The sequence below is a fragment of the Phaethon aethereus genome, assembly GCF_964289735.1.
Source record: "Phaethon aethereus genome assembly, chromosome: 1".
NCBI lineage: Eukaryota > Metazoa > Chordata > Aves > Phaethontiformes > Phaethontidae > Phaethon > Phaethon aethereus.
The window spans coordinates 9851371-10139728 of record NC_138575.1 but is presented as its reverse complement, the minus strand read 5'-3'; the positions used below and the strand labels follow the sequence as shown (position 1 = coordinate 10139728).

The following is a 288358-nucleotide window of genomic DNA, read 5'->3' as shown; positions in this document are numbered from 1 at the left end:
TGTTTTGAGTTGTTGCTAGTTAGTCAAGGACTGTCCACCTTCTCGTGCTGGCCTGTTAACAAGGAGGCTGGGGGTGCCCAGGAAGCCGGGATGGGACACAGCTGGGACAGCTGACCCAGGCTGGCCAAAGAGATATTCCGTACCATATGACACCATGATCAGTATGTAAAGCTGGGATGAAGAAGAAGGAAGGAGGGGAAGGGATGTTCAGAGTTATGGTCACTGTCTTCCCAAGTAGCCATTACGCGTTATGGAGCCCTGCTTCCCTGGAGATGGCTGAATCCCTGCCTGCCAACAGGAAACAGTGAATGAATTCCTTGTTTTGCTTTGCTTGCCTGTGAGGCTTTTGCTTTACCTATTAAACTGTCTTTATCTCAAACCATGAGTTTTGTCACTTTTACTCTTCCAATTCTCTCCCCTGTCCCACCGTGGGGGAGTGAGCGAGTGGCTGGGTGGGACTTAGTTGCCGACTGGGGCTAAACCACTACAATCGTCCCCAAAACTGGGCCCTGGGGAACACCACTTGTGACCAGCTGGATTTAATACTGTTCACCACAACTCTCTGGGCTTGGCCATCCAGACAGTTCTTTATACAGCGAAGAGTAAACCTGTCTAAGCCACGAGCCGCCAGTTTCTCCGGGAGAATACTAAAGTCCAGGTAGACAACATCCACAGCCTTTCCCTCATCCACTAGGCGGGTCACCTGGTCATAGAAGGAGATCAGGTTGTTCAAGCAGGACCTGCCTTTCATGAACCCATGCTGGCTGGGCCTGATCCCTTGGCTGTCCTGCACATGCCCTGTGAGCACCCTCAAGACGAACCGCTCCCTGATCTTCTATGGTACTGAGGTCAGACTGACAGGCCTGTAGTTCCCAGAATCCTCCTTCCAGCCTTTCTTGTAGACGGGCGTCACATTGGCAAGCCTCCAGTCTTCTGGGACCTCCCCTGTTAACCAGGACTGCTGACAAATGATGGCTTGGCAAGCTCCTCCGCCAGCTCCCTCGGCTCTCTTGGATGGATCCCATCTGGCCCCATGAACTTATGGTTGTCCAGGTGGTGTAGCAGGTGGTTAACTGCATCCTCCTTCTATGACTTTCTATGAACATTAAATCATATTCATTTGAATAAATAAGTTTATAATCACACATTACTTTTTCTTATCACAATTTATCTGTGGATCCCAATACACTTTACAGAGAAATCCTTTATCATTATCCCTATTTTATAGAGGAACAAATGGCAGTAGCTTGCTTAAGGTAATACAGCAAGTGATTTTATCCTCACATGTGTGTCTTGAACCTCACTCTGCTGTTTGATTTGCCAAACCATAAAGCTTTTTGCTGAGTTTTTTTGTGTGTGTTACTAATGCAAATGAGTTATTGATATAACTACAGAAAAAGGCAAAATAATCTGTATCAAAGCTGCACAGCCTGTAGAAAGCTGAAATGAATATTGTCCCAAGAGAAGATGAGAAAAGAGATGTGGAAGATAGGATTATCTATACAATTAAAAGCATTAACGGTACATTAAATCCCAGGCCATTAACTTGACATTGCTGATCGGTTTAGTTCTTCTTTTGGTAAATTTAATTCTTCTTTAGCTGTGGATGGTAAACAGGGACTTTCTTTTAAATTAGATGTTCAGCAGCTTCAGAAATATTTCTTATTCTTTTCCCCCAAGCATCACATTTCTGATAGAATGAGGGTTGCTCTCTACACAAGCATTTTTGTTAATTATTTTGGAAAAAAAGAGAAAGTAAGGAAGTGCACTTCAGCTCCTGTTTTTAGGCTGATTTCTAAGTAAATAGAAGAGGTACTTCTATATGTTTGCCTGCCTATGTGCTCTCTAAATAGCTCTGGACTACATTGACCAATTTCAGCTGAATCGGATTGACTGATAAATATTTTGAAGTTGTGCTATGGGCTTTGTACAGAAAGATAGTCTGGTAGACCTACAACCTTTACAATGAAACTCAGAGAAAGTGTTCAGCTTTTCAGTAATGTGGTAAAGCTATAGGTGAAATTATTACTATTTCCACCAGCTGTTTTCATCCCTGTTATCTGTCTTGTTGAAAGACCAGATACACCACTCCACAGCATTGGTCCTGGAGCTGCATGAAGCCTTATTTTACCTGTGAACAGGGGTCCTCACTCTCTTGTCTGGTTTTCTTTCACAGATATTAACTCACTTGGGTGATTAATTAAAAAAGGCACAACCAAGTACATTTGCCCCCTCCCTGTTGATGAGACAGTTAAATATATTGAGGAGGCTAATGATGCTAAACGTTGCTTAGACAAGAACAATACTTCAGTATAATTTGTGTCTCTCCAGGAAGGAGTGGAGAGAGAAACAGAGTGCATTTTATAAGCCCAACACCGCGGCAAATGAGCTATGTCCAAAGGGACTCCATCTACCTTGACTTGTCAACAATAAACATACAGCCTCTTTGCATACTAGGTGTTATTTTTCACTTCCAAACACAAAACATATCCCATTTTCCAAAGTTCTTCAGGGATATTTCTGTGAAGTAAATGCATTCTTAATAAGTCCAAGTTGTTTAGACGGCCTTACTCCCAAATGCCCTACATGACACGTCCACCTGAGGAAGAAGGAGTATGTGACACACAAAAAGAACAGTTTTTCTAGCCCGTTATTCTTTTTTATTTCCAAGCCGTATGCCAAATTCCCTTATTATATGCCTTTGTGTAAGCTAAACTAGAAACTGAAGTACTTTTTTTTCTCAAGAATTTTTAGTGCTCAGCTTTAGCATTCATTCAAGTTTGGCTGTCATGAGTCATTTGTATGCTTTTAAAAGTTATAAGCTAACATTGTTAGTATATAGTTATATATTTTTATATTGTTACATACTAATATTATATACTAACATTGTTAAACATTAATGGACCCAGATATGCAATATGATGTTGCAGACTGGGAAAGCTACTGGAAATAATTTGCATTACTATTCTTGGACATTAAAAAATAAGTATTTATCAAGAGGAATTCTGAAAGCCAAACTACATATTGCAGATACTTAATAAAAGTTTTACATTTACATTCACCAGTACTGTCTTAAGCAGTTCTTAGAGAAACTTATTTAAAGAAGAAGAAAAAAAAAAGAAGAAAAACAAGAAGACAAAAAAGAAGACAAAGAAGATGAAAAAGAAGACAAAAAAGAAGATGAAAAAGAAGAAGGAAAAGGAGAAGGAGAAGGAGAAGGAGAAGGAGAAGGAGAAGGAGAAGGAGAAGGAGAAGGAAAAGGAAAAGGAAAAGGAAAAGGAAAAGGAAAAGGAAAAGGAAAAGGAAAAAATAGCTAGGAAATCAGGTGTCTAGTACAGATTTGCTAGGAATAGCAGGAGACACTTTCAGGCTACATTCGTGTTTTGATACTTCTTGCCAACATCTCTCAGGAAGTAAAGTTTTCTACTGATGGAAGTATAACATCGAAAGACTAATCACAGAGTTTCATGAAGAACTGCAGTCAAGCCAAAACTGAAAAACAAAATAATTGGGTTACCCAATCCCAAATGATGAAGTTTTTCCAGAGAGCAAACACCTGTTCATCCACTTAGATGGAATCATTTTGCCAATGCTCTTCTTTTACATTACAGTCTATCGTTGCGCTATTTAAACTTATACAGTCAAGAGCTGAAGAAGGGCAAGAAGAGTCAGGAGTGCAGGTGAGACCCTTCCAGTTGGAGGTAACTCATGCAGGGATGGAAGCAGCCTGGCTATAAAATGTACCACTGTGAAAAATATATTGACTGGAAAACACTGGTTTTCTTAGTAAAGGAATATCTTGCAAAAGGTTGTTGGACAATGATGTGATCCATGTGCTACACAGAGAAAATTCTAGGTTAACTTTATGTAGCTTCTGACTTTTTTTAGTCTCAACCGCACATGTACCCTTTAATTTTATAATTTTTTATCCAGAAAATTCAAGGACAAAAATACGATATCGTAGTAATTTTAAAACCAGATTTTAGCCCAATATGATATACAGTTTCTGTTCTGTCTGTATGATTCAGATCCTGTACATAAGCATCAATATTTTAGGATTATAGTAACAGAATTTACTTGTAGAAAACCTGTGCAAAAAATTACCTATGGCTACAATGAAAATCTTCTGAGTATCCTAAAAAAAATCATGTCTAAGTAAACACCATCACAGTTTTAAGAGGTATCTGAGGAAACTGCATACCGTCCTCATTCACAATCGCTGCCTGATTGCTTAGGACACAAGATTGCTAGCTGGTATCATCACACTACCAAAACTACTGTTATATTTTTCAGAATCACAAGCTTTCAATATCAATAAATATTAATTAAAATAAAATTAGTTTACATCAGTTAAAAATACACTCTGCTGGATTTACCTGTTGTACTTAGACTCTGATTTGCTTGATTTTTACAGGGACTTTGTACACTGCTCTCTGTGAATTATGGTACAAATTGCATATTCTACAAACTAACATTCTACAGCAAAAAGTTAATAACTATGTCTTTGACATAAAAATAAAAACTACAAGGTAAACTGAACTATTCATGTTCCTTTTAAATTTAATAAGACCCCTGAAACTCACAGAATGGCTAGTTTTTGCTGCCGGAGTGCCTGAGAACCCAGGGGACCTAAGAACAGAATCTATATGCAACTTGCTGATAGTATATGTAACCTTGACTTAAAGTCTATATTCCAGCTAGGAATACATTTTTTATCAAAAATAAAAAGTCCTTATCCTTCTTGGGCCACTCTCTTCACTGTTTGGGAGTTATTGCCTCAGGCTATTCCGCAGGGCTTCTGAGTAGTTATAACATCTCCTCTGGATGTTGTTTTGTTAGATTAACCTTTGGTTCTCAAAAGGTCATGTTTTTATTCATTTTCTGAATCAAACTACCAATACATTCTCTTAGAAGATCCCAACACAACCCTCTGTATTAAACAAAGGAAATTGTTCATATATCTTCCGCAAGTTTTCTTTTCCAAATATATATATTGACCTTATAGCACTATCTAACCTGAATACAGTCTCATTGTAAAGCATTTGTGAAAGGCAAGAGCTTCTTTCCAGTGGCAAACCAAAAATAAAGAGCCCCATGAGCTCTTTCTGTCGGCAGGACTGTGTTTCCAGTTTATTTATAGCTGTCTAAAATGGGTGTGTTTATTTCAGTCTTCTGCCCATGTTACTGGAATTCATAAACGAATAAAAGTGAGTGCACAAGTTAAGCGTTACCTGATTTTCTCATTTTCCGAAGAGATTTTTTTCCTGATGACTCCAAAAGTTTTCAAATAAAAACATTTTTCCTACTGAACCCAGCCAACCAGACGAACTAGAAGGCAACAGGCACGACCCACTAACTGGGGATAATGATTCTGCATACTTGAAGAGGAAGATATTTGGGTTTTTATGTTTTATGAGGAAAAGTTTCTGACTTCTTTTTTGTTCTTAGAGGAAAGAACCTATTTAGGGGATTTACCTACCCAGATGTAACAAAAATGTGAATTCAGTTAGCTAGAAAAAAAAAAGAAGACAAAAGCTTTTGTGTGCTTTACTTCAGAAGACTGTTCTCAACCTTATTGCCCAATTTATAAAATCTTCTAATCTGATAAGAAAACTAACCTCATGGTCTCACCATTGAATTTTATTCTCTTGTTACCTACAATTACATGGCTTTGTTAAGAAGTAGGATACAACAGGCAGTTGGCCACATGCTGTAGTGGATAGAGCTCAAAGCTGAAATTCAGAGGACCTGGGTTTATTTCTACCTCTCTGCTACTGACTGTTCTGTCCTTGGAATTGGATCTCAAATCTCTGTACTTCAGTCTCTCCTTCTTCAAAGTGGAAACAGTCCAGCCATCTTCCCTGTAAAGTGCTCTCACATGCACCAATGAAAAGTGCTATGAAAGAGAAATTTATTAATTCATGCAAGCTGCTGTATGTCACCTTCATATTGATCAGGGTGGTTTATGCTGGCTTCAAAGTAATCTATGGTTTACATTAAATAAAATCAAGACTGAAACAAAATGAGTAAGAATGTCCCTACATCCTTTCAGCTGGTTTTAACTCCACATGTTTAAAATCATGTAGTTGCTTCCATTCCTGAGCTGTGGTGGTTTCCTATATGCCGAGACCCCATATACCTTCATCCATGAAATCTGGCTCATTATCTCCTTTCGTATGTGGATGTGGGCTGCCAGAAATTACATGTGGAAGTTATTCCTCTATACATCAAATCAAGGTAAGAAAGTCTGTTCCCTGACATACCAAAACATGAACGTGAGGGATTTTTAAAGAAGGGTTTGAGGGCAGCAGAGGAACTGAATTTGGTCTGGAATAATCAGAAGGCTGTTCCAGACCTACAGGGTGGCGTAGTAAAAAAGGTGCAAAATGTTCAGCAGGTTCAGAAGACAAAGAGAGCAGTCAGAAAAAGAGAGCTGGCAGGCTGCAGAGAGCAGGAAGAAGTGAGGAGGGCACTGGTGCCACCAGGAGTGAAGTGTTTTGGAAGTGAGGAAGAAAAGCTGGAACTTAATATGTAAGGAAATAAGGAAAAAGCAAGATAGAAAATCTTTGCAGCTGCATTTTGGATGGAATGAAAGGAGGCCAAAAAGCTGAGAGTAACGGATGCTGCTCATCTAGAGTTGGAATTTTATTGACGTGATTCCCACAGCTGTGGCCCACCATCCTTTGATCTTTATCTTTTCCAAGTGTTCCTATTTGGTCAAACCTCACAAGAGCATTGCTGCTGTTGAATTGAAATTGCATTCCACTGACTAATATCGGAAGTAACTTTTCTCTATGCAATCTAATAAGTTTGTCATATCATCATTTAAAATATCAGACAGCCGTTCTTCTCTGAAAATTACACAAAGCTGTTCTTTCTACTACTGCAAACCTCTTCACTGTTCATCATGCAGGATAATGTGTAGGTTCTCATGTCAGAGCTGCATCTAGAGTGCTCACACAGATGTTTTCTTTGCGTTCAATAGTTGTGGTGAATTTAAGGACTTTCACAAATTGTATGTTTTGTTTTTTATTTGGAAATATTTAGTCTATAGCTGTGCATCCCGTAGATATACCCACTAACCTTTGCTGAATAATGGAGCAAATGTAACAAACATATGTCCTATGTAACCAAGTGTCCTAAACACAAGGTCCTAAATGTATTTTACAAAATTCGGAACATTTTCAATCACATTAAACCTGGCACATTGATTTTCCTATAAATTTTTCTGACCAAGAATTTAAATCTTCCCATTTATATTTGATTATTTGTTTTCATATTTATTCATTTGTACCTAATAAAATAATATCAATAACATAAACATGCAGGTATTTAATGTTATGTGTAGCATACTGCAACTAAAATTAATGAAAGCATTATTACATATGTTAATCATACGTATAAGTATTTGAAAGACTGCGGATTAGTTTGACAAACTTGAAAGAAAAAGCCAAAATGAAATGTAAACCATTTATGGTCATAATTTGGATGGGAGGCGGGGATTAGTAAATATATTCACTTACAAACACATCTACCAGGCTGCCCTTTTTAGTTAGACACTTGCAGGAATATCGTGTGTTAGGTTCCCTCCCTCCCACCATATGCATTAAAAAGGAAAACCATGAAAGCAGATTTGAACTTTCTGATAGCAACAGAGCACCAGATTTCCACTACTAAATCCTCTGTATATAATGGTGATAGAACCCATTAAAGAAACACATCTGCCACTAGTTAGCATTATGTTCATTGGGAATTAGGTGTGTGAGATATTTGTTTTCCCATTTACTCTCATTCTCATACAACAGTACTTTCATATCATGTCTAAGGTTCAGATCCACCTCCCAGGCTTCCCACAGAGATCTGCATCACAGGATTTTCATGCAACAAAATTTTCAACCTTAGCTAGGAATCCTCTTTGTCACTCTCTGTGCATCCAGCTTCAAGTTCTTGTTTCAGCTGTGGCAAGAAAAGAGGTGAACAGGTTGGTAAGCTGTTGTGAACACTTCCTTTGGTATCTAATTGCCAAAGTACAAAATCACTTTGAAAGGGTGATAGTCTTGGCCTTCTTTACTCTTTCTCAAAGGGTGGAGAACTTCATCAGAGGTTCAGCTTTTATGGATCTATCATCTCTTGATCAGTAGACAAAGAATTCAGCCAAAAGGAGAGCTTTGGGCTCCGTGATCCTGGACGATAAATAACAGTGCAGTAAAACTTTAGTATTCAAACAAATGTCTCCCCAACACAAATAAATACCATATTTCCATTTAATCACAGCTTTTGGGATATCTGATATTTTCTCTAACGTTCAGCTCCTAGAGTAATATTTGTATACAAGAATCTCAACTTTCATATTTTAAAAAAACCCACCTTAACCCTCATGGTTAAAATATTAACTGTAAAGTCTCACATAAAATCACAGAGGGCAAATAAAATGTATAAATACGATCATACAAATATATATTTTTAAAACCAAGCTTATTATTATTCAGGGGCTAACACATTCCTTTTGAGTGTCTGAGGTCAGCAATACTGTAAATGACACAATATTTAACCTAGCAATGTAGAAGACTAACATAAATCAAGAAGGATTGGAAAGTAGTAAGGTGACGGTGGAGAACCTGGCAGGAAAAACACTTACACCATTATGTGCCCTTTCCACAGGTACTTGTGTGTGGCATAACTGAGTAAGGGAGGCAATTGGAGACATTAGGCTTGACAGCAGAAGTGGTCGAGTAGCTTTAGGTGGAGAAAGGGCAGTGCTTTTGTTGATGGGCTTGCAGAGCACAGTATATAGGAGGCCGTGTTAAAGAAAGTGGAGAAGTAGATGAATGAGCTATTAAGTGTAACATTGCTGATGAAAGGAGAAGCTACACCTTAGTTTATCTATTTTAAGTATGACTAAAGCTGACACAGATGCAAGCTCTCTGTGTTTTGAACTGAAGAGATTGTTTCTACAAAACAAAGACATAAACTACATTTTTTATATATCTTGGATTCTATAGAATAAACACATTTTAACTCTGATGAAAAGTGCAGCTAACCCTTCTGTATAACAAATTTATAATTTTTAAATTTTCATTCCATAATGACATTATGTATAAATCTAAAAGTGATAAAGAATAGGTAAGAATATATCTGCATTATCATGTTAGTTTACAGTTCACATTCAAGTACAAATTCCTCCTTACTCCATTGCCATGTATTGGTTTATACGTTAACTCAACTTTGGGAGAGCCAAAAATGCCTCCTGCCAAACCTTAGCCGTACAGACTCTATGGTTAAAGGTGTTTAAGCCACTTGGCTCTAAAATCTCAAATCAAACCCTGAGTGTAAGCAAGTCCAATTTAAAGACAGTGTAGCTGTATCTTAAGTTGCCTTAGACAAAATGACTTTTGAATGACAGCCTTGTAATGTGGAAGGCATAATCAAACAGGGGGATCCTTTGTTGAACCCACTTGAACTCCTTCAGGACATATAGACGAGTGAAATAGAGCTAACATCTCATGGTTGCTTTACTGTATCTCGATCAAGAGAACGCCATGGAAGTAATGAAGTATTACAGCTCCAGACAAAACTAGTTCACATTACTCTTAGTCAGAATTGGTGGAGCTGTCACTGACAGTGCCTGGATTGTGTGCAGAGCCTGAGGGCAGTGCATAATATCCACAGTGCAAGGTGGCCTCTCCACAGAGCCTATTTCTTGGCCTTTCCAAGTCTCCATGGAGTAATGCTTGGCATATGCAAGCTCTCATTTTTTAAATGCTCTTTAAATATGTTTTTCCAAACTTTCCTTTAACTAGTTCAGCAGTCTCTAAAACTGAAATGCAAAGCTCTTGAGCTGTTAAGTCCAAAGCTTTGGGGCCCAGTAAATACAGAGTGTTTATTTAAGCGCTGTTCCTTTCCTGGGTAATCTTCTGAGTTTATTACCACGCTACCACATGATCTATATCTTATATTTTTTACTCGAATAATTTCATTCTTCGGAGAGTAATCATCTTTCTACCTGTTTGTAACAGAGTACACTCTCAGCTGGCCCCATATTTATTTTTTCATTAATTACTCATTTCTAAGCACTTCAGTCTAGCTGGGTTTTCGTTCTCTATCTGCTTTTGAACACTGCCAACTAAAATGAGGAGTCATGTCACAACACCATATTATTTTGTATCTGTGCCTACACATGCAATATTAAGGAAAAATTAAAGAGGTTGTAGCCTACAGCGTCGAATTCTGCCATGCAAGGTACTGAGCACGATTAGAACAATACAGCAACAACTCAGCCAACTGACAGCACTGGGGTCTGCTTGCCCTTGTGACTGATACAATTTTTCAGAAATATATTCAGTCCTCACATCACTGAAAGCAAATTCATTGCCTGAGAACATATTCTCTACTGGATCTTAAGGCACCATGCAATGGAAATGGAATATAATTTAGTCTGGAAAATTAAATGCTGTCATGTCAACATCCTGATGATTTAGACATGCTTGAATGCATGTGCACACACTTTATATTAGTTCCAGTGTAAGGGGTGCTGTTTCATGTAAAGAAGCCTGGCCTAGAGCTTAAAAAAACAGGTTCTGTAATTCTGAATTTTCCAGTGGCCTGTTATCCTTAGGAAACATTCTGATGTCTTCTGTTTTCCATCTGCGCAATATGAAGATGATACTGCTCCCTTTTATCCTGCTTTAAGATGGATGACGTTAAAGAGGGATGAGAAGTTAAAAAAAGAAGACTAATAAGAGTCATTAAGTTAGTGTCTCAATCTTCCTTAATAGCTTAGTGTTACCAAATTATGAAAATTAGTAGCAAATGGCTAGACTAGTCTTTGATAGACTTCATAAGCAATTCTGTGAAAAGGCTGTCTGATTTCCCCTAAAATTTCCCTTCACCTCACAAAGTACCACAAAGTTGTATGTTACATCTATACTGTCTAGGCTTTCATATGTAACTTGGCCAAACTTGCACAAAATCATCCTTGTGTTCTGCAGGCTGGAATGCCATAAAATTTAGCTCTGAATTTATCCTGTGACAAAATGTGGGTTTGGATAAAGATTTATCATTTGTCTATCTCATGAAGTATGGATTCAATGAATGTCACCTGTTCTCAGGACTGGCCAGAAGTAGAAATATGAAATGTGGTTTAGGGTATCTCTGCTCTCCCTTGATCTTAGTGCCAGCTTGGCTGCTAACATGTATCAGAACAGCTTCAACAAATGCTTGGTTATATATAGCCCCAGAGGGGGTATATAAACCACTGGGAATATTCATTATTCTGAAATGATCTAACTCTGCCTCCAGCTATGTGCTCTGTGTTAGACAGCGCATGGGAATCATCTGGCCAAATGTAGCTGCCTACAGAAGGAGTTGTTTAGATCTTGTTTATAGTCGACAGAGTGAAGTAGGTACTTGTAGGGCATGGTTCATCTCACTCTGAAGAAGACATCTAAGACAGATCAGATAAAATGTACCCTAGAAGTGCCAGGACATGCTTCCAAGCTGAATCTGTGTAGACAAGTATTTAATTTAGGACCAGAGGGTGGTAGAGAGAGAAAGAGGAAACTCCAGAGTGCAGTACATCTGGCTAATTTTACATCTACTTTAGGATAAAAGTTGAATCCTTCCTGGAGATCCCCATTTCTCTCCCTTAACTAAGAAGAGATCCTGGGATGTCAGTCCCAGGGATTATTTTAAATATAGAAAAGACAAAGCCTACTTTATTTGCTGAACAATAGAATTAAATCCTGTACTTTGACGATTTTCCTCTAGAACACCTCTAGAAAATACTGATTATCAAAACTTCTTGATAAATAATGAAAGCTCCCACATCTTACATTACTGTTTTGCTACTTATTAGCACAAAAGCTCCAGGAAAGAAGCCCCATGCCACTGAGAAACTTTTCAGCACTTTAAGAAAAAAGAAGCAGCCATGTAAAAACATGAACGTACTCAGGAAGGTAGTAAAATTTCTATTCCAAAATGCCAAAAAAAGAGAATCACACACTATGTGTTGCTTTTGATGGTGAAATAATCTTCACTTTGCAGAGGAAATGATGGAGGAAGAAAAGCCTTAAGCAGCAAATCCAGCCTCAGGCAAAAGCGGTTTCTTCCACTTCTGGCAGGAGCTTTTTAGAAGTCTGGTGTGTTTTTGTGGAGGGTTTTTTGGATTGGTTTTTTTTTTCATACATTAGTTAATGAGAGTCCCATCTTTTCCCCAGACTACTTGCCTTTATGAATGTACACAGCTTTTAACATTTTAAGGAAAAGGAAGGGAAAGGAAATAAAGACTTATTTTCTTTAATTAGCTTTTTTATGGAATGCGTGACAAGTGAACTAGAATTGAGCAATAAGAAACAAAAAAGGAAGTCAGCTTTTAAATCCTAAGGATTTATTGGGAGTTGAAGACAAATTTACCTTAAATAAGAGCTATGTTAGGTACTTCTCTCTACTGAATTTGTAGAATATTTGATGTACTCCTATTATTAGTTAAGCTCCAACCACAGACTTATCTTCACTGTATAACACAGGAGCTCTAACATGACACTTACATTATACAGTCTACTATATATCCTTATATTTGTGGTGTTCAGCAATTTCTTGTATCTAAAGAATCAGCAGTAACAGTCCATTTAATACTGTAACTATACTTTAAGCAGTAAATATGATTACAACCTGAACTAATACATCCAATACCACCTGACTGACATCGAGGTTGTTGAGAGTATAGGTTTTTTTCAGTATTTGAGCAGGATACAGCATGGATGAATATTATTTGAAAGTCCTTTGAAACAGAGCTTCCCATAATTAACCTAAAAAGCTATGCTACTTTACAAAAGTAGTTTACAATTATCATGGATATATTAATTTGTATTGTGGAAATATGAAGTATATGTACATTTGAGCAAATATACACAATATGACTAATTTTCAGCCTGGCTTTATATTGATAATGTAGAAGGACTAACTTTGTAGTGTAATAGCAATAACACTTCAAAGCATGCTTGTATACATCTCTGAAACTGGCCCTGACAGGCTAAAAAGCAGAAGAAAGTTGCAAGGTAGGAATGCCCCTAGAAGAATTTGGCAAAAAAAATAACATAAGAGGCTTTGTTTTAGCAATATGTTTATGTTCTAATGATAGCCTGGTCTAACTCGATTCTGTTCAATATAAACTTTGATTATTTATTTTCTATAAAAATCAGCTATGGAGTTAAAAAGATACTAAAAAAAAATAAATACAGAGTTTACAGTTCCAGATTATTTTTAAGGAAATTACATATTGAACGTTTTCAGATACGACAAAAGGTGTAGCAGAATGTAATACCTTTTGTGATAAGGTTGCTAGTTGGTACACTTACCTTTAAAATGTACCTATCTTTAAAATTTACCTTAACTGAAGTTACACATTAGTAAGACTTAATCCTGTGATGTCAATATGAATCTTCTACTGATTTCAACATGCTGTACAGCATGCTTAGCAAACAAGAAATAATACCAAGTGGAAGACCTCCTTATAGCCTATTAAGAAAATAGCTCCAGAAAAAGAAAAAAAAAACAACAAAAAACCAAAGACATATTAAATGCTAGAGAAGTTTTAATTTGTCAGGAGACTGGTTAAATGTTAGCCATCCTCTTGCTCTAAAAGTAAGAAAAGGAAATAATGACATGATTTTTCAGTACCTTCAAGTGCTTCCAATTTGAAGCAAGATTTGGAAAGGCAGACAGTAAAGTTGCTGTAGAGCAAGAATTGATGTAGGTAAGTGCTGAGTTCTGGATATGAACCAGTTACTCCTACACAGAGTGGAGGGGAAGACTACTTGGAGATTTAAACCAGCCTTCCACTCTTGCCTCTGTCATCAAAAACCTACTTCATTCATGACTGATTTTTAAGTTCTGACCAGAGGAAAAGTAGTAATAGGTATATTCAAGTAAGTCATGATGATTTTGTGAACTATTTAAAGATAGGTTGCCCTCAATCTCTCCTATGGTACTTGTTTATTCTGAATAGTTATTTAGATGCAGACTGATCAGGGGAAATAGAAAGTGAGGTTACAGACTTGTAAATGCACGTGATACCTAGGTTGGGTAACTAAGCTTTTGAGGGCCGCTTGTGATCTCATAGCATAACTAAGACATCTGTTGAGGCCATTATTTGGATACAGAGTTTAGAGGAGAAACGTGCTCTTCTGGAAAAGCACGTAAAACCCTAGAATATCTAAATAAGAGGTTTTTGTTTAGGTGGCTCAATTCTACTGATAGCTTTCAGTCTTTCCCCTAATTAGTAGATAAGTGTTCACATAAAGAAGAAGTGGGAAGACAGAGAACAACTAACTGAAAAATTGTCTGTATCATAGTACATAATCACAGAATGGTTGTGGTTGGAAGAGACCTCTGGATCTCACTTGGTCCAACCCCTCTGCTTAAGCAAGGCCACACAGACCCATGATAAAATGATAAGAAGACAAACTCCTCAATAGTGAAATACCTCTTCAGAAAAGAAGGAAAGCAAGCTAGTTCCCCAGTTTGCTGGGGAATTTCTTTAAATTGTTTTGTTGAACCTGAAATCAATTTTATTTTCCATTTTGATTAAAAAACATAGGAAAGTGTCTTGGGCAGAGACCAACTTAAACTGACGTGTTTTCCTTTCTGAGTTTGAACATGATGAATCAAGAAGTGAATAATTCATGAGTTTTTCTGGAGATCCCATCTAATTCTCCAGATGGCCCCCCTGACATGGTAGGTTTCCTTCACTTCCCTCAAAGAATGATTGCACCTTCACAATTTTGCAATCTACTCTTGGAGCGGATCCCAGGGTAGCAGCTCTTACTACCCATTTGACTTAACACAACAAGTCTCTTTATCCTTTAAACACATTAGCTCAGTAAGTGACTCAAAGAAGCCTTTTCAGAATTAGGGTTTGTTCACCAAAGGGACAGAAGGCAGAATAATGGTAAAAACATTTATACATCAGTTTCTGCTTACCTAAATCTTAGATGTTTCTTAAACCTCTGGTTCCACTTACTGCAAGGAAGAAGTAGATTATGAAACTGAAGCAAAATGTCCAACCTTCATTTAATGTCTTTGTCGGTGTACCTCATACTGCTGTCTCTGGCAATATGTTAAAACGTTCTTACTCTTCATACTCAAGGCATATTTTATGGTTTATCTCCCCTTTTGTTTCTAATCTATGTTAAAAGCAAACTCTTTTAGCCTAATGAAAGGTGGTTAATATATTTCTCATTTCCTAAAAGAGCATAAACATTTAGAAGAATTCCCTTCAGATTTGCCCCATTGGATTATTTTTAGCAGCCTCCTATTGTTTAGGTAATAAAATATCAAGCAGGTTAATCATAATTTGATTTACTGCAAAATTGAAAAAAAAAACCTGTTACAGAAAAAAAAGCTCTATCTCATTGACTTTGTATTATATTGTAAAGCTATGAAGAATAAGGAACTTATTTTGCAGTAAGAAGTGTAGTTAACTCAGTACTGGATGTTGTGTTGTAATAGAAATATGTTTGTTGAACATATCAGTGATTTCAGCCTGTCATCTTATGTAACAAGTAATTTTACATACTTCTATCTTTTTTCAGGACTAAAATCAAATATCATTGAAGGACTCTGATTTTTCTGACAAAATCATGTCCTTTGAGTAAACACAACCTTGTATCTCCAAAATAGTTTACAGGATTTGAAAACTGTAGAAAATATACTACTGAGTAGACAATAGAGCAGCAATATGAGCATTGTCTCTTTAAAATTACAGGTGCTTATTTTCTACATTAGTTATTTTGAAATGGTATTTAAAGACAGAAAAAAAGTATTTGTATAAATTTTATAAAAAATTCTTTTGCCATTCTAGTATTTGTTCTAACGGTTGTTATCTTGCTGCAGAACACCATTGCAAAAAAGAGATGAAAATTTACTTCAGTAATTTAAAGTACTATTCTTCATAAGTTAGGATTTTAAGACCAATAAATACAATGATTATTTGCTAGAAGAGAATAATGTTTCACTGAAAATATTCCTATATTATGTAAAGCCAGAGCTGTGGGTTTGTTTTCCTCCATTACTTACTACTACTTTTTTTTTTTTTTAAATTAAATTAAAAAAACCAAAGAAGCTCAATAGAAAAGTTTTAGGAATTTTCATGTATATTTTTCAACATGATGTTATTTGTTAAATTTCCAAAGTCAGTTGTTAATTATTTTTCTTCCTTCTTCACTAAACATGCAGGTGACTCTGAATTTTCCCCTTTATATTTCTATCTCTAATAACCAATATAATTTGATGGATCTTTTCACTGCCTCGAGAATCACAGAATCACAGAATTTTGGAAGGGGTTGGAAGAGACCTCCAGAGTACAACCCACTGCTCAAAGAAAGTTCTGAAGCCAACTCCTGCCAGAAGCATTGATTCAATCACCAAAGGTGTTTCTGGGTAACAGTGATATCAATCATGGAATATCTTTCATTGAGGTTATATTATATGATGGAAACTTAACTAGTGTAGGAATGAAACATAAGAGTTAAGTGATTATTGCAGCCATTAACACAGTAGCCTGAAGATTTGTATAGAAATTGTATCTGAAAACAAAGTGGTGTCCCTCAAGGGTCCATACTGGGACCAGTACTCTTTAATATCTTCATCAGTGACACAGACAGTGGGATCAAGTGCAGGTTTGCAGATGACAGTGGAGCAGTTGAGTGGAGCAGTTGACATGCCTGAGGGATGGAATGCCAGCTCAAGAAGTGGGTCCATGTGAACATCATGAGGTTCAACAAGACCAAGTGCAAGATACTGCACCTCCATCAGGACAACTGTTGGTCTTAGTACAGGCTGGGGGATGAAGTGATTGAGAGCAGCCAGGCCCAGAAGGACCTGGGGGGACTGGCAGGTGAAAAGCTGGACATGAGCCGGCAATGTGCGCTCACAGCCCAGAAGCCAACCGTGTCCTGGGCTGCACCCAAAGCAGCGTGGCCAGCAGGGCGAGGGAGGGGATTCTGCCCCTCTGCTCTGCTCTGGGGAGACCCCCCTGCAGTGCTGCGTCCAGCTCTGGAGCCCTCGGCTCAGAGGAGAGACATGGACCTGTTGGAGCGGGGCCAGAGGAGGCCCCAGCAATGCTCCGAGGGCTGGAACAGCTCTGCTGGGAGGACAGGCTGGGAGAGCTGGGGGGGTTCAGCCTGGAGCAGAGAAGGCTCCAGGGAGACCTTATTGCAGCTGCCAGGACTGAAAGGGGGTTTGTAAGAAAGATGTGGACATAGATTTTAGCAGAGCCTGTTGCATCAAGACAAGGGATAATGGTTTTAAACAAAAAGGGTGTGGATTTCAACTAGATATAAGAAGACATTTTTCACAGTGAGGGCGGTGAAACCCTGACCCAGGTTGCCCAGAGAGGTGGTAGATGTCCCATCCCTGGAAACATTCCAGGTCAGGTTGGACGGGACTCTGAGCAACCTGATCTAGTTGCAGATGTCCCTGCTCATGGCAGGGAGGTTGGACTAGGTGACCTTAAAGGTCCCTTCCAACGCAAAGATTCTATGATTCTATGATTTTTGTGTCACAAGTTTCTGTCAGGGCTTTCTGTAAATTGTAATTAATAGACATTGCCTTGAAATGTGTTTTTAATTGACACACAAAGTAGCAGCAAGAACTGATAGGAATCATGTTTCTTCATACTGCTTTGGAGGAACAGATTAAATTTAATGCTGGTAATTGAAACAAACCCCCACAATTAACACATGAAAAAGAAGTGTATATTTGTTGGGACTCAAACCAAATGTCTAATAAAATTAAACAAAACTGCTATTTCCATCCATTAAATTTATCCATAGAGTTATGAGATAAGAGAAAGGAGTCATTTTCAGAGACACTTTACAGACAGTTATGTGGCAAAAAACTTGAAAGAGCTTTTTGTGAATTAAAAAGACTGCTGAAGGAAAGCGTATAAGGGAGGAGGATGTTTACTTCCCTTATAAATTGCTCTGAAGCTCTGCCATGAAATTATGTACAGAACAAATTACCTTGGTTTTCATATGTTGACAGTAACATTTTTGGAGATTGACATTGCCTAGAGTAGTCTAAAATAGTTTAATTTCCAGAATAACAAGGCATTTTCAGGCACAACATGCAGCATCTTCTAGAAAATGTTGAGATTATATTTCCAAGTGAAATGTGACCAGCTAGATAATTTTCTTTTGCAGAACCCTCATATAGCTTAGGAGCTATTATAGCAATATATAACAGAATCAACTTTCAGACCAGTGAATGGTCACTGTGGGTGACCAAATGTTTCTGCAATTCAGATGTGGGAGAAAGAAATACCTTGCACTGAAACATAATATCTATCCTTTCAGCCATATAGAAGTAAGTCATGGTTGAGAATGATATTCAGATCAAGGCCAAACTAGAGGTGCTTGATAGGCTTACTAGCCAGAATGAAATTATTTTAGTATCTACAATGTTTTTGTGTTTCAGAAATTGATTCTAAGGTACATGCTATTTTGAGGCTCTGTGGAAAGTTTTTTACCCATGAGATTAAAAATAACGTCACAGCTATATGCATACATAGAACTTCATAACTGGGATTTATTTTAGAGATGGATGGGGTAAGAAAATGTTGATCCAATTCCGATTCTAAATTGCAATGTCATATACGGTAGGAAATAAAGTACAGTTTCAGTCTGACAATAAATGAAGACAACCACATCTCAGGCTTAGTGAAAGCTGAATTAATTTTGAAGACAGAGGATCAGTGTTCTGCTAAACAGAAAACAGCTATTAGAACCTCACTGAAGAGTCTGTGGAAAATGTTGCTCGTATGACACAGTCCCCGGGCATATTCTGGATGTTAGCTGATATTCTTAGAGACTTATAGACAGCTCTTTTCAACAAAATGAACTTCATAAAACTTTCCTGGGGATGGCAGGTAATTATCATTGTTCTCCATTATTTTTTATCCCGTTAACATCTACAGAAGTAATCAAGAGGCTTTCAACACATTATTTAAAAACACACACAGTCCCAAAACTTACTAAATGCAGCCAAAAGGAATTCAACTGGAATTCAATAGAAACACCCAAAACTTAGTTCCTTATCAAGAATATGTTGCTGAACAGTTTTGTATAAGAAATCAAGATTTCCTTGTTTGTACTTGTTTCAAGAATCAGAGAATTTTGCTCCAGTCACCAGTTAGTACCCACACTGTCTGAAAAGATACTCCTTTCAGCCTGTTCCCACTTGCTTATCTCTTCAGCCCTTTATCCATTCCACAGAGCTGCCACTGGAACTAACTCATTTCAGACAAAATAAGGACCCTTAGGCTAGCAAAGACCTACTATTAAACTGTTGAACCTATTTTGGTCAAAGAAAAAAAAAAAAAGGTCAGGGTGATGAAATGACATTTCACTTTATAGGTCAACTGACATAGCTGCAGTTGGCCAGAGATCTGGATAAAGCCTGGAAGGAAGCCTTCTGGCATGTTAGAGGAAGTCCCTGCACCTCCCTTGATGCTTGTAAGACTGGATGGAGTTGGGTTGCCTGCTTACCTTAGTTCTTTACCTGGAGCCTGCAGATGCATTCTGTTGGAGAGAGATATACAGGAGCGGCTGCATGAGACCACTCCAGCTGCCTAGTAGGTTCTTCTCTAGTACAATAGTGATTTCAAATACACGATGCTTCAGATAAAATAGGAAAACCTGTTCTCAGTCCCAATGAACTGAACCTATTGTCAGAAAGTATTATTATGGCTTGAGATAAAACAGATGCTACAAGAGTTGCAACACTGACTTATCACGCAATGTTGAAATGAGATACACAAGAGACAGCAAGTGGCATTTTCAGAGCCACTTTTTTGCTGCTCTTCTCTAGTAACATTTCTGCCACTTAGAGTATCCCATAAATATCAGTTAAAGCATCTGAAAATCTTTTATGTGAGACTTCACTAGCACAAGTACATAAACTTCATGGCTTTTGCCAACTCCGTGCGGGACAGTTACAAACTGCTATCGGTGTTAGTCTCCAGTTATCTTTTCTTGACCGGTGAGCAAGGAGACCATGGAATTTAATTAATTTCACTTTAGGTATCTAAAATGTAGGCTTTTTCTCTGAGCCTGGTATTACACCTTAAAGATAGCAGTGAGAAAAATGCCTAGATGTTGGAAACTGTTACAGTATGAGAAGGAAGTGCCTATGTCTTTTCATTAACCAGAAAAAGGGGCTCAGCAGAATTAACTGAAAATAGTTTCCCAGTGCTAATCTTTAATATTTGTCTTCACTTATAACATAGTTTTCAATATGGCATGCCATATATTGATAGCTACCACAATATTTTTGTGATTTGTCACAATATTTGATATAATTATTCATACTTCATTTTATTACCTATATATTATTCTAGTTTTATATTTGCATTTGTATGTTTATTTTTGACCACAGCTAAATGATTTGCCTAAGGTCATAGGAGAAATGCTCCAGCAAAGCAGAGAACTGAACCTCTATCTCAAATCATAAACAAATGTCTAAGCACTTGTCAAACTCGGCAAAAATAACATTAGTAAGAATACATTCTTGTGTATTGGATGCCTTTTGAAATTATTTAGACTTTTGCTTAGAATTTTCAGAATTTCTTTACAAATATAACGCTTAAGTGAAACGGAACACTACCCCTCTTTTGAATTTTATTTCTTTAAAATCTATTAAAAAGGTAATATCCTGAAAAATGCCAAGCACAGGATAGAAAGGGAGGAACTGTGTCTGGAATTTTGTGAGTGGCGTGTGTGGGCAGGCTGAGCCATTTACACTAAACAGTGTTGGTCAATGTGGATACACCAAATCATTTCAAAAGTAAATGCTTCAATGACTACTTTGTTATGCTGAAGGGTAGACCAGCCAATAACCACATGATCCCATCCTGTATTCTTGGCAGTCTGAAAGTTGAGTTCCTGCATTAGGCAAAGTATAAATATAACTCATTCAATAAAAATCAACTGAAGGCTTTCAAAGTTTTTTTTAATAAAAGACTTTGGGATTTGGTTCTTTTCTATGGAAGAAAAGAACCTATGGAAATCTTCAAGTCATGTTCTTTCCTTCAACCAAATCAGTCAATCCATCCTCAAGTTGTATAAATAAACAAATAAATAAATATTTTTCCCCTACTGCCTGTCGCCCCATTTGTGTAGTTTAGAAGATGAGAGAAGATCATTTCTGAACATGTTTACATGCAAGCATGTGTTTCCCTATTTTTTAATGTAGAACTGTATGGATCAATAAAAAGCTCACTACCATTTAATATTGCCGTTGGTTAACTGGATACTTGAAAAGCTACAATCACATAGATCAGAAAACCTAGTGAGCTAATACCAATACATCACTGTATTTATATTTGAAAGGTAAAATGATATAAAAATGAAACATTGCAGACTGCTTGACAGAGGTGTTGAAATCTGAGGCAGATAAAATTCATTGAAGGGGAAGAGGGAAAAAAAAACATAAAGGGAATAGAGATGGAGATTAAGTTTTCACGGGGAACTTGCTTCACTGAACTCTGAATTGATATGGTAAATTACATTAACATCTGATACAGACGCACATTAGGTTTGGTGGCAAGATTAAATCCATATGTAGTTACCACACTACCACACAAGCAATGTAGATCTGCATGTGTTGGGCCTTTCCAATGAGGAGGCTCCCCCTTCCCCTGAGAGCATCAAAGCTAGTTATACCCACACAAGAGAGACCACCTCCACTAACAATGACTAATCTCTTAGGAGATCTGCTATGATCTTCTTTCTCTTGGCCTGACAAAGGCCGTGGTTTGATTTAGTTTCATTTCCAGCCTCTGTGATACCCTGAATTTTGGAAGCAGTTTTGTTCTTCCTGTTCTTTGTATCAAAGATTTTTAAAGGTGACTCTAAATTTGGGGGCAATTTTCACTGTGAAGTCTACTTTTCAGCACTTTCGGAAAATGTAATGCATAATATTAATGCTACCCTGGAAATATTAAGCCTAGTAACACAAATATCATAAACTGAAGTGAACCAGATGATGATATAAGAACCACATCCAGCTCACAAGATATATTTGTTAGCTTAGTGATCTTCTCAGAGGAGATGGGTTAAAGCAGCTATTTGACCAAAAAATCAATACTCCTGCTATATGTCTTCAAACACCTATATTGCTGTGCTCTTGTCCAGTAACAGGAGATTTCTCCAGAGATGCCACATGATCTTCTTAATATGCTGATGCTGAATGATGCAGAGAGGAGTAGCCCAGCAAAACCCACAGCTGCTACTGCCCCCATGTCCTGCAAAATCTGGTCCCTAACATAGGGCCCCGCAGCTGCCGGACACCTAAGTAGGATTTTCTGAAGGGTTGGGAGTCCTGTATTACTTACATGGTTCAGACAACAACAGGACAGAGAAAGGCATGGGAGATCAAGCCATTTGTGCAAAGGAAGACTGATGGGAAAATAAGGAGAGGCCTCCAATAGCTTCATCAAGGTGGGGACATTTTAATGATAAATTCCGGGAACTTTATGGCTTTGCAAGAAAGGGAATTCTAAGCAGTAAGCAAGATTCAATGAGATTAAAGTACAAGACTGATTCCCCTGAAGGTATTTTGTTGCGTGCAAATGCTTTCTTGACCCCTGTTGAAAACAGACATGGTCACTTCTGCCGAAATCCTCAAAGGTTTTAGAAGCATAAATGCACCGAAGGGGCTGGATTTTACAATGTAAACACTAACTATTCAGGTTATTGAAGCATATGAAGTATTCAGAGGAACAAATACATGATCAGACTTCTCCATTTGTTTATGATTGGGGTTCAGACCTTATCAAGACGTTTCTGTCATTATCACGTATAAACCTGTCCTCTGCATAGAAAAAATGTTCTCTCTCCCCTCTTGCAGTCCACCTCCTGTATGCCCTCCATGAAACTGCAGTGACTCTTGCTTCCTTCTGGCTCTACTGGGTGGAAGGACACTCACTCAGGAAGACACCAGCATACTCACACCCAGCACTATTTCAGTCCCTACACTCAGAAGAAAATGTATTGCTCTAAGAGAACCATGCAACTGTTCTCCAGACAGTTTTTCTCTTGTTTTTCATAGCCCACAGAAGGTAGCCAGCTTTAGCTCCTGACACCAGTCATACACCAGGTAGGTAGACAGTAACCCTTTCCTGGTTAGCTTGTGGTCTTGTATTTTACCCTTACTGCCTCCCCTCCTCTGTGACCCCAGCTTGGTGAGTGTGAAGACCATGCTGAGCTAGAAGCAGAACGATTGCTGGGTTGTCCTGTCCGGTTCAAACTGGTACAGAGACCCATTGCCTCTCACCCCACTTACTATGGCACTGCAGACACAAGTTGCGTATCTTCATCAGCGTGTTGTTACAGGTCACTCCGCTTCTTCACCTAGGCTTGAAATCTTTTATTGCAGTGATAAGATTAAATAATATCTGGACAGAAACAGCTTCAGCCTTGTCAGCAATGGAGTATTAGTATAGAGTTTGAGTACGTTACACCCAATGGTATAGACGTACGGCCAACTGTGCTGCCTACTGTACGGAAGAAGGAGGACACTGCTTTCAAGAAGAGTTATTGGATAAACCTGACCTGTCACTCCAGCTTTGCAGCAAACATAGGGTTTTTTTACATCTCCCAGAGATCTGCTTTTTAGGCAAATAACCTTTTTTTTGCCTATTCTTACGGCTGGGTCTGATGGTAACTATTGATAAATGAAAGATTACTTCAGGGTCCTTTGCTTGATATAGATCAGACTATTTCCACAAGGAATATTCCTGTTAGGAGAAATAAGCAGAAGCTCAGGATTCCAGACCAGTAGCAACATTATTGCAGTGTAAATAAGATTCTCCTCATGCTGAGAACTTCTCATAAAGTTATTTTGAATAACAATAACAATAATAATAATAAAAAATCATCCTTTCCATATAACAGAACAATATGAAACGTCCAAGGAAAATAGGAAGGAAGAAACCCTTCTTAAAATAGGAAGAAAACATATTTTCTAATAAAAATAAGGCCTAAAGCTACAGCAGAATACCTCTTAGATACCCCTCCAAAATCTTAGCATTTGCTTTATTCTTCCTAAGTTATGGTGGAACAAATCCAATTCATAAAGTCAAAACATATTATAAAAATATTTATTTATTTAGAAGAGACAATATAAAAACCAATTAAATGAAGAAATAGGGTACCATCTTTAAAGCTTCAGTAAAATAATGGAAATGAGGAAGAAAATTTCTTCATAGCCAGATTATTAAACCTTATTCAAAGTGGAGCTTTTGTGACAGTATCAACAAAAGCAGCTAACTGATCACTGTCAGTGACAGTAACACGGACATCTCGGCTGTTCCAACATTACTATTACAGATAATATGTACTGCATGAACACTTAAGAGTCCTGCTCAGAAGTGTAGATCCTAAATACGGTACAAACAAAAAAATATATCGTAGAACCATGTTCCTAAACATCTTTGCTTGTTTGTACACCAGAAGACTCAACTCAGAACTGTTTGGATGTGGCACGATTTGCTAATAATGTCTCATGTGATCATTGCAACATGTTTTACAAGAACTAAGTTTACCACAAAGATATGCACACAACTTGTATGAAGATGAAGTGCAGAAATAATCTTATGAAGCAATGAGTTAAAAATCCATTGCTGTATCTTACCTAACATCAGTATGACTTAACATTTGGCAGGAAAGACTGGAATTATGCATGCCCTATCTACTTATCACAAAACCATTCAACCTGCTGAATTATTTGTAGTCTTGCATGTTTTTCTTACTTTTGGATTTCCAGAAATGGCATTACCAGGTCAGCCAAGATCTTCCAGCGAAAAAATGACATCATTCCTGGAAGTTACATTTTGTGACAATCACATCAAAACACAATACCTTATTTTTATTACATACCTTTCACTCTATAGAACCACAAAACACTTGGCAAGTTGTTTACGTATCTCTCCATATGTGACGTATGACATCTCCTCTCTGCTATCAGTGTTACATACCATGTTTAGGAAAGGAAATGAAGAGTAATGTAAACCAATGAAATTACAGGGTAATTTTACATAGGAAGAATGTGATCACCCAAAGAGAATTTAGTTAGGTCATCAAGGAAAAAGCTCTGCAAACATATCCCACGAGGTTTTTTCTGATTTTTTTACAATCAAGGTCTGTATTTTCTGAAAAATGACATACAGCACACATAGTGTTTTCTTAACATCTACTGCAAAAAAAATATAATAGTGCTACCTACAGAACCTCTAATTTCCTTCCTACGTACTTGGATTTTAGAAATCTCTTCTCCAAATATTAGATTTAGACTATGAAATCTACTGTGATGGCAGCTGAAATTAATGTGGCTGCAAAGTTTCTCTCTTTATTTGTCTAGAATTTCTGAAGATCTTCTGGATACTTCTCATTTTTGCAATTGCACAGTGTTTTCAAACAGGGATTTACAATCCGCAGAAGGATGTTTCCTAAGCAGAGGAATACTTGGATAATAAGTTCAAAAAGATCTCCTTTTGCATCACTGAATGTAAAATTCAACATCCGGAGCAGAAATCTGGCTTTTGTGATCACATCAAGGCTGTCACTGTGAGTTTAATGAGCAATCTCCAAACATTTTGTTATTAAGCTTCACTTGAAAAACACACCTGGTAACAGCAGATAAGTGCACTGATAAGTTTAATAGCTTACAGAATTTCACCTTAGCTTGAGGCAGAACTGCTAAACAATTATTTTTTTAAAAGTCTTTAGCAAACCTGTGCAAGAATCCTTTTACTGTGTCCAAGTAAACTTGAATTACCAGTCCTTCCAGCTCTCTGGAGAGAAAGATATCAAAAATGATTGACTAATGTCTTCCAGATGCCCTGCTCCTTGCTGAAGAGCTGTGTAATGGAGTAGGTGTCAGTAGTCCCCAAGAGTGATGGAGGATGAGCGCACTTGCATTAGGCTCCTGGGAGCTCCAAGAACAGCTGCTGCAATACTGGAGAGTTATTGGGAAAACAAGGAGCAATTAACTGAGGTGGTGTAGGAAGGTCCTTCAGGCACATTTGGAGGACCTACGGCAGGGAGGGATGGCTGCAAGTCTGCAATGTGCTGCTGTCAGAACTCTTGGTCTACCAGAAAGATTGAATGCAGTGAAGTCAGGGCTGCAGCTGCTGTCAGTTTTCTCTCTTGCAAGACCTCGGAAGAGCCGGGTTCACTCACCAACATGCTCTTAACTGTCATCAGGCTTTCCCCAGGCTTGATGAAGGGGAGACAGGAGGCAGATAGCAAAGCTAGAGGATACATTCATGGTAGTAAGGAAAACGGGCCAAAGACTGTTCTCTGGCTCTGTGAGCAAGTGGTGCAGCTCAGATTGCATCCATGCATCTTTGTGGCTGCGTTTGAGTTCCCTTCAGCCAAAACCATCGCAGCAGCTTTTTCCACACTCCTTATTTTAAACAGTCTTCAGTGCAAGCTATACCCTAAACTGTCTCTGGATATTGTCTTGGAGAGTGCCGAGTGCCGCTTGGCATGCTAACGATTAAGCACTCACATGCCAAATCTCCCTTCTCTTGCTCTCTTGCTTCCTCACTGAAGTGAGTCCCACCAGTTAGGAAAGTCTTTTGTAACTGGATCTTTTTAGGCACAGGAATTGAATCAGCATTGCACAGATTTTCAGGTAACTTTAGATTTCAGTGAGGATTTGCTCCAAAACAAGTATGATGCCCTTCTTTGCTGATAACAACACAAATGTCATGCAACTTCTGGCACCAGCCAACTGAAGAATTTCCAATTCAAGTAAATCTTATGCAGCTAAATAAAACACAATCCCCCAGGCTTCATTAAATCCTCTACATAAAATTACTGCATATAGGGCTTTCTAACTGTCAGATTAACACTGCCTGATATAATTAAGGTGGAAAATAAAATTCTAATCAAATCAAAAGTAGATTTAATGTATTTTATAAACGGTACCTGGACACTGAAGAATTTGTAGTGGCAGGTAGCTGTAATTATACATTAGTGCAGGATTCAGGGTTGACTAACTCATTACTTTAAGACAGTTTAAACATTTTTTCGTTTTAAATTATTTACGCAAAATGAAATATTTTCTGCTTTAAATCTTCTTTAAGTCTTGCTTAATATTTCCGTACATGCTAAGTACATGACACTGTATAAGTAAAATTCTCCTTGAGTTAGATGAGCCTGTTATCACAATTTGCAATGCAGAATTAAAGTCATTGGGCCAGAGACTCTGGTGTGTTAGTGTCAACGTGCACTACACAACCTATCTAGTTTAGAGACTTTATGGCTCTATTGACACAGTGCTGAAATGTCTTAATCTGGATGCATTTATACCCTGTGAGGCAGTAAGTACTACTATCCCCATTCTGCGTATAGAGTTAGGCACAAAAAAACTAATATTTGATCCTTCAAAGTGTTAGCCAGTTACTTCTGTTTGATATTATAGAAGTGATGCTCTTAAATGTCTTTATAGACCAATGCTTACATGAATTATAAGGTCTCTTACAAAAACTGTGACTGGTTGTACTATCCTGAATACCCTATCCACTCTTCTTAGTCCAGAAACACTGTGAAGTTCTTTAAAGCAGACAAAATAAGGGACTTCTGCCTTGGAAGTGGACCCTGCCACTCTTTGTCAGCTGACATCAGATATTGTTAATCTCACCAGTTTCAGTTGTCCTGGATGAGAAAGCCTAGATATGACGAGGGAATGGTAGGACAGAGCAGACAAGTGTGGCCTGTAAATTTAAAAATATAAATGACCACTCCAAAACTTTTACTTACTGAGTTGCTTTCATAAGTGCTTTTTTTTTTTCTATTTTCCTTCACATAATTTTGCAATGTGTCTTACTGCCTACTGAGCTGCCTATAAATCTTTGCTATAAAATATATTTATCTTTTCCAGGAGTACAGAAATACAATGATATGGACATGCAGCCTCGTGTGCTCACTAAGGGGAATGGAATGTAACTGCTTAAACCCTCAGGTCAATCTGTATGTGAGGTGTACAGGAACCACACGGGCCAGTGGAAAGAACAAAACCTCATATTGCACCATTCTTCCCTCACTCTTTAAAGGACAGTTGAGACTCCCTCAGTGTCTGGTGGTGTTTATATTATTTTCTGTTTCATCAGCATTCATGTCACATAGGTAAGTATTTCAGCTTTCGTTATAAACTTTAATGAACCGTGTTCCTAGTCTTTGTGATAACGACTGCCTTTCCAGGCTTAATGATAGGAAAGTCCTAGTAAGTTATCAAGCCTATCTCCCAAAACTGTTCCCCAGAGTACCTTTTAATTTAAGAGTCCCAGGTAACAGAGTTTCTACAGCTTCCTTTGGGAGACTTTGCTGATCATTAGGTTTGCTCTCAGGAGCATTTCTGGATATTCATCCCAGATCTTTGTATTCTTAAATTAATGTAATTACTTATTTAAATCAACCAGAACTTTTATTGTGGAGCTGACAATCAAAAGTGGAGAAGAAAGAAAATGGAAAGAAAACGTCTATCAGGAAAATTAGTAATGTGTACGGACGCTTTTGTCTGCCATTTCTGCACCCAGGTGTATCTACAGCCTTTATTTCCACAGCACCTGTTTCCTGTTATCCCCCATTTTGGGGGGGAAAATTAATGTTTTATTATCATAATGTATTTGTCATAATCACTGGCTTTCTGCTCGGTAAACAATGTGAAGTCTCTGTATGACACCATGAGGTACAGGCATGCATACTTTGGTGATGTCACTAGATGAAGAAAGGAGAGAGGCTTCAATGGCCAATTTTCTGTTTGCAGCTTTCCACAGAGGTGCTACACACAGGGGCTTGTCTGCAGAACAGCAAGCCCTGCACTCCTGGCAGCATCAGGTAGAAAATGGTGGAAGAAAGAGTCTCACAGAGAACTCTATTTCAGCACAGAACTGAGTCTAAATGATGGTCTAGGTCTGAGTTATCACCAAAAATACAGAAAGATTCTAATCTTACACCAACAAAGTTGGTTTATTTGCTAACTTTCATTAAAGAAGGACAAAACTATTCTGATCTCCCTTGTTTACCTCCGCCCTTTCTGCGTTGCCTGCAAATTTTAAAAATTTAATTGCTAATACAGCTCTTTGGAACTTCATTATCAGAAAGTAGGAGCCATATAAATGATGAAATTTAAAATTTAAATTTTGTACACTTTTCTGAAATTTTGTTTCTGGTGTCATATACTCATTCAGATCAATATATGATATACGATTTATGTTAAGAGGTGTAAAGAAGGAGAAACTATTTAACACAGCAAAGAAAGAAATCACTCTTATACAGTGCCCTAAGAAAGCAAGGGACTAGTTTGATAGAACTGAATAAAGTTGGTCAGAACTTTTTTGATAGGGGAAGGTTATTTGAAAAATATCTCTTCATTGAACTGGATTTTTTTTTTTCTTAAATCCCTTCATATTTGAACTTTTCGCAAGGTAAAGTCTTCAGGCAACTGTCCTGAGCAAAGTTCACTTGCATTTTCCATGATGGATCTGTTATGGGCTTGGGAAGTTGATGTGTCCTTTTCTACTCAACCTTTTACTTCTCTTCTCATGCCCCTTTCTCCATTAATTATCGTAACTCACATACAAAAGGTGGTTGAAAACTGCCTCAATCACCTTTATAAATGACTTCAGAGGAAAAAAAACAGAAGAAATATTGCAGTAGAGTATTTACAGGATAGCCTACTGGTATTACCTAGTGCCTCCTTTGGCAACTCTTAGACTAGGTATTAGGAAAAATTTCTTTACAGAGAGAGTGGTCAAGCATTGGCACAGGCTGCCCAGGGAGGTGGGGGAGTCACCATCACTGGAAGTGTTCAAAAAACATCTAGATGTGGCACTTCAGGACATGGTTTAGTGGGCATGGTGGTGTTGGGCTGATGGTTGGATTTGAGGATCTTAAAGGTCTTTTCCAACTTTAATGATTTTGTGGTTCTGTGATTCTTGCTAATCACTTTTTATAAAGGGTTGGTTTATGCCATTCATGATGAAGATTTACCTTTGTTACAAATTTTTTATATGTTCCATACAACTAGGGTTAATTTTTAGAGGGATCACTCTGAATTTTTCTGCTTTGTATATAAATGTCTAGTCTTGTTTTAAATCATGTAATATTTTGGCCTCAATAATATTTTGTAGCAAAGAAATCACAGATGCCTTGTCATTTGCATGAATAGAGCTTGTTCTTTTGCAATTTTCTGCCAGGAATACAGCAAAGGGATAAAAATATTTTGAGAAAGCTTGAAAATGGAGACTCTCAACCTCACATCACTAACTCAAGATGTCAGACTGGTTCAGTTATCTATCCAAGTTTTTTGATTCTTACCTCAATCAAAGCCAAATGCTAAAAGTTTTGAAGTTCACCATTTCCTGCTGTGACTCTAAGATTTGTTAGAACATCTTACGCCCTTTTTAGTGCAAACAGCCAGAGTTTTCAGAGCTATCAAGCTGAGCTACCTTATGAAGAAAGGTTTTGCAGGCAGAAAAATCACTGTATCTGAAATAAAGTGTCAGATAAAACAACATGACAGCTATGCGGAGTGATGGGAATCCAAAGATGGTTTTGAGTCCTGAAGTCTATTTCCCATGTATCCTCCTCTGCCTTATATAACATTAAGTTGCAGTGTATAGATAACTTGAAAAAGTGATCCAACATCTGTGATGTGCAACACACAGTTCCTGTAGAGTGACAGCTGCAGCAAGAAATAGCTGACTTGTACCAAATGAGGGTCACTAAAGATGTAAATCAGTATCAGGAAACAGGAAAGAATGGTAATGAAAGGGAACATTAACTGCATCAAAAGCACTCTTAAATGCTTTCTTATTCAAAAAAAGTCATCCTTTTCTAAACTTATGGGTCCTATTATAGCTAAGCTGAAAAATGTTGTTGACCCTGTCACAACCATTTGCACAAATTTATTTAACCCATTTTAATGAACACTGGAGATGTATAATAAATGTTATATATGTACTATATATTACATAGGAATGAAATTGTGGCTGTGCATGAGTATAGCTATATAATTTTATACTTGCATGATAAGTACTGGTTCACTTGTGAAGAACATCTGTAAAGATGTCATTGCTAACTATGTGCCCTGCTGCTCTGGTAATCTGTCATGGTTTGGATTTCTTTGCTTCTAGATGGTGAATAAGAAAAGCAGGGTGATGGCTGCCTGGGCAGTGTGACCGTACTTCCACAGACTCACTCAGACTACGTCTGAGGGGTTTTTTTGACATTTCTGCCTCTTTATTGTGATCTCATTTGTTGTTACCTTATGTTTAACAGGCAGAAGATCAAGGTTGTCTTTGCAAGACAAACAGAATCTGAACTAAACAAATATTAGTGTATCAAAGATGATTTGTTTTGCACTGTGGTTTCAAGAGAAAGCTGGGTTTCATTATGCACTTTGACTTGATGATGCAAACTTGTTTCTCTGATGAATTTAATACCCAGTTACTTAGAGACAATCTTGAAAAAAGAATTTTCCAGCTAGACCAAACTGGGGAAAAAAAAAATGAAACAGCAACAAAAAACTTGACCACACAAAAAAAACCCTTGCAGTGATTCTGGACAGATGAAAGCAGAACATGTCTAATGATAGCAGAAAAAAAATATTATTGCCATGATTAAGACAATCCTGTGATTGCTGCTTACAGCGGCTTGTCAGATAATACCAGGTAAATGTGATCGTTTCTCTTCTTTCTTTCCGGAATAGAAAAAAGATATGTGTCTGCCAATGGTCAGAAAAGGGGCACTTTCCGAATGGGCCAATCACTTAGACTATCCGGTGCCCAGCATACATTGCCCAGCTGTCTGGTGCTCTGAAGCAGCACCTGGTTGAACCAGACAATATCTTCAGTACACATTGTGCTATTTACGTGCAGATGTAGTGCTTAGGGACATGGTTTAGTGGTGGACTTGGCAGTTGGACTTGATGATCTTAAAGGTTTTTGCCAACTTAAATGATTCTGTGACGTTATGATTCTACCCAGCCACTTCCCACACATCTCCACGACAAAGCACAGTATAGCACACCACCACCACAGCAAATGTGACATACTCATGCTTTGTACATATTCAAACCCAGGCACTCAGTAGCAAATGTTATTACTTACAGGCTGAGACTGGCAAGGAAAAGGAGCCTTTGCAGACATACAAGGAATAACCAGGTGCACAACAAGCCTGCCTCCAATAATGTTGGATCCATAATAGGAAGTTTCTTGAGCTCAAGGTAGTATCTCCAGGCAGAGAGATCCTGGTCACCTAAGGTTGTGAGATGACTGCTGATGTTGCAAATTTTTTATGCAAGGATCCATTTCTGTAGGACTTTATGGGAGCTTAAACCTTTCTGCACCTTCACTGCATCACCCTTCTTGTCATCTGTTCCTACAGTGCCTCACAACCTTGACTCACCAGTAATGAATGTAGTTCAGGCAAGTCCCCTCTTGGCAAAGTGGCTTGCAAGGCTCTTCTGGTCAGCCTCCTGTTTCTCCTTCATCAACAGGACTCCTGGTTGATCTAGTTCTTTGCTGACTATGGATTCCCCATCATCATAAGAGATAGGATTTGCATTTCTGTCTGGTTACTATCCCAAGACAGCTATAACTAAAAGTTTAGAGACTGTCTGAAATAACCAGCAGTTTTCTTAAAGTACATTGTATCCTAGGAAACATTCCTGGCAAGCATGAGCACTAAGAAATAACTCAATGCCTGCTGCTGTGCTGCTTGGCACTACAGGGGAATGAGGGAACAGATTACTGCAGGAGATCAAAGGATGACCAGACTGTTTGGGGATCCCCACAAAATTCCACTATGTCACAAAAATGTTTTACAGGAAGGGAGCAGAAAGAAACAGTAGAATGACAAAGACAAAACAATTCTCATTTTAGTTCACATGCAATACTCTATTGGTGCAAGGTATTTGCAACACGTTGGTGCTCCATATTATGGACAGTCAAGAGAGGTACAGAGAGATATACATGATTTGCAAAGTTTCAAACAAGAGGGACGTATCTTGCACTCATTGTCAAAAAATTTTAGTTAATGTTTGCCCACTATTTATCCTTTAAGTGATTTGCTTATAGTAACATACGAAATCTAATTCTAGCCTGTCTAAAAGTGATCAAAAAGAAAGACAGGGAAGAACAAATATGGGATTATTGTTTTTCTCATAAAAATGGTATTTTCAGGATATACTATACTAAGTATAGCTGCTTAAGGGACTTTTGTGCATCCAGTGAGGTGAAGCATGAAAGCTGATCTTTTTGAGTTACTTTTTTTATTGAACACTTGGTCACAAATTGTCCTTTTATCCTACATGTGTTTCTGATTACTATAGTTCAGGACAAAGAGACCTCAAAGTCTTTGGCGAACAGGTAGATTCAAATTTGCTACTGTTCGTTCTTTTTGATAAATGCAACTTGTGAGCAACCACCTAAACCAGAATTTTAAATATAGAATTTCTGAAGGGAAATGGTTTATCATTCTTCTGTCTTATGCCTTCAGAGTGTAGGTTTCATTTCATATGAAGATGTAGCTGAACTGTAAAAAATCATAGACCATATAAAAAGCTTTCAGTGGATTACAAAATATTACTCAAACAAAGGTATATTTGCTGTGTTACCATTTTTACAGCACTGCAGGAGCCAATTAGAATCAAGAAAAGAGGCTGGCTGGGTGGAAAGAAAATGAGATTTTAATGAATAATAAAAAAGAAAGTGAATCTGCACACATTTAGAAACTAATATCTTTTTGTTGCATTAATGGATGAATTGATAGATCAAAGGCATGTAAGTGTCAAGAGAAAGAGGTGAATGTATGCATCATTAAATGCTGTACTTTATTTCTACAAATATAGATTATCGGACCAGAAGCATTTATTGTGATAGTGTATCCTTCTGTCTAACACAGACCATAGGATATTTTTATTTAAACTAGAACATGATTTTTAAAGACAGAAAAAGAAAACAACAAAAAAACCCCAAAAACAATCAACAGCAAAAGAAACCACCAAATATACTCCCAGATTTCTTTTTCTTAATCCTTCAAATCACTTACAATGATTACTTTTCCTGGTAGTACTCTCCCTAAGTAGATATTTTTTAGGCTGCACTGCTGGGTCACAGTCTGCTAGACTGTGGGCTGCAGACTGGCATCTCTGGGACATTGAAAAGGAATAAACATAGCCGTAGATATGACTTCTGAGTAATCCAGCTGCTTGGAAGAAAACATTTATTTTCAGTGTTTTGAAAAATTCAAGGAAAATATTTTTGTCTGTATATTTATTAATGTTAAGCAGAAATGAAGTACAAGACTGTAAGACTTCTTGCTGAAAGAAACTTTGTGGTAACTGGATTTGCCCTTCTGACATCCCCAGAAGATTCCACTAGAATTCCCAGAATTTTTACCACTATAAACTGGAAAACAGACACTGGATTTATTGCTTATGCCAAATATATTAATGGCATGTGATTTCTCAAATAATTCATTTTGATAATAACAGAAATATTACGTTTTCTGAAAATGAATAAAGCCTTTACACTGCCCTTACCTCTATTTCTTCAGCACATTGGAGGACTCTTTGACCTATGTCACTGCTCTTCGTGGTACCTAAACTCTTCCTTCTGTGTCTTCTCAGAGCCCTGATTTCAAGTGATATAAGCCCATTTAATATGAGTTTGAGTTTGCTTGGATAGTTGCTCAGTTACATCACTTGATATGAAACTGTGAACCTCATTCCCTATCAGTGTTTTCTGTGTCTCTGTGAGACTATTGCACGATTCCGAGCAGTAACGTCAACGCGTTGCACGCTGCATTGACGCTTTCATTCGCTGAACTTCAGCCCTAAGAATGTTGAAAGTAATACCACCGCCCTAGTTCTACTCAGGAGTCTTTGCTTCAGTCACATCTTCTTGCTTGATGTTTCTCTGGGAGCTAAAATCCAGTTAAATAACATGTTACTCCTTCATGTCCAAACGTCTTGCACATCTTTCTCTGACAGAGCTGTACCAATTACAGCCAGCTTTGATCCTTCATTGATTTTGTTTTCCGTGCTATTTTTTGCAAGGTGGCTGATCAACGCTAAATATTCTACGTGAGAAGTTGTGGAAACCTTAGCCACAGGTTTCCGGAAACTCAGAAAGCCACAATCTGATCTGGCTATTGTTCGTATGATGCACGCATGTTCACCTCCCTGAAACACATGCCTGAGGCTGAGTACTCTGAGTCCAGTTAAAAAGCTTCCTTCCCGTGAAGACAAAAGGCAGGGCGCTCATCTTCCTTTGCTTGCTGAGTACAGGGAGACTTTGCCAGTCAGTGCTTCCTCTGAAAGGCTGTCATTATAAATTATTACTGTGGCTGGAGGCTGAATGAATGCGAGCAGTAGATTTTTTGCATAGCCCTGCAAACAGGAGCCAGGACAGCCCGTGCTCTGGCTTCCATTCTGAATCCACAAATCAGCCACATCATGCTCAACACTGACATCAGGAAGTGAAAAATTCTCTTCTGTTTTACTAGATGACTTTTACAAGTACAGCTTCAAGATGTCAAAAAAGAACAACAACAAAAAAATCCCAACCATGTGAACAAATAGGAAACCTGTCTGTGACTTCAGTGGTTCTATTATTGCTCTGAGGAATTTTTTATATGAGAAATAGCACCTGATGGTGGAATTAAGAAAGACAAATAAACCCTTGTAATATTTTGATCAGTGATCCATATGCATTGAGTCTCAATTACAGAAACCAAAATTTATCTTAGTATGTTTGAATGTACATTTATGTCTTGTTTTCAGGACATGGTTTAGGGGACATGGTGGTTCTGGATTAATGGTTGGACTTGATGATCTTAAAGGTCCTTTCCAACCTAGTGATTCTGTGATTCTGTGATTCTGTGATTCTGTTAGAGAGAGATTTCATACAACCGCTTGCTCATTAAACAGAAGAAAGTTAGAGCTTTTCAGAAAGTCAGAAATGGTTTCAAAATATTGAAAGATTTTATTAAAAATATCCTTGTTTTCCATTTTTTCATGTTTCTCCCTAAGGAGTTATTTTGGAGGAAGTTATTTGAATCAAAATGGGAAACAGTTGTCAGAACTCCAGTTTTGGCAAACAAATTAAGCCCGTTAACTAGTGTGATAAAAATAGATTTGGGACAGTATGCTGTATGTTATAAATATAGACATGTTTAGAAATATATGAAATTAAAAGAAAATATCTTTTTAATAAGTGCATTTTACATTATACGATGGAATAACTTTTTCAATTGAACTTTGGCCATGTTTCAGATAGCACAATTATTATAATTTAATATGGATGTTTAATCCTTAACATTCTTTTCTGAAATAATAAAAAATATGAACTCAGAAACATTTAAACTTCAACAGCTTCTAAATCTCATCTTTCAAAGAACTGTTGGCTTTCTCGACTTCCAGCTGACAAAAAGGAAGTGGGTAAAATAAACTTCCTCAAATAGTGATGTAAATCAGAGTGACAAAGCAGCCACAGTGAATTTCCCTACACAATTTCAGAAAGACTTAGAACTACTCAAGTATAGATTTAAGCAATCTCCAGGAAAGCAGGTTATTAGTTCTAGAATAACAGAAAGTAATTTTCAAGTTTAAAAAAAAAATCTCAGAAACTGGATTTTTACCTAGTTGGTATGGGATTTATATTGCTATACTTGATTTATTTGAAACTGTGGCAAAGATGAAATTAAATGGAATAACATAAAATTCAGGAAAAGAGAGCTAAATTACAATTTCATGCAGTTCATTAACAGTTGAAGAAAGGACGTATAGTTGCCACTATTTGTGTAACCTATTAAAATGTCCTAACATCATTATTTACCAGAACCTTTGACTGCTTGGATTATAAGGCTCTCTTAGGCATAGAGCCTACTACAGACACATCCTAACTGTTAACTTGTGTTGTAGCAGCAGAAATATTAACTAATAACAATTCTGCATTTGATAGGCAGAATTAACACAGTATAAATTGTTGTGCTATTTTAAGTCTATCCTTAGACTACTTATATTCCAGCCAAGCAAGATAACTCAATACTCAGTCATTCCATATGCTATGTGGATTTGCTGGTTCATTTACTTGCCGCTCTTGTGTACAATGATGTTTCTGAAAACTATAAGAATGTAAATTATGTCCGCTCAAATTTTAATAAAATCATTCCTCAACACTAAAGTCTTTTTGTACTCTATATGCTTTAATCAAACTGAATTTGAAAGTCTTATTTTTTTATTTAATGCCTGATCTTTGGGACAACACATAAGTGGTTTCAGACTTGTCCTTGCTCAACAAGAATGATTTGTAGACTGTAGGATACCATGAGGCAGGATGGGGCAATGTGCATATGCTTATGAATCATTTTGGAATTAGCATCTCTTCGTGGCTGTTTTTCACTGCTGGGAAGTGCAACCGATGACCTTTGTAGTCTGCCAATTAATGAAAAGACAGAATGCAGTCATCAAGGCAAGAATCCATCTGATGAATTTTTATTAGATTGCATTTAGATTTGTTCATTAAAAGCTTAATAAGATTAATTTTTGCCACTATTTTATGATCTGCAGTATTTCTGTAATTGCACAAACCACTTCTACTTCTTCAGTGACTAAGAAAGTGAGTTTTTTATTTCATCTTCATCAAGAAAATGGTGTGACATTTTTTGAAGATACTGCTAAAGTATTAGATCAGCATCAGACTTTGAAGTGTTGCTTAATATCAGAAGCTAGTTATGAATTTGTGAAAAAAAGATGCTAGACTGTATATGTGTATTCCCTGTCTATTAGTCTAACACATGTAGTCAACTTCAAAACATTCCTTTAATGCCCTTTTTTTCTCAGCAAAGGTACAAAAAATCCTGCGTTTTAAAACAAGAATGCAGAAACACACTCTTAAATTCAGTATTTAGGCTAAAAGTGATAATGCATATGGAAACTACTAAAATTTATCTTCCACCAAGCCTCTGAGATCTCAGTAACTTAGACACAGTACAGGGGATGGGATCTGTAGTATGGCCTGTGGTTCACTAGCCAGACATTACCATGTTTCTTCCCTTGTTCTTCTTTCATTATCAAAACATCCTTACACTGGCTGTTTTTCAGAAAGCAAAGGTATGGAATGAAGAATGCACAAGCGATTGAGTTATAATATCCAGTGTCTTGGAGCAAATACACATTTTCAGGGTTTGATGTTAGTCATGAATTAGCTCCTGCATAATCATTAGCAGTCTCTCTTCTTGCTCAATAGAATATTTTGTTCAAAGGTGGGTTTTTTTATTAATATGATAATAAATTAAATCTACTGTAAATTAATTTACTCAGGTGAACTATAGCCAAAGATTAAATCTTCCTTCTTCGACTATCAGCTTCACAGGCTATTATGATTTCTTTCTTTTCCCTGGACAATTTTCTTTCACAGTCATTTTAATAGAAAGATCAGGCTCTTTACTCACTGGAATACAGAGTCTGCTATCTTCATGGGCCCATACCTCATTCATTCCTCCATGCAAATCTGGAAGACATAATGATGTATCTCAAAGATGCAATTTACTGTGATTTTTCAGAGATCATTACATATTTCACTATTAAGTTCAATATGGAGCCTATATGATCTCAGTGTGATCCCTACAGAGATGCAAATGCACCAGTATTATTAAAATATGACTAATGATGGTTAGTCAGATGGTAGTTAATGATGGTTAATTGTTTTTTAATAGTACAGGTCTCTCTTCCAGTCCAAATTGATATGATTTTGCCTTCCTACCAGCTGTTGACTCCAGAAATTCTTTCTAGATTGAGGATGTCTGTCACTAAAGGTGCATTCTCATAACCTTGAGAAGTAGCTGATCTTAGGCTGACTGTGTACTCTCCCATATGGTAGCACTGAGAGGTCTTCTCTAAATTTTTAATACATTCTTCATGTACATTTGGTCACAATGAAAACTGAATGTACAATATTTGTGTTTACCTTTATGAGACAATTCTTCCACCTCCTGGGTTTACTTTACAAGTCATGATGGTCCTTTGTATTGGCAGCAGTGTGAGCTAAACAAACATTGCTTCCCTGTATCTCTTCCGAGTGGGAATTTCTGCAGTGCAGTTGGCTATTTTCCTGCTGCATCGATAGCATCCATATGCTGACTTTTTTCCTGCTCTATTTAATATTTTCTTTATTCTGGGATCTTTTCCAATTCAGCTATGTAAGAGGTGGCCTTCTTTAGTCTGTTGCTGTGGCTAACACACTGTTAAAATACACAGAAATTTTGAAAAAAGAGCAGTGTGGACCTTGAATGAAGAAAAGAAGTTTGAGGAATAAGAAATATAACACAGAAAACACAGAAAAATGAACGCATACTGCTACACATGACAAAACAGAAAGGAAAACCGCTTAGTCAGAATCAATCAGCAACAGGAGATGTAAAATAATTGTACAGAAGACTCAGACATGTTCATATTACCACTGCTCAAGAAGTTTGTGAGCATGCATTGAACCAGTGTAATTGTCTGTGTTCTTAGCCTATGGCAACAAAACATCTAGTAACTTTGCTTAACCCGTTTTCATTGCAAGTTCTATCACATGACATTACTTCGCTTTTATTGCGTGCTAAAGGCTTGCACATTAAAAGAGGATTAAAACTGTCACGCTTTTGTCTGCTAATCTATGGGAACATATTTTGTTTTCTGATATGTTAAGTAGGAACTTGTTTTTATTAACTGTAGTATACTGCTTTAACATTTATTTCTTTACTCCAAACATCCACTGGCTTCATATGAATCTGAACTGGCACAGCACAGACATTATGAAACCTGCCAGTGAGTGGCAATATGGGCATTTGTTCTGTCCCAACAATCCCTGGATTTCTGTATGTGAATGTTGTGGTGACCCTGTACTGGTAGAAAACGATATTATAATCCCCATTTCCAAATAGAAAAAGAACATAAGATCTTATGATTTGTTCATGTTTACACAGAGGGGCTATGCATGGCTTGTCAATGAATCAAAAACTTGAGGTTTAATTCAGGCCAATCTTCTTTCAGAGGTTGCTGTTTGCTTTATTCTGGGTTTGTTTCATATTAATAATCCATTAATACAAAATGTGTTTGACACTGAAAGACTCAGCAAACCAGAAAAGAGAAAAATGAATAAACTGAAAAAGAAAGAAAAACGTTATGATGGGCTCTTTAAAGAGTAAGGCAGGGCTTTTAAAACTGAGACCTAAATGGAGATGTGATCATTAAAAGAGACCTCTGGTAAAATAGCACAACTGCATTACTTAAGCTAATTGCAACCACATTAAGCTTTTCCTGAAAAATTATATCTTTTTCAATGTGTTTTTCTGATTTCTGTAATAGAAGCTGGAGGATTACAATATCTTAGTAAGTCACTTTAATGACATATACATCAGTAGTCACATAGACATCACTAAGGAGAGGACACCTTCTAGTGGAAATCAGAGGTCAGGAAGCTTCGTCAAATCCATCATGAACTAAAACATGATTCGATCTTACTGAAAGCATGTGAAATGTGCTTTGGAATTGGGGGAGGAGGGAATACCAGTCACATTATTTACTCCTTACTCTTACAAACATAAGGCATTGGTTTTGCCCACCCTATTTTTTTTTAACAGTTTCTGTTCATTATTATAACTTCTTCCATTTTATGTGGGTAAAAACCAGGTACAGTCATGGTTGATAAAAACAAACAAAACCACAAACAAGTATATTAAGGCAGTGGAAGCAATTTTTAGCTGAATCAAATAACAAATCAGACTACTCACTTAAACTGCAGTTGTGTCTAGACTGTTATTTTGATTTTATTTTCTTTGTGCTTGAACCAGAATAAAGTTGAAATAACTTGACTATATTATCTCCTCTTCCTGCTTCCCATACATTTCTCCATTCTCCTTTTCCAACTTCTTATAAATCCAAAAACCAGTTATATATCTTCATTAAAACTTTAAGTAACACTTCCACAATTAAGATATACTTAATCTAGAAATGTAGAGAGCTGTAGTCGAAATAGGACAATAAAACAGAGAGATCGTGGAATGTTACCCTGAAGTTACATTGCCGGGGAGGCAGCATAGCAGCTCTAGCAATTTGCATGGTAAGCTAAAATCTTGAGAAAGAATCTCTAGCAGGTGATAGATCAGATCTCCAGAAGAAACCTCTACATAGCTCACAAAATTGGCTAATTGGTATGTGTGGTAAATCTGAAGTGTCTAGGATGTGATGGACTCGTGATACAGATCGGTTGCACATATGCAGTAGATTTGACATGGTTTAAGTCTGACAAAGTTTAACAATTGCCATATTAGTCAATGTTGGCAAGTGTAAATGGGACATAGTCAGGCTGACAACAAATTCATTGTGTAGGACACATCAAAAGTATTTTCTGGTCATGTTAAAAATGAAACATTGTCTTCCAGATCAATGTGATCCAAAATAATTTTTTTTTTAATTTATTTTCTAAGAGAAGAATAACCAAAAGGCTCTTTTCCTCCTCCATGGAAAATTTATTTGAGAGAAATGTTTGGGATTGGGTTGATCCTCCAAACGTGACCAAAAATTTCCAGTTTGTTTTCCTTAACCTTGAAGAAAATATGTATCACTCTAGTCAAACAATAGTTTCATCCATATTAGTAAAAATTGGTCTAGAATTAACCTATTTACATTAACCTTCACAGAAGCAAAATTTGCTCCATATGAGTATTACCATAATAATGGCCTGTATGTAATATTAATTTTCAGAATGTGCTACAATTTAACAGAAAGAAGAAAAAACAACTGTTAGAAAAACAATAAAAAGATGAATGATCCTTTCCGTACCACAGCAAGCTTAATTTATATTTTAAAAAAATTCCAAAGTTGTCTAACATTATCCAAGCTACAGCATTGGAAACTCATAACCACATATCTAAACATTTTTGTAAGAATTGGAGTTTTTCTGCTTTTTTGGTGTGGGATTTTTTTGTGATTTTTTTTTCTTCCAGCATTTTATTTAAAATCTGCTCTTGTATTTAAGTTTGTTTTTAAATGCATACTAGAATGATTAGATGCACTATGAAGCAGCTTAAGCTAACTGAAGTGGCCACAAAAACTGTCAATGCAAATTGAGCCATCTGGATGAACAGATAAAAGCTTTGCAGACATGCAAAAGACAGGTGGCATGCAGTCACTTGCTTCTCTCCTTCACAGGACGGTTAGAAAACCGGGAGAAGGAAAAGTAAAACTCTTCAGGCCACTGAGACAAACTCTAGTGTCAATGAGAGAGTTCTGAAAAGAACAGAATAAGCAGCCTACAATATTAGGGAAAGTTAATGTGGCATCACATGGTAATAAAAAAGGATAAACTCAAGTACATAATCCAAAGGAGCAACAACTACTCAGCGTACAAAGCAGGCCAAACTGTAAGATAAATCATTATCTCTATAGAGTAATGGTCATTTTTTATTTAAGATTCTTGACTGGATACAGAATGCTGACTTAAGTTTCAACTCAATTATACATTTTGTGAAGGACTGGGCAAATCGCCTAAGTGCTAATTTTCAAAAAAAGTGAGCATCCAGTTTTCTTTTTCATGTCTGCGAGAATCACGTGTGCTCAAAGGTTCTGAAAAATCAAACTGGACTGTTTTTGAAGCCTTGCCTTTAAATGATTGTGCCATTTCTTCTTCTCTTCTGTGTTATATATAATGCCTATTCAGATTGCCAGGGATTATTTTTGTTGCATTATTAGGTGGATTGCTTTTTTTAAAGGATCATCATTTACTGTAAACTGATATATTCCTTTGTACAGTTCAGTTTTCAGCCCAGATCTCTAAACAATATTGTAAAAAAAGATATCAGAATTGGGCAAAGTCGTTCAAACCTCCTGTTCCATGAAAATGAGCTTTTTATTAAATAGAAAGTACCTGCATAGAATGTCATCTTTATAAAACTTGCCTTTTTCATACATTTTCAACTTGATTGTACTCAAGACGATTTTTTAAAAGGTTCAAAGAAATAGTTTAATGATGGCTTTATACCATTTCTTCTTAAGATATTTTACATAACGTTTTACAAAACCAGACAAACCCCAAAAACAATCTTTCCTTTTTAAATTACAAGAAGTTTAAATTTTTCAGCCTTTAAAAAAAATCTAAAAAATCAAGTAGGTTTAAAAATAATAAATAATAACCACAGGAATTACTTGGTAAATCTCAAAAAATAAATGTTCAGTTTTGATATGCTTATGGATAATATTTGAGCTCACCTGGAAAAAGCCCCTGTTGAGAAAAGCTGATGTTTTCACAGCTGCTCTTTCTACTCAAAGATAAATAGCTCTTTTATTGTCACTTACATGTATTGGAATAGCTTTACATTTCAAACACATTTGGATGTTTCACATGTGCTACACCACGTGTTTTTTTCTGCAAATTTTTTTTTTTGATGTGTGGAATTTCCTTCCAAATCACCTGGGGGTCATGGTCATTACAGTGTCAAGGGCTGTATGAGTATCTATAGACTGGGAGAGACGTGGCGTCTGATCAGTATAGAACCATCAATCTGTTAAGTACTCAAATCGAATAGGAGAGAAGCATCCTCTCAGGTCTCCATGCTCTTTCCCTGATCGGTCATAGGTGTCTTCTAGGAAGCATCCTGCCAGCTAGACTCTGAGGGAAATGTCTTCTATACATTGAGATTTACAACAGAATTAAATGGGCTTTCAGGTTCAGTATTTGATGTCTTCACCGGGGTAATCCTGCAGGTCTGACCAGGTTCAGCACCTGTAGTTCTTTGGATTCTGTCACCAGCAATGATCTAAGATGTTATAATTTTCTAGTGTACAAACTTTCATGCGGTGGGTCATGTCATAGAGTAGGAAATTGCAATATTAGGTCTTATAGTGGATAAAAAGGCATAGTTCTTTGGCTGCAAAAGGGACAGGCACCTTTCAGTGGACTGCTTTTGAACGTAGAGAGTTACTAGACAGTTTACTTCCAACCTATAGGAGGATATATCACAGGGATCCTTTGCTTCATGACTCCAGTTGGAAGGCGTATCCAGAGAAGATGTAGATCATGGATGCCCTGGTGTTGTGCTACATGCGTGAGACATAGTCCTAGCTGTGGGATGCCACAGAGCAGGGGCAGAGGATGTTGTGTGAGTTTAGACAGGTAAGATGTGGTAGCTCCATACCTGTAAACAACCAAGTGTTCCCTGGTGCCATATTTTCCTGAGAAATAAAGCTTAACGGAAAAAGACTATGAAAAACAAGCACAAGTCTGCCTGGGGCTACAGGTTACCAGTAGAGGGTATTCTTGCTCACCACAATAATTTCCAGCTGAGACAACCTCCTATCAGGCAGAGAAGTCATGAGGCAATAAGGAAAAATCAGTTAAAAAAATATTATTTAAGTGTGGCTGCATCTGTCAACTGTTTTGCTCATTGCACAGACTTGAAAAGATTCCATGTGGCAGCTAGAACCCTGCATACCATTAAACCAGGGTCCGCTTTAGGGCAGCTGTCCTTACTCAGGTGCACATTCTTGTTTCCAGAGCCCAGCTGGAATAGACAGCTATAACAGTGCTTGACACTTCATGAAATATTAGAAGGAAAATGAGATCATTATTGTCACCTTGGCCTTTATGGAAGCAAGGACATTTGCAGCTTCCTTATAGTGCAGAGATCAGGATCGATTGTGGTTTTGTTTTGTTTTTAATATTCTACTTTGTTGTTGTTGTTGTTATCTGTATAGACAGCAAGTGTCTGTGGAGTTATTTGCTGAATAAACCTTATAAACTTTAAAGTGACATATTTCCAATAACTTGTTAATTTTAGGGAACTGTAACATGAATGTAGCAAGATCAATGAAAATATGCATGAGCATGTTATTAGACAGGTTTTTCTGGTTAAGGATGTAAATTATGTTTCAAAATTAGAGCAGTGTCAGTATTTCACAACTTACATGGTTCCTTAATGTCTGATCTATAAAACAGGGGTATTCTGTTGTGATTGTACAGCAATTGGTAGGTAAGTCTTTAATAGTAAACTTCAGATGTGAGAGATTACATGTAAGATATAGCTGCTTCATTCTTCTGGCTTAAATTTTCCTACAAATGAGGGTCTTTTGGAAGCCCTCTATTTGAATGACCTCAGGTTCATTAGTAGGACTACCATCTCAGGTAAAACGGACTGAATTTTGATATTAGTGCCTGATAAGAGGTAAAATGTTTTTCTTTCTTTGCTTTTATGTTCAAGAATTGTAATGTGTTTTTAAAAAAAGTTTTTAATTGATTTGAATAAGAACAGACTAAAATCTTTAAAAATCATTATGAAACTGCTCTTGAGTAAAGAAGGAAACTTGTGTTCTTCCTAGGTGGTCCTAGTTTAGATTATGCTGGAAACAGAAGACAAAATTCATTTGTCAAAGTTAGGCATCTAAAAGTTAGACATCTAAAGCTGAGCTAGTCACACTAGGCTCTTTACCTAGCCATAGAAGAGAAATAGGCACCTCCAGAGGGCAATTCAACTCATCTTAGCATAAGCATCTGAGATAAATGAGTTGAACAACCTTAAAGGGTAACTTCCTCATTTAAATGTCTGATTTTTAGATGTCCAAAGTGAAGCGAAGTTAATTCACTCAGAATGACCAAAACCCAGAAAAAGTGCCTATCCTCCCAATATCCTGAGATGAAAGATTGCATTCATTTCAGCTGGTGTTCACTCTCTAATCAGATTCTTCCATCTGAAGGGCTGGGACAGAGGATCGAAGGAACAGGAGAGGGGCATTGCTCACCATAAACAGAAAATTGCAGGTTTTTTATATTGTAACTTTGTATGAAGAAAAAGAATCAGACAAAATACTCCGTGGTTTTTAGAGGAAATATAAAAGAAGACAAAACTATTTTTAGGAGTAACATTTTTCCACAACAAAACATTCCTAATTGTGTCACTAGATATATGACTGAAATACTTTGACATTTCGCATGAGACATTTTGAATGTGAACATTCTATTATTTTTGAATAAAAGTTAGCAACTGTTCCCTAGATAGTATTCCCGTTTTTAACTTACTTCAAATGTTTTTCTTTTTCCTTTTCAACAATTGTAAAAATTTCTGTTATCCCTAATAAGTATTTCTAACAATGAAAATTTTTACAGAGGACTCCATATATTAAAACATTCTAACGTCAGAGAAAACCTTGTGATAATCTAGTTTGACCTGTGGGGTAAAACAGGCTATCTGATTTCTACCACTAAATTCACATTCCTAATGAATATTAAAAAAATCAAAATTTAGTTTAAATTTCTGCCCTGGTTCTGAATCTACCAAAACCCCTCCTAACTTGCTTCTTAAGCATTCTTACTGTTGGCATTCATGCCCTCATTTGCATCTGAATTTATTCCTTTTCATCTTAAGAACTGAATCTTACTAAAACTTTGCAGTCTGCAGTCCAAAGGCCTTAATTAACTGAGTTCTGTCTGCCAGTAAAAAGCCACTGAGCTGTGGTGGAAGTATCCCTTTGCTTTCTTTTGGTTAAACTAAACAGCTTGATGGTTCTTGTTAGAGAGTTTATTGAAACAAGAGTACTTGAACTTAATAACATCACTTTGAAAGGACAGTCCCTCATCTTCATTGCTGCCCTGGGAGCCAGGGGGGCTGCTAAAAAGTATTAGATGGGGAGAGGCAGAGTGGAAGGAGCTGGGCAATGCAGCCTCCTTTGATAGATTTACGTCTTGTATAAACTGTATCAAGAAGCACACAAATACTCTCTGGTTTCTGAGGAGCTCGAAATCCTTTGTCATTCACAGCGTATTGAATCTCACATCTTGCCTGCGAGCTAGATGAGCATTATCCCTGCTTTAGACAGAGGGAAATGGAGGCCAAGGGAACTGCCTCAGGAGCAGATTACCCTTCTGCCTTATTCACCATCCTCAGCTTCAGCTTTTCGGTAGATAAAAACTTTTATGCTTGAGTGGGATCTGCAAGGGGATAAACATCAGGAAATTTCCTTCTGATGATACCTGTTGATCTGTTGGTCCCTAGAGATGAAAATATGTAATATGCATGATAATTTTCCTCCAGATTGCATAACTTCAAATTTCCTTTTTATTCAAACAGGGCCTGATTCCAAGCACGTTGAAGGATGAAATGATTCTCATGAGCTTTGAATTAAGCTTATAAATGTATCTTCCACTTTAAAATGTGATGTGTACATTAACAGAAAGCTATTATTTCAGCTATGAGGCATTTTTTTAAATTATTTTATGCTTAACTACAGTTTCATGTAGGCAGAATAATTACCGTTATACCTATAAAATCCAAGTGAAGAAGAAAAAAACCTAGTGATTATTTGAAATAAGTTAATCTTTCTTTTCTCAGTGTAGTTTGCAGCTAGTGTGTTATCTAGGTTAAATGTTAAAAAAAAAACACACAAAAAAGAAGAAATTAGCAAATTAAGAGATCCCCATTTAAATGAAGAGAACATGAACATTTCTTCACCCTGTTGCTGTTAAATTCAGTTTTGTACTGAAGAAAAGCCGCTGGATGGCAGCCTTGCTCCTTAGAAATTAGAGGATCCAGCCTTGGTCAAACAAGCTTTGTTAGAAACCTGCAGCCCAACGTCTCCTTTGCCTGTGCCCTAGAAAGAGAGGTGCCTTTGCCTGATCGTTCAGAGGGACAGGGATTCTTCTCATGCAGGTGCACTTAATCTTTTCAAGATGTAACAAAAAGCCATGCTCTGTTGTGTAAAATGTAGCATGTCCGCTGATCTTTCATGTTTATTCAGCTTTTTGGGGAGGGAACAGGTACCACAACAAAAGAGAGGTAGAGTAAAATGTATGCAGCTTGCATGTTTAAGCAATAAGGAGATTGCTCCATTGTCTAGCGTGAACCCCGCCAGTGTGCAATTTCCTTTTTCCTGTTCTCTGAATTAGTTGGTAGGACCAAGTTCCCCAGGTGGGAATAAGTTCTCCAGGCTTCTTGGAAAAAAATGACCAAAAGTTCCCTGTACAATTCCACTTTCTTCTTAAAACAACTGGCGAGTTTTGCCAAGATGGTCTGTATCCTATCGCATTCCTACCCCTAAACCTGCTGACATCAATGTGGAATTTCACCTTACTAAGTTTGGGATTGAATCTTTTGTTCCTGACAAATATGTTTCAAAACAATAATAATCCTCCGCTTCTACAATAGTTTGATTTCTTCATGGTTCTGTGAGATGTTTTGCTCCAGATGGGTAAATGGAGCCAAAGTGTAGGTGAGAGTAGGTAGATAAGAATACTGCAAATACAAATCTTTTGTGGGATCCAGGTGCCCCAGTACCAAACGTGATCTTGGTACAGTTCTCAGCATGTGAGTAAGATTATAGCTGAAGAAATCTCATCTCTAATGCCTTAGACACATGGTAGATTCAGTTACCACTCCTTGGTTGCTTTCCCCTGCCGAGGCTCAAGGCATCCCTCCTCCATGACCTGCTCCTGCCAGCTGGCACAGAAGCTTTCCCTGTCGTCTGTCACCCTGTAAGTAGCAATATTATCACTGTTCGTGATTTGCCACGCTGCTGTCTGCTGACCTTTTGCTGCTTGGCATTTCAGCCTCAAGGAAGTAGAGCCCATTCTGAAACCTTCTCACCTCTGTGAAATACTAGAACAAATCCATGGTCAGTAAAGATTCCTGCTTGTCAGTCTGTGCCCTGACACTGCTATTTAGAGCTCGTCAGAAAAGCTATTTAATAACAGAGCCAGGACCTGGCTTAATCAGTGAGGATTAATATGCAGACTGCTGCCCTGTCTCCTATCCATCTCCCACTGAAGGAACAAGTAAGCTCCTTGTGAATGAGCCCTTCACCCACCTTTGTTTGCAGGTGGTATATTAAGGAAATTAATTAGATGTTTTGGTACTGGTTGTACTTCCAGAGCTGATATCCACATAACAAGGCCAGTACACACCGCTTAGAAAGGCAATCTCATGAAAAATCCCAAGCAAAACTGTCACTGCTTGTTTATGAACCTCTGAAAAAATCTTGCTCCAAGAGCGTCATTCTCTGCTATTTCAAGAGAATCTGCATCAAAGAATGAACTGGCATGCAGGTGTCCAGCCTCAGTCTAGGTAAGACATTACTGCATGCATACCCGTTCCAGTTTACAGCAACCTCCTGCCACAGAAGCATGGTTCTTAGCAGAATAATGTTTCCACAAAATAGTGTGTGTGCACTACACCAGCATGTTCCTCCCTCACTTCGGTCTGTAAAACAAAACGTCTAAGTCTGGCACTGGGAAAGGGCCATAGCAATTTAAAAAGCATATTCCTCATCCCATATCTCATAGTTCTCATGCAAGGTGAAGGCCTGAGGCAATGTAAAGAATTCACACCGTCTCAGCTGAACTATGCAGTTGAGGTGCTTGAAGAGGTGCACTGGTGACCGGGAGCTCTGCTGAGTAGGGAAGAGTGCCTAGGGTATCATTTAGTCACCCAAATGAGATGCCTAAAGCCACAGTGTGAAGAATATTTCCCTTCTCATGTATTTTATTAAGATGTCAAGATCTGAATGTTTCTGTCCAAATCATACTGCGGATTTCTGTGATACTGACTGATTTTCTTGTTCCTGTACATTTGTTTTGCATGTGGTAAAGTATTGCACCGTACTGCAGATGTAACATCTTCAAAAATTCAAGCCCTACCAGATGGCTGCCTCTCGAGAGCTTTGGATTTCCTTGTAGAATATGCAGCTATCCCCTCTGTTGCTCCCGAGGGAGCCTCAATAGAAAACACAGTCAGATGAAGATAAAATCCTCCACAACGTCTCTGCACAGTGGAAACTGAAAGCAAACAACCCTTTCTTACTTTATCAGTGCAATCTGAATGCAAGCCGCCCTGGAGCCTAACTCTGCATCAGTGAAGTACAAAAATACACTTCTTAAAGAGCAATTACCACATCCGAAATACATCCCCAGACAGCAGCAACCATCGGCTGAGACATGGCCAAAACACGTATCGGCTTCTTTCCAAGTATTCAGCACACCAGAAAGTAAGGTGCACAAGAAGTGCTAAAGGAAATCTGAGTCACTGTCGCTGTTTTAGGCTCATGTCTATCAGGCCTGGTGAAAGATGTCCATATTCTTAGCGACTTTGTTGATAGGTATCATCAACACCATATTTGAAGAGGCAAGCCTATCATTCACCCTGCAGCTTGCCTAAGGCTAAAAAAATCTCAACAAACCTTATGTGCCATTGCTTTGTAGAAAACCTTCTATTTATAAATAAGATAGGTGATAAACTCTTAAGGAAATAACAGCAAAACTGTCTTTCCACCGTTGTATCCTAGATTTCTATAAACATCAGCTGGGTCAAGTCACAGAAAAGAAAAAGCCTTGGCAGTTAAGGGGACAACTTTTTCTTCAAAATAGTTACAAAAATAGTTACAAAGCTCTTGAATTCATCAGCAATTAACATACCCAGCTGTGGCAATGATGATGACTATAAAGGACACAAAACTGGGTAAATAAATATTTATATGGTAGGTTTTATTAGTAGTAGTTACGACTTTTGGTCTTGTTTTTCTTACTTGCATAATAAAATGTGTTTACAATGACCGTCCAGTAGAATATAAGAATTTCCATTTTGTGAAGAGCTACTTATTCAAAGTTTTTGAGCCAGCTGTGTAGTGCCTAGGACCTCAGAAGGAAACTAACACTAACATCAAAGTTCAGCCTTCGGTTTTCTTTTTTTGACATAGGTCAGTCTCTTTGAGCTACGCTACTGGAGTGGACACCATTTCAAGATCTGACCTCACGCCTTCATCTCTCCTGGAATGAACTATTCACTCAAAAATAAGGGTGGCAGTATCTTAGTTGCTCTTACTCTGCTCAGTCAAACTAAATGGGCCACCTGCAACTCTCTACTTTGAGAACGTGGGACTTGTGGGGTTGTGCTAGTCTGTGCTAGTAAGTGAATGAGAGCCAGGGTTTGGGCTCCGGTCCTGGCTCACAGTTGTCCACAATGTCTAACTGTTAATGCATGCCCTCTTACAGTTTTGGCCCTTTGTCAACTACGGCTCTCCATACTTACAGAAATGGTTTGGGGGATAGAAGATGCTGTTCCCAATCAGTAATTTGGTTGTGCCCCCCAAGGTGGAGAAGGGAGTTCAGTTGTGTGGCACGTACGATGCTGTGACACATGCTCTCAAAGACACCCAGCAATAATACAACCAGCATGTTTTATCTCTTCCATACAAGTAGCAGTAGTGACCACAGTGACCAACACAACCAAAATCACTACTTTGTTATCCCTCCTGTTTCAAGTATTTAACCAAGTTGAAAGCTCTGTGGATGATTTGTTTAGAGGAAAAATTTGAAAGAGGTAGAATGACACTCTTCCTTTTCCTTTTCCTTTTCCTTTTCCTGTTCCTGTTCCTGTTCCTGTTCCTTTTCCTTTTTTCCTTTTCCTTTTCCTTTTTTCCTTTTCCTTTTCCTTTTCCTTTTTTTCTTTTTCTCTTTAAATTTAATTCTTGTTAGTTACAAAGACTGTTCCAAGATTTGTTTTCCTGAACATAACAGGAGTCAAATAACTAGAAACAACAACACAACAACAACAATTTTGCTTAAATATTCAGCTTATTTCCAGGCAGCACTGAAATCAATTAGCGTTTCTCATAACAGTTCTGAGTCACACTCTGAGTACTTTTTTTAAGCATGTTTTTTCTTATTTTACTTTTTCTGCTCTTTTATTCCTTTGATTTTTTTTTTCCCCTGATTCTTCCTCATAAGCACACTGTCCTGGTTTCAGCCAGGGTAGAGTTAATTTTCTTCATAGAAGCTGGCGTGAGGCTGTGTTTTGGATTTGGGATGAGAAAATGTTGATAATGTGCTGATGTTTCGGGTTGTTGCTGAGCAGTCAAGGACAGTCCAGCTTCTCGTGCTGGCCTGCTAGCAAGGAGGTTGGGGGTGCATGGGGAGCTGGGAGGGGACACAGCTGGGACAGCTGACCCAGGCTGACCAAAGAGATATTCCATACCATACGACATCATGCTCAGTATATAAAGCTGGGACAAAGAAGAAGGAAGGGGTGGAGGGACGTTTGGAATATGGCGTCTGTCTTCCCAAGAAACCATTACGCGTGATGCAGCCCTGCTTCCCTGGAGATGGCTGAACCCCTGCCTGCCCATGGGGAGTGGGGAATGGATTCCTTGTGTTGCTTTGCTTGTGTGCGCAGCTTTTGCTTTACTTATTAAACTGTCTTTATCTCAGACCATGAGTTTCCTCACTTTTACTCTTCCGATTCTCTCCCCCATCCCACCGTGGGGGAGTGAGTGAGCGGCTGCGTGGGGCTTAGTCACCAGCTGTGGCTAAACCACGACACACACAAACTTAAGAAAACCAGAGTGAAGGACACAAGATGTCATTAATATGCTGTTGTTTTGGGCAAAGGCATGTACCTCCACTCTGTATGTGGTAGAATTTATTGTTTCCACTGTTTAACTAAGTGAACTAATTTACCTGTAGTTTATTTTTATTGTAAGTGAAACGCAGTTGTTATACTTATCCTGTAACAAAATTGGAAGTGAATAACTATTCTGAAACAGAAAATACCATCTTGCACATCTTTCTTGAGTCATGCCAACACAAAACAAAGGCCCCCATCAGCTAAGCTTTCTCACTTACAGTGATCTGGTTGCCAATCTTTTCCACTTCAGCACACTTCTGGTTTGAGGTTGAAAGTACTTTTTAACCTGATGTTGTACTTTCATTCATAATCATTTAGAGCTGCTTAACAGCAAAACTTCTTAAAAACAGACACAGTGAAAATTACAGGCATATTCAGCTAATGTATGAGATATTTACTGCAGTATCTTGCTGTTTCTTATATCCTGGACCTGCTCTTTCTTCCCCAGCAGTGTCCCTGCCTGTGATTTCTCACATCCCAATTGATTTGAGATGTGGGTTATCTGTTCATCTTACTTTCAAAGAGCAATACTTCTGGAGGGATGTGGGTTATCTGATTGTATGTGAGAAAATATATTCACTGTTCCTCCTCTCAGCCAATTTTTACTGTGAAAAACCAGATGCAGATTTACCAAAGGCTAAATTTGAAAACATCAAAGCCTGCCAAATGGCTATGTTGCTAGCTGAAGGGGCTATCTGAAAAGCACTGTGCATCTGTACAGTGTTCTTAATATATTACCTCTATGAACTCAAGGAGTAGTAATATTTACAATGCTCAATTAATATAGTAACTTTAGCATTCATTAATCTTCACAAGCTGTTCCAAGCCAGCTGTATTAAGAATGAGAAATAACAGTAGTAAAATGATCAAAGAAAGTTATTTTATTTGTTTCCAGGATCTTCTCACTCAGACAACTCCCTGCAGTGGTTGCATTCTCTTTTGTGGAAACAATCCTCAATTGAAGGGAACTGGGGACATCATGAGGTGAAGGATAATTTACAAAGAGAATTCAAGGTGGAGGAAAACACCAAGCAAATCATCCTTGTGAATCGTAACCAAAACTGAATTGTATAAACAGAAAGAAAGGTAAGAGAGAATAAAACGCAACTGAGACAGATCAACCGACTCATCTGGATGGACGCCACGACTTTGTGGGAATGGAAAGCAGAGGGAAGTGACCATCGCGTATTCCCTTTATAATGGGCTGACATCACTCAATTCTCTGCCGGACAAGGATATCAAATTGTCTGTTCTCCCATTTCGGGACAGTGGGGAAAGCCATACCTGGCTGTAAATATTACGACCATTATGTTTTTGTTCTCTGGAGATTTTAGTCTGACAGCAGGAAGACAAATACTGATACATCAATGAATGAATATTCTTCTGGGTGATGACCTTTGTGAATACCCTTGTTCTGCCCTGATAAATGGTAATCCAGAAAATTGCTGTCAGCTAGTCTGCTTCTGACAAACAAAAGGGGAAAACAGGCCTTACTTCCTGAGTCACTGGATTATCAAGAGCAGTAGGAGATTAGTGTACTGGGAAAGCAAGGAATAGCTTTATGAGGATTTGGGAATTTCTGAGACCTCATCACCAGCAGTGACCTTCAGGACCTTCCTATGTGAAAATCCAGCTGGACATCTGCTTCTTCCACTCTGTGGTTTGCAACTCTTTACCTATTATATTCGTCTGAGCATATTATGTTCTCCATAGAAACACTAAACTCCCTTACGTGAAAACTAACCCGTATGGAAAAATCATATTTCCCAGATAGTTGATCAAATATATTTCATATGTTTGAAAGATACTGTGTAGTTTGTACAGAACTGGCTTGAACTCATACCACTTATAATCTCTGCTATGAAACAAGATATGTTTTAAAACAAGTCAGAATATGAAAAAAAGATTAAAAGGCTATTTTATATACCAAAAAAAAGGTTAGTTTCATATCAAGCAGAAATTGTGGTAAGGAATTTGAGTTATTTTGTAGATGTCATAAATTTTGTGAATGATTCTGGAGTAGTACAAACACAAAGCATGTGGAAATACATATTGCAAACCCATTTATTTAGGAGGGATGGACAGTCTTATGGTTTCAGACTTGGAAAAGCTGGGTTCGTTTTCTGACTGAGGCCCTCAGGTAATGCTACCCAGCCACTCTATTTCTCCTTGGCCTGAGTGCTCAGCTGTAGAGCAGTGAAAGCACTGTATTTCCTACACATGTCATGAGGAAGAAAGAAACCTGTTAATGAAGACATGATGATATAGAGTATCTAAGAACCTTTATAGATCAAGTCACATTCTGATTATACGCCTGAAAATGTTGCTATGATTGCTTATAATTAATAAAATTTCAGCTCTGTTAACTCTGTCAAGGTGTGATAACTCTAAACACCAAAATAAGACATCGTTACTAAGAAGATTTCTAGGGGAAATCCAAGTGGTTTAAGAAGAGATTTTTCAGTTGATTACTCTTTCATTACAAAGAGCCGTGTTATTTTGTGTAATATTCAAAGGAGCCCACTAAATGAAAGACCATTCATGAAAGAAGATTAGGAAAAACATACATGCTTTTTAATCAAATATTGGAGGCACTTTGGCTGTCTCTACAATACATTTAAAAGGTTAATATTTGATAAGGATCTAATAAATAATCCTTCAATTTAGTTTAAAAAATCAGTTGACTTTTTATGGAAGAGTTTCTTTTAATCTAATAGTTATGAACAAATGCCAAGATAAATAATCACTGTGGTTTCAAATATATACAGATGTCTTTCCTCTTTCAGTCATCTGTTATTCCACTCCAACACTGGATTCTGATTGTGGGCAATGTGCTAAATGTTCGCATATATACACTGACATCCACTGCAACCTCCACCCCCATCATGGAAGACACAGAAGTTTGTACACTAAATAATGAAGTCCTGAAGATATTTTGAAAGTTACTTAGGTGGGAAGTGCAATGCATAGAGAAATCAACATAAAATAATCCTTATCCTTCTATGGATACAAATCATATTCCTAGAAGCAAAGTTGTTTCTTATCAATATATTTTTCATTTGATTGTTCACTGAATTCAGTTGTTTTTAAAGATCTGTTAAGTGAATTAACAAGACACTAGGCTGTACTCTGCATGTAGAATCAGGTTTATTTTTCTTTCTAGTTATTCCTCATATGGGTAATCTGAAACAAGTGACAATCAGTACAATTTTTAACGAAGACTTATCACAGCTGTCATCATAATTGGTTTCCCATGATGCTTATAAAAATAAAATGGATAATGATAGAAGAAATATACTCCTATTTTTTGCATTGTTCTACAGAGTTCAGCTGTGCAATTGGTTTTCTCACACAATCTTTGGTGAAAATTTCTTTGGCATTTTTCTCATTTCATATGACAATACTTGAAAATAATTGGGTAGCTGTTGTGCTAAAGCAATTGCTTATTAGACTAATCACTAGCATCTCAGTATTGTCTGGTGCTTCTTCCCAGCTGACTGTCATATTGACTTGTTCTTTCTTGCTTTAGGCTGTAATCACACTTTTCGTACAGGTCATCTTATTTGTGTATTCTATAATTAAACTTTGTAATTCATGGGTCTTTTTACAATCTTACAATATACACCAGTAAATAAAAACTAGTACTGAATGCTACATATCACTTTTAAATACCTTTTTGGGGACCATTGTCTTTTTAGTATCCGATATGTACACAGAATTTTTTTGCCATTTACAAATAAAAGATCATTATTGTCTTACTGGAATCCCTATGCAGAGGAATAGTTGTATTTATCAGTCTGATCTGTTTACCTGCAAAATACTTCTCAATGTGGAGACATAGACTGTACCTTAGGGTCTTATACTGAAGAATTAGATTATTCACTTTGAAGCAGAACAACTGCTGAACTACAACAAATGTTATTAATGTTAAAACAAGAACCAAATTATCATTTAGTCTAAGCAGAAATATGTAGATAATATCAGGAAGACAGAATGAAATTATCAAATTTCAAAAGCAATTAGATTTTAGAACTACCACGTGTGTGGCACAAAACAATGCATGAGTGAACCTTCTACTGTAATTATTTAAAAAAGCCAAACAGAGGGTGACCATAGACTGATAACTCAAGGACTGCCCCAATACAAATTTGAGGGGTACCATTAAATGAATTTAGCACATAACAATGTCAGAAAATGCAAAATAATGTATCAACCTTTATGCAGTAGGGTAAAGATGTGAAACTACTCAATAAAAAGTTATTGTAGATAAGGAGGTTGCAGAATTTGATGGAACAGAAGACTGCATCAATAGAGGTGCATGGAAACTACCTCTGGACCAGGTTCCTGGGATCACACTCTTGAAAGCTAGGAGATTATTCTGGGGAATTATCACTATAGTTGTTTCTTTGTTGTAGTCTTATGTGCACATTTTGTCCAGTGTTGCAGACAGGTAGTTGGGCAAAATTAACTTCTGGTCTGACTCAGCATACTTGTTCGTATATCCTCTTATGTTATGAAGAATTAACAATGATTGCATGTTCTCAGAAGGATTTTCTAAAGTAGCTATTTAAGAGAATAGATTTCCTTAAAGGAGTATTGAAGCCTGTTCTTCAAGGGTCAACAAAAAACTCTTAAGAAGTCTCAAATTTAGTTTAGCTAAGAAACTCCTATCTTAGATGTTATCAGAACATAATCAAACTGCTGGATCTGCAAAGTGACAGTTTCATAACAAAATAAGAATTCTCATGAGAATAGTATTACTGACATTCAGCTACACATACCAAAAGAGCATTCTTTCATGTCATATTTGAGAAAACGTGCTTCTTGTCTGAAAACAGGAACTCTGTAAGAACAAAACAATTACTGAAAACAAGCAAAAAAAGGGATCAGAAAATTTGGGTCCTGATGGGAAAGAATTTGGGTAAGGTCTAACTACAGTTTATGAACAGCAGGACTCTGCTGAAATGTGAAGATACTTGTCTTCCTGAAGACTATTATGTGATATATTAACTCAAAGCAGAATTGAATCGAGAGATGCCTTTTCACATGTACTGTGAAAACATAAACTGACCCTAAAGGAACACTGGAACAGATTCTAATTGATCTTCCCACTTTTTGATACTCAAGATTGACAATGACGGATCCCCTTCTTCTCCCTTCCTTGAGCTTTAAGCTTATAAATTCAAAAGCAAAGTGTAGGAACCTGCACTGTTTGGACATCTATGTACACTTGTGGAATATAGATTCTGGAACACAGAATCACGGAATTGCTAAGGTTGGAAGAAACCCCTAGAGGTCATCTGCTCCAACTACCCTGCTCAAGCAAGGACACCTATAGCCAGCTGGCCAGGACTGTGTCCAGACAGCTTTTGAATATCTCCAAGGTTGGAGACTCCACAACCTTTCTGGGCAACCTGTGCCAGTGCTCAGTCATCCCCAGAGCAAAAAAGTGTTTCCTGATGTTCAGATGGAACTTTCTGTGTTTCAGTTTGTACCCATTGTCTCTGGTGCTGTCACTGGGCACCACTGAAAAGATCCTGTCTCTTTCCTCTTTTTACCCTCCCTTCAGGTATTTATACACATTAATAAAAACTCTCCTGAGATTTCACTTCTCTAGTCTAAACAGTCACAGCTTTCTCACTCTTTCCTCGTGTGAGAAATGCTCCAGTCCCTTAATCATCTTCATAACCTTCACTGGACTCTCTCCAGTATGTCGTACTGAGGAGTCCAGAACTGGACACAATAGTCCAGATGTGGCTTCACCAGTGCTGAGTACAGGGGAAGGGTCACTTCCCTTAATCTGCTGGTAACACTCTTAACATAGGCCAGGATACCATTAGCCGTCTTTGCCACAAGGGCACATTGCTGGCTTGTGTTTAACTTGGTGTCCACCAGGACCCTGGACCCTTTTCTGTCAAGCTGCTTTCCAGCTGGATGGCTCCCTGCATATACTGGTGCATGGAGCTTCCCCAGGTGTAAAACTTTGCAATTCTCCTTGTTGAACTTTGTGAGGTTTCTGTCAGACCATTTCTCCTGCCTGTTGAGGTCAAGGTAGATTCCTTTCCTCAAGAATTGAAATCAGTAGCCTGATGACCTTCAGGTCCACTCATGGCTTCCCCAACTCATGATTAATGTTCACCTACCGTACTCCATTTCAGTGCTGCCTACCCCTTGTTTCTTTCTTCTAGTTTCTAAGGGATTTTTCCAGAATCTAGGGCATTCACTAGTCCCCTCTTTGATCCTTGAGTTAGCAAAATTCAGCTCTGTTTACACCATTAAGAAACCATGAACACAGGATGAAACATATAAATAAAGACACACATAGTTCATAAAAATAGTACAGAAATTTACCACATGCTCCACAAAGATATCCAGTCAAGCATGAGGAAACTTTGGTTTCTAGTGCCTCGGTAATAACCGGCAAGCTGTGGTGCAGATTTATTTCAGCCTTCCAAAGCTCTATCATGATTATATCTACCTCTAATTGAATGAGCAGTTCTGAATGCTTCCAAACAACCTAACGTTCCTCATTCCTCAAGAAAGAAGAGAGAAAACTGCCTTTGAAAACTTAAAGCATAAGGTATCTTCTAATAATGAGCACTAGGAACAAAGTTCCTCTGTGAGCAGGTTCTCTCATTACTGCTGGTTGAAGAACTGTTTACACCTTCCTCTGAGGCAGCTGCTTCTTGTCTTCTAAAACGTGGGACTGAATGACACACATCAATTTTGTAGGCCAGTATTGCAGCTTCTATATTAATCCATTCCTATAAAGTATAATTTCAGGAAAGGTGCTAAAAAAAGAAAACTCAGACTTTAAACAGTTGGCTTAAAATTCAGGCTGAGCTCTTTTTATGATGTGAAAATATCCTTCTTGGTAATACTAGAAGCTTATACCCCCTCGAGGTGTTTATATGAAAAACTGACAGTTTTATTTAGTTTTTTCTGCAAATCTTATTTCAAACATCAAGATCTACAGCAGAAATCTGGAGAGTCATTGTCTGGTGGGGAAAGTGTTGTCACCCACCTTTCCAAGTGACAACAGACTGACACATAATTCCAGAGGTAGAAAAGAAATGCAAACTTTTATGTAGAACAAATAGTGAGATCGAGTTAACATTTCTTGCTGTTATACTTAGAAGTCAAATGCAAAATCAGGGCTAAAATATGTCATATGTATAGAAGCTTCGTGGTATTAAATACGCAACACACTGTTTCTACACCCTCTTCTACTCCATCACCACCAAAACAGGTTTCTGTACAGGGCCTGACCTTGTCTGAATGTGTCAAGCCATTGCTTTTGGTGGCCAACGGCAGGAAACGCGAATCCTGGCTTGATCCCATTTCATTAAAGATAATGGTGGAATTTCCAAGAGCTGCAAAGGAAGCAAATTTAATTAACTTCTGAGAACTTTTCCTGATTTTTAGCACTCCATTATGTGTGTGATACTCAAATTTTTGCCAAGAAAGTTTGCACCAGATCATCCTTGAGGTCCCTTCCAATCTGGTAGTCCAGGATTCTATGATTTTATGAAATGAACTGGAAGAGCTCAGTGCATGTACATGTCCCCACTCAAATAAAAAACTGGTTACCAATAATTGTAACCACTTCTTATATTTGTTATGAAAATATGAAATATTTTAAATTCTTTTAGCATTGCAGTTATAATACTATTGTAATGACTTGGATAAATGCTTTTGGAGATCTCTGGTGTTGGGGTAAAATAGTAGTCCAAAGGAGCGACTGAGGTAAAATATGGCAGACAATTCAGGATCATCTTAGAGGTCTTTTCCAACCTTAATGATTCTATGATTCTATGATCTACCTGCTAGGAGTCACTGCAATACTAGATAACTCATTAGGAATGCAGTTCCTTAGCATTGCTAAATTAAGTTCCAGTTTGGGAAGTCAGTGTAAGGGGGCAATACCAGGACACTGCCTTGCCTTGGGAGAATGAGTAAGTATTCCTCAACAGATCATGTTACAACCTTGTATATATGTGCTGGTTCTACAATATAAATCTAACAAACGGACCCAAGTAATCTGAAAGCCGAGGTTTAGCTTATACAGCCCATTTTATGACCTTCATAAACATTTCTCTTCTTAGTGGTGGATATTTTCAACTGGCTTACAAGGAACTGGAAAGTGTTCAAAGCCTGTAATAGAAGTAATTTTCATGCTAGTGACAAAATAGGAAATAGTGTGTGTAACTTTGAATACCTAGATTTGAGAATAAAAGACAACAAAATCACAGAAGACAGTGAGACTTGGATAGAGACTGACATTTTGTGATTTTATGTCCTATGAGAATTAAAATAATATATTTTCATGTTTTCTCAATAAAAAGCATCCAGTTCTGGTATTCTTCTTTTCTGTCCACAGCCTACCTCTAATCTTTTTAGTGGCCATAGAAAGATTTATCATGATTTACATGGAGATTATATTGAAACTGCAATTTGTGAGGACATCATACCTGGGAGTATCCCTGGAGCCTTATTTAAGATTTCAGCTTCTTCCAGATGCAAGAGCTACAAAAAAGGATTTAGGGTTAACAATAGTTCCAAATATTTGCAGAAAGGCTTTTCTATCAGGCAACAGTATGTACAATTGCCAACATATTGTTGAAGCACAGTGAATGCCAAACAGGAGAATTTTTAGGAGACAAAGAACCATTATTTGCTGAGCATGCATGTGTTCCACTCAGTGTCCAAATAAGACTTTTTCAGCTGCATTTTGTCTGCTATTTTGACATGCAACAGTGAATTTAACCGTAAATACTTTAATTCTTCTACATTCAATCATTTTTCCCCCTCCAGTTAGTCAAGATCACAGAGATGTATAATATAATAAATATTTATCCAAGTTTGAAGCCCTGTTTTATTCAATTGCTTTACACCGGCATCGAACTGTTTAGCTTTCATAAGTAACATTTTGAGACTTAGAGAATAACACAAGGATTCAAATTCATAGCTTTCAGTACCCTGACTGTTTGATGGATTCCAGTCAATAAAAAAGGTGGTGGAGCAGACAGCTTTATTTATTTGGGTGAGGATCTAGCTAAGTATACTGTTTAGCATTACAGACAAAAAACACAACTTGTTGATTTCTAGAAGCATTGGCATATTTATAAGAGCGGTGTGTGCACATAGATGATTAATAAAGGGAAATACAGTGAAAAATTCCACAGTCCCCTAACATACCTAGATCAGTTGCATCATCTAAATTTCAATTACCACAAAACAAAAAAGATCATTTCTCCTTAAGTAACTAGTATGCAAAAGAGCACAAGCAATCTTTTTCATCTGTACTGGACATCGGACAGCTATTGAACTGGGGCAAGAGTTGAGCCTACTTTATCTTTACTTAGAACAGCAATTAAAAATCAGCTTACATGAAGAGACTGAGGCATGATGCAAGAAAACATTCTACTCCAGAATGCACTGTAGGAGCAGCAACATGTAAGTCACGAATAATTGTACAAGAATGTGCTTAAACGGGTGTCTGATTCAGGAGATCTGATGAACACGCAGACGCTTCAAAAACAAACACAAAGTCCAGTGAGGTGGGAAGCTTTTAATTATGCTCACTGAGCTTTACTCAACTCCTAATTTTTTTGCAGAACAGTCACTAAAACAACCACCTGACATGGCTACAGCTGTAATTTTTTTGTTTGTTTGTTTTCAGAACTGAATTCATCACATGTTAGCAATTTTCTTTTAGGAACTGTAAAATTATTTCTTGATTAAAAGCTGATATTTAAAAACTTTAACCTGTAGGGAATTACTTTAGACAAAACTATAAAGCCCTAAAAATAGGGCTTTGTAACAGAAGTGCTGACAAAAGCCTAACGAAAAGAGCACCAGTGGCCCTACAATAATAATATAATAATAAACAGAAGAGGAAAGTTAAGCCTTCTTTGGAGGAACTTGCACAGTCTGTCTGTTTGTTCTGGTTTATTGAGCTATTCAATCTGGCATTGTTCAGTGAAAGCAGAGTTTATAGAAATGCATTTTTGCTATGTAACGCCACAAACCAAGAAAAAAGTGACATGTGAAACTAAAGGGCCTAAGGGACTGGTCATTGCAAAACACAGCTGAAATGCCTGCATTTCTTTTGTCTGCTCTTTCCCTCTCCTGCCTCCAGCTATAGCAAGAAATGAGAAATTCAAATCAAGTCATATTTGATATTTACTTGATGTACTGGATCTAGCAGAATTACCATAGTTGCTTTACCTTTTTCCATGAGGAAACATGCGTCTCCATTTGCCTCTGCGTAAATGATCATCATTCACGCTAACACACAGGAAAAGATGACTGTGAAACTCCCACAGAAATGAATATAATATATTTGTACAAAGCTTAAAAGTAATAAAGGCTGCAGAGTTACCCTATATTGAGGAGTGTAAAGAGGAGCTTTGTTCCCAGGGCAGACCATCAGATTTAATTTACACCAGGCTGTAAGGTGAAACGTCCTGAAAAATCATCAGGCTTGTTTGTGAAACAAGATTCATCCTTCAAAACCTGTTCAAAGTGCCTCAGACACAGCTCAGCATATGTGTTACTGTATTGGCAGACATGGCTGGCTCACGCATGGAGTGAAGGTCTAGCTCTTTTTTTTCGTGAGGTCTTCTTTGCTCAAAGAAAAAGGATTATAACCCTGAGCACATTAATTCTTGGTAACTGTTTAGGTGTACATTCTACCTTTTTCTTCAGTGTCAGAAAACTGCGTCAATTAAATTAAAACAGAGTTGTACTCTTGGGGTATTGTTGGTTGCTGCAGGGTTTCAGAAGGCAGAGAACTATCTCTAAATCTGGAAGACAAATAACCTCAGATGACCAAGAGCAATTCAGGAAGGACTGTTTGTGCCTCTTTAGCTGCAAACACCAGGCCTAGCTCATGGCCAGAGAACCTTGTAGCAGGATAGAGCAGTAGGGAGCAGGACCTCCCTCACACCTAAAATTTGTTGAGGGTTCTTGTGTTTTAATCTTCACCACCACATTAGTGTCTGTATTGCTTGCTAAGACCTACTGCCTCAAAGGGCCAGTCTGACATTGTTGCAGATGTCCCTGCTCAGTGCAGGGGGTTGGACTAGATGGCCTTTAAAGGTCCCTTCCAACCCAAACTATTCTATGGTTCTAAGATTCTAAGATTCTATGATTCTGTGATACAGCTCCGCTTTCTTGAGTCTCCACAGAGGAAACACAGGACTTGTAAGGATGTTTACTGACCTACTGTCAGTGCTCGAGTGCACTCAGGGGCCTTAATGTCCTTTTGCACCCCTGGGGCTCCCCATCCTGTCCATGGCCCAGGACCCCATTCCAGCCCCTGGGCACATCGGTCCCTGCCCCAGTGGGGCTATAGGATGCCATCTCCTGCCCCACCACAGCCCTGTCCATGGGCCTTGCCAAGCCAGGTCCACCTGCGGGCTGACATTCAGTCCCCAGCCCCAGGGAGGTGCCTGAAGCCTGGGGCTGGGGCTGCCCCAGCTGCCCTCCCGCCTGCCTCTCTCCTCCTAAAGGGGTGAAAAACAGCTATGAAAGAAAGGGAAGTTGCTTTCTTAACCTAAGTGAAGATTTTTCAGTGTGAAAATTGCTTCACTAGAGCTTTGGGATTTAGCTCAGATCATCCCAAAGTTCTCCAAAATATCTCCAAATTCCAGGACAATAAAGTCCCAAACAAAGCCTGTTCTCCACAGTTTCTAGTTTTTCTATTAAGCTCCTCCAACCTTTCACTGGAGTATTTACGGGGACCAAAGAAGCTGGCTGGTTCACTAATACTCTGATCTACTTGCATCCTGTTACTGAGCATTCTGGGGAGAATAGTGCTTTTGTTTTAGGCTTTGGAAAAAGCCATCATAACTTTGCCTCCCACTAAATGTATATTTGATGGCGAGCTCAGAGAATGTGACCTGTAAGGAAACAGAATAGCGTGTTTCAGTCTTTACAAAGGAAACGTTTATAACAATTTATAGCTGAGGCAGCCAAACGTGTTCTTCAGAGATGCACTGGAATTACATATAGAGCCTCAAATACTTTAGGGAAAAGGGGATTTAATCTCAGTGAAAGCTGGTGGTTTAAACGTTTGTGTATATATAACTATATATATATCTGCATGAATAAACAAACATTAAAATCCAAATGTTTCTTCTTTCTTCCTACTCTATGTCAATGAAGGCTGTGCTTAGTCATTGACATTCCTGGCAATATAGCAAAGTAGTAAGAGAGGACAATCAGTTTAACTGTGCTCTGCAGGGTGTTCTAGCAAAGGACACAACATAGCTACATCCAGAAACAATTATTTATGAGTATTTATAATCGCTGCACTGGACAGGCAGAAAGAATTTACTCTGGTCTTTCAGTTAGTGGATTCACAGCTTGCCACATCCATTCTATCCTTGGTGTATTTGCAGGCATCTTTTATGCCACTGAGCTGCCTGCCTGCTGCTGAGGTCTTATTTTCATCTTCAGAAGACAGTAGTAAGCATGAAGTATCCTTACAACACCCTTTCCAATGGACACCTCTGTCTTTGCTTTGCAGTAAGGACCATGGGCAAAGCTGAATGGATTAGTGATGATTAAGTACCACTGGTTGATTCTTCAATTCTGTATGTGCCAAATGGAAATAATGATACTTTCTTTTTTGCACTTTTCTGGTAAATTTAAACTTCATGCTTTCCAGGGCAGCATTTGTCTTACTAGCTGTTGGCATGATGCTCGGTGCTGTGGCATATTACTTTTAGATACAGCCGCCAGGCACTTCCAAACAACTGCTATATTTACCTAAGGATACAAGGGTCCGTCGATAACAGACAGAACCTGATTTATTCTACTTGCTGTCTGTGCAAGCCAGTTTCCAAAAGGAAACAGCGTGGCTGCACTAACCCATTAGCATCATACAGAGTGAATTTCATCAAGTACAGCAACTTGCTAGTTTTGCGTGGCTTCCAGGCGGATTTACAGTTTGGTTCATGGGTAGCATCGGGGGGGTGTTGATGTGTGGCTTTATCTGCACAAGCCCACACAGTTGTGCTAACAGATAGGCTGAAGGTAAGTTTGTAGCATTCATTTCAGGCATTATTAGTTTGTTGTCTTCAAAAAGAAACAATAAACAACATTAATAAAAACAGCAACCCTTCTCACCCAGTAAATAGAGCTCATATACATTGATAGCATTATATTGACAACAATGCACTCCACATGCTCATGAAGGTTACAGGGCACATTTCCATGTAAACAGACAAGACAGCAAACTTCAAATATTTGGAAGAAATGTTTATTTAACAACTGAATACATGCTAAAAGAAATAATTTACAGCAGCAGTTTCATTACATTTTTTCTCTCCAGTTTTCTAGTTCCCATCTGAATTGAAGTGATAAATACAGAAGTAGAATTATTTACTACCCAGTGAGGAATGCACTTAAAGAATAAGTGCACAACTTTGGCACTGATATAGCAAATAAACTACCTTATCACCTGTGTGGCAAAATCTTGCATTTTAGTATTATGCTGAACACACCAAAATGGAGTACCTCTAGATAACAGTACTTTACACTGTACCTCCTTATCTAGTCAAAAATATTTACATCTCTTTCGGCTAATGTGTAGGTAGCAAAAACTGAACTATTAAACACATACCATTGATATTCACTAAATAATACATAAAAAGGATCAGTAAATGCGCATTCACATGCATTTAATTTAATTTTATTTTTTTACATAGTGACTTTATTGGGTCATGAAGATTTAACTCTGTTCTGCAAAGATGCACCTTGTCTTAGTTTGATGATACAGCTTAACATAACCATAACAAATTCCCATCTTCAGTGATCCATGCAAGTGCAAGGTGTAGATGAATAAGAAGATTTGATGCATTTTTGTTCCTTGCAAATGGGTATTTTAAGACAAAGCAAAATAGATCTTTCTGGTTATAAATGAAATCTTTTATTTCTCTCCAGCTTAAACACAACTTTTTACTTACTTTTTCTAAAGTCTGTAACTAAAGGTTTAGAGGGTTTTATTGATGATTTACAGAAATACCATTTTTACCTTTGTCTTCAAACCTTACGTTGCTTTAAACAATAATGACACAAACATGAGTATGAATTTTACTGAAGCTGCAGGGCATCTTCCTATACAGGAATTCATTAAGGCCTACTTTCTTTGAAAAAAGTTCATCTCACATCAGTATTAAATGCTGTTTTAACAACCATAATATGAACCTGAAAATCAAAAATTTCCACTGCTGGCTTAACCTTCTACCTTCTTATGTATATAAGCAAATACAAACACATAAACGTGACTACTCATGACTCTGACAATTGGATTGAAGTTTGTAAGATCTGATCGTATCAATTGTCTGATTAGACAGCCACATTATGGTAAAAACAATGCAACTGCTGTAATTTTGTTCCCACAGACTATCTTTCTCTGTATAGAAAAACATATCTTAAAATCCTCACTTAATTTAATCTGTTTCTTCTTCAGGGGTGGTGAAAGAGATTTGTTTTGTTTTGAGTTTTTGCAGCAAGTTGTTATAGAACTAGTTGCAATGAGCATGGTAGAGAAAAAAAGTTACACAACAATTCCATTAATATGTAAAAAAGGAAACAAAGTCATTTAGGGTTTGTTGAAATCAGTCTGTATTTTTTCCCCACTGAATTCTCTGAGGTTCATTTTAAAACTGTTTCCTTTTGTAACACAGAGGATTCTAATGACTCGATGATACAAAATAGCCCTACACAAAAGGCTAAAGAGTGTTCTTTGATTACAATTAAATAATTCATCTGACATCAATGCTCAGAAAGTAATCATAAGCTGAGCTGAAAAATTAACACTTCTGTACAGGAAAGCACATAGTTGAACCTATGTTTTAATTCATCCCTATTCAGCACATCATCAAAGCATGGGAATTTAACGTCATATTAAAGTTCACAGGAGTTAAATTAAACATGAGAGACTTAAAGTTGCTTTAAAACTGAATTCCCAAGTGCTTTCCTAAATCATGGCCTTACAGCCTTGTCCTGGTCTATTCAATGAATTTTTTGCTAAAGAATTATATGACAAAAAAGATCTTGCAAGTTCATCCCCTGCAAAAGATTCAAAGGGGACTGAAGTGACTGGGCTGTTAGTGAAAACCCAATCTCTATGGAGGCACGAAGCCAAGGCTTCACTAGTCAAGAAAGATACCTGAATTAGTGAGTGGCAAGGAGACAGGGACATACTGTGAGAGAAGCTGTCACAACAATTGTGTTATATTGTATCTGATAAGGCTGATAGTGTAGTATATTGATAAATAATCTGGAGTGAATAACAACAAAACAGATCAGTCATCAATACAGACACAGTTTTATATAAAACCTTCTTTAGCAAACTAAGGACTTTGTTCTAGTAATTTTCCCCACAATGACATTACTTGAAATTATGTCATTTACGGACTCTACCAAGATAAAGTATGGGAGGCTGGAGAAAGATGACCTCAAAAGAACTGGACACCATAGAACTGGGGACCAAAGGCACATCTGTGCTGAGGTGAAAAAATCCACTACTTATAACTCTAAACTGACACTCAGGGTGCCAGTACATTGTCTGTTTTACCCTGTTGCTCTCCTGTATAGAATAAGACAGAAGTGTGGGACCAAATTATCTGTTAGTATAAACTAGTTGTAAGCTGAACTTCACCACTTTACTACCGCAGCAGACTTTGCCCACAGATAAAACTGTCCCTTAGATCTTAAAACAGAGAGCTGGCTTTGAGGTTATTATTTACGTGGTGTAGTGCTGGTTCTTTGCATCTGGGTGATCTGGCCCACAGAAAGAATGGAGCATTGAGAATCAGTAGTGTGGACATATTTCTACAACTGAGCTGGGAACAGAACTCCTTAAACTGAATGTGAGCTTTGCTCATGGATATATGACAGTCTATGAGCCACAGTATTTAAATATTAGCATTCACAAATATTTACGAACCAAGAAAGAAAGAGTGTAGTTAGTAGTGAGTATTTTAATGTTATTTACTTTTTTTAATTAAAAAAAATATACAACTGAAAATCAATGTTCTCCTCTTCATTGGTTCAATCTATAGCAAGGTATTATACAAGTGGAATCATTTCAAATACCATACTTAGAAAAAAAGAATGCAGAAGACTTCCATGCTATACAGTGACTTTCGTGTTAAAATAGCTTAGTTTTAAAATTGTTTTGAAGTTACATGTCATACAGATTACTGAGAGGGGAGGAGGTTAACTGCTGTGTGACTAGCTCCCCAGGAAGATTTTCCAAAAAGAAGAGTAAAGCAGCTCGTAATTGGAAGTTGTCTCTTTTCCTCTAAATCAGTAATTAGAAAGCACAATATTTCTAAGACAAAAAATCTAATCTATTTTAGAAAAGAGCTAATGTTTGCTGCATATTTTTCATGGTACATTTAAATTATAGTTTTAATAAAATACATCTTTAGATCAAAGCTGAAAGAAGTCATCAGTAGTAAGCCAGTGTACTCCACATTATTTGTTCTTCCAGATGATGGATGGCTTATGTTGTTCAGATTTCCACAATCTCATTCAGTGTTGTTTTTCCTCTTCTAGTACATATAAACAGGAGAACTGGTAGACAAAACAAGAACAAAATCCTTGTGTCCAATCACGTGTTTAGACGTTCATCAGCTTAATGAGTTCATGCAGTTTTGTATATAAGTCCAGAAATGGTAGTGCTGATGATGAAAGGTGGGTTTTATTTTTCTTTTCTTTAGGATGACAGCATGAAATACAGCAATTTGTTTATATCTCAGGAAAAAGAGAAAGCAAAACTTGCCTGCTGAATGCTTGCAGAACTTTTTGAGCAGTAAGCTAGGTCTGGGTGAGTTATCATCCTTGAAACTCTGGTCTTTCTGGTCTTAGAATCAGAGCAGAGAGGAAGGACTTACTAGGAAAGTTATAAATGGATTTTATTTAAACCTGGTGGAAATTGTTTGAACTTTCCACTCTTGTAAACATCCACATAATGCCATGAAAAAGTTCATGAATATTGCATTTTTTTCCAGTTATCTGTCTATACAAGTTTCTACTTGGATGAGGTTCCGAGAGGTAATGTAGCTCAGACACTCCGTGGTGCCCTCTCAAATTCATGGGTCCTCCTGTTCCTACCTTTTTTATTCTCCTGTAGGTGCTTCCACTTATTTGTATTCACCTGCGCATTGGCAGGCCTTTGCCGGCGTTGTTTGCGGTCTCTTTTCCAAACCTGCTCACAGAACTCATCCATTGTGTTGAGATTGGGGTGGTTGATTAACTGCATGAAGTCTCTATACCAGATCTTCTGACTGGGGGTCATGCTATTGGTAGCATCCTTGGTCTTGGAGGCATCACCATCTTCTTCTTTATGGAGCAGCTCTTCCAGGTGATCAGTATCAATTACTTCCAGGGTCACTTTGAGCAAAGTTTGCATGAAGCCATGTTCCACAGCATGACAAATATAGATACCAGAGTCTCTCCGTTGAAGACTTCGTAGCAATAAGCCCTGTTCTGTCCGGATCATGTGTTCATCCACTTTTATCTGTATTGGAAAAAAGTGGTTATTTCAATGGTTATATTTCATATAAGTGCAAAATTATCCTCTAACCATACTAGTTCCTTAGTACTGCTCCTTTCAGCTGGTAAAATTTGGCCAAAAATCCCCAAAACTACATGAATGGAAAACCCCAATGGAAAACTGTAGTTGTGGAAGGCTCAAATACTCTGGAAAAACTACTGATGTACTGCAAAGAGTTTGGGGGATTAAGAATTTACTCCTTAGTCCCTACTGCTGCTGAACAAAGATCTGTATCAACTCTGTCAGATGGGCTTGCTGCTAAGATTAGAGAAGTTGCAAGCCTATAATCAGTAGGGTCAACATGGATACATTCGGCTATAATACCAAGATCACATTTATCATTATCTTTTAGTCAAGCCTAGATATAACCTCATGAGGTTCAACAAGGCCAAGTGCAGGGTCCTGTACCTGGGTTGTATAAATACAAGCTGGAGGATGAAGGGATTGAGAGCAGCCCTGCTGAGAAGGACTTGGGGTTACTGGTGGATGGAAAGCTGGACATGAGCCGGCAATGTGCGCTTGCAGCCCAGAAAGACAACTGTATCCTGGGCTGCATCACAAGAAGCACGGCCAGCAGGGCGAGGGAGGGGATTCTGCCCCTCTGCCCCGCTCTGGTGAGACCCCACCTGCAGTGCTGCGTCCAGCTCTGGAGCCCTCAACACAGGAAAGACATGGACCTGTTGGAGCGGGGCCAGAGGAGGCCACAAAAATGCTCAGAGGGATGGACAACCGCTCCTATGAGGACAAGCTGAGAGAACTGGGGTTGTTCAGCCTGGAGAAGAGAAGGCTCCGGGGACACCTTGTTGAAACCTTGCAGTATGGGGGCTTTTAAGAAAGATGAGGACAAACATTTTAGCAGGGCCTGTTGCAACAGGACAAGGGGTAATGATTTTAAAATAAAAGAGGGTAGATTTAGACAAGATCTAAGGAAGAAATTTTTCACAGTGAGGGTGGTGAAATACAGGCACAGGTTGCCCAGAGATGTGGGAGATGCCCCATCCCTGGCAACATTCCAGGTCAGGTTGGACGGGGCTCTGAGCAACTTGCTCCAGTTGAAGATGTCCCCGTTCATTGCAGGGGGGTTGGATTAGATGACCTTTAAAGGTCCCTTCCAACCCAAGGATTCTATGATTCTATGATATATTTGTGGGAAAGGTTCTCTGTCTTCCTACTGTTCCTTACTGCAAAAGCCCTTAGGCATAGAAGTGAGTTCTGAGTAAGTGGAGAATTTACAAAGAAACAACAAGGATTAAACCTCAAAATTTTAATATGAAAAAAGCAGCTGTCCAAAATACTGTATTTTTCTGAATTAATTAATATCTAGAATATAATTTCATTCTTCGAATGCACGTCGCTGCAGACAGAAAGGGCACAAACCTGCCTGCTGCCTTCTCCAGTAAGAAGAATTATTCTAAATAAGTTACTGCTTATGCAAATAAGGTAAACAGCAAAAATATCTAAAGCTGATAATATAACTAAGTATTTAGTACATGCTTTAAAAAAAATGCTTCAGAGTACTTTGGGTATCTTTACAAATACTTCAATGTAACAAACAAGTTTTTGTTTCCTATTTTGATCTCCCTACCTACCAATGTATATTATATTCTTTTAAGATATGTGTGACCTAGCTTGATAATTACATGACTTGAGAACCAGAGTGAGTAATAGAGTAAGAATGTTGGTGACAAGAGAAGGAGAAAAATAAAGTAACAGCTTAGTGCATTGCAAGCAGAGAAAATCAGTGATTTTTGACTCTATGAGTATTGTTGTTGATGATAAAAAAGTATGTTTTCATACCCTTGTGTCCACTACAGTTTCCCGCTCTTCACTCTGTCTCTGTCTTATCTACAGTAAAGTATTAGAGCACGCACTATGTAGTAAATGTTCCTGTTAGACCATGTTTCAGTCAAACAGTATAATTAGATGAATGCAGTTAGACTTTTTTTTAGAGGCAGTTTAAGGTTTTTGTAATCCTTAAATTCAATATAACCCTTGTATGATGCTTTAGGTGGCACTTATATAGCATACTACCTTTTTGTATTTCTGAGTGTGTTTGGAAGGTGTCTGACCAGGGAGAAGATATGAATGTTTTCTGATGTAACAGCCTGTGACACTTATTAGAGAGCTGATGGGATTTTACGGTGATGAGAATAAGACTATAGTGAAGAACAAGAGAAATTATAAGATTCCAGAGAAATTCTGCTAAACTAAAATACAAATGGACAGTATTCTGGGAAGGATTCAGGTTCAAGTATATCTTCATAGAGAAGACTAGTTGCACTTCTTAATTTTTTCTACTGTACCTCTTCTTTGCGGTCATCATTTTGCTTCTGGAACTGCCAGTAGACTACAGCACGCTGAGATTTTGGACTGCACTCAAGGAAAGTGCTGCTATTCTCTACTCCATAAATAATCTTTTCCTCCAGGGTCTGAGCACTTGGGTTATCTGTAAAACAAGAAAAAGAAAAAAAGAATGAAAATTACCAGGAAAGAAAAATCTTAATTGATAGGTGAATTTATTTGTTTAGAAGTTGGGCTCCCTTAAGGTGTCTAAAGATAAAAACCTTAAAAGAAAAAATTCCCCATATCAGCATGCTATTTGGAAAATCTCCATCAACATCTCTGTCTTTGTAAGGATCCCTGGTAGTTGTTTTTTTTTTTTAATTAGTTTTGTATTTTAAATCCTAACAGCTGTTAACATATCAATATGTGAAGTTAATCAATTTCATTGTGAAATTTTTTGTAAACCTCATTATTATTCTTCAAGGAAAACATCTAGGACACGACAAGAATTTTTAATAGCAAACTGTATGCAGTGAGAAAACTCAGGGTGTAGTTGTGGAATGTCTGTAATGATGCCTCCTGGGCTCTATGATCATAATACTTTAGAGCAAAGTAATAAAACATGAGGCTATTTAAAAGTAGTATAATGTGTTTAGATTATATGGCACTGCAGTTTGCTGAAGCTGTTAATGACCAGGAATAATGATTTTGAGGAAACAATCTTCAATTAATCATTTCCTTTCATACTGATATAATTTATGGAAATGTAATGAGGTTAATAAACCAGTCATTATGGGAGGGGAAAAAGAAAGTTAAATAAATTACTTCCTTTTGTAACAACAATGTTTCAAGATATTCATCAACTTGCTGGAAATATCACATACCTATAGGACTTATATGGCATTTGATTCTTCTCCAATACCGCAGAGGCTGTAAAGCATCATATTTCTCCACCTTACTCTCCACCTTAGCTCTTTAAAATACTGTTATGGACTTAAGTGGCAACAGTATAATAATTCTGGAGCGTGGATGGGGTTGGTATGCTCTTTAACACTATGTTGATCTCATGGGGTTTCCTGTCTCTTTGCCATTATTTGTCATTCTTTCAATTTTCCACTTTTAATCTTTAGTTCTGGAGATCTTTAAAGAACTTTTTATATGTTTTAACAGGAAAATGATGTCTAATCAAAATCTTCTCAGCTAAACCCTGTGTCAAGTTATGTTTGCTTTCACTGTGCCTTTATCATATTGGCCACGTTGTTTAGCAAACACAGGCTGTTTGCTAGATGACTGAGCCAAAGGTAAAAATAAAATTGAGCTCCTGATTTATGTTGATACAGCAATCATATGTCTTTCCAAAATGAGTTGCAGCCCTGAGAGAGGATGGGAAGAAGGGATGGGGGACAAAATAGGAACTGGTGCTTGAGCAGTTCTCAGTAAGGAAAGATCAAACGGCCTATTAACACTATAGAAACAGGGAATGGGTTAGTTTGCGTTCCTCTGCTGGATTGTGAACCTTTCCAGCAAGTAAGTGGGGTGCTATATAAACAACTAAGTGAAAGAACTTTTATGACATTTCTCAGAAACCACAAACCACATCCCTATGAAGAATGTCAGTGCAGCTTTGGCCCAGGAAGATGGGGAGCAATGGAGGAATGAATGAGAAAGCAAAGCAGCAAGAGAAGGGCAAGAAAGCTGGAAGAGAATGTAACCAAAAGTACCAGTGGAAAGGTCTGAGATGGAGCATGGGTGAATTTGTCAGGCAGACAAAGATCCTCAAATAGTCAACAAGAGGAAGTTTGATGTCTGAACTGGGATCCACAACTGATAGCACATGTAGGGCTGCAGCATAAGACAGGCAGTAGGAAATGACCCCTTTTATAGCCTGGGACACATACGTTACTGCTCCAGCAATGCGCTTCTGTGAAACAGAGATTTCCAGGCTTCCAGAATAAAGGATGGAAACACAAGATTTCACTCTAGGATGCATGTTCTATTCCAATTCTTCTCTCCCAGGTTCCATGAACTTTGAATCATGGTTGCAGAATGACCCAGCTTCAACAAGACCCATCTGATAGTTTGCGTGTTTGTATTGAAAGTAGAGCTATCAAGTCAGTCTTCAAAGCCTAAGTGGACTTTGAGTTCTCTCCTCCCACATCCTAAATAGCTGATTTAACCAGCAGGTTACAATTAGGTGGCTTGCACTTGACTATATTTTCCTGAACATAACATAGTCCAAATGAATCATGCAGGAGCAGAGCACATGTAACACTGGTCTCATTAGATCGAACGGAACGGCATTCTAGATAGTAAATATCAGTACAAAAGACAAAAATAGATATTTCTTTGGCAGGGGTCCTACTGCCCATGAGCAGTAGCATATTTTCAAGTACATAGAGAAGTTTCTGCTGGAAAACTTAGGTACCTAGGATATCCTTAGAATCATAGAATAGTTTGGGTTGGAAGGGACCTTCAAAGGTCATCTAGTCCAATGACCCCTGCAATGAGCAGGGACATCTTCAACTAGATCGGGTTGCTCAGAGCCCCATCCAACCTGACATTGAATACTTCCAGGGATGGGGCATCTACCACCTCTCTGGGCAATCTGTGCCAGGGTTTCACCATCTTCGCTGTGAAAAATTTCTCCCCTATATCTTGTCTAAAGCTGCCCTCTTCCAGTTTAAAACCATTACCCCTTGTGCTATTGCAAAAGGCCCTGCTAAAATGTTTGTCCCCATCTTTCTTAAAAGCCCCCATACTGGAAGGCTTCAACAAAGTGTCCCTGGAGCCTTTTCTTTTCCAGGTAAACAATCCCAACTCTCTCAGTCTTTCTTCATAGGAGAGGTGTCCCATTCCTCTGATCATTTTTAGTTTCTAAGTATTCTTAGTATCTAAAAAGCTAGTCACAACTTTTCGTGGAAGTTACCTTGAAGGTGGGTGCTCTGACACCATTTCAAACTTATGAATGTTTTCTTGGATCTGGTCCATGGCATTCTAGATGTCTGGCATGTTAGAGATCACCATGGAAAGTGGCAGAAGCCCCCTTTAAATTTCCTCACAGCTTCAGAAAACATAGTATGGGTGACAGTCATGCAATGAGAAAGGAAGGATTTAAGATATGCTTCAAATTCCATTTCCATGATTTAAGGGAACAGAAAGCAGGTTCAGAAATATCTATAAAGTTCATGTAATATTGAGCACGTGGAGTGCAAAAAAGTAAGTAGAGTGATGGAATAATCACAGGAGCAGAGTGCAGTTCTGGGACTGAGGGAGAAACTGAAGTGACTAGGAGGAAGAATGAAAGTCTGAGAAGTTCAGAAGAGCAGCTGGAGGAATTAGAAAACTACAGAAGTCATGAAGTTGATTATGAAATTCAACCCAAAATCCTGTCTGAGAGATGTAATTCCCAAAATGAACCCAACAGCAGTATCAGTTTACTAACCTGATATATGTCCTTTAAATACATAATTTCTGACATAACCGAAGTACAAAAGGCTAAGTACTTATACCAGGATTTCTTTGCAGATGAATGAATCTCACTGTACAGTAAAATTCAGAGTGATTCTTTGAGCTTCCCTTGTGATAAATCACCTACAAAAATGTGACTCTTCATTTACAAATTCTTCAGAAAAAGAACTTGATTAATTTCTTGGTAGCACTAGTACATTACGTTTAAATAAAATTTTTCTTTAGGTGACACAAAGGTGACCATGCTTTTAGATTTAAGCATTAATGTCTGGCCAAACACCTGTACAGCCCCCTGTAATGTTGCTGTGTAGTCATTTTATACTGTTTCTTAAACATTTGCACATAAGGGCAACTGAAAGATCTACCTAAATCTTATTAAAAGCACTATTGCTTTAGACTGATATCAAAGTAAGTTTCTGCAATGTCTTTGAGATATATACTAAGAGATTGTATTTTTTTTCTTGTTTCTGTTGGTTCACATGGAGAATCAACTGGCAGTTACTGCAAAGGAATGTGTAGATGTCCTGGTTTCAGCCAGGATAGAGTTGGTTTTCTTCACAGAAGCTAGCATAAGGCTGTGTTTTGGATTTGGGATGAGAAAGTGTTGATAGCATGCTGATGTTTTGAGCTGTTGGTAAGTAGTCAAGGACAGTCCAGCTTATCGTGCTGGGCTGCTAGCAAGAAGGCTGGGGGTGCACGGGAAGCTGGAGGGGACACGTCCAGGACAGCTGACCCAGGCTGGCCAAAGAGATATTCCCTACCGTACAACATCATGCCCAGTACATAAACTGGAGTTAGCTGGGGGGCGGGAATCGCTGCTTGGGGATGGGCTATCAATCACCATGTGGTGAGCAATTGCTGTATTGGGCATCACTTGTTCTTGTACATTCCTTTGTCGATATTATTATTGTTGTTATCATTGTTGTGTCCTTCTCTCTTGCTGTCCTATTAAACTGTTTTTATCTCAACCCACAAGTTTTTTCTGAATTCCCTACCCCATCCCACTGGGGGAGGAGGGAGTGAGCGAGCAGCTGTGTGGTACTTAGTTGCTGGCTGACGCTAAACCACAACAGTAGACAAGTAGTAAATGATTGCTGGAGCTTTTTTTTGGCTATAGACAAACTCAGTTCTTCATCCTGACTTCATCAGTCCAGGAAACTACTAGTCATAACCAAGGAAAAAACTCAGCATAAGTTGGCATAGGAAGTTTATGGGCCATGCAACTGCCTCTACAATGAATGATCACATGTAAATGACAAGTAAATATAGGAAAATGTTATAGACTTACAACTCAGAATTAATTTTGAGAAAATTTTACTCAAGAACAATCTAAAACATTCATTAAGTAAAGTATTTTGACAGTGCATCCGTAAAGTCTAGGACCTAGAACTGCATTCCCTCAGTATTTTTTGTAAATTAATGATTCTTCTAATCATGCTCCCTTCATTTCACCATTAAGTAAAACTTTCCGTGATATCTTGTCTCGTACTTGCTCTGCTCATTTTGACAAAGCTGTATTAAAGCTCCTTGTGATCAGGTGTACCACATATAGTAGCTTATTCCTGAATTTGCATTCTCATGATCGTTGTAATGAAACAACTGTGCTGGATTACTCTCTTCCTTTTGGACAGAAGATATCTTTTCAGACAAATATATTTACCAAATATGGGAAGATATAAAAAACAAAGTGTTTTGAAATCCTTTTCTTGTCTATGAAGAACGGATCTACAGTTGTAGAAATCACAGCTAGGAAGGGCAAGAGAACATTAAAAAAAAAAAGGACATGTGGTAGCCCAGATCATCATTTTACTCATGAGTAAAATGTCCAGATAGTAAAAAGATAAAGCTAAGACATACTTCTGCTAGTTTAGTCCCTAGTGAAATTTTCCTGTTGGGGAACTGAAAGTGTTGTCTCAACTTTAATATATGGATGTTCTCATCTGCACTGTATAAGCATTAATAGGTAGCATGCAACTGAAAATGTGAACTTTCTACTAGTCCACATTGACTAGTTCAAATCTAAGCTAATTGTGCATTCATGAGTTCTCAAAATGTGACATCTGCATATTGATCATAATCTTTTCATGCAGTTTTCCAAATCCTTTTCCCAACTGAACAGCTTGGCCTGAGTCTGATAATCAAGAATTAAAAAGAAAAGCTATAGTAATGTTAGCTGCAAGTTTCAAATTATTAAAAAGGAAGATAGAGAAAACTATTACTGAAACATAGTGGTTGTGAATTATAGCTGACACAAAAGTACAACTTTGGACTAGTTATCATTCTTGCTTTTACAAGGACTGGAAAGACATGAGGGTTTTGAGGTATCTCCATTTTCAGCCACTCCTTTATTTATCCCAGAAATCTGTACAGTGGTTTAACTGTTATTATAGATGTACCACATACATGAGTAATCATTTTTTCCAGCAGAGGGAAGTATTGCCTAAGTGTTCACTTATGGCAAAGTGACATTTTTCGTTTCCTGAGTGAAGACCTTCTGAAGAGTTTGGCAACAAATAAGTAACTGTGAGAAGTTTATCAGCCAAACAATTCAATAAAGGAAGCCTGATCAATACATTGTGAAAATGGAACAACCAACAAAAAACAAAACCAAAAGATGACAAAGAAAATCCATGCTGAAAGCACACAGGGCAGGTCTGCTGAAAGGAACATCCTGACCTTAATGGCTGCTAGTGCGGCACCTACAACAAAGACCATTCTATACGTAGCCAAGGTAGTTAATTATGCGTTTGATTATCATCCTATGCAAACTATATGAAGCAACATGTACATACTTCTTGCTGTTCTGAAGGAGATATGACTCTTTTCTTATGTAATATGCTAGCATGACGGTATAGTATTATAAGTGAAGCAGAAAAACTGAGATGCTTAAAACTGTTAACTTGAGGAAAAACAACAAAAAACCCCAGCCTTTAGTGTCTGGTCCAGGACATTTTAAGCAATCTAAATTGGGATAATGATATATTATATTCATTTTTCCCAGATGTTCAAGACAATTTCACCAACAAATCATTCATGAGCTTCTTACTCTTCTCATGCAGTCTGTAAATTACATACAAATTAGTTGTACTTCAGTCAAACCCGTAACTCACCATGATGCTGCAGGTCTGAGCAGTGGGTTAGTGGGTCTCCATTTCGGATGTCTTGTCTTCTAGTACGTCTGCAAATATCACATTTGAAAACTGTTAATGACCTTCTCAGTGGTCAGCATTCACATTTGCCATGACTGAAGAGGAACAAATGGAACATATATATAATTACACAGGTCACAAGTGCACCTAAACAACACTAGGAAGGAAATAATATTGCTACTACTATATTCTATGAATTGTCACAGTTTGTAGAATCAGCCTTTACTCTTACAGGTAAAGTCTTCAGAAACTGGTAAATACCTATCCCTTGCACTGAGCCTATGAAGTTTATTTTAACTGCATTGGCAATATTGATCACAGAAGAATTCACTACTTGATTCATAGATATAGGGACTTCTAAGTGATCAAAGTATATACAGTACTTTTTAACATGCATCAAAAACCATGAAGAAGCTCCAGCTTTTCTGCAAGTACAGAATAATTTAAGTATCACGGCATCTTTTACCCAAAATGAAATCATAGGATGGATGGCTCTGAAAGAATGTCAAAGTCCTGTATTTCCTACAAAATCTAAATTGAAATACATAGATATTTCAGCCACTACAGATCTCACCAAAACATTTCTGATAAAACATTTTCCAAAACTGTTGTAAATTCCTTTGTCCTTAGAATAAACAGAATTAAATACTTGAATGTGAAGATTTTGAAATGTCATTTATTCCATCCTTTGTAGCTTGAGTCTGGGTTCCAGCTTTTATTGCATGTCCATTTAACATAGTATATTCTTTCCCCAGCTTGTTTTCCACTGGCTCTTTTGGAAAACGTATTGATCTGTGCTAAAAAGTGTTGTATTTCACAGAAGAAAGCTTTTTAATGGCGTTTTATTTTGCATTTGTTTTTCTCTCTTTGTCTGCTCCTATTTTTATTTAAATAGCTGTGACACAAAACTCAACTGAGCCAGAGAAAAGCGTTTCATATAAAAAAAGAAAAAGAACAAGGCAAACAAAGATGTGTTTCAAGTGTGAGCACTTTACTTTAGGAATCAGAGAAAGCCTGCGGGCTTGCAAAATTAGAAGAGAACAAAGAGGATTAGGCTGCTGAACAATGCTGTGATTTCAGATTATGGCATCCAGCAACGGATATGCAAAAGTCAAGTAGCCTTGTAAAAAGCACTGTTGGTCACTCCCTTGTGACAACAGCCCACATTTTTAAAAAGCCATTGTTCTGCAGTACAGAGACCATCTCTCTTCCAGCCCTGTTTTCAGACTCTCACTAACAGCCCAGCATCAGCACATACTAAGAGTTCTCACAGAGGCACCGTCAACTGTACAGCTGACTCCTCTTGGAGGAAAGATTTTAGCCTTTTTTTTCCCACTGAAAACTACTGAAATGTTAAAACTGAAATTAGTTAAGTATGGCAACAGGGGTTTTTTTATTGTTTGAAAAAAACAATTCAGAATGTGCATATTTATAGCTTTCTGAATAAAAACTTCTCTTAATTATCCTAGGGAATTAGCATGCTTTAATAAGAAGAAACCTTCTGTTGATTGATATATGATTCATGAAATGTACTAATCCTAATTTCAGATATCATCTTCATATTACTCATTACCAATGAATAAAAATACACCAAAACATAAGGAACCATAAAATTTTGTTATTCCTTCCTAAATTTTGAAATGCGGCATATTTATAGGATGCTATTTGTAGAAAAGAAGTCTGTGGAACAACTCATATTACTGTCAGTGGAGTTTGGATGAGATGTTTAGTTAGAATCTCAGGAAAATGTTGCACATATCATCATTGTATCAACACGATGATTTATGAAATATGAACCAGAACATATCTGGGGTAAAGTTAAGTGGACACACTACAGGAGCTCTGAACTGTCATTTAGACTTGTAAAATACACAAAGAAAGAGAAGTAAATTATAATAACGGCTCATAAAATCTCCTTTTTAAAAAAGAAGAGGAAAAAAAAAAAAAAACCGAAAAACAAAACCCCAAACCAACTATTAGTAAAGCAATCTGTGCAATTGCTTCAGGAATCAACTTTACCAATACTTCTGGAGCCTAAAATTACGAGGATTCATTATTAGGAAAATGTTGACATTGAAGCTGTTTCCAGCAATGCTGATTTTGTCATACACACATCCAAAGCTGGCTTGAGGCAGTGGCTACAGCAGGTACCAGGTAAACAGCCCCCTCCGCCCAGTAACACAGACCTTTATTCTGCAGCTGCTGCTGCGGTCAAGGGAAAAACGGGAGACAGAGGCTTTTTCTGAATGCATTGTCAGGATCCCAGACTCCCTTTTTGGTGAGGAAAAGGAAGGAAAGAAAAGACTTACTTTTTCTTTCACAGTGGCCTCAAGAAGAGTAATTCTGCACTCCAAGGTTTTTCTGTATCTGTGCAACCCAGTTGAGCCCCAGTAACCCTGTCCCTTGTAAGAAGAGGTCCCAGTCCCGTTGCCCCTGATGGCAACAGTGAGCTCAGTCTGCTGTTTATTTAATAAATTGGAGAGATGGGTAAGGAAAAGACAAAGAATCCTATTTCTTCCATCAGTGTAAGCAGATGAATGAGAGGATGATGTGCTCTGTGGGTCTTGAGTTGGGCTGAGAGTAGGAATGGGTACTAGTGAATGCTGAGAAAGGATGAGGTTCAGGCATTAAGATTAGTAAGGAGGTAGCAGAGAAGAGTGATTCAGTGATTCCTGACCTTACTGTCTCCTTTGACTCAGAGGCAGTACTCAACCACACTGACTTCTAACCCTTAAAACGTTAAGATCAAATCAATCTCTTAGACTCTCCTTGAAAACCTCACTGTTCCCTCTCCTCTCTTTCCTCCTCCTCCTCCTCCAGAAAAACTGCTGTGCTCCCACCACAAATTTGAATTTAGCCCATGCAGCTGAGAAAATTTGACCAGCTCTTCTTTTGGGATGAATTCAGCTTCTCCTTTTTAATTATTTTCTAAAGAATTTCATAAAAAGCTTGTCTCAGATTAACCCTGTTTTCTGGTGTAAAAATAGAACCTGATGTTCCATAAGCAGCTTTTTTTTTGTCATCAGTATTTGTTTAGGGTACATTGTAATGCAAACCTTGAAATTTTAATCCCCTCCATCTGAAAACTCTGTGACAAATACTACTTCCCACCCTTTACCACATTTCACCTCCTGCATCAACCAATACAAATCTGGAATTTGGAGTCTTGACATTCTCAACTAAGTATTTGCTACCATTAATTTTATGTATATAAACCCTTGTGTGTATAAGGTCTTGGATTCTTTGTTTCTTCATAAGTGCAAGGTGTTTGGCATACTCGATTTAATGTGAGCACTTTTTTATCATTTTAGCCAATTTATCATGGGAATCTCAAAACTACACCATCGTCTGTTTTTATTTACAAGTGACTATCAATTCAGTTATTCCTAATTTCTGCTTCAGTAGCTAAGAGCTATTCAGTAACTAGCTTATATACTTTAAGAGAAAGAATTTCAGAGATAAAGGCAGGTAAGGAAAATATTATTTTAAATCTTCAGATCAGGCAACTAGGACTTGTAAATATTTCATAAAAGTTGTATTTTTCACTTGCAGAGTCTGTTTTCCCTTAACCTTTGCATTGCAAAGCCTTTAGCATCAGTGCAGCGTGAATATAAAATAGTGATTGTTCCGATCTGGTAGCATTTAGACACACATCAACACATACAAGTTATACTTGAATAAGAAAAATAATGCTATATAACACTAAAAAATAACTTTCCATTCATGTCCAAACAATTTATTAATATTTCCTTTGAATTAAAATTCATGAAAATGCAGGGTAATTTACTTGGGCACGTAGTTCTTTTAATATCAAACCCCCTCCTCATGCTACAGAAAGGGTATTTTTTCTTTTTACTGTTTATTAGTGAATATAAAGTTATGAATCCATTTCAGAGACAACTCTTTTCTGAATGTTTTTTTACAACAGCTTTTTAAGCCAACCCAAGAAGTAGCAGTGTTCACTTTAAATCAACCAAGACTTCATATTACTTGTAACTCGCACAATTATGTTTTCTTTGGAAGAGAATGGGCTCCGGTTAACCATCCCATGAAAAATCTCCAAAGCCCTCTGGTCATATTGAGACCATCAGTTAAAACAAATAGCAAACCATGCAGACATCTGAAACTGTCCCTACCTCTTAGCAGTGGGGAAATAACGTGAGCAAGATGAACCATCCCAGGCACAGTAAGGGTCTCTTGCAAGGCAACACTCAGCACATGCTTTTCCATACACATCACAGCGGTGTAAAGGAAGCTGTGAAACTCCAGTGGCTGAGCCAATGTAAAGCTGTTGCTGTTACAAAAGTTTAAAAAAAAAAAAATTTAAAAAAAGCAAATGACAAGTTTTTTGCTAGGAAAACATAAAAAAGTTATATAGCAATATGTTAGGACCATTACAAATGCAACAAAGAATCATGATCCTGATGTACACTAAAGGAATGAGAACAGAATTGTCCTCAGGATAAAAAAAACAAATAGGAAAAAGGTTGATTTTTCTGTGATGGTCTTGGTGACTTCTCTAAACAGTAAAAAAATTTAAAGTACTCTTTTTTTATTTTGTATTCAGATCCCGGCACTGGAGAAGCACTACAGTCAGTGACAAAACACAATGGAGAATACGCTTTTGAATTTAAAGAAAAACAACTTTAATGTAAATTTCCTATATACAACTTTGATTTGTGTATTTGTGGGGGAAAACATAAAGTAAATTATTTCAGACTGATGATAAGATATTTCAGCTTGGAAGTGCTGCCACGCATGCACTTCTTTGTCTGTTAATTCTGATGCTTCATACTCTTTTCTTTAGGTCACATACTCTAATTGAAACATATCTTTAATGAGGGAAGATGGCTTACTTTACTTCAGATAAAAAATGGTCTTGAGTGGAAGATGTAGTTCAAATGCAGAGAGAAGCCGTAAAGTAAATAAAAAAATCATGCATGCAAAATGAACTACAGCTTTGTATGGCATCACAAGAGAGCATCTTGCCTCTCTCAATTTCCTCTCTGATATCAAATTCACGTGGTCCATTAGGAAAGCTGGTCCCCAGAGGGACGTAAATAAACTGAACTACTTATCCCACGTGAAAGTCCAAACAGATATTTCAGCTTAGCACTAATTCACAAAGAAAACAAGTATGAACGTAATAAGTAAATAAAGTTCCCTCTGAGATGCAAAACTAGGGGAAAACAAAATAAACAGATAAACAAAAATTAAATGGCATAATCCTTCTGTTTCGGAAACACTGACACTTTGCTATCAAAAGCTTAAACTTTGTCACCCAGCACCCATGGTGAATCAATTAACACATGTCTTTTTAAGGTCTCACTCCAAGCAGTCCCACCAAGAAAATACAAATTTGTATTAATTTTTCTTTCTTGGAAAACATAAGGCTGGTGTGAAAAATAGGATTTCAAGAAACATTATCAAAATTCTTCATCTCCTGCTTTGCGATGTCCCAGAGGTACCATTTCCAGATAATTTTGGGATGGAAGGTGGCTGAGGTCACCTACCTACAAGAAATGATGAGCACTGGATGCCAGGAGACAGCAAAACCAAAAACACTCATAAAAGGTGTTGCACTAACTTCTTTCAGAGGCAGCAGCTTGGCAGTTTACACAGACGTATTAATTGTAACAGAAACATCCCATGCATTTATATAAACATCAGTATTTTCTCAAGGAAAATATGGCAGGGAAAGCATCCAAAGGACAATTCACTGGTAAGTTGAAAACCAAGCCCTTTCTAAGCAGCTGCTTCCATCTATTATAGTGCCATAGCTGAGTTGCAAACCCACATTCTCTGAGCAAAAATCTCTGACCACACAGAGCTCTACACAAAGCCTTAACTGTACATACCCGTCCCCAGTTACTGCAGTATCCTTGAGAAGCAGATGACAGGCAGCAGACACGATAAACTGACTCCTTCTAACTTAAGTCACTTAATGAAGTACCCAGCTTAGGGGTACATTCTGCACTAAAAAGAGCAGCAATTCAAACCTTAACGGACCTAAACATTTCTCAAGGGATACCTTTTCTCTTTACTGATTATGGAGGCAGCATAGGTCAAATTAGAGTTTCAGTTAAGTATCTTAAATGTCCAGATGGTATTGATCTGAGTCCTATGTAATTGGGGCATTAATATCTATATATAAGCATGTAGCAATGCATGGTGCAACTAATATAAAAATCAACTCAGGGAATGCACATGGGAAAATAAAGAAGAATGGTGTGATGGTTTCCTATGCATCCCTGTAACCAATTTAATTTTGTCAAAAACCCCTCCCTGATTTCCAATAAATGTCTTTAGAATTAAAGAATGACCAGAAACACATAAGAAAAAAAAAAAGAGGCCAAAATGAGGTCACTTAAAGACTCTATTCCTTCTAGATAAGTTCATAAAGTTCATTCAGTGATCTACATCATGTGTTTCAGGTGCTGCACAGCCTGAAGGCTGCTGCCTTGTTTGCTGCTCTTCTGGTCATGGTTTTAGTCCCCAGCTGGTGATCATTATTCTGGACACTAATAATATATAAATCCAGGCAGTATAAAATTCAGAAAATAGTAATAGAATGATTTGTATCAATGGCCTGACCTTACTTTGCCATACACAGTCAAACTGCCTTTTGGGCAAAGAGTTTCTCCCAAGAGGTTGTTAATTTAATAAATCAGCTGATTATCAGATTAAATCAGAGCGGAAAAAAATAACAAAACCGTCCTCTAAAAATTCTTGCAGAAGCATCAGAACTCCAGAAAAGCTGAGGAGACTAATGTATTAAGCAATAAGTTTTAAGTGGTTTCTGTTTGCCCCACAGTGCTGCCCAAAATACAGTCTTTCCCTAGAAGTCGGACAGAGAGATAACTGAGAATTTTCCATTTGCAAATTAAAAAAAAAAAAAAGAGCGATGAAAAAATGTAATGCTTAAAAAGAAGAACTTAGGCCAAAGGAACTTTTGGGAGAATGATGTTCAAATCCCATTTAATTTAATTTTATATCTGTCCTGGTTTCAGCCAGGATAGAGCTGGTTTTCTTCACAGAAGCTGGTGTGAGACTGTGTTTTGGACTTGGGATGAGAAACTGTTGATAATGTGCTGATGTTTTGGGTTGTTGCTGAGCAGTCAAGGACAGTCCAGCTTCTCGTGCTGGGCTGCCAGCGAGCAGGCTGGGGGTGCACGGGGAGCTGGGAGGGGACACAGCCGGGACAGCTGACCCAGGCTGGCCAAAGAGATATTCCCTACCATCCGACATCATGCCCAGTACATAAACTGGAGTTGGCCGGGGGGCAGAAATCGCTGCTCGGGGACGGGCTGTCGATCACTGGGTGGTGAACAATTGCTGTATTGGGCATCACTTGTTCTTGTACATTCCTTTGTTGGTATTATCATTGTTGTTTCCTTCTTTCTTTCTGTCCTATTAAACCGTTTTTATCTCAACCCACGAGGTTTTTTTTTCTAATTCTCTCCCCCGTCCCACTGCAGGAGGGGGAGTGAGCGAGCGGCTGCGTGGGGCTTAGTTGCCGGCTGGGGCTAAACCACGACAATGTCTTAAAAAGCAACTGATGCAGAAAAGTTCAGAGGGTTGTTTAAGTGACATATCCATTTTAAGCTGGTCCTTTCTATATGCTCACTATGGAGTGATCGCAATGGCGATCTCTGAATAAAAATCAGTACTTTGTGAAAAGTACTATAAAAGTAGTCACTAAGGTCTTCCTGAAGGTCTCTGCCTTGCCTTTGATTGAGAATCTGATGGAGGAGAAACAAAAGCTCTTCGTAGCAGTTCACCAGACAAGGAGGAGGCCTGTATCAGTCAAGGATCTCCTTGTTTCTTCCCCATCTTGGCAGAAATCCAATGGTTTTTTGAAACAGAAGATCACAAACCTGACCCTCTGAAAAAGATGAGAGCTTGCTCCACAAAAAGTCACCTTTGACTGCAAGCCAGGCCTGTCTTTTTGGCCTGCTTCCACATTTTTAAATCAAGGGAAAAATTATGGAGCCCCACCTGACAGGCTCAGGGCCAAGTGGTAGCCAGGGGCTCCCTGGAAGCCTGGCTCCCACAGAACTGTGAATTCATGTGGCTGCAGAGCGTTACAGTGGCTCTAGGATGCTGTCCTCTGAAAGTTTGTGTCTACTGCTAACCATGCATAAGTTGTTCAGGTAGTAAGGCTACACAAATCTAAGGCTCTGAACCCAGTTATCTTCAGTGAGGAAATATAAATATAATTTCTGTGGAGTTAAAGACAACAAAGTTGGGAAAGACAGTGTCAAGGATTAGTCTTGTGCATAAAGGCTAAATTTCCTTGCTCAAAGTCACTCTTGCTCAAGTGCCAAATTCATACTGACAGAGGCATGGAAGCCCTAGTTTTAGATCATTTAAAACTTATGCTAAATTCTGCTCCTGAAGAATTTGTAGATTTTTCTCTTTAGTTAGAAGGGTAATTTGTAACATATCATATTGGCACGATGACAAAAGAGGTGGCTTTGAACAACCAGTGTCGTAAAAATTAAAAAGTAAGGACAGACACACAATACCATGTTTTTATAATTGGATGAAAGAATTGTTAGTGAAAAAATAAAATTAAGTGATTGCTTTAAAGTTATTCAATAGTACATGCTGGTTTTACTGTTTACATTTCATGCTCCTGCTTTCTACAATGCATAGAATTATCATGCTGTTTCTATGAAAAACATCCTGTTTATCAGAACTCAATGAGTAAAGTGTTTGAATTATAAAACTACAGTATTTTTAAATCATAAATATAAAATGGAAACTTGTTGCCATATACTTATTTGATACAGAGACACAGTGTCAAAAGCTTGTTATATTGTATCATGATTTTGTCATTTTTAACCTGAGGCTGGTTGATTTTTCATGAGCTTAACTCTGCCTGAATAACTCGTGTTTTATGCTATTTTTTAGCTTTAGACAATTTTAGCAGTGTAAATTTGTTTCCAAAAGACTCAGGGAAAATTGTACACTCTTCTGAATAACTAAAGATGCTTTGAAGAAGAGGTTGTATGAAAATGCATGGTCAATTATCAAATCTGATGGGCTACTTTAAGGGAATGTACTTATAAAAATAATCCAAAGCAGAAAATTTTGGTATGATATGAACACATATACAACTTGACAGGTTTGTTTTTAAATAACGCAGTATTCAATAGTACTTTTTTTTTGTCCTGACATTTTTTTTTGTTTTAAACAAAAACTATGTTAGAAGAATGGCCCCAAACAATATGTTTTCTGTCAAATACATGAATATTTTCAGACAACTTTCCTAAATACAGCAAATTCTGAGTTAAATATGCAGCATTTCTAACATAACATTGGGCTCTGTCCATTACAGAATTAATTCAATTTCTGTTTAATAATGTATAGAGTGAAGTTGATTATTTAACTAAACCTTATTTATAACACACACAATTTTTAGTGTGCTCAGTCCCGCAAGTAATACCAAATCTCCTCTTTACTGACAATGGCATTAATGGAAAAACTAATGAGTTTGAATAAGTTGCTTGTGTTTACAAAATTAGGTTCCAAATCAACACAAACATGAAAAAGGAAAAAAAAAAAAAAGAAGTTTTATTATGCTAAATTTGACACAGAATTTTATGTCTTAGATTTTTGAGACAGGAAATGACAGTGTCTGGGCTCCATCCACCTAATTCCAGGCAGAACTGGAAGGCAGGCCCCTGATACCCACTTCAATCCCTGACTGCAATCCAAAGTTCTTTGCACAACTAGATAATTCATCAGCTGCTTCACAAAGAAGCCTAATAATAATTGCCCATATTTGCTCAAAAATGCAGGAATCACCTTTACAGTAAACCAGACAAAACTTTAGCTCCATTCATCAAGAAGTCCAGTTCATTTTAGTTATGGTTTGGTCTACAACAAAGGCTGTAGTTTATATCTTTTCTTTAAGAAGTTAGTTATTAGTGCACTCAACAGAAAGCAAGAAATATTAATTCTGGAGTCTGGAACATATTTCCTAACCATGTCACTGAACAAGAAGGCCATGGAAAATTTGGACTAAATCAGATCTTTGTTAAAGCTGAACGGTGCACATCCAGGAATGGAATGAGCATTGGAGAGAAAGACAGGAGGATACCAGTCTTTGCTTCCACTATCTGCATTTTGTACTAGGCTATTCCTGCAAAGACTAGAACTAGTCCCATTAAAGCAAGGGACTAGGTTCAGTCCCTCCTTTTGAACAGCTTCTCTGTCATGAGAACATTCCATAACGTGGAATTTTTTTTTTTCTTGAGAGCCTCCAGACAGCTGGCTAGTTTGTTTTTAGTTTCCACCTTACCAGCAAGTAACACAAACTAGACTTTTCCTTTTCTCCTTTGGATGTCACATTTTCCTGAGAAACTACTGATGTTTATGTAAAGGGATGGGATGCTGCTGCTGTAATTAATATGTCTCTACTGACTGCCAAGTTACTGTCTCAAAAAGACAGAGACCAATAAATATTTAAAAGTGATTTAAAGTTTGTGCATATAGTACCTGTTTTGTGGAAATCTTCATTGCTGAAATAACAGTGGGTTCCTAGGGGGAAAAAAAAAAGTTAAAATATAAACATAAAAATTCTGCTAGAATGCTATTTGCCCAACCTAGAAACCCTGAAATTAAACTAGACACTCCTTAGTAATGGTGCTTCTTGTCGCCTTTTGCAGTGGAATAGTTTCTAGCTGTAAGTGAATTAGAATGCATGTACATATCCTGGTGCATCTTTGATTGCTATGCTGATTGTAGATATATAATTTTCCATGATTATTACAGTTTCATTGTGATTACTTTGTTACTAGTTTCACATCTTGAAATGAAGTTCTACACTTAATGTTAAAACTACATTTAAACAACTTCCCAGGTAACAGGAAAATAATAATGGCTGTGTCAAAATATGTAGACCTATATAGTAAAGGTGATAACACTGAAGTAAGCTTTTTAGCCATATCAAGGTGAAAATCCCATTCCTGCAAAATTTTATTCATAAGAACAAGCCCTAGTCCCAAGCGTAATTTTGTTGACTGCACCACACTATTCATGTACAAAGAAGTTACTCATATCTGCAGTACATAAAACTAAAACTGGCAAGAGTTTTTTTGCACCCTGGAATACCCATTATTTAATCAAGCAAATGGATCCCTAGGAGAGTTATTGTTCTAGCTAAGCCTACTCTTAATTATACTTCTCTGTAGCAAGCAGATGTCAAACCAAAATCTACTTTCTTACAAAACAGACTGTATGAAATATTTAACACAATAAATATGTTTAGATTTGTTTAAAAGACTGTTACACTGTCTTTTAGGCCCAGCTGCTTGAGTGAATTTTAATCCTGAGAGTAAAAGTGGAATAATTTGGTTACAAAACGTGCAAGTCAATTCTGCATGAACTTTATTCCATCTAAGAATCTGCTATTGATCTCATACATCATACTCTTGGTTATGTATATTAATAAAGTCCTTATTAAGTTTTTACATTTATGTAGCTTTCAACTTGTTTATCCTGGGAGAATTTGATATGGGTCAGTGGATGTTAAGCACATGGACTTGCCTTTACAAATGGGTTAACAGACCTTATATTAGAAAGCATCAATTAACTATAACATTTGAATGAAAATTGAACTCATCAGTCTGTTTGCTCAGCTGTTCAAAGAAATATTGCACAAATGGGGTTAAAAGAGGCATTTTTTATCAGTGTAACAGATACAGAAGACTTTCAGTTTCGTGGAATTATAAATGAAAAGCATTGTGTTATGGACATTGCAGTTTAAGTATCAAAATACATTGTTTATGACGCACATAGACTCTTCAGTAACTAAAGAAAACTTACATTTCGTTAAGGTACCTGTAAAATCTGTTGCAAATTCCCTATTGAAAGATCCGTATCTTATGCATACAAATTCTGCTTATTCCACTGAAGTACATTAATGCCCTCTTTAAGGCTTAAATACATGCCAAAGTAGATAAATGGGTAAATCAGAACACCAAAATCCTTTAGTGTAATGAGCAAATACACATGTAAAGTAAAATACAAGATTTGAATTTGCCATTAACCATTCTACTTCTGTAGAGCCTTTCTGAAATAAAACTTTCACTCTATCTATTTTTTTTCTTTCACTTTTATATTTCTCTGATCTCCTTTACCTTGGCACTTCTACTTGATTTAGGAAAGAGACTCATACATTATCAACAACTGCCAAATTACCCTGCATTAATATAATGACTTTTGCATGTATAAAAAAGAAGAAAAGCTGGGAGTCACAAATTACTTGTCTCATTTTCTCCTCATAGTTTCTACTTTATATTTCTGTTAAAAAAAAGAATGAAAAACCACCACATTTCTGCCTTCAAAAAAACCATGGATTTCAGAAACAGATACCCATTTTTCATTGGTATCTTGCACTCAAAACAGTGTAAGATTGGTACCACTAAAAGCAAAGTTGCCCATAACAACAACAAAAAATATTGAAAATAATAATAAAAAGATATACAAGCTCTGTTTAGATATGTTGTGTCTGTTCAGAAACCAAAGATAAAGTGATGGCAAGTGAGCATGATGAGGACATGGTGGCTGGGTCCCTGTGGCGGGTTCAGAGAAGTCCTTGTCAGCACATCTGGAGTAAGACCACGTGACGTGGGGCGCTCTGAGCACGCATCATCTGCACGCTGTCAGGTTAACCTCGTCTTCTCAGCGAGGTTAATCTGCTCCCCCTGAAAACCTGGGGCCTGTGAAATGGTGTCATAAAACGGCACTGACAAAAAGAATAATGTGGGGAATGTAAATGATTCGTCGTTGTGTACAAAACACAAGACATCCCTGGGTTCTGTCTGGAAAGAGTTTGAAAGGTTTACTCAGACTCTGTCTTGCAGGAGTGCCTATAGGATGCCTGATTTTTTGGGTGGTTCAGATGGGAAAACTGGAAGAGATTGATTTTCACAAAAAAGTACTAAAGATTAGGGGGTGTTTATGGTGTCTTGTGTCAAACCATGAAAATGAGACCCTAAAGTCACCTTTGAAAATATAAACACTTTCTTTGTTTCTCAAATTATTAGGCATAAGAAAGCTGTGCAGACCACTGTTTTTTCCGAAAGTATCTTCCTAGAGTTACACTATGCTGATAGTCTGAATACTCTTAAGAGTTTATGCATCTATTAAATTCGTGTATTGCATATCTCTGTGGGAGAAAACAGACAGACATTATTCTCAGACTTGCACAGATACATATTTAACCACAGAATGTAATGGCACCTCAATTCAGAGATACTAATTTACTTTTTAAACCAGAAAACAAGAGCATAGAATACCATTTCTTTTATCATTAACCTCCAGCTAGCACTGAATGTTTCAAGGTTTATTTTGACTAGTGTCTGGGTCTCTAAATGACAAGCTAATTAGAGGGGTATGCCAGGCTATTCCTTGGCTAGACTGCAAGAAGTTTAGTTTGCAGCTGTCCACAGAGAAATCTACAACCTGACACTTGAAATTTAGCCACACTTACCCGAAAGACTGTCATTTCTTCCAACAAGACTTCCTCTAATTCATGCCAAGTCTCCTTAGGAATTGAAACCACTTTAAGGACCGTTCCAATATCTTGAAAAGGAAAACAAAAAAAAGTTTTCAGGTGCTTAAGAAGCATACTTCAGTTTCAGAGCAGCCAGAGTTTCTTGTACTATGTAATTATTTCACATGTAAAGATTGTGAGGCTACATATCACTGAGCACTCATTCAAAATACCAACTGCTATTTAAAATAACCTAGAAAAACACTGAATTTCAGTAGGAGGTTTCACTGAAGTCTTTCAATTATCAAAACACAACAAATAAGATAAATAATAGTACAGTTATTAAAGAATGAGATGGACTAAAATGCTATTTACGTGACAGTATAAAATGACAGATGTTTCAGTCATGTGATTGAGGAAGGAAATGCACTAAATTTACCCCAATATGTTTTATTGTCTATTTTGAATATGATGTTTGGCATTCTTAAAATGCATGTGAAGATGCTGTCAGAAGGCTCAGTATGGATATAAAAACATCTGGACAAATGTTGTTAGACAGATGAAGCTGTTAGATCTCTTAAGTACATGCAATCTTCCCCATGTCAAACAAAGTACCTAAGATGTATAAACCCCTTAAGGCATCTATATTTCTCTGTGTGTTAGACACTAGTCTTCACTGAGGGGTAAAATGCAATAGAACTTGTATCTTCTGTTTAGAAATAGGTGTGTGCCAGCATTTCAGTACTACATCCATTTTCATTCTTGGGGTTTTGCAATTGGCTTTAACATGAACAAGGTCAACACCTGAAATTCCAGAGCTACAGCTTTTGGTTTTGTGAATATGGTTGAGACTTAAGACCATCTCTGTTTCACAGCTTCTGGGTCTGTGATTTATTTGTTTGTTTCCATTAGTAGAATTTTCAGGGAACAACAAGAAAAAAAGGAATAATTTCTAGGTTGGTACACATCACTGCAGACTCTCTGAAATGGAAACACTCTGGATTTTCTTTTTAATCAGCCAAGTATACTGCCATGTAAATATATCATAGGAATAACAACTACAACCCTTTGAACTTTTCATGTTGCCCATTCTATATCAGTAATAGTTTAGGGAAAAATAAGGCATTTTAAATGGATAAAATTCTCAAAGTAACAGAACTATAAAGTTCAACATTCTCAAAACAAGAAGTAACCAACAATTACACAAAATCAAAATATATTTTGTATGTATATATTTGTGTGTTAGTTGAAACTTCTGATTAAAAAGATGACAACTCACCACTTTTATACTGAAAATTCATACAAAATCAAAACAAATAGATTACACAGGTTGAAAATGTTTTTATAAGTTGACTAACTTAAAAGCTATTAATTTAATGAGAAAGTTCTGGTATTTCAACTCCTTGACATAAATTTAGAACAAAATATTCTAGAAATCCTAGACTACCCTGTACAACCGAGATTTTCAATTTTTCCATCTGCTCCCCTTTAAGGAGATGTTGGTTTCTAAGCACATATTTTTGGAAGTTTAGAAAGAAGTAATTTTTTTCCACAAGATATCTACATCACTGTTTTCTTTCATTAGTCACAAATTCATAGATTCTTTTTTTAAAAAGAAACAACAGTTCTTTCTTAAACCAACATCAACAACAACAAAGCAAAGCATGGCTTTCTTTTTATTTGGGCAGCTACATGTACAAACTAAACTAGTAAAATATACTAGATAAGTTGTTTTGGAAGTGGTTTTCATTATGGTTGCTGCTACTAGTTGAATATATTTAATTCAAGAAATATCGGGAACAATATAGAAAAAATGCAATATAAACTTTAAAACAAGAAGAAAAAAATCCACATTTCTACAACAGAGTAATTCAGAACAACAGATAATTTAGTGTTAGTTATATTTGTAATTTAATGGATGAGTTAATTTCCTTAATTATCCTGATAATTTGCTGACTGTGGTTTTGAGATAAATATATTGTATGGGTAAAAAAAAGAACTCTGATCCAATAAGTATAACAGTGTAGCAATGTGTCATGACTGTATTCTGTGTGGGACCATGGCTGCCACAGTGTGACTCAGTCACAGTCCATCAAATGCCATATTCTAGAAATAAAGGGGTATTTTTGATAAAACAGCACACGGGAAGCTGTGGGGCCTGAGCGGGCAGTGAGCAGACATAAGTTCCCCACATAATGTTGTTTCCAAAAAAAGTCTGACTTTTAAGTGGATCCTGCAACAATTACAGTCGCTTGATGCTTGAGAAAGCCTCTGAGGTCAAAGATACACTGTGTTAATCACTACGGCGACTCTGGTCAGGCCACAGGTACCAAAGTGGGGCTTTATCTGTGTTCTAGATCAAGTTTTACAGAGTACTATTTCAAACAACTTCACACAAATGGAATCAGGCTTCTCCTTTAGGATCAATAGGCTCTGCTAAGTAAGATAAGATTACTGTTATTAATTTGCTTTACTGACAGATGTACCTTGACTGTGCCAAATGATCCCAAACATCAGACACTCAGGATATGCATTAAGTGCGTATCTTAAATCCTGTTTTTTTCTGATATAATTTCAAGCATGCCGATAGGATTTTATTTCCATTGTGAAACACACTGGTACAATCACAGTGGGAAAGAAACTGCTCAGCTAAAGATTTCACCCACAGGAAAGGAAAATGTGACCACACTGGATGGCTATTAATTATGTTGTGTTCATTTATCATCAGTTATTCAATGAAAAGGAAAAACAAGTATTTCGTCAACATATTGAAGTTCAGCAGCATGTGGGAATAATGTAGATTGCTGTAACGGCAATGGGAAAATACAGAGAAATGTATCTAATCTGATGGGACAGACCTGCACAAAAAAATCCAGTCATCCCCAGAGAGCTTAGTTCTGGCTTTGTCATAGGTTCAGGTCATCAAGTGGAAAACTGAACTGTGACCAGAGTCTCTAGTCTGCTCCCCGGCTTGTTCTTTGCTTGGGGAAGATGTAATATGTGCTGATTGTGTATCTGTTTCTGGTTTCTTTGACTTTCACCAGCCAGCTCAGTGCAGCTTTCTGGCAGAAGGCAGGCAGGGCCTCAGTTCTGATTCTTTTCCTTTCCCACTGTGTGGAAGATGCCCTTTCCTCATTCTGAAATTCACAAGAAGGACAGCGAGCTCAGAGGAACACCTTTTGTGCCCCAGCTCCAAGCACAGGTATTTTAACACCTGTTCTTGTCCCATGAGGGTATAACCTCCTGCTGGAAAAAGAACAGTTTCTGTAGACAAAAGTAGTATTTCAGGAAATAATAATGCTCTGCACTTATGAAGCTGTGTTTTTGTTGCTGAAACCTCTTTTGGCAAGTGCAAGTAATAACCTTTCAATACTTTTCTTACTGTTCTTGGGCACAAATATCAGCAATGTTGGATGGGATCCAGAGCACTTACCACACACCTGAATATTAGTGGTTTAAGGAATTCAGTGCCTAAATTCCCAACACAAAGGTAAGAGCTAGGTATTATTGAGGCTCTTTCAGAGTGAGACCTTGCCTGACTAATTTAGATAGGAACCGCTATATGTAATGATAGTTATCTAAAAGCTATAGCTCAGGTTTAAGCAAGTCTTCCTGGACTGTCTGAAAGCAGACAGGAACTTCTGCATAACTATTCATCTTACTCTAATAGGGGTCTTGAAAAAAGTACAATGAATCTCTCTCTGGAAGTGCTTCTCTCTCTCCTTTGCAGAAGCCAAGGCATCTTTCTTAGACTGAATGTCAAACTTTGGTGAGATAAATGCCACCTCTTGCGCTCAACATGTAGACATAAATCAGCTCCTTATGTTTGCTCAGCATCATACTCTGGATGCTGAAGGGCTTGTTCCCTCACATTGCAGCCAAGTGGAGTATTGACATTAATTTTTTTCCTGGGTTGAAGCAGGTAATAGAAGACTTGTTGAAAGGCACAAAACACTGCCAATTGTAGATGGCATTGAAGTCTCTAATGTGTGATGGAAAATATATGTGTTGTGTAAAATCATATGAAACTACTTTTCAATGTTTTATGCAAAACATATTGTAGCACTGGTATCTAATAACTCAGTTCACAGCTTTAAAGAGCTGGAACACTTTCTGCAGAGCTGCATTTCCTGCAGTAAATGTTCTGAATTGCTACGCATGCACTGTGTTTGGTACACAAAGCTTTGTCAGCTCTCGGTTTGCTCATAATAATTGCAGGCATTAACATGAAAGAGACCTTGAGACTTATTGCTTTCGAAATCTGACCCCAGGTCTAGAGCACCAGAACTGTACTTAAAGCAAGTCAAAAATTGGACTGTTATAAGACAGACAGCCAGGCAGATATTTTTTGGTTGAAAGCTGAAAAGAAACAGTGGGGTTTTGGTTTGATTTGTTTTCACTTCATGATGCCAATGTCTAATTACTAGCAATTATGTTCAATAGACGTTTAAAATACTTTTATTCAACATAACAGAAACACCAGCCAACTAAAGGAATATCTTCAAAGGTGAAGCAGCAGATCCACCAACTGCATCAGCAAAGTTCTCAAGCCACTGAACTTAGGTAAATGCATATCAGCTAATTTCTGGTCACTGTTATTTCTCATTAGTACCCTTCTGGAAAAAAAAAAGTCTTTTCTGAGTGCATATTTCCACTTTTATAAAATGTCCAAGCTGTATGATTCTGCAAATGCTTTGGAGAAGATATCATGTTTCTATTTGAATACCAACTCTTCTTAAACCACTTTGTATGTGCCAGATATATTAAGTAAAATGATGCACTCTTCTAGCTAAAGAGCTGGGCATCTCAAGGCAATACCTGAAATACTTGAAAGGCACAAAAGACATTTCCCGTACCTGGATACTTGCCTCATTCCTGTTAATACATCTTATGCTGCACTTCAAAATGAGAACCACAAAACCTGCCTTTTAATACTAAATTATAATTAATAAGGCAAGATATTTCTAATAAAATTCCCTAATAACAGTAGTTGAAAAGAGAGCGGTTTGATCTTAATCCAGCTGGCAAAACTCCTAAAGAATTAAGCTATGCAGGCCACAGCCTGAACTTGTAGCAGTGAACGTATGTAACAAAGGCCTCCCCAAATTTTCACACGTATACACTATTCCGTCAGTGTTCTGTCTTTCAGAGTATGAAATTTCATCTGATCTATGTCTCCATAATGCCTGGAGGAGCATACAGTGTAGATTCAAGTCTTCTCACCTGTGCCAATGAACATCACATCGTATTGGCCATCTTCTGCATCTACTCGATCTACTACTATCTGTGTGAATTGGTAATCCACGTCTGTTTTGATCATGATTGGACGGTTGTTGATGGGGAATACTGGGTTGTACATGGCTGGATGACTTCTTGCAAATGTTATAACTTCATCAGGAAGGTCCTTGGTGGAATCAAAGCCTCCAAATGTTTTACTGGGACACTGGAAATAAAAAAGAAAATGTTTTACATTTTATTATCAAACACTAGAAACATATTAGAAATCTATTTCATTACAATCATCCCGACTACTGCAGTCTATAACTAAATATGACAGGACATCCAAGTGTTTCATGACAGACAGCAGAAGTTAATTCCATCACTGAAAGTCTCTTTTTTTTTCATTTTGGATTTAGATCAATATGGTTAACAGAATGTAAATGATCCTTATACATAATTTTTCTTACTACTATGCAGTGCAAAAGGATTTTCAGTGATTTACTGCCATTAATTGGCCGAAGGAATAAATCCTGAACTATCTAAAATCATTCAATATGAGAATTTCAAGCAGTTTAAGTATTTGGTTACATATACAACAGAAAATTAATTAATTATGCCACCATGTTTGTTTCAAAGTATTGTCTTCAGGATTTGACTGGAAGTCAATTCCTCTCTAAGGAACCCAATCCTTAAATGCTGCTACAATTCCCTGTTACACTGACTTTTCAAATTCCTGCTTGTCTCAACAAGTGTGTGTCATCCATGCAGTCCTGATAATGTGGATCCTGTTACACTAAATCAAATCAAATGAGTCACGTCCTAAATACATCTCTTTTCTCTCCATTGATTCTAAAGAAAGCCTCATGTGAGTGTTGCTGCTCATACTGTCAATGTGAACAGTTAGGTAAGACGACTCTTGCCAAAGAACTGAAATAAGTCTTCACTGTTGTGTATTGTGCAGTAACAGAAAAGTTAACATCCCCTTGGAATTAAGCTGGTCCCCATGAAATAATACAGTAGAGTCCTTTTGCCCCCTTATTCAGCCATGGGTGGGCCAGACAGTTTTGCCTCTAATCTGTGAAATGCAAAGGGTTCTCATTCTCCCAATGTGAGCAAAATGTAGAGGCTGAGAAGGGAAGGAGAGGTATGACCATGGCTTTGGTAGCCACAAAAATATTGTTCCACTTTCACCTATTGCATGTCCCCATGGGGAGACTCAAGAATCACCACCATTTGCCCTCGTCTCCTCTGTAGAATTGATAAGTATTTTATGACCAATTACAGGTTACTTTAAAGTAAGCATTAGTAGGGTGTTGGTAATGTTGAATGGATGAAAAAAATGGGCCACAATTAAATTAAATAAAATCACCAGCCCAAAGATACTTGGCAAAGAACTTGGTGTCCCCCATCCTAATTCGTTCAGATACCTGTTTAAGACATATAAAACGCTGAAACCCAGTTGACAATAATTATCTTTGCAGCATGTGAACCTGAAATATAAACAGTTGATATTAAATTGCCCTAGATAATTTGTCCTTTATATCCACATACAGAATATCTTCCAATTAAATTAAAAACCTAGAGGACAACATCTTATTAATGAAGAATCCAGACCTTGCAGGATGCTCAGCAGAAGAAATCAATTGTCTTTGCTATCACCTTGATCAAAATTATTAATAATTCATCAGAAATTGAATTTAAAAATCAATATTTTCAAAAGGACTAGTTGTTGTACTCAGCAAAGGGACACTTCCAGCATGGACGTATAAAGTGTAAATTGTCTCTTTTTGGCATATTTGTTAGTAAGCAAATTCCCGCATTCTGTTCCATTAAATGGTATGGAAGGGAGGAAGGGAGGGAGGATGTTTGATTAATGCATGTGGAGCAGACTAAGCAGAAAGCAAGTTAGTTATCTACTTTGTAGTGACAACATTCTCCAGCATTTTTATTATTATATGCTCTTGCTCTCTCTTACAGAAATATTACAAAGATAAAATCAGATAGGCTTTTTAGGCTTTTTATAATCATTGGCCAAACCTTTGTCTGTCTCAAAGATTGTGTTTAAAACTCTACACTTCAGTTTTAAGTTTGCTTTACATCTCGGTTAATATTCTAACTACAGTTCAATACTAATTACTCAGAGTAATTAGATAATGATTAATTAGACAATATATGCAAAGTACTTCAAGTATAAAAATCACTACACAAGAACCAAGTATTGTTAATTGCAGCTGGGCAAACACTGAAAAACAACAGTAAATGAATATTCATTTAAATTGTAAGTAAATGAATTTCAGCTGTGTTTCAATTGCTTGAATATTTGCTTTCTGGCTCATTTTCTAACAAAGGATTTTACTTGCAGCAATGTTGACCAAGACATATTTTATGCAGAAAAACCATAAAACTAGAATTAGTGTCATCATTGCGTGTGTTTAAATGAGACTCCCAATTCTGACAGCCAGATTACTGCTTGGATCCCCTGCTTTTCTGAGAATAAACAATGATAGTATCTTTGTGCTTTTCCATCTAAAGATTAAAGTGCATTACCTGGACTAGGCTGTGGCTCACATTCATCCCATCCCACTTTAGGAAACTAACTGAGATGAAATTAAACTCTTTTGGCTATAACTCCCTTCCTTGTGAATGGAGTGAAATGGGCACCATCATTAGGTGAGATTTAGCCCATCCATAGTCCAAACTGCTTGCAAAGGAATTTCAACCCACAGAAAGTCTGAGCTGTCCTGAGGAGGAAAGTCCTGTCACATTTACTTACGTTATGGTCACAAAACCAGGATACACAACAAAAACATTACCCTTAATGCTAATGACAGGACTGCTTTTCATATTTGTGGGTCTACGTCAAGCTAATTGGCAAGGCACTTCATCACAACTCATGGTTATATACCTAATCAATCCTACTGATAACAAGGAAATAGAAAGTTTTCAGGTGCCAAAAGATAGGCATGAATACAAATGTCCTGAAACGGTTTGGAGAAATGTGCTTGATCTTGGATTCAAGCAGAGTCAAAAGAACTTTTGCATTTAACATTCACTTTCAATCCCTGGTCCCCAGTATGCCATGTCAGGGGTTTTCATTAGTCAGGAGGACGTAACTAGGCTATACCTTAATTGGCCTATTAGGGAATCCAACAGAGTAAGTCAATAGCTAATTTTGGTGGGAGCAAAAAAATGCTTTGGTCATAACTGAAGATAACACCATGAAGCGGAGAAAACTTGAGCTCTGTAGCTGAATTCACAGAAAGTCAGATATGAATTCAGGATGAGGTACTCCATTCAAGATAAGGTATATACAAAAATCCTTCCTCCTCTTCCAAATATTGTTAAAAGGTTAAAAAAAAATATAGAACTTAAAGGAAAAATCTGTCAATTTCTTTGTTAAACGTGAAGCTGGTGTAGAATCATTTACAAAGTTTTCTGACTTTTCAAAAGAACCTCTAGATGCTCAAGAAGTTTACTGGCACCTCACCTATCAAATTCTTCAGATAATTCAGCACTGTTTAACTGCAGTGAGACCTGGAACTGAGTCACTGCAAGAAGCTCAGGTTTTGTTTCTCCTTTGCCTTTCCCCACTTCTTGGAAAAGGAAGCCACAAGTCTGACATCTAAAGGAACTTCAAAAACCTTTCTTCTTTATTCTTAAGAGGTCTTCAAAGCAATTCAAAATATATCAAATTTCATCAATTTAGAAACAAAAAGCTCCTTTTCAGCCAGAAATGTGTCTCATTGTAAAATTCAGTTTTATCCTACTAATACAACAGAATGATTTTAGCCACTGTGCAGTGAAAACAAAAAATTTTTTCAAAGTGGAAGACACCAGGATTAGAGTCACTGGCAATGGGCTAGGAGAAATGGATGGCCTCAGCCACCCTGTAATTAACATAGTTTACAGTGTCACGGCCTCTTGCACTACATGATGTGACTGCAGGGCTATGTAGAATTGTATAACTTGGGATCACATTCACCCTTAGGCAAGAAAAATGTTTACAATGAAATCTGAATATCTTTGCCCTTTCTTTGTGAATCTTAGTGTAAGTATGTTATAGTGAAATTGTAAGGGTAAATCCATTCTGAGAGAGTAGCCAGAAAAAAAGTTAACTGTATTAACTGAATACTTAACTGTATTACCCTACTTTGGCAAAAGATCTAGTGGCTTAGGTCACTTAATCACTTAGGGTTTGGATTTGGGTCCCTGCTTTTCTGCTTGTTCTCAGGAATTTTATCAAGTTATTCTCCCATATGGACCCAAGCTCAAGACCCTCAGACAAGTCTTGGAATAACCCACAGGCTCTGAGGCAGGCAGAGCTGGGTTGTCAGTCTCTAGGGCAAATATCTGAGCTGTGCATTCAGAATCTCAATAGAGCTGCGTCCACTCTCTCCTCAGGAATGAATGTAACAGAGCCACTGTGCAGCAGTCAGCTCTTTATCTCAGTCTATTCCTGTGATAGAAACATGTACCATCCTTCTTTGTCTGTTTTACATAATGTCTATTACTTGTTTTTCTTTAGAAAGGTTAATCAATACTGGAATCAAAGAGGAATATAAATAAAACAGAATAATGAACACTAACTTATTAAGTCTGTCAGAATGAAAAGAAGATGGCATTAGCTATATAAGAAATACCAAAAATATCTACTCCTTCACATTTCCCACAGGGATGTAAAACAATACAACTTCAAAAAAAAACTCTGACATACCAGCATTAACTAGAGTAATTGAAAAAAAAAACCCTAGTTTAGCATCAAATGAGAAATTAAACTGCTCCTATGTTGCAGAGCTTGTATTTTAATTCTGGAAAAAATTAGGAATCCCTTTAGCAGTTGTAGTGAGAGAGCAAGGAAAGCTGAGGAATCCAGCTGTCAGGGAGCCACTGTTTTCTTTTAGTTAGGTAGTCATTTTCATTAGGCTGAGCTTATATATTGTCTAACTGTTGGAGATCAGTTGAAAGAACAATTTCAAAACATACCAGACAAAAGTAGAAAATCTGATGATTTAAAAGAAAGGTTCAAAGCTATTCCTGGTTTGTTTTGTGCCTTGTATTTAAGGAGATTTTTAAAAGAATATTATAAACAGATATCTTATTTACATTTACACTTACACTTACATTTACATTTACATGTTTATATATATTAATGTGTACATGTAAGTTTAATATTCAGCAATGATATTTCAGAACTTAAATGGGCCAAGCTGATTTATACTAGCTAAGGAGCTACCCTAATGTATACAATTAATGCTTTTTTCATAAATGTCCCATCTTCTTAGACTGCTGGTAATTTCTGAGGCAGGTAAATTTTTCTAGAATGTGATGACATCAGCTGGGAGTTATAAATATGGATGTCTTATATTGATATTTTAGTAATTTATAAACTTCAATGAAAGAAACAGGTAGTCGCATAAATTTTAAAAAATGACAGTGGAATTTAGAAATTGTTATAGTCACTCTATCATCCATTGCAGAAATATCTCTCTTACTGTACCAGATTCAGTGTCAAGAATAATTGAATGTTTCTTAACAGCCAGACAGATGCTCTGTTTTCTGTTCATTCTCACTAAGAATGACTCAACCAATATTTGGAACAAAGACAAATTCCAAGGAAAGTACAATGCAGAGTAATTTATTAAACATTTGACTCTCAGGAAGGTTCTCCAGCCATTCCTTAAACTTCTGCTGAAGTTGTTAATATGAATGCGAAAATTAAAATCCAAATGAAGTTGCTATTTCAGTTTCATATTTTACATGAAAATCAGTTTCACTTTGGACCTGGAGGAGTTGTTGGATTTCCCTTCTGCCACCCTACCCATTTCATTATCTTTTTCAGTTTCTTTCCTGGATCTCAGCTGAAGGCCCATGTAATGTGTCAAAATATTTTCCATAGTTTTCCCTTTTTAGATGACTGTATTTCTTAGGGTACTTACGGTTCCTGGCCGTGGATATGGCACTCGCCCTTGGTAGGGAACCCACTGGTAGTTTGGGCCATCTCGGTGGGCATAGGGACCAAGAAATACCCTCCTCACATCAGTCATGCTGTACATACACACTGCTGACCCCTTGAAGATATTACTAAAAATGAGGAGAGAAGAAATCAAATCAGGTTCTTTAAGGAAAGGCCATGGGAATAGCAGCTTGTTGCTTTCTAATTTATTGCATGTGCTGATTATCAAAACTCTGACATGCGCTCAGAGCAATCCAAACTCACCTCCTGTGAAAGTTCAGCATAACTGATACGATCTCTCAGACGTTTTCCTAAGCAGATGGCTGCTATTCCACTATTTAAAACATATTGTCCCCAGAAGGCCAAAGCCCCAGTTTGAGTAAACTTCAATGGAGCTATCCCTAGAGGTCTATTCAATTCTTTCCTACATTTTGTATTTTTCTATTTTTTTAGCAGTTTCTTCTGTCATTTGGGCAGCACAGCCACAAGCTTCAGTGTTGTTTCTTACCTTGAGATTTCTTACAGATGACAGTAAGTACTTGTAAATTTCCCTCTTCTATGCCTGGTTATCACTAGAAACATTCCTTCTGTTTAGAAACTAAAACTTTTGTCCTTCACAGATAAATGTGGCAATGCAACCAGTACTGCAAACCTTCCTCAGACGAAATTTACAAGTACAATTTTGGTCTCAGTGAAAGCACAATAAAACCCAAATGTTCAAGTCACAGTTATGTGTGATACAATAACAGAACTTTTGAAATATTGTTAAACTTTCCAGATTTCAGCAATATTTTCCACCAATACCTCCCTGAGTAACAAATTTCTCACACTGCAGATTTCCTGTTTCACCTTGCTGCTAAACAAGAATATTTATGCTTGTGTTATTTTTCCACGTCTGTGTAGGAAGGGCTACAAATTCTGATCCCCACTATAAAAAGCCAATTCAATTGCAAGAACAGCTTGAGAAACAGATAGTCTTTGTGATCACTTGCTTCAGAGTGATGATGTACATTGCTCTTAATTCATTACTTCTTACTGACTTCTCAGTTCAAAGGTTAAGAAAATTTTGTGTTTCTTAAAAACATTTTTAACAAAGAGACCTATTTAAAACAAGCAGCCACACAAGTTTCCATGCAAGTAAAATGATATGTTCTATACCTGGAAGTTGTAAACACTCCATAGACTATTGGATTTTTAGGGTCCTTTGAGTTCATTAGGAACACATCCTCTGTAACAATAACAAGAGATGGAAAAGAAAATGAAGTTAAATTCATATGGATAATAACTGACAACATTTCTGTATTCAAAGCCATTTCTGCCACTTACGTAGTTCATCAAAGTGCGTGTCAATGCCATTGGGTCCTGGCACAGAACAAATCAGACGTGCTTTGAGGAAAGTTGTCCATTTGTTAACAAGGCTCCTGTGTCCACCAAAGTCATTCTAATGACAAAAGTATTTTGCATTAATATCTAGTAACAATCTTTCTTTGAAGAATCAGCAGAGTACAGACAAAATACAGTAAATAACCACCAAGATGCTACTTATAAGAAAACAGAGAAAAGGATTCACGTTCTACATACAAGAGCATTATGTTTTCAAAGACATTAATTCTGAAACACTTTTAATTTACATTGTATTGCGACATATTTCATAATAGCACATAATTAAAAAAAAAAAAAAAACCAACCTCTTTATATATTGTAATACATCATATAACACTGGAGAAAGACAAGAGAGGCAGAATATTTTATTCCAGAGCTCTCACGCTGACATGTCCTGATAAAGCTTAAGGGGTTTATGACTCTTAACTGGGTAGCAACAAAGTAGAAATGCAAGTTGCAAGTGAACAAAGTAGATAAAAATGCCAGAACAGTGGTATCAGTTGTACAGTGGCAAAACTTATGAATAAAGTGCACCAAGGCCTCCATACTTATGGGGTAATTGGTTTTCTAGCAGCTACCTCTGGATTTGCAGAGATAAACTGAAATTATGCTTATGGATTAACATAAAATTTTACTGTAAACATCATAATTGCCAAAGTTACAACATTTATTAATATAATTTAATTTGCAGAAATCTTTTAAAAAGACTGTCAGAAAAATATTTAGATGTTTATCAGCATGGATGAATGATTCAATCTGCGGTCATTAAGGGTCTTCTGAATGGTTGCCAATTTCTACAGCTAAGCTTAAATAACTGTTTTGTTAAATCTTCTTTTGCCTCTGTTTTAAAGATTTTCACTGATGTGGGAATGGAAAGGTACTAACATTCCTTTAAAACGTAAATTCTTCAAATGTTTTTGGCCTACTTGGAAGTATCACATTTCCTGTAAAAGATTCTCATTTTTGCAGACACATTCTAAGCCTCAGAAGATGCCTATGACTTTTTAAACAAAACATCTTAGTTTGTGAAGCTTCCCCAAACAGAGAACAACTGAATAGTATACTTTTGGGTGTGTTATCCCCTATTTTTCACTTGGGATGATCTCTGCTTTAGTAAAATACCAGTGTTAATACTGAATAGTTTACAGGTAAGAAAATGCACTTCCTAAAATAACTTTCAAAGTGTCCTCAATCACACAATCACACAACGAAATAATCATTTTACCTTGCAGATCTGCCCTATTCTGGCATGAGTGGCTTTTCCAGTGTGCTCTCCATCAATTGCATTTTCACGGAAGAAGAAATAGATTTTGTCATCTTCTGGATTGTCACTCTCTGGTATCAGATGAGCACTAATAAATCTAGGATCTGAGAAGACAATGCCGTTGTGCATGTTACTACTCCATGAAATGAATCACTTGACTTCCTTATATAAATGAATTGTGATTTTGCTTCCCAAGAATCAATCTTTGCATCAAATGGCAAATATATCTATGTTAGGTACATCCTTAACGATTAACATGTGACAGGTATTTACATTCCTCTTATCTTTAATACATAGAGGTGTTTGCTACACATATTTAATGAACAGATCTTAAATAATTATTGGAGCAATTAAACATTCATGAAACTTCTTTACAAATGGTTGTATAACATTACAGCATGGATTTCTAATTACATGTATTTATTACTGACATTCTTTTTGTTTGAATGTTTTCATTTTGGTCAATAAACTTTCTGTATGTGTCACACATAAAATCAGAGAATTATTGAGACAAATGTAATATTCCTAACTTTAGCAATAATGAAGAATATATAAAGTAAGTATTTTACATCTAGAAAAGTATTAATGTGTTACTGTCAAAAAAATTCAAGTTAAAAATAGAGTTTTGATTGATATTGTCTACTTCCACACTATGATACCCTAAACCCCAACATTTTTGTCTGATTTTAGGAAGAGAAATATGTTTGTGAATTCCTATTCAAGTTCTTGAAATACTGTGTCTTGCCTTTTTTTTAAAGAATTTTTTTTCAGAGAAAACCTTTATTTCTTGGCAATTAGAGTGACAACATTATTTGGTGATAAAGAAGATACATCAACATGCTGTATCTTATCAACATGATGCATTTTATAAAGATAGATAAAATGCAGACATACTGATCAGTTATGTAAAAAACGGTGGAAAGAAGTTTTGGGAGAGAATTTTACAGAAATAATAACAGTAAATTCATACCAGTGGTGAATCTGGCTCATCACTGTATTTTATAGAGATACTTCAGCTGGTATCTCTCACTATATTTGGAAAAAAGAAGGCATATCCAACAGATTTACCAATCTGTTTTATAACCATTTTACATCCTGCTGGGATAATTAACTGTGAACTATATTTAACTACTCAGAGTCCTGTTCCTATGTGAAATTAGAAGCTACTTTAGTGTCAGGCATTAACGTCTTTTCAGTGTATGTTTATTGCTATATAGTCATGGAAATAATGAACTGTACTTTGTTTTGCCAGTTTGCACTAGCTGTCCTGTGAAACCCATTGCCTTATTAAGGATGGCAGTGTTTGTAAGCAACGTATTTTGATATATTTTTATATATATGCATATATGTGTTTTTAGATGCTTCTCTTATATGAGCACATACTGCATAATTTTGTGTGTGTGTGTGTATATATTCTCATATACTCTGTGTGTGTGTGTATATACACAGTACACAAGAATGATCATACTGGCTTAGACCAAGGTTTACTTAGATGGATATACAGACTCCAACATTGTCCAGGAGTAATTATCTGTGATAAAGAAAGAATATGGTGTACAAATAATACTCTCCCAGAATAATCTCCCTTCCTCTAACTATTTTTAGTGTAGCTGAGTCCTTGAGCTTAGTTCCTTTCTATGTGCTTAGTAACTCTCAACAGATTTTTCATCCAGTTATCTGCCTAGACTCTTCTTGAATCCATGAAGTTTTCCAACATTCATAGTGTTCTTTTGGAATTTGTTCCTCATGTACACAATCTAATGAACCAAGATCTACTTCTGATTTCATGTTTTGAACATTGATCTTACTAACTTCATTTTGTGCCTCTTAATTCCTGTACTAGAAATACCCACAGTATTCAAGATGTGGATGAATTGTGCTCTTATACAAGGGCTGTAGCAATGGTCTTTGTTGAATTCTGTTATTTTTCTATTAATTCCTGATATTTAAGATGGATTTGACAGTTCCTGAGCAGTAATCTGAAATTTTCATGGAACTTGTTGTAACCACCCGAATCTCAGTCTTCATTGGTAATGCTCAGTCCACAGCCCATCGTTTGATATGTTAAGAAAGGCATGTTTTCCTCATGGTTTTCCCTATGGTTTATCACTACATCATTCATCAAGAACAATTTAATTTGTCATTTGATTGCTTAGCTACTCAGTTGCATAAGTTCCTTTTGTAATTCTTCACAGTATTCCTTTGTTTTGCTATGCTGAATAACTTAGTATCGTGTGAAAAATTTTCTCATCCTACGGCTCAACCTCTTTTTCAGGTTATTTATGAACATGCTGAACAACATAGGCCACAGAAGAAATCTCTGTGGAACTGTGTCTATTACCTGTTGTGTTTTAAAATAAATCTTTTTAGACATCTGAAAATATCAAAATCTGTAAGCAGCCTAAGCTCTCCACCCCAAACCCTAGTAACTTAAGCTACTAAATTCACTTCCCGTCTTTGTAACAAGCATTTAACAGCCTTCAAGTTACACTGACACGAAACGCAAGATAAATAATATCGAGACTATATTGTACCATGGTAAACATCTGTTATTTTATGTATGATCTACCAGGGCTTTGAATGCAACTTGTATCACAAGAAACACAAGGCTGCAGCTTGAAAATTTCTGCATTGCAGCCTGTGGAAGGATACATCACAGAAAGAGGATACCCATTAATAGACACTGTTCCGGGCTACTGGATCTGGAGAAACTCTTGTCTGAATACACTGTTTTTACAATCTTAAGGTCTTAATGAAAAGGGTAAAAAAACCCATTCAACCAAAACCTAAATACTTTCCCAAATGGTCGAATGATTTGTTTCTAGCGCAATGGGTTTTGTAAATCACAAGATATCAAATTCTAAAATAAATCACTAAATTATCAGGCATCAAAAATCTAACTTTACATTGGCCTATGAAGATACTGTGGGGAGTCCCATTTCAGTCAATAATATTGCTGATATAGTACAGGTTATATAAACTTGCCCTCGGTTAACATATTATTATTCTTTTCTTTCCCTCTCACAATTTTGCAAGTGAACCTAGAAGCAGTAAGAGAGTCTAGTATTAAAGCATGACTGATACAAGAATGATAGAAAAATAGTTTAAGAAATGGAAAATGTATGTTTAAAATAATTCTGTCAGTGTGGTAGCAGAGGGGAGGGGTGTGAGGCAGGCAGATAGAAATAACGCCATAGCAAGACCACATGAGAATATGTTTTGTATACATTTTTTACCAGTGTTCATCTGGGATGAATTCAGATTTTCAATTACTAATTAATAAACCTAACTACATCCCTGAAAATAAAGCAGTCAGCCTCATATTAGAACACATCCATTGTACATCATGGAACAGTTTTTGCTGAATAACACTGGTGTTTCTTAGTGAGCAATCCTCAGACTGTTATGCCATCTGGTTAAATCGATATGTTTTAGTCGATAAAAGAGCGGTTCTTCATGTTATAGGACTCTTGTTCTTGTTACCTGGTGGTGTTTTGTCTCTTTCATACAACAGATCTATGTCTATGCAATGAAGCAAATAAAGGAAGAACAGGTTACATGTGTTCTGTTGCATATAGAAATAGACGAATTTCTATTCCAAATGAATATAATGATCATAAAAGCAACATCATGATTATACGTGTGGAGAGAGGAAGAGAAATGTGGTTGATAATTTCATAGGTTATAAAGCTAAGAAATGGGTGGTGTGAACTAGTAATCTTTAGTGTGTTCTTTATTGTTTCATTAGTGGAAGAGCTATTTGACTTGTCTGAGGCTTGATGCACACTTGTATTTAACTCCAGGGCTTCAGACCATGCTTACAACTAACTGCTTAGGGTCGTCATGAATCAATCAGCCAGATGGCCAGCAGTCATGCAACACAGTGGTCTCCATGGACTATGTAGCATTTTTATATTGCTCTTTGAGGAAGGGAAGGGAGATGTTGTCCACAGATGAGGGACTTCTCCTTGACTCTCCTAATTGCTCACCCATGCAGCAAAAGAAAGAATGTCATCCATGAATGTGTATGTTCAAGTATTGAGACTGCCTTGCCTTACCCTGCAAAATTAAACAGGTCCAATATCAAGGGGTGCCCATGGGACATTTAAAATAATTCAGTCAGGGTTGACCTATTTCATACATTCAACAGCCACAAAAGAAGTGCTGGAATGAACTTCAAGAAAATTTTACTAATTGGAAAGTGGTACTTTGATCCAAACCCACTAGTAACAACTGTAAAAGTTGGTGCACTGCAGCTATTGTGCATACATAGGATGACTTCAAATTTCTGCGTATGAATTATCAGGTATGCTGTGACCCTAGAACTGCCTCCAATCCATGAAGTGCTCAAAAATGCCGTTATAACAGTTCAACGCTTTCTTGTTTAAAAGCAGTCCCCCATTGGCTAAAAGTTCAGAAAGCATGTTTTGGGAAAATGAATTTAAGAAATAATTTGAAGGCAAATATTTTGCAATGATTCATTGCTTTAAAAAAACACAAGCAGACAATGTAGAAGGGTGCTTTAAAAACAGCATACATCAAACAAACATGTCTGAAACATGTTTAAGCACGATCAAAGGAGAAACAAAGCCACAGCATAAACATGATCAAAATAAAATTACAGCTAAAAACACTTCTCTGATCTTGCAGCCAATGTGAACAAGCTAAAAATAAAAATGTAGATTTTTATTTAAAACAATCAGCCTCAAGAAGCAAATTATTAAAGCACACACCTTTTTCAGTCTCCTTTTTCCAGTTGTCTTGGCTGTAGGGCTATTTCTCAGCTCCCACACGACACCTTTCTAGTGCCACTTTTTGTGTGCCCTCCTGCAATTACCACCTCTGCAGACATTTCATTGGCAGCAGCCCATTAAACTGTCCTTCATGAGAAATCTGGCTCTTTATGAAAACGACACCTTGGTCCAGCTGCCTCTGTGATTTATATGCCATTGTTTGCTTAGTTAAGTAATGGAAACATGTTTTGCTTGTCTCAGCGCTTCAGGTTCAGAAAAAGTGAAGGAAAATCAATCTGCATTGGTTCTTTTACAAATGTTACTCTTTTGCAGCAACAATTGCACAAACACCCCCTCCAATAACAATAAAATTCAGAAATTGGATTTCTAACTGAATTGTATTAGCATTTTAATGAAGATCTATAAACTTGAAGGCTCAGAAATTACCTTTAGCTGTCAAGATTGAGTCAGCTGAAGGAACAGAAGCTGGGGTCATCTCTTCATCATTTGACAGGAGCAAAAGGGCAGTTCTCTCAGGAAATGTTTTGTAAGAGTTTGAACTGGATGGCCCTATTATTGTATATTTACGGTCAAAATGACTAATTTATCAGTTCACAGAAAGAAAATTCTAGGAAACTAGGGAAATTTTATGCTCAGTAAAACTGCAATTGCTATAATTTAATGAAAAGTACTGGAGGGTGACTGGGGCCCTGAGGAGAAGAACAAGACTAGGGAAGCCGAAATTAAAAATTTAACAACAAAAATAGACAGCTACTCAGGACTTCATGAATACATACAGTGCCCATCCACTGAGACACAGCACAGAGAAGCAAGCACTATCCTCAGAAAATCTGAACTTGAAATCACAGTGAGCTCTACTACCCACAGAGAAGAGGACTTGCAGCACCAATCACAAATGTACACAGCAGAGCTGTCTGCCATGGGAGCTCTCAGCAAGGTCAGCAGAGGACAAAGCTTTTAATATATGGTGATGAGAGACCTAAGCTGGTTTGTGGTTTTACACACTTGAATGTAGTTTACAAAACACCAAAGCTTTTAGTGGTGTTCTTCCAAAGTCCCTTCATTTTAATTCTTCAACTTTCACATCCTTCTTGTTGCCAATGACTCTGGCAAACACAGTGGAGCTCTCATGGATTCATTACTAACAGTGAAGCCCTTCAACAACACAGATGGCATTGGACCACATCCTCAAGGTGGGAATGCTCTTTGCACAAGGGACGGCTTGTGGTTATTAGGGACCTAATATGATGGTTTTCTGGTAACTTACTGTCACGTGCTGACATAGAAGACAGTACCAAGGACAGACCGCAGAGTAGAGATGTGATTTAAAGACACTATTTTCAAAGCCATGGGTAGGTGAAGGTGGATGTGTGGCACGCAGCCCATGCATGGTTGAGATGTTAGCAGCTGTCACAGGGAAAGAAGCACTTTGGTCACCCATTGATACTGCAATGGAAATTCTCAACAGAAAGAGTTTTAATGACTCATGATATTTATAAAGCAGTTTGTCTTTGAGTCAAGCCAGACTGATGCTGAGGAACGATGATCTTAAAATAGTGTGTTAGCTATGACAATTAGTTTCTCCTTCTTAGAAGTCATATCCCTTTTTTCTTTTAATTTTTCAAACACTAGTAAAAGCAATTTTGGTACATATTATAATATGAGCTAATAAGTTCAAGGTTTAGCTAAGGCTTCTTGTAATTTCAACTGCATACATAGTCTTATTTTTTTTCCTGATTTAACACTCTTTTCATAATTGAGAAGAAAAATCTTCCTCGCTACAGAATCCGGCTGTTCAGTTTCAGTGGTGACTTGCGTGAATTTTCTTGTGACATAAAGAGATTATAGATTTTCAAGGATGAAAGGTATTAAAAATAATACTAATGCATCACACTTCCACCATTCCAATACAGGGATGCAACAGCAACATAACAAGCAAAAAGACACACATAAAAAAAGATGCACAATCCTTTTATACGTGTAAATTCGTCCATACCTCAGTGTTACTCTTACATACACGGCAACTGGAATCTAGTCGTTGTGGCTTTTCAGTGCTCTGACCTCGAGTGTCACCTCCAAATCATTCTTATTGTGAGTGACATTAAATCTGAATTAAGTGGTGGGTTTTTTTAAGGAATTACTGATTTATAGTTGGGGCAAAAAGCAAAGAAAAGCAACTGTAGTTCCGAGAAACATACTGAGGCATACCAGCTCACACTGGCTGGGTAGCTATGAGAAATGCAGGACTCTGCAGGGCCACCCCGCTGGCAGGGGACTGAGGCGTTGGCTGCACCTCCGGAGGAGTCAGGCGCGGGCCGGAAGGGGCGGGCCGGAAGGGGCGGGCCTGCAGCAGCTCAGAGGAGCCGGCTCCCTCCCCAGAGCCGCGGGACCAAATGAGCTTAACAGGAGCATAACTTGAATTTGTGGCACTTAACACCTCTAAAGTGGTGTAAATGAGCCTCTGAGTAGCCAGGCAAGGCTGAAATCTCCAGGCAGTGCCACCACCCAGAGATCTCTTGCTCCGCCTCTGCCTTAGAGGCGTAACTCGGTATGACTGTTTCTTGGGAGTAACATTTTTAGCGCATTCAGGAAGGAGAAGGAAGAAAATGTTGATCTCTGATGCAATTATCAGTTGCTGAAGCCTTTGTTCTAAAGAGACAACAATAGTTTTGATTCCCTGTAATGACTAATTATATGGTGAAGAAAAGTGAATGCGAAAGTTCAGTAAAATTATAGCTTAATTCTCAACATAAATTAGATTTCTCACAAAACAATGCTTATGATCTACCCACCCTATTTAATTTAAAAGAGGTGATTATTATGTCTTTACAGAACAACAACCAAAATTAACACCTCTTTTCCATTGCTCACTATGTTTTAAGGTGTTGTATATCTATCAACACAATTAATTTTAAACTGATTTACTTGTCCCTCAGAGAGAATAATTGGGCAACTGAGAAAACTAGTGTCCTTCACCGAACAGAGAGAAAGCCTTGCAGGATATTGTCTCCATTTAGGAATATTTTAATCTCAATTCTCTGTATTTCTTAACCTCTCTGCAGAAAAAGCTAACGAGAGTTCCAGCTAAGAGCCTGTTTCTTCCTATCTCGATCATTTATCTGAAGTTTTTGACATTGATGCTTGGAAATAAAAACACTGAAAAGCCTGTGCCTTGACTGTGTAACCTACATCTTTAGAGCTCTGGATGAGTGACAAAAACTAACTATCACAGTCTTTATGTTAAAAAGTGATGTATTAGAGGAGGAAGTAGAGCATGGAGGCACTGAAGACAAAAAGATGTTTCTGATTTGGGGTGTTACACACTTTTGGCAATCAGAGCCATGCTACAGGCCTCTTGTAAGCTCTGAAGATTCACAGGTGGAGCACAAGTCCCTGGAGATGCCCAGGCAGTTTATGGTAGGTGACCCAAAACTCAGAGACCAAACCTGTTCCTCTCCTGTCTCTCTAAAATCACTAATGTGATTTTCTCAGGCTTTTCAGAATGCTGATAGGTGTGTGATTATGTCTGGGTGGAATATTCTTCCTCTTTGCAACTTGGAAATTAGAGGGTAAGAAAGTGTCCTGAAGTCAAAGAGAGCTCTCTGCAGCAACATTGTCAGCCAAACTCCTGATGCAGCACGTTGCAGGAGACATGTCCCTGGCTGAGTGTGAGGAAGAGCTAGGGATTAACAAGGCAACCACATTCCACTGTAGGGAAAGTGGGACAGCCTTCAGCAGCATGATTGGCAAAAGCATGAAACCCCAAACAACAGTGGCTTGACAAGTATGTCTTCAGCCTCCATATATCTCCTGACTCCTAAACTCTTTAAGATTTCTCCGTCAGCTCCATGCAGTGCACAACCCTGTCTCTAGCAGGACCATTTGTGCACACATATATTACTTTTTTCCTGCCTACAATGTGAACAAATATGGCCTTTATGTCAGAAATAATCTATTTTCAAAATAGGAAGAAAAGTTCCAAATTTTGTACTGCCAGGTTCAATTTGAAGTGTGTGGAAGGAGCTGTGTAGCTGTAAAAACAATTTCCTCCTAGACATCACGTCAAAAAACTGGACAGGACTCCACCATCATTTCAATTCTCAGTGAGGGATGATCATTCATCGGGAAATGATCATTAGCTCAAGCCAGCTCCCAAGGAGTGATCCAGCAGACAACACTCCTGTAGCAATTTCCTAACATATCCAATCCCCTGTAATTTAATTTCTTTGTTAAATCCTTTAGATTTGGCCACAAAACCAAGGTCATTTTGTCAAACTATGAAAAAGGTTTTGTTGTTGTAATTAACTTTTACAGCTAGTGTAAAGCAACTTGACACAAAATCCATTAAAGTAAGATTAATGAGGGATGGCAGCAAAGACTGAAAAAAGGCCTGGGTGAATGACTGGTTTTAACTGATCTGTCAGCGTAGCACAGCAACATAAAATGCAGTAAGGCATCTGTAAGCAGAAGCAAAACCCCTCAGCACAACCTTAGGTATTCAGTGTGATAGCATCAGTTGTGACAACCTCGTTCAGTAGTCATGTGAACATAATATGTGATTCCAACTTAATTTAGCTTCAGTCAGCATAAGGTATTAATAGGATTTGTATACAACTGAAATAATGTACTAGTTTATTGATGGTGTGAAACTTAGTTCTGCTCATTAAAAAGAAGAAAAAAAGAGAAAGTACTTGATAGCACAGGTGTGATGAAAACCATGGGTTTGCTTGAAATAGAAGAGTCTTGCAACATTACCTTTTGCACTGCTCTGTTTGCAGGTTGTTCTCCTTATACTCTGTTTAACTGGTATGTACTTTTATTCTGTACAAGCAAATCCTCCTTTTTTTTTTTCGTTGACAACATTTCAGAAATATTTGATGAAATTACCATGACTTTTAAGAATGGAAACCTTCTTGGAATAACGTTGTATCAGACTCAAAATTTTAGCATTTTTTAAAAGCAGTGAGGAAGGAATAAGCAGCACATGTGCTTGTGATGATACAGTGAGAGGAATTAGCAGAAAGTTTAGCAGAAGTATTTAAAAAGTAATAAAAGAATGAAATGCAGTAAAAAAATACAGGTCCTATAATAAATGGGAAACCATGGAACATTTTTTTAAAGAATGCTTTCTACTGACAGGTCTGACAAAAAAAAAATAAAGCTGAAAGTATGTCAAATATGGAGTGGAACTGAGTATTAATAATGACAACCCATTTACACAATCTTATGAAAAAAGCTGATGACTCACTAGTCCATGTAAAATTTCTCATAGGAAGGTTTTGCACCTTTCCCTCTCATGGAGCTTTTTCTACCTTTAAGTGGAAGTTCCTTTAGAGAAAGAGGAGAATAGGAAACAGAGACCGAAGGGGTGGGTAAGTGAAGAGAGCTGTGCCCCATGACTGTCAGATTTTACAGTGTGTCAAATGTTATCATGGAGCTCAGGAAATATGATTAATCTCACTGACATCAGTGGAACGCTTTTAACTATTTATAAGGGTATTGAACTTTGCTCAAACAGCAGTAAAAGAATCAATAAACACCAATCATCAGATGTATGGCCATATTCACAGATAATGTATTATCACTGAATGCTTTCAAATATTTCATAAGAACTGTGGAGTGAATGGGAAAAATATGTAATCCAGTCTTTAAAATAACTTCTGTTTTTCTGAATGATCATCTGTAAAAAAAGCGCTGTCTCTGAAAGGTTATCTGGTTTCTTCTTATACCAACTCATCTAATAAAATATTCCTACAAATCTTGCTGCACTTACCTGAACAGAAATCTTTACAAACGGGAAATGAAATTTTTATATATAAACATATGTTAAAAATACTCCTTTCCATAATCCAGGAATTTAACAAATACAGAGGCCAGACTATCACTTCAAAAGGTAAATCAGAAAGGGAACTATTTTGTCTTCATTTGCTTACTATGCTTGTGGCAGCCCTAAGTGCTCAGAAATATCAAATTCTGCTGGATGGTGGTCTCAAAGATTTACAGTTTAACCCTTGCCTTTGAAAGAGGTAATTTTCCCTGATAACGCTACAAAACATCTCACCTTCGCAATATGTGAAACATTCAGCCTCTAGCCACCTGATCTGAGAACAGAGGGCGAAAGAACTAAAAAAGGCATATCAGGTGGCAGTTCAATTTTGGTGGGTTACTCTCAGCAGTCTTTTGGATATGGCGACTTTCAGACAACACTGCTGCTTTTGAGACAGAAACTGAGATTTGTAAAAGCAATGTTACCACATTTCAGTAATATAGTCATTTATCTGTACAGTCACATCATCTGAGGCATTCACTGCTTCTGACTATCCTCTATGAGCTGGTGAATACCTGTATACTCTGACATATCTTAAATGTTACCATAAACTTTACTATGTCTTTTCTACTGTATGGTATGTAAAAGCACCTAGCTACATGTTTAGAAAATCAAATCTAACAGCCGGCTATTCAACAAAGATAGATTTATATAAGTCCATGGAATCCAATAGAATAGCAAGGGGTGGGATACTTTTGACACCGCTTTGAAACCTAAAAGCTAGGCATTGAAGTCTGAGATAAGTGATATAGGGTGCTTCAAAGATCGAGGGGAAAAAGAAGTACCACTTTGGCAATGAAGCAAAATAGGAAGTTCAGGATCTATTGCAGACAAAACTTAAAGGCATCAAATGAGGAACCATTTGTCAAGCTTTTTTGGTGTGTCTGTGATCTGTCCATCATATCTGATAACTGCAATTCTGCAAATAGGATATTTGGGCCTTCTTTGTTTTTTTTCTCTGTTATTTAGTCAAACATGCTACCGTTACAAGTGAAAAATAAGTATCCATTTGTCTCTCCCATTTGTCCTTTTCTCTTCTTGTCCTCTCTTCCTTACACCACAGTCATGAATAAGGCTCTCTGGGCTAAATGATTCTGGTGGTGACATCTGTTTCGCCCTTTTGTTTTGCAGGTGTTGCCTGGTGGAACCTGAGGAGGAACCCAGTGAAGTTGCTCAACTGGGACTGGAACAGTAACTATCCTGGAAACACAGGTGTGCAGAACTAAATGAAGAAAAATCACTAAAATCTTTTGCATCAATTAAAACCCTGCAAAGGATGAAAACCAATCTGCTAGGAAATTACAGGTCATATTAAATATACAGGTTTTTAACTAGGTGTTTTCTCTCCTCCTCTGTTGAAAGGCTACAGAAATACTAAGATGACCTACAGCACAAAAAGGTCTTCAAGATTTAAGATTTGATATATCATAGTATTTCAGAAATAATGAAACTATAAAACCTGCAAGGAATTAACAAATCTGAATTTAACTAGAACAGATGCTTTATCTACACTTCTTGATCTTACATGCTCTGTATGCCTACCTAGTCACAAAGTATTGCTTTAGGCCCAATCCTGCTCTAGTAAAGTCAACAGCCATAACTCTGCTAAATACAGAAGTCCAAATATATCCTTGAGAATGGAGCTTAATATTAGCTTTGCAATTCTTTGCTAGTGTGACTTTTGAATTGGGCTGTTGAACTACCTGAATGTTATCAGTGTTTTAAATATATTGGTGTTTCTACTTTGTTGTAAAAATAGGCTTTTAACACAAGACAGTATTTAGCAACCTAGTACCAGCCATCAGTTTGATATCAGCCGTGACATTATTTAATTTTCGGAATCACAGAGGTTAAAGCTCACTGAACTATAAACAGTTGGAAACATGGAGTGTAATCCCAAGACACAGCTCTGCACAAGCTGTAATTTAAATCATATTGCATGCTAAGCTGAAAAGGCAGTGCAGGTCCCAGAGGGCATGAATAAATCTGCAGTCACTGATTTGCCACACACATTTGTGTTGGGATTCTGTAACTGTGCAAATGTGATGTCTTCCTTTAGTGCAGAGGACCTGTCATCTACTGAGATTTGTAATTAAATAACCCAAAGAACAAAAGCAATTACTTAACCTTACAAGCATTCAGACTGGAATTTACACAATTTCATCAACAAAGAGAAGGGGAAGTTACGGAAACAGAGAGAAAGGGAGGCATTGAGTCTGCAACTTAATTCAGCTGTGTCTAGTGCTAGCTGAGATTTTAATGTATAGTCCAGGTATTCACATACCTGGCTTACTTTGAACTAACAACTCTGTCATCGCAAACTCTGCTCTGAAGTGGATGTTTCTCCATCTAAGGAGCCAATTATGTTTCCAGCTGGCTACATGCCACATCAGGTGCCGGCTTTGAGCAATCAGTTGTGTTAATTGCAAGCAACACTGAATGCCTTTTGGGACAAGCAATTCACGGTTCAGGAATGTTAGTGTAAAGGGGGTTAGGTTCAGCCCCATTACCAAGAACAAATCACAAAGTTTGCGTAGTTTGCAGACTAACAGTTGTAATTCTATGGAATGGGGGAACAGAGGTAGGAACAGGCTAAGGGGCTGTATCTTCACATCATTATCTGCTGGGTGTGCTGAACATCTCAGTTACTTGACGGGGTGGTGGCTATGTGATGCTGGAGCCCTTCATATTTCAACTGAGCTGCACTGTCCTCCCATTCCCCTGGTTCTGTCGTATTATGAACCAAGACAACAGGACGAAGACATTGGCTCAAGAGAAGACTATATCAACTGCCCATGAACATGGTCTCCTCCACATTTGTTGGAATTTTCTTTCTTTCTATTGTCATACTGGGAAGATAGTAATTTAAAAAATGCATAGCGATTGTTTGATGTGAAGAAAATATTATAAGGGCAGAAATAACAGTGAATGCCATAAATTGAAGGGCAGATTTATATTTAAAAAAATTGAAGAAATAAAGCATATTAATGAAATGAGCTGAGCGCTGCAGTGAGTAGAAATCAGTAGATCTTTCTTGGCTGCACTAAGGATATTATCATTTATATCAGCTAAAGATCTGACCTGTGGTATTTTTTGGTATCTAACTTTCGTCTCACTACCTGAATAACTAGTTTTAGCTAGTCTACCTATTTGCAAGGTTGATTTCTAATAGGTTTGCCCCTGAGTCACGGCACCAGCACTATTTAAAAGAAGAAACCTGCCCAAATGTTGGAAGTGATGAATGGGAGCCTTGGATTGAATAATTAGAGATAAAGGGAGTTAGTGTGTGGTGGGGTCGGGGAGGACTGGTACAAACCTCAAAGTCTGCAGGTGCTTAGAAACAGCATGGAGGCTCAGGAAGTGTCTCTAATACCCTTTAGAGGCTCAATCTCTGGTGTCCCACATGACTGTACAAAGAAAACTTCTTAAAACAAAGCCATCTGATTTCTCCCTTTAACACAGGCTAAAACATTGCCAAACGCTTTTGCGTCTGAACTGTGAATTTCATTAAATTCAATGCAACTTGCTCAGCAGTCTCTGTTTTCGTGTGGCTGAAACCTCTAATTCTCCCCCACCACCCTGCGGCCAGCGTGCTCTAGTCACATCACACTTAACCTTTGCCTTGGCTTCTCAAAAAAGAATTTGTTTCACTCTATTCACAGCTTCAACAGTTTGGCAAACTGCACTTGAGTGCTGCGCTGGGCCTTTATATTGAACACACTAATCTGATTGTTTTTCCACTCTACAAACTTTGGGTCAACAATCAAGCTGCTGCCAGAAACTAATTAATTTGCAAACAGGCCCCATTTTCACAGGGGGAGAGCTTTTGAAACCTGTGTCAGCAGAGCTGGTCACACCATGGTGACATGCATTGTCATGGCATCCACTTTTCTGGGTAATTCTCCTCACTAATTTTTCACCACACACATGAACTCAAATTACCCAGTCAACAGTAAATCTCTATTGAATGCCCACCAAACTCTGAACGTGGTGGCCTGAGAAGAGGAAATTGGTATTGACAGGGTCAACACTCATTAAATTGATGGTTAGAGCAGAAGAGGAAAAAAAAAAACAACACAAGAACATAAAAAAAAATTTCAGATGTATGTCATATCCCAGAGAAGGGGCCCGTATCAGACCCATTCCAGCTTTGTTTAAATCGATTTTTATTCTGCAGAATAATTCCCTACAAGCAGATTTCTGCTTAACTTTTGAAAAGCTGGTTCGTTACTTTTGCGAACAGGAACGAAGACATAATTTGGTAGCTAAAAGTCAGTGTTTTCCAAGAGTCAGAGCTGGGATGAGCCCTTGTAGAGATCTCAGAGATCATGGAAACCGACTTGAATTTGCAAGTCCTGTAACACATAGGCTTTGGTTTTGGCATCCGGCCACCTAATACGAACTTTCTTTTTCCTTAAGCTGATTTGGATCTTTGTAAAAATAATAATTACAAAGAAACCCATGTTGTGTAATTTAAAATGGAGCCTACACCAAAAGCAAAGCAAAGTGCAGCCTTGGAACCTGAACACTACACCTGTCCTGGACAAATTACCTTTTTTTTCCTATTGAAGTTCTTTTCCAGGGCAAGAGGAGAGGAACACTATGAACAGATGCATGTGGGTGATGTGTTTATATTTATACATATATGTATAGATATGTACGGTCCTTTTAATCACCTATTACCTGAAAATAGTACACAAAGCTTTCTAGTAGTGATTATTGCCACAGCTACCACTGCTTGAGCTACATACTGTTTGAAACCTTATGTAAACAGACCATTACTTTAAAAGCTGTCTGTTGCCAACTCTACAAGTTATCCACTGAAATAAATACAAGCAAAGAAACAATCCTTCTTAGTTAAAAAAAAAAAAAAACACCAAATTTTTGAGAGAACAGAGCATATCGGTGGGACTACTGGTCATCAGACAGTTGCTGCTGTTTATTATTCAGTATGAGAAGGGTACAGAGCTGGAGACATGCAAGACCAAGAATGTGACTCCTGGAGTGTACTCATGCAGCTGGGTCTTTACACAGCTCCTGTGGCTGGAGGTGGCAGATGAGATTCAGATTTGTTCATCTAAAGCTATGTCTATAAAAAGCAACTCAGCCAGGTGCACGAATTTATCCACATCTAGCATCTTGCCAGAGCTTGTTCTGGTTCATTCATCCAATTTCCTCCCCAGAAAAGTCACAGCACAGGTGATGGGAAGGGCTGCACTCTCAGGTCCCTCCCGAACCAGGATTTACTGGGGCATTGACCTGATATCATATTCACCACTGACATAAACCCCCTAAAATTTAGTAATTGTAAGGTACATCACCAATAGATCAATTCAGTGTATATAAGTGAGTGTAGATCCCCAAGCTGGCAATCACTTCCAAGACTCTGTGCAGAGAGAGACTATGCACTGATCTTTTCGGGACTAGGGTCATATTCCACAGTGCTTGTTTTGAGAGCTAGGAACTTCTTTCCTAAAACTGTACAACAAGCAGCAGACAAACTCTGGTCTCCAGTGGAAAGAATGCACAAAGCACTCTAAGCTCCACCATTATTTTTTATTTTATATGCTCTATAAAGAGAGTCACAGTATGAACTGCAACAAAGCATGGCTTCTAATCTACACTCCCAGCTATTATTTTTTGGTGTGGATTATATGGCTGACCAAGATAAAACCCATAAATGAACCCACGGTTAACCATGTAATAGGCACATATCCTAAGTCAGGTGTTCCTGGACTAATTTGTATCCTAACTTCTCCAAGCATATTGTGGCTATAGTTCAGACCAATATATTTACTGATGCAAATGTTTTTGCCCCAGGTCATATTCTCTAGAGTGTCAGGAAGTCCTCAAAATGTGCTGTCAAACCAGGGGAATGTCCTCTTCTGCTTCATCTTTCCTACCCGCTTTTTCCACTCCAGCCTCAAAACTTATCCTTTGGCTACTTTTACCAGTTTTTCATATCTAACCACAACAAAATCTCATCCACAGCACTGAAATTTAGTGAGGAAAATGACCTAAGCCTACACTATGGCCAGAGAGAGAGGGAGGATCTCTTTCCTAGAAGGATTTAAAATAATTTCATTCAGTCCACTTGATGGGAGATTATAATTTTTCTGGTTGTCTTTACCTACCATCTTCATGATCTTTCTCATATCCGGAGGAACTGTAAAGTACATTCACTAATTCACTACTTTCTGAATCAAATACTTCTCTTACTTTGGATAAAGATACAAGGAGCAGTTATCAGACAGGGTGAGTCAACTGGTTCAAATACATGAGTATCTTCTGATCAAGTTTTCAGCTAGACCTATGGCTTCCTGAGTTGTAACCATTTCAGGTTAGTGGCAGTATAAACATCAAGTAATGACACTAAGAAAGAAGTGATTGTTTTGTGATTTCAGAAATTCTACATTTCTTCCATGGGAAAAAGAAGGGTTGTAATAAAAAAGTGTAAAGAAAAGACTTCTTAGATTGCAATGAGAAAAATAATTTAAAATTCATATTCAGTCTCTCAAATGAGGATCTACAGGCTTAAGGGAGGAAAAAAACCCTGTAAATTGAGGTTTGTATGCCATTCTGTTCACATTATTATGCCACCGTCACCATAGTTTCTGAGTACTTCCTAGCACTGTGTTAGGTGACATTAGCATTTGTCACACATGGAATTTATCACTGTGAAATTATTTATTACTATTCTTAGCAATGAAGATAATGGGAATGGGGGTGGGAGGGTGTATAGAGTGAGAAATGAGACTTGCATATATGGGCATGTTTTGTTCCTTCAAGGGTTGGAGTTGTTCATGCCTGTATAAGCAGCAGCGAGAAAGTGCAGAATTTGGTCCAAACTACACTACAGCCTGTGTGATAGGAGTTATTAGATGACTAATTTTGTTCAAATATAGAAATGCATGTTTTAAATGCAAAAGATCCTTGTGGGGGGAAAAAAACCCAACCAACAAAAAACAACATCAAAAGAACAACAACAACAAAACAAACACAAACAAAAAGTCCCCTCAGTGTTTTCACTAGTAAGGTTATTTAAATATGCCCTTGTAAACTTATGGGAATGCAGACCTGGGAGAGACTTCTTGGTCTACTCACTGCAGTCCCTTGCAATGTCAGGCAAGTGTGCTATATGACAACACAATAATGTTATCTAAGTTCCTCTTAAAACCAGCTAGGCTGCTTCACTTCTTTTGGGCAGCTTTTTCTAATTCCATTCCCCTTATGGTTTAAGACTTCTAATTTGAAGACTAAATACATTCACATGCAGTTCATACCCTGTTGTTTGGGGTTTTTTTAATGTCCTTTATTTAAATAGCTCTTTGCTTGCTAGAGATTTATTGTAACATCCATCACCTTCTTTCTCCAAGAATATCTCAGGTGTGCTTTATGAAATAACCCCCAGGTACCAGGATGGTTGGGTCCTGTCTGTGCTGGTAGGTCAGCCATTTTCCACATCTGCTTACCTTTGGTGGCATGTATTTTAGTGCCTTCTGTATATCTGGATTGGGAATGTGTAGGAGGTGAGCTGGAAAGTGGGAAACTAGGAAGGCATTTGGTGACAAGGGAGCAGCACAGAAGAGGGGGCATCAGTGGGTATGTATAGGTAGGAAAAGGGTTTGGTGTGGGTGACTGGAGACAAATTACAGGTTCAAGGATGCAGCAAATGAACACATCCAAGTTTCAGCAATAGTAATTGCAAGAGAACAAATATTCATTTCTAAACACTTTGGCACATTTAATACATTTTATTAGAGAGGCAAAACCCTATAAAGTAGCTGCAATCTTGTCTTTCTCTTGCCATATATTCCTCTATATATTCCTCCACAATACTTATATATTCAAAATTATGTGTGTTTGTTGCCAGTGCTGGGACATCCTACAAACTGCCATAAGCAGAAACAACATAAAGCAATGTCTAAAATTCTGTATGAATGCCAGGAGAGTATCAAGTCCATGCTTCCTGCCTTGGAGCCTGTGAAATTTAAGAGGGCATTTTCTTTTATTGAACAGTCGCTCTGCTTCTATAATTCTCAGCTGTTTATGTAACCGTAAAGTAAACATTACCAGGGACAATAACCCCAGCAGCCTAAGCACAGCTACTACCCCACTTTAAAAATTAAGCCATGGAAAGTATGCTACAATAATATCACAGAACCGGTTTAAACCCATAAAAAGCAAGGATATTCCAAGCCAAGGCTGGAAATCCAGACTGAGAGTCTCTATTAACGCCAGGTCTAGTAAGAAGGTGAGCGAGGCCGGTATTCCCTTACTTTTCTGGGGTGCAAACCAGATTCATACTACTATCTTAATGCAGCTTTTGTGATTTCATTTCCTTTCAAATCTTCTGCAGCCCAACTCTGTTTTGGTTTTAAAATAAATATTTATGGTTATTTATTTTACAAAATGTTAACAATTTAAGGCCAGATCCCCGTGCTCAAGCCAGGGAAGATGAGAGCAGCTCCGACCTTTCCTTCCACTCCCCTAATCTTTAGCTTGAAAACTGCCTTCAGTACATTGTTTTTGCACTGCATTTGCCTTGGTACACTGCACTGCCATTTCTGCCTCCTTGCCTCCAGCCGTGCCTCAGCCCTTGCACGAACGCTGCCGCGGACGACGTACAGCAACCGCTGCGAGTCGTTCACCAGGGAACTGCTGGCACCAGGGGAAGCTGCTCCAACCTGCTCAGGCCTTCTACTCATGTTTTTTTATTGCTGAAACAGTTCATAGAAGCAGGACTTAATCTATGCTTTCTTGAAGTAACACTAACTTCTGATGGCTCTGAACTACAAGAGGCAATGGCATATTTAGAGGAAAACATGGGGTTTGCCTATAGGCAAGACTCTGTAAGATGTATGTGTAACATCAAAGCCATTGCTCCTTACCGTGAAGCTGGACAGGAGATGATTTTTCAATTTCAAGATTTTTTTTTCTGAGAGTTCAAAACTAGTCTTGACCCTCATTGGGACCAGCTAAGACTGTCAAAGCTTTCGGAGCAGAGAAACTCCATGCACTTTGCAGAGGAGCCAATAATGTCCAGGGTGAGCGTGCACACGGCTTATAACAAAGTACAGGATTCAGCCTGGGGCACTGAACTGCGGCTTTTCATGTCCGATATGACTTCCCTGAACACCAACTTACTTCACTGTGTTTTTGCAAATGCCTCCATGTCACATCTGGTCAACTCTGCATCAATAATTAAATACACAATGCTACAGTGACTGATGTATGGTTCCCTACCTTCTAGATGAATGGCCTGACTACATGGCTATAGAATCAGTCTCCCTTGCTTTATTTGGCTTGGTGACTGTTTAATTATTTATACAAAATGAAATGTCTTTAGAAACCTGTGAGTTGTTAATAGCTTTAAAAGACTTTAACAGTCTTTAAGAGCTGCTGGTCAGCACCTTCCCTTGGGCCGGGCACAGTTCAAAGTCCTTTTAGCAGCAACTTTTAACTTCTTTATGAAAGGTGGAGCATCTCCAAAAAGTGGCTCTGTGATCTCTGTAGGAACTCTGTGTTCATACTTAAAACCAAAAAAACTTAAGCGCTCTGTGCAATGTTGTCCTACTTTTACACCAGTTCAGGATGATATTTAAATTCTGGGAAAAGTTCGCAAGCTCTTTATGTCTTCTCTCCATTTTTGGTACCAAACAACTGTGTTTCCTGCACCCTGTTAGCTCTGACCTTAGCCTTAGTATGGGAAAAGCAGCTTCAAGTTCCTGCTCTGAACAAAGTAAACACTAGCAAGGACTTATGACTAGATGTCTCGCCATCTAGCTATTAAACTCCATGGGGATGAGAATTTCTCTTTGTAACTTTGATCAACACTGCTGTTCTTACCCAGCTTTCAGTATATGTCCATTAGAAAGTGGTTTTTAACCTGAGGCTAAGCACACTGTAAAAAGAAACTAGAAAAGCAAACCCACCACTACATAGTAATCCATGTCTTTACAAAAAATTGTATAAAGCTCTGCAAACTTAAGGTTCAAAATTAGTTTATACTGATCTTTAAGTAGAGTACACCTCAACCTTCAATGAGCTTGTTCCATTACAAGTATGTCTTTTATAGCTAAAATATACTTTAAATACATGCAAACACAAAACTTCTTTTATAATTATAAAGACAAATGACCAAAAAAAAAAAAATCAAAGGACTGGCATACTTGCAGAGTTTCAAACCCCAACAATTGTAATTTCTGTATTTCCCTGTTAGATGCTGAAATTAGGTGTACTGTGTGGAAAGGCTGCCAGGACCTTATCACTGGGCAATTAACAATAAAGTCTTAGAGCCTTTAATAGGAGCATTGTAGTGCAGTTTTTAAGCCAACCTTTCCGTATGAGGAATGTAAACTTATTAAGTTGCAATGGAGAGAGAGATTTCAAAAATGTACTTAAGGATAATTCTCTATTAAATTATAGACAGTTATGAGAATCATTTCTAAATGCCTCAGTTTGATTCTTCCCTTTTTTAAATTAGCTTGAAACTTTCTGTACAGGAATATATATCTACACTTAGATTTGAAAATCCTCTTCACCCTATGCTACAGTAAATACTACCTTTCTACTTTTTTGCTCATTTTGGACGATACGTAAACTCTAGAGAGCTTGAGGTTCGTCAGCTCTTTATGTGCAACTGTCTTCTCCTCCCCATCTTGAGCACAAAGCAGTTGTGGTTTCTGCACCCTGTCAGATGTAACCTTGGTGCTAATTTGGGAAAAGCAGTTCTCACATTTAGTGCTGAAAGACTGATAACCGAATCCACAAAGGAATGACACATTTTCGGCGATGAAGTACAGGGGATATGGACAATGGCTGTGCTTTCCCACTGCATAAATCCTCCTGACTCAGCTGTCATTGTGCAAATCTACTGCACAAAAACAGATTTTGTCTGCATGAGTGGATTTTATCTCATCATGACTATCACAACAAAAGTGGGTGTTGTGTTATCTTTAACATATTATTACTCTACCAGGTAGCAAGATTGATGGATATGTCTGCAACCCTTGTGCTTTACTGTCTCCTAAAGTCCAGAAATCTTGTCTATTATTATAATAAAATAAACCAATGAACAATATTTCTGGGTTACTGGGCAAGCACAGACTGTAGAATTGATATGTGGTAGACCCAAATCTGTCCTCACAGTAGTCCACATGAATTATGAAAAAAATATATTTAACAGGACAAAAATCAGACTCATACATTTATCTGGTACATATATCCAATGCATATATCATATATATAGAGTTGTTTATCCAGTCCGCAATAGCACTTTGTGGTTTTAATTTTGAGTCAGGGATTGGTTTTGTCATGGATTATGTATACAGCTAATATGATAACCAGTATGATACTAGAAGTTCCTGACTGTAGCTAATAAGAAACTGTGTTGTTAAAACATAGTCTGCTCTTACACATTAAAAATTTGCATGAACATTTTGCACTAAATTACAAAACCACATAAGAAAACTTGGACCTCAGCACAGACATAAATAATGTGGATAGGAGTGAAAAATATCTGAGAACAAAATACTTTGTGAATTCAAAAACAGGAGTGCAGATGCAAGCAGTGTGTACAGCAAAAGTGGGTAGTCAACTCTTCAAAAATTAAAATATAAATTAACTCAGAGTAACTACAGTTAGTATTACTGGCTCACTTAAATCAACTGTCAGCTTTTTTAAATGATGAATTCTCATTTCTAAAATGCTCATATCCTTGTATAGCTAAAGCCAAGTGTAATTCTCTTTAAGTTATTGGAATTTTGACTTCTGTGGAACTTGGATAGAGTACTCAGATGCATTTTAAAGCATTTTGGTACATGAAGCCAAAACCATATTTTCTCTGAAACTGTTCCCCTTCCCCCATGCATGCAAACACCCAACTACAGCCCTGATTAGTAATATCCATACAATAAGGTAAGCTATTGTGCCTTGTTAAACAATGAAATATTTTGAAACCTAATAGTTTGGAATACCAAGGACCCTTTTCACTTTTTCCAAACTATTGACAACTCTGGCCTGCTCAGGAAGCTCTGTTCATTCACTTTCTGCTGGACTTTGGTGGCCAGAGTGCCTTCAATCCAGCCAAAAATTAAAGCCTGTACAAGGCACAGTCCTGTAGCTACTTTGTGTTGACGTGTGGCTGATGCCTCCACAAGCCTCGAGCTTCTGTCCAACTTGCACCCTACAGCAATCTGCTCCTGTGGCATGACTGTGTTAGCTGTAGTGTCTGTATATGTTTTAAATTTAATCACACTCCACAAATCTCAATGTAATTAAAAAAAAAATGTTTCTTTATAAATCACTTTTGATTAGTTTAACTGGTTTAAGACAAAATTCTGGTCCAAATAAAAGAGGGGTCTGTATGTCACAGATGTTGTTGGAACGAGGCTGTGTGCTAGTCTTTAATGGCTAGATGAATGTAACCAGATAAATGTACATTTTACATACCATTTAGCCACCGGGAGTCATGCTGCTCTGTTCTGATTGGATGATGATGCCCCAAAGTTCGGAAAATGGCAAAGTCCCTGCCCATGAAGTCTGCTGCTGTGCCAGAGTACAGTTCTCCATCTGTGGGAGGACATAATTGTAAGCAACATTTCTCAATTTTCCAGTCATGGTAAGTCGGAGAAAGCTGTCAGTCCTATGTCTATATTACACTAATAGAGATAATGAGAACATTACAAAGCAATAAACAATATGCAATGTATTGTCATAGAAAATACATGATTAGACCCACTTTCTCACTGCAGAGTTTAACTGTAACCTCTCTCAAATGAGCTTATCTCCTAACTGCTAGTGCAGACACTTTTCAAAAATAAGTTTGGATGTACACCTATCCCTGGCAGGCGGTAGTTTGCAGCCCTCAAAAACTTACCTAACTGCAGTTACCCTGTTTTGACCAGGAGTCTGGACTGGAGACCTCCAAAGGTTCCTCCCAACCTACTGGGTTTTTGTGACTGTTTTGGGAATTGGAGAGTACAGCTCATTCACTCTTTGTTCAGAAAGTCCTCAAGTCCCTTCAATTTTTCATATAAAAAAAGTCTTTTGATGTTTTTTGGTCTGTTTGATTTTTTTCTTTTTTTCCTTTTTTTTCCTGAGCAAGCAGATCCTCAGAAAAGAGAAAGATCCTCTTTCTACAGGAATAACAGAACATGCCTTTCTCCTTTGGCCACCTTTGTAACTGTGATACTGGCAAAGGGCAACAGCTGAGGGAGAGAATATATGAGATTATTCCCTGCTACCTTGACCCCATGCATATCACAGTGAACAAGTGAATTAAAAATTGACCTGTGATACTTCAGCCCATAAATGACATACACAGCCTAGCTGGAGACGAAACTCATAATATGCGAGTCCCAGCGTGCCCCTCCTCAGCCAGCTAGAAGTACCATGGAGGAGACAGTAAATTCAGAGGACCAGGTCAAGTTAAATACGTGCCAACTGGTAAAGGGAATATTAATAATAAACACAGAGAGATCAGACCCACAGAAAACAACTAGGGATCAAAGAACAACACGTATCTTTCTGACATTAATGTAGAGCTTGTCCATGAAATTACTCTGAATTCAAATTGCTAAAAAAGCATTTTTTAGGACTGTGCCATTTTACACACGTATGTGAAATGAGATATCCTACACTATACTTTTAATGTGGAATTTAAAATATTATTCCTTCCAACTGCTCTTTTCAAGCTACTCATCCTAAATGGGTCTCCTGTGAAAAAGATAAGTTTGAGGATAAAATAACTCTTTCTTTAAGCTAAGGTAATAAATTTTTCATGGTCATGATGAATTCTACCATATCCTCATTTTAAAACACCCTTTAGGAACAAGTTTATAACGTTCATGGCAATTTTAGGTATTTCCATGGTGGGACAGCCATGTCCAAGCATGCCTACTGGAAATCACTGGCATCTTTTCCCCACAACACTGTCACCGTGAAATTATCAATTGAACCTACAGCGGCTCTGTACCATATGGTAGTCATGAAAGTCAGGAAGGGTGAAAACATGATAGCGGAAAGGCGTGGAATTGAATGAATTCACAGCAGAGATTAGAAGCAAGGAGGCCAGTCGTGCCCAGCAGGAGGTGTAATCAGAAGTGAAACAGAACAGCATATCATTAATTAACGATTTATCATTCCTCTATGTCATTTTTAACTTTTTTTAAAGGGGAAACAATCACTTAATTATAGTGATTATTATGTACAGGGTATGCAGCTGAGATTTTCAAGAACATAAAACCTTTTTGCCTGTGAAAAGGGCTTTGATGCTGTGCTTAACCTTTCTTTAACCTTATCTTCATTTTCTTGTCTTTCAGTCCCTAGTGAGTTCTGATAAATCGAAATAAATCAAAAGGGGAAAGAAAAAAACCAACAAGGCCTATTTTGCTTCCTAGTTATCATCAGATCTAAAGGTCAATCAAGAAAGAAAAAAAATCTATATTTAATACTACATTATTAAAATTAAAACAAATACAGCTCAAAACCTCATTAAATTTATATATTTGCAATATTTAGGATTGTAAGGGGTTTTGGCACATCAGCTTCTAACTCTCAGAGTTAAACATCACTGAAAGTAACATATCTTCCAGGTTTGACTTAATTCAAGCCAAGAGTATTTCATGCTGGTAGGTTCTTGTGGCTGGTACTTTTTGTCAGTGGTGATAGTGTAAAAGTTTTGTCCATAATGGGCTTCAGCATTTTCCAAAGGAGAAAGAATCCGTAGGAAACTAGCTGACCTTTCTTTTCTTTCTACTACAGCTCCTCCAAGTTTCAGTATACCTAGACCAGTGTCTGCAGTTTGAACTGATTTGCTGTAGTCATGCAAATTTTGGTTTCTCCCAGATAGAAATACCAAGGAATACCATTTATTTTTGTAAGGCTTTAGGTGATAATTTTTGTTAAATTCAGGGTGAGCCTCAAGTCATGTCCCAGCTGTGCACATCCTTTGAGTTAGTACTATTCAAAAGCTACAAGAGGATTTTGCCTCCTGTCTAGATAGAAGTACATTTATCTTTATTTCCCTATGCAGACCTTCTTTTGGACTGAAATTTACCCTTTGCTGTCCCAGAAAATTATTCGTTTATGTCATGGATAGTCCTCACTCTGCTATCTCCATTGTCAATAGTTTTAAAAGCAATGCTCATTAACTTTAACAAGAAAATGGAAATGAGCAGTTTGAAAACTGTATTTGGAATTAAAAAAAAATAAAAAAAAGTCACTTTGTATTTCCAGCCCAGCAGCATAAAGCAACGACTGTCCAGAACAAGCTGATGGCTCTCAGTGGTCTGCATAGGAAAAAGCTGTGTGTTTTGGACACAAACCATTTTATTCTAAAGAAGTAACACATTGACATATGAATGCAAACAAAAATACATATACTGACTTTACTAAATAAAGAGTCAACAGTTAAAGCTCATAGTAATCATAGAATCATAGAATGGTTTGGGTTGGAAGGGACTTTAAGGATCATATAGCTCCAACCCCCCTGCCATGGGCAGGGACACCTTCCACTAGAGCAGATTGCTCAAAGTCCCATCCAACCTGAGCTTGAATGTTTCCAGGGATGGGGCATCTACCGCCTCTCTGGGCAACCTGGGCCAGTGTTTCACCATCCTCATTGTTTCTTCTTTATACCTAATCTAAATTTACCCTCTTTCAGTTTAAAGCCATTATTCCTTGTCCTGCCACTACCTACCATTTTAAAAAGTCCCTCTCCAGCTTTCTTATAGGCTCCCTTTAAGTACTGGAAGGCTGCTATAAGGTCTTCCTAGAGCCTTCTCTTCTCGAGGCTGAACCCCAACTCAGTCTTTCCTCACAGGAGAGGTGTTCCATTCCTCTCATCATCTTCATGGCCTTTCTCTGGACTTTCTCTGGACTCTCTTCAACAGGGCCACGTCTTTCTTGTGCTGAGGGCCCCAGATCTGGATGCAGTACTCCAGATGGGGTCTCACTAGAGCAGAGTAAAGGAGCAGAATCCCCTCCCTTGACCTGCTGGCCACATTTCTTGTGTTGCAGCCCAGGATATGTTAGCCTTCTGGGCTGTGAGTGCACATTGCTGGCTCATGTTGAGCTTTATTTTTTTGAGGAACCATTTTCCCACATATACAGCATGAAACTGTGAACATCTCCCCAAGTTCATTGTATACAAAGATGTTAAAAACTAAGCAGTATACATTTATTTGCTGAACTGATTCTGTTTAGCTTTTGAAGAAAAGTGCATTCTTAAAAAGATATTTTTGGAGAGTACAGAAGTGTAAGCTTCATTTTTGAAAGAAATAAGAAAGTTGAATGGATATGAAACACAGGCAAAAACAAGTCTTGTATGTCCCAATTGCTCTCACTGGTAAAAAGGTTCCCAAATGAAATCTGCTATCCTTGGTTAGTAGGTTTATTCAATAAAGTTAAGCTTTTCAGATGTACATAGTAGCGGGTTGACTCCATTCCTTTTAAAGTCAACAACTAAAGCTTCCCAGAAAGTAGAACAAACTCTAAAATCCTGAATCTCATATATACTTAGTAACTAATTTCTAATAAATAGCATGGTAAAGTTGTTCTTTGGTAAGAAGCTACTGTATTTCAGATCACATTGAACCTATTTGGGAATATTAAGGCACCTAAACTGATTGAAAAAAAATAATGAAAGAAATATGTAACTTAAAAAACAAACAGTGGTACACAGGAACATAAATAGCTTTGAGGATTCTGCATCATCAGAGCTTTTGAAAATCCCAGAGGGTCATTTCCTAAAGAGCACCTGACTGACAAAATGGATGATGCTGTCTCCTTCTCTGAGGTTTTATCAACTATCCCAGTACAATTGCTTTAGACTAATACATTCAGTTATAATTTTCTCCTGTAATTACATTCTTTGAAAACCCTTCTGCCTCTCTTTTTCCTTCTGCCCGGGAATAAGAACTAGAAGTGCCCAGGGACTGCTTAGTCTCTACATTTCATGCATTAGCCTGCTCAAATGGAGATTGTTTAGTTAGCAGCACATAGATGGGAACGGCTGAATAATGTCTTACATTACTAGGAACTAGTTATATCATGTTCCCAGCTGGTGTTTACTTTAGAGTAGAGTAGCAATAACTACCTTTAATGAACAACTCTTAAAAAAATAATGAAAAATGACTGCAGGTGGATGGAACAAGGAATGAATACTGGAAAAATATTGGAACAATTTAATAATGATGAACTGTTTGTTTTGTTGGTTTTTTTTTACAAATATTATTGATTTTTTTTTTAGGAGAGAGGAAAACTGAAGCTCCTTTTTACACTTATAAGTGTTTCTTTCAGCTGAGATATAAAATAAGAATAGTTTAATAGCACTAATGGCTATTAAAGTTCTTAAGTTACTTTTTGCAAATTAACTTTGGTGTTTTGCCCAAATTCCAGCTTGGGTAATTACAATTCATTTACCTAAGATTTACCATCTAGTTACAGAGTCAAGAACATACTCTTCTTCCACACTTTGCAAAATTTCTGTTTAGTGTTTCTGATGAATAACACATTATTTTTCCCTCCTGTATTTAACCATATGACTTAATCTTACTTCTCAGCCTTCTTTTATCTTCCTGATACTTACACTGTGTTACTAATTATAACATTACATTTTAATGAGTGATGGGTAATTGTTTTACACAGTTGCCCTCTTGAACCTAAGATAAACCATGGTTGCTTGTGAGGACAAATACTTCTGGCTTACAAGGGGCCGGGAGCAGTTGAGCTATCATTCAGGTCAGAAGAAGGGGAGAAGCACTCTATCCATGTTCTTTTTGGTCTGAAGCATTTGTGGCCAAGAGGCTCCTCTGGCCTTCATAGACCTATTCACTACTTCATTTCACTGCTGCCTACTTCAGAGAGCAGTTGGACCAAACCTCTCCATGCAGTCATTGCTTGGCCTGTTCATTCCTTGTTCCTCACCTGTTTTGGGGGAAGGAAATTATTTTGCGCTGGGTCATCATTTTACCGTAAAATGTACACTTTTTTGGCAAAGAGTAAGTCATTGCAAACCTTTGGTGAATCTGACGTACACTTTCTGAAATATCAGGGGAACCTCTGCAGTCAAGGATTGAAGTAAATGCAGTATTATAATCAGTAACACAATATGACTGTGTGGTAGCTATGAGGACGCAGAGAAGAAAGGGTGTTCATGTTCAGGATGTGGGAATGTTAATTTAGCTTCACCCTGAGTTTTGTATAAAGCACTGAAGTAGAAACTAGTCACTGGCTTTGAATGTTGAATTTGCACCATTTTCTATAGTGCTAATACAACCATGGCTCTAACTGAAGCCCGATTCAAAACAAAATATCATGCTCAGTCTACTGTTTATCAGGAGGAGGAATACATGGAGTGAAAATCATAGTGATAGGGACTGGGCTCAAGAAAGCAAAGATGTTTTAAAGACATGAAATCTAAGCCAAGGGAAATAAGATAATCATATTTGTGCCAGACTGAGTGAAAAAAAAAAAAAAGGAATGTGAAAAGCTAGACGCTGTTGACTTTGTGCAGTTGCATACCGGGTATACCATGTAATACTGGCTTGTCATCATTCTCTTTCTTTATTGTATATTAAAGTAAATAGTAAAGCCATTCCCTTGAGATCAGCTCTGCCACAAATTCAAGTTGCTCCAGGCACTAATTTATACACTGGCCTTTTACACACACATTTTTTTCCTTTCTGTTTGTACAGGGTACAAGTTGAAGCAAGATGTGGACGTCTTTCTTGCTTTTCCTGTTAAAAAGTGTGTGTCCCTAGGGTAGCTCATCACCTGTGATCTTCAGGGGCTTCGAAGATCAGGAAATGAGGAACACTCAAGACTAAATTTTTGTTGCTGTCTCTTTTAAATAACTTAATTTTTAAATGTAATGTAAATATAATAAGGGTAGATGGTAGACAAGGCCCTAGACTAGCACTGTGGACAAAGCCCTGAAGAAACCAATGTATCTGGTCATGTGTCATTTCCCAAAGACTTCTGACATAAGAGAATCTGCAATCTTCTGAAATTACTGTTGCCCCCTTTGAACATGAAGTTGTAATAAATTGCCAGAAAGTTACACATAAAGTAGCTACACCTGGGCAGAGTCATAATGGAAAGAAGAATCTAATTTGTTTCACTCTTATTTTCTTCTCACAGGATATCGTTTTCCCTTTTTTGTAAAGGAGAAGGAAGAACAATGAATAAAATTAATTCAATTAGATAAGTTAAATCAATTAGATAATTCAATAAATTGGATTAGTTCAATTAGATTAACAGAGTCCAGGTACTCTATACTTGCATATTCCATGAAATTAAGTATTACTAATTGAGAAATCCCTAGTTTATGGAAATCCCTCTGTTCCGACCAGGAATTCAGTTGTACTCACTGTCAGATCTCTTCAGCTGAAACATCACCTTAAGGCCTCGACCTGTGAATGCTTGTATATCTCCATCTCACAGGCAGGTACAGCTGGGTGATAGACCTTCCTTGGCAGCAAAACCGATGTAAGAAATTGCTTATTTCTGCTCTCACTTTGCTCTCAGCTGTGCTGGCACAACCGTCAGTGTGGCCAGCCTGTAAACTGGGCAATTAAAATACCTCCAGAATCATCTAGCTCTGGGGAGGAGAAACACTTTGCATAATCAAGGTCTTACAGAGGTATAAAGTGGCTCTTGTGATACTTGATTCTTGGTTTACACACACCTTGTTTCTCAAGACACCTGGGTCAACAGTATTAAAAATGAAACCAGGATGACTTTAGCCTGGAAATAAAATGCATAAAATGAAGCCCTATATAGGTTCTGTAAGGAGAAGAAAAGCAGAAAACTGGCAATTATTTACACATCTCATTGAACATGTATTGTGGCACCTACCTACTAAAAGAGAAGCTGTCAGCAGTTTAGGATCATAAGGGCTTTTCCCTCTGCCATTTTCAAAATGTGAATCTTCCATTCTAAAGATGTTGTCCTGTGGGGTGGAAAAGAAGAAAGAAAAAGCAACGTTATTTGATGAAAGAACACTAAAAAGAAATTGAACTAAATAGAGTGCAATATGTATGATTCACACTGGCTTTTATGACTTCAGCGAAGTCAAGTTACACTAGGTGAGGATCTGGCAAAAGTGCCCACCTTCTAATCAGTATTGTGCTGAAGACTGGTCCAAAGTAAATATACACATGCACAGCATCTATTCTTTTTCACGTATAATTTACACGGTTTCATTGAATTCTTTTTGCTTTCACTGAGAATATGTCTGAGTAATAGTAACTGAAGAAGCTGGAATTTGAAACTTTTGTCTGAAAAAAGACAAAACCTGTTTTTCACTGACTATACTTTTCTGACATATCCTGCAAGTGTAGATTAGTACATTATACAATGCTACATTCTGCTTTTCTAACCAGCTGATAACCAGCGCATTTAGTGACGTACTGTTACATGTATCCTCAAATTTAATTTTAACTGCATCGAGAGCTTTTTTTTATTTTTCAGTACTATGCAATGAAACTTTTAAAATATACAGGTTGAGGGCAAAAGATACGGGGATATAAACCAAGATTAAAAAGGGCCTCACTCAACACTAACTCAAATCAGGGTCAGTAAATCCAAGCAATGGGCTTTTCAGTACCTTTAATTAATTTTAACTGGGGGACCAAATCTGCCAGTCATTTTGGATAGAGTGTTTATCTCATGTTTTTCACTGAGGAAAAAACCAGAAGAATAGATGCTCTTTGCACAGTAGACTTCTACGTTGACAGAAGACTTGTGGAGGTCACACTGAAAACTGAAATTTGCATTTCCAGTCTTCACTGTGGTTAATTTTCATTGACACCTAAGTAAGTCAAGGAGCTCCAAAGCTGGGACAGCCCCTACCCCCAACATTTTTTCTGGTTGCTTAGGCCTCTGCACCCAGTTCTCAGTTGCTTATACCTAAAAATTCTCTATGAGGTGGATGCCGAAGGACTTCCTTTAACCAATATCTACAGACCAAGTAGCTTAGACTGTAATAGGAACTACAGCTTGATACAGTCTCTTTTTTTCATGCTGACTAATTAGAGATCAGTCATCTGTTTTAAGAAAATAAACAAAGAAATAAATGTCATAATATATGTCTAAAATTTATGTGTTGATAGCAGAAAGCAACTAAGAAGATGTTATAATATTTTCCCCCTCCTCATTTCATAATAGATCAGCTCTTTACCTTGATTCTCAAGCACTCACTGCTTTCATGGACTATCTCAAGCCCCTCTTTCTTATTCTTGTCATCCCTTTCCAAACACAGAATCACACAGATGCTGGCTGGAAGGGCTCTCTAGATATCATCAAGTCCATGAGGACTTGAAATAAGACTATTGTCAACACAGGGTATGGTCAGTTTTGGTTTTGTCTTGCCAAGTCACGAAAACCTTCAGGAATGGAAATTTTATAACCTTTCTGGGCAGCTTCCATTGCTCTTGTAATGAAAAATTTTTTTTTTTCTAAACTGAACCTTCCAAGGAACAACTTGTGACCTTTTATCCTTATTATATCATCTGCAATGATGGTAAAGATGCAAATAGATGGCAAAAGTGTCCATCGTAACTACACTTCAAACAGTTATAGGATGCTCCTAAGCTGCACATTCAACTTCACTTCTCCAGAATAAGTCTCAGTCTAGAACTTTATGAAAGCTTAACTAGCGTGTAAACTCCAGGGTCTTATATTGTCCTGGGCTTGCAAGTCACAAAGCACTTTCACCCTCAAGGGAAATACTCCAGTGCTCAGTGCTGGAGACTTGGCACTCCACAATGCTGTGGAGGATGCAAAAAAAAAACCCAACAACTCAAATTTTATTCAGCAATTGCTTTGATAATGTTTTTTTAATGTGAAGATCATTCAGGCAAATAGCTGATGTCTTTCTCACAAGCGGTGGATTCAAGCATTTGGAAGCAGCTCTTTTCCTGGCACCCTGCCTTCCCCATCTTGCTCATCCATACTGAATCCAGGCATGGCGCAGGCCAGTGACCAAACATACTTTCAAATTATATTATTTTAAACCTATTGAATTCATGTTTCTGTAAGTGGGTCACAGACTATAGTTTTTATTACAGGCTTATTTAATTACATCATGCAAGCATATATCTTACATATTTTCAAAGGAACATCTGAAGGACTTCACATTTCATTCCATTTACTGGTGAAAAAGGTGAACGGAAAATGGACTGTTACCAGAATGGTCTATCATCTGGAGCATCTTACTGTACTGTAACATAGAAAGTTTGGACACAATTTCATAAAGTTTGATCTCAAAATTCAAGCCCAATCTCCTAAGGCATATTCTTGTAGATGTAGCCTGCCTGATTATGTTTCTACAGTCATCCTGTATCTGTAATATCTTGCACAATATTAAATTTCTTTCTTTCCCCTTGTCTTTCTATTTCTTAATAGTCCAGACACATTCCTTGCTTCTTCTCCAATTTTCTGACATTGCTCCTTCTAACAAGAAATTAATAAATAATGAAAAAAACTGCTTTTGAAATTCTGCTGTAGGGTCCATATCTAGATCTTGCACAATAAATAAAAGTGGAAATTGAGGAGAATGCTAGACCTTAACTACAATAATAGAAAATGGCACTAATGCTACAAGCCATTATTGAAAAATGTTATTATCAATCTACATTTTCTTGGGATTTCGTCTTAGTAGATGATAATTGCTCAACCTGCACACCAATGGATATTTGATAAGGCTATAAAGTCAGTGGTATGACAGTTAAAGCAGAATATATTCCCAAGATAATCCCATGTGTCATTATAAGACAAATAGGAAACAGATGTGGAAAGTGATTTGGTGTAGGAAGGATCTGATTTTTGACTGTATTCTTCTGGTTTATGTCACTGTAACTACTGATATTGGTGTGTAGCAGACAAGAAAGAGAGGAGAACTGGGTCAGCATAAGTCAAAGATGATCTACCCTTCTCTTTGTGTTTGTGGAATAAAACATTTGAAATAGAGGCATGACAGGGAAATCCCACAGTGTTTTCGTATTTCAGTTAAAACGTAATGTAGAAACATGTACAATAATTTTCCAAATGTATGGGCGAGTAATAATGACAATAAATACATCACTGTTAAGTGCCAAATAAATGTATCATGGTTAGTCTGAGGCCCCCAAGAGTTGATAAACTTGCTATTAGAAGTCTAACTTGTCACAAATAGGGCAGCTTGCCCAAATAGCTTTTCGAGTGCTGAACTCAAACTAACTCTGTCTACAAGTCAACAATATATACAGGTAAGCAAAGGAATAAATTCTTTTCTACATACTTCCCCAGTCTCAATTTAAAAGCCTAGAAGGCAATATGATTAATGATGGGTACTTGGTTTTGCTAGCCACTGGTCTGTGCCATTTGCATCCAAATTCTGCCCTGAGATGCTATAACCGCAAGATATGAGATGAGAAGTCAATGTCAATATTTGAGGGCAAAATTTCATCTCTTAATCTTTTATAAAAGTTGTGCTTGATCATTTTCCACAGAACTAGCCTCCACATCAGACTGGAAACTCAGGCTGTACTCCTAGTGTTATAAGATGTCCTATCCACCTAAATTACATCTGAAAACCTATATGCAGGCAGCAGAGAGCAAAGGCAGCTCTTGGGTAATGACTCAGGACCAAAATCTATCATCTGCCTATAGCTAGCAAAGACCAAGACTCTGCTCAGAGGCTTAAGGGGACTTTGGACTGCGTGAATCTGGCCTTTTCTTGAACAGTATAACCAAGAGCTTTTAGCTAGAAAGAATGCACATTATTTGCTCGTAGAAAAAAATCCGATCAGTTTATAATTTTGCTGCCTCTTGGGTTTTACAGTGAACTGAATGCAAAGCATGATACTGCAGTGAGTCAGCAAATACCTTAGCCATAAACATCAAGAAAAACTGTGTATTCACCAAATGCTCACAATTTCAAAATTTTGTGAGGGCTATTATATCATGAAAGACAAGAATTAATGACAAAGCAAGCTTGCCAGGCTGGAGGAAATTCTCTAGAAATGCAAAAAAAACCCAAAACAAAACAAACAAAAAAAAGATATTCGAAGAAAGACCTTTGTAACTCGAGTCCAATTTATTGTCTAAAACCCTTGTTTAGTTGTACTAGCAGCCCAAAAGGACATTACAATATACTTCAAACCTCTTTAAGGATCCTCGTTGTTAAAAACCTTGCTGTACCGTGTTTTATTTAGTTGGTGCTGGGTTATTAAACTCTGGGTTTATATCTCATTGATGCTTCTTTATGATCCATAACAAAACTACTGAAAATGAGAGATTGTTTAGGTCTTGTAATTCCATAAACTCATAATGACAACAACTGACTGCAAGCTGAAGTTAGAGTCACAGGACTGCTAGCATGGATTGTTTCACCTAATAAATGCTTTACATGGTGGGAGATTATGCTTCTGGCTCCTTAAAGCACATGTTTTTCTGGAGCACATAGCAAGATAGATGGCAAGACTGAGCCAGAAAGAACTATAGTTCAGTCATGGAAATCAACATAAAAGTTACTGTGATTCCCATTCTTTAGCCCCATGATCTGCCATTTCAAGGCTCTAGAGATTCACTTTCAAGTGTCTGAAGTACAGCTGAAATAATGCCCCTTAGGATGATACTGAGTGGTGACAAGACATTGCTATTTGACAAGACTTATTTCATATCTCGCTATTGGATAGCTTCAGTCAGCCAGTGCACCAATATGATACAACGTTATATATACATATAAACATACATATATACCAACTATATACATGCATATACACACCCAGTATGAAAACTAATTTTTTGGCATCTCTGTCAGCAGCTAGCCCATCCAGAACTGTCTCAACAAAACAAGGACAAGAAAGATGAGAGCATACACTAATTGGTTTTGGTAAAAAAAAAACAAAACCCTTCTTTCACAGTCTATTATTATTTCTGGCTTGTGAGAAAACGTGTGGTTAGTGGGGAAGAGCGAGCCTACCAGAATGGACAGCAGTAACTGTTGAGTTTTGGCCTGATTTTTTCCTGAAACTTTTTCGGCAATTCATACAGAATGGCCAGAGCCTAATGCAGCAAAACCGCTGTTGGTCAAGAATGAATCAATGCAGTGCAGGCAATTGACCTGAAGAGTCTGTGTTGATAGACTGTATACAGCTACTAAGAAGGTATTACTGGTTTAAATTATAAAGCATGGAAGATGTAGGGAGGTTTGACAGCAGTGATGTTCCCCAGCTGTTCTAGTGCCACTGAAGGAACTCATATCCTTACTCTTGTAACCCCCAAACCATAAATAGAAAGTAGCACATCTCCAGGGTATCTTCCAGGGCTAGCTGATCTCCACAACAAACTGCCGAACAATAATGTGTCCAGAAACGTTCAAAATGCCAAGAGTCTTAGGAATTAACACATCCTTTGTTTAATAAAAAAGGTAGAATTAGCCACAGCTGTGAGCATTATTGATGTTAAAATTTCCCTTGCTGTTTTCACAGGACTCTGTTGTGCTACCATGAAGTATTTTAGAAGACAAATAGATTAAAGGGGAAAAAAAAAAAAACCACAACAAAAACAAAAGAAAAAAACCCCCACCCAAACCCCCAGTAAAAATAACCCCAAAAGGTTGCCAGAGTGCAGTGCCTGGAGTATGAGAAGGCACCAGGAAGGAGTATCATTTGGAGGCCCTTAAGGCCAGTGGCAATGTCTCTTACTGAGTCAGATGTTGCTGGCATTGAAATATTGTGTTCTCTGGGTTATGCAGTGTTGGTAAGAACAAAAGGAAAAGCCCCGGTTCCAACTCAGAGAAAAACTTTCAGACTTGTTAAGATTTGGATTTATCCCTTTTACATGGAGGCATTAATTGGGTGGATAAATTTGCTGCCCTAGTCACAGCCAGCAGAAAGCAAGAGGTTCCTCTGAATGACGAGTCAGACCAACTCAGAACTGCAGCTCCCAAGGCCAAAGTCTCTCTCCATTGACCACAGAGGAAGCTTCATACGAGTTTAGGTATGAGCTGAGCCTTCTGAAATGAACACGGCTGAGGCAGCTGATTGGAGACACCTGACTTTGAAAAGAGTCACTGACGGTTTCACTGTTTGGTTCTTTTTCTTCTCTTTTTTTCTTCTTCTCCCCCCCCACCCCATCTCCTCCAGTATATTAATTTTAGTGATTTTTTTTAATTTTCTCTTGTTCAATACAACTTTGCACAAATTTTATGACTAATTCAAGGATATTTCACAGAGTCTTTTAAGTACATTTTAGTCTATGTGAAATGATTTATTTATGAATTGTGTTACTTTTCAAGAATAATTTTAAGTGGAACAACTGTGCAGGATATGGCTATGTTGTTATTGTTATTATATTTCCTATTTCACACTTAATCTATTGAGTCATGAAAACTGTTAAATATGAGGACTTTGGTTTCAGGTTTGGGAATCATGCTGTTATGGAACTTTTAATAAGAAACTTTTATTAAAGTCATCCCCATGGAATGCTTTATTTTTTAAAAAGTGCAAGTGCAAATAAATATAATGTGAGAAATTATGCAAAAAATACAAATATTAAAACAAATGTAAATGTTGAGGCAAGTGGTAACCATTGGGGAAATAGGTGAAAAGTGATTGAAGCAATAATGCAACTGTTTTAAATCATTAATTATTTAAAGAAAAAAAAAGAAAAAAGAAAATAATTACACACAATGGGTTTCTGACTTTTAGTGTTCAGGCTCCATATGGGTTTTTACCTGCACACATTTAGGGGATACTGGGCTCTGCAACACCTTTATTATGCTTTGTTTTTCCAACTTGAGGCTTAGCAGAATTGAATTATCGGAAACAAGTTTTAAAACCTTGTGGGAAATCACTCTAAGTGACAGATCTTTAGTAAAATGCTATTCCCAAAGAAAGGTCTCCAGCTTCTGTAGGACCTGGAACTGAAACTTTCTTGGGCTGCTGTGCTGTGCTGAAGGGGACAGAGAAGGAACTTTGTTGAAGATTGTTTACCTGCAAAACTGACTCCTGAGAAGAACTGCCCACTTCCCTGTGCATGTCCTCAGGCACCTTGCCCAGCTTCCTGACCACTGCAAGAGCTACCACACAGTCTCTGCATTAATCTGTGTCCTCTTTTTCATACCCAAGAAACACTCTTTCCACTGAGCCACTCTACTTGTAGATATTAACTGACATTTTGGTACCTGAAAATCTTATTTTTGATATTGAGATAAAAGACCTGTTGAGAAGACATCCAGCTCCATGCTTCCTTCTGTATATTAATGAAAATAGAACAGAGCTCTTGATTCTTGTTTCTGTCTTTATCCCAATATGTCACTCCTACTGGAAAGTTTTCCTGGCTTACGATGTTCACAAGATGCCTTAAGATTCTGTAGACAGCTCTGGTGACCACAAGTTTTGAAAAATTGTCTCCCTAAACTAAGCTGAATTTGGACAACTCAACCCTCTCAACAGCTCTCTTTCAGTCAAATATCAGAAGTCCCACATTTTTCTGCTTTATTCTGAAATTAAATGAATTAATATAAACCTTCACAAAAAAGGAAATGTTTCATATCTATCTACCAACCTACCTACCTGTCTACATAATTATAATTCAATGAAAAGGAAAACATAGCCAACTGGGCTGCTCAGGAACAGCTGGTTCAATTTATTCATTATTCCTAGTTTATGATCTGTAAGTGCTTCTGCTTCTGATTGGAAGACAAAACAAGTGTCAATGTCAAATAGTGAAGACTAGTTCACACCTGAACATACTAGTTTGCATACTAATATTGGTATTTATAGGAAGAATAGCCTCTTTCAAATAACTGTGCAACATATGTAAATAAAAGGAGGGCAGGCACAGTCAAACTGAGCAGCTGTTCAAAAAAGAAGTATATGTTTGTGAACTTGCTTTTGCAATATTTCACAAGCTAAAAACACCAGACATCTGATTTTCATGCAACTGTTTTTTTGGGGGGTTGTGTTGGGTTTTTTTTTAAAGATGTCATGTACCTATTTGCACCAATTTTAAAGCACTGCCTAAATATTTTGGATAAAATATTGTTCTGATTCTGGATAACACAAATAAATGAGCAGACATGAAAAATACCAAGGAATTTCATTATAAAGTCATTTTACTACTTTTCCCTTTAGAAAAAAACCTGCAAGTATAGAGTGATTAAAACAAAATAAAACAAAACAAACAAAAAACCAAACACACAGTTAGCATGAATGACATGTTAACCTTGACTGATTAGTAAAGACACCAAAAATGTCATCCCAATGGCATAGCAGACACTAGATACCATCAAGGATATTGAACAATTCTCAGAGGACACTGAGAATTAGAATGCTTTTGTATTGCAACTTTCTAGGTTGTCAAGTGTAATACATCACCTAAGATCACCGTCTGGCTCATATAGGATGACCTCTGGAAATATAACCGCCATACAATGACTGTCTGTTCCAGTCAAGTTATTAAGTGGTCTGCATATGTAAGCAATAAGATATACAAACCTAAAACCAGTACACGTAACTGAACTACATAACCTAAAAGTCTCAATTCTTTAAGTATTCTTATTCTTACCCCCAACATATTTTCCATTAAAAACATTTGGAACAGATTCTAATTGCTTTAGCAGATTCTTCTATTATGTTAAATAAATTATTGGGCCATACTCTATTACACGATTGTACTAGTTTTCTATAGTTATTTTTAGCATTCAAGACCACTGCTTTCCCCCTTTGTCTTCTGGATTTCCTGTATGTTATTAGACTGTGGTGAGGTCAGGCATCAGAGGAAATAACAGCAGCGCTAACTCCTAGACCCAATGTTTTATGAATTACTGAGCATCAGTGACGTAATGGCAATAAATCTAACCCAGTCTCAGTCTTGTGTCCTGTTGTAAATAAATGAAGTTAGCAAAGGTGTTATTTTATTCAAGAGCTTCCTGATGAGAACGAAAATGCTTCCCCCAGGGGATTGTTTGTAAAATTGCTTCTATAATTAGGGTGCTGTTTAACAAGAGAAAGGTTCTCCAGTTTTCCTGGGGAACTTTCATGTCTGAGTCAAGGGCATCTTATTTACAACACAAAAACGACTGCAAATTGGGGAAGCAACATATAGAAAGGGCTTAGTCAAGTGGAGTTAACATATAAGCATATGGCCAAGATTTTCTCATTTCCCAAGTGATTTTGCATGCTCCTGAGTTGGGCACCCAATTTAAGACTTGCTCAAGGGCTCTGATTTTCACTGAATACCTACTTGGGAAATTTAAATTCTGATACTTGAAACTGTTAGTCACTTCTGAAAATTAAACCATAATTCTGCCTTGCTTTTTAACCTATATGTTTTTCAATTCCTAGCATGGAAGAATCTCTAATATGAGCACATCCTAACTAAAGTCTTCCAAAATCTGACTTTAAATGAGTGACAGAATAAGGAGCAAGCTTAGAAAAATATTATGAACTCTTTTTCCCTAAAATAAGACCTACTGAGCATGCCTTCAGAGAATTTATGCAAGTAACAAAGAAGAGAGAGAATTACACCCACAGCAACTACTGTAACAACTATTAAGCTTTGCTTTTTTCTCTAAGATACTGCAATCTATCTGCAAAATTTCACTCGGAGAAGCCTGTAAAGTGTAAGGTCTAGCCCGGTGTTTGATGCATATTCAGATTTAAAAAAAAAAAACATTAACAAGGTCTGGCATAGAGAAGCTGAAATTCTGACCCTCTGGGCAATTTTGCTTTTCCTGAGACAAAGCTGAGATTTGAAATCTCTGCAATAAGCACTTCTCTTTCGTCTCTGTTCCCTCCACTTGCTTTCAGTGTGACACCACCCAGCCCTTCTGCAGCCTCATTCTATTTTTCTTCATTAGCAAAAAATAATATCCTCAACAAGTTAATAACTGGTATTGCATTAGAGAACAATACATTTGAAAAGCTAACTTCTATTGTGCACACAGAGACATAACTAACAGTAGACATAATTATAACCTCTTTCTGTGACAAGTTGCAATTATTCCTCTTGGCACTGTGTTTAACAGCAATGCATTTCTTGTACAGGTTGGGATTTTTTTTTTAAAAACTCAAGAATGTTTGATAATCTTTTCCCAGTGCAACAGAAACTTTGCTGACACAGAAACAGATGGATTTAAGTGTTTTTGATTCAGGGTGACTGAAAAAAAAAAATAAAATTCACTTATTTATTCACTATCTTGACTGCTTTTCTAGCACCCAGGAGTCCCCAGAAGGGGAGAGAGTCAGTGACGCTGGCAAGAATATGTAATGCACTCAGATCATATGTCTATATAAATAGGAATGCACAGTGTCAGTGGGGCTAATCAGCATCCGACCAGATAACTCAGTTACTGATACTCATATTTTTGAAGAAGAAATGCTGCTTTTCATTTAACAGAACTTTGGCTCAAAATTATGGCTGTTTAACCCAGTAAGATCATAATATATTGCAGAGTAGTGCAGTACAGTATAATATAGAACAATTTTGTTGACTAAAGCAACTGACAAACACACCAACCTCTTGCAGGAAAGAAGTAATTCTCCTTAAAGTTCTGCTGACCTCTGGGATAATGTTCTGCAGCCAATTTTAATGGAATCCAAAAGATTAAGTTATTCAGCTTTTTTTGAGAAATAAATACCACATTCAGATTACTTCATGTTTCATCACCCACCACCAGATCACAGCCACAGCGTGGGGTGCTTATGGTCATGAATTGAGTTAGGCAGGACCTGTCTTTGTGCTCACAGGAGGGTTTAAGGACTATAACAATAAACCCTACAGACTGCAACTAAGGATGATGCCATCCCAAATGTGGTATGATCCCTGAGAGCTTGGTGCGTATCTTCTCAGGCCGTGCTCTCAGAGCTTCATCCTACAGCCCACTGAAGTTAAAGAAAGATTCCTCTCAAGTTCAGTGAACGCCAGAGGAATCTTTCTGATATCCCTTGCCATGTTTACATGTTAACTTGGGGTCACAGCAAATCCTTCCAAATGACTATGAATTAAAACAGTTGTTCTCCATCACCATCAATTTGAAAGGTTTGAACTGACGAATATATGACTTCTAAACTTGCATCTGTACCATCACCCTTCTGCTTTTTGTCATCGTTAAAGTAATCGTAGTAAACACTGAGAAGAAAAACCATGTGTGTTCTTAATCCATACTGATTAATTGTTTTCAAATATTTGACTGGAATGCAAGCTTCATTTGCATTTATGCAGATAAATGTTAAATGTTTAACCGCACTTAGCTGTTCGTCCTTGAAATGTATAATTACACACACACAAAAAAATAAAAACAAAAATAATAATACCTGAAATATTAATCATCTCACTTGCTGTGCCAAATCACCCTTTTAATTTGTTATCATAAAAGCACCTTTAGACAATGAGCTGAGTTGTCTCCTCAGTGATGCTTGTGCAACCCCAGTGAAAGCCGATATAACTGAAGGAAAAAGTCAGTTTTGGAGATTATCAAGCAGGGTGAATATCAGAAGGATCCATGCGGTTTTTGCACATCCACATTACAGATGTAATTTTTAAGGTACTGGGCTGGCTTCTAAACCATCTTGTCTTAGTTTTACAACCTGAGTGTTTCCTTACTGTAAGTGAGCCCTGGATCCAGAAAATTTGATCCTAATTGGTAGGGAAAAAACACATGCCTTTGTATTTATTTATTAAAATCTTCTCAGACCATCTGCAAGATAATGCTGCTCAGCTTTCTATCACACTGGATGTAAACATTTCAACAGGAGAAGGTGTTTGTGCTGTTTGAGGCACCTTCTGAACTCTGCTGAGCTTATCTTTTCTTTATAGATGAAACTTTGTTTACCTAAGATTTGAACACTGATTACAGGTCCCTGAGAAACAGGAGACAGTTTTTGAAACTTTGTCAACTATAATTGGTTCCTGTCGAAATGCAAGTCCCTCAGAAAGGGAAGAACTCGGAGGTATGGCCTTGTAGGAAAAGTAACCAAACATCTGCAACGATGCTGGAGTTTCCTTGTAAGAAAAGCCTCACGAGGGCTAGCAAGGTCTGCCAGTCCCATACCGCGCATTAAGAGATGCACAGAAAAACTGTGGGAACGAAACGTATCTTTCCCCTTTCCTTCTCTTTTGTGTGCAGTCATTAAAATTAACACTTACAAATGGAATCTGAAATATAATAGCCCAGCTGTCTTCCTGTTTCAGGAGGTGTTAGTGGTAGCAGAGAAGTCAAATTGCAGGACTGGCATTTTATTCTCATATCAGTGACTAAGCATCTGCTCCAAAGCCCGTTCAGTCTATGGCACTCTCCTCTCATCTTTCAGTGGCCTCTGATTAAGGCCTCAAAAGACCAGGAAAAGCATTACTTTTTGTATAGATTAAAGAAACAGTAATTTTAAAACTACATTTATTTGTCAATGTTGGAGTCAAAATCTCATATTACTGACTGAAAGCAGCTAGAATAAACCAGAACAAGTTGTATATTTACTTCAAGGACTTTCTGGCACTTTGCATAATGCTGGGTTCACCGTTTCCTTCTGCATGTTTCCACAGAAAGCAATTCTGCAAATGCTATTACAGTATTGTGTTTTATAGATTGAGAACAAGACTTTAAAGTCACAATAGATTTTTTAAAAAAATATTTTCTTTTTTATGAATGAGGTCAATGCCCAGTAGTGGTCAAAAGAGCAAATTCAATGTTAGGACTTTCAAGGAAAGAAAAAAAAACCAAAAGCAACATCGTTGTTATGCCTCTAGAAATGCATGGCACTCCTGCATTTTCAGTACCGCATGAAGCTATGTTCCTCTAGCTTAGAAAGCATACAGCACACTGGAAGAGATAGGAAGAAAAGAGGACTGTTCTCTGTTTGTTCGAAAATGAGAAACTGGCAGGTAGGAGGTTTAAAACAAAATAAAAGGTTGTTCCTCACATGTTACAATTTGTAGGGCATGGGATGTTGTGGATACTTAAAAGATATATGAGCTCAAGAAATGCCAGTACTAATTCATCAAAACCAAGTCACTGAAAAGCATTAAACACCAGATTCCACCGCTGGTTCAGGAAATCCCTGAACAACGAGTGCTGGCGCCTGGGAGACTCTATCACTAAGCGCTGCTGCATGCTCGCCGCCTTATTCTCTTCCACTGGCACCCATTATGGGCCCTTGTGAGAACCGAGATACTGGGCTAAATGAGCATTTGGTCTGAACAGATTTGACTGTTCTTATGAAATGAAGCAGAGAGAAATCAGGTAATTTAGCCAGGAAATGGATGCCAAAGCAGAAAGCTAATGTTCTAGTTCCCGAGCCTTGTCCAGTGCCATAAACAAAAGTATATAGTCCTGCCTCAAATCCTAGTAAAACTAATGGCAACTGAGCTTACTCAGCCCATGCAAAGCTGTGCACAATGTGCCAAGTAAAACTGGTAAGGATCACTTGTGATGGGGAGAGTGCATCAGCCTTTGTGCCCAGTTAGCCTTTAGTCTCCCTGGGATTCCCAAGGAATATCGCCGTTGGGTTCCCAACGCACGGACAAATTGCCGTATGCAAATAGCCACTTGGTTTGTATTCACTTGGCTTTTGCAAGAACTAGCAGCAGAAGTAAAAGTCCCTCTCACAGATTACAGTTCTAAAGCAACTTAATATTAATTAGCTAAATGATCATATAAACAAAAACTAAAAAGAAATGAGTAATTTAACTTAGAATAAAGATCAGATAATGCATACCACATAATTTCATAGAGGGAGGTAAGTTTGGTGTTTTTTTTTTTAAACTGACTTTTATGATTCAAATACAGTCAGTGGAGATTCATGTGACAATATTATTCTAAAATGTTCCCATCACATCCAACACTTATTAAAATAATCTAATCTGTTTAAACATATTGGAGGGAAGAAGAGCTGATACGCAATTATCTCTTTCCCTAAATTGTTCTTTGATTTGGTTTCAGGGTTCAAAGATCCACCCAGTTTTTCTGTTAATAGCCAGCACTGATGTCACTGGGAGAAACAGAACGGAAGATAGAGGTGGAGGTTGAATTTGAAGATAAATTGAATAAAAACATTAGACACCACTGGATAAGAAAAGCAAACAAACATCCAACAAGTCCACCTCTGGTTTCATAACTCTTCCTTGTTTCTTGATGTATCATAATATCTTTCCTTTCCCTTTTTAATCATGCAAACTTACAGCCGTCTTTTTAAACATTTTTAGACTCAACTTCAAGTGCCTCACTTGATACGATATGTCACACATTTCCTCTCCTTTTTGTGAAATGGCTTCAGATAGAATGGTTTAACCTTATTTTCCTGCTGTCTGGATTTTGTCTCAGCATTCAGAAGCCTCTTTCTATCTTGTATGTCATTCATTTTAAGTCGTTTCATCAAATTTTGGTCACAGATTTTAAATTCTGCACCGTTAATCTTCTTAACTAATATAAGAAGTTAAAGACTCATTTATTACAAATTGTACCATGATGAGGATACATGCCTACATAGAGCAGCTAAAGGGCAATAGAGGATTCCTGGTAGAAAATTAGTAACTGTAAGCTGCAAACAGAGAATGAAGTGACAATAACAGGATGTAAAGTAGACCAGACTTGCTCTATCATACAATGCCCAGATGCTTTTTTTCTTTCTGCTGCACTCCTACGTTTCTACCACCTCTACCTTGCCATCACATTAATTTTTAGCCATTTAGATTGTTTGATAATTTTATAATTATATATTTAGCCATTTATATAATTTGGGGATTTGATCTATCGTCTTAGATGACAATGTCTAAGGAAGAACATCAAATGCTCCTAACAGACATACATGTGTACGCTGTTACATTTCAAGAGTCTGAACATTAAAATCTAAATTTCACAGCAGTACTTAAGTTCATGGGTTTTTAAAAGCTGTTGTGGATTGGTTTTAGCTGCATAATAATTTGTCTCAATTCTTGTAAAATTAAATTGTATCTGAAATTTCATACTGCGTCCTGAGTTCCCTTCTTGTATTCAATTTGTATAATTTTATTCTTCCTAGTTCAGAGAAATGTAAATCGACATCCAGGAACTTTTCTGAAATGCATTGCTTCTGACTGACTGCCTCATTTTATTTCATCATTTATATTTTATGGTCATGAACGTCCCAGATATTATGATAGGTGTGAAAGCACTATTTCTGAAGATGCATAGTTCTCTCCATTGACAAATGATAAGGCTAGATAACTATATCGGCTGACTACGTTTCAGGTTATTTAAATCATGTAAAATAACTTCTGCCCTCTGAAATTATGCTGTAATCTAAGTCTAGAGGGAGAAAATTATCTAGTATCAGGAAAGAGTAAAATACTGAAAGTCTCAGATCCTCCAACATACTTCCCTGTTGCCATCTATTTATCACTATTTTTTCCTCCATTTCATGACCCAGCGTTCCCTGGCACTACAAGAGACCCCAAATCTCTCTCCCTTTCCCCTTCAGAGCGTCCTGTCTATGGTGCTGCCTATGAAGAGCTGAGACTGGAAAACAGTTTGTCCTTTTGAAGCATCTAAATGCAGAAAGACATCAGATTTGGTTTTACTTTACATATATGAGCAATCTCCCTGAAAACAATGAAATAATTTGCTCTAAGTTCTTTCTGAATGGGGTTCTGGAACTGCTTTTCATAAAAGCACCTTAGTGTGCACTTAAATGCATAGTTAAATAATGCCCAAATTTGACAGATTGGCACATAAAGACTAATCCTTGCTCTACAGAAATCAAAAAGTAGCCAGTGATCACAGTGCATGAGATTTGGCTTTAAAAACAACTTTAGAAACAAATGTGCAGCTCGCATATTCTTCCCCTTTTTTGCCAATCGTTCATTGAAATCTCTTGAAGAAATATTGCAACTCTTTTTAATGAAATAATTTGAAAATTTAGCTATTGCAACTAAATTCAGCATTAAGTTTCATTTTGTCATCTATGTAATGTTTATTTTTATAGCTCTCCTCATCTCACCTCTTATCAGTCAGCTAATACATTTAATCCTTCTTAGAGCAGGCATTAATCTTCACATCCAACCTTCATTTCCTTGCTTAACCTACTGGCTTCTACTGCAACATTACTTCTGCTTTTTAGGAAGTCTTTTGGTGAATTCTGTTGCAGTTTCTCATACCCACTTTTTAAAATTTTGCTTCAGTCTTGTCAGCCTGGAGGAGTCCAAGTGATTGAGAAGTAGTAGTCCCAAAAGAGTAAAAAGTGAGTTGAGAAGCTTGAACTACTCACTGCAGTTATTTGACTACTGAAAAGAAATACCCTTTTTTTTTCAGGTAGAAGAGCCAAAAAAAGTCATTTTTCTAGAACATAAGTTTGAAAAATGAGAATAAAAACTCACTTATACTATGATGCGATTAATAGATACCAATCTTGTCAGTAATGAATTTGGCCTGTAGTACATAAAATTTGGAATTGACCAACATTACAAATATTGAAATAAAGTATGCTTATTTGGAATTTCTTAGAAATTCTTAGAAAGCACATGAAAAGACTGAAGTCCATTATGAATTATTACATCTTATTATAATTATGAACAGTTGCAATATTTATTCTAAGGTACAATATTCAATTTCCTTTCAATATTTTTTTCCATTCAGGGAAAGATTGAGGAGACAAGTTTTCCTTAAAAATTTGGTTTTATTGTTTTTATAAATCCTTCCATTTTTATTTTCCTCAAAGATACATGGAGACAATTACTTTTAATGGCATTTATGTTCTTAAGCACCTCATTGAAAATGAGACTGAAGTTACTAAACCAGATAAGCACCCATTAAAATGGTGCCTTTGATGTTTAATGTACATTCCACTAGTTAGATATGCAAATATGAAATTCAAATTCAGGTAGATAAATTTTGGGAGTAGATTAAGAGTTTTTTTCTGGTATCTTAAGTCCAAAACTAAGGAAAGTACTTAAGCCCATTTTTAAATACGATCCCTGTTAAGGTACAACATGTAATCATGTATTCTTAAATCTGTAAAAGCTATTGCAAATGCGGTATTTTCCTGACTCAAGACCAGTGCAAACTAGAAAGCCACCAATGAAAAAAGATGCAATCCACTTTTTGCTCCACTTTAACCCATGCAGTAATTTACATCCCAGTTAGCCCCAAAGAATATTTCTTTTATCTGTTTGGGAAGTTTTAGAATGGCTAAATCTGGATTTGTTTCTGACCATACCGCTTACTATCCAGGCAGACAAGTAAGAAAGGTGTTCTAGGTATAACTGAAAAAAATCCACTGTTCTTCTTTTTGTTATTTTCCACTAAAGGAATCATTTTGGACCAGGATTTGATTCCTCTTACTCAGATGGCTAATGTGGCTCCTGAGAGTAAGTCATTGCTTCATATAAGTTGTCAGGCTTTCTGTAGGTAACTGAAAACTCCAGGTTTTTTTACTGTCTTCTATTATCTGTTTTAAAGTATTTCCGTATTTATTATCTTAAATAGCCCATGAAATATACTGATTGTAAAAATAATGTCTAAGTCATCAAGTGTTATCCAAACTACTTGCTGTGATGTCAGCTAAAAGAAATCACATTTTTAAAGGGATTCTATATCATCCTTCTTCAAAAAAAAAAAAAAACCAACAGGCATTTCCCTTTATTTTCTTTTAGCCCTCTTTTTAAGACTTTTATTTTGTGGTTCTGATATGTGACTGTTGTTATAACATCAGGAAAGTATCTTGAGTTAAAAAATTTATTGTGCTATAATCTTTGCACAGAGAGATTTAGCATTTCTGTGTTAACCATCCTTTACATGGTATTCTTACTATCTCCCTTCAAGGTAATCCTTTTTACAGTGGGTCATGGCTTTTCAATGTCTGCATGAAAACCCTTTTGCACAAAGAAATAAAAACCAAATTCTCAAACCTACAAATGGCAAGCAGAAAGGGCTTGTATTCCAGCTTGCTTTGCTGCAAAATCCTCTGAAAGGCTAAACAACCTTTTCAATGCAGGCACTAATCTGCAGACGTGTATCAGTAGGTTTGAATGTAACGAAATTCCAGTAAACACATGAGCTCTGTGTCAACACAGTGAGCTCGGTTTAAAAGCAGCTTACTTTCAGTTACTTTCAGGCAGCTAAAACCAGACCTGAAATACAACTTTAACTGAAATGAGAACGCCTTTGCAGAGATTTGCACTACCTTAGTGAGACATTCACAAGTTTCTTATGGACAAGGCTTTAAGTCATGCAGAGAGCTCTTCCACGATGAAAATTCCCCACTGCTTTGTCCAAACTTTCCTTTTCTTGGCTGTCTTTTTTGATTGAGGTTAAACAAAGTCAACTTTCCCCATTACTGTTCTATTTATCCCCACCAATCTTTAAGAGAGTATATAAATCTTGTACTCGTGTCTGAATAATTTATTAATATATTATGCATGTTGGAAGAATCTTTGTGGCCCTGTTCCATGTTAAACAATGCCCAATCTTTCCATGTTCTTAATTTGGTATGAGTTTCACAGCTTTTTAGTTAGGAATAGAAATTCATGATGTAGACTAAACTCTACTGCCTTCAAGGGATTTGTTCTTCAGTAAGTATTCCAGGAAAAGACCCTAGGTATAGCAGCAGTAGGCTGATGAAGACTTACCCTTTCATTACTCCCACACTTGAGTAATGAAAACAGATCCCTGTTTCTTATAACAAAAGATGATGAAATGCATAAACAGAAAAGTTTGTTAAAACAGAATAAAATAAATAGTTATTCAGAAAAAGTAAATTAAGTTAAGCACCTTAACCGGCTATAATTAAATCGAATATACCACCATGACTATTGTTGATATACCACCTTCATGACCACTGATGCTTAGCCAAACAGAAAATGAAACTTGGATCAAGTAAAGGGAAAAAACAACAGCCCTATTGCTCTGCAGTTTTCTGCTGTTTGACACATGGTTTGTATTGTAGGTGCACTCATATCCCTTACGAAACCCTTTGCAAACTTGTAAATAAATGTTAGCTACAGAGAGTAATGTTGATCTATACAAATGGCAAAACGCTTTCAGGTTTCATGTTGGTTCCATACTTCAAACAACCTGGAAGTGTAGGATGAAATGATTAGAGAGTTACTGCTTTAAAAAAGTAATCAATATAATTTGTTTTCTGATTACACGTTTACCAGTTCATAATTAAAAAAAATAAATCATGCCTCAGGGCAAAAGAACTCATTGGAAGAGAGTCTTTCTCTCTTAGGCTGTTGTCTTTTTTCTAATTCCCCTTCAAAAGCTCTTTCCAGGTCTGGAATCAGGCTGAATCAATCAGTATATATGCTTTTGCTGTGCCCAGGAAGTAAAAATCTGTATTATCTGAGAAGCTGCTGCATGGAAAACTGACCAATTCTTTGAGAATCCCAGTATTAAGACTTCTTTTTTTCCTCATACACACAATTACATGTTATAACTTTTGTGTAGGCTTGGCCCTTATGTGTGTGGAGGGTCTTTGAAGGGCATCTAAAGATTATCCCGTGGACAGATACCTCCATCAGTGCTGTTTAGCTTGCCTGGGGATTTTTTGGCCCGGAGACATGGGATGGTTTCACATGACAATGATTGAAGCTTCATCTTTCAAGAAATCTGAATTGCAGAGAATGAAAACAATTACGGCTGAACCTCCTGCCTGGCAGAAGCCTGAGGATTGGAGAAGAACCCATAACATTGGTGTCATCCTCACCTAAAATGTGCACCAGCTTTGCATACCACTGATAAGATGGTGCCACCACTGCTAATTAACTCACTGGCATACAAACACATATCACAGCACGACAAAGGCAGATTTCTATCAAGAATTCTTCACGTTTCCTTTTCTTCTGCCAACACTTTCCTAGCTGTGTTGTGAGCAAAGATTTCAGCAGCATGAGACAGATTTTTTTTTTCCTTTTTTTTCTGTTTTGTCAAAAGATGTGATCAGGCAAAACATTTAAATGAGGGTAAACTTAAGGTATGCAAATAACGTCATTGCCTGGAGCAAGGCCAATGTTTCAGGAGGACAGCAGAGTTCTGAACTTTACAGCTTCTTGCTTACGTATGAAAAGGTCTCAGATGATGTATTTATCTAGTGGATTGTTTCTCTTTAAACAAAAAAAAAAGAAAAATATACTCCGTATTTGTCACTGACAGTTTGCATAATGCAAGGAAATTATTTAAGTCAAAAATCTATGAAACAAGATTCCAATCCAACATGGAAATTATGGGGAAAAAAAAAATCTCTAATATCTGTAGTGCTCTGCTCTGTCACTGGTGTTGCCCATGTCATATTCCCACTTGAACAGGTGATGAGAAATATTTATATCCAGATCAAGCCACTTGCTCAACTTTCCTGGTGTGGTTTATATTAAATACAGAAGGCAGCAGCAAGCTAGTAATCCCTGAAAGCACCCTTCTGATGAGTCACACTGAGCTGTTAGCAAGACTCTGGTTACTCGTTACTAGGCTTTTAACTCCATGTAGCTCAGAGGTGTGAAAAGGATGGAGTGAATTTTAAAACTTCTCTTATCCTGAGAGGTGCTACTTGAGCTCTGCACTCATGCAGCACATGGAATGTGGCCATGATAATTTTGACATTCCATTTTTCTTCAGCAATTTTGCCACTGTTCTTTTTAACCCAATAGCATAAGCATTATTTTACATATAAGAACAAGCAAGGTTGTTTTATGTTTAAAAACAAATGGGCATATCTTCAAGTCCTCAGCTTTCTGCCACCAATCATATTCTACATTTATATGCCAGATATTCTGCACATAGATTATTACAAGGCTGATATTTAATTTGCTTAATTAATTTCATTGTGAAGGCATGTTTGAAGCCACATTATTGAAGGATTCCTCCAAGGTAACCATTTAACAGCTAAGTAACCTTTAATTACTTTGCTGTAATGATACACATCTAAGACAGATATTGTTATACTGTGACATCTGAGCACTTTAACCTAAAGGTAGTTATTAGCACTCCCATGCAAGATTCATTATGGATCATATTTCATTAATGGAGAGTATTGTGTTCTCATCTGATTATATACTCTTGAACATTTATTAACATATCTCCCTGAGTGTGACCATGTTGCAACTCAAAGGAATCCATAGATTTTCATAAATCAGGTAGGATTTGTTAACTAAAATATATGCACATATAAGAGAAAAGTTATGTAACAGCTCTTCTGCAACTGTTTGATACACACGCTAAATAGGAAGAGAGTTGCTTAGGACAATGTATATAATTATGATTAGCCTTGCAATATTTGAAAATGAAAGAATTAAAATGCAAATTAATGCTGCACTGCAAGAATCCCTAGCTGTGATTTATATCACTACAGGTGAGAAGACAGTCCAGACTTGCAAATGACTGCAGATGCACAGAGATTAGCGTAGATTAGATGACATAGCAAGTCACCGCCAATTCTAATGGACATGAATTCATCATGATACATTTATTCATTCTGCACAATGCCCCTTTTTCTCTAAGTTTTCCAGTGGTGACTGGTTTTTAATCCGATGTGTTTCTCACATTATTCTCTGACTTACTGAGCTAAAGAAGAAACATATTTTTAAAAAGAAAGTTTCCTTCTGGGAATAAATAAAAATAACCATATGTGAATTGTCTACGGCGAATAATACAGAAGCTGAAGAGAAAGAAAAAAACAGGTATTAGGACATCTTTCCTTGAGTTCCCAAGTAATGGTGGGAAGTTACTCACCCTTTTCCAATGAAATGAGTTACTTAGGAAATAACTAATTTACTCAAAATCCATAGAGGCATGAACGAGTCAGAGGCATTTCATCTGAGTCAGGTCATAGTCACTAAATTATTTGTCTTATATAAACAAGGGACAGGTGAAAGAAGGAACAGAAGGGCACAGTACACAGGAATGGTATTTGAGGGAAGATACAGAGATTCCGTATGGTTTATGCTTAGGAGCTCGAAGAGGAGCCAGCACATTTCCAAACAGACTTACTGAGTGCCACAAACAGAAAGTAAATTGTTACAAACTATGTAAGATAGAACTGAGAATGACTGGAAGAGTAAATAAGTTTTTTCTCCCAACTAACTTCAAGTGGTTTTATTCTTTTTAGGATACTCTTTTAGGTTTTCCTTTGTTTTGGGACAGAAAGAGTTGCTGTGATCACTTAGTCTGATTTCCAGCATCATACAAGCAGTAGGCATAAGGGACAAGCTCAAATATTTAAAACACTGCCTTTTTAAGTACTGTTTTTAATCTCCCACAGTCTTTTGGAAGTAAATTGATTAACTCTTTATGGCAAAAGATAAATGGTCTGTTATTTTTAGATAGTTTTATGCACAGTCCCGTGTTCCTTCCCTGCACAAAATACAGTCTCTTAAGACATGACCCATTCCTAAACCTAGATTTTCCTCCCAGTGACAGGTACTATTGCAGCAATCAAGTATACATTGCTGTACTGGGTCTCATATTCACATAAAATTATTGTTTAAAGATGGATGAAGGGTTTTCTCTCCTGTCAGACTTTTAAGATCTTGAAATACCTGATTGTTAATCTATCTGTGTCATCTTACACCAGCAAAACCTGATGCAAAAAGATGAAAGGCTGTATACTGATAAAAAACATTTTCTTTATCCTTTGTAAATGTATTTAGCAAAGTTAGAAATTGACACAATGGTTAAACTGTATTTGCTCTTGTTTTGCAGGGACCCTTCCTCTTGTAGCCATCTTCTCTGTATGTACGGCATATATGGGATTAATTCTTATTTGCTTTCTTACATGGTTCCGTTAATTCTCTCCTTAAGAAGCAGAGTACTAATTATTAGTCAAAGCATCAATATTTGGCATTATTTTCTTACCAAACTATGGAATAGCGGAATTTTTATGAATTGAACGTACTTACTAACAAATTTGAGACACTCTTTGTATAACAAGGGGCAGAGAAGAAACTCAGTTTCAAAACCTTGTAAAGGCAAGGAGGCATCTGGAAGGTATTACGAAATGAGTTTCACATACATATGAGTCTGTACATAAAAATGAGGATGGTCAAGATAGCAAGAGAAGAACAATTATTTCCTGTTCCACCAGGCAACCACTGGAAATACCTACGTACTGCTGTTTACTCACATAAATAGTAGTTTCACCTGCAGTTGTTCTGCTTTTTATCAAAGGAGAAATAAGATTTAATCATTGTGGAGAAGCCAGTTTTGTCATGCCAAATGCAGCTGTTGATGAAAGAAAGAGATATATAAGGATCTTGGAAGCACACCAAGGAGGCCTCCCATTGTGGAAAGTGACTTTTTTCTTTCCTGAATCTTTTTGAAAGACTGTTTTTAAATCCATGAGTGTTCCCACCTTTCCTTTGGGGAAATGGCCCTTTTCTGGGAATTCTGAATGAATGAGACTCTTCTGGCCAGAAGCAACAACAGAAGGAGGTTTTGGGGAGAAGCCTCCCCACCACTGCTGAGCAGCCTGCACCACGTCCATACTGGGCTCCTTCCTGGGACTAACCGCAGGCCAGTCACCATGCTGATGTACCGTTAAGCTCACATACTGTGAACATGTAGAAATGATACATATTAGGTTGGTCTGAAAGCATGGAAACAGGCAGTGTTTTCAGACTCGCATGTAACTTCCAAGAGTTAAACACGTCTTACAGTCTTTAAAAACCAGGTCTGAAAGGCACTTCACAACACACCATCTCTCATAAAATTTTAGACGGTCCAGTGAAGTTGGTTAACATCAATAGTTTTTTGGTTAGATCCTCATGTCTGAATATTTAACATAACTCTGGTTAGTTTGCCGTTCTGCATTTCACAGCCTGTGTGCAGTGAAATCACCCACCTACCTATGTGCAGCATCACCCACAGCTAAAACCTGCTGCGTGGTGACCTTGGTTGTTTAAAGCCTATTTGACAAGATGTTTGTACTGAGCTATGAACACAATACAGTCGCTTCCTTAAGCTGCAGAAATCACACTTAAAATGTGACTCTTCTTCATGAGGTCAGACTCTGTCAACACGAGCCTTATGACGTGGATGCCACAATGAATAATGTTGCTTTGATGCTGACCTATCCAAATCTCTGCTTGGTAACTTTTTTTTTTTTTTGCTTCCTCCTGCACCTCTAAATCAAGAAATAATTCTATTTATAAGTAATTTCCTCAATTAAGTCAGTCTATACTATAGGCTGGCTTTCCACTATTTTTACTACATTGGCTTCCCAACAGATGGTGGTTTGTTGTTGGTAGTTTTTTGTTTGTTTGTTTTTTTTTTCCCTCCCCCCTGTTGGTCTACAGATCAAAGGATTCAGCCATACTTGTCTTTTGTTTCAGGAGGTGTGTGGATGAAATTTTGCATATGTTGCATGACTGTGAAGTTGGATTAATATTTTCAATTGTTACTCTGACAAGAGGCAAATGCTGAACTTCTGTGTTACGAGAAACATTATGAACTCAGTTGATGAACAAACATAATATTCCCACCCAGAAAATTGGATCAATGTCTTAATATGGTTGCCATCTCTCTTAAAAATACAACCTACATCAGTAATGAATTAGGAAAACTGTATCATCTCATGGTAAATCATGTGCCAGTGAGAATATTTACACTGGAAAAAAATAATTCATCATAACATCCTTTAATTGATACGAGAAATAATGAACATCCAAATGCAGACAGTAGGTGTATTTTCAGCTCCTCTGGTAGACATAGCTAAAATTAATTTTCTTAAAGCAGTCACAAAACTCTGAGTCATCACTCTAACAATGATAGAAATTAATGTTTTTTCTGTGACTATACACATGGAGAGTGAACCTCAGTCTTAGGTTACACCAGTATAAGTCATAGAGAACTCCACTGAAGACAACTGGTACAAGGAAAAAGCACCCCACATGTTAAAAAAAGAAATTAAACCCAGATCCTAAGAGTGTCCTTAGCTTGAATCACTCACTATCTGAGCATACTCAAAGTTACCCATGGTTTTAAGACATGAACTCACAAAGCAAGACATTGCGTGTGGTATAAGTGAAAATCCACTCAAGGGTTCCGCATGTGCGCGTGTGCACACTCCACTCCGTGAATTTACTTCCATGGAGGTCTCTTTCTATCTCACTCTCTTTTTTCTCCCCACCAGCAGCATAAACAAAAGTTTTCCCACAGTTCGGAGACTCATTTCTTTGAACCTAATGAATATGTCGACTGGCTTTAGTTTCTTATTCATGGAAGTCATTCAGCTGTGGCATACTGTATACAGTTCTCCACTGCAATCAACCAGCATTTCTCAGCCACAGAAGGCGAAAGCCATGTACGGTGAGGGAACAATGGTCTTCTCAGTTATCTCAGTGGAAGCGTGCTAGCGCATAGATTCCTCTCATTAGGAGTCAGTGGGTTCAAATTTGACACTATCGTTCACACTGGACTCTTTTTGGAATGAGAAAATTAAAAAATTTTGTGTTAACAGTTACTTTGTGTGAGTTGGATTTTTTAACAGTGGAGGAGAATATACAGGATCTTGCTAATATCAAGCTTCATTTTGTGTCACTGCGTGTCTCTAGAGATCGGACCAGATACAGGGAAACACCGATGCTCTCTACAGACCACATCCTTACCCGTTGTCTCTCATCTCAGGGAAGTTTTCAATTAAAACCAAACTGTAGACTGCTGGAACATCACCTGTGGGGCGACTTTCACTTACATTTTCTTTAAAACGTATGTATGAAGTAATATTAAAGTAATATTGTTCTGAAGGGGTTTTTTTTTGTTTGTTTGGTTTTGGTTTTGTTTTTTGTTTTTTACTTAAGAATAAACTGGGAGGTCTGCCATAGCAATTTGGATATATTTATCCAGTCCTAAACAAAAGTTAGTTGCTGAATAGCTGAACTGATCAGACTTGAATAATAATAGGGGTTTCATTAGTGGTTTCTGCTGTGCAACAAATGGCCTTTGCGGTTGTAAATTCCATGTCTTTGTTCTGCTTCTCATCATATCTTACACCTCTCCTCTGTATGACTTCCTAAAGAACCGTGCTTCCATTTTGCCTAAAACATTTAAGTCTGTAAACTGAGGAATAAAGGTGAAGAAATAAAACAGCCAAACACACTGTTTTGACTTGTGATAGTTTAAAACTTGATTTCATTTCCTGCATGTAAATGTTCAACTTGTAAATCTCAGACATAATTACCGACTTTCTGTCACTTTAGACACAAATAGATTCCAAATTGCTTAGGTGTAATTATGAAATACGCAAGGGGAGGACTGAATGCATTAAATGACAGCTGAAAACCTACGATGTTCCCATTTCCTGTCAATGATTAAAGCATGACCCCTTTGCTAAATACTTTCCCCCAAAAAATGATATTTGTACTGCATCTGAATTTTAAGATACCAAGCCAGATCCTTTGCATGCATCTGATTTGGAATAGTCCTATTCGTACAAATGTACCTTCACATTGGTAAATGGAAGATCAAATGGATCGGCTAGTTCAGCTGTCATAAAGGCACATCCTTCTTAATTGCATATGTCAGGATAACGAACACTAGCTGCAAATTTAAAGTATTATACTTTTAACTGTGTGATTTACATCAGAAGCTTAGTATGCCTTATAATTTGTATTAGGAAATCGATTCTTCTCTTGTTAAAACAAGGTACTTGGGGAAAAAAAAACTCTTTCAAAATTTTTCTTTCCAGTGTCTTGCTTTGCTGAGGACGAAATATCTGTAGCAGCTGTGTAGACTTTCCCAACAGTGACGGGCAGGAAAGATGTCAGCCATTGCTGGCATGTGTGCTATTCAGTTGAGAGAAGTTTACCTAATAAATTAAATTATTCTGACAGCTAAATTATCACATAAAACCTAACAGTCCTACTTTAAAAGATCTACTCTGGAAATAAATAGTTATTGGACTTACATTTTCGTTGGGGATGACAGGATGAAGTTTTGAAAGTTTTGAGTTTTCCTCTTTTAAATTCTCTTTTAGCAAACAATGCTAAAATACAGTGTTCAAAATACAGCTAAAGTCAAAGGAGACCTGCAGTGTATTCAAAGACAGGCCTTGATAAGTAATAGCATTTAACCATGAACCTGATTCATATTTGTTTACAAAGGGTTTTATGGAGTTTTTCAAAATGTCTTTTAAACGGGAATCGGGTTACTTCTTTATGGTGACCTTCTACTTCTGTAACTTTATCACAAGATAATGCCACATAACAAGAGGGACATATCATTTGGGACATAGCACTCGGCCTGTAAAAAACTTATGCCTCTGCATGACAGTGCTTAAAAATGTGTAGAGCTTCCAGCAACATATCCTGGTTTCCTTACAGAAATATGTGTCATACCTTACCAGAACAAACGAGTCGCTTAAGTTGTCTGCTGAGAAAAGACTGTCATGTTCTCTGTCCCTTCCCTGTACTCCTCTTCTAAATATTGTCTTTGGGTCATTGGAAAGTTCCCATAGCATATCCCTTCCCAACCAATGACACGGTGAATTACGGCTGGGACAAAGAATTATATACAGCTTCATAAAACCGTATATAAAACTATGTGCTTCCAAAATGCTAGGAAGGTTTTAGCTATGCCAAGATTTATTCTTTTTAATAATTGTACATGTGTGAAAAGCCTGATTCTATGCAAAGAGTTTTCACACAGGGTAGCCTAAGGGACTGGAAATCGATATAATGTGGAGCAGCAGAAGTGATGGTTTGCAGACCTAGCAGCCTCCAGAGGAATCAAAACCCTTTATTTTGTGATTTTGGCCACTGACCTTGTGAGATGCCTGGACAAATGTGTGCCTAACACTGAGTATCCTGTTACCTGCCATCCTGCAGACAAGAACATCGGTACAGCAGAAAGGTCCAGTACCTGGGATTTCCCAGTATAGCAGAAATCATTATCCCACTTTTCATGGAACAAGGTGAAGTATATTAGCCTTTAAACATCTAAGACATGTTGTTTTTCTTCCCATGGCAAAATAGGTCAGGCAATTGAAAGAAGTGCTCTAAAATGTACTTACACTGTACATAAGCTAGAGATCTGGCTCTTCAGTTATATTTCCATGTACTATAGTAACAAGATATCTAGTGGTTTGGAAGGTTAAAGCACCTCTGAACTAAAATAGACTGTTCAGTCTGTAAACTAGATCTTCTACTGGGATTTCTTCGTGATTATAGTGATGCTTAGAACTAGTATGTTACAAATCATTTTTATATCACACAAATGAGAATCATCCTTTAACAGTATCCTTTTCCTTTATATTTTCTCTATATATTTGGTAAGCCTATAAATGCCATATAAAGGGATAATTAATTAGGTGGAAAGCAAATTAGCTTGAGGTGATTCTTAACTTAAAAAATCATTTGTTCAAATGTTTCACTTAAAAACCATGGATCGGAATCTTAACTGATGTAAACTGACACAGCTCTGCTGTCTTCAATGAAGTTAGGTCAATTTATACCACATCTGCTAGCAGTGAAGTCAAACCCTGAATTTTATATTAGATAATGAAACACAACATGTTTTCTAGCAGCAGTAGCACTGGTCCTTCAAGTAATGTGTTCCTTCAAAGTCATTCTCTCTTAGGAAAAAACTTGCTCTTCCATCACTATACATATATATGTAAAAATATATAGAGACAGACAAAAAAGGCAGATGCATAAATGTATCAGAACAGGATGTCCATTACTTGGAAAATGCACTCTAGACCTCTTCTAATGTGAAGTACAGAAGGGATAAAAAAAAAGTGGAAAGTATAATTCAGCAAAATTTTATGAGTTGAACCAAAGATTTTTAAAATACACAGAGTCCGGAAAAAGCAAATATGTTACAGGTGGTAGCATTATATAACTTCATATGCAATAACTTAATGTTTTATGTACATCATAAATCTGAACTAAATTTAGAGCTTCTTTATTGATTAAGAATGAGAAAGAACCTGCAAGTAAAGTGATCCCAGATCTTTTAAGTTTATCCAGTTAAAAATGAGTTTTAATATGTTGGACAATGACAAGAAATTTGGAATTAGGAGACAATAAAAGAAGACGGGTTAGTTCTTCAGACAGCATCTATTGATTTACCTCTGTTGAAGAAACCTTAATGTATTCCTGCTGAGGATCTGGCAAACAATTTTGTACGGGTCTTGTAATGTCTATCTGAGTGTTAAAAAAAGAAAAAGGTTCTGTAGGGCATTCTCTATACCTCCACTGGTATGTAAGGGTTAAGCAAATGGAAAATCCTGTTCTTTCCTAAACAGGACTGTTCCCTGCTGGTTCACACAAACTACCCCAAAGGGAGCCCTGGGGAGAGCGAGCAGGGCTCCTTCCCCCTGCTCAGGCATGCACAGGCAGGTGCATTCTGCATCCTGTTGTGATTTGCTAGTGGGTTTAATGCACCTCTGTGTCTCCCTGCAGTTGGATTTGTTCCTTTCAAGCACAGATCTGATTTGTGTAATTTTGCAACCATTAAGCACAACATTCCTACACATCCAATCCTGTTTCCTCGGAAGTCAGTGGGAGCAGAACACAGCTTTACTAATTACTTGCTTGTTTTGTCTGGTAATTGGTTCATTGTATTATATTGCGTTATGTGGAGAGAATGCCACATGTTGCCTAACCCCGGATCCCTGAAGTTGGTGTAGGTGCCTGTGTTAGGTCATCTCACCTGAACTCTAGCATGTACCATATAGACATCTGCATACGAGCCAGTTTGCTCCATTCAGTGAAGGTACAAATATAGCCACTCCAGTGGATGATCTCAAGCTTTAAATTAGGCTCCCCTCAGGTATTCTCTGTGTATACATGTGCTACGTTCCCTCTAAATATGTTCTTTCTTGCTTATTCATGGCTTACGTGCTTCAAGTCTATTCAAACATTAACTTTGTTCATCTCTAAATACTGTGGTTATTCACTTACACATCTGGAACGGATTTAAGCAAAGATTAGTCTGCTTTACTCCTTAGACTGCGGTGTAATTCACAACATATTAGGTTGTATACATTTGCACAGATCATTTTTAATCAGATGCACAGCATGCTGTTCATATCCTTTTACCTTTTTATTATTATTTCTGATACTGTAATTCATCAAACTCAATTAGACCTGCCTAGTTTCATCACTAGAAATGGTTTTCTTCAAGTATGGAATGGGGCTGCGGTATACTGCTTCATATCGAAGAGATATGCAACAGATATAACAATTCATATTCCCATTACTTTATGACTGTCGCACAAAGTAATTTATTTCCTTTCCCCGGTCATAAAAATCATACCATATTCCAGCCTCCTGCAGCCTGCACTAATTGCTTCCAGTGTCTCCTCTATCGCTTGCCACTCGTTTCTTGAAATTTCCCTTCTCCATCCTCTTCAGCTTGGCACACTCTAATTTCCTCTCCTTCACCAGACTCAGGCAGGTGGGTTATATTCAGAGCTCACATAAACAAGCAATCGTATTAGACAGTAGGTATATTCCCTGACTATTCCCCTAATCAGTTCACATTTACCTCTCTAAGTGCTTGAAAAATAAATAAGCAGATGGCAAAGTCAGTTAATTTTCTACAAGTGTTGTGGCAGAAAATGAAGCTTCAGGAAATGTTTTAGATGTTGATTTTTTAAGTCAAAATCAACCACTTGCCTTCACTTATACTTTTTACCTTTTTTAGTATGCTAAGGAGGTATAAACTGTACATGATACAGAAGCAAAGGCTCTTTGACACATCCAGGGCTGCAACGTAAGCCATCTGGCTCGCACAGAGGCGGCGTGCAGGGCTGCGGGGGTTAATATTGTATCCCCCCCCCCATTCATGGTGTCTCTAATAGCTACTGTCAATCAAGCACCCTCCTCTTCCCCAGTTCGGGGAGATGCACATTTGAAATTCCTAGCTAGGTGGTATGGGAAAAGAAGCAGCAGGCTCTAGCTGAGACACACAGACAGGCCAAATTATTTTTCACTGCAAACATAATAAATTCATTTATTCATCTGATTTTCACCTTTGCAAGGGGCAGGACCCAGGCTCAGTGTCAGATTTGCCAAAGCCTGAGAAGGGGTGGGTACTGCTGCCTCCTGCCAGCCCCACTTTCTCTCTGCATGGGCAGAACTGGGCTGAGAAGGCAGTGACACAGAAACTTGTGCCATTGGAAGGGCGGGTGGAGATGGTCACGCTTATAGATTAAGTACGAAAAGGAAATCAAAAGTTCACAGTGTCTGGGGCAGTTCAGATAAAAACACTCCTGACTTCCCTCATTTGCAAAGATGGAGCCAAGGGTCAAGAGAATGATTCAGGCACATGGGGACTGACAAACTTACTGCACAAATGACCAAAAATGCAACAATTTAGATTTTGTTGGTAGTTAGGGACTGCTAAAGAGAAGCTAAAACAAACATCCTCTTTCAGCCCACACATCAGGGCCAAACACATCATTGACTCACGTGTCTCAAAATCCAGAATGTTAAACCAAGGTTGGATCTTGCCTCTCATCTCTGATCATCCTTTCTATAAATCCTTGATAAAGTGTGTGTTAGTTTTATGGTACAGTCATAAAACAGCCAAATGTAGAAGTAAATGACCTCATACCAGCTATCTCTCTGCAGATAGATTCACTTGGCAGGTAGCCAAGAATTGATTGACACACATCTTACGGAACTAGAGTTAATTAATATGTCTACCAATTCCCAAATGGATCTCAGGAAGCAGAGAATCTGTTTAATGCAGTAAGCAATGACATACTGTGTGTGGTCAAGAGACAATCACTAATTGCCAAGAATGCATTCTGGAATAAAGCATTAAAGAATACAAAAAAAAACCCCCTTCTACTTTGCAGCTCCTTTATCCCTTCAAAACCTTACGCTTAGAACATTTCAAAGACTCATGTTTCATATATCGAAAGACATTTTTATAGGGAAATATGGTTCCCAGACTATAAAGTCAACACTCAAAAGGTCTGTTAATTTTTCTACAAGAAGAAATTCTGATTTTTAGATACCTGAGTCCTCATTCATTTAACAATGATGTCTTTATTTTCAGGGAAATCTGCAAACCTGAATTGCAAAACCATAAGGTAACTTGAAGGAGCTGTTCTTCAGAGATCACAGAAGCTACAAATAACACAACTATGGATTCACCAGTAAAACATATCCATAAATTAAGTAAATGACTGCTGAAAACACATCAAGAACCTGGTTGCTAAACTGAAACAATCCATGGAGCAATACTTGAGTAAGCTAGAGTGAAAACGAAGTAAAGTGGACTAATTTATATTACATACTCAACAGGAAAATAAAAGATTGGCTTTTCTGGAAGAGAAAAAGGATTGAAATGGAGCACAGAGGCATCCTAGTCAAACCTTCAGCCAGGAAAACCAGCATAGTCCCATTGCTTTCTGTGATACTGTTTTTTGCCAGGGAAGACTATGCTTATCTATTTAGTTATGACGGTCACTGACAAAACAGTACAAGAGCTACTGCAAGCTTTCTGCAGCACTAAGCAAAAAATCAGTAAACTACAGATTTAAAAAATGGGGGAAAAGAGAGAGGAATAAATGATTTATTTTTCTCTAAAAAGCAAAGAAACAAAACCTAAGTCACATATGAAAAACTGTCAGTGTGTTAAGACAAATCTGCAAAGAGGATTTATGAATGTGTGACACTATTTGAATTCTCCGTTGGGAGAAAGCTGCCATGGTGTCAGAGGGTACTGACTAGCAGGAGGCTAAAGAACAGAGTTGGCCCCAGAACAAACACACAGGCTGAACTACCCCTCTTACAGCTGGTATCTGTCCTCACCAGAAAAAGAGAGTGCTTTTAATTTCATGAACCAGGCAGAATGGGCTTATTCATATTTATTTAAGCCCGTGGAGGAAAAGATGCTGTGTAGGGGAGAAAAGTACAGATCCTGCTGTGATTTATCAATCAGCACGTCAGCACCTGATTCAGGAGCAGGTCCTACCAGATCCACTCACCAAGCCACAGAAAGTAGTGAGAGTGCATTTTGGCAGGAAGAGATCGTGGCTAAACACCAATAAAGATTAAAACAATGAAAAAGAAAAATATTGTTTTAAGATAGTTTACCTCAGGATGGCTTCCAACTTCAATATAGGTGCAGACTGGATGAAAAGCCCCTGTTCCACAGGCATACAAGTGGGTTTGGTTGTAAGTCTTAAGCACCTTGATGAAATTAGCACATTCTCTCTGCAAAGAAAAGGGGAAAAAAAAATGTATCCACAAAGTTAATTCAGTCATTATGACTAATGAGAGATCTTCTGGGTTGTGTATATGTGTCTGAATGAACAGATTTAAAAAGTGAGGTCATTTCATGCTTTTTATAAGCTTGTTTATTGCTAAGCATTTAATAAATAGCCTGATTTAGGTTCTCATTTAAGTATCTTTGGTTGTCATTTAATAAAGCATCCACCCCTGAAGATTACACACAAAAAAAACCCTGATTTTTGTTTCAGACATGGTTCATCATTCTAATTTATGCTATTGTCATGTTCGTAAGACAAAATCCATTTATAGAAATGTGTCAAAATGAAATAATGAAGAAAAATGGACCAACTGTTTGCTTGTATTCAATTAAGTAACAATTAGAAGAAAGATGGGCCAGATGGAAGGAGTTGATGAAAAACAAATCATTGATATAACATCTCTAACAATAATATGAATGCTGCCTCACCCTCAGTGTCTGTATTTAGGGGCCAGTTATACAAAGCTGAATACGTATGTTAAACTTTAATGCAGTTATTGACAGCCACTAGAATAGAAACTTTGCAAGAATTGGAATTTACATTTTCTACCTAGGTAAATTAACCATCATGAGTAGTTCTAGTTCTCAGCAATTGAAAACTTAATAGCAACTAGTGCAAACATTACCTGTTATCTTTTAACAGAAAATGTCATTATTACTGACTTGTGATATTCAAATGTAAATGTCTAACCTGATAGTCAAGATGTTGACTTTTATTGTTTATTTAATATTTTTATTTCAATCAGATCTAACAATGGAAAGAAATATGTCAACGGCTGTGAATCAGTCTACTGACACAATTACAAATAATGGATTTCAAATAGGAGAAAAATAAGAACATTGAAATAAAATATTTCCAGTGAAGTTGGTGTTAAAAATGCAGGAAACTTTTCTACACATATTTGATGACTTTTTTGGAACAGGACTCAGCTGTACCTTTCCAAGTGGACCAGGGCGCACGGAAACACCCACCTGAGCTACCACCTCCACAGAAATCTCATTGACTGGCATCATCCATCGCTGTAACTTGCTTGCTAATCAAACCAGATACTCTCAAACAAAAAACAATGGCTTTGCCTGGAAAATGCATGTGCAATTTGAGGCATGCCTTAGGCCACCACAGGGAAAAGCAACAAACTTACACAGATAAAATACAGATTCCCTGCCTTACACAAAGGACTGTACTGAAACGACATTGGTATTCCAATTTTGTTGTTTATTTGCGTAACAGATAATGGCAACATATTAAAAAGAGCACCCCGAGAAAAGCATATGGAATCTTACTATGTCCTCGGCTCACTGCTGGTAACTTAAGTTATCTTTCCAACTGAGATGGAAGAGAAAACAGAGATAGTTAAGGTAATCCAACAGGAAATTGAAAGAAATAGAGATGGATGTTACCAGGGGTCTCTCTTAATTCTTTCCATTCTGACCTTCCTTAATAAAAACACACACAATTTCTCGTGCATATGCATTCTTCCTCCCACACAGGTATAAACATGAAGATACATTTATTATATGTGTATGTCCACAGACTGCTTTCCACTTTCACATAAGTGGAAGTTTGCATACTAAGCAAATATCTGGCATAAATCTTCAAAATTACAATGTTTGTTTTGACGGTGTTCTTATGCTGTTGTCCTTTGTTCCTTTCAGTAAAAGAAATATGGAAAACCCATGAAAGTGAGTGAAACCATTGAGTTAATAACTCAATGCTTGCAAAAATAAAAACGTGCAAATACTGCAAATTCACGTAACATTAAAAATGAAAAAAATTGAAATAGAACTTTTCTTAAACTTTGATATGCTGTGTTTCAGATGGAGCCTCTGACTCTACAGAATTTTAAATTGACCAATTATTTGTGCATTATTAAATTAATTCAGAATTTTCTCACTTCGAGTTGTATCTGGCCACAATCAATCACAGCTCTGTTTCACTAGTACTGTGCTTTGTCTTGTTTGGTTTGATGCATCATGATTTAAAAAATGTCTTTGTGGTCTACTACTATGGTTTGTTAAAATTTTTAAAAATTGCCTGCCTGAAGAATATGAAATGTTAAGAGGCCAGTGGACCTGTATCTTTGCAAAATGCTGCGAGTATGTAGTCTAGACCCACAACCAGTGTGTATCAGTATGGGTTGTGCTGATTTCAGTGGAGCTATTCTGATTTACAGCAACATGCCACCTGTGACTTTATATGCATTCACTAAATACTGTTCGGCTGCTTATCTCTAACGTACAGCAAGAAGGTATTAGATGGCTAACACTTTAAAGGTGAGGTGGAAAACCCTACTTAGTTTAGGGGCAGAGTCCTCTGATTTCTATGGATGGATATTAAGAAGAATTCTATCATCAGCTTCCCTGAATTATTCCAGATTGGCTGGGGGCGGTGGGAATTAACACCATCATAGCCATATATTAGCTTTAAGTGTTCAGGACTGATAGTAGTGTAACTGTGTTAATACCAGTAAAGTTACTCTAGATTTATAATAGATTTCCAAAACCAGATTTGTCTTATTCATCCCTGCTTTTAAGCTCTCCTTAATTCCTTGTACAATATGTTTTTTACCATAGATGTCTGAGAAATACACAACCTAGTTAAACAATGGGGAAGGTAAATACCTAGAGCAATAAACCTTTGGCTATGACAAATAAATTTATATAACATTTGAAGTTCTAGTCCAGTTCAGACTGCTCTTATAGCTTCCTTGTGTTTTATAGCTGCATAAAGGAACCATTAAGGTCTATTCAGTAAATTCTCATACACCTCCCTAACAGATTAGGTTTCTTTATATGTTTTAGATGATTGTAAAAAAATAAATAAAGAGGGGTATTAAACCACAATAAATGACATCAAAGTAAAGTTACAGTTCTGATTTAAGCCCTTGTCAACTCAGGAAGTTCAAAGTGAAGTTTCTGCCCGGCTTGGGAGACGGTGCTATTCTCCCTGGAACAATAGCAACAGGCACGCTGACTTTAATTGCAGGGTAATCAGATTCCTTCTTTTGTCTAACTGTGCTCAAGCACAGCTGCACAGGTACAGCGTGACGTGTGGAAATGTTGTACCTTTGTGTTTGATATTCTAAACTTAGCAAGAGTTTGCTTTGTGATGGGGAATATTAGGTTTTCCTAGTTTATGTGGCTCTTGGAAGAAAAAAAAAACTTTCCATAAATCTATAACAGCTTTAACAGCTTTGAATGATTCACTCAGACTCCAAATCTCAGCACGCGTGTACGACAAAGAAGGTATTCTGCTCAGGGAGAGTGTGTGTGCATTGAGGCGACTTGGGCCCGCTATGACGTGAGACTTGGGTGCCTGACTCCCATTTTCCATCTGCTTCCCTATTCCTGCCCTCAGTGCAAGGTCCTGCAACGGCAGCCCCGGCTGCGAACCCTGGCCGACGGCTCTGCGGGTCCCGACACCGGTGGCTACATCAACTCGACTACAAAGCAGCTCCCTGACCCCCTTGGCTGGAGGCCTGGACTGACTGGGGTGTCTCCAGCGGGGCTTGTCCCGCTTGGCAGCAGCGTGTCCCCGTGCCGCACCCCCAGGCCAGCGCTATATTGCTGGTGACAAGGTCTGTGCCAGCAGAATGAGGCGTTTCGCTACGTGATCTCGGAGTGTAAGGCGCTGGAGAGGAGACGAAGGCAACAGGAGAAATGTTGTCTCTCGGTAAAATACAGCAGACGGGAGAAAATATGCACCGGAGGATGAGGAAGTGACCCAGAGCCTGCAGCTGTAAGGAACAAATTGTCAGGGAACTGAAACATGGTGTCTGCATCTGAGTTCAGCCCCCCAGCACCTTTGTATCCATTTTCACCTTCCCTGGGAAAGAGATGTTGTTTAAAGAGAACATATTCTGGATATATCCATACCATTGTTCTTCATCAAGTAAAACAGTCAAAGGAAGAAAATTGGACTATTGAAAATCATTTTCCAGGTGGAAATCAGGGTTTTTTTTCATTTGTGAAAGCAGGGTGGAGTGGGAGTTTAAAATACTTTTAGCCTGATAACGTGAATGAAAATGGTTGCAAGGTTTGCAGGGTTCTCCGTAGGCAGAAAAGTATTACTTAGATGGGTTATGAAAATAAATCTTGAAGAAGAGGAGCACTGGAATCACCATAGCGAATCATTATAAACTCTTCCACCTAATAATCTTGTATATTATAATCGGCAGCTTAATACTAGGAAACTTTTCTTGTCTATATAAAGCTAAACACTGGTTTATGCCCTAAAGCTTGAGTTCATATATACATACATACAGCAGAAAGCGTAAGTGCTTGCATATGGTACAGAATGATTGAGGTAGATATTCAGAGAGAAAATTAGGTACCTCATGTGGGAGTTACTGCAGTCCTCAAAACCCCCATTCATTTATCTTGCCTAGCCCTGGAAAGCATTAATCTTCATTTATATTTCAATAAATGGTATAAGGTTTCCCCAAGAGCTGTAGGTTCTGCCTTTGGCCTTGTGGAGAGGTACCTCCGTCTTAAAGTCTGAGCAGCTCCGCTCACGTCTGAAGCCTCTCAGCGCAGCCTGCGGGGTCTTTCTGTCCCTGCCCTGACAGAGGGAACTTCTTTAGGTAGCTACTGTTTTTACAGTGTAACTGCTGGAGCTGCTTCTGCAAACAGTCCTGTCATGACATGACCACCAACATCCTCCAAAGCATGGCCAAAGAAATGGTTCGTGCCCTGTCCTGGCTCTGCCATGTGCAGTGGCTGAAGCGCTGGCCCCGAACATGGGGCACAATCCAGTTTGCTTCTCTTCTTGAAGGAATATGGAGTGTATCCTTCATCAAAGCCCAAGCTGACACTGCAGGCCCTCCTGGGGCTGGTTTGGCCTGTGAGGGCAGAAGGACATCCAGCTGCATCCATTCGACCCTGGGTAGTTAAAGGTTCTTTTGGCCATCTGAAAGGAACAGCACCCCAGAAGTTTACTGGGCGTGCCTGCGTGACAAAAAGGTTTTAACTTTGGGTACATTATAGATGTTTATGCTCTGAACTCTTATGGTGTTCAGATCCTCACTTAACTCACTGAACACTTACGGTGTTCAGATCCTCAGCTCCACAGTGGCAGTTTATTGACGTGAAAGTGGCTAAAACCATTTGCATCATACTATGGTCCTGCAGCCAAAACACCAACCCCACTGCAAGCTCTGCTGTACTAAACTCCTTTTTGTAGAAAAGAATTGAGAAATTATTAGACCGTCTCTTACGTTTAGACTGTGAAGTCAAAGAGGTCCAGTGTGTCTGGACAGAGATCTCAACTCTAAATTTCAATTCTAAATATTATATACTATGTATAAGGGCAGAGGGCTTGTCTTTAAGTGAAGATAAAGTGTTAATTAAGTTTTCCAGAAGGGCTCCCACTATATGAATAAGTGATATTGATATGAATATATCAATAAGTCTGACTTACTAACCAAACATACACATACATTTTCTAAAAGATTTCTAATATTTATATATCAAATTGATAAAAGGGCTTATGCAGAGAGAGGTTAGCCTGAAAAAATAATTTACAAAGAAAATGTCTGCAACTAAAAGCATAGGAGCCAAATACAAAAAGATTGAAAAACAAACACTACAGATATGTAACACTGATTAGGCTGTGTTATGCAGACTTTCCCGGACAGTTACAAAAATAAAGTCCATCCATCTGTGAAAACATCTGCTCTGCGTATGAAAATTAAAACAGAATTTAGGTGGTTTTTATGAGTTTCCAGTAATTATCTCTCCTCCAGAAGCCTGGAACTTACATCCTTCAATCTGATTACTGACGCAGCAAAGAGTTTTGAATGACATCTTTTTAAGTGGAAGTTAAAGGGTAAGTCCCTGTGACCAACTAATATCCAGATTTTTCTCCTTAAGAAAGCTGTTTCTTTCTTTTTTTTTATTTTTTAACCATCAGTGATGCCCATACTACTTTTCAGATATTACAGCAAATGCAAATAACCAGATTATGCAGGGCAATAAGTAGTAGTCCAAATAATCCATTACAGTATCATTAGCTTCAACAGTTTTCTGCTGATTTAATTCAGATAAGCATCAGACCCGGTAATACATTCTTCCTTTGTTTCAGCCTTCCCACATAGCCAAGTGATTAAAATATCAGAAGGTTTTGTCTAAACTGGATGGAAAAGGAGATTTAAAACTATCGTCTAACAGCTGGACAAACAAAATAAATACATGTTTTGTCTTTCAAATCGAAGTGGATGGGCAGTTTCCATATAAAGTCCCATGTATGAGTTTAATTAATATGTTTACTTTTTTTTCCCCTCTTCTGTCTAATTAGTTGAATTCTCAAGTGGCAAGGTCAGGGATATCCACGGAGAATAAGTAACGCCTGATATTACTGCTGTCATTCAAATTTATCGCACTGCTGAAAGATGTTCCAGACTTATCAGGGAGCTTTTTAACTTCTCTCTTTTGCTAGTGGGCTACTGCCAGCTGTGATCAGTTCAGTCTGTACTGGCTGGGTATCTTTTTCAGCATCAGCAGCATTGTTTTAAGAAAAATATTTCCAGAGCGTTAGTGCAATAAATATATGTGTGATTACCATGTAGACAGATGATTGATTCTAAGCTAGATCCTGCAAACACTTCAGCATGTCAGTAAGCACATGCAAGGAAGTTCTGTTCTGGGTGAGCTCGACGTGGCATATGCTTTCACAGTTCTTGCTGCTTGTATGCAAGTTTTTGTGAAATGCAGTAAGACTATTTAAAAATTGCTACCGTTTCCCTCTTTCTATTACAATACTACTTCGAAAAACATCGGGCAAAGAGCATAGTCTGCTTAAACAGGCCGAGAAAGAGCAGGCAAAAAAGCAAATTATTCCAGTCCTGCTAAAATGCAATGATCTTTTAAAAGCGTGTTTCATTGGAGTAAGCTAGTTGATAACACTGCTGCACAGCTATTGGGTTAAGTGCTGCATTGGCAGGAACGTGAAAGTCCCTGAGTACCAGGAGCTTTGGACAGGCCCTAATGGGGGGTGGAAAAGATGCCTGGCACCCGTACTCGATGAGACAGCCTTCCAGCTGAACCCAGGTAGGCAGGCGTGTGGCTTTAGAGTGGGGGAGGCTGGCTGGCATGAAAACATTTGCAGACTATGATTTATTACTCTGTACCCCTTGCAGTTTGGATCAATAACATCATTTCCATCCTTGTTTTGTCATTATTGTGCCTTGCAATCGGCAGGATCAATGTTTTATAGTCCTACCCTCTGAAAAACAGTCAGTCTGCAGCGCTGAGTGAAGTTAGTTAAGCTGCTGAAGTATCGGGGTCTGTGTCACAGAAAGGGATTTCTATCGATTTAGTTCTTGGGGATTACATCCCCACCAGTCGAAGCCTTATAAGCAGTGTGTATTGCATCGCTCACACACACAAATCCAATGTAAACCTAGAATATGTCTAGGTAAACAAAATACCTAGTCTCTTTTATAAATCTAGGTTATTTTGTGGACTGAATTCTAATTGTACTGTCTTCCCACCTCAGAGCTTTGAAAAAGCTGACAGATCCCCAGATTCAGTGGCCCTTATATTGAATTGTGATCTGAGGACTTAACCCCTCTGAAGATGTCAGGAATGACACTACCCTTAGGCATGGTGACCACTGCCAACATGACAGAGGAAGCCTTGATTAATTCCATATCTAGATTTCCCTCTGCTGTCAAGATGTGCCCTGAGAAATTTCAGGCTGAAGGTGCTGATGAGGGTTGATAAGACCTTTTTGCTTGCCTAGTACAGTTTACTGTACTTCCAGTTATCTTTCCAACTAAGTTTTGCCTGTTATCTGTCTGATTTTTTGATATGACAAGAGTTCATGAGAATATTTTAAACGTGTAATTTACTGAAGTCACAGGATGTCTGCATGAATTTAAACCATTAAAGCATCAAGACAGGAAAAAAGAAGCCAACTAACAAAGTATAAGATAAAAAAAAAGCCACTGAAAAAAAGCAGATATATCCCAGTTCATTCAAGCCACAAAACTGCATGCCATTTTAGCACACAGTTGTATTGTCAGCACACTTGCACAGCAGATGGAAAGCTCCTCTAGTTCTTAGAATTGTAGAATCATTTAGGTTGGAAAAGACCTTTAAGATCACCAAGTCCAACTGTTAACCTAGCACTGCCAAGTCCACCACTAAACCATGTCCCTAAGCACCACATCTACACCTCTTCCTATGTGTTAGTGAGTGTGAAAGACAAAATGTTTCTCTGCCTGTCTACCTACCTACTTGCACATCTGGTTGTCACTACTGGTACTTGGTCATTTGGCCCAGAATTTACCACTAAGGCTAATCATGGAGGTAGCTAAGCCAGGTGGGATGCTCCCCAGGGTCTGTCCTGAAAACACTCATAATCCAGAAGCCATTAGAAGGCGTGATTAAGAATCCAAGCTTTAAAGATACCTCCCTTGACTGAATGGACTAAACACATCAGCCCTTCAAATCTTTGTCATTAGGACTAACCGCCTGACCTAGCAATCTTAGGAAGTAAAATTTCTCCAAATTTCTCTGTATTCAGCATGTTCAAATTTCAAGACATGTTTCCAGTCCTTAAATCTTCATTCAGCAGATGCAGATAATAACTGTTCTGGACCTGTGAACGGTTAGAGGGATGCCAAGAAAAGGCTGCAGCACTAAATACCTGATTTAATGACCATCTCACGTTTTTATACATCTGGTTAATGCGTAGTTAACAAGACAAAACAAAGTCTTTTGTGGATGCAGTCCAGCAAACAAGGGGGCTTTCAGGATTGTGCAGCCGCAGTATGATTTTTGTGCATTAAAGCTCTCCATGAGCATTAGCAAGCTTCCTTTGTTTTGAATTGTTATGTTTTTCAGTAATATGTACTTCCTACAGCACAAAATAGATTTATTTAAGGAACAGAAGAGTACATCAGGAATAACTCAAAACATTGGGAAGCCTTGAGGTCAAGCAGAAGGCAGTTCTTTTCTGACCATAACTTAAAAACAAAATCGGTTTTGCTTTGTAGACTAAACCCATCCCACATTTTGGGCATGGCTTTATTAGCAAAGAAATGAACAATACTGCTTGGTTTCAGCTCAAGCAGTCTCACCAAGCCCAGCAGCAATTTAAGTTGCGACCACAGTCTAGATCTAAAGAGTGTCTTTTGTCTATCTCTTCTATCTGGGTGGGGTAATCACCTGTCTCCTGGAGAAATCAGATAACACCCCTCCTTTCCGAATAGGATCAGCACCTGCTAATTGGGTGGAGTATTTCAGACAAACAGGTTGTCAAGCCTGTTGGAGGCACATAAAGCACTTAGACTCCGTATCAGTCAGCTTGACTTTATTCAGCATATTACAGGCATAGCCTGTAATGACTTCCACTCACAGCCACCTAAGACAAATATACTCAAAAATTCTGTGTTGAAAGCAAATGTAAAACAATGAAGTGTTGGAAGGAAGCAAAAGACTGTTGCATCTGTAGGGGACGGTTGCTTAGCAATGTGTGTTCCTGTAAATAAACATACTCTCTAAACTAGAGTATGAAGTTGCATGTGCCTTACTATGGGAATCTGGAAATCTGTGTGTGGATATTAAACTATTGTGACACCACAGAAAGATGCTGCACAGAGAAATCTTAAGTGACAGAAGCCTAAAATTCCCAGTCAGTAAAAATCTGGCACCAAAGTGAAATTTTTGAAATGAGAGTTTTCTGAATGGGTTGGGGTTTTTTTTGTTAGGTTATTTTTTGGGGGTGGTTTTTTGGTTTGTTTGTTTTGTTTTTGTTTTTGTTTTTGTTTTTGTTTTTGTTTTAATATTCATGACACATGTAGAGTAACCTAAAGTTTTGGAAGATGTTAATCGGGAAGGAATTACCCAAGGGAAAAAGAGATCAACAGATGATTTGATCCAACACAGATCACATCACTCAGTCAGAAAAAGAAAAATAACAGAAAAAACAAAAGCAAGAGAGAAAGATATAGATTGTCCCTTTATTTACTGTTCTTACTTTTCTTGTTCCACTATCTTCAGAATACAAAACTTTCTCTACACTAAAAAGCTTTTTTTAAATATCTTCTGCTGACATGAAGATGTGGAAAATGAACAAAGCATTAGCTTCGACATAGCAAATAATTGCATACTATTTCCAAGGTTATTTTAAGAACTTTCTCTTTAACTAGTATTTAGTTATTTGACTTATTACAAAAGCAAAAAAGACAATGATTTAGACTTGCGTGCAGCAGGGAGAAATTTAGTAGACTTGTTTTTGGAGTGTGTAAGTAACAGGACTACAGAAAGAAAATTAGTTGCGGCCTAATTTAATAGTGACGTAGTGACAACACCTTGAGTATAGAGGAGCTGTGATATGTGATCTTTCAGAGCAGACCTAGCCATAATTTTTAAAGTAGCCTCACTTTTACTAAAGCAACAGAGAAAAAAAAAAAAAAACCACCAACCAAAAACTAAACCAAACCAAACACCTCCCCCAGTCTGTTCGTTAAAATAGAAAAAATGTGAAGAAAATTCAGAAAAAAAAAAAAGACATGACTGACACCAAGAGAAAGGCTTTTATCTGACTTCATGAGCTTCACACTGAAAGAAAACAGGGACTAAACATATCAATCATTTTTACTAGTTATCCAGTTAATGTGTTCCTCTGCAAAGAAATGTACAAGAATAAATTTACTCTGTCCATCTTGGGGTGCAATAAATCATAACAAGGAATTACCCAACCTAATTTTGAAATAGCAATAGCTGGTAACTCAGCCATAAATAAATGTAATTCTCAGACATTGCCAAGGCCAAATTAGAGCTCATGAGGAACACCTGTTGATAAAAAAAAAAAATTAAACTTCATAATTTTGGGAATGATTTTTCCTTCATTTCTCCTTTACTTCCCCTTTGCTAACTTTCTGACTTTGTATTTCAAAAACAGCAAAGAAAACATTTCTGCAGGACTGCATTAAATCTGATGAATCTTAGGTTTCCTTCAGAGGCAAATTTCTGTAGTCACACCTATAAACAGAAAAGTAAGCCCAAAATTGGAAAATTAGCTTTCCCCTTGATCTATATCAATTTGTTCCCCATACTCAAAGACTTGAATGACTTCCCATGATACATAAGTGGGTAAAATATGAAAATCTGTACAACTGCCAACTTAATTCTTCCTCTGTGTAAGTACACAAGTTATTACCTTACAGTAACTGATTTGCCTTGGTCAGTTCATATAAAGAAATATATGCAAATGCCTAAATGAACACAAGCTGTAGGATCAACATCTGAACTAACAGCCATAAATGAGGCTTTATGCTGGTGGCTGTGTTGTGGGGGTCCATCCAAGAATTGGAGCTGGAACAGACAAAATTTCACAGGGTGGGGGGGAAATTCTGTTAGAGAGCTCCACAGGAATTTGAAAGACTCTGGTGTATAATACTGCTTTTTTACCAAGCTCAGTTCACCTCTAAGTGAACGGATTGTAGGTTTGTTTTATTTTTTTTTCCCCTATGTGTCTTTCTGTTTTGTTTGTAGTCCATGCAAAGCAGTTTTGCACAATATTAAAGCAGCACCCTACTTACAAAATGTCTCACCTCTCCTGCTTTGGTAGGAGATCACGCCCACATTAAAGATCATGGACAATATTAAGGAGTGAGCAGCCCTCAAGCTAATAATCCCAGTTTACTAACTGGGACAGTTGATAGCATTGAAAGGGCTATGAAGTGGCACTATTTGCCTACAAAGGGCTCATAAATCACATTTCTCCTTGTAGTAGGTAATACTGAGAGTAAATTCTGTCCCTAACCTCAATGGAGATCCATTGCTTTGTGTTTTTGCTCACTTTACCCCTTCCTACTCCCAGGGGACATTCACCTTTCCCTTTTCCCCACGCTAGTTGGGGTCCTGGGTCTTCAGGCTCTGTTAAAGGATTTCAGTGCTATGCTGGAGCCAGGCAGCCAGAAAGGGAGCGGTGACGGTGGGGAGGGTTGGTGAGAGGCAAGCTGGAAATCTGGCTGTAGATGTCCTCCAAAGGAAGAACCCTGACAGAGAGGGATGACTTCTCTTAGGCACACCCAAAGGGCCAGAGGTAATTTGACCAGAAAAATTAAGCAGGATTTCTAGACCCAGCCAGCACCGTATATTTCATTTTCAGATTCCCTCTTTAGATCTTTGTTTACAATAACATGAAAAGAATTACTTTTACTTTCTGCCTCCATGTTCTTCTGTTTTCCCTAAGGCAACAACAGTAATAAAATGAGTTAAAGGGAATAGTGTTCATTTATTGCCAACTTAGTTTTTCCAAAGTATCACCAGCCATGACTGAGGGACACTTGCTAAGTTACACAGCACTTTTTTTTTTTCTTTTTTTCCTTCTTTCCAAATTAAATCATTGCACACTGATGGATCTATAAGCCTATGGAATGGCTAATCTTCCTATAATTTAGGGAGGGGTTGGAAAACGTTAAAGGAAGCATAAACTGAGATGACATATGAACATTTTGGTTTAAATTAAGTATTATCATAACAAATGAGATGGTGAACTGAATTACAGCCATGTGATTCTACCTGCATGAACCATAAACTCAGCAATTAAGTGCCAGCCACACTTAAATGCAAAGAAGCATGCACAGAATATAGCTATGTCATGTGTAGTGTAAAGAGTCTTGCTGCTTCTTGTCTGGGAATAGGTTATGGGCTACAGTGGTTCCAAATTACCACCAAGAGAATTATCAAGAATGAAAAAGTGAATCACAGTTGAATTCAGGTAGGAGTTAATAACTATGTAAAATTTAATGGCAATTAACTAGCCCAAGTAGATGTCTATCTCCTATAAATTATAATACAATCAGTGCTAATACACACACAAGTGTGCTGATACACTTTAGCTGTTAAGGGAAACGACACAAAAGTGTAACTCTCTGCATGGACCTGTTTGTTCATGAGACAGAGCATATGCAGGAGCGTGCTGCTACCAAGTAAAAGTACTTGGTACTCTTTGTACCTCTGTGTATATCAACATTTAATTCTTACCAGAAACATGCAGGGAGTAACCAATTTCGTATGGCATGCAAAGTGTGTATAAGTATCTGTCACCATGCTGCTTGTCCTATGTGACTTTGTAAAAGTACCCATAGAAATGTTAAAGATTTATACATGTCAAGGCCAGAAGGGACCATTTCAACAATTTAATTTGAGCTGGGATCTTTAAAAGTGGCTAAATAAATTAGATAGCCAAATCACACTGGAAAATAACATCCTAAGGCACCCTTCAGAAACACATCTTTAAAGCTTTCAAGTCGTAGAAATCTATCATACCCTGTAATAGGGATTTCTCTGATTAATTGTGTACCACGTGAACTACCGCTACGGTGCCTCAGCCAAGTCTGGTGCAGAGATGTATCAACTAAACAGCAGCCCAAACTTTTAAAAGAATAGTAAATTAATAGTTTAAGGACTAGATGAGCTTTCCAGTCAACAAGCTATCCCATCCCTATCCCTACCTCCAAAACTAACCAGTGTTTCTGGTAACCTTTGTAAATCACCCAAGCTTCGCTTTGCTGGTTTATGACATCCCAGGAATGTCAGAGTGGAACTGTAGCCACGGTTTTTTTGCAGTTACCTGTTATTTAACCCATACGTAATGCAGAGGTTGCCATGTGTTTCTGCTGGGTCCCAGGTGCCTGTGAGATCTTAAAATCAAAATATTGAGGCTCACTAGTGAGGGATATGACTAGCAGCATGTCTGTACTGTAAGTTCAGTATAAAAGCTGAGAAGTATCCTGTAGAGGCTTTGTCTTCTTTGATCATTACCAAGGTTTGGTCAGGAATCGTGAGAAACATTCACAGGACTTACGGCAACCAGAAAAGATCAAATGAGAGACCGAAGTCCAGAATAGCAAGAAATCCTCACAGAATTGGTCATTTAGTTGAGTTACATAAGCAAATATCTTATTTGTTATTTATAGCATTTAATTTTTCATGAACAATGTTACTTTGGTGCTTGTGATACTCTATACTGAGGAAATGGAAATATATTGTAACACTAAATACTTACATGCGACAGTAATTATGATTTTATTGGAAAAAAATTATATTTTGTGGGAAAGCGTAGCAGTTAAGTTCTGTCAGAGAAGCCCTGCTGTAAGTTTTGCATAGCTGGGGTGAGTCTTTCGGCCTCTCTTCTCAGTTTACCCATATAAAAAAGATCCGAAGCATACTTTAAAACGTTTATCTATCTATACAGTGAGCCAAACTTAACTAATTAACATATACTAAGCCCTTTAAGAAGCAGAAAGGAAAATGACCACTTAAGGGACAAAGGGATATCAGGAGAGCGGGAAGAGCCCGAGCCGGCCGCTCTCCTCAAATCCCACGTGGACTGTCCCGAGCTACAAACCTGCTGCGCCGAGACTGGCATGACTGACAGCATCAGTATAAGGAAACCCTCTGAAGGAGCGAAAACGACAGTAAATTACATCTAATAATTATGAGAGGAAATCTCGGAGGTCATAGCCGAGGTTAGCGGTGGGGCAGAGCCGGGGTTACGCTCGTGCTGCAGCTGCTGCGGTGCACCTGGCCCGTTAGTGGGGACTTGCATTTTCAGCACTGACTTCCCCTGGAGATCAATAATTAAAAAAGGTTTTTAAAAAGATCTCGATGCAGAGGTATAGACTGTCATGAAGAGAGTTTTGAACCATCGCAAATGAAGAGTATCTAATAACTTAGCGGTGGTATATGCTGAAAGCAATATTAAATCAAGCGTGTTTTATATGCCACTTCATTTGTCCTCTATTTCTCTTGTTCCCTCTAATGAGACTCTGCTGAGTTATTTTTGTGGCCTTTACATTTCACACTCCCAAGGTACTGACAATAGCCCTAAGGAATAAATGAGGGAGGAATAATAAGTTTCTTAAATGATCTGTAATATTTATCTGTACTTACAATTAAAGCAGTTACATTACATACTTTGTTTGTAATGCACTGTTTTATGGCAAGAATAGGAAGCTGTAAATATATATAGCTGGTGACCTGAACACACCAAAATATATATTCCATCTTTCTCATTGCCTGCCAAAACTGGACCCACATTACATATGACCTATGCATTTATTTGTTTCTTTTTTTCTCATCTACGCTTGTGGAGACCTCTAAAAATTAAAAAAAAAGAAGGCAAAACTCTCCTCAACAACTCATATACGGGAAAAATGTTTATGAAAACAAATCATCTGATTCTAGCAACACTTTGCTATACTGCTGTTACCCTCAGTTTGGGCTGCACTGTGCCCCGAGACCTGTGCTCTTTTCCACCAGCTCCCGGGAGTGCTGCTTGGAATGCACAGGAGCAGAGCAGGCAGCTCAGGTGCCAGGTCACCCACGGCACTACAGTGCGGTGGGGGCTTCTCCTTCTACTTGTGATCAGCAGGTGTAGCTGTCCTAGTATCAGAGGAAGCAAAGGAATCAAGCTGAATAAAATATTTACGATATAAATAGTCCTGCCAAGCTCACCGGAGGATGGGGAGCTGAACTTCCCAGCTCGCTCCAGAATCATAGTGTCTCTATTTACAGTGAATGGCTTGGAATCATCCTAGTGCAAGGTATAAAACCAACTTTTTCTTACTATTGTGAATTTCTAAAAAGAATTATTAAAGAATAAAATAGTACACTTTCCTTCTAGGTGCTGAATGTCTTATTAATTTTCTAGGTTTTAACCCCATCTATAAAAAAGATCTACTGAATGTAATACAATACTTAGTAGAAGATCAAGCTGCAAGGTTAGTTAATTTGCTCAGACATTTAACAGTAGCCTTTTTTTCAACCTTGAATAGTAGACGTTCTAGTCCTCACCTTGCAAAGTACACCTGAAAATTATTTGTGAACATGAAGATGGATTAATTTAAATGTATTATTTCTGTGTAATGAGATAGCCCCAGTATCTGGCACTTTAGCTGTCCCTTCACATATACAGCTTAGCCCATATTTCTTAGTTTTTACCTAATCCACCTCTACTGTTCCCAGATGCCTTTTTATGAAGACAACTGTCCTCTATGGCCTAGGTAAAGACTGATGAAACTATTTTTATTATGACCTAGGAAATTATTCAAATGGAGCTCTCTAGAGGCAGATGGTTGGCATTATGAATATTTTACAGAATCATATCTGAAAATCAGGCCAATAGCATATACACACGGGGCCAAGTTCCACTCTCAGTTATACCTTGGCAACCACAACAATCTCCCGTTTGGCTATGCTATGCAAGTATTTGTTTGGCTTATTGCATGCATGTATTTTTTATCTTTTTTTCCCTTCTTCAGCCCTGTCTTCCCATTTCCCATATTGTTCTTATAAAGAAGACAGTTATTATCAGTGTGGAATGATTATTATTTGGGGGCTACTGGCTATGTCTCTCCTACCTCATAAATAAGATAAGATACAGGCAATAAGATGTACACAGGAATGAGGGAAAATGTACAGAAAATTATGCCTAATGTAACAGTGTCTTTCCTGAGGCACCAGAACTGATGCAGAAGGTTAAAACCACTTTGACCTCAATCCTGCTATGAACTCCATGCAGGAAAGAGCTTAGGGAAACCCACTGACTCCAGTGAGATGCCACAAAAAGAAAGGGCTTCTTGGAACCCACTGTAGGACTTGTATCTGGAGAAGGGCAAAAGTGGGTCAAAATACTACGTACCCTGAGGTCATGTAACAAGTATACAAGGGTTAACATTTCTCATTCTGATGTTTCTCCTCCCTTCTCTTTCTTGTTAATTTTTTTTTTTTTAATAAATTCTATTTAAGTTGTATGATTTCCATTTGTACATTTAAAACCTTGGTCACAAAGACAAAATTTCATTATTTTGAATAACAACACTGAGATAACTCCAAACTGAAGTTATGATGAGATGCGTGATCTTAGAGAGAAGTAAAAATACTATAAGAACTAACACAATAAGACATAATAAAATATTTACAATGTTTTATAAAAGAAAGAAAAATACTAAAAAGATTTGTACTTACCAGAATATCTTTTCCAGCCCACTTGCACTCATCCCTTCGGGAATGAGACACAGGCCAAACAATCTAAAGACACAGAACAAAAATCACCTTGTGTTATTTCATGCTTCAGTAATCACAAATTGCAGACCAAATGCTACAGAGTGTCTTTACCCAGTTTCTCTTTTCCCCATTCTTTTCCTTATTTCCTTTCCTTCCATAAAATTTGATGACAAAGAAATGAAATTACAGGGAAAAAATAGCGATAATAGGAATCAAAGTAAAAACAATCTTGAAATATAGTCTGTATTGTGAATCTCAGCAGTGAATCTGGAATATTAAAAATAAGAGGGCTGACTCTCTATTAAGGGAGTGTTTTTTCACTGTTTTAAGTCTGATGTGATGGAATGGAGATTGAGAGTAAAAAATTGCAGATACTTACGAATAATAAATTGGATCTATGTGAAATGCCATCTCATGTTAGAATTACAGCATCAGAAGCGAGGTGTTTGCCTCTTCAGTGTATCTACTAGTTCACTCTTTTACTAGATGTAGTTAATTAAATAATAAAAAAGAAGCCATAGTGTTTGAAAAGTATCACACCATCAAAATAGAAATGTTTATGCTGTTCCTATAGAGCTACCCTAACACAAGTAAACCTAAACCTAGGTTTACTGTAGTGTTTGCTTAGCAGAAAATGGATCTCACCTCATACAGAGAAAATCCAGAGACCCTCACAGTCAATTATTCATGTTTTTTTGAAAAGCTTTTAGGAATTACATATAGAATAAAACATGATCTTCCCATAAAATGCCAGGCTATTCATTTGGGAGCCTCAGATAATGCAATATGAATGGCCATAAGTCTGGATTCAGCCTTGGTGTTCAATATAGTTTGTTAAAAGAAAGTATAAGGCAAAGTATTCAAAAAGAAAAGAAAAAAAGAATGAATATGGATGACAGAGGAGGTTGAAGGAGGTGTTATATATGACATTTGAAAATACAATTTGCAACCACATTTTTAAATTCAGAATTTTCTGAAAACTTAATGAAATCTAAACAGCAATCAAACATCTTAAGTCTATAAAATAAGACTGAAAATTTTATGAACACATTCTCTCTCAAAGGATTCCTGCTACTTCCTGTGTCTATTCTCAGCTTAAAATGTGCAGAGATGTGAAAATTTAAATTTACTAGGTTGAAAAACATTAACCAAACTTCTGAGATCTCCCAAAAGGAGCAGTTCAAGTTCAGTTCAAGTTTTGGGCAAAGATTTCTGTATTATTCAAGCCAGTATTCTAATCCATAAAATGAATGGCTAGATGTTCTTTTTCCGTATTCTCACAGCACAATATTTTCCTCTAATTTGGTCCAAAAGTCAACTAAACTGAACTGGTTTTAATAGACTTGAAAGTTTGGCTTTTTTAGTTGTGCTCTTTTGGAGTCATACTGCTATCAGCATTTAGACAGAAACCTTAGTTCTTGTTTACACAGTGGAAGCAACAACCAGTGCAGTTTCATCTCAAGTGCAGCACTGGCTCCATTGTAATTTTGATAATTATTTTTGATAAATAATTTTCTTCCGTGATTCTCCTGTCTTTAAGAAGATCCCCAAGTTCTTTAAGCCTCTGGTCTATCCTTAAATCTAAGTCTAAATTGTAAGTTTGTTCTTTAAGTCTGTTGCAAATATTCAGTTCCATGTTACCAACAGCAATTTTTTATTTAATATAGTAATATTTGTATATAATTCAAATAGTGTTCTAAAAGTATCTGAATACGTAAGTATGTAAGATACAATGCCTCTCATTCTACAGAACTGTTTTCTGCAATGGAAACACCTTCTTTCCTTTAATTATTCCAGATGTTTTGCACATTAAGCTATCAGTCCCTCAGAGAATTCAAATAAATAGCTAGTTTCCTTTATAGCTGCTCTAAAGAGAATAGAAAAGAAAATACCCAGTTTTCCTTTTATCCTTTTTCCTTAGAGAATACAAATGAATAGCCTGTCTTCCCTCTGAACAGAAAACACAAGGTATTTATTGCTATCATCTTAGGAAGCTAATAGTCAAACGGGCAAAAGGTCAGGAACACCAAGAAAAAAATAAAATCCCTGGGTATTGAAGCAATATATCTTTCATAGAGGGGTACTCTCTGGATTTTAAAATGTGCCATCAAAATACTTAATATAATAAATCCAACCTCCATCCCACTGTTTACCTTCTTAGCATTTTGTCTTATTAAAGTAAATGAAAAATGAAATTATTTATTTAGACTCCAACAAAAGAAAATCATTGAACTGTTTGTCAGCTTTTAATTCATTCCAAACTTTTGCTGGAAAATTATACTCTCCATCAAGAGTGGCAAGACTTTATGGACCTATTCCTCTTTTATTAATACTGAATCTATTTTGGTTTGAAAGCAGCAGAAGCAGAGTGCCTACAAGTGCTGGGTTAAAGGAGAAAAATCAACACTTTGACTCCCAAACAGCTTCTTGTTATCTGCAAATACAGAGCAATAAGGCCTTTTTGTGTGAACTGTCATAATAGTGGTTTGGGTTTTTTAGCAGTAAGCATGAAAGTATGTCTTGTTTGGGAAATAGCTGGATTATGCATTTATCATTCACTTTTTCAGAGTCTGAAAAAAGTATTGTAGATTATACAGTGATAGGTTATAGGCTTATTATAAATTTATTTTCAGGGTCAGAAAATTATTTTGTTGTGATAGTATTCCTGACATCCAAACACTCAGTACATAATTCATACAGTGCCCAACATAGTCTGGGTAGTAACAATTCTGCAGCATTAAAAGTATATATTTACATTGTACAAAACACAAATGAAAGTACCTTTTGATATTCTTTGATGTTAACCAGGTTGAAGGAAAATATGTGATCCTTTGCTCCAACGTACAGGCGACTGCGTTCTTCATCCAAGAGGAAAGTATGGTAACTGGAGCTATTAGCTAGTCCATTGAAATTTATTATATTGTTGGATTCCAACATTTCTGTAAGATAAAAGTAATACTTTCGTTGTTAATGTGGTCAAATAAAGTACAGACTTATATTTTGACTTGTACGGGTTTCATTTTAGGAATTTATACTTACGGAGTAGAAACCAGTGAAAGCATTATGTAGCTGGGCCCATGAATGTTTTTATTTCAAGTACCCAAACACAAACTGCTCATGAGATTCAGCTCAACACAAACAAAGGGTCAAAATATCAATTAAAATCCTGGATGAGGTTTTAGGTGGTAAAATTCTACCCATGTAACTCATAAACTGTTGGACAAAGTTCAGTTTTGTTCAATCAATGAGATTTACAAGGATAAACCTGAGCATCACCAGCTGATAAAAAACACATCTAAACACAAAATCTCCTACTTCCAGCATCCAAGACTATTTCATACAAATCTAAGTTGTGAGAAAGGGGATAAGAATTACTAGTTCATGAGATAAAATAGCATGTACAATCTATTCGTACATGTATCATTATCTTCCCAGCTTACTGACTCAGGCAGCGTGTTGTTCCCTTGCTTGGAATTGTGTATTTATCCATCACAAGAATAAAACTAGAGAAGGTAACTTTGTTTTCATTTAAACTCAAGAATAATTTTCTGGTTCTCATACTCCTCACAGAGCTGTTGCACTTGCCAAGGACAAAATTTTAAGTACAAGGATCCACAGAATCACAAACATTAGCAAAGACATACTCATTTTCCTGAAACTGCTTGAAGATATTTCTTTTCCGTAAGATAATACAGACCATATTAGTATAAACTTTCATGAAAACACTCTCTGTTCCTGTCGATCTACATTCATATCGGGACCAAAGCCAAACCATCTCTATCATTTCAAGACATGTCTGCACGTCATCGATAAGAAACTTTCCCTGTGATGACAAATCCTACGCGGTTCAAGCCGCGACCTTGTGACGTACGGAGGCAAACACGCAGTTTTAGGAACAGGATGGTTCCACCGAAGCCAGTGCCGCCCCTCACACAGCACCCATAAGGACAGATGAGAAAGGGAGTGAACACATTGGGATCCAAGGGCTGACGGCCAGAGGGCACAGCCAGACCTTCAGGCATCTAACGCTGGTGTCAGCTCTGCCGCATGGGCAAGCCAGCGACGTGTGTCGCTCCTCTCAAAACAGATGCCAAACACCTAATTGTCTAGGATTTGCCTAACAGTGCAGCTACCTGCTATGGCTTTTTGGTTTGCAATAAGATCACTGCCATTTTCCACTATTACCCCAATCGACGAGTGAGTGTGAGATAGCAACCTCTATGCTGCTAAAACTCAAGGTGAAGCGGCTGCTAAAACAGAAGCTTCTGCTTAATTTTCTTTTTAAACTATTTTTTCTTCTTTTTTTCCACTTCTTTTACTTCAACTAGAACAAGAAATATGTTAGGTGGGGCTTTTTTGGACTTAGGTAATAGTAGTACATACGATTTTACAGAATTTCAGCACCTGCCGCTTAGTAGTAGTCCCACAGATGTTAAACCTATTTTTTACATTCACTTACACCAGGTAGATTGTGAATCAGGCTGATACTCTATAATGGCAAGAATTAGTAGCCAACATAAGGAAGATAAAGGTAACACTGAGTTGCATACCATTCAGGTTAGCTTTGCCCCAGTATAAGTTGCACTTATTTGGGAAAACTCTCACTAGCACCAAAAAGAGTTAATTAGTGTAGAAGTGTAGCAAAGTGTCAGAGCATGCATTACATTTTGTTCTTTAGTCTATGCTTTTTATTGCTAAATATAGCTATACATTTGTATTATAGAATACTTTTCAAAACTTGTACTGCTCAAGACTTAAGTTCTCAATTCTTTTTTTTTTTTTTTTTTTAAATATAACAAGAAGAAATCAAATCACCCCAAGCAGTCTTGTCAAAATAATTCTTCTGGCTTCCTGCCAAGTTCTAGAATTTGACTGTATTGTCCTCCAGTTCACTTATTTGCATTTTGTTAGAGACTTTACTAATTCTCTTTACATTGTAATGACTGATTCAGATGTTGAATGTCGACTCGCTGAATAGTGAGTGATGCAGATGATTGATTGCTTAACTTGTCTTAGAACTCTCTTGGCTAGAAATGCTTTGCTGTCATCTGTATCTGATCATTTTTCTTATAACATAGCTGTCAAAAACCTTTGCAATTTTTTCATCTTTCTTGATCTGAACTCGCATAGGTATGATTCTGCCCTTTGTGGCTGTGACATCAAGAAAAACGTCTGCTGAAGTCAATGTTACACAAAGGTAAAACTGATATAAATGGAGAGATCAGTAAGGCACATGGCTACTTGCCTTAAAACAAGCCTGATATGATTTTGCTAATGCAGATTTCTAAATATTCACATCTACAGATGGTAATTGGTGTTTTGTTTTCTTTCTAATATTACTGAAAACTGCCAGATCATAACATTAGAGTTTAAGGTTTATTATGGCCAAGAGTAAATTACATCATCATCTTCACTGTTCGTATGTGCCCACAGTGTAACTTATATGGACCAGGAGTAGCTACGCAGGGAAGTATTTTTTTTTCTTTTAATTTTCTGTGACTCTTTAGAGCATGCAACAACGTTAAAGGTAACACTTGTGGGGTTTTTTGTGAACTTACAATTTAAAATCAAACTAAAATCTAAATCCCTCTTGTCTTCTCTCAGATTTGGACATTTCTCCTGGGTTTTAATCCAGTCCCTGTTGTATTGTCCCATTATTGATTTTTGCAGGAGATGACCAGATTTCCAGGTTCTATTGCCCCCCAAATTAGGCCTATGCATATTCCAAACCGTGTATTTCAAATCATGTGAAATCAGGTTTCTCCTTATCAGGAATCAAGTTGACAAAATAGGTTGAGGAGAAAAATGTCATTTGGGTGCTGATGATTCTCATTCACTACTAATTCAGTTAGGATTGAGTTACATCAGATCTAAGAGGTGAAAACCTAAATAATCTCTGCTGTTCCTCTGCTGTTTAGTCTAACTTACATGTATTTCTCCAATGATGAATATGGCTTCATATGACATTCTAGAAAGGGCTGTTGAAGAACAAAGCAATGGCATTTGTACAATCAATACAAATTAAGTATTCCACTTCCTCAAATTAATTAGTTTCAAAGTGTTTACCATCAAGTGTCTTTTCAGTATCTAGCCAGTGGCTATTGCTGAAAGAACGACGGAAACAGCAGTGACAGTGCGCACTCCCAGAACGGCACTGACGTCCATGAATTCTGTTAAATGTTGATCTGTCATGATGGCAAGGTACATGGCTGATCAGTGCTAAAATAAACCAAGATTTGCAACAAAAATTGCATTGCAATGCCAAGGGGAAAATGATGAATGCCTTCTATAAGTCAATGAAATTAGTACTGTCTACTATGCATACCCTAAATCTTTTCCATTTTTTGTTGCTGTTGTTCTTATGAAAGGTTAGCATATCCCTGCATAAAGGTTGGCATATCCATATCTGTGCAGACAGATAATGGTTGCCTGTACTTAAAGTCATTTTATTACTACCTCTATGTTTCGTCCAGTTATTTTTTTGGAAAGATGGTAACATTACTCCACCAGATGTTGCAGCCAAGTATGATTTCTTCAGTAATTGCTCAGAGAGCATTTTCTTATTTCCTTGTGACACATCCTCAGCTGAAGTCATGGCTGTTGTTTTGAGCAGGAATGAATGAGCCCTATAAAGCTAACCACTGCACATTATGACTGTAGTATTGTCTATAAAATGCTGTATGAGGTAGATTCAGAGTGGGTGGTAGTGGGTGGTAATATTTTGAAGGTAATAAAGACTTCATTGCTTTTGTTATCGTTATTTACTTCCTGCATTCATGAAGAGTGTTGAGGCAACCAAAACTAACGGTTTGAAATGCACCATATCTTAAAAAAACATCATATTATAATGAATTTTCACTTGTGATGATCACTGAAACCAGCTGGAGGTTGAGTTTCTCCAGGCATGTGGGCCAGATTCTCCTACTAACCACTTCACTTCAACCACCTTCAATTCACAGTCCTGACTTGCTTGCTCAGTCTTACCCTCCTTTCTCTGCCAGTGTCCAAGCTTGAAGTATTTGACCTTTTCTAACATGCCTTTCTGTAGACTCTGCATGACCTTTCTTCTATTAACTGATGTTTCTGTTGTTCCAGTCTGACTTGTGTCAGAGCATTCACTTTGCCAGGCCAAGCTGGCAAATTTACAGAAAAAAAACAGTCCCTAATTCTTGCCGTCCTTTTAATACATGGTTATTTATTTTGCTAATGGATTCACAACTTAATAGTATGTATACGCACAGAGGGCCAAATTCCTGCAGTGAAATCCATGGAGATATGCATGCAGAAGGAATGTAGATTTGGTTTATTTTTATGACAGTTTTTTCTTTAAAGAATAAGCCAGAAAACCACAGCTGTAGCTAAGATGAATACAATCAGGCAGATCCTGAGGTTTGCTTTATCCATGGTTGGTATTCCACTGTAAACCTTGTTTTATGTCTGTGTTCCTTCAGAGGAGTTTGTCAAGAAGAGAACATAACAAAAGAAAACCATCTTATTTTTTTACTTATCTACTAACCAGGCGAACTATTTTTTTAGTAAGAGGGAGCTTGTCTGTGTAACAAGTGAGAAAATTTGTGAGCTTTGGCCTGCATCCCCGTTATAGACTTCACAATAACTTACTAGCCAAGATTATATTTGCTGATAAAGATCAAAGGGCCGTATCAATTTCTAGAAAAATCCAGTTTCCTCGCTAGGATTCAGATCTGGCCCTGTCCTATTACTGGTGACTCCGCAGGGTGACGGGATTATACAGGCAGTTCTGCTCGTCGTAACATGCTTGTGAATCGAATGAGTGGGTTGGTGGTTGCACAAAATTCTCGACCTTCATTCCTTTGCCAGCAACGATAAGATCTCACTGTATATCTCCTAGCAGTAGATAAAAGATGAGTCAATGCGTATTATGCCATCAAACAGGGATTTTGCTGAATTGTGAGCAATGCCTCCCACAATGTCATGCTAGAACATTTCCTTCTTCTCTAGCCAGGCTTCTACTTTGTCTACAGAGTATCAGGTGGCTGCATGTTTGCACATGCATTTGTTGCTTACACAGATGCTTATTGTGCCTGTTCTGTATATCAGCATGTATATCTGTCTAAACAATCCCGGTATAAATTAGTTGTTACTCTTTGAGTGATTATTTGCTGAATTCTAAGATACTAATTCTACCGTGCAGGGAAAGAAGTGGATATTTTAACTTCCAACCTCTCCCGTAGCTTCCCAGTTTTATTGCTCTGCGCGTAGACGGTGAAGTCTGCCTCTGTCAAACAGGTAAGGAAAAGGCAGGGGCTGGAAGGAAATCAAGACAGCTTCCTGCAAGGCATTATCCAGCAGAGCTTATTTGGCAAATCCAGGGATATAAGCAGGGAAAAGGCACACGATTTCTTGGGAGTCCATTCCCCATCCGAAAGAGACAACGGCTGCCATGCACACAGTGGGATATTTCAGTGGGGTATTTCCACATGTTATAAAAGTTGACAGGAACTAACTCAGATGGGTGCTTGTCAGGTGTCCGGAATCAGGTGGACTTGACCCCATCCCAAGTCTAATGCTTAGTAACACGGCCAATGGCCTGAAAGATAATTTCTTTTCTCCTCCCTTCCCCCTGCCCCGGATTTGGCTACTTTATACCTCAATTATGTTCTTTCATCTGCACCTCAGACATCACTGGGACCTTAGGATTTAGCCCTTAGTGAGAAGAATAGTTCAGCCACCCACTCCAAGAAGAAATAAGAATCTTGCTAACAGTCCATAGTATAATTCACACTTCCAGAAAGTAGTTAGTTAAAACAAAGGACAGCTAGTTTTTCTATCATTTCATATTTCATCTGAGAAAAAAAGAAAAAGAAAATAAAAAAAATAGTTGTAGAAACCTTTGTTTTGTTACATCTTCTACCTTAACTGGTCAGGCTATCAGCTTTAAGTAATATCCAAATTGTTCCAATATTTTCAAATTATTTTTAGCAATTAGCCTTTGCTTTCATATCAGAAGCAGAAGGAAAAAGACATTAAAAAATTACCAAAATCCCCCCTCAACAACTTATGCTTTCACATAATTTTAGAATTATGCTTCTTAAGACTATCAGAAAGTGATCAGTTTTACCTGAAATTAAACAAACAAAAAAAATGCTTATAAAGTGTTTGAGATCACACAGAGCAGTGAGTGTTTTATCCATTTTTAGAAACGTAAGGTGAAAATTTTGTAATCAGCACCTTTGTTTTTTTTGCTACATTATGAGCCAGATAAACTTGAAACTACACAGCATTTGTTGTTGATGACAATTCAGTGTTATTGTAATTTGAATGAGATAAATCACTGGGAGAAAAAGGAGGGTTATCTTATCAGTAATCAAAATACAATTGGAACAGAGCCTCTCGCAGCTGTTCAATCAGTCCTAGCTTTCATCCTCTTCATCCACCTTATCCTAACAGTTGCCAATCACCTGGTTTCACTGAACTCTACTGGAAGGAGAAAAAACAGAACCTTTTTTTTTTCTATAAAACTTTTGTTTCTGAGAGAACATGTAGTTCAGAAACATAGCTCAGGGAACAATGTTTTCACTACAATTTATCAATTAGAAGTAGCTAGGACAAGACATACAGTTTTTAGTGCACTTGTGATGTAAACCAAGCATTTTAAATGAAACACTCCTGCCTACCTTCCACTGCAGCAAAGAAAACTTGAGGGCCATGAGTATAGTTTGATTAAAACCAGATACTTGGAAGGAAGAATGTTGCACCAATGTTTTGTTTCAGTTGCACCGGCATAAGCATGGACTCCTCTGACTTCAAAATACTGATGCATATGTTTTTTATACTGTAAAACTGAGAGAAGATTTTAGCTCATTAATGTCAGCACTATTTAGCTACATGACAGCCCTTAAAGTGTTCTTGATTTGAATAATTGAAGGGGTCACATGATATTTCAAAGACATAAAACATTTAGATTTTTAAAGCCAACCTGTTCTCCCTTTATTATTTGCATAATATGTCTTTTTTGTCTCTGAAAGTGAATCCAGATTACCTCTACTGCTTAGTTGCTTCTTACAAAACATGAGAAATATTAACCTCTGAGATAAACAAAGATTTGTAAAGCTTGATTTCATGTATTTGGAACATCCCATATTAGGAATTTGGCTTTGTGAGAAAGGTTATGACACATATTTAACTGTGAACTTCACAGGTGCTTAAGCACAACATTGTTACAAAATCACAGACAATAAATATTACCTTTAGCATTTTTTTGTGTGTGATGAATCAGGCAGAAATATATGATGGTGAAAAGAGACCAGGATCTGGTTTTACTAAGCAGTTATCTGTCTGAGGGAAAATTCATCTGGCTTAAGATTTGAGTAGGTAACATCTTTGCTACCTCGCATTTGTGCTGGTATAAGGAATGCTCAGGAGAAATAAATGGGAGTGATGCATCGTGCCAATGAGCCCCCAGCTGCTAACGACAACATCTGTAACTCTCAAGGTTTTCTAAAATGTGGCAAAATAAAATGGCAAAATACCGAGCTAATGAGATCTGCTTTCTAAACGTGCTAAGTCAAATAACAGAAACACTGCAGCATATTAACTCAGTCCTCTGCCTTGGGTATTATATCCTCGGTGAGCTTGGTTAGCTCAACGTGTCACTGCATGACCCTAAACTGCACCGTCTAAGCTAGCACAGGTAAATAGCCAGCTAAATCCCATCCATTAAGTAACTCCGTTATCAGATGTACTTAGCAGTTCATCAGTTCTCAACTATTGGTATGATACTTCTGGAAAGTTACTCTTCAACGAGCAGAACCGGTACCGGTTATCAAGAAAGTGAAATTGTGGGTAGTTGTCCCTTTAAGGACTACCTTATCTATAAACAGTACCGTTCTTGTCTTGTTAAGCACCGTATCACAGGGGCATGAACACCTTTTCAGTGACTAACAGCACAGAGTTTTCCCGTGTCACAAATGTATTTCATTTGTCCAAGCAGGGCTGAGATGGGAAGACTGTCACGTCCTGTCCTCTGCATGGCGTATCCACGTCGGCTCCAAGCATGGCACGGAGCACAGTTTTTACTCACTGGCTGTTCCCCAAAAAGCAAGACACAGATTTACAGTTCACGAACTTTTTCTCCCAGAATAAAAACAAGGCAGGAAAGGAACTGTTGCTCTATAGGCACATCTACTTGCTTAAAATACTGACCATGCTGCAGTACAGACACACCTCAGCTAGCCTGAAACTCACTCATGTATTTGGTGTCTAAAACTACTGGCTAAGAGGCCAGCGAAGTTTAATTGATTTTGCTCCTCATACAATTGTGCCTCGATGAAGCTGCGTGTTGAACAACTAGGGTGCTATAGCGGGCTAAGCAGGCAAGCTACTTTGAAGTTACCTCAGGGGATATGACTATACTTTGTCATAATCATGATAACGAATGAAAGTCAGATATACTCAATGCAAAGACAAAACGTCTACATGCTGTTTTTTGCACAAATACTATTTGAGAAGTGTTTGGGTTTTTCGTTCATTTTTAAAGTCAGTTCCTCTTCCAAAGAACCATTATTTCTGAAAAAAAATTCTCAGGTGAAAATACAACTGTCTGGGTAATGTCAAAACCTGTCAAGATATTTGGGGACTATTAAAAAACAAAATAAAATACCATGATGTTTTAGAAAATTCCTTTGTGAAAATCTGGCCTAGTGAGAAGGTTTTTTCTCATTCATCTCTTAACAACTCTGTCCTTCATTCTAAATTCTTAACAATTCAAAGTCCCAAATCCATTCAGTGTCTTTATGATACACATACCATGGACAATTAGGAGTCAAAAGTAACAACATCGTCAATAAGTACATTGGAGTTGCAGTTGTGGTAAAAAAAATCCTTCCTCCTGCAAGTGTACACATTTTTCAAGGCAAAGAGTATTAAAGTTTTTTCTAACACTTAAAGAAATCTTGGTTTCAGGTACCAAACCAATATACTTCAAAAACAAGTGAGCTCATTTAAAAGGGTTAATAAATATGAGGTGCTAAGTTTGTTAAGGATATCAGGGGAAATTTTCAAAAAGCCCAGTGGTTCTATTTTCAAGTGTGACTTTGCTATTTGACAACCAAGTTACCATTGACTCTTAGTGAGACTTACGGGGTAGGTCCATGAAGGATTTAGATGTCAAATTTGAGACAGTGTGAGACCGAGGGTAACCTGCAGTGGGACAGGCACCAGCGAGTGAGGGTGTGAACTCTTTCACTGGCATAAGAAGCTGCAAGAGAGAGTGTCTCTCTACAGCCTGAAATACTGTGATAAAATACTAACAACTCTTCAAAGTCCTGTGATTAATAAGATGCAAATAGACTTCAGGGTAGTTCTGCTTTTAGGTAAATCAGTGTATTTTATATAGCAGCTGGCTTAGATGGACGGTGTCCAGCTTTTCTTATACGGGTACAAATCAGTGACCTCATATTTTCAATTTCAGACATAGCTATCAACACTCCTTCTGTTAAAATTTGTTTCTGCAAAGTGGGATCCACCCTTCACTTCGATCATATATCCAGCACTTCAACGAATTTTCTTTTCACGTTAATAGAACCAATGAGTAAAATTCACGCTTGGATTTATATCCTTCTCTCTTCTGATAGCTCTTGTTTCTTCTAATCCACAGGGGTGGGTTTGGATTAATTTCAGCAAGGGCTGAAAGCACTGACTGCAGTTAAAGTCTGTGTAGCTCACATACAGATACACAGAGCTCTGAGTAATAAAGGAGGGACGACTTCTAACCACTGACCCTCCTTGCACAGAATTCAGTGCCAAAATAGAGTAAGTTGATGCTGCCCAATTTTGCTCTTAACTTGTGCTAATGAAAATAGTGGCCTTACACCATGGATAAAAGAATCTGATTGCTGTGGTTCTGCAATGTGTGAAATATATTTAATGTCCATTACATTAAATATTATTTCAAATTAGTTACCATTGTTTATCAAATGTTTCCAGTAGTACCTACAATCTGCTAGCTTAGGTTCTGTACATCAAAAAGGAATTTCCAGTTCTTCCCTTCCATCCAAATATCATAAACATGATCAATATTCGAACAGCAGCAAAGCCCCCAATACCATTTTTCAAATCAAAGTGAATTTTCTCAAGCTTGATGCTGCTTTATCAATCAAAGTCTTAAATTTCTTTCAGGTTGCACAAATCAAACTAGTTCTACTTTCAATATTTTTGTAATTACTACACACGCAAATGGAGAACAAGATATTTCTAATTGACTGCTAGGTTCAAAATGGAAAAGAAACTTTAAATATGATTTTTACATTAATTTTCTGTATTCTGGACATACTCCAAAGGGGCTAGGAGGAGTGTGTTTCTACCTAAAATTTCATGACATGCCAGCAAACTGAACTGTAATTCCGATAATACCAGGAAATTACAGTGTAAAGTGCTTTAACTAGTTTTAAAATCTCCCCAAAAATGTGTTAATCCACTTCACACAACACACAGTTAAGCTGTGGAAATTCTTGACATGGGCTGTTGTAGATGCTAAAATTGTTTATAGTGTCAAGGGGCAAAGTGATAAGATCAAGAAAAAGATATCCTTAAAAGGCTATTAAATTTAGAGACAGCCTCTAGCTCACCAAGTTCCTGAAATTCAAATTGTAGGAGACTTGGAAAGTATTCTGGGGATCTCTCACTACCTGATTGACCTAACCTATTATCTTCTCCTCCTGTGGAGAATCCCTGTTATGGAATCCCCATATTACGTGTCTTTGGCTGTGGTTGGAGACAGCATACTTCCCTCGTAGTCACGTGTGGATAAAAGTGCAGCCATGACTTGAGTCTTGAGAAGAAAAGGGAAGATGAAGGACATGAAATGTAGTTCAGCAAAATAACTTCTGCTGCTCCCTTCTCACCTGGACCACACTCTGTGGCTGCCAGCGGGGCCTCGCTGAGCCACCCTTCTCCCCACTCTGTCACCCCTCCTCAGAGCCTTTGGGGCCTCCCTGGGTGAGTGCAAGTATTTGCAAACAGCATCATTTCACGCTGATTGAATCCATCTTCTGTAACATCATTTCAACCTCTAATTCTTTCTAAATACCTTTTGTTTTGAAATAACTTGTCCATTTTTTAAGTGAACTTGTTCATCTTTTAAGTGAACACCAGAAAGCCCCATCAGCAATTTCCAGTAGAGATGGAAGAGGGAAAGTGAGGGATTATCAGCACTCAGGTGAGCACCTGCTGTCTGGCTGGGCTTAATGCATGACAAGATTTGGGTACAACTTTGTAGTGCTTGACCTCAGAGCACAAGTTCATTTGCTTAAAGACATCTCAATGTAAATACGGTTGGATTTGTTTTAACAGCAAATCACCGGCTGCATCAGGCTTTATTTAAAGTAGCCTCAGAAGGGGATCCAAAGATAACTGAAAGTAATTTTAGGATATTTTGACTCCGAGCACACTCAGCCAGTCCCACCTGAACCACCTTGTAGAGATTCCTGGATGCTACCAGCTGAAATGGCCAAACTGCAGCATGTCCAGCCACATCTCCTCCCGCCTTCTGCAGCAAATGTCAGTAAGAGAGAGGTGACATGCATATAAATTAACAAAAGTAACAAAACCAAGCAATATTTTGTTCAGTGAAATTAACTGGGAGGAGAGCGGGGGAAGCTGGTGTGACTGCCTAACGTCTTAAAAATTCATCTGTTCCCAGTTAATTTTTTTTATTCTTTTCCTTTCTCTTTCCATTATTACAAAGGAGGTCTAGTCCACACCACTGAACCTAGGTGTTTCATAAATCTAAATAAATGATAGTTTATTTGTTGCATCAACACAATAGCATCATTATCCTCAGTTTTAACATCAGGAATAAAGTTCAGTGGAATTTTGCAACAGGGAAGAAAAATAATGAAAGTTTTATGTTTCTGAGGCTCCAGTGGAATATCAATGAGAATCAATATATCATTTTTTGCTCAAGCCACAAAAACTGCACTTTTCTTACCAAGACAGAGATCAGAGATCACATTCATATCATTTACTTTGGGTATCTGTCAGAACAGAAGCCTTTGGAGAATAACCTGTAGACTGAAAGTATTAGTGAAATGGCCCAGGCACACTGAAATGGAAAACAGGCTTTGCCTTCTTTTCTTTATTATGTAAAATGAGAATCACAAAATGTAACAATTTCTGCAAAATGTACTCTGAATTTTAATTTAGTTCATTGTTTCACACGCTGCATTTCTTTGCACTTTGTGTGATTTAAAACAGGACCATTCTTCACCTGAATTCAGGAAACATTCTCCGTTGGTACCGAGTTGCCACGCCTGCACAGTGAGTTTAATGAATTGCTTACGCAGGTTGTGTAGCCTCGGTGTAAGTTTGGTTTATGTAAAGGACACATTAAAAATTGGAATGTTTTGGGGGAAAAGGCAGGGCACTTTCCACTTACTCTTCCAGACCCAATGATATTACTCATTCTCAGCAGCTCCACTGGTTACTCTGCTAATTTCCCTCCAAAAGAATGCTCCTTTGGGTGCAATATTCAAGTGTATATATATGTCAACTACCGCACAGGCTTCCAAATGCCCACATTGATCCAAGATACCATGAGTCACTGTTGACAGATGAGGAACATTCACACAAAACCCCTGCTGAAAGTTAAAGGAGAACTCACGTTTTTCCTTGATGGTCACACACTAACACATTGTGGTTAATGGTATACTCCAGAGATTTGCCAAAAAAAAAAAAAAAAAAAAAATTTATAGTTGCAATTCACCTAAAATTGAACAGGACACTGATTCAATGTTTCCAAATTAAAGCAACACTGGGTGGTTCCAAATAAGTTCTGAAGAGCCAGATTTCAGCTGATAGAAATTGGTATAATTCTACTGCTCTGTTGATTTTAGTAAACCCAAATTAATTTATAGCAGATGTGGATAGAACTTAAAGTCTTAAAGGGAAGTGTACTAAGTGTGCCTCTAAAGCTCTTTATCATCTAGCAGGATTTTGATTAAATCTGGAATAAACTAACATCACAATAAAGTTTCTACATGTTTATAATGTTTAAAGACTAAGTAATACCCAAGAAAGACATTATAAAGCAGCATCATAACATTCTGTTGCGGACTACGTTCATACTTCTAAAATAGCTGGGGAAATGACTCCTTGTCCTGATGATGAAGAGGTTTCCTATTGACACATACATATTGGACAATCTTCAAGAATGGATATCTCACTGTCTTTAAATCAGTGAACCCTGAGCCTTCACGGAGCATTAACAACCCATGTACAACGAACGTACTACTTTTTCCAAACTTAAACTTTTCCGAAGTGTTCAAAAGTTATTGTAACCATTTGTTTCATGTACTGTCGAAGAAATATTCAGGATAAAGTGTTTTGTTTGGGTTTATTTTTTCCTTAAACAAATGTAATTCTAGCAGCAGCTGACATGGCTTCTAATATAATGGCAAACATTTGGGTCTATTTCTAGCTAGTCCAATTATGAAAGGCATCAGGGTAGATGTGTTTTCTTTTTGTAGCCACTAATACTAATTTGACCTACTGGGGAAACAATTTCAAAATGTCAACATTTGCATGCCTGAACCCTGCTATGAACTAAAAGGATTCATGTGCAGAGGTCCTGCCTCAAGCTGTGACATACTACTTACCTCCTCAGAGGGAGTTAACACATTAATTTGAACAAATGAAATTAGAACAGCCAACTCTCCACAGTGGTCACAGGAAAAGTACCCTGACCATAGTGGCTGATTGTAGTTCAAGTGGCATACAGCTTAATTAAACTCTAGTACAACAGCTGAATAAGGAGTGCATAAACACCCCACAAAAGAGGAGGTCTTCAAGCTTGGAGGTATATACGAACATAGTAGCCAGTTTCCTAAAAGGAAAGTTACTGTTGCCCTTTTTAGAAGTATAGGCTTTGAGATTTAAGACAATAACTTACACGTTTGCTGCATATGTTGGTTTCTGCAGATGTATATTCCAGAAAGCACTCCTGAGATTCAGATGCTAACAAGTTTGAACAGAAATCTGGTAGAAAGGTCTGCAAGTTGAGGAAGCTTGCGTCTGCTCCACTGCTTGGTTCAACCAGTTCATGACCCTTGAGGTCTAAACCAAAGCCAAGCAAAGGCAGTGGGATTTTACTGATTGTGCTGAAAACTGAATCAAACCCATGGATTAAGGGTATGGTTCCTACAGGACCTGTATTTTCAGGAACTTCCTACAAAATATTTACCCTTATAACCTCAGAAACATTTTTTTGAAAAGTACACACTTTAAGCTAAAACACAGGGTCCCAATGGATGTCACTAGGTAACGCTCTTACGCATAGTGCTCCAAACACATTTCTTATCTTGTGATTAAATGTTCGATCTGACATGCTTTGCAATGATCTCTGTAGGGAAAATATAAGCAGCTGGAGTTTTCTATTTTGCCTTAGTCTAACTCATGTGAGTTGGGAGTGATTTTTGGGAAGTGGGATTTGGTGTTGATTCTTGCATGTTACATGCATGTCCTACTGTGTCCCATGCTATTTGAGAACTCAGTTGCAGAATAATACTAAAATATTATTAAAATACTGCGCACTACACCTAAGTTGGATATCTGAGCTAGGTTGCCTAAAATGAGTGTTATGTAGGTCAGTGGAAGTCGTGAGGTGCCCCTGAGGATCCGCACAAAGAGATCAAGTCTGTCTAAATTTAAGAACCTAAATTAAATGAAACAAATCCCCTTTCATTCTGCAAAAGAGATATCAACATTAAACTGGATTGCAGTATTTTAATTGTAGGTGTTCATTAATTGTCATGACTTAGATTAGTATGTATATTTTTTGTATGTTATCCTTACTTTGTTCAGTGTGCAGAATGGATGGAACATCAAATTAATCTTTCTTTTTGAGCTTTTTCACTATTTGCTCTAATGACCACATAGCCTTCAAATGCTGCTCTGGAAGACAGAATTATTAAACTGCTTCTCATCTTTCCTACGGCAAAAATCTGAGTCAGAAATATGATTCAATGGAAAAGAAGCCATTATGATTCCTAATTTATGTAGACACAAGAAGAAAGAAAATAAAAATGCACTAAAATAATAGGCATTCAATTTGACTCAACAAGCCCTGATCTTTGAGAATACTTAGCATGATGAGATACATAATTTCAACCCACAACCCCACACCCTGCCAAGTGTGGAAATATGCCTGTGGATCCACAGGGAAGGTAGCTAGATAGCCAGAAAAATTATGAAGTCTCAGTCAGTGATCATCTAGCACACAGCACACAGGAACGATAGCGCAGCAAGATAATCGTTTAGATATCCAGGAGAGGAATCAAGTACGTTAACCTTCTTGGCCCCTGCCTCACTTGTCACACAGGTACCAGATGCTGCAATAAATGATGTAGGGGTGTTTGTTATACACAAGAAGCACCTCTGATCTCACGTGTTGCTTTACCCAGCCCCCTCCTGTGCATCAAGGGAAACAGAAGTCCCTTAGAAATAACAGACAAAAGTTGTGTAATCAAAGGTTGCATGGGACTGCTGCAATTCCAATGTGAAATGAGCTGCTGGATCTTCCAGTCATGTGAGGAGAGCAAGGCTTCCTCTCTGGAATTCAGACCCAGTGGTAGTGCTAGTCCAGGCTTTATGCCACGGATTCACATTCAAAAAAGATTGTGTTGACCAAAAAATTCCAAATAGAAAGAAGGAGGACACTCAGAATGTAAACTTTCAGTCCAAACTATTACAGTTTGTGAGAAACTAAAAACATTGATTAATCATAGGAAGTATCAGGCACATTTAATTAGTGTTCAAATTATAAGACATTTACTATGAAGAAGTATAAGACATTTTCTAGTCTTAAAACTTAGCACACACACATCTCCCACTGAAATCAATAGCATTTAACTCTTGATTTAGGTTATATACACGAAAATGTTTCTATAAATCAGGAATATAGACTGGTTTATAATTAGGCGAACATACTCCACATTTTACTGTAGAGTGAAAGCAAAGTGAAATGGACAACCTGTAGTTTCCTCACATCGGAAACCTCCGTATCTGCATGCACATCCTAATTCCTGTATAATCCTGAGTGGTTTACCTCTTAAAATAAACAGACTCTACCTTATGTCCTTACTGGATTACTGTGAGTAGGATGTTTACATAAAGGATATAGCTAAGTATTCACTGAACATAACAAGAGTGCAATTCATTCCCATGCATTAGAGCCTATTATAATTTGTTGGCTATATTTAAATAAACCAACATTTAACTACACCAGCAATTACCATCCAAGGCTAATACTCTAATTGTGTCCAATCTTTCCCCTCCAGAGTTTGATTCATTGAAATGTTTATCTGCACTACCACTACCCATGGAGTGTAAATATGAAGATGAGCATTTTGTGTGAGAGAAAGTAAGCATAATTTATTGTCCAGGTGTATTAGACACCAATTTAGTGAACATTATTATTTTCAAAGCTAGTAATACTAATTACACTGTGCTTTACCCTTCATGCAAACATCCATCCACACAATAAACAATAGGACCTGAGTCTCATTCTCAGTCATTTATTTGGGCAGTGTAGAAGTGTTTCAAAATAGAAATAAATGTTTTAAAGCTTCTTTGTAGAATCCTAATTGCAGAATATCTCCATGATGTGAAGCAAAAAATCCTGAAGTTGTGCTGACCTGAACCGTGGGGAACCGCAATGCTCAGTGCCATTTTAGGCTGACGCAGCATCACAAGACTGGAACGTGCTGTGCCTGAGCAAGTAATGTCTGGGGAAAAAAAGAGGTGGCTAAGGGGTGATCTACTTATTGTCTTCAATTACCTGTTGGGGGATTGTAAAGAAGAGAGAACCAGACTCTTGCCACAGGTGGTACAGTGAAAGGACATGAGGTAACATGCCCAAATTACAACAGGGCAGTACTGAATGGGGTATAAAGAAAAAAGTCTTGACTGGAACAATAACTGGAGAGGTTATGGAGTTTTCATCCTTGGATATCTTCATAATTTGACTGAATCAGACACAAAAAACCCTGACCTAATTCCGAATATAATCTTAATTCAAGCAGGAGGTTGAATTAGTCCCTTCCAATTATACTTTTTTTCCCCCCCCGTGAATTAACTGTACTGATTTAGCTTTGGTAAATTAAGACGTAGCAAAAAATAACAGAGCATTACAGATATGTTCCTCTTGTTACTAAAAGAACAACAACAAAAAACCTCACTAATTTTTCTTAAATTTTATTTTGCCTGAGGTATTCCTGAGGGTAAGAGTTTCCTCACTGTAAGCAACAGCAGAAAGAAACCAAATGGGCAACAGGAGATATGGCACATACTGATCCTTGTGGAGCAGTTGAGGGATGCAGTGGAGCGCAAATACTACTGCTTCTGCATTACTGGGCAAATGAGGATCCATAGCTTTCATTGAAAGAGAGGGCTGAAATCTGAAATGCTGTATTGTACTGTATGCATGTCAGATATGTCAGATACAGGAATTCAGATGTAATTTCATCCAGATTCTCAAATAGCATAAGTATATTGCAATAAAGCTATGTAGATGTTCATCTACTGATCATGTTTCCATTTGTTGTCCTCTCATATATTCTCAACACAATCTCTTTTTAAATAACAACATTAACAAATCATGCAAACATGAGCAGGCAATAGTTGCTCTGGATTGATATTTTCTACAAAATAGTCCTGCATTTCTTTCATCTAAATTTAGTCTTCAGGTAGAAAGAACACATTACATTGTTATTACTGCTGTTTGCCTTTATTACATTACCACATTAAAGGTCCCTGTGAAAAATTTTCGTGAGACAATGTGGTAAATATCAGATAAAGGGGCCATAAGTAAACACCACCTTAATGGTGATTAAGTAACAATGTCAGGACACTGAACAAATTTTGGTCCTTTTGGCTTCAGCATTCCCCAAATCTCACTCTAGCTGTTGGACAGCATGTGCACCACAGCCATAAAGAGCAGAGTGAGATTTAACAAACAGAACTGGTGGTTTCATAGTCTGGCTTGCAGAAGAATAGTCTGGAAGAAACAGTGAAGGTACTTACTGAGTTCAGAATTAAAAAAATAATAATACTTGTGCTAACATTGTAGCGCATTATGGCTACCTAAGAAACGAGGGAACGTTGATACAGACAGACAAAAGAACTGCAGCGTTAAGAGTAACTCATTTTCCTTTTACGGCCTGTTACTGCATGGCTGAGCATTGCCACTAACCTTGTATTTTCAGAACATACTGAATTTAAGAAGACTCTTTGTTCCGTTTGCAGCCCACGTGCTGACACAGCATCTCATCTCCTATTGTTCTAACTTAACTATTATCTGATACATTTGATGTGCTGGAAGATAAAAAGCACAAAGATTCCAGTCACCTTAGAGATAGCAAAAGAAGAATTACTTAGCAAAAGAAGAGCTGAGAAGGGGCTGTTTCTGGCAGTTTCACTCTGGTGTGTGTGTTAGACCCACAAATGTGAGTTCAGATCCTGTAAGCCAGGAGTCTTTGTTGGGGCTCTGCTGTGCAGTGAATGATCTCACCCTCTCCTGACTCCCACACACAGAGGTATACGGGGAAGAGCAGGCTCAACCAGTCTTAAATTCCTTTGACAGTTCAGACTCCAGATAGACTCTGTAGCAGTGAGGAAGAAGCATGGCTCATAGCAACAGTTAGAGAGATGTTTTGAAGAAACAGATTTATTCAAGGTTAATAAAAGTTTCTACCATCGTTTTTCATGGATGCTAGTTCTGGTGAGGAGCAAACAGTGACCTCACAATGGAAAACTGGCTGCTAAGAGACTTTTTAAAACCTTTTTAAAAAGGTACAGTGCTAGGCAAAAAAGAGGATTGGTTCTCATAGAGTTGCCCTGAAAATTTTTGAGAGACAGCTGCTTCTCAAAGTCTGACCCCTTATAGCCCTAGCCTTATAACTCAGCTGTTTTCTCTAGGATAGACATAACCAAGGTCTCCTTCATCAGTATCGCATCAACTTGACTTCTATCAACAATCTAGGGAAGCTCACAAGAAGTCTTATTCTATCAAATTAATAAAAAAAAAAAATTGTGCTGTTTATCCCTGTTATCATGAGGAGTAAGTTCCATGGGTGTGGCAAAAAATGGTAAGTAGATGACCTGATCAAAATCAAAATCTGTGACTTTTTTTTTTGAAAACAGAATAGGGCATGGTCTAACTTCATCATCAGGAACACAGCAGAAACTAGGAATCTCCACAGCTCTTCAAATGATTGTTTTACCTACTAAAAAGGTAATTTCAATGAATATGTGGTATAAAAAGAAAATTGCTAGAAAGTAAAAGTTTTTTTACCAAAACAAAATTGTACTATGGTTCCAGGAAAGACGAGAATCCTCAGCTGGGTTCATGAACAAAGGATATCAAATGAAGGCAGGAGGAAATAAAGACTGACTCTCCATGATGTGTGCCAACTGTGGTCTCATAAAGCCAAGAAATCTTGGAATGCTTTGAGTATGTAATATTTTTAGAGCTCTAATAAGGCACACCTGAGCTCCTCTTTACCACACTTAAAGATATGTGCCACAGAAGCTAGATTTTGCTATGCATTTTTGCCTATTCCAGTAACCTGTAATTAATAAGCACTCATGTGGAGGAGAGCAGAACACTCAGTTGCCTGTTCAGATACCTTTGAATTACTCCCACATACTTTTCTAAAGTGCACAACATATAGTAATGTTCTTGCATTATTCTTAAGTCACTTGGCTAAGAAGAGAAGATGACACTGCTATGTGTGCCTTGTTGAAATAAAATATTCTTCTTTCTCCTACAGATGTTCTTCCTCAATTTCTTGACTTACTGGAGTGTCTGTCTACACAGCTGTCTTCCTTCAGCATCTCCACAATTCTGAGCCAGAGTGAGAAACAAACCTGTCTCTAGCATTAGTAAGATTGATTTTAATTTTACCGGACTAAGCAATGCAATAAAAGAGAAAACTGTAAGAAGTAAGCTCCTCCATACAAAATACACTAGCTAGAATAACCTTACTGTCCACCCTGCTATTCATGTATTGGTATCAAAAGTCCTACTGTACACAGAGAAGTTGAAATGAGCTGTGATAGCATGAAGGAACTGAGGGAATGTTGGTTTCACTTCATTCAGTTTGGGTGCAGGAAGAGGTGATGTTACCCAGAAGCCAAATGCAGACCCAGCAGCTGCCAGAATAATCAAATCTCATATATACAGTATATGTGAACCAGAGGTGGAATATACGTAGCCAATCATTTGGAACAATCATGTGCCAAATAATGGTAGTAGCACAATAGTAGAAAAAAGCATGGAATCAAAATACATGCTGGGTGGTATTGAAACACAGGAGGACTAGAAAAAAGTTCAAATACCTCAAGTTTTACAAGGAATCCGGTTACATTTTGATTAAAAATAATAATCATCTAAAATTATATTAAAATTAAATGCTGTCTGCTTTTAAGTCAAGGAATTTAGTTTGTATGCCATCCAGCAGTCAGTATACCAGTACAGAACATACATAATTATTCTATCCCAGCCAGAAATTGGGCTGGCACTTTCTGTGCTAGCTGATCTCCTATAATCTTTACGATTATTTTCTACTAGAGTATATTGCAGTACTGATCCCTAAATACTCACACTGATTGCCTACTAAGGCAACATCTTATTGCTGACTTCAACTCAATAGGAGGCTGCAGAAAAGGCTGATGCAGACTCTCCCTGAAGTGCCCAGTGACAGGACAAGAGGTAAACCAGCAAATTTTTATTAGAATCGTGACAAACTTTTTCACCATGAAGGTGGTCAAACACTGACACTGAGGCCCAGAAAGGCTGTAGAACTTCCAACTGGAAGATACTCAGAAGTTGCCTGGGCAGAGCCCTGACCAACGTCAGGGCCACCTGATTTTAGAGCTAATGTAGTTTTTACACACACATTCAAAACTTCTTTTTTTGATAAATCCCACCTCTGCAGCAGTCTACATGGTAAACTTCTTTTCTCAAGTAGGTAGGCACAAGTACGATGACGAATTAGGATTTTCTGTCATGGCACATAGGCACCTAAAACAGAATCAGTGAGCTAGAAAAGCAAGCAAAAAAATCCAAGGTAATGGCAGTGTATGTGTTCTATGTGTTATGCAGCTGAGAGCAGGCACTTTAAGATTTATAAAGTCCCATTATGAGTGAGATCTTGTAGTTCAAGGAAAACTATTACGACCTGTTAGAATGAGAAACTCAGATGAAACTAAACCAAAATGTTTCCTCAGTTTTCTATCAGCTAAAACTCCAGTACTTTTGTGGCTGCTGTTGTCGAAATAAAGAGATCTCGGGAGCACAAGAACACTGTGGGGGAGGATACAGAGAAAGTGGCAACCATAGACACAACTTCAAGCAAGCAGGTTCAAACTTTAATGACCTGTGTAGGAAGATAAATGAGACTTCAAGAGAAAACAGCACTGTTAGCATGAGAATGTTGTTAGGTGCGGAAGGCAAGCTGATGAATTGGTAGCTGACAACGAGCTACATCTTATAATGATAACTGTGTAAAGCCATGATATATTTTTACTACTAGTTTTTTGTCTTTCGTCACATCCATTTGAATGAATCCTTAATGAATATCATGCTCTGTTTGAAAACAGAGAGGAAAAACAGCAGGCACACTATTGCCACTTATCAATCACATTATTTTATCTCTCAGTTATCCTTAATTTAATAATTGTATTATTTTCACTTCTATTTTGACTTTAAGGGCTTCTATTGCAAATACTGTATTTTTGCAGGTGGTTTAGGTTACCAGTAATTTTCAGTAAGAGCTCTTTTCCATCTTTTTTTTTTCTTTTTTTCTGAAAGCTCTTCTCTATACCATTATTTTGTCTAATCATCAGCCTTCCTGGAAATATTAATCATTATGTCTACTAGATTTTCAGAAAAACCTGCGTCAAGTTTCTTCAAATTGCTTCTCTGTTTATTTTAGCCACAGTCTGAATAAAATTATTTGAATAAATAGGTCTGAAGCATATCCTGAATTGTACTGTTGGGATATGAACCTGAAATCCAACATAATTTCTGGTATTATAGTAATAGTATTTAGTAGAAAGAAAAAATTGTATTAAATTATAAGTGCACGTGGAAAGAAATTCTGTACAGCTAGTTATACTTTCCATAGTAAAATAAATTTTATTATCCTTTATTTCCTATACAGAAGAGCATGAATCTAATCTGCTAAGAGCTATGAGAGTTTTGACACGGCATTTTTTTGGCTGACCATATACTCCATCATTTGCGTGTCATTTAGAACTAGGCAGCTGAACGTATGGACGTAATGACACCATGATGTGAAATTTGGTGACATCACGTTACGTAGAAGAAACAAGCTTAAGATCATAGAATATCTAGTCTTAAAAATCTAATGTCAAGCCCAGTCTAAATACTACAATGCTTTGTGGGACATGGCGCTTCAGTGGCTGAATTACCTATGCTCAACTTATTCCTATTTAGGCCAAAAGAGAGATCGTAGTTTTGAAGCTCCAGTGTGAGGTCACTAAACTCTCTCACGTACCACTGTTTCTTTGCAATATGTGGCATGAACCCCTTTATGTAAGCTTATCACAGATGGATGGATGTCACCTTGATGAATAAGCACTTGTGATCCTTACCATTTCTCTATTTCAGGCTCCCCAAGAGAGTTTCTGCATTACTGATTTTGGTTTTCATTTTGACCTGTATTCAATTCTGCAAAGTTCTCTGATCTAAAACTTTGTATTCTGAAGACTCATATATATTTATATCTCCACAGGGACAGAAGGTGTTAATGAGAGCACAGTTGTAGTTCTAGGAACTCACAAAACTTACGTAATTGTTTTGGCGGTTCAGGGAACACACAAGGACATTTCGAGATATCGCTAGATTAATACGGTTTGGCATGGAAAGTGCTTTGACTGCTGCTCTGTGTTTGTGCAAGCGGCTCAGCCTGCTCTGTACAAAGCATGAGCTGGATAGAGCTGCGGCAAGGATACCCACACGTTATTAGGCTTTAGCTATTGCCTATAATTAAAAACCAACTGGCCTGATATATGTCTCATAAAGTAACGGCTACAAAAGTGCTGGCACTAACAGCTCACACACAGTATTTACTGTTTCAAATTTTACAGGTTTAGAAAACAAAAGAGTTGGTTAGCTAAACAAAACCAGTTTAAGAAATAGGCCAATGTATTCTGAATAACAACAGTGTAAAACCAGTTTAGCTGAATTACAGAATAGCTTCGTTTTGCTCATTGAGCGCTACTGATTTTTTGGCATGGAAGAAGAAAAAAAAAGAAGAACAGATGGTGAAAGAAATAAATTAAGCTGCTGCTGATGGAATACAATATCACACTGAATTATAAAGAATGATGAACAGAAATCCCTTTAAACAGGTACTTACACTCAGTATAATAGTTCGTATTGTTGAAGTTCACAACTGATTCTTTTGGTTTATCCTCTAGTTATTAGAGTTTTTACTTTCAATACAAACTGAATTCAAAACAGAAATCCCAGGCAATGTGCAAGAGATGCAAAGATGGCCTTTTCGCTGTGTTCAACCGTGAGTCAGAGGTTCTAGTAAAGTTCTAAAATGTACAGTATTGTAAAACCAATCAAACAAAAATTGTATACTTTTCTTTCTTAATAGTCCTTATTCCTCATTGCAGATTTGAAGGAGTGTGTGTATGGCCAAAGCCTTGACTACATTTTCCAACTCTGCCAGTTTTAATAAAAAATGTTCTCTCTCCTCCCGAGATCTTTCTTTGTTTATGTCCTTCGCTTTTAAGAACAATAAAATGTTACTGTTAAAAATCAATGCATTTAAGAAAAAATAAGTTGGATGTGTTCATGTAAGTGAGTTGCCAAGAACTGCTGTGCAGGGTAAACCTAAATTCCGTCTATTTTCAGAAGCTAAATTACAAAGCCAAACTTTGTCCTGGTGTCCTGGTAAAGTGACTGCAATTCTCTTAATTTCAGTAGAGAAGCATAATTTTTCGAGATTTCTGAGTTTGACTCTTCAGCGATAACACTTCCCTTTTTTAATGTGAAATAATCAGCATTTGGGTCACAGGCACATTATTGAATGTGGTGGAGAGGTTCATTTTTCAAATGCTGCAAATTATTTTGTCTCACAATGCTCTCATCTTTCTGTAACTTAATGTTCCTCCAAGGCACAACACTATGTGGTAAACAGAAGTCTAATATCAGTGTAATTGCCTCAAGAGAATGATAACCCTGTCCTGAGTCACTGAAGATAAATCCCCTTTAATGTCCATGGTTATCTTTCATTATTAATAATATCAATACATTTCATCCTTCAGCCTCCAGACATAGTTCAAAGATGATTTGATAACACTAGCTCCATTTAGCAGTTGAAGTATGAAGAAGTTTAATTTGGTTTTGAAGGTAGAAATCATGGTTTGGGACTAAGCTCCTCTTACTGAAACTTGGTCTAAAGCCTTGCACTCCACTTCTGTGAGGCTGCTGCCTTAAACTCTACGGAAAAGTCACATTGTCAAGCCCATACACTCCTTTTGCACTTGCTTTTGATAGAGATATGGAGAAGAAATTGGTATCAGTATCTGGATTCACTTTATTATGTATTTTTAAAGCATGGGGCCATGTTCCCAAGGTTTACACTGTCCATTTCTACCTATTCTTTTTTATTTCAAGACCCATTTAGAGAAACTATATTCACATCCATAGGAATATTTTAGGCCTATGTCTCTTATTACAGACCACCAGTTCCTTGTTCTGCTTCTTGTTGCACTTCCTCTTGCCCCACTGGGATGGGATGATCAATGCCAGTCAGTGGGTATTGCTAGCCCTGACCATTAGTCAACTCTTCATCAGACCCTGCCAATAGATACTGTTTGTATGACTGGAATAATTCCAAAACTCTAGGCCTAGTATGCCTGTTTACAGACAGAATATTTTCTCTATAGCTGAGCCCTACAGTAGACAGAGCTCCTTATTCTTGAACAATTTGTATGGCCAACAGCATTAGCCATCTTAGCAAGCTCACGGTTGTCTCTGAGCACATTTTGTGGATGGACCAAATGGAGCTGGCATAATGTCATACATTTCTTGGGAGTTTTGTGATCACAGAGAATAGTAAGCTTTGATTTACTGAATGTTGTAACATACCTGTATATGTTTCCTACCAAGCATCACAGCCCTACATCTAGGGTCATTTTCTACCACTCATGCAAGAAAATATGCTGTTCACCGCATATCCAGAATCTTAAGAGTGGCTTGAGTGGATCCTATATCAAACTGCTTTCACAGGCCACTGTAATATGCAAGTTTCTTCTGGCAGCCCTGCCTGGAATCCCTATGACCTTCACATTCATCTTGTTCGTCCAGCAAACAAGCAAATAACCACAAATCCGTAATAGTCATCCATGCCGGGAAGCTCCTCTAAGAAAGGTAGCATGATTGAATAGGTGACATTTGGGTTATGCAGTGCAAACACTTTCAACATCAGTACATGCCTGCTGCCACTGGACCCCTGTCTCCAGATTGACCAAATATAAATTTGAGCCAAACCTACAATGGAAATAGAAATAGCACTCACATTCTAAGGAAAATTCATCAGCAGGAGAAAACAAACACTTGCTTCTGTGACATAATTACAACTTGAGGAGTAGGTGACCACCATCACGAACAATTAAGAAACCTCTGCACTGAATAAACTTTGCAAAACCATCAGTCCTTGACTTCGAAAGCACCCCATATCTGAGTTCTCTGACAATTAGATATCAAAATCTGTTCGCTCTCATCACCCTTGGACTCTGTCAGGGTACTGTGCACCATCCTTGGGAAATGTTGGACAACATTGGTGTCTTTCCAGATCTCTCTGATAAAGACAGTGAGATGATCTCACCTGAAAGTCTTTCAGGTAAATAATCAGGATGAAAAGACAGAAAATTCTTACTTGAGATTCAGATTGAATCTCATGGCAAGACAGAGCAGCCCTCTAATCCAGTGGAATGAAAAATGTCTGAAAACTGGTATGGTCTACTTCCTCAGGACCGTGAAAACCACTACGCTAAGTAAAATAAACTACTATGTAAGAAAAAAGGTTGGGTAATATGTTTCCAAGTCTGAAAAGGTTGGCTTGGATTTCTGGCAAAAGCTTCAAGATTTTTTTTTTTTTCCTGATTTGCTTCTATCTCTCTCTAGTAACCAGGAGACATTATAATATAAAGTACTTGTGATATTTTTATCTTACCTTATAATACATATATTAGAATACACACATGCATATGTACACTAAAAAGTACAGACTATCACGACATCTGATTAAAAGTAATTGATGAACTATGGACATAATTTAAAAAATATACAATGTGGGGCAGGGATGAGAAAAACACGTAACTCTTAAAGGATGAATGAGCAATATTATTTTGATTTGGCTTGTCTCTCTTAAAAGGCAGTACTTTCAAAGGTGTTAAACATCCAACACTTCTGCTGACTAGCTACCTTTGAAAAATCGAGATTCAGAGCTGCTTTAGAAATTTCAAACGGTATAGATAAAGCTGAATATAATTTGAAATCAGTCAATCAAAGAATCTAAAAATGCATTATCACTTTGTCCTGGTTTTGCTTAGAAGACCTGTTAAAAGGGCTGCAGAGGTAAGATGGCAGAAAAAAACCCCTAGCAATAATTGGCAAGGTGTTGGGCATATTCAGTTCTAAAGGAACACGGTAACTTCTCACCCTCTTCCATAACATGAGTTGGATCATGGCAGTGGTAGGGAGAATATAAAAAGGGAGGAAAAGCTGGTATAGATGTACTCAGGGACAGAACTGTGCAGGATTCAGCCCCCATTCCTGTTTGAAATGCCCTTGTAATCTGTTCCTAGGCTTGAAATGATTCAGAGTGAATATTGTTTTAAATGCCTTTTGCTTAGATCCACAGTCATGTTTGGTTTGGAGAAGCCCAATATACTGATACTCTCTTATGATTACAAAAGAGAAATTAAAGACATTATTTGCTGAAAAGAAATAAATACAGAAGTTCTCAGTGTCTATTTTCCTTCTTTATATATCAACTGTTTTTTCTCAGCTGTCAATCTCAGTAGCATCTGCTAAAAGCTCCATATTTTTACTCCTCGATTTTTTTTGTTTGTTTTTGTTGGGGTTTTTTCTTTTTCTTTGGTTTTGTTTTTTTTAGGTTTTCTCCATCCAAAACTTGGATAATTCAGGACTGTTGTGGTTGTGTCCTTTTCCCATGTCTCCAAAGATCCATAGTATGACCTTGGCTTGACCACTTATCCTATGGTGTCTCAGTTCCCTGCCTACTTTAGGGCTGGCTTGTTAAACGGACTGTCAGGTTTTCCACACAGTAACACCATTTTGCATTGTACAGTGGCATCCAGTCTTCTTGGGGAGATTTAATTTCTCCTGTCATACAAATAACAGTACAAAAGTACAGCAGTGAATGGAAAAATGACCAAAGCAAAATTAATATAATCTCTAAAAGGTATAACAAACACTCAGAACATTGTCTTCCCTGAAGTCGATAAATTTTCTCCTCATACTAATCTACTTCTGCTTATAATATTATCTGTTTTATGCTTGAAAGGTCTCCAAACTATTGCCTTGGCAACCAATAAACATTAATCCATGTGAGATTTTCCTCTTGAAACACTTTCTATATTGGAAATGTTATGTAGGAGGTAAATTTCACTGGAACTTGAAAAGATGTGCTGATGATTTGATTCACATTTTTTCTGGATTTTGCAACAAAACACAGTCCTGGGTATTTCTTATGTGAGAACAAATTCACTATCAGTCGAATAGAATTGGCTCCAGTGGGCACGCCTGGACCATAGATTTTTCTGCCCCAGAAGACTTGCAGCACCCCGAGCAGTCTATAGCAAAAGCCACAATACAGTTTGCTCAAGGACCAAAACAGTTTGTGTAACACCAGCTCCTATTCTGCTTTATGTTGCTATTAATTCTCAGTCATCTCATAGCTCAGTTTCAAGGGACCAGACCAAGGGTTGTGTTTAGCTGGCAAGAGCCTGTGCAAAAATTGGCCCTTGCATCATTTCTGTAAGTTAAAGCACTTTCCAGCTTGCCTAGCAAGATCTGGCACTGTTGATGTTCCACTTAAAAGATTTTATCAGAGATACTGGGCAAGTAAATAATGTCGCACCTTGGCCCGTCCCCTGGGGTAAGGCCAGCTCAGTCGAGCTCAGAAAACAAACGAGTGTTGTAACATCAGCTATAACCAAAGACTGTGGCCTGGTTTGTAGGCCACCAAAATCAATAGGCAGACTCCTAATTGAACTTAATAGGCTTCAGAGTGCACCTCCATAGAGCAATACCAATGACTTGAATTACATCCAGAATCTCATAAGGACCAAGGCAGTAGCAAGCAGGCTCAACTGGTTATAAAGGGCTGATCAAAGTCCACTGATGGCTTTGCAAAAGCTTTGAACAAGTGCCATAGAAGGGAGAGCATTAATCCAAGAGGAAGGGGACAGAGGTTTGGGATGATTGTGGTGAGGCCCACATCCTAATGCTGTTGCACAACGCACACTTGAAAGTCGAGTGACAGAGAGAATATTTTATTTGTAAGCGCAAACACTTTGGAGCATTTGTCAATGTGAAATAACACATTGCTTCGGTCTCTGAAGACATGATGTGAACCATAATGTGTGTTATTTCAAAATAACACATAGCTTGTCACTTATTATTACTGTAATAATCTGTATTTGAATGAATCAACAATGGCAATGTGTACTTGCATCAAGGAAGGAGCAACTCCAGCAAAGGAGAAGTTCTGGGCTTGTATTCCTTATGGAAAATAAAGGAAACCTTTTGTAAATAAGGACCATTGTTCCAGACTTACCTCCTGAAGAAAGGTTAAACCCCTCAGAATGAGTAGATGGTTTCCTTAACATTCAAACACAACATGGGATTAACTTTTCAGAAATGCTTTCTATGCCTAGTAACACTCATATATTCATCTAGGCCAGAACCTAGGGGACTGCACAGCTTGTTTTGGAAAACAGTCATTCTTCTTGTGTGACACCTGGAAGTCCCCTGATAATCTGCAGCGTTCCAGTTGACTGATATAACAAACTACACGTAAACCACAGATTAAAAATTAAAAGAAAAAAAAAGAAAAAGAGGAGAATGCACAAAGAGTTTCAGTGTCAATCGGAATGAAAATGAAACTGCTTCTCCTCAACAGCAGTGTGAGACAAACATGTCTTTTCATATTGAAATGAAGGTATGTAACACACTTGAATAATTTTGTAGCCTTTGTATCTAGAGAACTGCATAACATGAAGACGACATGTAAGGGAGAAATTCTTAAAAAAAAAAAAAAATTTTCAGCATTTGAATTTTATATGTAGTGGAATAATCACTTAAAGAACCTTTAATACCAAGATGAAATTATAAAATTGATATTTTTAACTATCATTAACATTATTAACTTGTTTTCCTCCCTCTAAAAGGAATCAGGCTTCTAAAAAAATTCACTTCTCAGTTGCAAAAGTAATGCAGTCAGAAAAGTATCTTTCAAGTGACTAAATTTCTCGGGTTTTGTGAAATTAGGCTGATACATTGTTAGGGAATTGTTTAAAGTTTTTCAAAAAAATACTTTTGATATCTTTTTGATTGCTTTCTTACCAGAAAGCAAGAGTAAGGCTTTTTTCTTGGTACTCAGACGTTTGTTTGAGCCTTGAACTAAACACTTATGTTATTTATCAGTTGCACTACTTGTTCAGAGAAGTCCAGATAGAATCTCATTGCGCAAAAGCATAGTCCTTGCCTGCAGAAAATATGCAATGTCAATGGAAAATAAAACAAATGTGTATAAAAAGTAATTACAGATTGGAAGCTGAGGCAGAGAGATATCATCTGAGATTGCATAGAAAGTTTGTGTAAGATCCTGGAAATGAAGATCATCTATCAATGCAGAGTTTTAGCCACAAGACCGATCTTCCCGACATTATTAACATCCTTGAAATATGAAGGCAAACACATATCTCAACTTATCAATGTTTTAAAAGCTTTATTCTTTAAAAGTAGAGCAAAAGTTCCGTTAAGCAAACTATGACCAATAACAATATTATTTTTTCAAAATAATGCATTAAATTCCATTAGAGAATCAGACATCAATCTTTAATGCTGTTTCTTCTGCAATAAATGTTGATGACTATGTTTTGACATTCACACATAGCTGTATGTGTTAAGGTGGTTTGGAGCTTCTCAACTCACATCGGAGCTTTATGAAGCACTTTTTTCTGGGACAACAGTTTCATAGCAGGAGTAAGTAAAGCTGAGAAAAGCAAGGAATTTTTTTTGTCTCAAGGGAAATTATAATATTCCAACATCTGTTTTCAAATTAAGACAGTCAAAATGCTGAACTTTTCAGAGTGACAACTCAGAAAAAAATGAAATACAGGATTGTATAACTTTTGCTTTTGATAATTTTATCTATGTCTGTTCTGGGTGTCCAGCTTTGTTAGGCTTTAATGGGGAAAAAAAGTCCACATACTGACATGGCCAGATATGGCCAAGTTGCATCCCCAAATCGAGAAGTCTGGAAATGCTTCTGAGCGTGTCCTGTCTTACATGGCATCCTCTGTTATACAAAGGATAAACATGCCTCATCCCTGATTTGGACCTGTTCGCCAGGATTTGAGACTGGGTTGTATATTTTTATGCTGTCCTGCTATCATGTAAGCCTTATGCTGATTTCTGAGATGGTCACAAAGATTTTAACGGGACTTATGGTCTTGTGCAGGAAAGAATGGGGAACAAAGCAGCAAAACCACATGAAGCTCTTATAAAGCTTGCTGTTACCCTGAACATACAGAGGTTAATGTCAGATGAATACAATATTATGTGCCTTAGATCAGCACAATGATCCAAAATAATGTTTTCATTTGGATAGAACTGGTGGAAAATTTTGATTAAATGGAAACTTCCTTTTTCATTGACAATTCATTTTGATGGAAAACGCCTGCCTAACCCTTGTAATACACTACCAGACAGTCCCACAAGGCAAATTCTTTGTTTATGCATGACTTGGAGAAAATGGTCATCAACCAGGTTGCTTCAGTGCTTTGCCATCACAGCTTAGCTCTGTCCTGTTTGCCAGCTCAAACCTGGGGTACCAGTTGTGGGGCGAACAGTGGGAACTGGTCAGACATTCACTGCACACACGCCACACATCAATTCCTGTACGATAGTGTTTTTCATTTACCACATACGCTGAACTGCATTTGACCTGGTGGTGAAAGGTTTCATTTACCATTACAGTCACTTCAGCTGTGCAGTCTCCAGTCGGAACGCTGATTTATGGATGGATGGATTTGCATATGGCAAACATCCACACAGCTTTATAAGTTTGCATTTATGCCAATAAATGTAAAGTCAAGGCTATGATACTAGTATGAGTAATATTTTATTAGAAATAGTTCTGTTTGGGGGTTTTGTTGTTGTTTTGTTTTGTACTGGTTTTTTTAAGTGCACGTAAGGAAAAAATACCATTCCGTTTCTAGTTTAAGACACAGGAACACTGCTAAAAAAAACAGCCCTTTATTTCTTCTTATTATTTCTTCTGCTTTATTTCTTATTTCTTTCTTATAACTGTTCCTTAGCAGGTATACACGGGGATCACCATGTCCCCTGGGGCAGGACTGAGCACAAATCCTGACACCGATGGAGAAATCGCCAGGCTGATCTTGGAGACAGGAACATAAGAACAGCAATATCCAGCCAGACCAGAAGCCAGTCTAATGCAGTGACTACTGGTGACCAGCCATGAATGATTAAGGAAAGAACATGAGAACGGGAGAAGACATAGTTCCTGACAGCCCTTATGTCAGAGCTGATGAAAATTATGCTAGTTTTTTGGGGTGGTTTTTTTTTTTGCTTTGGGTGGGTACTTTGTTTGTTTGTTTTTAAATAACATTTAATCTCTTCAGTATCTGGCCTAATTAACTGACTACTGCAGAAGGCTCATGTTTGGGTAGTTTCAGTATGAACACTGCGAACACCCTGTGCAAGCCAATGTCCTGGTTTTCAGCAATTTTTACTGTAAGCAAGCTGTCATTCTCTCCACTACGTACACGTGTACCTTCAATTAATGTTAACACTGTCTTGATGAAACATCATGACAAATATTCATTCATTCTTTGTTTCCTGGTATGAGCAAAGGAGAAAAGATCCACCTCCCACCCACATTCTGTAACAGATTTAGGAATGCGAGGTCTTTCATGCTTAAATCATCTACTATGCAATGCAAACGTTTGTACCCACTGAAACACAAAACACATCATTCATTATTTTGAAACTTAATTTTGAATTAGACATTTACATTGAGGAACAGCTAAAAATAACTTGCAGCAGGGTGTGGCGCTTACTTTTGCACTGTTTATGGATCTGGTCCAATTCTGGGTGTGTAACTGGCTGCATGTTTGTATACATTATGTAGGTACATGAATGAATGCACCTAAGGATACTTTCAGAATTCAGAGAGTTTGGGAAGTGTCTTCCCTCAGCTCAGCTTCACAGAGGCAGAGGCTGAGCTTAGCCAGACCCAAAAATCCCTTTGGAAGAGCAGCTGAGTGGAAGAGAACGCCTGGTCTCAGTAGGACAAAGCAGGGGAAGGAGTTGCCACGTTGCATTTGCCACTGGCTAGCAACTGTATACAGATGTCTGATGTCTGCGTGTCCTTCAGATATCACTTGAACGGGCTCAGAGACTTTCTTACAGTAAGTGGCCTTCTTGATACAGGAACCTCTTGTATGTGTTAACATATAATGCAATTTCTACCTTTTAACATCATCCTTGGCCAGCACTAGAGAAGTGTTAGGATACCTCTGTTCCAAGAGACATCACAGACCTGTTTACTAATGAGTTACTTTGTGGGTTGTTCTCTGATTGCAAACATAGTTTAAGTAACAGCTCTAATTAATTAAATCGATGCCCCTTACAGCCTAGTGAAGGACTTCACAGCCAACTGCATCAGAGATCAGAAGCAGTGCAAATGTGTTTCCTATTGGATTTTATGCCACAAATGGTTTCCGCTGCTATTTTTAATAGAAAACATTCTTTTTGCTTCCTTCTTTAAATGTATACCTATCATAAAATGTGAAAAATTTTATTGCCCAACACCCTCTACTGCATTTGAGGCTTTCTGCATTTTCTTAACATGTGACATAGGTGACAATAAATTTTAGGATAATAGAAGTGTCTGTACAAGTGGCTACATCTGAGTGGCTGCAATTTGAGATTTCTCTTGCTGTTTTGCAAAGAGCACTGAGAGCCCATCGACAAGATGTCTGGGGCGAGGGAGCACATGGCCCCGTGCTCGCTGTCCCACTTTGTCAGACTGATGTTTGCAAAGGAGCAGGGATTCCTCACGCTCCTGCTTGCATTAGCAGCTTTTTGGAGTGTCAGGAAAGCAGCTCTGGAGTCTCCTGCTGTGGGGAGAGCTCCTGGGCCCTCTCCAGCGAGCTCATGTGAGAAGCAGGCAGTAGCAACTTTCACTCAAAGTGCCTGGAGCCATAGCTACAGTAAGTAATACTCCAGTAAGGGATAAAAGTTTCCACAATGCTGTGCCCTTTTTTGATAGACATGGGAATGGTTATTGAAAGAGAACAACTGCGTTACGGAAACGCTATCCCAACATTGCAGTATTACTTATCTAAAGTGCCTGTGCTTGAATCAGTGGAACTGCTTGAAGGCTGATTTGTGTCTTAATGTGTACTTCATGTTACATTCACACAGATGGACTTCTGCACAGAAGGTTTTAATGGAAAGACCTGTTAACAGGAAAAATGGGAGGGGGCTTGGATAAGATATGACATTCCTTGGCTTAAAAACTCAGTTTAAACTTCCTTGGGCATTCAGAAATATTTGACCAAATTTTATATTGATACACATCCTTAAAAGCACCCAAAGATCTACCAGACTGAGCGAGGATCTTTCGTAGTGACTTCAGTTGATGTTGTATCCTACTGGACATGAGGATGCAGTGACCCACAGCAAGACAACGAATGCTATTCTTGTGGTAGAGCATAACGGAGCCGTGGGATAAGCAGGATCAAGAGAGATTGTTACTGAATGAAAATTTTCGTTTGGGAGCAGAACAATTTCTTGAACAGTTTTTGCCTCATTTCTTCCCATTAACAAGGCAGAGCTCAAAAAATTCAGGTGATCCTTACAATTGCTTGGTGTTGTTGGTTTATTATTTCATAAGTGAAGAAGAACTTGTATAACCTCCCAAAAGGGCACTTCACGCCGCATGTGCCATGTACATGGAAATTAATGGGACTACTCATGTGAGTAGGAGTTTGTAAGATCAGTTCTTTTTTTGTTTTTAATCTCCTTGTAAATACCAAGACAAATCACATTTCATTACAGGAGTATTAGTGTGATTGAGCAAATCCCAGAGCCTTTGAATAATTGCCTTTTATAAATTCAGTGAATGAAATTGCATCTAACTTTGTCTCTGTGAGTTCTTTTCAGCACAGTGTAACCAAATCAGTGTGCAGGAGCTTTTTGAGAAAGAAAATGTGTGCTGTAAATGATTAGAGGGGTGACACAAGCTATTTACTGAATTATGGAGCTTGACTGAAATACAGCATGGTATTTCGAGGTAAGTAGATGGAAACTACAAAACAATATCAGGGGAAATTATATTAGTAAACTACAGCAACAGTCCCATGTTATCTCATGATTAAGCGGCAGGTACGTAATTCACATCACCTTTGGAGGTGAACTTTACTTTGGAAACATTTTCTAGTCTTTGCGCCTGCCTAATCACAGTTTTTGGATCTGTTTCAGGCATAAATGGCTTAGTAAATCTTTCTCGCCATATATACACATGCCAATTCTATCTAAGCAGACACGAGGTATAATAAAACATGTAGAAAATTGTCTGGCTCAGAGCCTATTAAGATTTTTATTGTGTTCCTCATTTTTCTACTGTTTACTTTCACTTTTTCGCCTTTCTGGATGCATGAAGAACTGTATCTTTTGAAGGTACATTGAGTTTTAAGCTAAAACATTCACCCATTCTACCTAGTTGAGCATGTGCTGAAGTACAACAGCGGAGCAGAATAGTGAAATGCTGAGTAGTTCGTACGGAAGATTAAAGTAATGATTGTTTTGGGTGCCTCCTGGGTCAGATACTGACACAATTCAGAAAAATATGTGAATCCTTTACATATCCTCCACTCCTATCACACTTGTCTGCCAGATTTTCAAAGAAGGTCTACGGCTGCTTACTGCTTAGGTCTTGTGCTTCCCCTCCCTTTTTTTTTTCTCTTTTTTCCAAGGGGTGAGGGAGGGTGGGTCTTTTAACTTATCTTTTTTTAATTATTCAAAGAAGCAAAAAATGTATAGTAGTAGGAAATCTGATATTGCTTTTTAAGATTAATTTTTCCCCAAGTGGTCATTATTACAGCAAATCTATTTAAGGCATGGGAGTTTCCATACCTGTGAATAGGTTAAAGTTTTATGGTGCTGCTTTTCACAGCACTTTGAAATGCAAAGATCTTTGCCAGGAGCTAGCTAGAGAATTATTTACATCTCTCTTCCTACCTCAGCTGACCATTCACATGCAAATAGGAGCTTTGACAGCTTCTCCACACGTTTATGAAACCCAGTCCATTTTTCAACTCAGAGTGAAAGATATGACAGGCTTAGAATAAAGGCCTGCCACAGTCTAGATTAGTTTCTTACTCCGCAACACTGAATATGTAAAAAACCCGCAACCCAACTTTCTTGGAATGGAAAATTTTGGGAGTACAATGAATGCATTTTTGTCACAAAATAAGCATTAATTTCTTAGGGACCGGCTGGGGTACAGTAGTTTTACAAACTATTTGAAAGGCAGAGCTGACTTAAGCTCTTGCTTTTGCCTCCCTTGGTCACTCAGAACCCAACAAAATAACTCAGCTCCTCAAAAAACCCTGATTTTTAGAGTAGGTTCAAATCATTGCACTGTGGACACACCATGACATGAGGAAGAGGAACAGCAGACACTTAAGCTGGCCCTGCCTGTTAAACTCCATGTTTGAAGAAACTTGACTTGTACTACTGAGCACTTGCCCACAGTATGTACTCACTCCTAAGCGGGTCCCAGAACAGTTCACCGCTGCCCAGAACAGGCTCACGGTCTGGCCCCGCACATGCAGACAATTGCCTCTTAAACCCAGTCTCCGAAAGACCTGACCGAGTGGTTCAGCTCAGGACAATATTGTGCTTTCATGGTGATTATAAAAAATCATTGCTATGCTACCCGCTCGCCAGTTGTTATTTTAAAGGAAAACTTGTCTTAAGACCTAAAGTCTCCTTTTCTGGTGCGGTTTCAGTGTCTTATAACCAGAAACAAGTACACATTTCCTGGTCTAAAAAGCTGTATTTCACCTCTCCTCATGTAATTTACATACACTGATAGCTTCCATATGCTTGGCATAAGGTAAAATAGTTTCTATGCATAGTAATGGGGGTGAACCTACAGCAAAACAAAATTCAGCGTTTGTCATATTCCTACAAGCTGATAAAAATGTTTTTAAGAGAATGGCATTTATGAGAAATGTCCTTTAAAAAGCTGCTTATGGTCTCAGCTATGGAAATTGTGTTCAAAAACTAGAAGTTGCATTGCTCGGTCTTGTCAGTCCCTTCGGTGCAATGTCAATTAGCAGTGTCAGTGGTCTAATTCCCTCTCACATGCATCACTGCAGTCACAGTCATTTAATGATTTTACACTTGATTTACACCAGAATAATTGGTGATAGCTTAAATTTTCTAATATGGAATAATAATACACATGAGACTTGATACTGCTTTCTTTGAAGACAAATTAAAAAGTTTCTTTACTCCAGTAAACAGAGCCTTTTACATTGGTCTCTGTTGGTCTGTTTGCCAGCCTCAAGAATTAGACCTAGCTCTTCTAGCACCAGAAAAACTGCCAGAAAACTGTGTAGCAAGTGGCCAATAAGACACCGTAGTCTAGCAGTCAAATTACAAATTTGTGCCTGAAGTTCAGAGGTACATCAAAATCAAAAAAATCTTGTATTTTCTCTGTATTTCTTAATTAATGGCATGAAAACTTGTACTTTATTATGGAAAAAGAATGTTATTCAAAACAACCATTACATCATGTAAGTGGCATGAGGAAGTATAAAAGCAAAGAAAAAAAAATTCCTTGAGTTAATTCACTGAAGGTAATATTTAAATGCTGCGTTTAAGGTATGTGGAATATATGAACAACCAATTTTATTTTCACATAGGCCAGGCTGATGAGGGGAACAGGTGCTTTCTTACATGTTTTAGGAATGAGGATGTGACTCTTACAGAAATGCAGAATTCCACTTCTGAATTTATTATAGCAGTTAATCCTCATCAGTAGGTTTGAACCAGGGCTGTCAAGCACCAGTTTTCTGGTGAGCGAGTCACAAAAGATAGGCAGTTACAACTGACTGAACTGATTTCTGAATATTTCCCCAAGTGGCTGAGAAAGGCTGCCCTCGTCCTGGAGAAGGTTGGAAAGCCTTTTGGGTATGGAAAGTCAGAAAAATAGCTTCCTGTGTGCAGGAAGAAATAGAAGTTTTGTGTCCAGAACGTGTCAGGAAGGAAAACACGTACACTTGTTGGGGCAGAGGAGTATTAAACACCAGTGGTCTGGTAAGGTATATTCAGCCTGGATGGAAAGGGGAGTAAGTGCCCAAAGTGAGGTTTTTAGTTTTGTCTGATGAGCACAAGAAAAAAATTACATTTTTTAACTTCCTCTTAATTTTAAAATATTATTATCAGCAGCTGTGATTTGACAAAAGAGAAGCCTAGTTGAAACTCAGAGAAATAGGCCAGGATCTTGCAAGCACTCTCATACCTTTGGTAGACAGTATTGCAAAGACTAAACACAAAGGCTCCTCTTCTCCAGAATCACCTGTAATCACCTTCACAGAGTATTTAGTGTGAAATAGAGGTGGATACTCCAAAAAATACTGTGAGGTGTTCCTGTATAGAACCATCTGGAATATCCAACTTGAATTAAATTAGATATGCTTTCCGGATAATAGGCACGTGTTTCATGTCACAGGCGTACACAGCTGTGAATAAAATTATTACAATAACTTAAAAATACCTGTAAGGCCTTTGTATGTTGATCAAAAATTCTGACTGAACTTTGAACATACACATTAACGGGATTATTCTGAGAGTAGGATGCAGCTCTGAATAAGCACGGCAAGTCTCTGACCTGAAGCAATTCCTCATGAAATCACCTAATACCACTTTACAGGTGAAGAAGCTGACACAGAAGAGCCGAAGAATTGATAGGATTTCACATTTATGGTACTTTCTTTGATTCCCATTACAGTACAAGGCTTCCTGTGTATCATCAGCTGTGGTCCTGAGTTTCTGTTAACCTCCAATCTCCCATTTGTAGGTGAGGACAACAAACTTTCCTAATTTGCGTGACTGTTTCCGAGTAAAGAGTGTGAGTTCCAGTGGGTGTTAAAAGAATGACGAAAGATACAAAATTGTAAAAAGATGCCAGAAACAGAAGCAGAATACCCAGTAGATTACAGTTCCATCACAGATGGGAAACAAAATCTGAAAAAGTAGAATTAGAAATCTACATTAAACTTGATCTCAGTAGCACAGACAGCAGAGAAAACAAAATTTTCATTGTTGTTGTTGTTATTATTATTATTACTTTATTTCATAACACTCTCTTAAAAAGAGCTATGTGGAATTTTCTTTCAAATTCAACAAATTCCTAAATCTTTTCACCGGAGATAAAATCTTGCTTTCTTGTTTGTTGGAGGTCAGTTTTTATGGCTAGAATACAAACTATTGAAGATACATATTTAGAACAGCAATATGGAGGGAGAGTTGCCATGCTGATAACCTCACAGCCAGCATCCTGCAAATACTGCTTCATCAATGTTTAGGACATTTCAAACAACTGCCAACAAGAGCTCTTTTAAAATGTTAACATACCATCCTGTACATCTGAATATATACTTGGTCTTGGTGGATGGACTGACATGTGTTGGAAGAGCAGCAATTTAGAAATAAAGCGATTTCCTGACTATGCAATTTGCAGGTAGCTCCGGAATGCATTTATAGCACTGTCTGCAAGGCATCAGAGCGAGAAGTTTTGATACAGCCATTCTTCTGCTGTAGTAGAAGGGAATATAAAAAAAAAAGCAATTCAGAAGATCAAGTTTTCTTTCCCACATTGCCAGGTGTCATTTCTGCTGTCCCTCCTATCGTTCAGGAGGAACTGGCATTTACCGCATGGGTCTAGCAGAATGGACCCCTTGTACAGGACCTAGCGGGACAGAAGTGGGACCAAGTTGGCCCACAGATACTGCAGAGCAGCACTCCTCATCACTGATACACCCCTTGTCGTGTTTTGAGAAAAAGAGCTTCACCAGGAGTCAGAACCATTTCAGACTCTACGTTCATGCAAAAGTAGTGAAGTTAGGCTGGGAAATCCATGAAGGAAGTCCAAGTAGTATTAACGCCCTGAGACCTGACTCTACACCGTGACCAGGTGTGGGATCTGTGTCCAGCAAAGGATAGCTATTGCCATTCCGGTGGCAGCTGGTGGTGAAAGCTGTACCCTGCACTCTCTGCAGCTCTTTTGGATGCTTGTGAGCTGTTTTTATCGTCTTTTGCCTCTAGAAAAGGCCACCAACCCCTCCCCTTGAAAGGCAGCTCTAAATCCTTTAAATTATCTCACAGAGCTTTTTTGTGTCCTTTTCTCACTGGAATTTCAAAAGGAGCCAAGAGGGGCCGTCAGAACCAACATGAGCTTTGCTTCATTAGAGTGGAGAGTAAAGGAGAGCTTTCTTTTTCCTCCTTCCACAAGTTAGATGAAAGCAAATAACTGCTTCATTCCTCAGATTGTTCCCTGCAAGATCCAACTTTGCATGAAAATATTTATAAGAGATGAGAATTTTATTTGACTGCTCACTTCTAAAGTTTCTGCAACATCCAGCTGGAGAGATAAGCAGGCAGCCCAACAAATGTCAAACAACTTTAAAACATGAGAAGAATGGCAAAAACTTCTGACTTTACTGCGTCTGGCTATCAAACAGCAAAGGATGAAAACTAGATGTGACACAAAGTAGACCAGTGCTCACACGTTTTAGGGATTGCTGTAGATCTGTCTAACTCAAGGGGAATCTGTAATCCCCAAAGTGACACAAGAATCCCCCAAACTGTAAGTCTATATAGAATTTTTAGAAACGAACCCAAATTAGGTTTCATCCTGCTCTCACTATTAAAATAGTTCAGCTGAAAAAGAGGAGAATAAGGGTCAGGCACCTGTCCTCTGAGTTGCAGATATGCATGTGTATTTTTATTTGCAGACATGCATGTGTATTTTTATTTACAGACTATGCTATATGAAAATGAGTTTTGAATACATTTTTCTTTTAAAGTGTAGAAACATTCAGAAAGTAACAGAGCCAGTCAGGGGACAGCTTACTGAAATCTCTGAATGATTAAGCTATTAAATTAGTAAAGCTCTGCAGCCCCAGACAGTCACTTCCAGCATGTGTCACTGGATTTGGGATGAGCTTATTAAGGAGGAGAGACTTGGGAAATGTGAGATGTAAGTTAGATAATTGTTCTAAGAATACGAAGAATGTAGTGCTACTGTATATTACTTGCTATAACTGAAAGTTTGATGCAAATTTAGAGTCAGTCATAAGTGATCTCAAGATCACAGATACTGAGGGCATACATAAGTTTAATCAGTTGGCTTTTTACACAACTTTAAATACTTATTTAGGCAGAGACAGTTTCTTAAATTAGGGTGCTTTGAGATCAGAATACAGACTAGGTTCTTCCATAGCATTTAATTGGTACCTTCTTTTGACACCTTCCCAGAAAGAAAGAAACTAAATGAATGAACAAGGAGCTCAATTGTTTTTACAGTCACTGAAAAGCAATGAGCACCCTTAAAGTCTCATTCAGCCTGCCTAACCCAAGATTAGCTCTCTGAGGTACCTCTCCTTCCATTGACAGTGAAAAGAGCCTAATGTGGCTGACTATGTCAGTCAAAAAGAAAGAGAAAGACACCACAGAGAACCTCCTGTGGTGCGGGAGAAAGGCTACGGCACTCTTAAGATTTCTGATGCTCTCAACAGCTGTGGCCATCCTTTTCTCTCTTGTACATTGGGGCACCATCTCACTTGGAAAAAAATAGGAAAAGTCAAGTAAATGTACTATCCCCACAGTTATTCTCACCATCCACAGCTGTTACTGGAAGAGAGCAGCTAACCTATATGAAGGCTGTATGTGGGAGGACCATGAACTTGCAGACATTCCTGAAGGCAGTTTTAATCCTGCAAGGGAAGGAATTCGCTGAATCGCCCACCAGCACCAGCACAACACCAGCAGCAACCTTCACATGTAACCTTAATTAACAAGAGCACCAGGACAAACTACGGAACTTCCATTTAAAATTTTGACATAGAGCTGCCAGGGTCCACCCCACACATTTTCTTAAAAATAAGCGTGTAGGAGCCCGAAGACAATTTTACCCTTTTTAGCTTTCAGACAACTGGAAAATGTCACAACCATTGACACCACTTAGAAGGATTTGTTTCCTTCTCAATCACTTAGGCACTGCCTCAGGTGAAGATGTGATTTTGCTTCAGATTGGACTAGGGTCAAGTCAGGATCTAGCTCATTGCCGGGAGGTTGGACTAGATGACCTTCAAAGGTCCCTTCCAACCCAAACTATTCTATGTTTCTATGATTTTATGATGTAGAAAATGTTCAAGATATTGGAGCAACTCTGTATTGCTTGTGCTTCCGTTGCAAAGTTCCATGTATGCACATGAGAGAAAAAGCCTGTGAGCCAGAGGAAGCAAATAAAGAAGATGTCTCTCTAATAGCAGCTGTGGGCATTAAAGGCCATATGCAGAATCAGTGATTAGACACACCAAAACCATATTAAAAGGATCAGAGCATAGCAATGTGTTAAATTAAAACTGGAAAACACTTCCAAGGAAAAAGAAAGAGTTAAAAGTACAAATCATTTAGTGGTTTCTTCTCAGATGGAACTCCGTGTAAGTGTTTTCTGTACATATGGAGGCACACGCGGGAGAGATTATCATAAATAATCCATTACATTGTAGCAACCTGCAAAGACTGGGTTTCTTATTTTAAATATTGTTCTGCTAAACCTTATGGAATAAATACACACCTGAATAAACCCTAAGCAAACAGATAGATACTTCAGTCCTGATCAAAAAACTTCAAGCACAGAAATAAATTTTAAGGTAGACTTCACATATCAGTAGATACATTGAGCTCAGTCAAACTATGGATGTTGAATTTCCTCATTAGGTCAGAGTTTTGAAGATGCTGTAAAAAACAGTGAAAGTAAGTGCTGCACACCTTGTCCACAGCAAAAGAGCAGAGTTTCCATTGCTGTCAATACGGCACCTTCCATGAATAATTCAGTCATTTGCAAACTGTACAGCAAATAATTATAGAGAACTCCAGGTTCTCAGAAAAGGGAGGCTCTGTAATCCTGAAACCACTTTTTCCACTGGAATTAAATGTGAAAGTTGGAAACACAAAACGAAAGCGTTGGGCTACGTTTTCACCCTCCTTGTTCCAATTACACTGCCTGTCTCAGGCCCTAATTAGCTAGCTGAAAATTTCCCTATATAGGCAAGATCTGAGCTTAGGCACTTCCTTCATCAGCTTCTCCCTCCTGTCAGCCCATGGAGCACGTTAGAGGCAGGCAGGGTAGTCTTACTATCTCCCCTGACAGTTCTCAGGTCTTGCGAAGACCTCACTCAACTGACGTTAGAAAGACCAACACACAGAGCTTATCAGAAGTACCCATCACTTTGGGGGAAAAAAAGGCTGAAGAGGCTATGGCTGCACCTGACATCTTCACTGCCTCCCATCCTCCTGCACTGACTGAACAGTGAGGTCCGAGAGCGCCGGAGACATGCAGAAATGCCATCAGGAACAGTGGAAGCTGACGAGTTACAAACCTGCGCCTAGACTGCAAACGTTACCAGTTTGCCCTTCTTCCCAGTCGTCTTCCTAAGTCCGGGCTGCCCTTCTGTCCTTTTCAAAGCACATTAGAGAGGCTTTTCCCTCAGACAGTACTCTTACAACATAGTTTAAGCAAAAGTTTTTTTAAGCAGATACCTTGAAATCTGAGACAAACTCTAATAGTGGTCCCAACTCGAGAGAAAGACTCCCTTGCCAATGTTCCTCTCTCTCCCCATTTCCTTCTCCCACTTTGTCCTGCTTTCCCAGTATTTGCAGAGGTATTGAATTGTGAGTTATAGAGTTTGATGGAAAGGAAAAACCACAATCAAACCCACCGGCAGGTCATCAACTACAACCAGACTGGGTCAACAAACTACAAACCAGGTATCATATTTACACTAGCGTACATACAGGTAATTCCGTGCCGTGTCATTCCTGCCTTGTCGTGGCATGTTGGACTGATTGAAACAGGCAGAAGTTTTGCCATTGCTTTCACTAGGGCCAGCATCTCACCCATATATAAATCCATCCTATAAAATTGCAAATCAACTGCACATCAAGGGTGGAGTAGTTCTCACTATCTCTGCGACTTTAAACAAGACACTTATTTTTAATATGGCTTGAATTGGAACCAGGGAGTAATAGAGCTAAATCTGTGTGCAATGTTTTTCCAGTTATTTATTCTCAAGTAATATGTATCCAATTGAGCAACAATAACAAAGAAGAACCACACATGTACTCTTACAAAACATACTTGCAGCATTTAGTAATTTTCAATAGACAAATAGGACATGACAGATGGATTTGAGAAAGTTGGGTTCGCAAAATTTACTCATGTGGAGACAAAAATTGGGGTTGCCTTAGGAAAAATCTGTAAATCAAGGCATCGTTAATGGAAACTCTTTCTTTGGGCTTATGTGTTTATACTTAAGGGTTACTGTAGCTGGTTCCATCTCTGTTCATGCCATTACCTCCCCATGCAGAGGACAGCAAAAGAAAAATAGGAAATAATAAACAGTATAAGAAATCCATCTGGAATTAAGACTATATTTATTGTTTTAAACTTTGCACACTCAACTTGATCACCATTTTTCTGAGAACTCTGTGCTCAACAGAAATTTCCTGAACATAATCTGTGACCTAGTGACACAATATAGACACTTACATCCGACACTGAAATTGAAGCCAATGAGATTAAAAAAAAAGCCAAACCAAAAACCAAACCAAAAACAACAACAAGCCCCCCTACATTCTTTAAGGAAAGATTCCTTTACTTTTGACATATCAACAATGACATTTATTGTTACTTTACAATAAGGATATAAAGTCTTTGAAGGACAGAAAAAGAGGAGCTCAGAGGTTGAAGGGCTCAACTGAGCTTTCAGTTTTATAGCTGGTTTTACCACATTTAGGCTATGATCCAGAACTTACTGACTTCAGTGAACTTTGGATCAGGCCTTTAATGATATTAATTCCCTTTGAGTGAAAAAAGGAGATAAATATAATCTGTGCAAACCTTTTTCAATCCATGCACTAAGATGAAAATGCTTGGAAACTTTAAAACGTACAGAGCAAAACCGTGATGCTACTGAACAGGAGTTTCACCACAGATTTCAGCTGGACGAGGATTTCCCTAGTGCTCTCCTCCAATTTCCTTCCTTTAATATGCCACCAAAATCAAGGTGATCCAAACCAAATAACCAGAACTCTGATTTACAATAAACAGAAAGAACCTTTTCAGACCACAGATGTGGCCTTAATATATTCATTTATACACTTCCTCTTCGTACCCGTAACATGCCCCGTAGGATGCCTCTAATCTTCTGCAAGACTGAGTGACAAGAAGTTAAGAGGAAGCAAGAATGGGAGTTCACCGAAACTTCTGTCCAGCAACCTGGGAAATGGCAGAGCTAATACTGGACCTTTGAAAACAAGTGACCATAGGAAATCAAGGTTGGCAGGGATTTAACCCTTCATGACTCATTCTGCTAACTTTTAAAGCAAATGCCTGAGCTTTTTAACCATGTTTGACATCTAATTAGTCGAGAAAAACAAGATGTTAAAATACATCCTTGCTTTTCTTTTGAAATAAAGCACTGACAATTAGCTCCAAGGTATTTGTTTAGGCAAAAAACAAGCACGCATGTTAAAAGAAAGCACAGTGACAGCCACTGAAAAGAGAAGTCACTTGGGTCATTCTTTTTACCTCGCATACTTTTTTTTTCAATATCGTAAGTTTATTTTACTCAACCACAGCTTTTTATGGAGAGACAGAATGGGTAAGTAACTGGGTAGCTTCTTTTCCTAATTGCTGGCAGTTTCAATAGCGATGAATCACGCAGTATCACATGTAAGTATCTGAGGTATTCAGTCAGTGCCTAAAAGACATGTTTTCAATACCTACAGCTCTTAAGGCTGTTCCTACGCAAGGTGTTAGCATTGATCTGTGCATAGAATACCGTGCTGGAAGCAAAATTTGTCTGGAAAAGCACCAGCTGATAAGGCTTAGTTTTCCCTGACTAATAACGATATCCCCATACTTAGGGATCAATGCAGCAGCACACGCAACACACTCCTGACCTAGCCAAGCATTTACACCAGTACTTAATATCAAGAGTGTGAATAGTCTGATCTGATTTTTAGGGCTACACATGTTTTAAGTCAAATATGTGATTAAGTATACCTATGACTCAAAGGCCAGAGTGTGAATTTCTGTAAGTCTTCAGACTTTAATTTGCTTTGAATTAACTATGCATTTACTTTCTTTCCTAGATAGGAAATAGGGTTGCTCAGCATTTGAACTCATTTTCTTTTTACAGTGATCCCCCAACTATAAAAACTGTTTCAATGTTCCTTTCAGTTTCCTGTTTTGCTCATATAGGATTGACTGTGTATTAAAATTTGATGCCTGATGTATTTAAAAAATGAAAATTAGACCCTTTCTCCTAGCAAGAGCAGAACTGGAAAACAACCAATCAGCAGAGCAGCAAAATGTTGCTGAACTGCATATAGATACAGTACTAGCAGGGTGGAAAAAGAAAACAAAAAAAAAAAGAAAAAAAAATGAAACCACTATCAGTCAGATTTGGCCATCCATTGAAATCAGTTTCTGTGGATTTAGTCAGTACGAGCATGGGTAGCAGACTTGAGCCATCAATAAACTTTAAAAGGGTGAAAAATAATAAACAATAATTAATTAGCCGTTAAACCCCTTTACAGGATATTTTTATAGCATTTATGCTTCTATATACTAATCTGAGTTTCAGTATGATTGTGAGAGTTTGGAAGCAATTAAGAGGTTTTTAATGAGTGTTTTGACATGACATGTAGTTCTTGTAGAAGCTTTCTTCAGCCTCCATTACGCAAAATAATCAATTTTGTGTTAAATATGAATGGTTTTTCTCATGAAAACCAAATGAACAGATTCTGAACCCCTTAAACTGTTCTTTTCATATATATCTTTTCAAGTTCAAACACACACAAATATGCATATAGGTGCTCTTTAATAAAAACCTGCACATTCATTTATTTCACACAGTGCATCCAAGTTTTGCAGGTGTTTAATTCTTTTTTTCATCTGGAGTGCAAAAATGACGTCTGCCTTGTATCAGAGAGGACTTTTCCCCCTCTCATTTGCCGCACGAGGAAGATGAAAAAAATTGGAAAACATATTTCTACTGGCAAGAGATGTATTGACACTATACTGTAAACTGAGATTGACATCTATGACCAGGCATGCACACACATGTTCTCTTTTTTCCACTGTAGAAAAAGTGTGTTACTTTTCCTCCCTTCTTTCAGAACCGTATCTGCTGCTCCCTCTCTCAACCTTCAATAATCTGAGAATTGTGAGAAGGCAGCTCTTCAGAGAGAAATGTGTACACACATAGATATCTAGATCTCCCTTTTAGAAATAACACTCTACAGCTCTTACATTTAAAACTGCTTTCCCGGTTGCACATCCTCCAGATTTGGTGAATTCTTCTGAAAATGTGCATAGAGAGGAACTATGCTGATAAAGAAAAGGCTCTGCCTACTTCAGAGTCCTCCTTTAATACTGGCAATATTATACAGAAGTTAATTACTGATAATTGCAGTGTGAGTGGCATTACACAATTTCAAACGTGAACGTAACCTCACAGCTCTCTTTTCTTCAGTTACACCTTCCCTGTGATCTCTCACGAAACACGTCAGACTACACCGAAAACAATCTCGGTTCAAATAAATTGCACTGCATTAAACATCCATAGGCAGTATTTTCTAGTGCACAACAGTCCTTTCCTCCTTTTCTGGACTGATCTGTTCCTTTCAGTTTATAGTTTCTTGGCAAACCCACCATCTACTGCTTATGTTAGGCATCTGATTGTCAGATTTGTACAAACTGAATATTCATGACTTGAAAATTAACCACTTCATGCCTCAGAAAGGAAAATATAAATCTTCAGCTATTCCATGCTGTTCGAAACAACTGGCATTGTGGCTGCACGACGTGCCCAGCACGGGTGGCCAAGCACGTCTCATCGTTGCTAAAGAGTAAAGTCCGATGAAACGGCAAAAGACTGAAAATTTCTCTTCCACGGATCGGCACGATCCGGAGTCCTTGTCTGCAAATGCAACTAACTCTTCTTTGTCTGTGTTTAAACTGCGAGGTACCGACCGCAGCACGGAGTGGCTTTCGAAGTATTTCTTTCAGAAACCTCTCCTAATGCCATATTTCCCCTTTGGAAGATACGGAAAAGCGGGGAGGAAGGGGGGGGGGGGGAGCGGCGGGGCAAGGAGGAGAGGTTTTGAGGAAAAGCGAGAATAAGAGAGAACAACAGACTTACCTTTATAGGATAATTTGAGCCTTGGCACATTATTCTTCACATGCTGGCAGTTCACTCTTCCTGCTAGTAATACTCCCAAGGAAAGCAAGGCAATCCCCCTGAGCCAGCCCATGCTGCAGCAGCCGCGCTGGGGTCCCTGCGAGCCGGAGCCGCGGCGCTCCCCGTCCTGCCGGGCGCCGCCGGGGAACTTCAGGCAACCTGGGGAGCGGAGGTAACAGGTGATGGGGGTGGGCTCCGCGCCCCGCCGCGCCCCGCCGCGCCCCGCCGCCGCCGCCGCCAGCCGCCCCGGCCCCCCGCCTGGTCGCCGCCGCCGCCGGGGCAACTTCAAGCCCCTCTCACGCACACGCCGCGGGCCGGAAAAGGAGGCAGCCCCCGGGCGCGAGCGGCGTGCGGCGGGGGGGGCGGCATGATGCGGGCGGCGGCGGCGGGCGGCGGCGCGGGCCGGGGGCCGGGGCCGGGGCCGGGCCGGGCAGGGCCGGGCGGGCCGGCGCCCCGCTCCCCGCGCGGCGGGCGGGCCCCGGGCGGCAGGGGCGGGCGCGGCGGCAGCCCCGCGCTCCCCGCGCACCGGGAGGCACGGGGGACACCGGTTCTCCCCGCGCTCCCGGGAGCGGCTGACAATGAAGCTCGACCCCCCCCTTCCCCTGCTGTCACAGCACACATGCAGGGAAAAGGGGAAAAAAAAAAAAAGAAAAGAAAAGAAAAGCAAAAAAGAAACGCATCGCGGCAGAGATTAGAGGAGGGAGCCGAAACCTCCAGCCAGCTGGGGAAAGGCACGGAGCTATAAATTTCACGAGCTATATTATGTCATTGTCCAGGTTGTTGGGTTTGGTTTTTCTATTAATATTTTATTTTATTTCATTCTACAGTTCTAATTAAAAGACGTACGTCCCCCTTGAAAAACAACAACAGCACAACACAACCCACAATGTTGCTACCCACAGAAATAACATCTCCTGCTCATAATGTAATCCTCTTCGGGTTGCTCCTAGTTAAAAACAAGTAACAAAGTCTTCCACCAGTGTAACTTTACCGCTGAAGCTTTCCAAGCCTTGTTGGGGAAGGTTGCTCTAACCCGCCCGCCCTCCCCACCTCCTGCACTTACTCCAACTCAGCAAAAGAAATTCCTAGTAAAGCCCACTTCAACAATCAGTTCAAGACATGTACAGGTCTAGAGGGGCTTATAAATTACACTGGAGTATTCTCTGAAGTGTTCTTATAAGTTTAAAACGTTCCAAACCTTCCAATTTCTAGGACTCTGTGATTGTTATAATCTCGAAATTTTTTATGCAATGAAACTAGCTAATGATTTTTGTTTGTTTGTTTAAACAAAAGGACACACAAAATCCCCAGAGGTCTTCTAAATGTTAAGGAGATGTAACACAAACGTATAAGCAAACTTAAGCTCTCCCCTCCCACACGTCTGATCATCCCCCTTCTAGTGAGTGACGGTTATTAAATTTTGTGTGATATTCAGCAAAGGCTGTGTTGAATATCATTTTAATGTGCATTTTGGAATGTACCCTGTATTACATTTCTAATGCAATATTGACAGAGGCGTTGGCAATCGACCCTTACAAAACATTGGCATCATCAAAGAAGGGTGATGACCCTTCTTTATTTTGTTCTATGCATTTCTAGAAAAAAGTGCCTGTGAGTGCTTTATGGTGACAGTCTATGGTATTTCAGTGAGATCTCTTCCTTCCTTTTACCATTATTTACTGCGGGTAAAAAACAGTTATCTAGTCCCACTGACAGTGACCACACTACACCACATTGTACAGGACACAGTATTGCTTTTCTGTGTTCAGACCCAGCCACTACACCAGCATCTTGGAAATAGTCTTAACTTTGAAACTGAAGTTCATAGTTGAAAAAGCGGGTGTCAGTATGGTTCTAATTAAAATGTAAAGACTCATGCAGAACAAGACTCTGTGCTATGGTAAAGCAAGGGCTAAAATTCTCTCATTGCTGCTTTCATTGCTTAATATTCACACACTAGTGGAAAAGAAGAGGCTTTCCCCCTCTCCTCTTTAACAAATTCTTCTGCTTCCTGAGCTTAATTCATTAATCCCGTGGCATTGTATCTGCCAGATTCAGCAATTCTATTGATCAGCAGCATTGTTAAGAAAATAAAATCCAAAAATAATGTTGATTTTGGTCATTCCCACACTTGTTAGCCTGAGCATTTTCATGCTCCAGGCAGCGGATTAGACCTCCGAAATGACAAGAGACGCCTGTCTGTTTTCCATGGATTACTTGCTGCAGACATTCACTCTGCAAAGGAATTCATGTCACTTTGAGATTATTTGGAGAATTGGCCTAATGAATTATCCTTTTGTATTGAGCAAACAATTAGAAACAAAACACAAAAGATGCACCATATTCATGACTTTAAAAAGCACATAATTTTACAATGATGTTGTTACATTCAATTTACTTCTAGCTGCATAAAGAAGGCACAATTACTTTTTTTTTCTTGTAAGAAAAAGAGAGTACGAAGCTAAGCTTCTATCCTTTTTGTGCAGAATGAACCTGTAACGCTCCAGACTATTTTACAACAACCAGATAAACAAATCATCGTCCCTAGTCAATATATATTTTGCCCAGAAAACATACGGATTAAACACAATGAGTACTAACTTATCCAAGATTGCATCTGAGAGACAAAATACAGCATCATTTCAGGAGATGAGAGATATTTTTTGCACCCTTCATGTGAGAGGCCACTCACGTTTTGCCTTGCTCTGTGAGATATGCCAGTCCATAGGCACAGAGAAGGGTAAAAACTGATCCTTTGAGTCGTCCTCCTGCTATCTAGCTCTAAGTAGTGCTAATCAGCTAGTCAGGATAGCATATGCTGCACCCCCTTAAAAGGAGAGAGGCAATGGCAGCACTTCAGTGATGCTTGAAGAGGCTTTATATCTCAAAGACACCCATTGCCATATGTTGCCTCTGCCAAGGCAAAACTGGGCTCTGCTTGGAAGGAATGATTTGGCCAACGGTCCTACGGCAAGTGCCAGAAACGTCAACTCTGGGAATTTAGGGTGGGCAACAACTCACTTTCAAATGACAATCTATTCACCTTTTTTCTTTGGTCTTTTGAAAGTGAACTAGCCGCTGAGTTTAGAGAGGGGGAAAAAGTAAAATCCAAACTTTCCTCAGTTCTTCAAAGAATACCCTTCTTCCCTGAAGAAAAGATGATCACAGTTATTAGCTTAATTAATTATTCCATTATTGCTCAATAAGTTCAAAAGGAATAGCAGTTCTTCTACCTAATTTCCCATACTTGTTGCAGATTTTATTTTTATTTTCTGTAATGGTATTTATATGACATTCTATACAGTGTTTTATGTCTCAAAACCCAAATAGGCACTTGTGGGCTCTGTTAAACATTTCTGGTCTCATGCTGTGTGGCAATATGATTTGGAGTTTTTTATACCACCTTGCAATATGTGCAGCAACTTCTCATTGACAGATCCTACAAAAAGTTATAGTTGGCTATATCTGGGCTTTCACTGTTGACCATCCAAGCGGAATTATTCTTTCAATCACTTACAAGTTGGTGTCATTTGGTTCTTCTTATTACTCAGAAAGAGTATTACTTGTCTCATGATTACTTCAAACCTTCCTGCTGTGGCTGTGATTTTTATACTTAGAAGATCTAGAAAGCTTAACTGCTCTAAGAAAGTCTTTAGTGTACTTTAAAAATGTACTTATGTTTTCAGAATCATTTCCTGTGTTTTAGATGAGTCATTATTGTTCATATTGATGTGATCAGGTCCTTCTCAGAACTACACAGGAATTACGAGAATCCATTTTTGATATATAGTACTAATCCAGTAATTTTTGAAGGAAAGATTTCTTGGGCTGAGTGTGCAATTTCCAGCTAAAATCAGAGAAAAAAAAACCCCTCTCAGTCCGTATCTGATTGCTGAAAACTTCCCTAGAGGACACACTCCTGTAGGAAATGTGAATTCTTAACTCAAATGCACTATTTTTTTAATGCTGTTTTTTTTCCAAAGGAAGTGAGTTGCTTGATAAGCAGAATACTTATAATTCTGCTAAAGGTCCCTTTGAAATTGCTCCAGTTGTATACATAATGATACTTGCATCACGCTTTAGAATAACTGAATAATTGTTGGCCCAAAAGGAGGCTCAGTCTAGAGCCCAATTATAAGTGCATTTGTCGTGTGATCTGTGAGACCCAGGATGCAGTTTCACAACACACTGACTTCAGAAGCAAAATCCCATTTAAGAATACCCAGACATCATCGACGACATTTTGCTTTTATGTCATGGACTCCCACTCTGTCATTTGCCATTTTGCTGGGACATACTAGAAACACGGTGAAAAAGAATGTTTAAAAATAACCCTGGTGGGCATATGAAAGGGGTTGTTTTTCACACAGATGCAGTGCATGCACCAGCTAATGGAGTAGAAAGAATTGTGAGCTGGCATTGGGGAAAAGCAGCAATGCTGAGGAACTCTGGATGTGGGCCCACTTCTGAAGGCAACATGTCATGAAGCTCTACCTCTAAGTTCAAGTCCTTTGCCTATATCAGACGGGAATCTAAACCTGGAATCTATTTGACATAGAGCGTAATGCTGACACAGTTGTGCTTTTCTTCTTATGGAAGAAAAAAAAAAGAAAAATAAAGAAACCTATGAAAGGCCTATAAGGTGAAGAAAAATGCTTCTGATATCCAGACCTGCTGAACTGGATACTAGCTATTATTTTTACAGTGTTGATGATTATCACATTAGCTCAAGAGGTTATAAATAGCTGCGTCTACCTGGATTTTAAAGGATTTAAAATTCTGTGGAGTCGCACCTTTTAAGTTCTGAAGCAATCACAGAGCAAAGTTACTTAAAAATGCATCAGCAAAAAGGGAGTTGAAGGTGTAGAGTTTAACATTTTATCAAGCTGGAGTTGCCAAAATCATGGGCTTGCATCTAGATCTGGAAATATTCTTGCTGTTGGAAGTCTAGACATGTCTTTCCCCAGCGCTCCCTCGGGCTATGTTGCATTTGGTAGCCTTATTCAAATCTCCCAAATCTACATAAATCCGTAACATTTCTTATTATTGCATGTGATCGGGTTGCTAACCACACCAGTTAGTGTCTGTGTTCTCTCAATAACACTGTATCTTACCATCTTGTCACAATCAACTTTTCCTTCGTTTCTCAGGACTAATGAGGCTGTACTATATGTGATGCTTGTACTTTTGGCAGCATAATGGGATCTGTATCAGTATGATGTGTTTTATTCACAATGCTTTCAGGTCTATTAAACACCTCATCAAATTCTTCAAAAATATTCTTTGCATCCTGTTCTGTAGACAGGTTATATGGCTGTCTGAACAGCAGCATTTTCAGATTGCTCTTCAAACCTAAAGGAACCTTTTCTATTCCCTTGACCTCTGCTGCCTGATGTTCATCTCATACGTAAATGTATGGCAACCGTGATAGCCAGAGCCATGGTAAGAAACCCACCTTAACAGCTTAGTGCCAGGCATGTGACATTAATAAGAGTCACAAAGAGCTTATTTTCCCCAACTCCTGGTATGGGTCAGTAGCTTCTGTTTCCAATGGATTAGCTCTGGGGTACTCATCCAAACCCAACAAAACTTCCAAGTCTGTTAACTTTCAAGTACAGAGACTTCCGTCCCTCTGATTGCTTATGTTTATTGGCTGTTGGGCCTTCATTGAGGAAATACTGGCAAGGACATATGTTTTTTTACAGGAGATGAGGGAAATGCAAAGAAATATTTGATGTTCTAATTCTTCAGAGAAAAGCCAATTTAAGGAAAATCATTACAAAGGGGAAAAGAAAGCAACAGCAGCCATGAAACTTTTGGCTCCTTAAATCCTATTCCAGGCCTGATGTGTTGAACTTTGTTGAGGGAAGTCTAATCAAGCCGGAAGGTCTCCTCCCAAATGACCAGCTGCAGAATGACTTTCTCCTCTAACCCAACAGATTTAATGGTTGGTGGATCCCTGAAAAGATAGATAATAAACCAGTCCTGTCCTTTTCCCCCCTGCTAGTCGAAGAGCCAGCTTGCAAGGTGTATTACAGAAAAATGCATTACAGATTCAATTACTGTGGCACTCGAATTTTAGCTTTTATCACCCACATTTTTTTCAAAATTGGAACAACTGATGATACATAAAGTATTTTCCTGCACAAAACCCAAGGAATTGCTACAAGTCAGAAAAATAAGACATAGATGAATATAAAAATATGGTTTTCAGTATTTCCTACTCATCTTTGAAAGTCCCCTTATGTTCTGGTTTGCATCCTCAGACCCTTGGAAAGGTATACCTTTCAAGGTCTGATCCTAAGGGATTTGCTCAGGGCCACACACTAAGACGTTAATATGACAAGAAATTGATCCTGCGTTTCTCACATGCTATGTCAACAGTTGCATCCTTACCTCTTCATTTGTCATAGTATGCAAGTCATTCCTTTCAGCTCTAAAAGTTCCTCCTTATCACTCCGTATACAGAAAATCCCCAGTTCTATTGTATCTGGGATCCATCATGGCCAACCTTTTGGCCTTATGTAATTTTGCTTAGTAACCTTTACTGCCAACTGTCAAAGACTTGAAAGACACAACACTATCTTGTGTGCTACCCATTCATCACAGGCTTTTAAATAGTCCAGGTGAATTGCAGCAAACCACAAACTGAAAGCGTATGCAACATCTGCTATGGTCATTGTTGTTTTCTGGACCTTCTTTCTTCTCTCTCTGCTTTTTTTTTTTTTCTTCTTGTACTGAGTGGTTCATTAGTATATGATAAAGATATAAGACCAACAAAACAATAACCACCGACTGTCGTCTTCATACACCTTCCCTATTTGACATCCTAGACTGAAAAACTTTTTAATGAGGATGTTTTTTTCATAGACAAATTACATATCTGATTCTGTTGAACAGAGTGTGTGGGTGCAAATCATCTTTGGAAGATCAAACAATATCACACAAAATGTAGGGGCTAAAGAGTCAATTTATGGCTTCTGATGTCAAAGCTGATAGCTATTTAATCACTACTCAGATAGTCTGTGGAAACTGGGAAGGGTAGGTAAACTGTGATAGCTTAGGAAAACTTGGTTGAACTTTCAATAATTTGACCTCTGTGAATGCTTTTAGAGTCAGCAATATGTAGAAGTGTGTGCTAGAAGGGGAGGGGGGAATTCAAAGGAAAACAAGCTCTAAGAAAGCATTAACTAACTCTCTCTTTCCATCTCTGAACCCACAGTAACTAGAGATTTCAGCAGGGGAGGGGAACTTTATCCCTCCTCTGGACTGAATTTGTAACCATTTCAGAAAAGCTTTCCACTACATTATTTTCCTATTTGTTTCTCTGACATCAGAGTTCATGATATTTTAGACAGGTAAATATAGACATGGGAAAGAAAGATTCTTTCTGTCTCCTGAAGTGTTGAAATACAAAACAAAGTCAGGATGGAGCTGGACCAGTCAGTCACATAAATCTTCCTGTGGAAATTCAAACGTAGATTGAATACATGCACACACATATACCGTTAGAGCAATTCCCTAGGAAAATAGCTGAAAACCCAGCTTGTTTTCTGTTTCTCAGGCATTCTAGAAATACTTCAAATACTTTGGTATTTTGACATTTGTACGTGCATACGGAGAGCATAACTACAAAGAGCATCAGGTAATAAAGCACACATCCCTGACTCTATGATGAGTTTTTTCTACCAGCGTTTGGGCTTGGTGAAAGCTCAGCCAAACCTAAGTCTGAACAGTTGCTGTCCATCTTCCCTCTTTTCTCCTCTCTCCAAGCAGGGTATGAGGCTGCGGTGTCAGTGCTCAGAGCTCCCTGGCGCAGCTCACCCAGTGACTGAGGACTAACAGCAGCGTCAAAGGTGGTAAAAGCGGTGAAGGAAACATATGGCCAGATGTGGGGAGGAGCGCTGCGTCGCGGCAGCCTGACACCCTGTTGGAGATCAAATGATAACGGAGATCTGCTGACATTGTACAACATCCTCCTGCTCTCTCCGAGCCTGCCCCATTCCCTGTACCAGAGGAGAAGGAAAGACAAAAATGCTAGTACTGCTAGTAAATATTTCCCATGACAGTAGAATTTCTTAATTCTGGACCAGAATTAGCTACTTAGCAACACCTTAGTGACTTGTGATCAGACTTGGAAGGAAAACAAAAAATCATATATTAATAAGCCAGGTATTCTGGTACATGCAAAATAGTGTAATTACAGCATATTTTATATTGTTCCAAAAGAGTCACGGAAAAGACAGGACTCACACATGCACACTGTCTGTCTGTCTGGCTACCTGTCTGTCTGTCTGGCTATCTATCAACCCACCTACATACATCCATACCTACCTACCTATCTACCTACATAGAGACAATACATGTTGTATATGGATAGGATAACTTAAAATTAACATAATTAGCCATCTTCATTTTCTCTGCATTTCACAATATCTCACAGATGGATCCCTCAGGTTTTCTTTTTTTTTTTTTCTTTCTGTTTAAAGCTTATATGCATCATATACTGGCTTCATGAATCTCTCAGACACATTCCAGAGTATTTCTTAAGGCTTCACGTAACAATCTCATAAACTGTAAATATATGCCTATGAAGGTTGCTTTTCTTCTTTCCTTTTTTTTTTTTTAATGTTTGTCTCTACCTTCAAGAGAAACAGAACAAGAATATGTTCATAAAGACAAAAATTCCATTGTTTATAATGATCGGCACAGACTAGGCAGCGAGGGGGAAAAAACGAGGCATCTGTTGAATACAAATGAAGCCAGCAGGTTGGTGTGTGAGTGCTTAGGTTCTGAAGCTACTTGTCATTTGCTTTTAGCGGCTGAAACATCACTCTCCTCCTCCCCCGCCTCACCATGGGACAAAGTTATGGAAAACACTGTGACTTCAGAAAGGTGACTTTACATGAAATTGCAAAAGCTGATGCACACAAGCTCAGTCTTTACCCATTTAAAGCAGTGTTCACCCCCAGACCTAAGTTTACCAACAACAATTTTTTTCTAAACAGACCCCTTCAGCTGCCGTTAAAGAGCCTTGAAACTCCTTGCGTGGTGTTGCTAACGACAGGGAACAGTGTGCCAAAGCCTAGAATTAGTGTCCTTAAAGGGTTTATTATGATGGCAAAACCAACTGCTAGGAGAACTCCCTTGTGCCCAAAAGGTCTGTGTTGTGCTTCGGCAAAGGGGGATTTCACAATAAATTGTGAAAATTGGAAGGAGAAGAAGAGGAAAAAACCAGCACCCCAGACTTCAAACAAATCTTGCTCTCCATTTTTCTTCCGAAGTGTTGAACGATACATGACGTCATATGATGTGTGGCAATTCCCCCTTCACTATTTTGAAGGGAAGAAATGGGTTCTATTTCTGAGAAAATGTATTAAAGCCAAACTTTACTCTCAGTTACCCTGATGTCAATCCCAAGCAACAACAATTCAAATGCAATTCCTCTCGACTCACACTGATGTAACGGAGAACAGAATGTGGTGCTTGAAAAAGCAGCTGTCACCTTATGGAAAACTTTATGAAGTATCTTATTTGGAAACAAGTGTTCTTCTGTGCAGTGTATTTCCCTGTATTTCTTTTCTCTCATTCTTTCATTCTGAAGACAGTGCTCTAAAACAGAATCACTGTTGTTTCTTAAGAATTTATCTGCTTCTGCACTTATTCCCCACCTGACATCATAATCCTCTGTTTGTGACATAATAATCATTTTTACAATGAACAATTGTGATACTGCAAGCTGGGCTTAAAATCTGATCCGAAAAATGCATTTTATTCTGATATCTTACATAATGTCATATCAGCTTTCAGCTCAAGAGATAATAATTTCAACCAAGTGACATCAATTAAGTTTTCATACAAGGGAGTGGTACACTTGATATAACTCCCCAGACATAATTCCCTCCAGAGTTTAAAGTTTTATGATAAGACCTTTAAAAATATTTCCACTTTCTACCCGATGCTTGGTTATGCAAGTCTAATGATTTTGCCAAAGCAGAAAACATTACGTATACAATTCAGTCCAGTCTCCCACAGGATTTAAAAGTCGCAACAAGCAGAAGCTTAAGAAAAGGAAAATCAACTGCAAATATATTTCTCGTGAATTGTTCAATGAACTTCAGATACCACAATGATTTATGAAAATAACCTGAAAAGCAACATCCTTCTTGACAAGTGCTGAGTGAGTACCCTTCTAAAGTTTGCAGTCTTATGTTTGAGGATACAGTTTCATCCTCCTTTTTGCTCTGAAATTCAGTGGTTTCTCTGTTCATCCTACCACCTTTGGCAGCTTTAACTGGACTTACTCATAGGTTTCAAATTATGCACATGCTTTGTTGGATCTGCGCCCATGCGTGTTGAAATTTTGTTATGAGTAGGACAGCCGGCACAATCCAGAATCGGCGAGAGCCAATTTTTGTTCTTTAGTGCACTTCAAGCTTTAAGGAAGGACGTCCGGGAAAAATAGAAATCTAGGGAAACAAGTTATCAGATGCTGTGTAGCCTGAACCTTCTCTTCTTGGCAGCTGAAAACATTTGAAAAATGGCAGACCAGGCTTAAAATTAAGCCTGATGACTAACTGAGCCAGATGCAGGACCAAGATTTCTAGAGTCCCAAAGTTTCATGTTGAAGTAGACCATTATACAGAGATCTGAGCTGTAAATTATTTTTAATAAATATTAAACTTTGGATTGTTCAACTGACTGAATTTCAACATGTTTCCTTCTTTAACAGATATTTCTAAGGAAATTACTTCCTCAAAGTAAATATTTTGCTTTTTGTAAGATGCTAAACATACAAACCAACAAGTAGAAGAAATAAACTAGTATTTTGTGAATATTCTCTATTGCAATTGTTATTTTAAAGTCATTGTTTCTCATTAAAAGCCCAGGAGTTCCCCCCCTTCCACAAGTTTTGTTTTTCTAAGTCAAGAGAACTCTGACTGGTGAAAGAGTTATTTTCCTCTTGCTAAAATGTCCTGCTATGGTAAAATATTCCATCTGGAGTGCCCAGTTATAGAACTGTAAAAGTAAATTTCTCTGTGCTATCATCTCCTTGAAAGCCATGTGCACACAAGATGAGTCTCTTACACCATAAGATGGATCTCTGATGACATGAATTAGTATATAACATGTGTTGCTTTGGAAAACTTTGTTTAATATTGAGCACTGGTTGATGATACTCTCCAGTGATATCACATTACAAAACTGATTATAAAAATACCACAACCGCATTATGGATAAAGTTATCCATACTGTTTGCCACACCAATGCCTTACCATGGAAATCCATCCTAGATTTATTGACCGCAAATTACTGTATATGTGAAATAAATTAGTTGGAGAAAGAAGCATATCTTTATGGCTTTCAGCACATCTCCTGTGGAAACAGCACAAAAAATGCAAAATCTATTTCACTAATCTCTTCCAACATTTTCTATATGCAGCAGCCACTGCCTCAAAAGCCGTGTTTCTTCACTGATCACGCTTTCAGGACTCATGAAACAAAGTTTTCAAAGTACAGTGTGATAGAGACTTTTAACTTGTTTGCTTGTTTATATGTTTCTTTTTTTAACATATTATATAGTTCAATTACTGGAAAGGATAAGTTTGAGATGGTTACTGTTGTTATCGCATGAAACTGATCTGGGCTCCAGCCAAACGCAAGTCTCATTCTCATTAAGACAGAGACATTCAGATGAAAATTAAGACCCTTCTAATGAAATATACTGGAGGATTAAGTTACAAGTGGCAGTAATTATATAAAGTATAAATAAGTTACCTTATTTATATAGTTGTGCTTACATGACTTGCTAGGCCAGCAGTTATGACAAACGTTCTTTGCACAACTTATTTTCAAGACTATTTCCATTAAAAGTAACATGATTGAGTACACTGCTTTGCTCATAGTTGAGATATGCTCCAATGTTTATATCAAACCAATTAAACTGTGTTGTTTTAAAGCAATAAAAATGGTTCTATAATTGCCACATGTTCTTCTCTGCCATTTTCAAGTCTGGAGATTAAGAAAGAGTTTGCAAGCTTTCTGTGCATGCTATTTCATCCTCTCGCATTTGACCTTTTAATTTTATCTTGCGGCGATTTGTATGATAAAACGTTCTAGATCTTTTTTGCCTGTGTGTGATTGTAGTTCTTCCTTATCTTTTTCTAAAATTTAGAATAAAGGTACCTAAAGTGATATTATTATTGTTGCTGCTGCTGCTATTATTGTTATTTCAAGCATTTTTCTTGCTTATACATTATCATGGTTGTACCTAGCATGTTACAGGCAAAATCACTGAGCAGCTAGGTTAAAACAGGTTGCACATGATCACGTCATTAACATACTCTTGCTGGCAGTTGAAAAATGTGTTACATAGCTCCCTTTGACATATCTGCTCTTCTGCAGTATGTACCATCATCTTCATAAGCATGTATTAATTCTGAGTACCTCCATCTGAACCATATTAAAAGAACCTGAATTTCAAATAAGGGTTGTCCTGAAAAATGTCTTTCATAAGGTGTTATATTTGGAGGCAAGTAAAGTTAGCTATCACTTCTGAAAACTTCTTGGAAAGCATTATTTGTGGGTTTGAAGTTGGAGAATGAAACTATTTCAAATTCTGTGCTATTGGTTCTCTTTATGCAAGTAGACAAATAAGGAACGGTCTTTCTTTCAATACCTGAAATTGCAGGGAACATTTTTCTCTATGGACTTTTGGTATCTTTTGTGGAGCATTTTCCTTTGCATTCATGTCAGCTAGCGCGATGAAGGCCTGTTCAAAGCTGGTTTGAGGTAGAAGTCATGGAAGGATTTAGGGCATGCAGTTACCTGCAAGGCCATCAGGAGTATTTGTTCACACTAAGTGGAGTGTAGCAAGCTCCTTTGAGCATCAGGCTTTAATGGCACTAATATTACTATATGGTACTACATATTAATATATTGCCTGGAGCCCTCAGCACAGAAAAGAAGGACATGGACCTGTTGGAGTGGGTCCAGAGGAGGGCCACAAAAATGATGCAAGGGATGGAACATCTCTCCTCTGAGGAAAGGCTGAGAGAGTTGGGGTTGTCCAGCCTGGAGCAGAGAAGGCTCCGGGGAGACCTTACTGCAGCTGCCAGGACTGAAAGGGCCTTATGAGAAAGATGGGGACAGACTTTTTAGCAGGGCCTGTTGCCATAGGACAAGCGTAATGGTTTTAAACTAAAAGAGGGTAGATTTCGACTAGATACAAGGAAGACATTTTTCACAGTGAGGGCGGTGAAACCCTGGCCCAGGTTGCCCAGAGAGATGGTAGATGCCCCATCGCTGGCAACATCCCAGGTCAGGCTGGACGGGGCTCTGAACAACCTGATGTAGTTGAAGACGTCCCTGCTCATGGCCGGGGGTTGGATTAGATGGCCTTTAAAGGTTTCTTCCAGCCCAAACTATTCTATAAATCTGTGATTACCTGCCTAGAAACAGTGCTGGATGTATGGAAACAATCTGGGAAGCAGAATAGGTAGCTTAGCTCTTGGATAGTCAGTTGTTTGGTTTTGGTTTTTTTTCTGAAATATGAAACATCTTAAGTCTACTCCACAGGGTGTGTGTTTTGAGGCTCAGGACATAGGGCTGAGGTATCAGACTGTGTAACTTTGAGTTGTTACACATCATCTGAATGTGTGAACGCTCAACCTATTGTTAGTACACGGTAAAAATGTGTGAGCTCATGGCCCTGTCACCAATGCACAAAGCACCTATGGGGTACACTGCTTGTCCCTCCACTGCACAGCAACTGCATTCACTGCTGAAGCCCTGCTCATCTCAGTGCAGCGCATCGCAGAAGCAATTCACCTGAGGATTCTAGTTAGAAATCTCAGCAGAGGCAGGAGGGAGAAGAATTCAGAAAGGAATTGGTAAAAAACCCCCAAACCTAGTGAAGTTCTCTGAGTTCAGAGGCTGTTTATGTGTTGGGGAAAGAAACTGAAGCTCTTCCCAGAGAATGTTATGATTAGTAATGGCTTTAGTGTTTGAGCTGATGTTTGTACTATATCTTGTACATTCTGTAAGAGAAAACAGTCTGAAAGAAAAAAGAAGAAAAGAAGAGTCAAATGATGGGAGAAACAGAGATACAGAGATGAAGAAACATTCTTATGAAATGCTATAAATTCAAGCCAATGGGAGTATGATGTATATTAAACCATCTTGTGTCTCTGAGAGATCTCAAGTTAACAGAGGAAAGCACAATGTCAGGATACATCCTTGTAAAGGAGAGGGATGATGAGAATACTGTGCTTCATATACACTTAGAGAGAGAGAGAAAAAAGAGAAAGAGGACATATGTTTTTATTAGCTGCTATATATTATTTTGCAAACAACCTATATTCATGGGCCATACCGGACTGCAAACTCCACCTCTGTCCCTGTCAAGTGCCCAGCTGTAGCCAGCAAAGGCCTGATAGCAGATATCTACAACCATATAACAGTAAATGGAGGGCTTTGAACTCATTTGCCTGCATGAGATAACTAACTTTAAGAGACATGGTTAATGGCATACTTATCTTGTGCACAAGTGGAAGTGTTGGCTGTGATCCACTTCCGACTTTGAATTTTTACTACCACCGCTAGTATCAGATAAAAGCTGCTTGCAGGAACCACCAAAATTATGTTAAAGAGAAAAGCAGGGTTCTGCCTCCTTCGCGGCAGTCGGCAGTTAGTGGAAATGCTGTAATTTCATTTCAGCAATTTATGTTAGGACACCCCTCAGTCAGAGGAAAGTCTCTGTTACGCACATGTAAATCAGAGTATCAGCAGTGTCTGGAACAGGACAGGTGAATGTTATAATGCTGATAACTAAGTAACACAAACTTCGACTCAGAACAGGCAATAACATAGGTTACAGATCCATCGGTCAGCTAAGGAATCTGGCCACGGCAGATAGCGTTTACCATTTAAAGAATTTTCTAGTACTTTTTCTGGGACAACAGTTCACACTATAAAGAATTCTGTCATAAGGAGAAACAAAAACTGTCCAAGCATAGAGACTGTCTTATGCTGTGTTACCAGAAGGTGATGCATCCACAACGTAGCTTAGTGAATGGGACAAGATTTGCTGTATACGCTGCTATATCTACGCTGTTTCTTTCTATGTATTTAAAAGGATGTCATTCTTTAGCGAGTAATAAATTCCCTTTCAAAAAGTACCTTACCTTCACTGAATCTATTTTTATGAAGAACATTTCACACACACCATTTAACATAATTTTCAAAACTAAAGATCTTTCTCCAATGTCTCTGGAACATAAAGACTCACTTCAGGAGAAAAGAAAATCGTATCTAGATTCTCTGTTACTACTATGTTTCTACAGTTCTGTATTTCTGCTCTGTGTTTCTTCTGACCACAGATGAACAGCCGCCAGGGCTGGGGAAGCAGATGGTTAAAAAAATCAACAATGAAGAAATCTTTCCGTCTTCTACCTACACCCTTTGGAACCTGAGCTGAGTTTCACAACAAAGTTAGTTCTTTCAGTAATAATAGAAATTTAATGACTAGTTTTGTTAGAAAACAGTTACAGAGTTTTTGACTAATTTCAGCCTTTCGTTGCCTGTGATTAAAATGTATATGATATATTCTCTCTGTGACACCTTTTTAGATAGAGACCAAAAGCTGTGTGAACGGTTTGCTGATTCTATGGGGATGTGGCAAGATGGAATTCTACTGTCATGTGCCATTTCTATGTATCACCTTAATGCAATGAATAATAGTCATTAATAATATATATCATGGAAATCTGATTGCTTGAATAAAAACAGTTTTACTTTGAAAAACAAATGCATACTCTGTCCATTTCCTTGTGGATGTGGTTCTGAGATATGGACATAAAAAATAGTGGGATTAGAAGGTTGATCTTTATATATGCTCAGAAGAAATACTCCACCTGCCGTATGCAAGAGCAATAGCCTTAATAAGGAACTGAGATACCTGAAAAGAAAACTGAAAACATCAGAAAAATTATCAAAATGGTGATAAATAGTGCCATCAATACATGAAAAAAACCTATCCAATCACTTTTAATTTTTGAGGGTAGAGGTGGAAGCCACCTCCCAGACACCATGGAGCTCCTGAGGCTGCCGTCAATAATTTCTGTATTGCATTTATGTATAACCAAAATCCTGTGAGCATAAAGGAATCACATGAAGTACTGGAGCCACAGAAATCTGGAATAACTATGAGCCAGTACAGTTATGGTTGAAGAAAATGGCTACTTGGTAAACTTAGGAAGGAGAAGTTCTTAAACTGGCTTCACATAAAATGTTCCCACCCTACACAGTGAGACTCACAAGTCATTTGAACATATCTGAGCAAGAGCACAAAACTTTTAGAGGTGAGGGAGGATTTTTCGATATAAACATAGAAGAAAATAAACATTTTTAACTTTGGCAGAATAATCATCAACGGTATCTGAGTTCATATATTTTCGTTGCCTAATTCTTGGCTAAAGTTTTCCTCCCAACATTGTCTTGGGGTAGTAAAAATCAAATTTGCAGTGAAAAGAGAGTGACTTCCCTAGCACTCGACTCCCCTAGCACCCTTCTAAGAATAATTCCAAGCAAAGTACATTTTTCAAGAAGGTGGCTTTCATGGGGCTCTCTGCCTGTTTCCCCTGCTGTCTTGTTGGGTACATCTGAATATATGTCCCTGCCACCATTGAGCTGATGTAGCACCAGCAGATAGAAGATGGGCCATGAGAGGCCTCAGTGCACTACGCTCATTCTCCACATATACTGTACACTCATCCCAGGAATATCAGATTTATTATGCAAGTGCAGAACCAAAGCACAGTGCACCCTCATTAAAACTGGCCTTCCTGAGAAAAATGGATTTACAGAACACTTCTAAAATAATAATTACATTCATTATACACATATTAAATGGCATGACAGAGAGAATGACCTAAGAGACTCTTGAGGAAGGTAGAGACCTGGACCAGTGCATCATCTGGGAAATCCTTCTGGCTCACAGACTTTTTCCAGCTTATCCAGGTAAAGAGAAAACATACAAAGTGGCCAGGGACTAAATGATATATTTCTTTAGGCTGTATGTAGCTGGTTTATATAATACAAGTTGAATATCCACACTATAGACAACACTAAGACCTGCCCAAGTAATATTTTGCTTTAGAAAAACCAAATAAAATATTAAACAGCTATGACCAACAGCTCTGAGGAAATGGTCTGCTGGAACTTTGAAAAGAAACAGAGACTGAAACCCAAATCTGAATAACCATAACGCAGGTCCTGTATAATAGACTTAACTTATCCAGTGGTGACCTTAACACAACTAGGTGTATGTGCAGATTATAATAAAGCTGAAGTCATCACTAAAATACCTGATGCAACAAAAAGTTTCCCAATTTCCTCTCAATGCTAAGTCATACAGGGACATTTGTGATAAATCTTGCTGCTTAAGTTAAACTCTGCAAAAATTCTAATGGCTGTCATGGAGAAGCTTAAAGAGGTTCTGAAACTGATGGGTGTACTGAAAGACCCAGTAATACATAGATACTATACCAGAAAGCAGAAATCTGATTTTTTCTGTGAAAGTTCTAAGAAAGGCTCTGGCAGAATCTACTTACAGTAGTGTGATTGGAAATGATCAGCTCTGGTTCATGTATCACACTAACCACACTAACCACTAACCAAGAATGAGTTTCAGTCTGCTCAAAAGGAGGCATTGACCTTAAGGAATGGAAATAAGAAGCTTCATGTCCTTCTTTCTAACTCTTTTTATACCCTTTTAAAATGAAATTGGTCAGACATTATTTACTGCTATCAGAAGGGGATCTGGCAAATCGTTCCAGTGTTTGAGAACCTGGAAATCATTATTTTTTCAGTTACAGAACTGCACTCTCAAACTGGTAAAAAAGTGGGAAAGATTTAATAACTACAGTAACACTGTCTAGGCCAACATGCAGTGGAACAATGTCTATTACTAGATTATGGAGTTGTCAACACATGAACAAACTCATCAGGTCTCAGGTTAGATGTGGACTGAGATTACCAGAGCTACATCTGAGATAACACTACGGAAAATCATCAAAGTTACCAGCATGGGATGGTATCAGAATTTTCCAAGAGCTTTTCAAAGGAGACTATTCAGTCGTAGATGGAGTTTGATTTAAAGGAAACAACCTGGCAATCGCTAAAGGGTTAGAGGAATATAAATTTGAAAGGATACGTAAAAGTCATTTTATAGGCCAAAACCACCCTAGAGGAAGGACAAAAATATTTTATAACAACCCAAAGTGAACAGTGAAATAAAGAACATTGGCAGGGATTACCACATGAGCCAAAACTAAGCAAAAGAGTGATAAAGTCATGTTAATGATAAAGGAAAATCATCACCTTGAAGGAAAGCAGACATAGATGGTATTGTTTAAATTGGCAAGGACAAATATACTTGTGTTAGAATATCATGCTGACTTGCTAGAGATGACTTTAGCAGAAAATACTGCAGCTAAACATGTAGCCATATGTACTAAATCTCTTTTTGCAAAACCAGCTGTATGTCTAATAGAAACCTATAACATAGCAAATTCTGCCACTGATTACCTGGTGTTATTTTAAGCAGTTTTAGTATGTTTAAGTTTAAGCAGGTTTAGAATGCAACCATGAATTGATATTATGCCTAATGTTATAGGTAAGCGAGAAAATGGTGTCAAAATGAAAAAAACAAAAACAAAAACAAAAATAAAAGCTAATAAAAAAACTGTGGAGACATGCTCTTAATGATGTTAAGCATGACTGATTTGTGGAGTGCTACCAATGAATCCGACATGGGGTGCTATTTGTTCCACAGAGAATAGAAAACATTAATAAGTTGTCAGACCCAACATTAAAAGTAAAGAGACATTTAGGAAAAAAATAAAAACTTAATTTGATCTGGTGTCACCAAAAGAAGTCATCATTATATGAAAATGAAGTAAAAATATGTTGTGAGAATAGATGGTCACGAGTGGCATACTTTGGATGAAACTGTCACTCCAAACTGACACATACTTTAAAGAAAGAATAATATCTTCAACATCTTGGAGAGACATTTGAAAAGGTCACTTCCCCTAAGGAAATGTCACCTGGGTATGAGTTGCAGCAAATTGTCACAGTGAAATTTGTGGGCATGGCATAACCAAAAATAAATGGGACTGATGGTCCCAATGGGAAGGCATGAAGATTTCTGGGACAGCATGTCAGAGGCTGCTGGTCACTTTAGAGCATTTACAACTAATGAATAAAATATAAGTAAAAAAGAGGTTATAAATATTTGAAATTCTGTATTATGCTAAAGATGATTCTTAACTTTTTGTGATGCTTGGCACTGAAATGAAGACATGGCATTCTATATTTTTAATAAACCTTTTCACAGGTCTGTTGAACTAGTGTTAAATTTATGTGGTGTCTCATATAAATAGTACTGTTCAGTTAGAAAACCGAGGAGCTAAATGATGCACAGTTTACTCAAATATCTGGACTCTGGGAAACTTTGAAGGAGTACAGCAGTAACAAGTATAAAAGAGCTGGGACAATATCTGTATTTCTCATCTCTTGCCCATCTGAGAGTGAGTTTTAAGAAAAGCACAAAGAAGTAGATGAACAGACTCAATTTCATGGCTAAAAAATCAACAATAGAGGAGCCAGAGCAACACAAAAATAAAAACAATTTAAGTGCCACCCAGGCAAACTATTTAAGCTTTATTTTAAGAGATTTACCTAAATAATTTTCCTACACCTTTGTTAACATTAGGAATATTTCGTGCTGTCGCTGCTTTGAAAAATGCTACTCTGACCTGCTTTTCCAAACCCTGTCATTTGTTTTCCCAGTTGTCTTCCTGTAGCATTATCATCACCACGATAAGCTGCTTGGTACAGGATCAATCAGCTTCTGCTTCTTTGAATCCCACTGATGGGTATTGCTACACAGAGGTAGTGTAGTTTGGGTGGACTCTTACCTCTGATAGTCCTGAGAATGAATCTTCAAGCCACTAACTTTATAAAGAAACATCTTCCCCAAAATGGTTACGGTTGATTTATATGTTACTTACAGACCTTTCATTCAGTTTCTCATATCAGGCTATGTCTTGTCTTCCAAAAAAAATGGTTTTTAGTCCAAGAGTCTAAAATATGCTAGTATGCTACTTCCATCATCGTCATCATCAGATCAGCTGTGTTATAAACACAGCAAAAGCAGTTATTCAGGTAGTAGTTTCTGCAGTTTACATAGTTGGAGCTTGTATCCTGCTGTGGAAAATTGCTGATGATCTCTTATCTTTGCTTCTTTAGATCACTGATAATAAATTCTCCCCATTCTTCTATTGTATAACCAGGGTTTCAAAAGTGTATTTGCAGTTGATCTGGTTACAGTTTAATGTGTGTATCATACATGATACATGATGCACATGTATCCATACGTGATAATTATTTACCAAGTAGTATATTAAAGATGAAACCGGTTGCATTTTATCTATAGGATGGCACCTCAGCCATTTGATTACTATGCAGAGACAAAAAATCCCGCTACAGTCATTGCATGGCATTTGTGTAGAGTATGTACTCGAAGACCCCCTGCCCTGATAACGGCATTTTATCACTTCAGTGCTTTTATTGATTTCTTACCCATTTCAGCTGGGAATTTCATTTTTCCATGGAGGTTAATTTTACACTCATAAAAACTTTCTTTCAGTGTGATTCTTTCTTTACTATTTTCAGATGAATATGATATTTTGGAATGGAAATGTTAACAGAGGTAGCTAATGAATTAAAAAAGACTCCGTGTAAAGACAACTTCAAAGAATTATTCAATTACTAAGCTGTAAATCATTACGTCTTTTTATTAGCCTTCCAGTCAGTCATAGCTTTTGCTGGAGTGGGATGCTAAGGTGAGCTTTTAAATATTAAGCTGCTCCCTTTAACGTTCAAATCTTTCTAATGTCTACTGTATGACGGTGTTTCTACCTAGGAGGTGTTTTTATCCTAATTATGACAGGTAAATCTCTATTTAGAGAGTCGTAGATTAGGTGGGTAAAACAGATCAGGTATTAGGTGGACAAAGTCTAAGTCAAGGATTTTAAGCCTCCCATGCAATCCCTAGCAACGTTATTAATCCCAAGGAACTGACTTTGCAAATCTCAAATCAAGGCTGTAGGTGTATGAATTTTCACAGATACATAAGGAGAGTGTTTGCCTTTGGGAGGGGGCAGCGGGTACTGCTGTGATGCTGACAATTTTTCCCATCACTTTGGGAAATGTGAGCACTTCCAACAAACAAACAAAACTAACACAAACAAAAAAGCAAACAATGCCACAAGCCAAAAATGCTATCCAATTCCTGTGTTCTAACTACAGAAGTTTCGACAGACCTCTTGTTTGCTCAAATTATCATCAAAAGAATGTTCTCACATAGCACTAGAAGACAAAAATAAAATCAGCATATTTGTTACAAATACATGTTTCTTACATGACACCAAGTTGAAGCGCTGTCTGCTTTTGATTGCTGTGTTTTGCTATCATTTGCATGTTTGCTTTGGAACATAAGCTCTATGATGCCTTTGATGCCAAATGTATGGCAGGTGTACGCATGTGTTCTGTATCGACAGCGAGCAAGCTAGAGACCTTGTTTGATGAAAATAGCAGGCTATTATTTGGGTAGTGGTGAGACAATGCTTGAATTCCCAAAATGCCCTTGGGAAGCTGGTGCACATTGCCTCGGGAGCTTATTAGCTTTAGTGTGAAATGTAGGGTGGCTCTTCCATGGGATCTAGGAAGGCTGGTGGCACTCCCTCCTTGTTCTCTACGCAGTCAAGAATCAAGACCGTGGTTGCTGCTTACTAGGACAGATAAGGAAAAAAATAGGATGTTACGCTAATGTGTATAGAGACAACAACTTTCTGCCCCGTTCGTAAACGTGATCATATTTACAGCTTAACAGGATTCTCAAACACGAGCGAAAGGACCACACAACTCGTGCTGCATGTAAGGTATCTGCTGGCCAAGTACAGATGTACAGGCTATGTCTGACATGGTTAGATCAGTATTCACTGTCCTTTTGTGCTTTTCCTGACCTGAAAACTCCCAGTTTACTTGACATTAAGTGTAACTTTATCTCTGCCTCCGCACAAAACCCTACTTTTAGCTTGTGCTGGCTCAGCCATAAAAAAGGACAAAAGCTAAAATTCAGATAAGCAGAAACTCATGGTTCTCTAACAGGGCCAATCTGTGATGCTGATACAGACAAGGTCCTCTCAAGTCAGCTATTGGGGTCACGCACATGCTCAGAGATAATGGTGAATCACGGAGGAAGAATCGGTGAAGTGATATGGCTCACTGCTGTGTTGAGAATCGCCCAGCATGTCTTCTAATTAGGTTATCAGCTTTGCTCCGACATGACATGTGGATAAGCGCAGTGCCCAGGTGGACTTAGCATCAAGACTGCTACTCCCCAGGGCGATTTTCACACTCAAACTTGCTTAACACAAATGGTGTAAGTGTAATGAAGAGCCACACCTAGAAATTATCCCAGGCCATATAATTTTTCTAGAGAAATCTTCAGGGTAAAAATCTCCTTTCACCACGTAACTTTTTTGAGGGCTGTCCTTCTCACATATTTCAGCTACACTAAAAAATCCACAGGCAAATAATAAGTGGGTATTTTGTGACTTAAGAAAATCTAATTGCAAACCTTCCATAGACTTTTGAAGCATAGAAGAAATATGATTTGGCATATTCTCTTGCAACTCACTAGAAGCAATGGTAAATGGCTGATTATTCAGCGAAGAAACCTACAGAGTCAAAGAAGAATCCATGAATACTAAGACCATGTCCGGCATTCAGTTGATCAACTCTCCAGGAAACTTCCAAGGTTAGAAATCAGCTCCTAAAGATGTGCTAAACAAGAAGTCCTCCATGACTTATGACACAAAATGTCCTTTATGCCTTGATATTTCACTTTACAATGGTTTTTATTATGGAACAGTGGAACAAGTCATGACCAAAACTTTAATCATTAATTCTTTTCTGATCCACTATCAATTTGGAAAGTGGTGACCACATGATTCATATATATTATGCCAAAACAGGAGCGGTATGAATGTCAAATTATTCACCATGTTCACAGACTGTCAGATGGGGCAGATAGCCAGCTTTTCAAAATAATCGCAAAGAGATCAGCACAGCTGTAGCATATTTTCAGCTTGTACTCCTTTACTGTTGAAACCAACAGTCAGTGTTCTCAAACCAATGCTCTCTTTGACGAACATGGTTTTCAATTCATATTTCTTCTTACTTTAAATAAAAGCAAAGTAAAAAGCAGAATTGTGACCGGCTAGTCTGATCTATAGTTTCCTCCTAAGCAATATTGTAAAAATGTCACATTTGCTAAGCAGGACTAAATGAAGAAGGCGATAAACAATGAATATAAAAGTGCTGCATGGGTGACATGAATAGATGAAGGGCCTGAACTAATTGTGAGAAATGAGAAGTATGAATTGGGGTGACAACACATAATCAAATTCTCTTTTCAGTGTTTCATTTCTCACTTGTGCAATGTTGAGCTCATAAATGTCTGTCACTAAAGGAAGAAACATTTGCCTTTATTGTACCCAAACTGCTTCAGTTGCTATTTATCAATCTGTTTAACTAATAAAATTCTGGTCCCAATTATCCTGGAAATGCTACACAGTACTCTGAGATTATAAGGGAAGAAAGTGCATTGGCAAAAATGTTACAACTTTTTTAAATGTAATTATATTATTGATAATCTGGAAAACAAATCTATCATTCTAACTGTTCCACCACCCGTGCACTCCAATTAGGAACAAACATTGTGCAAAGTTCTGCAAGACACCCTGCCTCAGAGAGCTTACAGTCTGAGGATATGGCAGAAGACGAGTGGATATGGGCAAACAGATGGGGAAAGCAGAAGATAACAGTGAAATGTTTATGATTAGTGTAATAGTTGCTGAACATTCGATTGGGAGCCTGTGACAGGGACAAAAGAAAAAAGCCTTTCTTTTATTCTTTCATAACGGGCTGCCTACACCAGAGGATGTTAATAAGATAATTAGGGTAATGATGTAATTAAAAGTGAAGCTTGAGTCCCAAAAGATACAGTTTATGATACGGGTGAGGAATTTTATCCCATATTATGTTTTTAATATTCAATACAGTCTGGCTTTGAGAGACACCACAAATGTTTTAAGGCAGATGATAAAAAAATGCCAACTTCCAGAGGCAGAACTGGGCTGTTCCTTAAATAAATATTGTAGGAAAGGGCAGTGGATAGAGCAAACAGTTTATCCAGCTTCCAAGGACAAGCACAAGGACCACCTAACTGTTCCTAAAGGGGCATTTGGCGAGGTCAGGGAGTGGCAGAAAGGGAGTGGATTCGAGCCAGAGAATTCTCCCTCCCGAAGCCGTTTGACTGCACTGACAGAACCATGCTGCAACTAATGTGGTGGGATAGCAGTGCTGTCCCCATCCAGCAGCTTGGCACAGCATTAGGAGGCATTTCTGGAGGAAAAATACACCTCAGTTCACCCAGCTCCAGCAGAAAGGAGAGTTGTATTAAAATAAATCAGTCAAGCACTTAATAAGAATGACCTGTGAACTCCCTTTCCTTTCGAAATGGTCTTATTGTTAGAAAACTGTTGTAAGTGAGAATATTTGCTCCTCGAGATTTATTTTTTCATGGTGGCCTAAACTACCTACCCTATCTATTCCACAGTGTAATGCAAAGAGTGTGCTGATATGTTATAAAATAGGTTTGTTTGCTAGAACGGTTTGACCGCTGAAGGTTTCTGAGCGTGCATATTGCCTGGCTCATTGTGCTTGTATTGATTGGAATTCATTAGCCTCTACGGTGTCCTCAGCGTCAATATGTTATGTCTGTAATGTCACAGGAAAAAAAGCCAACCCACACAATAAATAAAAATATTCTTACTTCAAAAGCATAATTAATTAAATTTCTGTAATATTGAGATAACTTTGAGGTATCACTCCTTCCTGTAAACCTCTGTCTTAATATACTAGATTACACAGACACGGATTCTCAGTCGGTAGGTTTTAATGCTGATAGCATCCCCTCCATAGACAGCTTAAGTCAACAGAAAGACTGTCACCTTCTCAGAGGGCTTTGGATCAGCTTTGGGAGCTCAAAGTTTTCCTGAAACCTGACAATTTAAGCATAACTACACCTATTCAGAGATAAGATTAAAACTGCTTGAAAAATGGCACTTTTTCCCATCATACTTCACAGGGGGAGAAACCTCAGTTTTCGATTTTTGGACTACTATCTAGTCAAAAGGCTTTGACTTATAGCTCTTCCTTCAAATAAATGGGCCTGAGAAAAAAATTACAAAAGCTTAGAAAAGCATGGAAAAGTTTTTGCTTTATTTCTTTAGTTGATTATTTCTTTATTTATTTCCTATAAAAAAAGAAGAGACAAATATGAAAAAAGCTGTTTAGGTCACTGTAAGACTTTTTGCATAAATCAACTAACTGAACAAAAATTTTATGCCAAATTCCAACATTCCCCCAACAAAAAATCCACACCCCCAACCTTGCCATGACAATTTTCTATATTATATTCTTTCTGCACTTAGAATCAGGAAGACCATTCAGAGAGATAGTGTCAGGCTTTTCAGTGCACCTTTTAATTTAAATTTTTAATTTTTATCCAGCTTCCAAAAATAAGCACAACACCACATGAGGAGGGAGAGATTCAAATCTCTTTTTTCCTGATTCAGAGCAGGGATTAAAGGCAGGAGTCCCAACTGCCCTGAGGCTGCTGTAATCATCACAATCTACAGTATTCTTTGAGTGCATCTTTTCTCCATTTCTTATACAGAAGGTCTTTCGCTTTGCATAAAATACTTTAATATTTATTGAGCTAGCGAGAGGGAGTGAAAATGACTCTATAAGACAGTGGTTAGACCAGTCCCAAGGGATGTGAGACACCTGGGTTCCTGTTCCCAGCCCAATGAATTTTTAATTGTATTCTAAAAAGTGGAACAGCTTTAAGAGGAGAGACAAAGCCTGACTCAACTTCCCAGAAAGCAGATGACCTTCGTTCAAAGCCTTAATGTTAATCCAGCAGAAGGAGTATGTAAACCCCTTTTCCTATGTTTGTATGACTGACCCGATAGCTAGGCCACAGGATTTAATGAGATATCATTATAATAGTATATCTCTCTGGTTTGTAAGGGAAGCTGATTTGGGAGTTTGACTGCCAGTAGAAAGAGACTGGTGTGATTTGAAACCCAATAATTTTTCAGATGTCCAGATTTCAAAAAGTTAAGATTTTGATTCCTAACAAAATATTGCTAAGATGAAGAGTCAGCTGTTTTCACAGCTCATAGTGAAACATTTCATTTTACTGTTTCCCAGGCCACTAACTAATTTGTCTTTTTGTTCTTTTTTTTCTCCCTTCAAAGAAAAAAATTCTTTACAGAAAGCAAATACAGAATTTTGTTCAAAACAAATACACAGCTTTTGCCTCATTCACCCATTCATCCTGCAAAAACATTTTCTATGAACAAATACCTGCAGTAGAAAGTGTTTTGATACTACTTTCCTAATTCCTACGGTTATGTACCTCTATACTGTGGTGGGATATGAAATGAATTAAATTCAGTATGTGTAACACTAGTGAAAAGCAATGAACTTTACATCAGGAAGGAACTGGATTCATGCTATATATATGAGGAAGCAAACAGCCTTCAAGTCTGAGTTTCATGAGACACAAGAGGTATGCACCTTTTTCATTATAATTGAATGTAAGTGCTTGTATGGTTTTTAACAACCAGTGATTGCTTTTGTGGTTTTATGGCCTGGTTGTATGCCCACTGAAATCAACAGAATGAACTGTGAAAGGCTTCTGAGCTTGCTTAAAAGTGCAGCTCAATGACACAGAACAACCCAGCTGCCTTATCAACAGAAAGGATTTGGACAAAATGACGAAAAAGAAATTTTTAGAAAATTACTAAAGTGAAGGTGATTGCCCACAGAGTTTAAAATTTTTATATGTACATGGTTTATACTTTCCCATGCTCCTTTTCCCATCAATAATCCAACCATTCATCTTCTGTGAAATCTAAACCTTCTGTGCTTCATGTTTTATTCATCCTAAGGTGCTTAATTTATACCAAAGGACAGCAGAGGGGCTAAGAGTACCCTGTGTAAGGGGAGATGCCTTTAAGGCTATTATTCATGCCCTTTGATCTCAAGTTTTCACTCAGGAAACTTTGGTTCTGTGGGTAATTAGAGGCTGCCACTAACTTTTGCTCTATAAATTACAATAAATCTGAAGAAAGCCAAGGCTCTTTGAGACTGTAGTCATGTTGTGATATCTACAATACTCAGACAATTATAAATACCTTTTAAAACATCAATGTTAATTCTGACTCAAGGCTAGTTATTTTCTTTGAAATATATTTTTTCGTAACGTAATTGATAAATATTACCAACTCCAAAAGTATTTATGACTGTTTATTCTATACACCACTTAGGCTAACACCTAACAAACTCCAATATGATGGATGAAGAGTGACACTAAACTTAAACTTTCCCATGGAAATAAATGTTATGAACTGTACACAATCAATTATTTCAGACAAAGCCCATGCTGTTTCCTCTTCTTCTAAGACACTGTTACATATTTAGGTTTTCAGCTTGAAAGCCCATTTTGGCACCACTAATGAAATAAATTATGTTTCTTGTCAGATCTCCCACTGGGTGGCGTGTGGTACCTCATGTACGTTCATTTGTCACCCTCAAGTAGAATAATACTTCCTGCAGGTTCCCAGTGCAGATAACTGCCCAAGTGGAAGTTAATTAAGTCATTGGTTCACTTTGCTCCAGAGGATGTTAAACTACCGATGCTAAATGAGATACTTACAGTACCACACTGGAGACACATCCAATTAAAACACCAGAAGAATTCAAATTTATATAAAGCTGTCCTCACAGATTACGGCTAAGAGAGGACTAATAGATTACAAGCCATTTAGAAAGAAACACAGAACCAGAAATTAATTTTAAAGGCAGCAGAAACAGTCTTCCTTGTAATATCTGGATGGAAAAATCTGATAAAAAATATGCAATTTTCTCCTATTTCAGATTTGAGATTTGACATGGCCTTTCATTGTGTCATGTTTCCATTAGTGATTTTGCGTTTATCCACAGTAGAAAATAACAGAATCCCTCTTTCTAACTGCAAACTCAAAGTGATGGTATGTGGGGTTTTTTAATTTCTTTTTTTTTTTTCATGGAAGAGAATACTTCTGTTGCTTCAACAGTTAAAGAAAAGAAGTTTCACTTCTACAGAGGAACGTGACATAGTAGCCATGTAGCCCAGAGTGCTTTTCTAGGCAGAACACAAAGCTGACCAGGAGTTTTGGCTCTCTAATAACTGTGAGAACAAGGCTTCTACCCTTTACCAGTTTGATCAACTCTCATTACAACAACAAAACCAGGCAGGCAGTAAATGTTTTGCTTTATATTTTACTATAACACTTTTCTTCCTGACAGTAAAAGTATCAGGTTTTTTTAGTTTTTTTTTTTTAGGTTTTTTTTTTTTTATCAGTAAAGCCTGACAGTGAATGGCTCAGAAAAATAGAAATGAAAATCCTACTGCTTCTGGGTTCCCAGTTCAAAATCATAGTCCATTTCCAAATGGAAACTCTGCTTTGGTCTAGAAATGGCCTTTAGTGGCCCACTGGAATAAGTCTGGTGGCATTTATCGAGCCCTCAGGGATATAGTACAAAATCTCGAGAGTGGGAAAAGAGTAGGTATTTACCTCTGCACATAATGAAGGTTCTGTGAGGAACTACCAATGCTATAGTATAAAGAGAAACTTTTGTCCTGAAGACTACCAGATTGGCAAAATTCACACATAAAGAAAAGTGAAAAAAAAAAGAAAAGCAAAATGTCTGGCTGCATAATTTAGCATATTGGCACAAAAGAATAATGGACCAGTTTTGCTGGTTTTGGAGAGGTTTCCTGCTACATATGTGAGGAGTGAGGCGGGCTGGATGTAGGATTTTCCAGTTCCCATTTTTATGATAGGGTCATATTCAGCCAACATTATTAATTTTGTATTACAGCAGTTTAATGAGTAGTTGTACTGAAATGAGTAGGTTCATAAACACAACCAGGAGATAGCTACGATCTGGGTAAAACACCTGGTCCATAGTTGCATGTAACATGAAAGAGCCCTTTTTTGGGGTACTGCATGTGAGAGTTTGTCATGTCAAAAGGTGGGGCACAGGGCCTTTCCGTGCCAGATTCTGCCCCCACAGACAAAACTACTCCCCTGACTAGAGGATACGTGTACTCTGTGTAGAGCCTTTCAGGAACAAATACGGTCTAGGCCAGAACAGTTAGAAGGTCATGAAGGTGAACATGATTTAGGACCTGCTAGGCAGTAATGCAGAGGGTAATGCCTCTGGGTAATGCTTCCTGCTAGTGCGAGGAATCGAAATAACTAATAATAAAATTGTTACCTGGGACTGTGAAGTGCCGTATCATCTGCAATAAGAGTCTGTATCTATTCAAGGCAACCTAGTTTAAAGACAAAACTGGTGCACACTGGAGCACTGGCCACCTTATTCTGTATGACATGGAACAAACAAAGCCATTAGTAAAAGTCCAGATTTGCATTTCTTTGGCTTTCTCTAAACTGTATAGCAAATACATAACATGCAAATTGCAAATTATTTGCAACGAATATCTAGCTGCTGTTTGCTAAATTCTTCTCCACGTGGTGAGTTCAGCTCTCTCTCACCTGGAAACACAAGTGTAGGTAGCTGGTGCAAATGCAGGCTTTGCCCCAGAATGGGTGAGGGAGGGGTGGGCAGGGAGCTCAGACAGACAGCCCTAGTGCCAGGATTTTAGATTTTAATTCTAGATTTAGCCCTGATGTCTCTGCAATCTGTCTGTAGAATGTGCACAGGGTTTCCTGCCTGTCTTGTTCATGTAGCCCGGAAACTTTTCCAGATATTGACTGTATTTCCCTAAGTGGGAGCCTGTCAAAGCTGGAACCTTCCTACAAGAAAAGTGATCACAATGCAATGAAACTTCTCAAAATGACTGTAGCAAACACATTACTACATCTCTAAAAATAAAATACATATTTATGGTAAATGCCTCTGGATATTTTCGAAATTTGTCCAAGAAGAGTTGCATAGAGATTGTTATTACTTAATGGAAGTGCATTTATAGACATGAGGTTATAATGAAATTAAATTAAATTCAAACCAATAAGAGGGATATATATTTCCAAGGACAGTACATCCTTAGCAAAGACCTCGGTGCTTTTATCCTCAGCACTAGGAGTTGAGGACTGCACATAAGCTTTGATCAACCTTAATTAACTCTGGATTGGATCTGTGTCTGTGAATTGTTTATAGTATCTTGGCTGAAAGCAAGACACTAACCAATATATTTGGGAAAAGAAAAAAATCCCTAAACCAGAGTTTGACTTGCTGGATTACTTTTATGCCAGCTAGGTTGGAAAAAAAAAAAATAGTTTAGCCTTAAATACATTGCTGTTCCTCTCATGAAAAAAGGAAATCCTTACAAATTAGGATTTATGGCAGTGTTGCCTATACACAGTATTTCTGTTGGAAAACTCGATGAGAAGCCCTTGGTATTGCTCTGTGGCTGGGCTGTGCCCTGCAGCTGTGCCTGGAGCTGAGTGTCAAACACTGAGGTTCCAGTTGTTTTGAGAAGCCAGCTGGGGTGTCGGTGGGTGGTTTCCCAGCTGGCATCTTCTCATGACTTTTGGCCGAGAGTCCTTCTGGCCGATCTGGCAGCTCAGGAGTTGAATGTGTGGCTGGGATAACATCATCTCACTGCTGTGCTCAGCTGACCTTCACAGTGTTTTTGTTTTGACTCATATTTGCTTGTAAGGAATTTGCTTTTTCTGTCATTATATAAATACACAGACAGATCCAGCCCAAATCCTGAGTCCGTTGCTTTGCAGGCTCCGAGCCCAGCCACAAATCCAAGAACTGGCTGGGATCCGCACCTCACGGCGTTAGGCAAAACCAGCGGCTGTGCAGCTTTATATGCACCCAGCCCCACCAGCTCTGCAAGGGAGCCCGCGGGCGCACAGGCACCTGTCCTGGTCCTCCTGAAGAGACATGCGTGGGGCTCACCGACAGCTAAGACGACAAAATTAGGCCAGCCAGATCCCCTTCTCTCAAAACCCAGCATGACCAACCATCCTCTGCGGCCTGTGAGCGATCGCCTATACCACAACGGCTCCTATAGTTTTTTATTTATCCAATGCCACCAGTACCGACTCACCCGCAAGAGCCAGATCCCTTCTTGCGGAAAGTCACAGCTTGGTTCACAGGCAAAACACAGCATAGGCTGGGAGGAAAGACACAGCTTTAGATAAACTGAAAACAGGGACCAGACAAGAAGAAAGTGCAGGCTTCTGAAAGCGTTGTTGCCAAAGCTGAGGCCTGTAGTAACCACGGCTGTGTTTGTTCTCTCATTCCCATACGTCACTGCAGGCATCAGTGCGGTCATAACAGTGTTACAGAAGTAAATCCAGAAAATACTGCTTTAGTCAAGGATTTCTGCACCTCTTAGACAGGAGCAATTCCAGTGACCAACCTTACCTGCCAGAATCAAGTCCTGGGATTACCTTCGCGCAACAATTTTGAAACTGTGGTTCCCCAAAGTGCTGGTAAATCATCCGTATGTGGTCTCTGGTCTATTAAACAGCATGATCTCATCAGCCCTAAATAGCTGAGCTAAACTTCGTGAGAAACTTTGAGAGCTGACAAGAAACTTCGTACCAAACTGTGGGCGTCACTGTCCTCCACAATACTGTCATTAAAGCAAGCTGTGGGTGGAAGCCTGGAAACACCACTACTGCAGAGAGAAAAGACACACTATGGCAATAGCTACGTTAAACATTTGCCCTGGACTGGAGCACTGGGCTTGGGTGTGTTGAGCTCACTGCTCTGGGTGTGCAATGAAGCAGGCAGATGTCAAGCTGCCAGGCCATGGGAGATGGCAATCCCAGCCGCCGACATCCTTGCTTACCTCTGAAAATGCTCCCGCTCCAATCCGAAGAGGTGTTTGATTTCAGACAGATCTTACGATGTGTCAGGTTTGACTTTAAGCTCTAATGGCCGTCAGTTTGTGTCTGCGAGAAGGCGGCACTCAGCAGTGCCGCCCTTAGCTGAAGGCATGAGGTGGGTCTGGGGTCTGGGGTGGTCTCACCTGAGCGGGTCCTGCACTGCTGCTTCTGCTTCTACTTCTTAGAAGCTTTATCTGGCCCTCAGAGCCCTGGAAGGTTTTAAGATGTGAGCTACGGAGCTCCAGCTTCTGTTTCATGGTTTACCAAAAAAGTGAGTTATGACAAAATAATATGCTGTAGTCAAGACTGTAGATAAAGATATGGAAGAATGTCTTTGAAGAGAGAATGCAGAAGAGAAAATACAGAATGAATGTGAATTTTTTTCAATGGAAAATGCTCTATTTTTTATTTACTGCTAGTGTTTCATACAGCAGTTACAGAAGTTTAACTTTCCCCCTGCAAATCTAGTCACTGGTCTAATGTAAAATATTTCATTTTTTTCTTTTTTGTGTAACATTTTCATGGATACTCTTATTAAAAGAAATCAGATGCTTGAGAAAACAAACAAAACAAAACAAATACTTCAAACTATGCACAGACAGAAAAAAACCACACAAGAGGCACAAGAGATTAAAAAATTATCATTGTAACCTTTTCAGTTGAAAAACAATTTTGGAAGAAAGTTGCTTTTATAGATAATTTCACCCAAAGAGAATTTAGTCAATATATTCTAGCCTATTTAAGCTAAAATGTTCTACAGAAGCATCTCAATATTGATGATATTTTTAAATGAGGTTTCTGAGGTCATTTTCTGATGAGAGAAGAAAAAAAGAAGAAGAAAAAAATAACTGAAAAGCAGAACCTTATGATAGAAAACGTGTTTTACATTTCCAACTGCAGGGAGATGGGGGTTACTTCTCAAAGGTTTTTGCTTTTATGTTTATTTTTTCTTTTTCTAATGCACACAAAACCCACTCTCAAGCTGTTTTCAGGAATTGGAGTTGTCCATTACATCTCTCTGATCATCTCCAGCTCATTATAATGTGACCTGTGGGCCTGTGTGGTGCTGTGCCCTGGAGTCCTGCTGCTCTGAACATCCTAACTAGGGACTTGTTGGGACATGCAGGCTGGATGGGACCTGCAGCAATTCTCTTTTGTGGGAAACCCAGGGCATAGGCAGGGGGACCGGAGGCGCCTGCTGTACCATGCCGTCTCTCTTGCCAGGAGTTGGGCTGCTCCCAAGTCTCTCCATCTGAGATGTAAGCTCCATTTGCCATTTCCCCCCAGCTTTATTTCAATTTGCATACACCTATGCCTGAAGAATAGATGTACTGTGCATAAATGTCCTAACTGGCATACAGACAAGGATGTTTATACATAAGCAAATTCATCCTTTGTTGGCTATTAGAGTCATTAGTCTCTTTCAAACACTTGAGTCATTCCATTCACGGAGCAGAAAGAGTACCACTGACCTCAGTGACCCATCACAGACAAACCAGTGAGCAGCCAGTGATGGATAAAGAAAGCAAATTCTCACTTAAAAAAATAATAAAAAATCCATGAACTTAAATCTGTTTGCATAAACCATTCAAAGAATAGTAACTCACAACTTGGTGAGGAAATTAATTTTTTTTTTGATTAAACAAAGAAAAATGAAGATCGAGGTCTTGGTCTGAAGCTCAGTGCAGTAAGTGGAAAGAATCACCGTTTAGTGGGTTTTGGGAATGCTTCTTACTTTCAAGTGTGTTTGAAAAACTGTAATTTCTAGCCCTTCCAATTATACAAGGAGATGGACCATCTTTCCAAGACACTTAGAGATATCCAATACCCAAAGACAAGGAAAGTCAGTTTGAAGAGATATATCAGTGCATGAAGGGAAAGGGGGTGTGTGGGGAAATGAAGGAAAAATAAGACATTATTTTCTTCATGTCCCTGCAGAGTGGGATGCAGGACAGAGAACATAAATTTAGGCCTGTGCTGCTGGGAACAGGAGAGGTGTCAGAAATCACACATTTTGCAGTGTGTTCCTCTACAAGAAAGTCCTTTGAGAGAAAAGCCTCGAAGTGTGTGAGCAGAACCCATAAAATTTTACACCCACCCCCCCAAAAAAGGAAAAATTGAGAGTCCAAACCTGCCACAGAAACCTTGACCCTTCGTTTAAATTTGTCTGCAATGCTTTTACAAGACGTAGTTTGAAAAAGGCTGCATGCTCGCAGTAAAAAAGTTATAGATGTAACTTTTTCATTGTAGCAAGCTGTTCTTGCCAGTGCCAAAATATTTTCTATGCTCACAACAGCATGTATGTATGATTTTAAAATTCTGCACAGTAGTTTCATACCAAACTGTTCATTGTTTATATAATTTTTCGTGTCAAAATGCATTCTGTGTGCCAGAAGAAATGGAATATATCATATTTTAATCATTTTGCATATATTGCAAGTGTTTACTGCAGGTTTAAAAAAAGCCTTTTCCTCTCAAATACCAATCTGATTGAAAACAATTATGCTTCTGGCACAAGACTCTGAACGATATTCAGCACAAATTACATTTCATTCTATTATTAATAGATGTGATATGTGAGAAATGAAGATGTATAGCTACTTGCTTCTGCTTATAATTATAGCAATGCCATTCTTATTTTCCCTCTTTTATATATGATTTTTATAGTCTTTGGGCTGGATATCTATGTGTTTGTGATCTCTTATCCAAAGGGCAAAACGACAATGAAAATAAGAGCAGCTATCCTGTTACAAGATTAATTTGGGAATGATAAATGAGTGTTTTTAGAATGAATTGCATTGGTTACCACTTAAACAGGTCTTGGCAGCAAATCAACCCTTTTCTTCAACAAAAAGGGGGAAAAAAATGTAGAGAATGTATAAATTAGTTGATTGCCCCAGGATGTCTCTCTCAAGAAGGATTAGAGAAACCTACTGGGGCATTTTCTATCCCCACAAAAGCACTATTTGTGCTACAAAAGTTCACCCTGATAATCATGTTACTACAGAAAAAAGAAAAAAAAATAAGATTTTCTGCTCCTGTACAACCTCTTGTAAGACATTTGAAGTCATAGGTGCCACTGAGTCAGATGTATAATGCAGGCTCAGCCTATCCAAAGAGTGGGAGTGAGAACAAGCTCTCGCTAACACTCTTCAGCATAGACAGGGAAAACCAGACAATGTATTTTCCCTTTAACGTTGAAAAAGTGCTGTGAAATCAAGCTCCACAGTCCAGGCACAACTGCATCAAGGTTGTGCAGCTTTTAACTTCTGGTTTTAACTGCACTCTGCCATTCAGTTCAGGCTGTGGTTGGCCCTGCATGTGTACTTTGTAAGAAAAAAATAGAAGTAATATCTGAAGGGCAGCTCCCGGTCATGCACATTCTTGTTCTTAAAGCTGCTTCTTCCAACTGAGAGACAGGGATTTCTGAAATGCCCAGTCGGTTATGAGTAAGACTCCAGCATGGCTTAAGGCCAGTCATGATACACATTTGATGAGATGGGACATCTGTGTTTCAGTTTGGTCTCTTTACAAGAAATTTATTGGCAGGAATAAGTCTAAAGCCTTGTCTTGGTATTACTCCTTCTATGTGACAAGACACTGGAACATTTTTCGTGGAGTCTTGTAATTTTTCTTCCTTTTGTTTTGTTTTTCTTGTAAGATTTCTTTCTATTCTTATTGTAGGTATTTAAAGAAGATGGAATGTGTTCCTCACCTTGATCAGTGCATTTCTTACTCTAACCTTTCTACACTTAAAGCCTTCAAACCTGCAATAGCTGTTCAGATCAAGAGCCCAGTTCCTATCTGTGAAAGACATCAGTAGACATTTGTGGAAATAATATAAGAAAAATGGAAAGAATGAAGGGAGCCATCCTCCCAGCATCATGTGAGCATTCTGAGTGTGCAGCTGGTGGGGCTCTCCTCCATGCTTTTTTTTTAACCCATTTTCATTTAATTTATTTGGCTCTCTGAAAATCCAGTAGCAACAGGCTTCAGATTATACTTTTTTTGCTGTGCAAAAAGATACGTCATTAAAAAAAAATATGTATTACCTGGTAATGTTGTTGTTGTTTCTTAATCCCTAGGTTATAGGAAATGGTGAATAGCCTTTGACTTTTCCTATACCCCTTTGCTTTTGAAGACCTGAACTGGGTATGACCAGTAAAGGCCAAACAGTGAAACAAGGTGGAACAAAAATAGGGAAAAAAGGAATTGTGAGAAACCCTGTAAGCAAAAGCAAAGATGAAAGCTCGGTGACAGGCATATGCTTAGAACTGAATGAAGAGATTTTCCAAAGGTGAGAGAACTTGAAATGGGATCTAAATAACCTGAATACCAACACTGTCTTTTAATCACTAGTCTATGTTCTCACCAGTTATTTTATTCGTACTGGAGAGCTCTGTTCATTAAAATTCATACAGCTACAAACAAGCAAAACAAAAAGCCCAAACCAACTAAACAAACCAATTAAATCTTGATGCATAACAGAAAAAAAAGGAAAGATTCCCTCCCTGGCCCCAGCTGTTCATATTTATATTCACTTGGCAAACACTTGAAAGAGTTTCTATCTATCTGATCCATTCATGAATGTCTGAGGGGAAAAAATGGATCCCGGGTAGATTCATACTGAGATATTGTTATAATTCATGGCAATCACAACCATCTTGATGACATATTATGTTTCTGTTGCTCTGTGTTTGAGCTACACTATGAGTTTATGAGATGGAAAGGACAAGGATGTGGCTTTCAGAAACTGTTTCTTTCCGGATGACCCGTGTGAAGGGTTGTTCATCGGTCCATGGTATGTGGTGCACATCAGAAGAAGGCATGGGAGAATACAGCTGTTTTATAAACGGGAGAGTGTCATGCTTGCAGCTGAGCCAAGTGCTACAGGAACACTTTTGTTAAATATGAATGGAAACATGGCCTCTCTGTGGATCGCCGTGACTGCCCTTCACAGACCAGTCTTTGGGTAGCAAAGTACGAGGCCCACTACTCTGCTCCATTTACCCCCAGGACAATATTCGAAAATGAATGAACTGACTTGAATTTAAATATGAACCATCTGGAAAAGTTGGTGCTCAAAGCTCAATCCAAATGAAATAAATATTTTTCCTGAGATCTGAAGAAAAAGTAAATTTATTTGTAAAATTATGACTGTGAACTGTGATTCTGCCACTTACATTTGAGCGTTGAAGACAACAGTCAAATTTCCCATCATGACATGAACCCTTGTTGATAGCACAGAAACCTGTCTATGTGCAAAGCTCTCTGCCATATATGCTATCACAAAATTTATAGTCTGGCTTTAAGACAAAGGCCAGTCGGATTACAAGCACTTCTTGGAGAGGGTGGAAAAAACAAAAGATTAGTAATTCTATTTGTATTTTGCATTTCATGGAGTAATACAGACCGATAAGCAAAATATTATATTCCAATTGCTTTCACTGAACACTGGGACCCAGGTTCCTCAGAGACTCAGATGTTATGTGCAAGTTAGATGTAATTCCTGCCCCAAAAAGTTTGCAATATAAAACTCTGAACCGCTAGTGCATAACACACTCTTTTTAGGCCTACATATACCAACGTAAATAGTTGCCTGTGCCTGAGAGACGGAGATATTAGGAACATTTGGAACCAGAAAAGACAAACAAAAGAATAACCAGCATTCACGGATTTTAAGTATGTAAACAGAATGATCATTAAATCTGGTCATGCAAAATCCTTTTTCACGTCTAAATTTTACCTTTGAAGCCCAGCTCACATGCAGATGCTGATGTTGTCATTTTTAAAAAAAAAAATTCTGCTTTGAATACTCTAAGTTCTTTGATTTTGTTTTCATAGAATCGTAGAATGTTTTGGGACGGAAGGGAATCAGGGAACCTTAAAGATCACCTAGCCCGACCCTCAAAAGAGGGTTTTTTAAAGAGGATATATCCCAGGGAGGCACAGGACAACTACACAGGGACATGAACGGTACGTCACATTGCTTAATGTGCTATAGCTCCAATATAAGTACCGTTTTGGATGGATAGATAGAAAGACAGACCAGGCATCAAAGGGTATGTATGTATGGAGACACAATGTATTTCCAGAGCCAGTATCAGATAGTTGGATTTGTCTGTGCTGCTAGTTACAAGCTGCTCTGTTCAAAAGATTAGGAACTATGGAACGAAAAAGTACTCAAGAAGTCCTGTTAAAAACATTGAAAATACTTCCCTGATTTGGCTTTTGGTTGTTTATACTTTGTGTTACACATGATGCATATCATTTAGATGGTAACCACTTGCAAAGAAATATCACGTACACTGTTGCTTATTCCAAGCAATTTCCTTTTCTTTGTTTGTTTGTTGTTTCTCTTTTTTTTTTCTTTTAATAACTATTCTTCCTGTTACAATGCTACTTCTGACAGCTGATACCAAGGCACCTCAGTCACCAGAAAACAAGTGGTTCTGATTTTTCTTCATTCTTTGCTAGATGCTTGTGGTTTTCCAGTCCTGGTTGTTAAAGTTCATTCTAAAGCAGCCCAAGGTAAAACTCCAAAGGCTCCTTTTACATTCTTCCACTCTTAATGTTTTCTCCTCTCTTGGTAAAATTTTTTACTGTGGGCCTGCAGGGACTGGAAACACATTGTGGTCATCTCTGAGTGCTTCAAGAGATACAAGAGAGATATGTGAACTATCACTCAACGAGAAGGAGGGAATTCTCAGCTCTCCAAAGGACAATGAACTTGCCCATTGATCGCAGCAAACTATGCTGCCGTATTTAAGAAGTAACAGTAAGCCCCTACTGCACAGGCATGGGCTATCACACTTGCTTTTGTACTCCAACCATGCAATGGTTATTCATGTCTTTATCACCTTGGAGCTGAATTTTTGCTCAGCCCTGCATCTCTGACTGTGCCTATAAAGCACTCTGAAACTGCTGCTAGTGCGGCGTTGCAAGAAATGTTCAACACAGCAACAGCTTTGTCTTTGATTCACTAAATTCAAACTAAGTCCAATGGTTCTAAACTAAATATTCACTAAATACAAACTGGTGCATTCCAGGCTAATTTTTTATATGATAATTTTGACCATAGGTAATGCAAATTGATGGAGAAGCCTGGCCATTTGTGCAGTGCTCTTCTGTGAGCAGGTTCTTATCCAGGTTCAAAACAAGTAAACATTTTTTTGTATGTGACATGTGTCAATAGCTCTATTATTGAAGTGCAAAACCCCATAACTCACAAGTATTGTCATTAACAGGTTTCATTGATTAAACAAGAACTCTGAAAATCAGGATTTTAAATAAATAAATAGAGTAATGATTGTACAGTTCAGACATTTGAAAACAGAGTTGTCCATTGAGATTTGGAAGAATATGACTTTGAAATTATCACTTGAAGAAAGGACTTTTCATTTCACTTGAACTGTCGTTGGACTTCGGCAGCAAGAGTCTAATCCCATGTCTATCCAATGTTTCTTCTCAGCAGAGCATTCCCCAATACTTCAGCCGAGTCTTGTTTTTATAGCCCCTTTCACTAACTTTGCTCAAGGTATTAATTCATAAAACAACCCAATGGAAAGAACTTTGAAATTTCTGTACAGCTAGACAGTGGGAAGTCCAAAAATTCCCCTTTCAGCTGCCTCCTGTGAGACCTGTACACATGTACACAATGCTGGAGTTAAATATACAAACCCCAAATTTGTGAAAAAAACTGTGCCACCAGCTCAGTGATGTTAACAATGACAGGACAACCATTTTACTCAACTTGTTGCAATCACCTGGAAGTAAACAAATTTGCTAACAGTTTTCAACCTAGGTAACTAGCTTAGACAGAATGGTATCGTTGTTTCTAACAGAGTTTGGATGGATCGGGCAGCTACTCAAAGCCAGGGACTGGAATTCTCCACAGGAAAAAAAATAAAGCCTGGAGTATTTAATTAGCATGAAACACATAGTTTTTTACTCAATAAAAGGATCCAGATTTGCAAATTTAAGTGACTTTATTTTCTTTAATTTGGGTTTATTAGACACTGATGGAAATCCATTGGCTTGGTGAGGTGACCTGTGCTTTTAAAGGGATGGTGGGAATACAGCCACTGCATACTGCTGCTCTGCGTTTTATATAGCCTGCTCTAATACCTATTGCACTTACGAATTTGCTTCCCAGCCTACAGAACACACACATGTTTAGTGTCAGTATATTGAGAAAACATGCAGATGCAGAAGGAGAAAAGCTATCAAAAAGGCTGTTAAGAGTGAATAAAAATTACCAGCAAGATCTTAGCAGAAGCAAATCTCCTTTGGACAAGACTTTATGCAGTGAGAGTACTAAGAAACTTATATATAATTGGACCAACAGTTTGGGGTTTTTTTCCAGCATCTGGTTGTCACTTGAACTACAATGCAGCTCCAATTATATTTTATAGGGAGCAATTTTATTTTTATAGTTTAAGAATCCTTTGGAATTGGTCTGTGAAAGGAAATAAAAAGAGAAGAAAAAGAAAAGGATCAGCTGGCTTCAGAGCATCTAAATGGAGGGTGAGATCAGAAGGCACAACCCAGACTGACTGTTTATAGTGCCCGCTACTGAAACTGTTAATTCAAAGCAGTGCCCTGAAAAGATCTATCAGTCTTATCCTCCCTGCCCATTTAAGGGGAAAGAATGAAATCCCAACGAATTATTGGGGAGCAGTCCAAAAGTCTCATCTCTCCTCTCTGCACAAGCTAGTATGTATCAGGAATAAAGACCTCAAATGACAAAATGACGCTTTCTTCTTTTTCTTTGCTAAATAAGTCCTCCCTCTTGGTGCTAGAACCAAGGACAAAAATGCTATCCCCTTGTCCTGGGTGCAGAATCTCACTTTGATCCCGTGCTTAAAGGAGATGGATGTCCAGCTTGTACAGAGCAGGAAAATCAGTAACATTCACTCTCAGTGTTTACTGAGAGCAACCTGGTTTATCAGCATCAGACATCCAACAGACATCCTCAGTGAAAGTTTGGGAAATTTCTTCTTTGGGAGACCTGAGTACAAAACCCATGTATGGTTCTTAGAGATGCTCTTTGCCTCAAGAAATTAGTCCTGCTGATAACTTTATCCTGTGAAACAGCATTTCCTGGTGTGTCTCGTTCTGAACTAAGCTTATTTTGTATAGTATAGCAACCCACAGCAGCCTTTTACCTGGACGAGGCAGCTGCTGGAAGATGGGTTCAGCGGGAGGAGGTCCTTTGGTGACTGGAAGCTTGCAGGGTGTTCAGTAGCTTTTTTCTCCGCTGCCGGCAGTGAGATAGTGACAGCAAGTTACAGTCTGAATGTCACTAAACACCAGTGAGCCCTGCCAGGCTAAATTACCTTCCAGGCTAACCTTCCGTTACAGTTAGGCTAATGTATTTTGTGTTTCAGGACTGTGCAAGGAAAGAGCATTGATAGAAATGCGATACAAAGATTCAGTGCCATATGTGAAAAAACAAGCTGCTGAATCTGAGCTTGAGCGGGTTTCCTGACTCAGTTGCAGCTTCACACATACTTTGGATACCGACTTTCAGAGGCCAAAGGAATAAGATCTTCCTCTATGCTACACTAACATGGCAAAAGGACGAGGATCTTGCTGTTGTGATCATTATATGATGGAAGTATCGCCTATTTCTGTTCTCATATCTAGTTGTCTGCTTGCTCATAAAATAGTATCTGCACTCTCACATCTATGTCCTTTTTGTGTCTAAGGAGCCAGTATTAGAGGATACATAAATCATGCCATGGTCCAGTAGTCCATTCATTTGGGGGAAGGAAAGGAATTTTATTTAATTAAGCGAGTGGCATACTACACTGCTGTTACATGGTCGGCTGGCATTGTAGTATTAACTATTCAGATGCAAATGCTCCTGAATTGTAACAGAAAACAGATTTCCACTAACCCTTCTTGCTATTTTCTCTCAGAGAAGTCAGAAAAAATCAGACTCTCATTTTCTTTTAACATATAAGCTGTGACAGGTGCCAATCTTGTCCTCCACCCATTCAGAACCTCAGTCAAACCAGTGCCCCTTTACATGGCTTTACCTGTATTTTCATCTACAGCTTCAACATTTTCAAAGCAGCTCCTCATAAACGATCAGCTCTCTTCTAACAGCACACTGCAACTTTAGAGTTTTAAACAAAAATAGTCTCATTGAATCTGACAGATTTCCCTTGCTTTAAATCTCAAGGAAGATGAATTGAAAAATGTTCCTTCTTGCACTGGCTGTGGTTAATTATCAGAGATGCACAGATATTTGTGTAAGAATATTATTTAGTCTTTACCATTTACAGTAATGTTTTGAAAAGTAAGAGCCTGATTCATCCCTGTGCAACCCCACTTCTATTAATGGGAATCCATTAAATCTTTTGTATTTGAACATTTTGGCTCCAATGACAAGCTGTTTTTATCGCTTTCTCTGCATAAAAAAGGATTGTTTTTTTTTTTTCCAACAGAAGATATGCCACATAATTGCAAGCTCTTTTACAAATTGTAAACACAGTGTTCTCCTCCTATCCTATTCCCTGCTGCTTTTGTCCTTAAGCCTCGCAACAAGCTTGAACAAGATAAACACTTCACAGGATACAGAGAACTCTTTGAAAGAGTCACCCCTTGTTTGGAGGTGTGACACAGGATCGCAGAAATATTTCACCATTAGCTTTGCAAAGATTCACATCTATACAGGAGCTATTTCAGTAACATTCCTTCAGGGTACAGAGGAACCATTTTGCAAGCGTCTTACATAATGATAAAATTAGACATGCAATTCTTCATTTGGGTTATCTATAGAAGCCCTAGTCCCCTTTCAGACAAGTTTCAATAAACACTGTGTCAATGCTTGCTTATAGAATTAGAAGAACTTTTTCCTATTCTTTCTTTAAATACACCACCTTTCTAGGACTCTTTGATGTGTTTTTCTGCTTAACAGCAATGAACCTGCAGGGAATTCAATAAAGACTCCGTTTAGACCCGTAATACAGCAGTGCTCACACTGTAAGCGAAAGCTGTTTACGCTACTACCTCCCATTTTCAAGGAACAGAAGAAACAAGCCTCGCAAAGAGCAGATCTCATCCCATCACATGATGTAGGTCACTGGAAGGCCAGGTTTGACAATTCAGCTGTGATATAACCTTGAACGGAGCAGAAGAGTCAATTCCCCATCTTGCAATTTAAGGCTTGGAATGGGCCAAATCTGCATTCCCCATCATACTGCTCTTCCACATAGCTTTGTCTTTTCCTGCCAAGTCACTAAGTAAAAAAAGCTAAGACATAACTTTTACAGGCACATCCCCAGCACAGTGTAAGTCCTGTTCTGCAAACCGGCTTGTGAAGTGATGACAACGCCGCAAAGATCAGACACTGAATGGGGGCTGTGTTGGGAATTGTGAAGAAACCGGTAATGTTTAAAATGGTGACACTCCCAAAAAGATTTAGGTGAAGAAGTTTGGCATGAACTTAAACAGACAGCTGCATTTAGTGATTGTAAAGAGTTGGGGAACTTTTTTCTTATAGTACCTTTTTTGTAAGTGAGGGTTAAAGCAAACAGTCCTCCACGATCCCACTGTGTAATTGCTTCCATTTTGTTTAGGCAGTTTAACCTCACTTTAACCCCTCTGACTACTGTTCAAGACGAAACAAAATGACTTTGATGATCTTAGACCAGCAATAATAATAAACTCCTCTGGTGTTGTAAACCTCTTTGTGTTAAGGACAGAGAGACTGATTACTCCTCCAAACTGTTTGTGTTGTGTGATTGATAATGACCAGTTGAAATTCCCCTGGCTTCTCCCTGTGTACCTCCATACAAGGGTGATTTAATCCACTGGCACTTGGGAGGAGTTTACCTCAAGGCATGGTGAGCGTTCAAAGGCACAGTGAAGAATGACTTTCTGTAGACAGGTTTTGGGGGCAGAACCTTCTGAAACCTGCAGTCTCCTTGCTTCTATAACAAGCTGGGAGTTAGGTCCTCAACCAGCATAAATAATTTCAGTGAAGATGTATTAGTTTTATTGCCAAGGTATATTGGTCTTATTAAAGCTTGTTCTGGGATACTGTCAGCTGTTCAAAGACAAAGTTGTCCCATTCAAATTTTCTCATCACTTTTGGCTGCTGACAGATCCAAGGCATCTCCAGACCACTCAAACTCTATCACCACTCAAACCATCCATACCTGCAATTCCAGCGTGACAGCGTGCTCTGCAATTACCACAAAGTGCAGGAGTCTAGGAGAAAGACATGCTGTGGCAAGAGGAGTCTTTTAAAAATATGCAGAGTACAAGCAATGTTGAGTTAAATTGACCTGATTTGCATTCATAAATGAGGTAGGGTGAATGCAATCATGCTGTGGCCATAGACTAGAGGTCAAATGTCATGATTTTTAATTATAAACATACTACTAGCAAAACAGCAGTGATGTACAGATCTGGGAGGCCCTCCATTTAGTAAAGTTTTAAAATCCTCAAACCAATGTATGTGGACGGTAGGGAGGAGAGAGTAGTAGGGAGAGAGTCCCCTTTAGGTACAGTCCATGTTTTGTCAAGTTTGCTGTGTTTGGAAACATACTATTAGCATACTGTGTGATGAAAATGAAGTTTCCAAAGTAAATTCCCATTAAGTTAATGTTAGTGACCCAAATGCTTATTTCAAACATATTTCACAACCAGAAACAGGTAGGTTTCTTTTCAAAAGCTTCTGCAGTTCTGATTCCTTGCCTGTTGTTGCAGGATATATCCACTGCTTTCAGATATGAGTGGTCATAAGTTTTGAGATGAAAGAAACATGCAAGAATTTTTCATAGGCTACAGTATTAACCATAAAGCAAAACACATTTTTGCTGTACAGCCATCTAACTTGGCCCTTTATTTAGTTATTAGGGCTATCTAGTAGGCAGATATACCAACACATAAGCCATTCAAAATAGTGTGGAAAAATGCTCGTACCGCCAGTGCTGATGGACCCACATTGCCCCTACAATACTGCTGAGTGGCTGGTTCTGGGATCCGTCTACACTGGGCTAGATTAGCTTAGTTTTTGGGGCTTTAACTCTGCACAGCTGCTTCTGCTGAATTGTTTTGATCCTAGTTGGACTGCAGTTAACTCCTAAAAACATTATCAGAGACAGAAGACTCATTAAACAAAGCAGGGTTTGGTTTTGTTTTTTTCTTTTTCTTTCAAGGAAACTCTAGACAGGTCCGTGCCTGGTTTTAAGCTTGTTTTGGTGTTACCAGACTTTAGAAAGGTGAAAAGTCTGAAATTTAAACAGTGTATGTCCCTCAGCAACCGGGGCTTACCCAGGTAAGAACTAGAGAAAAAAATTCAAACTGCCAACATATATGACACAATAACGACCACATCTGAAGTATGTAATCCCAGCACAAGACGAATCTGAGACCAATCTTTTGTGTGCATCTGTCTGTGTAATTTGTTTATTGGTGAAGGCTATTCCCTAAACTTTTGCCTTCCACATGGATCTAGCAAGTTATAAACTTTTAAATCAGACTTGATCAGATATACCTGGGGACAACCTTGCCATCTTTTGAGGATGGAGTAAGGTCCAATAAGTATCTCACTGCGAAGTGAGATTAATTAACTCTTTATTTGAATTAGTGCTCCCACAGCTGAATCTTTCTTTACCTGCATCTCAGACAGGTACATAATTCTTCTATGTCTTTGAAAACCATCAAAGGTTTTCATCTTTAGCACCTACTTACTTTAAAATTGTAGTCCTCACTGATCACTACAAACAAGGGTAAAAGCAACAGCACACTAAGGAGTGAAGAATCTGAAGATTATGATGTCAATTTGTGGTGGCAAGGACCATCAATGCCCTGGAAATTGACCCTGGGGAAGAAGATCCCTCAGCAGACTTTTGGTTTCAGTGTTCTTTTTGCAATATCAGATATATTAAACACGGTCCTTCCACGATCCAGATCTGGCTCCTATACTGGAATGCCTTCAGAAAGGTCATATTTCAGGTGTGAAGGAGATTTCTGTAATTTGGCCATCTTTGCGGTGATTTCTTGCACCGCTTCACACATGTGTCGTAAGCCTCTCTGATAAAGTTTTCATACAGGTGGAAAAGATGTTTTCAAGCAAATTCCTTTCTCAATCTGAACATCTATTTAAATGCAAGCAGATTTTTTCCCCCAAAAAACACCTAACAAATTAAAACATCTGCTTCAAGGGAATCACAAGTTTATTGCTGTCATAACAACCTGACATTTCACATGCTGTACTTTGCTGAATTAAAGCCACAGTATACTGTGCTCCAGAGAAGCAATGATGGGTTATAGTTTGCTGTAACATCTGCAGAGTACAAAACGCATGTTTGCGCTCAACTTCAAAGAACTCGTGGAACTATATTCCCTGAAAACACAAACTGGAAGATGGCAAATGTTTAGCTCCTCTTTTTGTTTTGTTTATAAAGTTGTTTGTGAGATATAAATATACTTAATTCTGAAACCTAGAAATCTGCCCCTGAACAGAAACACTAGCAAGCCAGGCCAAGTGAAGGATTCTTCCTACATCATTGTGCTCAGCGGAAAAAAAAAGAAGTGTACTGGGGGAAAGAGGAGGGAGAGTGGTAGATAAGCACCTCCTGAAGTGCTCTCCCAAGTAGGACTTCACTGATGGACCAAGGAAGAATTTAATGCATTGCTCTGTTAGCGGCTGACTTGGATGACCCGCTCTGCAGCTTAGTTCCTCAGTGCTTCAGTTTCCTGTTTGCAAAACGGGGACCATAGTAACTGTCTGCCACAAATTACTCTCTGAATCTATTATGTAAACTGTCAGATCCTGTAGTACCTCAGGAATGGAGGCCACGTAAGCATGGAGACAGAGGGATGGAGGTAAAAACACGGAGAGGGCAATCTACCCTTCTTCTTTCTTGGCATATAAAATTTCTCAGAGCACTGGTGTCTCACGTACAAACAGCAGGAGAGAAGAATAGAAATATTTAACTATTATTAGATACTTTCTCCTCACTCTGGTGTCTTTATACCCTTTCGTGAATCAAGGAGTAATATCACTTGCTACCTATGTCTGCTGTTAACCCCAGAAACCAATAGTCAAGTCATCTTACATCACCAAAGTATTTCTAACAGAAAAACCTCAAGGAAGTAATAAATGCCAAGCACACAAAAGAACAGGCTAAGTTTTGGGTGGGGTTTTTTGTTGGTTTGGGGTTTTTTTATAAGGCTGTGCTAGATTTCTTTGAAATTTTTACTTTTCAGTGAACAGTCCCTATGCAGTTCAACTCTATTGTATATTGTTGTGAAGCACTATCTGATTAAAAGCTTACATACTTGACCCAGGGATTAGTTAAGTAGGGTCTCCATAATGGGAGGAGAGAACTTTCTCAAGGATTTATGGAGATGTTACATTCTGAATTACTGTAAATTTCTTTTGGTCAATATTAGACATTTACACAAAATCCTTAGGAAGGGACTGGTATAACCCTGTAACTTTTATGTTCTTGGCAAAGTATGTGTACAGAGATTCACTTAGGTCCTGCTCTATGGTCACACATTTTTGCAAAAGCATGTGACACCTGAATGGAAAGAGCAATCCCTTCAAGGGACGATTGGAGGCCCTCTGCTAAGATTTAAAACATTGAATGTGTTGGTTTGCACTCATCAGTTACATCAGTTGTGTATGTGTTGACTCATCTTAAATAAAACAGAAAAGCAGCAGGAAGCAACTAAACAAAAAAAAAAAAGAATGCTAGAAAGGCGTTAACTCAGCAGTCTGGTGCTGAGTCAGAGCTTGCAGTAGCAAGTTCCTCTGTCCAGCCCTGGGAATACCTGGAGGACTGGCAAGCTCAGAAAGAATAATATGGTAGTGACAGCATGTTACATGGAAAACAGAGCGTAGACAAAAGCAAACAGGTTGACAAAGCACAAGGAAGATTTATGTTCACATTGTGGGTACAACATTTTGACGGTACCTGTTGCGCCTTTTCTTTGCAACAACTGCAGGCAGCATTGCGTGCTGTGTTGTGACTTGGCTGACATGGCAGGAACAGCAACTACTTTAACACTGATGCAAGATAAGGGGAGCAGCTGCTCCCATCTAGACCCAAAGATACATTCCTTTTTTCCTTCCTTTCAAAAGTCACTCTCTACCTCTGTTCTGTCAACACTCTCCTACTAAGGGTCAGGGAAGAATTTATTTCACCTCTTTTATCACACACATTCATATGTAGCACTTCATTTACTGAGGTATTTTTTGGGGAGATGATAACTCTTAACTCCTAAAGGTTTGGAAGACTGGGTCTTCTGATCATAAGCTCTGGCTCCTAAAGGTCAGATGCTGCTTGCTTAGTTATGTCAATTTTATTACAGTCACCTCACTTTCCATGTACAATGGGCATTTGATGATTGATGTTTCGTAATGGGACATTCCTACTGAACTCTTTAAGAAATTCTTTCCCTCCATTCAAGAGTTCAAAGGAAAGAGAAAAATTGAAACAGCAATTGCATAAGATTTATGTACTGTACAGTGAGAAGCCAAATACTCTCCTGTTGAACACAGTTATCTAACAGCAATTGGGAACAGCATGTGGAAGCCGACTTCAGGTATTCTTGACTTGAAATTCCAGTCTGTTTTTTACAAAATAATGGAAGATAAGGGGAATCCAAAAACTGGAATATAGAACCTTTTATTTTGAAAATATAAACTGATTATGCTATTTAAAGCAATACCATAGCAAGATATATTTATGTCTACAAAGGAGTTCATTCTTTTAGAGTCTTAAATATGAAGTTTATGACAAATAATTTCCATTTTCTACCCATTGGATTTTGGGTTAGTTGAAGTTGTAATTTCTTTCCATCTGGTTATGGCTGTTAAGAGCTGCATTCACAAAGCCAGCCTTTCTACACCATTTCTGGAAATGGTAAAAATTAGTATAATTCATTTATATATTCAGGAGAACAGACATCATTATAAACTCATCTGACCACTTGCATTTTCTGCTATAAAAGCAAATTCATGAAAAGAGCGGAACTAACTGACAGTTTTGCCAAAGTAAGAATAGAAAAAAATTGTCCCACTCTGAGTCATTCTTTGTGGAAATGTAGTTATTTTTATTACTGTAAATACAGTTTTGTATTTCACCCTTTTTTTAAAGAAAAGCTGGTCAGGAGATCTTCAGACCACCGATCTCTCAGTGCTGTCATAAGTGATATCTCTGAAGTTTTTAAAAGAGACTCACAAGTGAAGTTTAATCAAGTGTATTCTTTACTTAAGTGTACATAAAACTGGACCTTTTTGCTACACATGGTAAAAGTTTTGTCAGTGCCATCCCACCTGCCCTCATAAAATGGTGCGTTATTTTTCAGCAAACTTATTGTAATGCCTGCAGTGTTTGAAATGACTGGTTTTGAACTATACATAGAGAGACTGTGATTTATATGCTCTCATTCCATGTATTCCATAAACACCTTAGCAATGTGAATTTCATTTCCAGGACAAGTACTGCCACTTAGTTGCAAGCACACTATTTCTTTCCCAAACATTTTAAAACAGCTAGTAAATACGGGAATGAGAAACTGCTTAAGAATACTTATTTAAAGAAGCAAAAAGCATTTGTGCATTTTGATCATGTAAGAATACACAAAGTTTAGATGTTTCTAACTTTCCAAACCTTAGTCACATACCTCCAAAATGAATCTCGTTAAAAAGCGGGAGCATGAGTTTTAAAGTCTGGTTGCAGTGGAAAACAAAACAGAAGACAAATGTTTTAAAGAGATGATCAAAATGATATATCTGTTATAGCAAGTTACAAAGGCCTAGAAACTCTGCTATAGTCTGCCTAGGCTCTTCCTATCATTACAGGAACCCAGCCTCTCTCAAAATAGTGTTGGGTAATGTGATTGACACCTGTCATGGTGACTTCTCTCTTACCTTCTCCTCAGAACTATCTGTTCTGTGTTTGTTGTTTGTTTTTTGTTTTTTTTTTTTCCTTTGGTAGAAATTTAAAAGCCCACACTGTTCAAAATCTATGAAAGGAGGAGGAGTATTTCCAGAGGAACAGAAAACAGTGAGATTCCTCATGGTTTACAGGGAGGTAATTTTACACCCTGAGATTAATTGAGAATAGAGCTCAGCTTCTTGACTCGAGCAAAGATGGATGGAAAAGGTGGTATCTGATAAGGCAAAGAGTAAGATTACCTACCCCTCCTACAAAAGAAACAAATATTCTCAATTTAAGCTACTATGTCCCTAACAT

At 38.0% G+C, this 288358-nt stretch overlaps 1 protein-coding gene across 1 annotated transcript; it reads right to left on the bottom strand.

The window, feature by feature from the left end:
* Positions 1 to 69585: 69585 nt before the first annotated feature.
* Positions 69586 to 238353, bottom strand: SEMA3A (semaphorin 3A; the record flags this gene model as incomplete). Its single annotated transcript, XM_082008722.1, has 17 exons — positions 237967 to 238353; positions 189877 to 190034; positions 187057 to 187119; positions 169896 to 170015; positions 136749 to 136842; positions 129339 to 129458; positions 106266 to 106408; positions 104984 to 105098; positions 104816 to 104885; positions 103641 to 103785; positions 97708 to 97927; positions 92482 to 92573; positions 89484 to 89525; positions 83114 to 83271; positions 78939 to 79006; positions 72381 to 72523; positions 69586 to 70041 (listed from the first exon to the last, which is right to left on the bottom strand). The coding sequence occupies exons 1-17, from the start codon at positions 238076 to 238078 to the stop codon at positions 69586 to 69588; spliced, it is 2319 nt and encodes a 772-aa protein (XP_081864848.1). The 5' UTR covers positions 238079 to 238353.
* Positions 238354 to 288358: the final 50005 nt, after the last annotated feature.